A 247,811-nucleotide genomic window follows, 5' to 3' on the forward strand; every position below is an offset into this window, starting at 1 on the left:
GTCCCTACGTCGCCACATTCACGGCGTCCCTTGGCTGCACACACAGCCCTGCATGCCGTTCTCTCTCCTCATTGGATAAAAACTGTAGGATAAATGTTTTCTCTTCGGCTCAGAGCAGAGCAGAGTGACTGACAGACCCGTGTTTCGGTCCAAACACTCTATGTAAGTGATTGCTGTCGGAAGATATAACTATTTAAGACTTATATTAACACAAATATATCACTTACTTCTGCTTTAACTATTCTTTTAGTTTATGATTGAGTTGGACAGGAGAGACACTCTGTCCCACTTGTCTTTATTGGTGCAGAGGGAGAAACCTTACAGTACAGTACATCCCTCCACTGCTTTTTCCTCCCTTACCCAGTTTTTTTTCCCTCCTCTTTCTGCCATTTTCTCCTCTGCTCATCCGCCCATACCCTCCCCACTCACCTCTCCTCCTTGTCTCTCACTCTCTCTACCTTGTTATCCTCTAATGTATTTCCTGTGTGTTTGACCGGAGGGTACAGGCAGAAGGGTAATCTGTCTCAAGGACAGACGGACAGCACCAACAGATTGCTACAAACTGTGGCACCAACCTTGGCTGCAGTCTTGAGGAGAGGCATTTTATCACATTATGTTCTCTCGTCTGACTTATTTCCAACACATGAGAGTTCAGTTTAAGCCTCTCTTATGTCCACATGCACGAGAACGACCTGCTAGACGGAGCATTTTTAAAGGGGAGTTTTTAGTTTTTAAATGCTGACATGCTCAGACTTTGTTCATTTACAACCGCCCCCCAAAAATATTTTTTATGATGTTCTATCAAGATATTTTATATCTTCAGTCTTAAAATTTGATTGTTTTCAGGCAGACAAATTCTACAACTAGTAAAACATTGACTGCCTGCTATCAAAGTTTTATTGAAAGACTAGTATCTGACTTGTGTTCAGGCAAATCAGTCTGAACTCATCAGAAACCATCATAAATAATGTCCTTTTACTAGGCTGATTGCTGTGTGTGTCTGTGCATGTGTGTGCAATTATTCAGCCACTGACTACTTGCTACCTCAGTAAGTATTGCGTGGCTTGCGGACAGCAGCAGAGGCCTGACTCTGCAAACGCAGCACTGTATCTTCAGCCCCTGACAGAGGAAATGCTAATAAACAAGACAGCACCACACATGTTGCCGTACCCTAACGCCCTGAGAGCAGCGGACCCTGCCACCGCCGCCTTGTGACTGATTATTCCCCTGTTAGTTATTCATTGGATTTTCACTGCAGGGTCGAAGATGGGAGGAATCGGTGCTGGGGCAGCAATACACTAACTTGCTCAAGGCTCCCACCAAGCCTTGCTTGAAATGCAGTTTCATGAAAGGGACTCAGAGGCCAGAATTTAATTAGCAGCTATTCAATAGATCGAAGGAAGAGTCAGGTTGGGTGTTAAGTGGCCGCTCCTGTTGCTCCTTTTCTCCTCCGTAGCTGCATTTTAGGTCACGTGTAAAAACAGAGACGGAGCGTTTTGTCCTTGAAAACAGCTATTTTCTTGTATTCAGCTGCAGCTGTATGGACACAGCATGATATCAAATGAGGAGTTAATCACTATGGTGGTTGACAGTTATAGCCAGAGCTGCAGGCAGTACACCGGTGTTGCTCTCTTTTTTTTTTTTTGGTTTGATGTAATTGTCTCAGGTGGCACGTCTCTTGTGTTTACACATCCGGATCGTAGCCAGGGGTGGCAATTACACACAAGCCACTGAGAGAGCCGCCACTGTCTTTATGTTTTGTTTTGTTTTTTTTCTTTGAAAGTGGGACAACTTATAAAAGCTGTCACTTTTTTCAAAGGGGAAGGAAAATGATGTGTTTGACCTTGGTGGTTAAAGTATTCTCTCAGTAGTAACCTTCAGTTTGAGGGTTGGGAAGTCAGATGGTCCCAGTTCTTTTATTGTGTTTTTCAAAAGTCATGATGTCCTGTTAACATGGGAACACTGTTTTTATTATGTGGGACTGACCATTTGGCTCATAGTAGCTCTATGCAGCCACATAGATCCAGTTCTAAGTAAAGAGTATGTGACCCCTGTTCTTCCCCCTACTAAGAATACATGTAGCAGATCTCCAGGCAACAGATGTCGGCAAACTTTTATTTGCCGACATCTGAATCCAATAAGCCTCCTGCACAATCTAACAAGTGGCTGCTAATGAGCCCACAGGTTCCATTCATATCAATACTGTATATTAGTTTCCCTGTATATAGTTCAGGTTCATGCCACACAGACATGTGTCTGTTTCATAATAATTACCCAATGTGACCAAGGCAAAGACCAGTTCCTGGTGAAGGGAAACTGTGTCCAACAAGTTACTTGATTTCATTCAAACCCATGAGGCGAGTCCCACAGTATTCATTAGAACAAATTACATCTTACGTGTTTGTTGTTCAAACTAAGTCAGACTAAACTCACATAGCCTGTCCTAACCCACATTGTGGAGCTGACATTTTATTTTTCTATGCATCTGCTGTTCCACTTGAGTGGCCAATAAACAGGCTGACTGATGTAAATACTTCAGAGGGGAAGTGCAAGAGAAGTGTAAATAAAAATGCAATAAAAATGGACAGCCCTTGTATTGCTACAACCTTTATGCCATTAACACATCTAATTTCCTGCTAGACATTGGTGGCTGCTGCTACATCAACTCCAGGTTGTCATTATACATTTCTTTGAACGGTGTCATCTATAATGATTTGTGGTTGGAAGTGCTGGTTTTATGTAGAATTAAAAAGAAACATTTGTCTGTAGAAGTTAAAGGCTTGTATAAAAGAAAAAAAACTTAGTAGGAACATGGTTTTAGTAGAAATGTTATCCTTTTGGACAAAGCTTAACATTTAAACCAGGCTAAAAAGGAAATATCCCATTCACTCACTTCCTGCCATGCTGTAATTACACAGTGGGATGTCACTGTTAAGTAAAAAAGGAAGCCACTCCTCTGTTTTGAAATCCACCTTAAGTATCAAACCTTTACATGCTCTCCCCATGTGAATGAGTGAGAAAGAGAGAGGAATAGAGTGAGAGAGAAAATGAGAGGCGAGAGAGAGAGAGGGAGAGTAAGAGCTATCCGTCACGCTCTGACAGCAGCACCCACAGCCATGCCATGGTGCCTTTGCCAGCAGAGCTGCTTGTGTGCTCTGAGATAAGCCCCAGCCTTCTTGCCTCGGCGGCATAGGCTGGTCACGTAGCACCAGAAGGCAGCTTAGCCCCACCGCAAATCCAATGGAGGGTTTTTCTCTCACCCGCTCTTACTTTCACTTCCTCCCACACAGCCTCTCTTGTCTCCCCCTCATTCTCTCTGTCTTCCTGTATTTCTGGAGGTCTCTGGCTTTTTCCACTTCCTCCGTGTCTCCATCATGGTTTGACACAACGTTGCATTCATGCCGCCTCAGTGTTTACACTCCCCAGCAATCACCAGCATGCAGAAGAAGATGGGAACTGGTTGGTGTTTGTTATACAATGTGATTTTTTTGTGTAGCTATATGAAGAGGTGAGGGTAGTGGGGGAAAGAGATAATCATTCGTGGAATCGTGGAAAATTCAGTAATCCCTAATCCGAGCCACTTCACACTGTAAAAGCATAAAGCTAGTGGTCTAGATAAAATATATGACTGGGTAAATACACTGATTCAGAAACGAAGATGTGCATGTGAATTGACTTTATATAACGTAGGGGCAAAATAAATCTGAATCTTTTCAGATGTTTTGTAAAAATATTATTAGGTTCAGCTTTTGCACGTGTATAAATAACAAAAATGTCAGAAACATGGCTCTAAACATGAGATTAAATTTGTAATATATGGAAGGCTGAAGAGAAGTTACTGATACATGGAAGAGCCAAAGAGTTGTCAATGGGTTCTTACTGTATGAGTTTTGACCAAACCAACAAGAAAGACAGATTCATTATATTGATTATAGATTATAGGAGATGACGGTGACGGTTCTATGGAAAGTAGTTAAGGTTTGTCCAAAATGCAATTTGACTTGTTAGAAAGTCACCAAAGAAATTTGAAAATATAAAGAGTTGTATAGCTGCTTTGAAAAATCCCCATATAAGCGTTTTGAAAACGTAACCAATAGTAAAGGTCCAAAACTCAGCTGACCAATAGAGTAAACTCACTCACTCACTCACTCAAATTTGATCCTAATTAACCTCTTAATCATATCTCTTAGACAATGATGCTCCCATTTACACATATGAAAACTCCATACAATGAGTTAATATTATAGTCCAAACTCCTGACCATTCGTAACCTGCAGGATTGTCTCGTCTGAAGTTACATTAGCAGTATAGTAGCATTGTTCACAGGTGTGTCTTTACAGAAGGCTTTCTTAGGAACGCTCTTTAATATTAAAATGAGGTGACACTGAGCCCAAACATCCAAGTGTTGACTCATGTGCAATCACCAAACAACTGAAAAACATGTTTCCAGGGCTCTTTAACAGGCCTTTTAATGTTAACACAAAGTAACCAACAGTGTTTAGAAACTCTCTTCAACTGACATTAGGTTTCTATTTCACAGGATGCAGACTGAATTAATTTTAGAGCTCACATTTGAAGTAATGATGCAGACCATGGTAGCAGCATGTGTTTGTTATTGTGATTGCTTGGAACAATCTTAAAAAGTGAGTCGTGTTCATAATAACACATGGTTTACGGGTACTCATAATAATACATGCACATAGGCCCGGCCTCACACTGACTCGGTATTCTCTGCACACATGATTTTGTACAAGAATCTCCACAGTTAATCCTGTGAAAGTGGTGCAGCCCACAGGGTACCATCGTCTACACTGTGTGTTGATAAGAAAAGCCTGACAACAAACGTGCCTCGAGGGCTGTATTCACACTAAACAGCACCAGAGGCGGCCAAATCACACTGTTCTTGCAAACCTTAATTGGGATATCTGATACGTCGGGATTTTCTCTCCGTGAACAAAAAAAAAAGCAGTAATTTGCTTTGTTCAGGTGTTGAAGAACATGCATGCAATGTTTACGGCACTGCATGATGGGCTGGAAATTGCATCTCGCTGTGCCTCAGATGGACAGGAGCGTCATGTGTAGATGTTTCCTCATACTCTACTGGTCAGTTTAATATCCACAGCGCGATATGAGGGAGTTGCATAGCCATGCAATTACACACATACTTCACAGTAACCCGGGAGCACTCAGAAACCATTTCTACAAAGGTTAATAGTATGCCTCAGTCATCTCCAGATGGCAATGGAGCAGCTCTGACACTAACTCGGTTACAGACAGAGCGCTGCCTCTGTTTTTCCAGGTTTTGACTTTCTACTCTTTGTTTATTATTCTCCGAACCCCCTCCACGTTCTTATCCAGACTAGACTAGCTGCTCTGCACAATTAATCACCGCTCTGTTGTGCTGTCTAGGACTTCCTTTTTTTTTTTTTTAAGTGCAACCATAAATAATAAGAGATAAAAGGTGATTCAGATCAAAACAGCAGTGTTTTTCTCACTGAGATGGTTTGTTGTGTTACAGAGACTGATTCATGTTGTCCTTGTCTGTGTTTGTAGCCCCTGAAAGACTGAACATGGTACTGTCTGGTTCCATCAGTCCCACGCTGACCAGGTTACATCCAGAGATGAAATTAGGATGAAAACATCCGTTAACTCCAGTATAAAAAGAAGAAGAAAAAAAAAAGGTTTTATATTGTAATACTCAACAACAAAAGGAGTTGCAGCTCCTGCCACAGATATTTACAATCTCATGGGAAATATTGCAAGATGGCCAGCGAGAAATACAGTAGAGGTCAAGGCTTTTGTTTGCTGTACATGAAGAAGACACACACAGACACACACACACACACACACACCTGGGATAAGAGAATGAGTTCTCCTTAGGCCCTCTCAATGTCATGAAAATCACTATGATGTTAGCTCTGCCGTAAATGTCCTTTAGCTTTATTTTGTCTGACATATGTCATTTCTAAACATCCCCAGAGATGGTGCACGTGGCCCTTAAATCGATTCCGTGCTTTTAAGCAGCTCCTGTGTCTTTTTTTCTTTTTTTTTGCAGAGGTGAATAATATTAGATGGGTTTTAACTGTGCTTTTCATTCACCTCCTTCAAGGGTACTAAATGCAGATTTTCATCCACAGCACACTACGCTGTTGTATGCATGAGTCAACAGTGTGTAGATCTAAATCTCTCCACTGAATCACGGGGTTGGCCACAGGCGAAGGCCATGGAGATTTGTAGCTAGCAAGGCCACTGTTTGTTTTTTGTGTTGTTGTTTTTTTATACTGTAGACAGCAACACAAACATTAATGTTTTCTTCTGTGGTGCAAAAAAAAGCAATGTAAGGAAAGCGGCTCACTGCTGAATTTACTACAGTGCTACTGTAAAAGATCTGTTGGTCGGATTTATTGGCCTGCTGGTGTAATTATGTTGACCGGGAGTCTCTTGGTGGCCCTCTTCTCGTTGGGTGCAATTTATAAATGCCACAGAGCCAGTAATCCCACTGTTTCCCCACTTAGTTTGGAAAGGGCTCGGGCCATTCTCTGGCTAGGATTGATTACATATAGCTCAAATGAAGAGTAAGCAGTTTTCTACTGTCGAACGCCAGAACCAGCCCCAGCTATTGATTCATTTCACAGCAGAGGGAAAATAAGACCTGCCACTTCACATAACTGTTGATATTTGTTTCCCTTTTACTCATGAATTTATGGGCTGCTATTATTTAAAAAACAGCTCTATTTTTTGCCTCTGTATCTGATGTACATGTGCTGGTGCCGGTTCTGAGGTGAGCTGAGCTAAAAAAAAAAAATTAGAGCCAACCCTGTTTATGTGGAGTCAGCCAGTGCAAATCAGCATTTCTGAATAAATAAGTCAAGGACTCTGAGGAGCAGATAAACCATTACACAGTTATGGATGATATTTACATAACAGTTAATTGAATTTGCAGAAGCATGGAGTGTCAGTGGAAAGTGATGAGTTGCAGTTGTGTAGATTTGAAATGCAGGCCTCCACCCAAGTGTCATGAGGATCGTTAATAACATTTCTAATTAAAACCAGAACCAAACCCTCCCGTCTCTCGTTCTATAGTCACTGTGTCATTGTTAGAAGAGATTTTCTGCTTGAAAGTTCAGTGTCGGTAATGATGACACCCAACAACACAACTTGGTGTTAGTTCTGAAACTTGCCTCAGTCTTTGCAGCGTCTTGAGAGATACAGTACCTACATTCAAAGTGAGCAAGACTGAGGAGGCAGTAGTTCGAAAACAAATAAACATTGTTGTCCACTTTCCGTACATTTACATGTATTAATTTGGCACACGTGTTTATTGAAAGACATCTACAATAGAGAGACAGAACTAAAGTAACTTCACAATAGTATAACTGTGAGTACTGTAGTTGAAGTGCACTGAAAGTATAGAAAGTGCTAGTCATGCATGTACAGACATACATTTTTCTCCTGCTTTCAATCACAGTTCACAGTCTGTTCATTCTGAGCAAAGAGGAAAAGGTCGAGTCCATTTACTGCACTAGCTCAGTGAAGACGGCACTCAGTCCTGTTTAAAGCTCTGTAAAAAGATAGTAAGTTCTCAAATGAGTAATTTAAATTAAGTTAAATAATAAGTTACATTTCAAGTGTTTGATTAGCTGCTAAAATATTTATGGTCTGATTTTTCTGCACTGGCAACTTGCATTTTCGATTTTTAATAATCCTTATTTTGTGCACAGTGTACAAACAGTGCACTGCACACAGATTAACACACTCTTTTTTTCTCAGATGGCTCCAGGGGGGTCCATAGGATGGAAAGAGACGTGCTTTGAATGCTTTTAGGTTTCATTTTTTTGTAGCATCCTTTGTCCTTGGAGGTTTTGCTTAATCAGTGGGTGTAGTGACAGAAGATGGAAATGCTGGATCCAGGCAAAAAGAAATGTTGAGCTTCAAACAGGCCATGATTACTGCTCTCTCCCCCCCACCCCCTCCATCCACCTTGAGCCCCTGCCTCCCCTCCTCTAGCTCTTCTTATTAGACTGTGGACGACTTTGTATTGTACATGCTTGAGGGCCCCGTTTGCTATGCACCGGTTTATCCAAGAGGAAGAATAGCTGGAGGACAGGATTTAGCCGGCCAGTGCAGTATGCTGTCTTCTCCACACAGGTCATTGCTCTGGACATTCACTGGATGCCAGGGCTCTGGAAGACTATCACAAAGAGGCGTAGCAGCAGAAGTCACATACATCAGGTCTAAATGCCTCCCCCCTTTTTCTCCACTCTGACTGCAAAACAGTATAACTGGAAGTACAGCTGAGGAAGAACACACAAACTTATTAAGAAAACAGCGGCCGGCTTTGTTTGTGCTGTGGCCACATTGAAAATTTGATTCTGGCTTCGATCCTGAGGCACTTTGTGGTTCACATTTTTGTAGAGCATTGCAACGCATTGTTGAATAAAATGACACGCACATAAATCACAATACATATATACTGTATCTAGCATGCAGGGTCATGGCTGCCCTCAGTGCTCAGACGGTTTCTATGTGCAGCCGCAGGTGTGGTATCAGTTTCCTGTTCAGACATGACAAAGTAGAGGCTATGGGCATTAATCTGCCACACTGGCTTGACTGCAGCATGTCGTCATGCCATGTGTCCAAGCATGTAGACATTCTTATACTGCCCAGAGTGCAGAGACATCAAGACGGACTAATGCACCTACCCTAGCAGGCTTAACACACTGCACAGTACATCCACGCGTAAGTGCATTACTAATCCAGTTTCAGCTAAAGTCTGTCAGTTGAGATCTGATTACATTTGCAGAATGTTTGTAACATAACACTGAATGATTTTTATGAATATGTTTCTCCAGAATCACTGTGTCTACATGGCTAGATATTGTTGTGTGAGCAGCAGCAGAGTATAGCAGCGCAGCGGTGCTACCTCCGGTCATCCATGTGTGTGTCTACTCTGCACAGCAGGCATCCAGTCACAGTACAGAGTTAAAGGTCACATGCATCTTGAAAGCGCTAAGAGCACAGTGAACTACAGACCACCTTGCAATGGGATCACACCAGCCGCGATAACTTGTTGACGTACTGACCCATGAGTACTCGGTGTTCTCGGGCCTGACCACACCCATCGTCATTTTGAACAGCACCCTGTGCAGTTGTGACGCCGTTGCATTCATAAATCTGCCTGCAGACAGACATATAACAGATATAAACACCTGTCTCTGTGGTAGTTCTCACTACAATAGGTGTCTCCAGGATGTGCCATCATGATGACACACACACTCTGGAAAGAAATATCAGCAATACTGTCATGGCTGGTAAACACAGACTTGAAATAGAGTTAAAGCATAAAAAAATATGCTTTGGTTCGTGTTTTGGAGGTGCACACCGTGAGTGAAATGCAAGCCCTTATGATTGCTAACTTTATCCGTCTGCTGTTCGGAGCTGAGCAGGTAGTGTTCAGTGGGATTTGGATTTTTTTTATTGCTGCCTGCAATAAAACCAAAACAGCTTGAACCAAAACAGAAAACTTGTGGCCCAGACAAAAAAATAAAGCCACCAAAAAACAGAGGAGAACTGAAGCATAGGCTAATAAATTGACATGTTTTGCCTGGTTTATCTGAAGCAGTGCACCGGCAGAAATGTAACAATGAAGGAGCAGTTTACTGGTAGTTGTATTTTTGAACTTTGGCGAGAGCTAGGCTAGCTACTTCTAGAGTTATCTTTATGCTAATCTCAGCACACCCCTATAGCTCTGTCTGTATTGTACTTACTGTGCAAATGAAAGATGTCAGTGTCTTCCCCTAAATTCTTAACTATACTTATAACCACCCAAACTGCCCTGTCTGCATTCTTATACTTTCTTTTTCTGTCCTCCTTGCACCAAAAGGATTTTATTGGCTCACGATATATGTGAGAGAGGGGGGGGTTGGGGAAAAGGTAAAAACTGCCATTTTGAAAAAGATCACATTTATTGGAAAGGTAAAACTGTATCAAAGTCAGTAAAGAAAAGAACACAGTCAGCTCTTGCTCAGCACCATCTCAGCTCTCCCTTGTGTAATAAAAGACTAATAATGCTTATTCTGTACGCTGCTCTTTCTTTCTCAGCAAGACACCAACGTATTGACTTATAGGATCTTTGTTTTGTTTTTTTAAAAAGCAATGAAACAAGAAGAACTGAAGACGTTGGGTGTGATTGAAGCCAAACATTTTAGGCCTAAGAGATGGCAACTTCATCACCTGTGTATTGACACCTCGGCAACATATTGGCTTGAATCCTGAAGTATGTATCATTAGCAAAGTCAGCGTGTGGCTCTTATTAACAAGTCCGCCTGGGCACAGTTAATTATGCCTTCATTGGGTCCTAATTCACTCATGTTACTCCTATGGACTTCAAAAGGTTGCATCCGTTTAACCACACTAATGTCTCGCACGTTGAATGATGCAGTATGTCCCCGACTCGTAATTTAACCAACAAATTATCCATCTACTGCATCTCCCGGGGAGACAGATTCATTATCCAATTTAGCACACTTGTGGAACGGACGATATCAGGTGATAGATGAAGGGTGCCCGGAGTGGAGACAGTTTTACAGCAGATAGAGACAGTGCAGAGCATCTTACCGCCTTTGTCATATTTAAGATGTCCATTTGGCTCTAATATCCTCCCATAGTGCATTGCTGTAACTAGTCGCGGCCTGGACTCTAATGCCCATTGAGGCGAAGAGGCGTATGTAGAGCAATCTTTGCTTCTGTTGTAGCTGAGTGATTCATGAGAGGCTTTGTGGGGGTAATGATGAAATATATGACTGTGTCTCAGTTTAAAAGAAAGCAATTAACTCCTTCCAAAGAGTTCAGTGCAGATAATAAAGTGGACAGTGACATAACAAAGCATTTGTTTGGTTTATTTGCCTGACAACAGCTCAGTCCCGGAGCCTCTCTTTCTGTCTCCCTGTCAGGTTTATAGTGGGCTCAACCTTCAGCACAAGGCTGGGCTTTATTATTTTAATAAATTGCCCCGTATGGAGTGAGCAGTGGTGCGTGTCTGATGCATGTCCCTTCCTCTTCCCTTCTTCCGTCACCCTCTTTGCTTTACGCCCACTGCTGTTCTGTGTTTTCCTCTTTCTCCCCCTCTTTTCCTGTACCTGAAATTAAGTGTCTCATCATAAGCAGGGTACGCTTGCTCGCTGCATGGGGAATAAAAAAAAAAAGCACAAAGAGAGAAGAGGAAGAGAAGAAGTGAAAAGATTGAAGGAGGGAGCACACAGCTCAGCAGATGGATGGTGTTCTTCCTGTTCAGCCCGCGGCCATCAGTCGTCGGTGGGGCCACCCAGCCTCTCGGGGCGGCCTCAGACAGCGCAGACACCCACAGAGGATAGATGACCATGAGCGGGGGCAGTGGAAGTGGCGGTGAAAGATAGCCCGTTCAGACAGCGCTGCTCATCGATCACCACTAGGCACCCTCCTGTAGAAACTGTCCTGAGAGAAAGAGAGAGAAAGAGAGAGAAAGAGAGGGCCAGGCAACAACAGTGGGTTGAAATGTTGCAGCAGCAGGTCAGTGTCAGACTGGATGGTGAAACAACACCTCAGCCATCACCTGCTTGTTTCCTGTCTCTTCCAGAGGCATTAAACTGGAGTAAAGAGGCTCATTTCCCGCACTGTGACATCATGCATTGACTCAATGCAGCAGAAAATATACTGTATATTCTCTTCAGTTTTACATAACACATTCAAAGCAACAAAAGATCCACTTTTTTAGGATGATATATTTGGCTCCTTTGGTCACACTTGGTCTTAAAGTGTGAAAAAAGAAAACCACTCTTGGCCAGGATTTCCTGAATTAGTTAAAAGGAAAAACCCAGATACATAAAAGAGCACAATCGACTGTGGCAGGCAGCTTATCTTCTAAAATTAGGACAGTGTCTCTTATGTGATTATGCTGTTTTGCGTGGGTCCTATTTTTTTTTTTCTCCTGGCAGGATACTTGATGTTGTGGTGGTAGACATGTCAGTTCCGTTAGAAGTTGTCCAAAACCATAGACCTCGACCTTTAGATTCAATAACCGTTAGCCTGTAGCTGCTCTTTCTGTAGCAGTTTGCGGATGGGATGGCAGGAGGTTGCCTTGGAAACTACTAGTACCCTTATTCCCTCTCTGATACTCTACAGGCCCATTCATGTTCAGGGTAACTTTAAGGCCAGTGTTTCACAGTCCTGGGAAAGAAAAAAAAAACATTCAGAGTGAGCCCTGCAGCAGAGCTTCCTGACTTTGACAAAAAAATAGATATATTTGAAGTGTCCACAAATCTCAACTAAATCTCTTGACCTTTTGGTTGGTTTGGTAAAATAGCAACCATCTACTGTAAGTCTGTCTTTGTGATGATTGTCCTTTACTGTACATACTGTTTTCTATTAAATAATGGTCCCTATGAGGAATCTAAGTACTTACTGTATATGCTACTAAACCCCTGTACCCCCTAACCCCACCAGGAATCCTCTGTTGTCCCCTCACTGTCCAAAGTAACACATATCAACTTAAAGGGATAGTTCCATATTTTGGCAAATTGGCTCAATGCCATAATCCGTATAGTTTTAGCTGTACGTTCGTTACCTTTATTTGTTGGTGTCATAGCGTGGTGAATGTGCAGGTCACAACTTGTCCACGAGAGCGTTTTGGAATAGTTGGATTGGGTATTAACGTAACGTAGCTCTGAGCAACTCGCGGCTCTGCTCCACGTTCTAAAATAGCTTGCACCGACAATTAAAGGTAACGACACCTACTCCTAAAACTATAGGGATTATGCCAATGGGCCAATTTGCCAAAATGTTGAACTATCCCTTTAACTGAAAACTCTGCTTTACCTGTCCATATGCACCTGTCTCATGTGTGTGCATTGCACTTATCTAGTGACCTAACAAGATAGCTAAATTTCATCACCTTCCAACTGTTGCATGCTGGGATAGATGCCAACTTCCCCATAGACCTGATTCCATAAAAGGAACAAATGCGGGTAGAGATAATGGACAAGTGGGCGGAGGTCACAGAAGACCAGACTGGAAGTATTTCACAAGTTTATATTCATGTTACTCTGGAAATTAGGTGTCATGGTAGACAGGAAAAATAACTTATTTTAGCTCCAAAAAACAAGCTTTCACTGTGTGTTAATAACTAGTGTTGCACTGTGAATTGTGTTCGATCTACATAAGAAGTTTACAAAATCTACAATTGAATTGAACGTGTTGATGTTTACACATTGAATTACAGAGAATTTGAACATAATATGTACCTCAATATCTCTCTTAGGCAAAGTAATTCATATTATAGACAATATTTTACCAGCACCATTTACCCAATAGGAGCACTTATGTAAACATGTTCTGTAGGACATGTCACTTTTAACTTAACTCCCCCGACTCCACCCTCTACTGTATGCTAAGATAGAGCTTGAATGGATTTTCATATCGGTGCTAACGTCACTTATTGGATAATGACTCATGCCCCCATCCACACAGCCAAACTCACACAGTTAAACTGGTGGGAGATTTTGATGGTTCAGAAATGAACAATGTGCCTGTAAAATAAAGGAACGATAAACAAACCCTGAGTGACAGCAGCCAGACTTACGTAACCGGAGCGTTGAGTAATTAAACAGCCGTATTCCTCCAGATGATCTGGTGAATCAGCTTGGCATTGTCACGGTCTTAACAGGCACTGCACAATACTTGATTCACATTTCCCTCTTATGAATATTTGGGTCCTCCTGCTGCCAGAGTGCGAAACATGTTCATCTGTTGTGCGGCTGACAGCTTTTCAGAGGCGAAGCTCCACTTTTCCCAGTGAAAGGCCTCAGAGAGGGTGGGATTTACTGACAAGGGCTGTTAAACACCTGTGATTGCCGCCATTGTCTGGATGCCTCAGCCTGATTTCCTCCAGCAGCAAAACTGTCTTTAATGGTCGTCATCATGTTTATACCTCATGTACAGTACAGGCTGCAGGATAATAGAGCAGAACGCTCGTGAAACGCAGTATAGTGTGCTGCTGCTGCTGGATGTATGTTTGGTGTTGTTTACACTACAGGAAATACCATGTGAGATCTATCACTTCTGAGAAAACTATCTTAGGCCATCTCCTTTGCCTCTTATACCTCAATGCCCCCCACCCCCCTAACCCCCACCCCTCCAATTACCACACGCTGAAAGGCTTGTTTGTGTTTGCCAGCAGGTGCATTTGTGTCACATGAGTGAACTCTCTGGTGCATTCATGTCGTCGTTTCCACTGTGTAGGGGGAAAATGTCTGGGAGAAAGGAGCAGATTGTAATTGTGTGAAAATGTGCGAACAGTCTGTGTGTATTAGTGTGTGAGTGTGTGTGTGTGTAAATACTTATGCAGCCATTCCAGTGCACAAGCACAGCACACACACACACACATGCAAGCATTCACACCAGCATGTTTGTGTACTGCTGCAGCTCTGCTTACGTAACCTTGCTTGTGTATTCCGTCTGTCCGTTGACAGCAGAAAAGCGGCAGCTCCCCAGTGGCCTTCATGTTTGTTGTTCTGTAATGAAAGCGTTCCTCGTCTCAGGATTAGGCTGCAGCCTACCTGGCTCTCAATTGGAAACTGTTGAGATTAGCACTCAGTCCCCAGTGCCCCGCTCCGAGACGATGACAAAGCCTCACTCACAAGAGTCTCTCAGGGCTCCGGCTGGCAGCTGCTGACACCGGGAGGACAAGACTTCTCCATTTTAAAGTCATTAAACAGAATGATTCCCTTAATAGAGGCACACTCTCAAATACTGATCTGATCACATTGGAAAATCCATAAGAAAGGTGATTTATAAATGGATATACATATACATACATTAAAGCGAGTCCCCTTGAGGATATAGTAAAAAGAAAACTTGTTATGACCTATCAGCCACAAACAAACAGCATAATTTGCAAGAATCGAGAAATACATAACCCCATAATGGATGTCAGTTAGCTAATTGGCTTCAGTGTCTTTAATCACCTATGAAAAACAGAACAGGCATTACATCAAACATGCTAGCTTAAGTAGAACAAAGTAAAATGTGTAATTTCCATGCTATGAGGCTCATATTGTTGGACGAGCACTGAGGGAATTCTTCTATTCTCCGTCTTTGGTCACACTGGAGCTTAATTAGGAGGTGGCAGGGTGTTCAGAAAAAGAGGCCTTTTTATAAGACCAGATTCTGCTTTACTCTTTAGGCGAGTGAGTATATCTCTAAACCGATGAGGTTGAAATGCAGGAGGAGCCCAGTCAGGCTCCCTCCGAGGGCGTTATGGATGATTTGATGTCTGCTTTAGGGAGCCGCGCAGCAACAGTACTGTATATCACGCAGCTACAAGGCTCTGTGGAGTGGCAGCGGGCCAGTCTGAGACCCGTCTAAATACACCGTCTGAGTGCCAAGTGTACCAGCAGGGCCCTGTGCAAGGTCAGAGAGGAACAGAGGGCCAAATGAAATCCCTGACTGAAAGTCCAACAAAAGCTTAATACATCAATGTCGCAGTTGGTCAAACGGGGGAGTGATATCATTATTATTATTAAAGACTAGTTTGAATGACTGACCCTGCTGCAGGTTCACTCATTTATTAAACTCCTGAAGGACAAATGTGCTCTAATTTGAAAGGGTGAAGGATTTATTAACTGATGATTAACTGGTGATTAAATGATCAGTCAACAGCAACAGCACATTTCCTGGTTTTCTCAGACTTAAATATCAAGTAAGTAAGTTGCATTCAGGGTGCGTCAGGTAAAGGCAGATTTCACACGCAGCTAGGGGAGGATGAAGAGAAAAGTAACACATTATTATTAAATGAAGGATTTCTATCTTTTAATTTTTGTCATTGTTGGTGCTCTTTGGCTAAATAGTGTCTTTTCACTGACACTAAAGCCTGCAGTATCTTGTGCGACCAGCAGATGGAGCACACTCAGTATTGAACATGGTCCTGAATCAGTCCTGAGATCTCACTGGTTCAATTATAACAGCTGTATCCACCTCTGCCCACCTACAGTGCAGATATATAGATACAGGTGCTGTTTCTATCACATCTAACTCGCCATCCCATCTTTACCTTGTCTGATTTGACTGAATGGAACAAATGAAGCCAGTTGCTCCATCACTACTTCTCTAATCCACCTGAAACATCACAGGATTTCTTTACAGCTCCTGCCTCTGGTCTCACCACAGCTCTGCCCCTAAAATGAATAATGCATCACAGCCCTTCCAGTTCACTGCTCACCTGAGTCTGCTGCCCAATTATTACACCCTGTCCTGGTCTGCTGGTTTTCCTTTTTCTTTTTTCTTTCTTTCTTTTTTTTTAACGTTAATTTGCGCACTGCAAATGCCATCTGCTGATATCCCTCACTAGATAAGAAGACACTTATATGTCACAGGTCTAGCAGTTCTTCCTGAGCCCCTTGGAGTCGCGCATGGACGCCGAAGTGTGCTCAGGCTCTGAATGTGTCTCACTTTATTAGAATGTTATTATGGTGGGAGTCAGATGGATGTCATTCTCCTGGGTGCCATAAAGACCCGCACTTGATGGCTATAAAATATCCTAGCAACAGTCTGGAAATTGGTGTGGGTCACATCTTTTTCTCCATACACTTTAAGTTATCTATCTAATATCTATGATTGGACTTAGAGTAACCTTCATGACTTTGACCCTAATCAATCAGGAGTTTGCGGCTGTACTAATTTCTAAGAAATGTAAAGTCAAGTAAACATCTATTAGAGATTGTAATTTTTTTTTTTTTACACGAAGTGACGTATACAGCCTTTAGTCAATTAAGAAAACATACACCATTACCCATAACGTTGGAATAACATGATAATAATATATATATTTTTTTTTTTTTTTTACCTCTACCTGATTGTGACAATGTGATATATTCTCGATATATGAAGTGTATATCTTCTCAAATATTTATTGATTACTCATTTTCCAAACATATCACTGTGAAAATTAAACCACAATTAACCATTATAATAGGAATAAAGAGGGGAATGTGTCTGAAAATAAAATTAATCCAACTTTATGGGCAACAGTGTTCATTTGATATAGTTTATCAAGTTTTCTTAACGAAATAAACAATATCAATAATACCAATCCGCTAGCCTATATCCAATATCACTAATGTCATTAAATGTCTGTCTCTGTCCAAACCCCCCACCACACCCCACCACCAAAATAAATAAAATAAATAAGAGAAAATAAATCAATTTACCATTTGAGAGCAAGTGTTTATTTCAAATGTCTTGAATGATTAGTATAAGTGATTATGAAAACACTTGCTATAGTTAAGATCTTATTTATGTCTTAAAAAACACAAAGAAACCATTCACAGACATCTTTCAACACAAACAGGCAGTGTTCAGTCCTGTTGCCATGATAATAACTTAATTAAACCAGTATTTGCTTAACCAAAAATATTCCTACTTGCTTTTTATCAAAAAGTTGTTTTGTGTTTCTCTCTGCCTTGGACTTTGTACAGTGAGTAGGCTAATGGGGCAGTAGGTTGCAGAACACACACACACACACACACACACACACACACACACACACACACACACACACACACACACACACACACACACACACACACACACACACACACCACCCTGTTGCCTGTAACTGCGTTGCACAGCTTGACTCCACTAGGGGCAAAAAAAAAAAAAAAAAAAGAGTTGGCAGTTGTTGACGTATTTCAAATAGTTCCTGTTTAGGAATGTGTAGAGTGTCGGAGGCTTTTCACACCACGAGTTTGAGTCTTGACACTTGGAGGCAACTCTGCGCTATGAGCAGCGCTTTAAACGCGTCGTGAGTCGTACTGTAGCTACAGTAATCTAGGCTGAGCTTGTGTGCAGCAGTGTACTATGGACTACTTGTTTTCTATCACGGGCAGCGGCGCCAGAGTTGTCAGAGACGCAATCTCTCAGAGACTGTGGCCCGGGTCCGGACAGGAGAGTGTTGAAGCTCAGCCGTACCACGCTGGGACGACGACAACAACAACAACAGTAACAACAACATCACACCACCACCACTACAGTATCCCCGTCCTCTCCAAAACAGGTCAGTGGGACACTCAGTCGGTCCATTCAGACAACTTCAACTATAGAGAAACCAAACCTGCAACTTGTGCTTCCCTGCAGCGCGTGGTGCCAAAGTCCCTCTGAAAAAGTCTCATTTTAGTGTTTATTAGTCCCTTTATAAAACTTTTATACATGATAGAACAAAGGTTAATACGTAGGCAGACATTTAAAGCGTCACTCTTAATATCGGCTCGGGTTTATTCATCAAGCATTTCTTCTTTCGGTATCATTCAAACTGTTAGTTTGGGTTTGCTCGTTTTCCTCTCGCAGCCCTCTGACACTGAAATGCGCCACGTACATCGTTTTTGAGCTGCCCGACAAGATAAAAGTAAATGTTAATGCAAGGTAAATGCAGCATTATTGTAAAATTGCTTTAAATCCGCGAATTTTAAAAGAAAAGAAAAGAAAACAACAAATGACATTTTAACGCGCGAATTATAAACAAAGTTTGCAGCTCTCCAACACATGCTGCTGCTGCTTCTGCTGCTGCTGCTGCTGCTGCTGTCAGCAAAAAGCATTGACAGCTCAAATAGTGACATTTCTTACGTTTCCTTTTGGGTGTTTTGAAAACATAAAACATGAGGGTGTGTCATGTGACCCAGCTTCACAACAACTAGGTAAACAACAGATCAAAGATAACAGATAATAAGCTACATTTCCTACTAAGATAAAGGCGAGAAGAGTTACATGAAGCAAACTGCATCACAAGCCCCCTGTTTTGTTTTTGTTTTGTTTTTACACAGGGCTTACATAAATCACATAGAATATGTGTCAGATCAATACATTAGGGTTGAACAGGGAAGGAACAAATACATTATGCAACACTTAACGGTTGCACACACATGTTGAAGAAGACTTCCTCGTCAGTGCAGTCACAGGACTGAGGATCCTAACGCATGCTACCGTGCCTGATGTCCTATTTTTTGCGCTGCTTCTAAGTCGTAACAAATCAGTTATACTCGTGTCCTCAGTCCCTGCTCCCTGCCCGTCCAGCTTGTTGTGAGGGGGACGCACTGCCTGTAACAACTGAGCCATCCCAAATATTTCAGATCAGAAGGCAGTGCATGCTTAAAACCATCCAGCCAGTGAGTGAGCAAGTATGTCCTCAAGGCTTTTCACATCGGGGAGTATCTCCATGTTAATGAAAATTGGATTTTATTTTTTTCCCCCCTCTCTGCTTTGCCTCTCACACATAATTTATTATGAGACCCATCAGTGGCTTCTCTGACTTTGAATTAAATGCAGAGAAATGTACTGTAGTGCCGTTGGAATGAAAAAGCACATACGGATCTGAGCTCTTGGCCACATGCTCCACCGATATATCACACAGGATGCCGTGCACTATTAGTTTGCTTTAATAGGTTGTTCTGAAAACACGGTGAAAGTTGCAGTGTGAGGACACACTCTCTCACCCATGCCCTGGTTTAATGTACAGGGGGGTGGGCTGGGGTTTGCAGCTCATGCAGAGTCATCAGGCTCCAGAGCTCGGCAAGGCTGCAGGTTAATTGTTCGATCTAATTAGGACAAAGATTAATCAGATGCATGCTCTGCCGCTCTTGAAACGCCACACGGATGGCAGTGGGGTTCATTAGCAGTCCCTGTGTCTCTCTCCTCCAGCGGCAGCAGCAGAGTGGACCGCGGGGGCGGCTCGTGTCTGCAGGCTACTGCCCCACTCAGGGGGCCGAAAGAATGAGACTAACTAGACGTGGAGTCAGGTAGTGGAAGTGAGGAGAGAGGAGGGTTACTGTAGAGACGAGGGTGGTCACAGAAGTGGCGAACGAACCATGAGTGGGCAGTGCGCTTACTTAAGAGGGGGATGACAGATAAAGCGCCCGGTTGCACTGTTCACCCTGCACCCCGGGCAATCAACTTTGTTGTCCCCTCTCTTGGCTGCAGCCTCTGTTTGAGGAATGGAGCAGCTCTTCTGTGAACTCACAGTAACTGCAGACGGAGGCGTTTTTGCGCCCAGAAAACTGTGAACCTCATATTTCATAAGTAGTTAAATAAAGCTTAGGGTTTATTGCTCAGTCCCTGAATAAAAAGTCTATATTAGTGATGGTTTAGCCTGGAAAATTAAAGAGGCCTTCCCCACCAGGGAGGGCCATCACTGAGCTGTGGCCGGGACTGCAGATGACTCTGTTTGACGACCAGTTAACACATGAGACAAGTTCCTCATGTAAGTCATGTGATGCCACCTGAGTCAGCAGATCTTAGATTGGGGCTGCAGTTAATGAGTGTTCCCATTATCAATTAATCCGCCACTTATCTGCTCAGTTAATTGTTGAATTGTTTGGTCTGTAACATATCAAGATGTCTGAAGGTTGCCAGCACTGTCATTGTCTTTTTTTCTTTCTTTTTTTTTGATGGTCACATCCTGTTATTATTGCACCAGAATAGTATTAACTAGCCCTGAGGCAAACCACTGCAAAGTTTGCATTAAAGTCTTAAAGAGTTTGTTAAGGAGCCTTCGGGCTCTGTCTGATTACACGGTGAGACAGCCCTGAGGGTCCACAGACTCATCAGGAATGCATGTCGAGGTTGTGAGTTCATACGGGTGGTCAGTGGAACAAAGAGGTCGTCGCTCTGCAAAATTTGCTTCAGATGCATCATGATTAATAACGGCAACATGCAGAATTGTTACGTGAGGCCTGTTTTGGTGCTTGCTTCATCTTAATGTCACACAGAGATTAAGAAGTAGCATTACAGACCAAGTGGTAGGATTTATGATGTTTGCAGTGTCAACACAGAATTGCCACACTTACAGCCATTGAAAAGAAATGCTAAAGCACAGCATGTCCCTGCAGATCATCCCTCAATCATCCTGTCTCAGATGTAATCAGCAGCATGTGACTTTTCTTTCAGAACACCAGTTTAACAGATACAGTTGTGTGTGTGTGTGTGTGTTCCTGTGAAGTACTTTTCTTTCTTCAGAGTTGATTACCGAGCCGTGTGAAGACAGTATATTCTACTTTCACATGAGATGGACACATGGGTAATTTGCTTTTTTATTTGAAATCCCTGGAACTGCTTTTTCATCTATTATATATTCTTACTGTGTCTATACTGCTCCAGATTTCTAAAGCAGATTCGACACAAGGTTCTGAAGTTTTAAGATGTATCGATGAAATCTCCAATGGGGAGGGGAAACTTGCTGGCAAATAGACAAAGTCCAAGTGAGTTGTTGGTTTAAACTCAAGAAATGCATTACCAACTATTTTCTAAAGGGAGAAGTTTAATATCAATCAAATTTCACTTAAGCATCCTCTCTCCATAATGATTAAATTTAGGTCGATAAAAAGCCGGTTCATTTCAAATGGCATAGGCAAAAGTAGTAAAAATCCAGTTGTTATTTGACCTCTACTTCTGAGTATTGAGCAATGGATCATTGATCAAATTTGCAGATGTATTAAGATTATGATCCCTAAACTGTAATATTTCATGTAGATGTATCCAACAAGAAAAAAGCAAAGATTTAGAGAGGGTCAGCTGGGGGGAAAAAATGGATTAGTTATAGAAAATGCTTTTGCTGTCCAGCCTCGTCTTTGTTAATTGACTTGTGACCCTTCAGATTTGTCTTGTGACCCCTTTCTGGAGCTCCTTCGGGTTTCCACTGGCCCTGGCCTCATTACCTGGGAATCTGTCCTTTCCTTGCCCTTGTTAGGCTCTGCAATACATACACAGATTGTGTGGCCATGCTCTTTATTAGTAGCAGATGATTCACCAATGCCACGGCGCAAAGAGCGGCTTTGTCCTCCTGACATTGAACCCCTCTCTGCATCTCTAAGTTCCCTCTGTCCCCAGGGTGCTCACGTATTTGTCAGCGTTCACGTTCACCCCAAAGGCTGACACCAACTCCGCCGCAATTATCAGCATGATTCAGTAAGTGCAATCTGCTGCTGCTCTCGGAGCTGTAATGGTTTGATTTTAATCACCTTAATTTCCAAAAAGACCTTGAGCAGTTTGTATCAGCATGTCACTTGGCCTGCATGCCATTAGGAGGATCTGTTATGGCTCTGTCAAAGGGAACATAAGTGGCAGGAGTCCCAGCGGGATCGCCGGACCACAACTCCGTACACCTGCTTTGCTCATACAAGAACTGTGCTCAGGGTCTGAACTTATGACTGTTCCCTGACTTTTCAAGGCTGTTTTGCCCACACAACCTGATCAATTGCCTGTACTGAAACCATATCTTTCTCCAAGGACTTTGTCAACACAACGATGACAGTCTGTCCTGCTGAGAGGATGATGTATCTCCTGTAAGGAAAACCAGAAAGGAGGTCACTTAAGAGATAAAAACAAATCAAAGTGAAAATAGAGACCTAAAGGCTAAACTTGGCAGCAACAATTTGACGTCTGTATCACGACAAAAGGACAGCTCAGACATTATGGCATTCACGCAGGCATTCATATGGCCAATAAGCTTAAATGTGTTGTATAATGTATGCCCCGAGTTCTCAGATACTTCAACAGCAGATGTTTGAAAGAGCCCAGATGACGGGCACAAACGCTGAGCACTGTTGAAGTTAACAGGAAGGTAATTAAAGACCTGTTCTGAGTGACTCAACGGCAGCTTTAGCATCTTCATCACTTCAGCTGAAAAGAGCACTCAGCCTCCGGAAACCTGCAGATTCCACACACCTTCGGTAGAAAACTCCCTCCTTATGAAAACACCAGAGATAAAACCATAGACTGCACGGACGTGACGTCAGATAGACTTTTCTAAAGAGATGCTTTCAAGCGTTCGCTCTGGATGAACCGTCCACTTCACATTCATAGTTTTTCTTTTCTGCCTTTTTGAAGCTGTTATTTTTAGTACGGTTGTGTTCATAATGACAGAAAAGGCAGTTCTCTCATTTATTGACTCGGGGTCAGAGAAGTTTTTATGATGAGGAATGAATCTATGGGCAACATGAGTGCGAGTGAGGCACCCATTTAGACATCATTTAGTCTAATGAGCCAAGGATCAAAGTTTATTTCATGAAACGATTGTGCTAGAAGAGTAAACTCCTTTTCACTGCTTTAAAAAACACTATGACCTGCCAGTATCAGGCTTTTGTTGGCAATGGAAAAGGCCAATGTCAACATTGACACCCAGGTCAAGTGATTGCGCAGTCATGGGGCTACTTTGGTTTAAAAAAACAAACCAACCAGATATTATTGCGAAGAAGATGAGTGGCCATTTTCTTTCCTGTCAGCTGAGTCTCTTGTTTATCCTCTTGGCACAAGACTAGAAGGCCTCAGTTGAACTCGGTATGTATGACTTTTGTGTGTGAATTCAGACACTGGTGGTCAGTGCAAGGCTGAAGTCACAACACCACATAGTTTGTCTGAGAATAATGTCTTGAACGAGGTCAGTCCTCATTTGTTCATCTGTGAAGGTTTGTTTGTTTTGGCCTGTGGTTTTTAATTCTGTTGTTCAGTCTTTTGACCACATCAAACTACAGTCTGTGGGAAATGGAAATTAGGAGGGGAAATGTCCCAGTTTTACCCCGATGAGTTATTATTCTATTCTTTCCTAGACTAATATAATACATTTTAAACATTTGGCTCCAAAAACTGTTTGCAAGATGAGTTTTGTTTCATTGCTGAGGAGGGACACAGTTCATCAAGTTGTCAAATCTGATCCTCCTGTGTGTGTGTGTCTGTGTAATAGTTAGTCAAGCAGATGGATTTGAGGAGATGCTGTCATCAGTTTTTCCTCTGGACCTCGGCAGAACCGTCTGGATTCATGGAAAATCAGCTGTCTCTGCTGGTGATTCAGACTCTATTACTGTACTGGTTGGCCATTACAGACTGTGGTTAGACAGGAGGTGCGGTTTGTGGAGCATTTTTTCATTACTCACAGATTTCCCAGCTTCCCCTTCATACATTAGTGGGACTTCTCAAGCATTATAGAGGTGCGCAATTACAATTGAAGGGTCAGCATTCAAAATGTTACCATTGTTATCAGTCCAGTGTACCATTGTATCAAAGAAAAATGTAGTCAAAAAGGCAAAATAGGACAATTCAGTGTGTAATATTATTATATACTATTGGTGTGTGACACCATAAAGGAACAGTATTTTGTCTTAGTTAAAGTTGGCTAATATTATTCAATGTAAGATCCTAATTAACCTGCGGTAGCTAATGTTAACAAATGTTAACAAGCGTTGCTATAGGTTGATTTCCCAGGCTCTTGTTCGCACAGTGACAGTCTTGCCTGAATATAGCTCTTAAGTAAATGTACTTTACTTTAGTTCCCCTAACTGTTTGTCCAACTCTCTTATCCTTGTACCTGCATTTGTCCTGTACCGCACTAAAGCCTGTTCAGATCTTGATTCCTGAACAGGAGTCTTTGCTTTTGGGTCAATAAGAAGATCTGATAATGCAGAGTTTGTGTTTCTCATAGCTGAGCTCATCACTTCTCCTGCTATTGATTAGATGTGTAACCTGAGAGGTTAGTGTTGCCGCTGAGATGAGATGCAGAGTGCCAGGGCTCCGGGAGGCGACGTAAACCAATAAAGATGCGCTTTTGTGCCATAAAGGCTGGATAACACGAGGTCTGCTTGCTTATGCCAACCCTGCACCATTTTCTACCATCTGCTCTCAACCATGAGCTTTCCCCTCGAGGCAGTCCAAACATTATTTCATTAATTAGGGGTGATTACATAATAATAATGAATGGACACTGGTCATTAATGCCCCTTTGCAGATCATCACACACAAGTTCAGCCACTGTGTTGCATTACTGTCATGGCCAGGATGGATCACAGCGTTGTTATGGAAGCTACAGCAAGCATACATTATGTATATGTATCATCGCTATCGATCTAGCCAGTGCAGCCGTACCATTCATCATGCCCTCTTTCCCCCCCCAACAACACAGACACACACACACACACACACACGCACACACACACACACACACACCCTCCCACTCCAAACTTTGACTTGGAAAGAAATATTGCTCAAAGTGCAATAACCCTAACGCCAGAGTTTGGATGAATCACAGTGTGATTAGTGAGCCTGGAATCTGAATGCATGTGACAGTGGGGAGGAGGAGGACAGGATGTCTGGTGCTTAGGTAAGACCTCCACTTTTCATCTGCATGAGCTGTGGATCAAAGTAATTTCACTGCTACTGAGGAATAGATACAGTTATATTGAGGCAGATGGATACAGGACATTGTTTTATCAGGATCTACGTGTGGATATAGCCTATATCCAAATCATCCAGTGATGCATATTGAGTTTAATATTTGAATATTAACACCAGTGTGATGCCTGAGTTTCAGTACTGATGACAGAACAATGCTTTTCTTTTTTCTACAACTGGAGAAAATTAATCCTAGTGATATTTCTTTTGGTGCCACCATGAGGATAGCAATTTATTTTTACTGAAATGTCTGTGTATCTACCGTGGGATGGATTGCTACAAAAATGGTACAAACATTGCTTTCACTCCAAGTGAAAGCAATATGTTTTCTGTTTACTTCCTCTAATCTCATTTGCCTTTGGAATTACAGAACTGAGACTTATAGTGCCTGTGCACCACAGATTCACTTTTTTAAAACAGCTGCAGCCCCTTGTACTTTCAAAGAGGTACTAGTAAGTTTTGCTAATGCTACAGAGCCAACACAACCAACATCAGTCTGCTGGTTGTGTACTGATCGCGACGAGAGCAGCAGGTTAACAGTTAACCAGTTAGTTTGCCGTACAGTATGTTAACTTAGCTTAGCAAATGCAGAGACAGCTTGCCGGAAAACTGCCCTCGATGGGAACGCACATCAGCGGTTTTGCATGAATTTACCTCGAAAATAACTCTGTCTCATAACATTCCATTATTATCTCATAGCGTGGTGAATGTGCAGGTCACAACTTGTCCACGAGAGCGTTTTGGAGTTGTTGGATTGTGTATTTGATGAGTTTGATGAGGGGAAACCAAGAAATCCCACTAGCCTCCGTAGCGTAGCTCTGAGCAGCTCGCGGCTCTGCTCTGCCGTTCTAAAAATAGCTTGCACCGACAATTAAAGGTAACGAACCTACTGCTAAAATTATAGGGATTATGGCAATGGGCCAATTTGCCAACATGTTGAACTATCCCTTTAAGTAGCTGTAAAAACATGATAGAAATTGCAGCAAAACAAGAGTGTTGCTTTCCAGTCCTGCAGTCAGCACTTTGTAAGTAAAAAAATGGAGGCTGCAGTTGAGCTTGCACAATTTCCTATAGATTGGTAAGTAAACAGCTGTTAATGCTAATAATGGCCATGTAGCAATAGTGTGAAAACATTTAGTCACTCCTTTAAGATAGGCCCTTCATATCAATAACACAAATGTAAGAGAACTGACTAGTAATTAATGCATTGGTTTGCAAACCCCGGTATAGGTGGTTATGGTTAATATAACATTATAATTACTCTGTTTCATTCAGAATATGATTTCTCCACAAGATGAAACTGCCATTGTATTGACTCTTTCTTTTTTTTTCTTTTTTTTTAATAACACCCTTTTCCCTTCAAGTCTGCACCAGGTTCATCACTATGGAAACAGCCATGTACACTGTCGGCATATTAATTGAAATGAGTGTGTATGTGTGTTAACAACAGTGACGTTCCTCATAGTTCAGACTGGACTCCATTACCTAATGTGGAAAGAGAGTCGTGTCACAGTGTAAAGACTTTTTAAGCCACATTACCAGCAACACTACTACTGGAGTGTAATCAGCCGACATGGGGAGAGTGTTAATGAGAGGACAGGGCAGATCCAGAGCCTCCTGTTCAGGCTCGGACACGGACACACACACACACACACACTCGCTCGCACACACACACAAATCTGCAGTTCAGCAAAGTTTTCCTATAAAAGCTGAGTGGTGTATAGGCCGGTCCGAGGAGGCTGGCAGTGTAATACAGAGCTGAGTGGTGCTGAGAGTGTTGGCAAAGGGATGTTGCCTGTCACACTGTGTTCTCTGTGTTTAAGTTGACAGCTCCACTAGACCAATGCACTGTATATTCATTACAACAGAAAGACTGCAGCTTGTGCTATCACCATAGTAAAGTTATAAGAGCCCGTTTCTTCATACATACAGACAGTGTTGTGCCGGTTGCTCGTGTCGTCTGCTCAGTGGTATTCAAACAGGAATTATTGGGGCTATTGATTAAGAAATTTGACATTTGCTGTTGTTGGTATGATATATTGCTTTTTATCCTTCCAGCAATTTGAAATATGAGATATAATTAGAAGATCCATACGTGTAATTACTCCCCCAAAGGTTGGAGACATTTAAACTATTAAAAAAAGCGTGTGGCTGTAATGAATGAACTCATTATTTAAAACTAGTACAGCGTGCGTCTTCCCCTCCTTTCTCTAGCTGTCTCTCTTCGATATAAAAGCATGCTCTTTCTGATTTGTGACAACAGAGTATGATATTATCACGATAATTGTGTCTCGATACGATATTATTGCGATATTAAAAATATTGCCATATGCTGATATATTCCAGTTTATTAGCTTTTTTCAACTCCAAATGAAAACTTTGTTATTTGTTTTGTACTATTATATAATAAACTTATCAGTCTGTTCAGATCAATACTTGCCGTCCGTATATCGATACAATATTGCCATGTAAAATATCACGATACAACACTATATCAATTTTCCCCCCCATCATCACTGGACTCGTAGCTCTCTATCAAACTACTTAATTGTTTTCCCTTAAATGTTAATGTACCATACAGTAACTTATGATACATAATGGATAACTTCCTTGTGCACATGAGAAAGAGGCTCATGAAACTTGCAGCTCTACTTCAGCTGCAATAAAATTGTCATGTCCACCCTAATGACTCGGTGTCGAGACAACAGCACCGGCCGCTCGGCTTTAAAGCCCAGAGTTAGTTGCTATATGTGACAGTCAGCACTTTTTACTCCAGTTTTGTTTGTCTAAGCATTTCACTGCATACACTAGTGTCTTTTCACAGACTCTTGATTCAAAGTCAGAGGTAACAACTCTCCATCAATCCCTCTTCTCAGCCCAGCACTGTGTCCTCCGTGTCAAGACAAGTGCGTCGGCAGTATTATTTCCAGCTTTGCTTTTGGTAAAGCATCTTTTACTATATCCAGGTATCACTGTTGAACAATGTAGCTGGCATACACCTCCTGTCGGGATGTAGTAAATCTGGAGAGAGTGACAAATTGTTTATGGGGGAAAAAAACAGTATAGAGTGTCAAGGATGTTTTTGTCGTTGATATGCAGAGATACTGTTTCAGTTTAGATTTTCAGAGATTCATGTTCAGGCTTTTCTAGCACACGCATAATGCACATCATTCATTGAGACAGCATGACATAACATACTCAAAATGGCAGAATCCAGAGCTGTAGGGGGTGCAGAGGCTGCGCTGGAAAATGTTTAAAGAAATGGGCCTGTGGCCAGTGCCCATCTAGATAAAGTAAACGCACTCATCTCTGCCGAGCAGCACAGTGGAGAGACATTTCTAACGGAGGTGAGGCGAGGTCGCTAGTTATCTAATTTGTTGTTCAACCAACTAAAACAGCAGTTACCGCAGCCTATGCAATTTTACTGTTGTCATTTCCCATAAAGAACATTTTACTTGGCTCATTAATGGGCTGAATTACAACAACACTAGGTCAGCTGTGTGGGAGAAGCTGAAAGGCGCTGCTGTGTGTCAGGCAACAAAACAAAGGGCCGCCTCTCTCACCAGCCTGCGATGTAAACACAGTCACAAGAAGTCATGCTTATCTGAACAACTTAACAAAAACCCTGTGTTACAATGCACTGTCTCATGGCTGCACGGCACTGCAGAAAGGAGCACAGCAGGTGTCAGTGTGCGTCTGTGTGTTTGTGGTGAGAAGGCGAGGTTTGGGAGGAGGTCAGTCGACCTTAAAGTCAATACAAATGAGAGGAGACGCAAGTGATTTAGCTCAGGCTGCAGTAGGTTTAACTCACCTCTCTGCAGGTCCACGGTCTAATGTGCCTATGTGGGGGTCTGAGACATGGAAACTGTGATCACCCCCCCACTGAGTGACAAACTTGTGAAGCTTTTTGAGGACAAAAGAAGGTTGTTCAGGTTCATTGCGTTGTGTTCAAAATTCCCAAAGATATACACATTGCTGATGTGAGTTTAAATGGGGACATTACTTTTTCTTTTTCCGATTCCTGTGGGTTTTATCGCTGAGTATGCACATTTATGGCAGCCGTGAAGGATCCGTTATGATAGTTACTCCATTCACAAAGATTTCATAATCTTCAGTGTACAAGTGCCTATTTGTGGATTCATTCCTTTGGCTTGGTCGGAGTGAGAAAACCGATGAAGAAGGCTGCGTTTTTTTTTTCTTTTTTAATCCGGTTCCGGTTTTAAACACAGAGAATGGTCTTGATTCATGACAAGAGCTGAATGCAAATGTTACTGTATTTGAGTCTGAAAACATTCTGTGTTCTGTACCAGCGCAATCTGTTGAGTATGAATCACAGCTTCTAAATATATATATATATATGTAGTTCTCCTTCACTTTGTGCACAGCCATGACAAACCGAAGCAGGCAGGGAATAGGAGAGTCAACAACTATCTGACTAACACTCCCTCATGGGTTTGATAGAATACACAAGCAGCCAATTTCCCTCTGCTCCCATGTTTTCCGTGCCTTCTGGCAACATGCAGCCCTCCCCAGATGTTATTTTTAGAAATCTCCCCCCCCCCCGAAACAGTAAGGGGAGGCAATAGCTCTGCGTCGTATAGCCACACTGAACAGGTGCTGCGCGGGACGAGTTGGAGAGCTGGAGACTTTCCTCAAAAGCTTGTGAGGGGGAGGACTGACATGATGGACACAATGACAGGAATCCCAGTGAAATATAATGCACATACCACCACCACCACTGTGTTTTATGAAGCGCCAGGAAGAAATAACAGTTACTGGATGCACATGGATGACATGAAACAATCGGGCTGTGGTTTCCCGTCAGTAGAGACAGGGCTTATTTAGAGCCAACAGATGCTCCTAGTGTCCTGCGGAGTGGGATGAAACCAGAGCCTTTGTTATGGAAGATGACCCGGTGCTGCGCTCCACTGTGTGTCTGGAGTGTGAATAAAATGCCCCACGTCTTGTGCCACCTTCCGCGGTGAGGTTTTATTTTAGACAAGTCACCGGCTCAGCATGCGCGAACAACCTTGCAGCTGCTAATGCAAATCTGCTATTCTATTCTACTTCACTTTCTTTCTTTCAGTCCGCCTGTTCTCTTCATATCTCACTGCGACTCCCTCCCTCTCTCCTTGTCATCCTCACCTCTGTATTATTTGAAAGTCTCAGGTCTTAGATCGCTCAGGTCTTATTATAGGTGGGGGGGGGGGGAATATGCTAAACAGGAAGTGACACAGAAAATATTTTGACGGAGAGACCGATAGTTGATGTAACATGGAGAACATTAATGCTAATTTCATAAACTGTGACAAAAAAAATTCTTCAGTGTCTTATTTATCATGACACAAATAAAATAAAACATAACCATACATGAGAACTCTGAGGCGAATGTCAAAGGCAGCTGCGATAACACTAGTTTAACAACCAGATTATGTTGAATATGCTTGTTACTCTTTTTTTTCATTTGGTGCTTTAAATATATCAAATTTACAAAAATTAAATTAAAGCTTTGACTTGACTCGGTTATCTGTGTTAATGGGAATTAGATTAAAACAAAAAAAAATCTAATCACTAAAATTTGCCTAAAACTAATACACAAACAGTCACTTCTGAAAATTATGATTAAAAATATTAATCAAAATTAACATAAGCATATGTCAAGCTGCTCACTTCAAGCTTAGCCAAAAGAAAACACTACACACATCTTTACTGTCTTAGCAATCCTGCATGTCACAGACTGGTCTGACACCTCTGCAGTTAAATTACAGACTCAGGTTACATGCAGTCTGCTACACTGGCATGACCTGCAATTAAACAGAGACACAGAGGATTATATTTCATAACAGGGAAGCATGGCATCACAGCGATGACATGTTGCCCCTAAATAGAAACTAACTAAGATGCCATCATCCACAATGCAGAGCTTCAATTTGTATTCTGTATCTGGGGATAATAATCGTTCCAACATTTTCATTTGGGTGCTGAATAATTGATTTTACACGCAATACAAGGCCTTGTCCAAGTTGACAAAATCTAATCATATAAGAAATGGGGGTGTTGATATTTAATGAAGTAGCCTACAGATATTCTGGAGATGACTATTAGGTCCTGTCCAAACTTGGTACACACAAAGTGATGTGGATAGATTAGGGTCGAGGGTCAAAAGATGTTTCTAAGGGTGTGTTCAGGCCTGGGTCATTTGAGGCAGTTGTTCTCTGAAACTTAAAATTTTCAGTTGAGACCTCTGTTGCATGGTTTTTGTTTTTCCCAGGTAAGCTCCTCCTCCTTCTGGGTAAAAGATTTCTGACCAATTAATGAACAGTTGGTTCACGCATGGGATTTGTTTACATCTTTGGACCGCTCGGGACTGTTACCTTGTGAACACAAACAACCCGAAAGAAAAATGCAACAATTGTATCGTTTTAGCCCGGTGAATCGGAAAAACAAAGCAAACGAGCCACATAATGGTCTGAATACACCCTGTAGGTGGAAGCATGCTCAAAAACCATTGTTTCCCTGAGCCATTAAATGAGGGGTCAGAACATAATCAGACAATAAATACAACAAGAGCTTGAAATAAATCAATTTTATTTTGTAAGCACAATTGCTAAAGCGGAAGTCATTCTGTGGGTGATCATTAGAAAGCAAAAGGGTTTCTAAACTAGCTGTTCCAAAACTAGGCTGCACCAGAGAGCCACGATAGAGACGTGATATGTGTGGAAAGGTTAACACTTCCAGGCAGTCTTTCCTGGAAGACGATTATCGTGCTGCACTAGGAAATGTTGCGTAGAGAATGAAGTACATGACTAAAGTCTACCGCCATGCTAGCAGCTTTTTTAGGTCATGCCAATGGGCAGTGGTGCAGAGAGCTAAATGTGAACATCAGCCTGTCATTCACATCCATGATGCTAACATGCTGCTAGTGATGTTACTAACCTGCTGGTGCATGTGTAATGCTTATCACGATCACCAACTCAGCGTAGCATGAGATCATGCTAATATCGACTAATAAACAAGAGAGCAGAGCTGTGTTGTCTAGTGTGGGCCGATAGGCCGCTGTCATCCAGAGAGAATTGGTTTCACAAAGTCACAAGCTTTATATATTTAGCAACTTTTCTGGCCTTGGTTCTTTATGCTTTATTCTTGTTAAAAAACAACATTTCACCTCCTCAGGCATCTAAAATCATTCATCAAATGAACAATGTAGAGGAATCAGTCTTTGGTTAAATCCTCATTGCTTCGAGACATAAAGGCAACCTGCGACAAGAGGTCGGATGAAGCTCTTTCTTTGTCGAGGGTCAAGAGCACACACAAAAAAGAGAGAGAACCAGTGAAGCAAAGAAATTAAAGCCACAGAAATGCAGACTTCAAACCAGAGGAGGAAAAGCAATGCAAAAAAGCGGCTTTATGCTAATATGGCAAAGGAATATTAAAGACAGATAGTGTAAGTGGGATGTTTCGGCATCAGTATTATGTCCAGACAGTGTCTACATTTCATGATCTTAACCCACAGTTTCATCTTTACCAGGCTGACATTTACACCTGAAGCAGCTCCCTCCCCTCTCACTTTCTGCCAGGCAGTCCTAGGCCCCAGAAATAGCAACACTGGTGTATGACTCATGGTTTGAGCCATCTGAGATGCCTGATGAGAGAGCAAATAAAGAGACTCATTAAGAATATAGGAGCAGCTACAGAAATAAGACTTGTAACTGGAGTTGTGTGAGAGCAGTGGGTCAATGTCCAACTCCAGGTCCGTCACCCAAACTTCGAATGACCTTCTGCAGTCAGCTGACGTCTTGGCTCACTCTTAAACCCCCGCCCCCATTCTTCGTTTTCTCAGCCCGAAGTCAAAGATTAAAGTCGGCCCCTTTTTTCCAGATCCTCTCAATCCCATGAGTCTCCTTCTGCTTTCTTTCATCTCCTGTCCTATCTTTTGCTTCTGTCTTTCATCCCGCTTGCTTCGATATTCCATCCACCCTCTTTCCTTCATCTTCATGCCTTCTCCCACTTTTACCCAGCCCCCCTCTTCCCTATCTCCCCCATGGGCCATGTCACCATACACCCTTCATTCCTTTGTCCTCTGCATCTATCTTTACCACTTCATAGCCTTTTGTTCTTGGATTTAAATTTCCAATTGGCAGCTTTGACCCTCTATTTTAATTCTCCCAACCATCCATCCTGGATCGTCACCTTTGACTTATCCACTCCTTTATCTTCCAGTATCTTTCAGCTCCTTTCTGAAAAAAGTAGTAATCTGTAAGGATGTGTAATCTGTTATAAAAAGTATCCCAAAACAACTGGAGCCACTATCTTTACTCTCACTTTACTCCTCCACTCTCTTCTTCAGCTGTCTCTTCCCCCCCATGCAACATCCCCTCATTACCCAACAACCAACTCCTAGCGCTGAACCCCCACCCCACCTCACCCCGCCTCCCCATCCCCATCCCCATCCCCTTCATCCACCACCCTCCAGTTCAGCCCCCACTTTCCCTCTGCTCCAGCACGCCCCCCTCTTCTCTTCTCAGCTGAATCCATCTTCCTCCTCTTCTCCTCCTCCTCCTCCTCTCGGGCTCGCATCCAGAGCGGCAGCAGCAGCAGCTAGTGCCCTGATGGAGGTCAGCCTGGTCTCTGTCTGCTGCCGTGAGAGGCAACAAGGGGAGGAAGGCAAGGTGAACTGCTGCTTTCAACAACGGCTGTCATTGCGCTGCACGGTGGGCTAGGAAGAAGGAAGCAGGGAGAGGAGAGAAGAGGAGAGGAGAGGCGAGCGAGTGAGAGAGGGGAGGACAGTGTGTTAGAGAGAGAGAGAGAGAGAAAGAGAGAGAGAGCGATAGCGGGAGAGTAGAAGCAGAGCAAGAAGGAGAGAGAGAGAGAGAGAGACAGAGAGAGAGAGAAAGTGGTCCGCCGCTCACAGCTCACATCGCTGGCTGGCTGGCTCGCTCACTGTTGACGAATGAGCTGTCTACCCACGGGGCTGGGAAACGGCAGCTTGTGACAAGCTGGGGAGAGAGGAACATGAATGTAATGCGTACCTTGCCTCGCTTGCTTTCAGATACCGGCCAGAAGAAGACTCCAGAGAAGAAGGATGGGAGGCGCATGTCGTTCCAGAGACCCAAAGGGACCATCGAATATTCTGTGAGTAACGCACTAAAAGCGAAACTGCTGTTTTCTGTGTTAATGTCATTACATGTTTGTTTGTTTTTTTGACGCTTCTCTGCTCCGGTGCTGCTGCTCTTGCTCCTGCTGCTGCTGCTGCTGCTGCTGGTGTTGGTGCTGCTTCTGTGTGTGTGTGTCTGTGCTGCTGCTGCTGCTGGTGGTGGTGGTTTGTGTAGCTCTCTCTATAGCTCCAGTAATATTTGAGCTGTAGCAGTTGTGTTTGTGTGTAGACAAGGCACGGTGTCGGACCACGCTTGGTATCTCATTAGCGAGGAGGGGAGAGAAGCATTTGGTGAATTTAGCCAGTGTGTAACACGTGTACCTCATTCTCAGAGTGTTTACATAAAGAAGGTAGTGTGTGTTTGCCTGTGAGCATGGTATAAGCTTGTAGAAAGCTTATATAGAAACAATGCATCCTCTGTTACTAAAGACTCCTCATGCATCAGCACAGCACTCAGCTCTGTATTGCATGTTGATGCATAAGGAAGAGGCAGAAACTGTACAGTATAGCGGCTGCATACGTCTCCTCCAGCTGGACCGGGGGGACGTCAGACAGGCAGGAGCTGCTGGCGGGGTGTCTATTTGTTTTTCCACTCGTTCTCCCTCTCTCTGTGCCGCGTATCGGCGAGCATTCCACCACAGAGCTCGCTGTGCTTGCGAATGACCTTCCAACTGCGTTGTCATTTCTATTGATTTAGCTGTTGTATGGGAGGAGGGGAGGGGAGGGGAGGGGGGGGGGGGGTTCAGAGAGAGAGAGAGAGGGCTCTGGTTCCCTGGCGTGAACTGAAAATGGAGCCCGTCTCTGCTGCTTTGCCATGGTTGTGTTCTTCAAATGACCCTCAAATCCAGCTGCAATCAGACTGCCTTTCTTGCCTCTCTCTCCGTGGCAACAGTGAGGAGTGGGATTTCTGTGGCTCTGCTCCGACCGTCTGCCTGACTGCCGGAGAGAGAGAGAGAGGAGATGAGGGGAGGAAGGAGGGAGAGAGGAAAGGAAGGAAGGAAGGCGAGGAGAGGAGAGGAGGAAGGGTCTGTGCTGTCACTGACGCCGTCTCTTCCCCAAACTCCTCTCCTTATCACCCCCCTCCTCCTCCTCTGTTTTTGACAGCTACTCTGCCACTGGATCTCTGTGGACACTTGCTTCCTCTACTGTTGATCTCACTGTGATTGCCCTCCTACCCCCTCCCCACCTCAAACACCTCAGCAACACTGACACCACCTCCCAACGTCCACCGCCTCCTCCCCGACCTGTCAGTTATCCCACCAGACCCGCTGATTGACAAGGCCCTTGTTTACTTCGTCAGGGCTCGAACTAGACCGTTACAACAGGATATTTGTCAGAGGCAAAGCACTGTGTCATGATATGAGCCCCGAAGAGTCAGCAGCAGGATGGATAGAATAGAAATGCTCATGGTTTAAAATAATTAAAATAAATAAATAAAAATCTAGGGATACATTTAGTATTTAGTTTCAGGGGAGAAAAAGATTAATATCTCAATTACACAGCATACCAATCCGGTTCTTGTCAGCCATCACTCTCTCTCCCTGTCTTCCCCCCTTATTACCCCCCCCCCCACACTAGATTGCTGATAGTGTGATGGATGGATCGAGCACTGCCAATGATTGTGTCCTGTAGCCTGACATGCTGCAACAGCACGTATAGCGATGGAGGCAAAGGCCGGCGAGAATATTTAAGGCGCTATAACCTCACCGCTCTCAGAGAGAGAGACACATGGCCGGCAGTGTCTGGGTGATTGAGAAGCAGCTCTATCTTAAACTCATCTCCTGCGCTGGGGGGACGGCCGGCGATGTTTCCTTATTTCGCTCTCCAGCAGATAAGTTTATAATCTATCGCCTAGCGCCCACAGGAAAGAGGGAGGGCTTCCTCTTATGCCACTTTATCAATACAATCTCCCTCCTTCTCCCTCCCTCCTCTCACTCCTCTACCTCACACACAGGCTTCTTTTTCTGTCCCTTTCTCTTTTTTTTCTTGCATTGAGAAATAACCTGAGCAGCTGCAAACCATCTGCCTGGACACTGATAACGCCGGTCCATTCAGCCAAGTCCAGCTATTGGCTGACCTGCATCCAATTAAAAAAGTGTTTGAAGTCTCTGGGAACAACAGAGATAGATGATGAGACAGAAAGACGTAGACGGAGAGGCAAAGAGCAGCACAGAGGTGAGCCATGATGGGAGTGGAGGGAGGGGAGAGGGAGAGGGAGGGACTGGCTCTTGTCTTTCCACAGTCGGAAAGAGAGAGAGAAGGGCAGCCAGTCAAAGTCAAACAAAATGAAGAAGTGAGAGAAGTGAGGGCCTCACAGATTTATCTCCAGACACATCAGCGTTGCCACACGGTGGACAGAGATGCTCTAGTTGAGCTGCTATTTTGGTTTTTTGCCTCAGCTCCAAGGACCAGCACAGTGTCCTGACTCTGACTAACAAATGGCTGCATTCGTAACTTGTGTGTTACTTTTGAAGCTTTGCTCTTATACTTTCTCTTGGTTATGATATGATAACATTGCTCTCCAACTAAGTAAGTTGTATTTTACCTTTGAACATTTTGGCTAATATGAAATCCGACTTGGTAAGAAAGAGGAACATGTAAGCAAGTTAAAGTCTAGGCAGATGGTCCTGGTGCGAAACTACAGATGTCCCCAATGATGATCTAATTCTGATCTGATGAATATATTTTAATGTCAGACAGGAGGACCGCATTGCAGAGAACACACAAACCCTGTTTCCAACACTTTCATAATATTAACTAACTTTGATTGGCAGTAGCTGATGACGTACTACCGGAGGTCTGGTTCGTCGTTTTAAAAATAAGAAGCTCTTAGCTGATTGTTTTGGACGCCACCCTTTTTATAAGATGAGAGAAGAGATATCTTTATTTTAGATATTGATTCATTAAAACCTGCTCATATCTGCTCTGACTGTCATCTGATCGGCACATGATATCCTGAGGTGAAAATTAAATTGCACTCCGAATTTAGTTCATAATCCCTTAGTCCATGTTTCCCATTAATTACCTCGACTGTTGCATCCTGCCACTGTCTAATTTGTCCCACCGCATACTGTGCTGATCATTAAGGGATTGCGGTTAAGCCAGATTGACATAGGATGAGGGCAGGGTAAAGTGTGGACAGGTGTGGGAGTCCTTCACTGGGAAGACAAATAAAAAAAAAACAAGCATGAAACTCTGGAGCTGTGTGTCAAGCATTTATTTTGTTTAAAACAATTCAAATATTTGTAGAGGAACACCTTTATTGTTTGATAATGATTAATTAAAGAAAGAGGCCACACCCGTCTGCTGAGAGTGAGTGTCACACAGGATCAACAGTCAGTTAACCTGACAACAACCTGTAAATGAATGAGGAACAGGAAGATTTGGTTGCAAAACAAAAAGAAGCAGCAGTTGTATGGAGTTATTTTAGGTATGTTAACAAACAAACAGGTATGTAATCATTCTCATATCTGCAAAGAATATGATAAATATGATTTTTTTTTTAATAACTTCCACAAAATCTCATCAGTTAACCTTAGGCGTTCAGGGTCCTCATAATGAGTAGAAAGCATGGTCAAAAACACTGCGATAACAGGTGTTGTGATAAACGGGAAGTATTCTTTATTGTTGAGTCATGTATAGTCAATGTTTGAACTCCCTTACCCATACTCTCGTTCAGTCTATTGCGGTGCTCTCAGCAGAAACGCCACAACAAAGCTCTCATTACATTTTGTATAGTGACACTAGAGAGAGCAGTTTTGAAGGGAAGCGCCGTCTAAATTCAAGTTTGTAGGCAGCAGAAGAAAGAAATTGAATTAAATTAGTATTCACAATGTTGCCATGATATGTATGTATATATGTGTGTGTGTGTGTGTGTGTGTGTGTGTGTGTGTGTGTGGCAGCTGGTCAAAGACTGTCAGATGGATTACAATGACATTTTATTCAGACATTCATGGATCCCTGAGGATGACTTCGGTGATGATACAGCCGTTCATCTATCACCACTCTAAGTTTATTATGAGTAGTTTAACATGAAATGTTTTTTCAGTGCTAATTGGCAAACATTGGTGGCACACATACTAACCACACACTAAACAGAGGCTTAGTGTGTTATTGTTAGCAGATTCAAAACTTGCAGAGCTTCTCGCTTGATTGCGCTTGTAGTTTTGACTCAATATCTTGAGAAGACAAACCATACAGGAAGTCCCTTGATGGAAAGTGTGATATAGGTCATTATGAGAATAATACCATTACAAATATCATCGACTAGTCAATGCACTGTTTTGTATTCACCAAATTTCTGTTACTTAATGCTACAGAAAAGAAATAACGCACTAAAATAGCCAACATATCTGCACAGTCAGTCTGTTCTGATCAGACCAGACAGTGTCAGTAGGAACCAGATGTGTCATGATTCCACCAGATGTGAACGAGGGAAGGCTCATGATGACAGAGTCATGATCAGTCAGTATCACCAGCCTGCTGGTTGAGTGGATCTCTGCTGGGCTAAAAGGAAGCACTATGGGCATTTGAGGACTCGCGGACGGTAGATGAGTCATACACCAAGCACCAGGTGTGTGTGTGTGTCTGTGTGTGTGTGTGTGTGTGTATGCTTGTGCACGCACACACAGAGAAACACACATCGACAGTCATCTTAACTCTGCACCCTCCTGACAATCAGTCACTCTGATTGCATTATTCACCACTGGGTAGGAGAGGGGATCCCACTGTTTCAGCTCTTTCACAGCTCTGGATGATGGAGAAATGATGGGATTGGAGGGGTGTGTGGATGGGGATGTTAAAAGTGATGGAGGAGAGAATAGAGGGGAATGCATGTGGAGAAGATGGGGGCTGATGGACGGGTGGCGTGATGGATAGAAGAGCTGAGTAATACATGGCTTTGATGTCAGCAGTTCACTCTGATACCTTTTTGGTCTGAGCTTTATTTAATGCAACGTGCTTCACTTCACTTACATGTTGGAGGGAGATTAAACTTTTTTAATTTTAGATTTTGCCGCACAAACATTCATTTGTTAGTCATCCAAACTACAAAATGACTTGGCTGTTACCTGGTAAACAGGCATCTCAAGCCAAAGTCTTTTGCCAAACATGTTTCTGAGGGAGGGAAATGCCAATCTGCATCACTCATTTAAAGAGTTAGCATGGATTGTGTGCTTTTTAGCGCTCAGAGTGAGAAGTCCGTCACTCAGTAAACAATCTTGTGTTGGCTGCCTGTATTTGGCAGCCAGATCGCCGCTGATTATTAATGGACACCTGATACAAGAGAATATTTTTTTTAAAAGTCAGAATCCTTCTTTTACACTACATCTCATGAAGGTTTTAATCACTTTAATAATAATCTTTAAACACCCAGAGCTGAGCATCTGCTCATCCTGTTGGTCTGTGGAACTGTTATTTAAGCTAACACTAGCTCAGCAGCCAAAAGACAGGACTAAGAGCTGTCGACTGGCTCCATTTAGATGATAACTTTAGGTGTAAGGCCCGAAAACAGTTTGTCATTGTCACCCTATAAGTGGAAAAATCTATTTATTAGTCCCATCTGATCCTTCTCAGACAGTCCTGGCTCATACACTGTCTGTGCCTTGACATCTCTGAGTCATAACGTACGTCTTTTTCTGCCTTGCTGGTTCTTGAATGTCGTTAGGTTTCTGTTTCGGCTGTCGAAGCTTGAAGCAAGAGGGTCACTCACAACCTGACCCAAGGAGCAATCCACAGGAGCTTGAAAGTGAGACGGGGCGGCGGTTCTCGCCCTGTGTCCCATGAAAAGGACAGAATAGCTTGGTTTTCTCCCCCCCCCCCCGTCAGTTATAGCGTGTTTAAATTTAGGTCTGTACACAATCAGCGAGGATATAGTTTGAACACAATACACATGCCATTGGGATAGTAACGACAAGCTCACCATGGCAACTCTCATGCTAAAGCTGGTCTTCATCCTTCATTATAAAAATGAGGAGCGATAGCTGCACTGATATGGCATTACGGGTGATTAAACCAAAGCCTGGAGTTTTTACTTCCAGTTTGGTGACGATGCAGTCGAATCATTGTGTTGATTTTGCAGTCGTTTAATTGGCTCTGCTTCCTGTTTTCCCATTTCCAACTGAGAATCGGAGGTAGCCTACAACCTATGAAACCTTTAAACACATATCTGCTTAATAGTCGAACCAAGAAGCCATGGCTCTGAGATTGCATCTATCTTACTTCCTTGGTTGACCTTTCGCAGTAGCACTCACAGATTTGCTCTCCTGTTCCACGTTTAATGTTCTTACCAAGATGTCAGCGGACTATTTAATGGAGCTATTAGTCTTTAGCCGTGCGTATGACTGCCCTTGTTGAAGCTGTAACGTCCACTCCTGTTCAACAAGGTGACCATTAGCTGGATGTCAGTCATTCTCAAGATGGCTGCCATCATCACGGCCTTCCCTCTGCCCTTCTCCTTGAAAGGAGGTTGATGTCACCCTAACAGGAAGAAGCTTAATTATTCATCCTCAGTTCTGGATGAATAATGGGTATTATTGATCCACGGGATAAGAAGATAGGGTCTACCTGTCATTAGTGGCTATGATCCTGATTGCGATTACTGTTTCTCCCCCCTCTCTCATTCTCCTGTCAATGTGTCAATAACAGGTCTTTATCAGTGGGTCTCATTTGCATGTCCCCTGTCCTCTGCCACTTAATCGAGTTAGAGATAGCTCCTGTTACAGTACGATCAATGGCTGCTTCTGAGATTTGGTGGGAGTCAAATGTACAGTACAGTGCGTGTCATTTTAGTGTCTCCTTGATTCTTCTGTGAGACTCCTTGTCTCGCTAATGCTCATTTAGATAATTAAGCTTAAAATGAATCATACTGTTATTACACTTGTTGGATGCCAAGACCATAGCGCACACTTCTGGCTTTGCCAATGTTTACTTCATTGAACACCAGATATTTTTATCCATATTGATTGGCTGAGCTCCTGATACAAGAACTACTGTACCAGTCAGAGCAGCAATTTGATACAGGAGCCAATAGCTGTCATAGGGTAAGGCAAAGCTTTCAACTATCTTATTTTTTGTAGAGCAAAAAAAAAAAAAAAAAGCAGAGGTTTTTCTACAATAGAAACCAACATGCAGTTGCAAATGTCCTGTAGACCTGAATGCCCCATAGGTTGGCTTTGTGCTGAGCAACAGAGGAGCTATAAAGCTAAAAATAAATAGGTCATGGATGAGATGGTAGCAAATAGCACCTAGGGAGAATCGATGCTCTGTGCTGAAGCCGCCTGGATGAAAGGCTCCGACACCGAAGGAACCATGCTGATCATTAACTCTTTATCTTCTCAACTAAAGTAAACAAGGGGGAAAAAACACATTGCATGCTTTAAAATAAGACTTAAATCTTGAAATGCTAGCCATGTACCAAGGACATTACACAAATGCTGAAAACTGGCGGTTGTAAATCCTTAGATGGACGGGATGATTGATGTTCAGTTATGACAGGCCACAGTAATAATTTCAAACATCGAGGGTATAGTATAGTATGGTGTTATTATTCTGCTTTTTATGGCCATGTAGTAAATACATAATGGCTGTGTGTGTGTCATTGTTGTGTCACAGAGACATTGTCACCACCGTGGATCTGATCTCCGTGATGCCTCCTGTTCTCTTTGGGACAGGGTATTTATCATGTTGACATGCCGCTGCTGTCTGAGTGAACAGTGCGACTCCCTTCACAGAGCCGGTGAAGATGACAAATCATGTAGTTCCTCGATACTGTCATAAGATGTCCAAGAGCAGTTGTTAATGACAGTTATGAGGAAATATTTTTAAGGTGGGAGACAAACCTGTCACCACCACATGCTCTTTATGTCTTCTTTGCTTCTTGGCTCTGCTAATTCAGTCTCTTTTAGTGACTGTGGTGGAAAAACACCTGGTATATTCTCCACTTGATCAAATCCAAACAAGTAAGACATCACAGAGTGTACTGTGTTGTCATGCAAACCAGTTTCCCAGTGTCGATTTTCCTTTTTTGCTCTGATCTTGTTTGGGATGTGAAGTTTTCCGGCAGCTTAGAGAAACCTGGTGGTTGTTCAGCTCCAGGTTGTTGTTGTTGATGGGTTTTTTTTTTTATCATTTACAAAAGCACAGGCATATTCAATAATCCCCATTACTCTCTGTCTTCTCTGTATCAGCTGAGCTACCGTGGCCTTTTAGAGGGAATCGAGTTGTTTTGTAGGATTTGCCTTCTTATCTAATTATCTAAAAGACAAGGGGAAGTCTTTGTTGTTGTTTTTTTTTTTTTATCAGTGATTAGAAAACCACAAGGTGTTTACATGCAGCATGCCAGTCTCTATCTGAGCTTTGTGTTTATAGTTTCAAGGTGCAGGTATACGAACTCACCCATGGTCTGTACACACGCAGCACATAACAGGGACACATCTGTTGGAGCATGATCATAACTGCTCTCACATGAATGTAGTAAATGTAGTTATATGAACTAGGACGTGGGAGTATAATGTTATTAATGCGAACCTTGGTGTGTTACCAGTTTTAGTCGGCTGGTATCATGTGGCTAATGCAATTCAGGAAATAGGTAGCGCATTTTGCAAACTAACATGTAATATAAACATGTTTTACAGCAGCTTTTCTTATACAATAGCTTAAAATGCTTTCTTATTGGAAAATACAACCTGATAATAATCTAATAGAGATGGCCCTCCGCAGCTGATCACTTTGTTTACTACAGTGAAACAATCTATGTCAAGGTCTCTCTTGTGTATGAGAAATGATGTCACATGTTTAAATCTTACATACGAGTTCATGAGGTTTGTCCGTCCATCCATTCATCCATCCACGGCCTCGGTTGCCGTGCAACCCCCTGTTTAACTAAATCTCAACTTTGATCAAATCATTGAATTAAATCTGGCCTGATGAAGAAGCAGTGAAAATCTAAAGGTATCAGATAACATTTTGAAATATGAAGGATGCCTTTTTAATTTGATTTCCTCCTAGAAAATGATCAGATTAACATTTAATCAAGACGGAGAATTGAATCAGTGTAACAAACTGCTGTTATTGTGTACCTCCACTTTGACCCTTCAAGGAGACGTGTCTGTGGAGCTGGTAAAAATAGATATCTGGATATACACAAACTTGCAACTTGCAGAGATTTTTTTTTTTATATGCATAGTGTATTATATGTATTCTTTAATCTTTGGTTTGCTGTGCTTCACCTTATTCCAGTGGCATCCATCTACAACCACTAAGAGCTGAGAATATCCCACAAGAGCCAATAGCTCCTCCCATCCTGCCCTTTACTGCAGTGTAGATCGTCTCCCCATGAAGCCTCTGCAGGTCAAACCACTGCATCATATCCACCTCAGTTCAGCCCCAGCAGCACAGCCTCCCCACCCAATCCATACCGCACAATGCATTCCTGCTCTGCCTTGTTCATTGTTGGCCAAACAAAGTTGCACACATTGCTGAGTCAGGGAGACTGTATACCGGCAACGTGACTGACCTCAGCTCTGATTAGTTTTTTTTCTCCCACAGCGTACGTATACGGGATCCAAACCCAGTGTAGCCCACAGTCTGGGCCAGGGTCAGCAGCACTTAGTGGCATCCCCAACTCAGCTCTGTCAAAGCTGAGTCTTAATTGACCAACTGTGTTGATCCGAAACAATGACTCAGCAATTATTTTGTCAGCTGCTGAGTTGCTGCTGATTTCTATACAGTGCTTTTTTTCCCTCCTACTTTTATATTGGACATACTCTTTCCCCCACTTTGAATTTGCTCCACAGTGAGTGGAGGAGGATGGCGCCGCGAGCAAGTGACCAGCATCACGAGATGTTTCAGCTTACAAAGCTAATGAGCCAAAACATAGTGACATAGCAGCGTTACTGTCACTGTACTGCAACGGTGATTAGTCTTTTATTAAGCGTCTCTGCTGGATTTCTGCCAGAGTTGTTTCATGTGACTTCATATTAGTCGGACTCGGTACACTCACTGAGAACTTTTCTTAGAAACACTGCATCAATGTTGGTGTCCTCTTGCTGTCTGGAGTGCTTTTGCTTTTGCCTTGTTATGGATACGTTTGCGTTAACCAGTCCAAATAACTCTTAATTATCTAAAATGAGACTATATTCAAGTTAAAGGGACAACGAGAAGTTTGTATTTGGTTATAAAAAAGTCTTATATTAATGTGGATGAATCTACGTTACCCACACTTGTTAATGAGTCCATTTTCGATAAATATATCATTTTTTCTTTGTCGTTATTTTGTTATTATTATATTATATATTGTCTTCGAACCTCCGACTTTCATTCTTGATTAATGAAAACATTCTTGGCAAATGTTTTAGCTTTTGTCCATCTTGCGCCGGTCCAAGAATTTCACCAGCGTGACGTCCATCAACATGTTGATATTCCAACCACCCATCAATACTTATACTGCCTCAGTCAGTCGTCTTTGAACTCCACTTTCATTTTGATCTCAGCCAACTTCCACTGAATCTTGCACAGTCATGATGTGATTGTGGTGACATATACACACCTGCTATACAGTAGTAGTACTCCACAATGGACGAAACTTATAGCCACATTCTTCATCTGCTCAGGCCTTGGTTCCTGTCTCAGAGCCCTGCTCTATTTCAAGCTCAAGCTAACAGGCTGAATGACACACTTTGTGTATGCTAATTGATGAGTGCTGGATTTGCTCGCCTCTCTGAGCCACAGATTTCTGAGGATGATCCCACATGGCTCTGTTGTACTTGCTGAATCAAGTACACTTTACGTATTTCAAATATTTGAAATATGACTTCCTCCCAGCCCATCCACACTCCCATCTTTCTTCTTTTTTTTGCTAAGGGATTTTTCATCCATTGAAATGCTGCCTGACACCACGACTCTCAGCAGCTCCCAGGAGACAAAACCCCAAGCTCCATGTGTGTGTGTCCGGTCTGTTTTTGGAGCGTGAGTTAGTTAGTGCACATCAGTCAGTGATATTTACAGTGGAGACGTTCACGGGCTCCTAACAGCTTCTGAGTTTCTGTATTTTGTGCAGCCTCATCATGCATGATCCTCGTCGTGTCATGTGTGGCTGCCTCACACGCAGTGATTCAGAGTTAGTAATGCTTCCAGCTTGTTGTCTGTCGTGGTTCCTCTTATTCAACTACCTGTCTGCAACTACTGTGCCTTGTGTGTCTCTGTCTGTCTGTCTGTTCCTGCTAGAACATGGAAACATATCTGTCATGTTTGGAATTTAAAGAATCTGTCATTTGTTGGTGTTTTGGGACTGTACGCACACACACGCACGCACACGCACGCACACACACACTCACAGGCAGTCCCATGACTGCTGCACTAATACACACTGTGCCATTATCCTGTCCTAATTATACACAGCTTAGAGTCAGCCCTGCCTATCAGGTTCTCTGGGGTTCTCTCCCCTGAGCTCTTTTTTTTTTTTTTTCTTCACATTTACAACATTTCACACACGCAGGCACTTTTTTTGACATGGTTGTCATCCTTATTTGGAAGGTAGAAACTCCCACTGGGCACGTTAGATGCTTAACTTGTTCAGACACGTGGAGCACATTTCTGTTGTATAGATTGTAACTGGTGGAGACAAGCAGCAGCACCTGTGTCACACAGCACGGTGCTGCAGCTGAGCACAGGGTGTAGCCGCAACAGCAGGAAACTGCTGGAAAACTCAACTAACATGATATTTATTCTCTGCTTCCTTGTACATTTAGATTTGGCTCAGGATGATCATGTATTGTGTGTCACAGCCGGTTAAATCATCTGGTAAATGCTGAATAGATTAGTCACTTAATCAATTAGTTGACCAGCAGAAAATATTCAACTACAGTTTTCATATTCATTTTCTTAAGGTATTGATTATGGGGGGGGGCAATACCAAGCATTGATTGGAACCCATGTCTTCAGATATGAGTATTATTGCTTCACCCTTTCTCATATTGTTGTAATCTGAATCTCTATAGAGGCTGGTTGAACAAGATAGTTTGATAAACTCCACCCACCTTAGTGGAGCTGAGTGGAGCTACACTCATCAAGCTTTCATTTGTGCACATTTCTAGTTTACAGTGATAAAGGTGCCAAATTTATCGTTTATCTTTCTTAAACTGCAGCCAGCTAGCTCATTTAGTCCTATTCCAGTTAGCCCTGTGAGTTAGGTGTAGACACTTGCACATATACCTATTAAAATAAGAACCCTGCAACCGGGCCATACATAAGCATTTAATATCTGCATATATGATGTAGTGTCAAAAGACTGAGGCTAAATGTAGCTGAGCCTTGTTCTTGTTCTGCAATGCACTGTGCTAGTATTACACCTGACCATTATTCCTGCTTGCACTGTAAAAATGGAAAAGGGCCCTAAGGATGAAGAACAGTAAAGAGCAGGAGCGAGCTGCTAAGCTTAGCCCACCACTCTGAGACAACAGCATCAGGACCAGCTTCTGCACAGTTGCTACTTTCTGCAGAATAGACAATGAAACGGTTTAAAATATCAATAAAACCATTCAACTTTCCCCCCCTATTGAAAAACATTACCCTCCATACTTGAAATGCCACTTTTAATACATCCCAATGTTAATCACTTCAGTGTAGCATGTAAGTCCAAAGCCTGGGAGACTTGCTGTTCTTTGTTGTCATTGCTAAGCTAATGTTGGACAAATGTTGCTTGGGGCAAAGAGGGAGGGATTTATCCCAAGTGATGTTTTCAATTGGTCATTTTGAGAATTCGTTTTCTGGTGCTTCATAGACTCAAAGATGTATTGTATAATTGAAAAAGTAATTGACAGATTACTAGATGAATAATTAATATTGCAATGGTTTTCGACCTCGGGTTCCTTATTTTAAATTGAAAAAAGGTACACGTTGCTACATGAGTGGCTCTGAAGATAACACAACTGCTGCTGACATTCATGTCAGTTCATATTTCTTCCAGCAACATTGCATCCCATGGGAATCTATTCCTGGTCAACAGCTGACAGCTTTAATTTACATAACATCCAAAAATCTAACGTCCCAAAAAAAAAACAAGACACATTAAAATCTTTAAAGTGATAATTGCCCAGATTTTCTCTCTCCGCCTCTCATCCTCTGTGACACATCCTCACGTCTTCCCTTCACAGCTTTAAGGGGAAGTTCCCAAAACAGGAGCAGGAGTGTGATTCTGTGTCCTCTTTTTCTTGTTTTGTGGTCCAGGTGGAATCGCGGGACACGTTGAACAGCATTGCGCTCAAGTTCGACACCACACCCAACGAGCTGGTTCAGCTGAACAAGCTGTTCTCCAGAGCTGTGGTGCCTGGCCAGGTGTGACCCGCCGTGCACGCCCTCACTGATAGATTCAGCTTCATCGTCCTCTTCACTGTCCTTCAGCAGCCTCATACTGTATCTACACCCACCCACTAACTGCACTAACTCCTCGATCTCGTACATGCAAGCATTCCCAATAATCCCATAATTACTAAACATTTCCCATACGTGTGAAATTAATACAGAAAAAAATGGAAATAGATGGTTTTAGGGAACATCACAAGCTGCATATGCGTATCTTTTCTCTGAGACTTGCTGACTCACTAACCACATCCCTACTATCTGTATCTCCACTTAATTGCCTGCTAATTACAGTGTCACTTGTCCCATTAGGATGCAATTCATTGCGAGAGACCTATTTTGTTTCTAAAAAGGTATAATAATAATATGTACGATCCTTAAATTCTCCCTTAAAGACGCTTTAGTTCCGACAAGACGACACAACCCACCAATCTTTAGCCTGCTGAACGCACACTGCCAGCTTCCCTGGCTCATGTTCTGCTCAGTGTTTCTCGTTTCTTTTTTCAGAAATAGACCCAGATTCTAAATCTGTTTTTTTGCAATAGGGGAAAGTGACAAACATCCAAAGTGATATTTTGTCGCTGTATTTCCTGGCATCAACATGAAATCCAGATGAATGGAGAGGAGCTCACGTACGCCAAACCCGCTGGCATCCCCCAACTCAGCTCTCAGCAAACAATGCTGAGTTGAGCTGCGTCCAAACACAAGAGCCCTTGTTGAACCATCGTCTCTCCTCACATTTCACCACCAAGACAAAAGTTACACAACCACAACAAAAAACTGATACTTTTTTAACCCTAAACCTGCGTCTACTTCATGAACAGTTTGAATATTTACTGCCTAAAACAGAATTATAAAACAAAATCTTGAGCTTCAGCACCTCCAGGCGATGTACAGCTCCAAATTAGATGATTCTTCTTGTCATCACAGATGCAGTCAATTCTTATTCTTATTAGCATGAGTCAGGGACCGACATCCTCACATGTCATATATTTTAAGTGTTTAAAGGTTAATTTGACAGTGAAGTACTCATGACAATGTAAAACTGCTCTATTCAAGTAAAGGGCCTAAAACCAAAAGTGTTAACTGTATAGATATTCGTATCATAGAAGGAAATTGTCAACCTTTTTTTCATTTGAGAAGCTGAAACCAAACATAATTTCCCAATTTAAACAATTTAAATCAATCCTCTGTCATTTTCTATATTGATAGAATATTGTATATATGCATCCATTTGTTGCAATAATCACTTGCTGACCTGCAAAAGTTCAATTAAGTTAAAGTACTTAATAATGATCCTATTCTAGACTTCAATCTTATTGGTGCTTTGGTGACCTCAGTCCCAGCATGCATTGCTTCTCCAGCAACTTCAACCTAACAAGATGTAGTACCAACAACTTGTGCAGGGCCTTTTAATCTGTAGTTACCAATGATATTGTAGATGCATAAATACATTGTTTTTGACACTAAAATCAATAGAACTACTACAATATACTTAATGTAAATAAACTTTCCACGATTAGAATTACTTAGTTCTCATCTGAGTTAGATGAGAGGATTGATACCAATGAAGACTAAAACTACAGCCAGGATATCGATAAGCACTGAGAGTGCAAACAGGAAGGAGATGAAAATGCAGACACTTCTAAATATAGAAACAAAAAAAAACAGCAAAAGATAAAGAACATAATAAAATTGAGCAAAAAATGATGAAATCTAAACAAAAGTAAAGCAGTACGTGTTTGTTATCCAATGTTATCCATGTTCTGTTATCCAAAAAACAAAACAGCTCTGTAAAGGAGTTGTTGAAAACATTGCAGTTTGACTTGACAGATTAGATATAATGAGCTGTTGAGCCAGTTTTTCTACTTGTTTCCTTTATTCTAAGCCAAGTTTAAGTTAAAAATAATACATAAGCGTGTAAGTGTGTCAACAATCTTCTCATCAAACACTCGGCAAGAAAGCAAATTACATTTTCCCTCCAAATTGGCAAAATGTTCCTTTTCCTAATGTAACATTATATCACTTGTCATGGAGGATAGCAACATGGTCAGCAAGTGATTATTGCAACAAATGGATGCACATATTTTATCAATATAGAAAATGACAGAGGATTGATTAATTGTTTAAATTGTGAAATGATGTTTGGTTTCAGCTTCTCAAATGAAAAAAAGGTTGACATTTTCCTCTATGGTTCGAGTACATATCAATACCTTAGCTCAATAAATTGGAATCGGCACTTTTCCGATATTTTCTGACATTTCAGAGATCAAAGGATGAATTGATTAACAGGGCGAATAATCAACAGGTTAATCTATAGTGAACAAAAATCATTATTTCAGCCCCCTGATGGAAAGTACTTGCATGAAAATCATCAGCCACCTCGTTCCCATCACTGTTAATTCTCACGTTCGTCATTGACTGTGACTTTCCCTTTCTCTGTTTATCCTTGTCAGTAGCATGAGAGGTTCGTTACACGGTGTCGTGTGATTTGTCCTGTCAAACTGCCGGTGTGTGTGTACGTGTATGTGTGTGTGTATGTGTGTGAGAGAGAGAGAGAGATTCTCCTTTATCTCTCCCTGTGTGTGTGCGTATGTGTGCATGTGTGGTGGTGTGCAGTGCGTGTTTGCACAAAGGCAGTGCCTGTGTAAATACAGCCATGGATTGTGTTTGCAGGTTCTGTACGTTCCTGATCCCGAGTACGTCTCCAGTGTCGGAAGCTCCCCTTCCCTCAGTCCCATCAGCCCCCTGTCTCCCACCTCCTCAGAAGCTGATTTAGAGAAAGTGACGGTACGTTGACACACGCAATGAAGAAATGTCGCAAGTGTATTATTAACCTCTCTTTTGTTTCATGGATAATTAAATTTTTGTTTCCTCTGCACTTACCTCAGACCCACTACAGTGTGTTATTATTTACCTAAAGGGAACTGAACATTTTTAATTGTTTGTACAGGGCCGGTGAGTTCAATATCTTGAAATATTTATTTAAATACTATAATTTGTAGAAGCTGAAGAAGGTGACGATCCACCAGTTTACCCTGCATCTGCCGCTTTTTCTGGTCGTTGTTTTTTAGCCAGATAAAAGATGATACTCAACTACAATGGTTGGACCCTGATCATCACACACGATGGCTCTCACCCACACAGAAGCAAACCCAAGAGAAACACACTCTCCTGCCTCCCTGTCACCACCACACACACACACACACACACACACACACACACACACACATTGGACACACCATTAGTGACTTATCCTTCAACCAGCGCTGTCACGTTTTGTAGCTCTGTTCATTGTCAGCTTTAAAATGAACATTCACGATGATGTGTCATGCTGTCAAGGACAGAAAAGACAGAAAGTGCTGCTTGTAAAACCATGCCTTGTATTTCCCAAGGACGGGACAGGAAGTGATAGGCTATGTGTGCACATGTAGTCAGGTACAAGGACGTATGTGTTGCTTTTTTAATAATGACCATCTCCTTCTGTTGATTGAGGTGGTCGTTTTGAGACTGTGAATGTTAACTTCTTAGAGGGACAATTTATCACACACACACACAGCGACAAAGATGTCAATGACACAATAAAGTCAAAGGCCTGTTGTTGTTGTTGTCGTGCTTGATGGAAAGACATGAGACAAGGTGTCATTATATTGTCAACAAACTAACACAAAGCACATCTATGTTTTTGTCAACAGCGATGAAATGATTGGCAATGATTATATACAACTTACATCTGGAATAATAAGCAACCAACCATCCAACTTATGATTATGGCGCATATTTATGTTTCTTTGTGCATGGCTATATTCCCAACTCTTCCACCCAGGTTTGAAAGCTACACAGCAAACCTGACTAACTTGTTCTGAGAGATTAATGGTTTGTCTTTTAATGTTTTTCTCAGATTGAGCAACTCTGCTGTTCGCTTCCAGCCCACGGTCTTAAAAAAAACACTCTCAACATATAACAGGGGTTCTGACCATGTAGAATAACACTGGTTGAGTCCTAGATGGACCATAACCTTGTGTCAGCTCAGGATCCATTAATAAGACCAATTTATATTCACATTTTGACCTATAGAGAGAGAAAGAGAGAGAGAAGCAGATTGCCGGAGCGACTTTTATGGGAAAAACAGCTTGTGGTCCCTTTCACACATGAGGCTGTAAAATTGTGAGAGCATTTACAAAGGAAAGTGCATGTGTTAAAGAGGCCATTAGATAAACTGGTGACTTAATTAGCATCCATGCTGCTGATGGCGCTGCTGATGGTTTGATCCATTTTTGAAGATTAAAAAACAAATAAAAAAAAAACATGTGGCATTTACACATTGTTGTTAATGTGGCCCCTAATGGATTTCTGAACCTCCTCCAGTTTGATAGACAACATATTCAGTGAAATGTGGCACATTTAAACCTGTATGTGATGAGCCAGGGGTAATTTCATAAGCACAGATCTGTTTAATAACCCTTTAAATTCAAGTGCCATCTTGCACTGCGCTGATATTTGGCCTCATCATGCATGTGTTATTATGACATCACACTTTTTCCCACCAGTGGAGCATGAGAAACACGAGTTTTTTAAAGGGGCTTGCCGCTGCGTGTCCGGTCAGGTCCACATCCACCTCTAAAAAAGACCTGCAAGTACGTATGTCTCCTGCATCTGAATGAGCCGATCATTAAGCACCGCAGCGGTCCCTTAAGAAATATGACTGTTTGCTCATCTCCATGGAAACAGTCATCCTGTTTTTGCCGTCTTTGTAAGAAAATGGATACTGCTGTCTCCACTGCCATCACTCTCACTCTCTCTCTCTCTATGCTGCTGCTCCACTTGAGTTTAGACTCCCTCCCACCACCACCACCACCACCACCACAAGCGTTTTCCCCTCTCGTCTGCTCTAATCTCCGTCCGTTAATTTCTCCACGGTTGCCAAAAAGAAAGGGCCCTGTTCATTTTACTACTTATCTATTTGGGTCATGCCTGTGAGAACAGGAGCATATTCCGCGGCTCTCGACGGGGGAGGATCAGAGAGAGGGGCTGTGACTGCAGAGAAATTAAGCCTTTAAAAGTGATGCCGTGTCTGATATTTAGAGCAACTAATGAACAGAGCTGCGTGCTCTCCCAGACAAGCAGCCAGGCAGCAATTATACCAGGCAGAGGAAGTGTGCTTGGAGGGCAGAAGGGAGGGAGCATTACCTCACCCGATGTGTAAACTGTATATGTGTTTGCGGAGGTGTTGGTGTGTGTGTGTGTGTGTGCGCCTGAACACCCCGTGCTCTCATCACTCTTTTGAGGGTGTTAAATTTATAGAAGGAGGCAGCATCCAGGTGCTGTTTGATTATTTTTAACCACAGGAAGGACCTTAATAACACACTCTGCACCCTTTTTATTTTTTATTTTTTATCCAGAATCCCCAGCATCTTTTTAATTACAAGCCTATTTCGGTGCTCGGCACGCTTGTCTCTATGAGGATATTATCCAAATAAATGGCTCTGGGAGGTGTTTTAGTAATTGCAGTGCAAGCAGCAAAGAGCTCGTATAACCCTGATCAAGACGAGTGCTTGTGAGAAAACTACTTTCAGATGCCTCTCTTTTAAGTTTTGGGTATAAAAAAGAGTCAAATCTGAAGTAGCAGATGTTTAAAAAGCCAATTAAAGCTCAAACAGCCTGAAAAATAATCAAGGCCATTGACGACATTCACTATAGAGTGTATTTCTATTTTTTATTTTCACAAAAACTGAACTCATATGTATTTTCCTTATGTACTTTTTATTGAAGCTCTGTTAACACTAGCACAATTTTTAAATAAAATGAAGCCAGTACATGATAAACCCGCAAAAATACATAATTAACACAGTGAGTGTTTCCCCTAATATCCTCCTGTTTGTTCTTCACAGTAAACCAGATTCTTTCAAGTTGGAGGCCGCCCAACAGTTCATGTCGCCAATGCAAAATTAAAGGCAAATCCGGTGTTTTTTTTCCCCCCACTGTTGTAGTGAAATTGTCTTTTCCGTTTCAAGGCCATTTGCGCTGAACAGTCTTTGTTCTAATCAGAGAATCATTTTTTTATACGGTTAGTGTCTCTGACGTCCCACCCACCTCTCCTCCCATCAGTTAAACTTATAATGGGAATATGGGGAATGGGACACAAACACAATAATGGTTAATAGAACAATTAGTTCTTCTATTAACAAGTGACAAGTTAAGCAGCAAAAATACAACTGGTAATTTCTTTTGATGATTATTGATTAATTATGCAGACATCTTTTTATTGTTGTATTGAAAATAATGACAGGAACGCCCAGAGGTATAATTGTATTATCAATAACAACAGTGTAATAATGATGATGTTGATATAGATGGGAACTGACTAAAAAACTAACTGACAGATTAATGGAAAATGAAAAAATTATAAATGCTAAACAGTAATTGAACACCTCTGGAGTAAATGAACAAACTCATAAGCCATGGGGCTGTAGCAGAAACAGACCCTGACTTAATTAAACTATAGCTCCGATTCATTTATAATGAGTATGTGTCATTTCTTCTTCTTGCATAGTGTTGCTTTAAAGTCCCTGTGGTTGAATTACTTTTATCACATTGCGCAGACACCTCCAGGATGTGGCTGTGAAGTTTACTTTTGGAAACAGTTTAACTCATGTAACATGTTTAAATTGGATTAAGTCTGGAATTTCTGGCCTGCTAAATACAGTAAATACCCTTAAATTTCCATTTCATTTTCACGCAAGTGGGGCGCCAGGGGGGTTAGGGTCTCCTGCAAAACATGAATCCAACATGCACTTGTTATACAACCCTCGTTATTCTACAGTAGTAGGCAAGGTAAAAGTTCCCCCCCCCCCCCCCAATCCGTTTACATTGTTTAGTGATGGAGCTAAAGGCCTTAAAGGCAGCTCTGAAGTGTCTCCATGCGCTCGGTCTGCCTGCCTGCTAGCCTGCTGGTATTGGCAGAAAAAAGTAACACATCTTGCAGGCATCGGTTGTTGGCTGGCTTTCTGACTGTGCGTGCGTGTGTGCGTGTGTGTGTGTGTGTGTGTGAGTGCGTGTGTGCATGCATGGTGGTGTATGGGTAGCTGGCTGACTTTCCGGCTGGCGGTCTTGCTGTCGTTTGGATTATTTGGCAGCCACCACCTCGCTGGCGTGCGTGCTCTCTGGTCATCTGTGTGGGCAGACGCGTCCTCTTTGTCCTATCCAGACCTTTCTCGTGCTGAAACCAACACACACACACACATACATACACATGCACACATAACACACACACAGACTTACTCACCGTGGTGGCACAGCTACTACTGTGACCTTCTATGTCTCTTCCTCGTTTGGCACCTCTTTTGCCTCTTCCTTCCTTCCTCCCTCCCTCCCTCCCTCCATCTCTCCATCCCTCTCCTCCACTGGGGTGTGAGCTATAATAAGTAGTGGAGGAAGTAGACCAGTTTAGATTACATATATATCTGGCGCCACAATGGTGATGATCTCACTCAGGTGAACAGGTTTCATTTGCTGCCCGATATTAAACTCTGGGGATATTTTGGTGCCGAATGTCGTTGTTGGTGGTGTCAGCATGACTCTAGGATGTAATCTTGGGTGAGAGGAGGAGGAAGAGGAGCAGCAGTACAGATCGTACTTGAGAACTTGTGGCCTCAGACGTTTGATGAATCATAATCATTGTGTGCTCCCTCTTGCAGAATGCAATCATGCCCACAAGGTGGAGCTGTGGATTGACTTTTGATTGCACCGTGTGTCACTGTCAAGGTCAAACCGAGGTGACAACCTGCAGACTTCCTCTTTGAAACCTTTATTTTTTTTTTTACATAGAAGCAAATCCACTGAATACATATGGTATTTTAATAAGGTTAGCAGAGCATTTCAGAGGGTCATATCTTTAATTTATATAGACTCATATAAAATGTCCCTTATTGATTTATTACCTTTCATATTAACAATATATCTCTGTGTCCCACGGTGCTGGACACGGCCATATTTTACAGGAGCCACAGCTGCTCTCTAGATTTTTTTTTTTCTTCCCTTCTCGACGATGAACAGTGGGTGAGGAGAGAAATATTGGTTGGAAACTAAAAGGATATTGATTTCTGAAGCCCCACCACAGCTGACATCTAACACTGTTACACCCGTCTCCTGTCCCCAGCATCAGTGTCAGCTTTCTGCACAGTGGATTAAAGCTGTACCCCCCCACCTCACCCCACCCCCTCTTTCCAACTCCTCAGGGGACAATCCTCGGGGTGGCCACACTAGGTCTTATTTTGCCCAGCACCTCTCCCCCTCCACTTTTCTCACCTCAGCACTTCTTGGCCTGTACAATCTATTTCAATACTCTTCTATCCTACCTTCCTCCTCACTCACACACACACACACACACGCACACACACATGCACACACACCCCTCCCTCTCCTGAGCAGTTACTCACAGTCTGAGGCCGACACAGCAGCTCTTTCATCTTTGGATTTCAGTGCAGCAGTCATTCCACTATGCTGCACTATGCTCTTTCTCTCGCTTTGATGTTACGCACACTGGGAAAACAATGAAAAAAAAATCCTGTTTTCAAGACTCAGACTGGAATCGTGGTGCCTCTCTTTGGGACGTCACCAGCGAGCGGTGGATCACCCCCAGATGAGGTCAAATAAAGTCTGTTTGACTTCATCACAGGACTTTTCAGTCTCAATTCGTTCCCTTTTTCATATCCACAGCAGCCGTCTTATTATCTCTTCCCCCTAACCTGACCTCAACCTACCTGTGCGGTGTTTTTTTTGCCATCTAAATGAAAAAGTCTGAGTGAGGCTGAAGGTTAATATCGGGCGCGTAATAAATACACAGGCATGCGTAGTATCATCCCTCACAGTACCACACTCCAGCACCAGCTGAGAAAATATTGGATCCTTCGGAGGCCGGGGCAGAACAAACACCGGTCATATATTAGAGGATTTTAATAGTGCAAAGAAAGCAGAAGCCCAGAAAAGCAATATTCACATGAAAGATGTGGAGTGGCTTGGGTGGCCTAGTGCCATCTCAACTTCCGTAGCCTTAAACTGTATTGATCTGTTGAGAGCCCACCGCTTAAATCTTGAAAGTTAGAGACAACATAGATGCTACAAGTATAATGTGATGTATATATATATATATATATATATAATATATATATATATATATAATAGTTCAACATTTTGGCAAACTGGCCCATTGCCATAATCCCTATAGTCATAGCAGTAGGTTCGTTACCTTTATTTGTCGTTGCAAGCTATTTTTAGAACGGCGGAGCAGAGCCGCAAACTGCTCAGAGCTACACTACGGAGGCTCATGGGATTTCTTAGTTTCCCTCATCAAACTCATCAAATACACAATCCAACAACTCCAAAACGCTCTGGTGGACAAGTTGTGACCTGCACATTCACCACGCTAAGAGATAATAACAGAACGTTATGAGACAGAGTTGTAAATGCATGCAAAACCGCTGATGCGCATTGCCTTCGGGGGCAGTTCGGGGGCAGTTTTTCGTCAAGCAGTCTCTGCATTTGCCTTGAAAACAACTCGGTCTTGTAACGTTCTGTTATTATCTCATAGCGTGGTGAATGTGCATGTCACAACTTGTCCATGAGAGCGTTTGGAGTTGTTGGACTGTGTATTTGATGAGGGAAACCAAGAAATCCCATTAGCCTCCATAGCGTAGCTCTGCTCTGCCGTTCTAAAAATAGCTTGCACTGACAATTAAAGGTAACAAACCTACTGCTATGACTATATAGGGATTATGGCAATGGGCCAATTTGCCAACATGTTGAACTATCCCTTTAAACACAACACATTGGTCCCAAATCACTTATTAACAAGGTTACCCCTAATAAATTACATTTCTAATTAATCTAACCTCTAATTGATCTTAACGTCTCACCTCGTTGCGCCTTGAGGACGACAGCTCTCAGCTGATGGACACCAAATGTGTCTCCGCACAGTCCTCACAGTGATCTCTCATGTGGATCGCGTGGGACGTGCGATGAGTGTTATTTAGTTACCCAACACATAACACCCATTTCTCAAATGTGCCAGATTTAATGACAGGGAATGTAAGATTGTGTTTGTTATGCATTTCTATGAGGGCGGACATGTTTTGACATCTGTAGCTGTTTATTTCATAAACCAGGTGTGTGAGCCGTATGTGCGCTGTTTTCAGGTGTGTCCTTTTTTTTCTTTCTTTTTTTTGGGTTGTTTTTATTGGGGTGGAATAAGCTGTTCTACTTCCACTCATATTTCACCTTGAAGCCAGAAAAGCCAGTTTGAATGAGTCACTGGGAAGTGGTTTTCTGGGACGTGGAGCGATGAAGTGCAGTTGTGTAGGTGAGATGTGTTCATTTTAAGTGGATGAGGAGCTGGTTTAAATTCCTACACACAGTCAACCCGAGCCCGAGCCCCCCTTCAGCAGCGGGGCCTCTGATCCCAACTTCATCAAGAGCCGATGCTCTTTCGGATCTGAAAACAGCCTTTTTAGTGGCTCTCGAAGCTTCATTTTCAGCCCCCCCTACCCCTCCATCCTACCCCAACTTATCTAAGTTGTAGCCTATCTTTCTCTCCTCTCCTTTCTCAGAGAGGCTTGTTTTGGCTGTAACAGATTGGCCGGCCCCCTCAGCCTTCCCTGGCTGCCAGTGTCTGGGCTGCTTGTGTCGGTGTGGGTCAGTAGCCGCAGGCTGTTTGTCGACGGTGCTGGGAGACGGAGAGGGGGAGGTGTAGGGGTGGGTGTCAGGAGGACAGCAGACAGTTGTTCTGGGCACGAGCTCTTCCTCTCTTCTCTTCTCGTCTCTTCTCTTCTCGGAGCTCGTCACTGCTACAGCAGCTCTTCGCTTAGCACACCCCAGTCAAAATCCCCCCTCAGTTAAAACTCCCACGCTCTCCTCTCTGTCCTCCTTTTCCCTTTTGTTCTTTGTCCTCACACCAGTCACTCTCTTTCATTGCCTTTAGCTTTCTTTATCTCCGTGTCTTCTTTTTAGTTGCTTTTGCTACCTCCTTTGTTTCCATCAGTCTTTCTCCTATCCTTCACTCCCTCTCATCTCTCCATCCGATGTGTCCTCCAGCAGTCATTCAGTGTCACACACACAGTCCGTCCTGCAGAGCATTGTTCTGTAAGTCAGACCAGCGGTCTTACAACATGCCCCCCGGTCAGGAAGCTGTCCATGTGGACGGTTATTCAGAGTCCGTCTCCCTCCGTGGCTCAGCCATCGCATGGCAACAGGCCACTGAAGGAAACACCAACACCAACACCACCACACCTCGTGTTTCCAGCCGAGCACACACACCATCTGTGGCGGATTGCTGTTACCATGTTAGTTACCACGGCGTCGTTGAGGAAGCAGGACAAAGCTGCTTTATGATGTCACAATAAAACAACCTGCTTCAGACCCAAGTCAGACTCTTTCTTAGCTCAGACTGTAGAATAACAAAATATATGAATGTCTCTCTCATAGCATTGTTCAGCAGTTCTTTAGGTTGTCATTAGTTATAGATTCATTTTTATTAAACAAACAATGTTTTGCAGCAGAATTAGTACGGTTGATGACTTTTCCTTACAAGCCAATGCATATAATATTGGTTTTCTATGCACATATCATAAATTTGAATTAGTGCACAAACTTCCTCCTGGTGAAATGTATAAGGCACATGGGTAAAGTAAAGTTTTGTGCACAATGACACTTAAGCAGATGGTCACCATGGAATCTGGTCAGAGGGTTTGTTGCTATCATGGATGGATTATGCTGCATTCAGGCCCAGGGGCCCTGAATGCAGCATAAAACAACCAGGAGGTAACGCAGAACGGGTACAAAGAAGGCACAAAACGACCACAAAGAGACACAAAATGATAACAAAAGATGCAAAATGACTTCAAAGAGATGAAAAGTGACTACAAAGGGAAACAAAACAACAGAACACTAAAGAAAACATTTCTACGTCTGTGTCCAGGGGCCCACTGTAGATTTTAAGTTTTTTTTTTTTTTGGCATTCATGTATTACGCTCTATAAATAATGAAACTATTAATAATCTACAGCTCTCCATTGCCAAGAAGTATGACTTTAAATTGTGCCCTAACACTTTTTTTTCCAATGTGTTTATTTGTGGTTGTGTTTCTTTGAACCTGTGCCCCAGTCTGACCGTCCTATTCAAATGTTTTTTTCTAAATCCATCTTAACTCAAGGGTATGTTGGTCTCTAATGAAATAATACTAACTACGCATTGGGGTTGTGCAAGAAAGCAAAATAATTAAAGCTTAGGTCTCATATGAATGTTTTTCACCTAATTACCACTGTGAAGCTCAGGCACACAGGAGGCGAATTCATTTGGCTCATCATTGGGTTTGGTTTTAACCTGATTGCCCCGCTGTGCAAAAAATATCTGTTTATATATAGATAATACATTTAGAGACTCAAACACATTAGTTTGATGAAATGAGACACAAATTAGTTACACCATGTATCACCAAGTGAACCCAGCTCTGCCTGTTTGACAGCGCTTATTATTTAGTCTGTTTGGTTGAATGCTATTCAGAGATACGGGGCGTCACGCAGCCGTGTAGACATTTGTTTACAGGCACCGGAATGAATTGGAAAACAGCGCTTTATATTTTTAGGATTCATCTCTTTCATGTCACTGAACTCCCGACTGTAAGAAGTTTTGTTTAATGTGTCCAAAGACAAACAAGAGTCGTTCAGTGTTAACAGCGTGTTAACAGAAGTTGTCTCTGTCCTACCCTTCCCCCCTAAACACACCGATGATCCTCCACACCAACCACAGGACTCTGATGGCCCTCCGAAACCAGAAGCCGTTCACCCTCCAGTGTTCTCGGCTCTGCGCCAGGCCAGAGTGGTGTCATCCACCTCCGAGGAGGAAGAAGCCCTCACAGAGAAGTTCCTCAAGATCAACTGCAAGTACATCACGGATGGAAAGGTAAATACACACCACCACCACCACCACCACCACCTACACTTGTTCAAGGTCACACAGGTGTGCCCTCGGCCGGTCATCGCGTTACAGGCCAAACAGATTGTAGCGCTCCTCTAGTCAGAATTATAAAGTGCCGACAGCAAAGCTACAAGCTTAAGCCAGCCCCAGTCCGTGCCCCTCTTGTATAACCACTGCAGTTAATCATGTGCAGCCTGGTATGTAATGTACTACCAGACTCCTTAAAGGACCCTCCCATTTGGATTTAACCAAAAGAAAAAATCTTTCCACCGCAGAATAGAAACTTGTTTTGTGTCCAAACAAAAAACATGGTCGTAAATTCTCATTTTTGGACAACATGAGCCAAAATAAAAATAAAAAATTACCATCAGGTACACTGGTATGTATGTTGATCCTAAAGCTGTTTTTGTTCAGCATTGTCAGCCACATTACTATCATTTGCTTCTTATTTTATATGCAGCATGCAAAACTGATAGTACAGTGTGGAGTATTATAAACTCCTCCAATTTATGGGATGAACCCTGACACTTTCAGTTTTCACTATTACAAAATGTTTACATTTTCTTTTTTGGTTGCTCATTCTGTTAAAACAGAGAGGGAGGAGTGCGTGTCACAAGTATGAGCTCGAGTTATATTTGCATATGACACATAAAGGCATTGTAAACTGAGTTTTCCAAAGGCAGCATCTTAAAACGAATGGTTAAATGCAGTGTTTAATCCTTCTGCATAATATTATAGTACTTTTCTTATAAATGTTTGATCTTATAATAAACTGAAAAGTGTTAGTGTTTGGCCTTGGTTCTCAGAATTACATTTTAATTTGTAGTTTTTACCAGACCAACATCAAAAGTGAGTAGAAACACATTAATAGGTATCAAATTATATAATAAATTGACTTAATTGTTACATTTAGTGTAACTGGCACATGAAAACACACTCAGTGCCGTGGTCAGGTCTGTGTAGCCAACTCTAGCTAGGTTCTGGTTTTTGTTCAGGATGGACAGACTGATAGTTGACCCAGCTGGTCCAAATGTCCTGCACATATATCAGAAACATACAGTACGCACACATGCATGCATACACACACAAAACACACAGATCCATGGTATCGAACCACAGCTGATTCACTCCCAGGTACCAAATGAAAGCGCTGAAGTGGTCAGCGCTGCCAGTCAATAACTTCTACTTGATTTAGGACATTTGTGGTTGCAAATGGATTTGGCCTCCAGTTGTTTGACAGAGGTGCTTTTGATTATCCTCTGTGGTAGATAACGGTCCTAAGCTGTTTTATTTAATTCTACTTTATTTCATTTGTCCATGAAACATACTGTAGCAATTGATCTGATTGTCCCTAATGTATTTCTCCCATTTCCTGTGTTGCTGTTGTTGTTCTTGTTGTTGTCGTCGTCGTTAGGGTGCGGTGAGCGGGGTGTTGCTGGTGACACCCAACAACATCATGTTCGACCCTCATCGGATGGACCCCTTGGTTCAGGCCCATGGGTGTGAGGAGTATGGCATCATGTGTCCTCTGGAGGAAGTGCAGTCTGCCGCCATCTACAAGGAGATCACTGACCCCAAGATCAGAGAGGCTGTTCCAGAGTAAGAGAGAGCTGTGATACATACACTGCAAAAACTCAAAATCTTTCCAAGCATATATGTCTTCTTTCTTGTCAAAATGTCTCATTTCTAGTCAACACTAACCTATTTCCACTTAAAATAAGACTCATCACCTAAAAATTAACTTGTTTTTAGGTCATTTTCACTTGTTTCAAACAAATTTTCACTTGAAATAAGTAGAAAAATCTGTCAGTGAAAGCAGGTTTTTTGTGCTCGTAATAAGGAAGAAAAACGTGCTCCACTATCAGATTTTTCTACTTATTTTAAGTGAAAATGTGTTTTGAAACAAGTGAAAATGATCTAAAAACAAGTTATTTTTTATGTGATGAGTCTTATTTTAAGTATAATGAGATTTGTTTTGACTAGAAATAAAATTTTGACGAGAAATAAGACAAATATTCTCGGTAAGATATTTGAGTTTTTGCAATGCATACATACAGGTTTTAGGTTCTGTAGTATTAAAAGAAGAGTTTCATTAGGCTACACGTGTTATAAAAGCCAATACTGACCTCTAACTCTAATTTACTCCCACATATATTTGTTTAGTTCAACATTAGACACAAGTTTCCCACTCTCGCCCTGCACTTGCCTTGTTGTTGTAGTCGGTTTAATCCTCTGCTGCCTGCACACATGATCCAGTTGCATCAGCGACCAACTGATAGTTCGCTCACCCCCCCCCCCCCCCCCCCCCCTCTTACATTACCAAAATAAAAAGCTAATGGCAATTACATCAGGGTTAATGAAGTATGCCTTCACCCTCCTACGATTTGATTGCTCACCTCTTTATTCAGTAGGAAGCAGCCACTTCAGAGGATTCGCTTGTGTTTCCTCCCACAGATATGTCTGAGTTTTTTTTTTTTTTTTTTGGTTGTTGTTTTTTTTAAAACTGCGATTGTTTTCGTGCAACAGAGGCCAAATTTATTCAAGGACAAATATGGTGTATCATTAGGAACCCTGTGGAGTTTGTTGTTGTTTTTTTTCTTTCTGTGTCTTCGGTTGGTAGCAGCCGGGTCTGGGCAGAGCTGTATTTAGCTGGTTGAGTGTTGCCCATGGAGCAGTTATTGTGCTGGCAAATGACTGTTTTCTGTGCCCGGACCAGATGTTTTCTCAGCTGTGATCCATTGTCTTTGTCTGCTCTGTCTCCTCTCTCCTGTTATCTCTCCACTGACCTCTCTCTCTCTCTCTCTCTCTGTCTGTCTGAACACACAGCTGAGCAACAAGTGCCTGCAGGATTTCATTCTGTGCAGTGTGGTGGTTATACACCAGCGCTTTGTCTGCCTGTTGTGACCTCATTAGACTCTTTCAGGGGGAAGATTATCTTTATTTGTTAAAAATTTGATAGAAGGAGAATGAACCGTTGACCAAATGATGATGCAACTGCATTTATGTATTCTGGGCTCGTCATGTCTGACCTTGCACTTATGCTGAATTTTTTTAATTTGGTCGGGATAACTGTGTAGCACGGCAGGTTAGAAGGTGTTTTCCTCCTCCTATGAGAAACGGATTGCATCAACAACAAGCAAAAGGACAGTAAACATACGACATGTACAATTCAAACTACCTGCTTATACAAAATCAAAACCAGACTAGTAGACCACAGCCCCTTTTTGTTGACACATAAGTAGGTTAGAGTTTATTTTAAATGCCCCAGATGGGTAGTCTCATTGAATTAGTGTATTTCCACCACAATAACCTGTCAGTTGTGCAAAATGAACATATTTAATCACTTGAATTGTATTCGACTTCATTAAATAATGTCGTATTTAGTGTTTGCATTATTTGGTTAATTTAATGCTACTGAAATAACTGACTTGTGTTTATTTAGTTATCTCATTCAGGCACACAATCGCCGTGGTTTGTGCATCACAAATAGCCCTAGTTATAAATGGGTCAAGCTCCAAAAGCGGCGTGTCCTGTGTTTCCAATAATGCAACTAGTGTCTTTCATTAAACTCCACTTGCATGATAGACTCTTGTGTCTTTTTAAACTCTGTGAACCCGGTGTGTAACACAAGCTTTCTGTAAAAGCTTTGAAGCCTCAAGGCCGAGCTTGTCAGAGTTGTTCTCTCAGACTTTAACAGCTCCTAAAGAGCCAGAGAGAGAGGACAGCCAACCATTGCTTTTACAGGACAGCAGTAAACAGCAGCAACAACTGAACTGGTCCACACATACACAGCCGGTGCACCAGCTGCATGGTATTCTTGTAGAGAAGTTGCATGTGCACTTACTGCCACTCTCTTAATATTTCCAGTGACTTGGAGCCTCTGCCAGCTGAGAGACACCCCTCCCAGAAAGACCCAGAGCAACGCCTGAGGGAGCCAGGGGCCAATGACAGCGGCAGCACGGCCCCGCGCAGCGCCGAGGGCTCCATCTCCGAAGACGTCTTCACTGAGTCTGAGCTGTCCCCCATCCGGGAGGAGGAGCAGGCGTCTAATGAGGACCTCCGCCTGGACAAGTCCTCTGGCGCCTCCACAGAGTCTGTGCAAACCGTAACCCAGGTGGAAGCCACCGGCGCCGGTTCGCAGGCCGCAGGCGGCGCCCGTGGCTCAGTCAGCCAGCCGGAGGAGACCCCCGCGGCAAAAGCAGAGGACAATCCGCCAGACACTGCCACAGAAAATAATAGCCAGTCCCCCATGGGATCCAAGCAGCACAGCGTAGAGAAGCCACCAAGCACACCCACCACTACCACCACCACCAGCAGCAGCACTAGCCAGGCCCAGGGTCCCAGCAGCAGCTCCTCTCGCCCAGGGTCCCAAAGTTCAGCAGCCACCCCCGGTGCCACAGACGCCGCCACTGTCTCAGCCAGTCCACAAGGGGAAGCCAGCGAGGGAACGGATGTCTCCAAAACGGACACTATGCAACAAGGCAAGGAGGAGAATGTAGAGGACACACAGAAAGGTGGCGCAGAGAACTCTGCAGAGGGTAAAAACACACTTAACTCCATAAACGTTAGAGAAAATATATGTTACAAATACACATACAAGACATTTCAGGTGATGAATCTGGCCTCGTGTTCTCTTTTAGCTGCAGCTCTACATCCATCTTCCTCCGAGAAGTGTCGAAAAGCTGCCTGATGATCACTTCTCTGGTGGTGTTGTGTGATAACCTTTCCTTTTACCACTCCGCCATGCTTCTAGTCATTGGAGTTTAGAGACGAAGGGAAATGGCAGCCTCTTTCGGCGTTATCAGTTTGCCCGAGCTAGCAAGGCTTTATGGGGCTTTATGCAGCTTTTTGATCTCCGGCTCCGGTGGTCTGGGCCAGTCCTCCAGGCGATAAGCTAAAGCCTATCAAACACCACAATGACACAAACACACCTAGAGCCCAAAGGGGAAACACAGTGACGATTAAACACCAACATCAAAACATCTTTCTGAACCAGCATTCAGAGAGGTGTTATTTATGCTTTATATCCTTCTCTGATGTAGGTTTCATGTGGATTTAGACAAACACCAAACTGCACAAAGCCTGGAAAAAGCATACTAATGTCTTCAATTCTATATCTAAGATTAAAGGACTCATAGATGTACCAGCCTGTCCATTACCAAACATGCCAATAAAAAATAACACAACAACTCTTATGGTAAGCAGTAAAAATGTATAAACTACATCAGTGACTGGCAATTTATCCTGTACATATTTTAAACTTTTAATTATAAGAAATACTTGCATTCAAAAACGTAGTTTTATTACTGTGTTCACATATTTTAACTAAGATTTATTCTAATAATATCTGCCGCCTTTTCACCAGCTTGGTCGATATTATGATAAATGTAACAGCCCTCATACCCTGGAAGAATAATTATGCACACAGAATTAAAAAAAAGTTTCATTATGTTTGAAACATATACAGAGGTAGAGGTAATTATATTTGCTCTGTTCGGTTTATATGATCTGGCATTTAATTGGTAAATCGTCTTGATTTCTACCTGCACTGCAGAAGCCTGTTCAATACAGACTGTCTGTTTTTATTTGCTTTACTTTAATTTAATGTGAATGTAGTGTTTCTAAGTAAATGGCTTTAAGTTAGAGCCACATTAAACACACCAGCCAGACATTTTAATACAGTCTCTTTTCTTTACCGACTTCCCACACAGTGGTGTTGTAACTGTATAAAGTCAGCAATGTGTTCACAGTGATGGATTACTTACTGTGAATAAGATTATGTTTAGTTTACTGAAAGAAATGGAAAGCAGATGCTGCGTGATTGTTAGATACAGTAAAAAAAAAAAATAATAAGGAAATGCATGTGCGCAGTTGGTTACAGGAATAGACTAAAACATACTAAACTAACCCTATATCTGGTCAGCCACGTTATCTGGCAGCCTGTCTCCATCACTAACTCAGTTGTGTCAATACAACCCACTCTATTTGGTTGCGTAGTTCTGATTCCAAAAATGGTTTCCCGTCTCCTGGAGAAGAAAACAGCTCGAGACGGTGGGGGGAGAGTTTTACCATTTTCTTCCCTGGCAATTATCGTCACGCAGAGAGCTAGACTGCAAAAGCAGTTTTAATTCACAGGCGGCTCAGCAGGGCTGCCCTTTATTCTGCACACATTAGCACAGCCCACACAAGTAACAGCAGCAACTTCAGAAACAAGCCACATTAATACCAAATTAATGCATGTTGAAAATTAAGTTTGTCTCACTGAGCAGTGTTGTCTAAGTAGATAAATATCATTTAGCCCGTCATCATTAACAGTTACACCCCCCCCCCCCCCCCCCCCCAACCAGGAGCCAACAGCATTATGTGCCAGTGTAATGCAAATGGAAACGGTGATGTCATTTAGCTTCCTGGGGCTGTGACCTCGTAAAAGTCTATCGATTATGTCGCAATGGGCAGAGGACTCGGCGCCACTATCAGATCGAATTTATTTCTGTTATCTGGTGTTGCTGCGATGAAATATGACTAATGGCTGATGGCTGATGTCGCCAGGAACACTCGGTAGAAAACTAGGTCACATAAATAAAGGAAGTATTATGAAGAGGATACAGCGTTCATCAAGAGGATGTGTTTTGTTTGTATGCTGCTTTTGCATATTTGCACAGACTGATTGTGTGTCACCAAGGTGAATAAGTGTATCTGCCAAACAGTAAAACAATTATTTCAAACCCATCTCATCATTAGAGTCTACTGTATAAGATGTATTATTGCTGTTCTTTTTATTCCACCATGTGATCATGTGATTATCTCCTGTTGGCAGGTACAGGGTCTGCAGAGAGGCGGAAGCACCGCTCTCATAAGTTCCTGTGTCTCCGAGTGGGGAAGCCCATGAAAAAGACGTTTGTTTCCAACGCCAGCGCCTCCATGCAGCAGTATGCCCAGCAGGGCAAAAAGCATGAGTACTGGTTTGCTGTACCACAGGAGAGGTCAGTGCCTGCGCTCCACTTCTTCACTAAACAACAGCACAAGGCATTTAAATACAAGCAAATCACTGGCGTAATGTCCAAAATAACACATTGTGAAATCTGTTTCTGTACCTGATGATATGGATGTGTATTTGCAATGGAAGACATATAATGCAAGGTGGAATCCATACGATACTGTTACAATCTTAAGAAACTACAATAGTGAGTTTAGTTTCTGGGGCGATTCCCCTCCAGTCCTTTTAATATTTGAAACCAATCAAATATGCATTGGTTGTCAGGTCTGACTCCCACTGCGGCTTCTGCCCATCTCCTTGCGCTGCCTTTGCCAGACAGCAAAAAGTATTTATTATTCATTCATTCTGCAGGGAAACACTCACACACTTTATTCCTGTACTGGGGCAAACATACGACCCCCATGCAACACTGACGTGCTGCTACAGACAGCTTTCTGTGCAGCCTCCTCCAAAAACTCATGTTGAATCCTGAGAATGCATTTTCCCCCCACAAAAACGCTTGTGAACTTTTTTTGACCTGCACTGATATTCGTAATATTTCATACCTCGGCTAAAAATAGCTGAAAGCAGCTTTGCTTTGTTGTTCGTGCGTTTCTCTGGATGCATCCCACAGTGTGGATGTGCTGTTGCCAAGTCAGCAGTCATCATAATTACATTTAAGCTCTTTACACTGCAAGGATATATTGTTCTTACACACAAGTAGCACTATGTGTTTATATAGGAAATGAATTTTTAATTAATGTAGTACTAATGGCTTAATTTGAAGAGCTACTTATCTAAAGCCGTTCCTTTGGGCCAGATCTGAAATTGATTGGACACAGCAGAGTGATTGGTCTCCGACTCCACTTACTTTTACTTTCTTTCTCAAAACAAAGACTAAAAAGGGAGACACTTTCTTGAGGTAAATCTGTTCAGTTATTTACATAATATATTCCTTTATTAGTCCCACCATAGGGAAATGTTTAGCTTTTTGTATCTATTTCTTTTCTTTTATAAATGTTCAGATTTCTATGTAGTCATGGTGCCAGAAAATGCATCATGGTTATGCAAATTGTTAGTTCCCGAGTTCAGTAATGACACTGAAACCTCCCTCGCTTCATTATTCACTATGAACTTCAGAGGTCTTACTCGTTAAAGCACTGTTGTTTTCATCCACAGGTTGCTTAGCGACAGCATTTCCCACCTGAAAAGCAAGTTTGCAGAGATGCACGCTGCTCTTTGGGGATGACAGCTCAGGGACATGGCAGATCTTAAAGCCAGTATTATTAGACAGAGCTCACACATACTTACTGCTCATTTTTAAACTTCTCTCTCTCCTGGCTTTTGTTAAGAAAAGGAAAAAAAACCTAAGTTGTGTGGGAGGAGCGATCAGAAACTGTTGGGACCGACAACACAGCAGTTAAAAGTTCTTTTTTTTCTTTTTTCAGACCTCTATATAGCGTGACCTAAATGTTAGGCGACCCGTATGATGTGTCTTCAAGTGTCCGGGCAGTAGTGTGGGAAGAAAGGGAAGCTATTGAATGAGCCATATACAACGATGATACTGAATGCAGCTCGACGCACAGAGTCTGACACGTCTCCTCCATGTCCACCAGCCACAGCTGCGTGTGATACAGGCTGTCGTCTCTCTGTTTTGTTTCTTCTTCAGGAGTGATGCTTCACTATAATGATATCCTGAGCTGTTTACATGGTCGACATGAAAGGGTTTTGCTACAGGACTGGTCAGCAGGAGAGGGGGGAGGGGGAAAGTAATGGTCATAACTGTTGAAGAGCTACAGGAGATAACAGATGCATTTCTTATAATTACCACTACACCTGCCTGTTTTAAGGAAACTTAACTATATGCAGTGTCATTGTGGTATGGGGTGTTTGAAGTGACAAAGCTATGTCTTTCAGCTCATCATTTTCATCAACCTACCCAAGACCAACCAGCATATAAACAAAGTTAGCAGCTAACTGGTGAACAAAGGTGAAGCATTTAGCAGCTACAGACAGTACAGATTTATCAGACATTGGTAAGACAGAGATAAAAGGAGAGTCGGTAATAGGTTTAGATGTTGTCGGTGTCCAGAAACACAGCTTGAAAAATAAATTCTAATAAAAAAAACAAGTTACCTACGCTCACACTTACCTACACAAAGTGATGGCTTGTGCTGTCCTTGTTCAGTCTGTAGGTGTTGAAATGCCTCCTGAGTGCTGTTAAGAATTAATCTACATAAATAATCAAATGTCCTCTCTCATGTTTTTTTTTTCTTTCTGTGTCTCTATACCCCCAGGTCAGACCACCTGTATGTTTTCTTCATGCAGTGGAGCCCTGACATGTACGGTGAGGGGGTCAGGGGGATGGGTCAAGAGCCTGGGTTCATGGTTGTCAAGAAGAACGAGGTGACAGAAATGGATAAAGATGAGCCCATCACTGACCTCAATGTCAAGGAGTGGGAGGTAAGGTCTATAAAGCTGTACTGCTCACTAACCTTGCTTAAAGTGCACCTGTGGTGTTGTCTCGAGCCTTGCAGATATGGATTAAGTATAGTTCTCCACTATGGATTAATCCATAACCTTTGAAACCAGAATCTTATGTGGTGTTATTGTTATATGTTAAATTTATACGTTAAATAATTGTGTTGATTTGCTTTCATTATGCAGTTCATAGTGTAAATGTATTGTGCTGATCTTGGTTTTAAATCCATCAGAACAGTGTAGTCATCAAGTGTTGTATTCTGTTTCTGTATTTTTTGCACTGTTGTGTATCGCTGCATATTTCTTGATTTTATGGTTAAATGTTGAGTTATAGTATGTAAGTTATGTGTGAACACTTGCTTTGCTTGGAAATGTGCTTCTCTGATCTTCCAACCAAAGTGTTTTGCATGTTTGTGTAATTGTTTACTCTCCTTTAGTCAGTGTATCGTAGCTTCATCACATGTGTGATTGTCACCGGTGTTGGTCAGCATTTGGCAACAGTTTTTTTGCTGAATGGCAAAAGGCTATCACCATTATGAGTTGCTCAATATTATGCAGAGAATGTAAGCACTGAGCAGCTAAACTTTTTTGTTTGTGTGTGGTCACTAAATCCACTACTCTAGTGGGTTCAACCATTCTTCCTTTTTTGCGTCATTGCGGAAGTAACATTAGGAAATATGGAAGGAGGTTGGTTCACTAACTAGAGCACATTGCTGCACCACAAACAGCATGGATGGGGGGGTCATGGTCAAATGAGATTGTTCACAAGCCTGTGGATAATGAAAAGGATGCATTCATTGTATAAAGAAATTGATACGATGGCAGCAGTGGCTTGTATTTAAATTTTAATGTAAATGAATGATGTAGGAAACAAATTGGGCTGATTTGTTTGTCCCCAGACTTCTGGCAAACAGAGGCTACATGATCCATTTCATTTGAATAAGTAAATAGGAACCTGCTGCTTTTGTTTTGTTTTGTTTTGTTTTGTTTTGTTTCAGTTTTTTGCCACTGACACTAGCCTACATGATTTTTAACCAACACAGCTTTGGAGCTTCACAAACAAACATTAGTTTTGTGGAAGAGTTTTGTTGAGAGAATATTGAGCAAATCGATTTTAATTACGTTTATTTATTTATTTTAATTATAATTATTTATATTTTTCCTTAGTGTATTTATATTAATTTATTTGTTTATTCGTTTGCTCCTAACAGGCCAAGTTTTTGTCATCGATTAATCACCAGTTAAAATCTAGATACAAAACACACCTCATGGGACAGGGAGCGTTACTGTCTCTTTAAATCCCCTCTGTTATGGGGCGGGATCATCAATGTTTTAACCAATAGGAAGCCGGGTTCCCTCCTGTCCCGTGTTGTCATTGGCTGTTCGCGATGCCACACAAATCATGCGTTGTAGAGACCCCACCGGAAAAAAAAAATGTTGCTATTTTAGTCAAGCAGCCTGGGTTGGCAGCAGGCTTCATCATCATACCAACTCCGGCTGCTGGCTGCTGCTGCTGCTGCTGCTGCTGCTTATCTCGGGGGCTGCACTTACACTTGGGGGAGGAGGAGGAGGAGAACTTAAAGGATCTGTGATGTGACTTTTCAGCTTTTAAAACCTCGCCCAGAAAGCAAGTCATGTTTTCTAGGAGGGTGAAGGACCAAGAGACACGGCTGACCCCCAAGTACTCATGTGTATGTTGCTTGTTTTTTATTTTTGTTTTGTTTTTCAATCAGCTGCGGTGTTATGTGTTCTTGTTTGTTCATTTGTTGCTGTTGTTGCTGCTCTTTTTGTTTGTTGTTAATGTTGGTGTTGTTAGTAAGCCGTGCTAGCCCGCTAGCGAAGCTAACTTAGCCTGCTAGCCTCTCTAGCCGGGTGTCCAGTGTGACTGTAGCTGGGAAAACAAAGTGGCCACTATCTGGGGGTGTTTGTCAGTCAGGGGGACACTGCTGCTCTGCTCTCATCTGTTGTCTAATCCTTTGGCTCAGTGTTTGTCTATGTGTGTGTGTAGATTTATAAACTGTCTAAAAGTTTACAGAGCTAGGTTGTTAGTTTAGAAAAACAGACGCCACTCCCACCGCCAGCAGCACAACACAAGTTGCTTTAATTTAAACCTTGACAAATATTAGCAGATAATTTCCCCCCCCTATAATTAACCAGATTTCTTCATGTAATAGCTTTGTTAAATCACACTTACCTTGTCTTAGGTGTGTGTGTGTGTGACTCAGTATTAAACTCACTGGCTGCATTTTGAAACGCTGACCTCTTCATGACATTGATATCCTCTGATAAAAAAAAAAGGTGTTTGATTCACATTGATAAACTGTATTTTTCTGCAGCCAGCAGGGCTTAGCATGCTGCTAGTTTAGCTTAGCTTACCCGTTTCTCCAGAGGACAAAATGCCCCTAAAGTGCTTTCAGGCTGAAGGTGAAGTGAAGCAGAGATGCATTTTTTTGTGAGGGCTGTAATTTATCATCTTATTGCTGCAATACTGAGAGCTGTTTGTCAGCCTAAAAAGGCTTGTCTTAGATATTCAATAAAGGAAAAAAGTGAATTAAAGTAGCTCAAGACATGAGTGCATTTACAGTGTTTATTTTAAGAAGACCCCTGTTTGAAGAGCTAGTGTTGTTGAACGGTGGATCTGTGTATATGACTGTGCTGTGCATGTGAGTTTGTGAGTTTGTTTATCTCGTGCACAAGGCTTTTAAAATATCTGTCTTTTACTGAGACTCAGTGGACTATTATACGCCAACGTTTGTTCAGGGGCAGCGGCAGCAGCTCTCGGTGGAGTATGCAGCAACAGCGTGGGGTGTAACTTTGTTGGACTGTAGCCATGCTTAGTAGGTCATTGTGTTGGTCTGTCTGGGTTGTTGTTTTGTGGATTGTTGTGCCTGACAAACAAGAGGATGGTACAATGTTGGTGGATTTGGCAAAGTGTCGTTGCATCAGAGGGACCTCAGCTATTTTTGTTGTTGTCGTTTTGTGTTTCGGCTTTGAAATCTAGTGGTTTTCACAACCCTCTCCAGAGTTTTTGCGGTTTTGTTTTGTTTTGTTTTGTTCTACTTTTTTGTTCTGTTTTCTTTTTTATTTTACATTTGAAGTTGACTAAAAGGCAGGTTAGTAGTGTAGTGGTTTTTTAAAAGTTTTTTGGCTGCAGTGTTGTTTTTTTATCTTTTGGTGGATTCTCACTAAACAGGCTTGAAACAAAATCCAGTGTTTTATGGAAACAGCAGGTTTGACAAACGCTTCTTAGTATAAAAGACGGTAATATTGAACATATTACACAAACATGCAAAACGACTGAGTGCTCTGAAATACCCCATCCCTTCTCTTTTACCCAAAGTAAACTCTTAATAGGGCCTTAAGCCATTATCTTTGCAGTATGTTTATTTAAACTTTTTAACATCTGCCTTTATTGTAAGGAGGAATGTTAAGTTTTACTGCAAAATAACACACAACTTAGTCCACATTAATTAATTCCCTCCAAAAACTCATTCTTTCCTCCCCATGGCCAGCAGTAGAACTGGCGGTTTTATGTTCCACCTGTTCCTGTCTTTGTACTACCAGGTAGTGTCTCTGACGGAGTACCACCGTCGGATTGATGCTCTAAACAGTGAAGATCTGCGCTCGCTCTGCAAACGACTCCAGGTGCCCTGACCAGCCCTGTCTGTCCCTTCTCCCTGCTGCTGTCTGCACCGACATGGTCATCTTTAGGCTCCGTATATAAAGGCTTTTGGGAGCGGCAGCTACTGCTCCTGCTCCTCCTCCTGCTGCTGCTGCTGCTGTGGCATACTAACATCAAAATCACTCGCCATTGCTAAAAAAAAAAAAATACAAATTGAGAGTGTTTGAGATCACAAACCTCTTTGGAAAATAAATGAAGAATCAATAATTTGTGATCAACTATAAATTGAGTTGTTTTCTTTTTCCTTTTCTCTCTTTTTTGTTTTTTTTGGAGTGATGAGGTCTCCACATGACAGCAGCCTTATCTCCATGTGTCAGGCTTCCCTTCGTAGACGCACTGTCACTGTCACAGTCTTTTTAGCGCTTCAACCCAATGGAGTAGTCTGGTTATTAGCTAGTTTACAGTCACAGTTGTGCTGCCTATAGATAAACACTAGTGTGTGTGTGAGTACTAGTCTTCTTCATGTCCTGTAGGTCACACCAAAATGGGTTAATCGGTAGGAAATTCCCCCTTTTTTCTTAAAAAAGAAAATTGCCTTTGATCAGATTAGGTGAATGTGGCCTGTATGAGCACTAAGAAAGAGAGAGACGGCCAGGACAAAGAGATGGTGTGTCGGCGAGAGAGGGTGGAAGTAAGACTCCCCTGACAGGGTGAATGATGTTTTCTGCGGACAATGCAGACAGGCCCTATTTGAATGAGAAGTGAAACATGAGAGCATCCCAGCCACCAGTGGCAAAGCGCTCCACAATCAGCCTCTGTTATCGAGAAAGATAAATAACCCAAACAGTCCGTTGGTCAGAGAAAATGTCAAACAGTGGAGTGCAAATAATTCATTGGCTTGATTTCCTATTCACTTTGCATTCTCCTCTCCCAGACAATGTCTCTGCCCGCTCTCCCAGTTCTGCCAAACCAGTCCTAGTCATCTGGCATTGAAGAGTGAGCAGGAAGATATTCAGCTGTCATCATCAAATTGTTGGATTACCAGTGTGTTGCTAGAAAACACTTTGTTTATAATTTTATCAGGAAAACTGACAGATTCAAAGCACAGAAATGCTGAATTTTTAGCTTTTGTAGCTAAAGTTAGGTTTCCTCATGCAGTTAAACCCATTCTGCTTTGCAGAAGTTGTTATTTACAACTGCATTTTACCACTTCCAGTCTCACTCTGTGTAGAAATGATAATGATCTCAACCTATCACAAGGTTGTGCCTCCTTAATTGGGTACCGCCGTAGCTAACCTGACTAGTTTTACCTGCTGTATCAGTACCCTGGTATCATGCAAATCCAAAGTCGTAGATAGAAGACAGTAGCTGACATTTAAACCCACTATCCACTGTCGGTGCTCTGTGCCTGGGAACTCAAGTTACACCACGTGTTGTTACTGTACAATGCATATCTGACTTTTATTTGTACTTATAGATCACCACCAAGGAGGAGGTGAATTCCAAGCATGGCACGTCCATCAAGACCGACCTTGAGCCGGAGACGTTCAAACCCAACCTCAGAGAACCCAGTGACCTCCTGGAGGCCGACCAGATAGAGAAGGTACTGTACAGGCTGCTGTGTGAACTTGTTATGAAGCCTGACAAATAATGCGTGATTTGTAACTGTCATTCTTTAAAGAGGAACTATGCAAGATTTTTATCTTAGCTATGCTACATTTTTACCTTAATCAAACAGCTTTGGAGTAATTGTGATGGTGTAATAAATGACATGTAACTTGTTACGAGGGAGAATGGAGGCTCTCTGCCTTTCACGTAGCGTCTTTTGCCTGAAAAACAACTTAACAAGATCAGAGCCTCCAACCCGGTGTCCAAACAAACACTCCCTGTAACCCGTAATCCCTTGTTTATCACAAATTTACATGTTGTAACATTGTATATGGTATATAATGTATTGCTTGATTGATCTCTCGTTGTAAACAAATGCACATGGCCAGGAGGAGGGTTAGCAACACAGCGGAAAAGCGACCGGACTTGCATAGTTCCCCTTTAAGTTGTATTTCCAAAGACAGATATGCTCATTTGTCTCAGCTCCATTGTTGTTAAAAGAATCTTAAAACTTAACTTAGACATGTTGAGATCGACTCAGTCCCATACACGTGCTGCCAGAAATAGGCATTGCACAGTGCACACACGCAGCGCAGCGCAGCTCCAAATGAGTCCCAGTTGGCACATCGACCAATAGATTGCCAATATGCGGCTTCCTTTAATCACTCTGAGGAAGGAGCTCAGAGCTGAGACCCGGCTCACAGCAGAGCAGAGGTGAGCTCAGTGGGGGCTCATCTCCTCGCGGCTTTTGTTTCCAGCCTACCGATTAGACGACGGCTTCCAGCATCCAACCACAGGAGGATGTGCTGAGCCGACAAGAAAAAAAAAAAATAACAAAAGGGGGGACTGATGATGAATTATTGGGAAAGTGGAGCATCTTAGTTTCATACAGCATAAAACAGTGATATATACAGTACAGGCCAAAAGTTTGGACACACTCAATGCATTTCCTTTATTTTCATGACTATTTACATTGTAGATTCTCACTGAAATTCCACTAATGAACCCTGACAAGAATGAACCTGTGAAGTGAAAACCATGTTCAGGTCAGGTTCACCTCTTGAAGCTCATCAAGAAAATGCCAAGAGCAAAAAGCAGTAATCAGAGCAAAGGGTGGCTACTTTGAAGAAACTAGAATTGGTGGGGTCAGAGATAGAGGAGGAGGAGGAAGAAGGAGAGGAAGAAGAAAAGAGGAAAGAGAAGACTAAGAAGAAAAGACATGTTTTCAGTTATTTCACACTTTTTTTGTTAATTCCACATGTGTTCATTCATAGTTTTGGTGCCTTCAGTGAGAGTAAAGGAAACACATTGAATGAGAAGGTGTGTCCAAACTTTTGGCCTGTACTGTACCTCAAAAAAGTTGTCATTTTAATTCCATGTTTTAGTCCGTGTCTGCTTTATCTGTACATTAAAATGACGCATACACTGTGCTGCTGTGTCTCCAAGCGCCTATGTCGGCTTTATCTCCCCCGTGCACCGCAGCCACTGTTAATCCTCCAGTCTGTCAGCAGCAGCAGGGCAGCAGCTCTCTCAGGGAGTGTGCTGCTGGACCTCTCTTTCTCTTGAGGCTCCTCTTGTGTGTACCGAGCCCTGTTACTCTTCTTTAAACGCCAGACGGTGTTAAAAGGTCACCGCAGATGTAATTGAGCATTGCCGGCTCTGACCTTTCTGTTTTTCAATTCCTTTTCTCTTTTCTCTTTTCTCTCTCCCCCCTTCACCCCTCGTTTTTGATTATTATCCCCCCCCTCCCACACACATACACAGCTTGCTAGGAATCTCCCACCACGGACCATTGGGTACCCATGGACGCTGGCCTTTGGCACATCAAAGCATGGCATGAGCATTAAGACGCTGTACAGAGCCATGCAGGGCCAGGACACACCAGTGCTCATGGTGATTAAAGACAGCGACGGCCAGGTAAGCTGCACATTTAACAGAAATAGTTTGCCGGAAGTTTTTAGCACTAAACATTTTCTATTAAATAAAGAGCCTACAATAATCAGCTGTTTTTATTCCTCCAGGTCTTTGGTGCGTTGGCGTCAGAGCCCTTTAAAGTCAGCGATGGTTTTTATGGCACAGGAGAGACCTTCCTCTTCACCTTCAATCCAGAGTTTGAGGTCAGTGCCATCAGTTTTTGTCCCATTAGATTGAACTGTTTGATTGTGTTATTCTACATTTTTTATGCTTAGAGAACATCCAGCAGAACTTAAAGGGAACTAGGAAACTAGGAAACGCTCGGCGAGCCAACCACTAAATAATAATAACAAAATAACTATAAAGACAAAACGAAATGGACCCCTTAACAAGTGTGGGTAACGTAGATTCATCCACATTAATATGAGACTTTTTTATAACCAAAAAAAAACTCCTCTGTGTCCGTTTAAGTGTAAGTGGTTTGTGTTGCTGTAAAGCTGCACTAATCAGGGTTTTATATCAGCAGTGGATTCAGTACTTATTTGTAACAAGGAAGGCGTTGCTTTTTTTAGTGACAACCCCGTTTGGACCGACCACCCTCTCTGTGTCTCTGCAGCAGCTCTGAGCTCGACACAGCTACAGGCTCCTTGTTTTGGTTTTGTAGCTACAACTTTACAGTTTTCTCACTGCTCTCGTCAGACTTGTTTACAGGTGAACTTAGTAGTGTAGCATTCGGCAGTTACAGAGTCTCGTCTCTAAAAGCAAGACTCAACATGAGCCTTAAATCCATCAGACAGCCAGAGACACGGCTTCAAATGAATACTGATGTTTCTCACTTTCTGCTGGATGCGTTAATAGGCAGCTATAACAACATCAACTTTTATAAGATGATAATATGTCCGTGTTGTGTTTACAGCTTGTTCTGCTGCACCCGAGTGACCTAAAAAATCAATCAATACTGCTTTGAAATATATTGTTTCTATTAAAACGTGGGCCAAGGCAACTGCTTAACACACACATGCACACACACACACACATACTCAATTCCAGCAGAATCCTATTGTGTTAAGCTGAAAACATAATTGGAAAACACTGTCTGGCTGAATACTTTCATGCATGTTCTTTTGGCATGTGACCTGCAAACTTGCTCTGCTCTTCTTCACACACGTCACGCTAACTGCTTATCTGTACATCTTTATACATGACGATGACAGCTCAGCTCAGTGGTGTTGTTTAGTGTTTTGTAACTTGCATTCTTGGTTTCGCTCTGCTCTGTTTTTAACAATGAGCTTTGCACTTAATGGATTCAGCCCAGGGACACCGAATGAATGAGCCGAAAGCAACAGAGAGACTCGCTGGCTGAGATTATTGTCTCACTCATTGTACCACTGACAAAAAACACTTGCACCACAAGACCAGTTTGAGAGACGCTGCAGTCACGAAACTATTCCACATTAAGGGTCTTTAATAGCCTCGTTAATGTCTGAAGAAGATCATAATCTGCTGTGAATGATATGTGACTGTATCAGAGGATTGTGACAGGAACCAGGAAGCAGCACTGATGATTAGATTTCATGTTGATCAGGATAAAGATGGGGGAATAATAAATGTATGTCAACAATGCATAATGTCTTCTATATCTTCTAACGTTGTGCGCTCTATTGTGTCTGCAACAGGTGTACAAATGGACAGGTGACAACATGTTCTTCATCAAGGGAGACATGGACTCCTTAGCATTTGGTGGAGGAAGGTGAGGACACTCAGAATCTGATCATATTAAAATGTGGTTAATTGGTTTATGTGAATTTAAGCATTAAAAACCCAGATAGATAAATTTTCATTTATTTTACTGTTTCTGATTCGGGGTGGGTCCCCACGTTACTTAGAAACTACGTTCTTTGAATGTAATTATTTGTATCAGGCCAAGGTCTGGATATTATTTTTGAAATTTTCAGCACTGTTTATATTATTCTGTATGAATTTTTCGATACTTTTGAACTTTGAAGCCAAATTTTAATTTATTTATTTGCCAACTCCAAGAAATATGAACAAGCCTTTTCATTTCAAGGGAAGCAAAAATACATTTTTTAAATTTCAGCAATTCTTGAAGAACTTGATAAATAAAAACTTGATGAGAATTTTATAAGAAATGTACAAATTTGTTCTAAATGAGTAAATATCTCAACAATTAAATATGAACCCTATTAAATCTTATTGATTCAATCTGACCAGATATTTCAGTGGCAACCTCCGATGAAGTATTTAGATTCAACACACCGCTGTAGTCATGAATGCACTTTCATAGCAGGTTATATAAGATACTGAGGATTGTAAGGAGATATTCCAGTGTGGAGAATCTGCTTTTGCAGCCAGAAACTCCTCGGTACCTCGAGATAACCTGATTAACACGGCATGTGTCGTCTTCTCTTCTAGCGGCGAGTTTGGCCTGTGGCTGGACGGAGACCTTTACCACGGCAGAAGTCACTCGTGTAAAACGTTTGGGAACCCCATGCTCTCCAAAAAGGAGGATTTCTATGTGCAGGACATAGAGATCTGGGCTTTTGAATAACAAAACATTGCATCACAGGGAAAAAAAACAAGTCCTACAAAAGGGCAAAGCGAGGAGTCGTCCTTGCTTTAGAACAATGGCAATGTCCCAAACCCAACTGCACATCACCAAGGCTCCCCAGGCCGGAAGCCAGCTATCGGATGCTTGTTGTGCGTTACTACTGCAGTTATTACGGAGCTTTTTTTTCTTTGTGAAAAATTACCTTTGTGTGTATCTTGTTACAGCCTTGTGCAGCGTCTTTGCAGAGCAGGGGGAGTGTGTAAAGCAGTGATAAATAGATGGTGAAGAGACTGTGAGATGAGGTTGTACCAGAGGGGATGAGTGAGTGAGTGAGCGAGTGAGTGAGTGAGGAAGGAAGGAAGGAAGGAAGAAGGATGCAGGACCATCAGGCCTTGAAAGAGAGAGGACGGCACCATCGGAGCTCCCTCTTCGCTGAGAGGCGGTGAAGATGATGGCGGCTGCGGTTGCTGCTGCTGCACGAATGAGAGATGAGAGAGAGAGAGAGAACTGCCCTTACTGCTACAGATTGTGTATCTGAACTTCACAGAACCTCAAGGAGTCCCAGCAACCCCTCTCAATCTCAAATCCCCCTAGGACTTTGTTAAATCGGTAGGATGTTACTCACTGTGCTGTCAGCCTTGACGGAGAGAGACCCAGTTATAGAGGGAGGAGGAAAGAGGAGGAGACGAAAGCTGATCACATTCCATTATTCTTGGTGATGGTGGACTGTCAAAGTAAAAAAAAGTTGTGATTTGTGGTAAAACACCAATATTACAAAACACATCAGCAGCAGGATACGATGACACTTAAAACTCAGAGAAGCGGGTGGTGGCGGTGGTGCGGCGTGGTGGTGGTGGTGGGGGGGGGGCGGGGGACGAGTCTTTACAGCTTTTGGGTTGTCTTCTGAGGCTAAACTTATAGAGTATTGTGTATTGTAGTCCTCCTGTTGTTCACTGTCATAGCACACCATCTGAAAGCACATAGCTATAATCAGATCACCCATCGTCGTAATGTTCTGTTCAGTGGGTGTACGTGTGAGTCCAGCTAACACCGGCTCCTCTCGCGGGACGCTGGCTGTACTGTTTGTAGACAGTAACGTGTTGCAATAGATTTGTGGAATATGCAAATAACTGTCCTGTGACCTCAAATACCTGCAGGTCGCGGCACTTTTGCCGCCGCCTGTTCGCTCTTTCAAGAGAGAAACTTGTAAAGCTTTTACGTCTTGATACACAATTGCTTTTCTGGGTATCATTTGAAAAGCCTGAGACGTGGTTAACTGTTTTACATGCATATATGACAATTATATATCGGTATATATGATTATATATATGGGTTTATATAATCATATATATTTTGCTGTTAAGTGTGACAGTGATCTATTTGTGCTGATATTTCAGCTGTTACAATATAATGTATATTACCCTGTAAATTAATGTCAAAATAGATTTGTTTCAATATATATATATATATATAGATATATAGATATAAATATACACAATGCTATATAAATATATATATATATATATATGTATAATATAAAGTGTGGATTGGTGGGTTGCTTCTAGCACTTTAATCTGGTGTAAAAGCGTTAAAACCAGGTTCTTAGATTCTCTTAGCAGTAGCTGTACAGTACTCTTTTGTTTAGATCATTAAGATGTTAACTGTTAGTAGAAAGCTTGCTGCTACCAATATCAATAAGGGTATGCCCTAATGCTCTGTGTCTAAAAAGGAGGATTACACTGCGATAGGAAGGGGGGGTTGAATGTGGTAAAAAAAAAAAAACGCAGCAGAAGGGCTCGGTTTCTCTCCTCATGTGGCTGCCAGGTGAGTCTCAGTAGGTACAGTGCAGGTAGGTATGTGCAGGTAGACTGACTGACCTCTGACAGGCAGATGATGGCGGGTGAAGGGTGAAGTGTGTACAGTACGCAACGCAACCCTCCCCCCACCCCCCAAAGGAGCTTTCTTCCCCCCTTTTCTGGTCTTCCACACCAGTATTTGTGTCCTTGTGGAGAGTCACAAAGAATAATATGGATAATTCTTCCAATTATTTCACCAGAATACAATGTATCAGTGATGTATAAATAACAATAAAGCTAAATTAATTGTTGTAACCTGGGATACGGCTGAGTTTGTGATGCTTCTTTTTCCCGTTTATCTTCTACTTGTTCTCTCAGGTCAGGATTAATGAAGACAGTGAGTTCAAAGTCTGGAGTGTGCCACAGGAAGTGCTGTTTACATATTTCTTATAACATAAAAAATGCATTATAAAATGAGTAAAAAATTATAATTTGTCTAATTAATAACTGAATTGTTTAGATATCAGGGATCTGACATAAAACTGCAGGTTTATTTCATTCTTGTTACACCCCAAAAAAGCCTGTGTTTGACCTCTGTAGCCTGCTTCACATCTCTGTGTGAGGTTTGTGGCTTCAGGCCATGTTGGCAGCTTTTAGCGTAACACCCTAAATCCCCAATAACATGGGTAGCTACCGGGGTTTGACTGGTAGAAGGGTCTATGTCATGTCCATTTACAGTGGATATCACACATTATGTCCTTTTTTTTGACGCCTTAATGCCTAAAATAATATATCCAAACATCTATTGCTCATTCACTGTATTGTATCTTTTAAAAAAAAACATGAATGTTCCCACCAATCTCTCATCAAAACCAACCCAGATGTACAAAGCTGCAGCAAAAGAGCATTACCAAACAACAATTCATCAAATCCCAGTATACATTTTCCTGAATTTAAAAGCTAAAGCAGAGCAGAGGAACTTAATCCAGTCTATAGAGAGCTGCATTGTTGCAGACAGGGAGATAAACAGATGAACCAGGGCTTCAGCTGTGAGTGAGCGCCATCTAGTGGTCGCAGTTGTCAGTGTTGGTCCACTAGTGCTAAAACCCAAACACTTAATTTTCATTGCCCTAGGGATTTGTTGATGTTTGATCTTATGATCTTAATATATTAATAATACTATTTATTAGGTATTTAATTAATAACAGAGGTGTGTGTACTCATGCAAATCATCTGGAAGAGTCTGCTGTCAAAAAACAAAATAAAAAAACAACTAAAACATGAGCATGTTTGTCACAAGTTATTTATTTAATGGCTGATCAAGCCCAACACAGGTAAACACGACACTGCAGCTGTGGTGAATTACACGACAGGAGCTCGGTGTCTCTGTCAGCCCAGGAGCAACAACACCTGAGCATCATGCGCTGACTCGGTCCTGCTGTGAGCCACCGTGCGCTCCCCCCTCTGTGTGTCAGTCAGGCCCCAGTCAAACCCAAACTTCCCCCAGGCACCATGATGCATCAGGTGTTTACTGTCAACCAGCAGCAGTAACACAGTGCAGGGATCCCTCTTTGGGTTCTGGGATCATAAGTTTGTCAGATTTAACTGTACCGTCACGTCGGCATATTTCAGAGTTTAAATGTGTTACAAAAAGACTCGGAGAGCAACAGTCTTAGAAAGGCAGGAAACAAATACAGGAAATCATGCGAACAGAAAGTACTGCTGACCTCTTGCTCCACACAGTGAGGCTGATAACATCCTGATTTTTGCTCGAAATCCAGTGTAAACAACTTTGTTTTATGACCCAGTGCTTTAGATTTAAAATGATGTATTCTTTTTTTTTTTTATTAAAAAAATATATCACCATTGGACATTATTCCCTATATTAAATACAGGCTAAATCAGCTCAACAAGAAAATATACAGCAGAAAAAGTGGATCTATTGCAGAATTATACAGAATTATAACTCAGATGCCATGTTCCACATGGTTACTCTGTTTGGCAGGAATAATTCAACAGCGTCGGAGATTCAGTGTTCATCATCATGAATTTGTGCGAGTTAATTTGCAGTATATTGCAAAACTTTAGCAATAAAGGCCAGACTGGAGGTGAGCATGAGCCCTGCTAATTGCACAGTGTGGTGTCGTTGCATGTCCAAACTGGGACAAGGCATGAAGTTGGATATTAAGATAATAACATCTTCAGTGGCAGGGGCATATAATTGTAGAAAATCCTCAGTAGCAAAATCACTGTTTAAGACGGCAGCAGCAGGAAGGCAAACATAGAAAGTACTGTCAGATACCAGCTTTTTGCTCCAGACGAAGCAACAAAGTTGTGGTTGGGATCGGCCTGTTTGGGTCCAGGTACAGTATACTGTAGCGCTCTTTAGTACACGAGGTACTTGAATTCAGAATAGATGAGTGGAAACATGACAGTACAGGCTCGATACAGGATGGCTACGCTCTTAAATACGGCTCGAGGTTTGGTGATCCAGGACTCGGACTTGAAGTTGAAGTAGATTGCGAAGAGAGCCACAGCAAAGAAGTGTCCAATAAGGGTCATGGGTTTAGGAGTCAACCTGGCAAGAAAAAAAATAAATAAATAAGCATGGTACTCATCTTGTTCATCTTGTATCTGAAGTAAAAGTCTGACATTTTGGTAGCACACTTTTTTTTTTAAATGGCTCTTCTGACTAGCTTAGTTTAGCACAAATACAGGTGCAGTGGGGAAAATAAGTATTTGATCCCCTGCTAATTTTGTACGTTTGGTCCCTCACAAAGAAATGGACGGTCTATAGTTTTTATGGTTAGTTTATTCTAACAGAGAGAGACAGAATATCAACAAAACATCCAGAAATAATATCATCATATAAAAAAGTGAAATAAGGGAACAAATCTGCAGCAGATTAAATACTTATTTTCCCTGCTGTAAATGGGAAATAATCCAGCCAATAACTACCATAAAACCACCACTTGTGTATTAGTTCAGACTAAATGAACAAGATATAATTAAAACTTCTGCTAGTTTCAGCTCTTTCTTTATTCCACAATTAACTAGTTCAGCTCAAATTGAAAAGATATATGATCTTTGATAACTTTTAAGATATTTCCCAAAATGTCCCAAAACAATTATTGTAGTCACTGTAGAGGATGTCATTAAATGCTTACACTGAGAGAAGTCCAATAGGTCCAGCAATGCACTCTCCTCCCAGCTTGAAATACTGGAAACAGGCTTTTCTCAGTTCATGGAGAGAATCTAGACAACAACAAAACAACCACATGGGCATGATGAAAGTCAAAAACCACTATTATCTGATGTTGAAATGACTTATACAACGCTTAATAATAATACTAATAATAATAATAATCATGATGCAGAGGCAGCAGAGACTCACTGTCTGTGGCTGCGAAAAGCTCGTACAGGGCCTGGGCCAACACATTCACCACAAAGGAATGTGATGACTTGCGTTCCCAGTGGAATTTTTTCTTTGCCTATTGAGGAGAAGGAGAGGGGAAAAAAAGAGGCAGAGTTTAATATTGCGCGCTGGTCTGCAGTCTCTCACCTACAGCTGAGGTAATAACAGGACGAGGCAAAGGTGATGCAGCACAGCTTCCAAATATAGCCTCTACTTTGCTGTCGTACACAAGTAGCAGGAAGATTAAAGGCCCCTCCTTCCTCTGCAGGCTCTGCACACAGGCCTTACAGTATGTTTTTATGTAGATGTTATACATGATAAAGTGTAACTTGAATGACGTCAAAGGTTTTTCTCGTCATGACATGAAAAGGCTTGGATGAATAATTTAGGAGTTGACGTGTTTTCTGCGTTTACCTGCAGCATGGCTCTGTCATCGTACAGATCTGGGATGTTCTTGAGCAGGCTCCTCCAGATGCCAACGTCATTGAGAGCAACGCTCATCCCTCCACCCGTCAGCGGATGCCTCATGTTGTATGCATCACCCAGAAGAAGCACGCCTGTGAAAGACATAGTGCTGTTTGAGAAAAAAAAATGCACCACAAGTTGTTGTGTATTAAATAGGCAAAAGGCAGAGCTGTTCCCTCTCTTTATGTGTTTATGCTTAGCTAACCAGCTGCTGGCTATGGCTTCTTATTAAACATTACAAGATATGAGAATTGACTTTATCGTTGGTCAAAGAGGATGTGGTTTTGAATTCATCCTTCAAGCGAAACATGATGATTTAACTTTATTTTTGCAGTAATGTCCGAAGTGATGCACTCCTCTGAAGACGTGCATTATACCGTACACATGCTGAAATCAGTTCGATATAGATCCCCTCTGGCTATCTTAAACAGCAAGCACAGTCGATAACACTTCAGTACCTGGCTTATTGACAGGGGAGGGAGGGAGGAAGCTGGCAGGCATGGACCTCAGTCGATCGTTCTGCAGCGCCACCATGAAAGGCTCCTGTAAATGCTCTGGAGGAAGGAGAGAAAGCGAGAGCACAGGTGGTCGATCACTTAGCTGGCTCTGTGGATGAAAACCTGAAGGTGCATGCTGCGGCGAGGGTGGGGAGGGAGGGGAGGGAGGGGGAAGTCTGTTTTCTTTTGGTGTCTGAATGTACAGTTATCAATGTATCAGTGTGACCGGCTGCACCGACGCCATTTCAGCCGGACCTCTGAGAAGGTTACAGGAGCCGGCTGGTGCTTTGATAATGCGGCTTTGATATTTCAGCTGAATAACAGAAGCACGTCTCCGATGTCAGAGCTTTCAACTGCGGCTTCCTCAGCAGCAGACTGGATATATTCAACACCACTGATTCCCATGTCGGGCATCAGTGCTTTATGAAAAGTTGTGCAAAGATACACTGCAAAAACTCATAATCTTACCAAGAATATTTGTCTTATCTCTAGTCAAAATGTCATTTCTAGTCAAAATAAATCTAATTATACTTTAAATAAGACTCATCACATTTAAAAAGTAGCTTGTTTTTAGACACTTTTTACTTTTTTCAAGCAAATTTTCCACTTTAAATAAGTAGAAAAATATGATAGTGGAGCAAGTTTTTCTTTCTTATTACAAGCACAAAAAACTTGCTTTCAGTGGCAGATTTTTCTACCTATTTTAATTGAAAATTGGTTTGAAACTGTCTAAAAACAAGTTAATTTTTAGGTGATGAGTTTTATTTTTAGTGGAAAGAGATTAGTTTTGACTAAAATTTAGACATTTTGACAAGAAATAAGACAAATATTCTTGGAAAGATTTTGAGTTTTTGCAGTGTAAATGACTCCAGGAGAATAGTTTTAAATAATCAAATTTCCATTAGAAATAGTTATATCAAAATTAAAAGCTCATGTTAAAGACATGTTAAAGTTAAGGTTGTACCTGGGAGCTGTGGGTGGATCTTCTCAGCCATGTACTCTGTCAGGTTGCGCGGCATGTCCCCTCTGATGTCCACCAGCACTCTGGTTTGTGACGAGGAGACCTGGTAGATGAGCACGGGGCTGGGGTTAGCCAGCACCAGCTCAGCGTGGTTGGCTTTAAACTGGGGACAGTCCTGGGAAGAAGCAAAGATGAGAAGTTAATTGGTGAATCCTGGTGCAGCGGATTGTAGTTTTGTACTCCACTCTTGGTCGGTATATTTGAAATTGGTGAAATTTGTAAGTGATTTGACCATAACTCATATTTTTGAAACACGTTTGGCTCATGTCTGTTGATTCAGTGCAGTTACCTGCATGAGGCATCCTACAAAGTGAGAGGAGACGTGAGCTTTCCCAGAGACGAGGGTCTTTCTGAATTTGGAGAAACAGCCGTCGGCCACCACGGTCAGGGCTGCGTGGATTTCCTGCAGGACACAGGATCACATATATTAAACATTCAAGCATGAATGGGAGTTACAACTTGTACAAACAGTTTGAGTTGTGTCTTTTTTTACCTTGATGTCTCCAGTTTCTTTATCCTTGTACTGGATTCCTGTCACGCAGCCGTTCTCCTCCTGCAAACTGTTCACGGTGCCTTCTACGAATGTGACACTGGGGGGCGCAATAAGACACAGACTTCAGCATGCATAGGCAACATTATAAAGAGTAAAGGTCTGTTGGTTAGTAATTAAGCCTTTTCAGTCAACTTGTCTCAAAATACATTCATTCTTGAAGTGCATTTAATAAACTAACTAACTAATAACTGTATTAATGAGATACCTTCAAGTACATTCTGGTAAATATTCTATCATCACCATATATTATTATAGATATAGCTCAGAGCTCAAGAAGAAGCCATGTTTATTTATTTATTTTATTTAAACCAAACTGCTCATGTCACTTTGCTTTATAGGGCAGAACAAATGAGGAAGATCTGAAGACGAGGCAGGAAGCTGCAGCCACCAGATTTTAAATGTATACTTCTGGCCGTTCTTTAACTCTCAGTGCTCAGTGTCAAAAACAGTATCATCATCATCTCATTAACCAGTTGGCACATGATGGTTTTCACCACTCTGCTCACTTTGGCTCGGCGAGGGCGGCTCTCCTCAGGCCCATGATGAACCGACCGTGATGGAAAGCGCGTCCACACTGGACGCTGGTCTCCTCCTGAGGGTAGGGGATCTCCACCTCCGTGCAGCTCTCCATGTCATGGATCACGTAGCCGTTGACCAGATGGGCGTCCAGACCCTCCACTGAACCTGAGGCCAAACAAACACACACACACACACACACATGCAACAGGTTACAGTTTCACCGCCCACATTCATTATTCATGCAGTCTGTTGCTGCTGCTAACATGCAGACAGATGAGATGGACCAGAAGACAGCGACTGACACGACCCTCTTAGTACTTGAATAGTTTTTAAATGGGAAATCAACCTCCACTTTAATGTTAACACTGAAATATACAGCCCTTGTGCTCATGTTTTCATAGCACCATTATATCAATGGAAATATCTTGATGCATTTTTCTCCTTTACATCCTTTTACACCCTCAGGATTTATATAACTCACTCATCCTATAATAGCATCTTTGTATTAGGGTCTTGAATCCTGTTCCTTTTCAGCATTCATTTACTTAGAGTTTATGAATGTGGAGATTTTCTTTTCACTAATCACAATAGAGTAACTGTAAACTCACTGATACACACACTGTACCTGTGAACATCTTATAAATGTATTCAAGTCATTAATCTTTGTGTGTTACAGGGACACTGTAAAAGATCCTCTTCTCTCTGAATCGATGCTTTACATCAAACTGGATTCATTTGTTATTTGAAAGATTTCATAGAAATTCTAGAGGAGATTGGTTATATGTATATATGTATGAGGTCTGATTAAAAAACTCAGGAACCCACAGACTGATGAAACTCTGGGTTCAGAATTACGTATTACTATTTAAACCTGAATAAACATAAGTTAAAGTTAAGGGGGAGAAGTATTTGAATCGTTTTAGTCCTTTCATTGGAGAACTTTTCCTGGTTTTACTTTCCAACTAAGTGTTTTTTTCTCTTAATATTAGTTTCTGTTGGTTTTTCAACACTTGCCTACTTTTAAAACTATTGATTTCTTCTTCTTTTTTTTTCTCCATTCGTAAAGTACATTGTGAAAAATGCTCTAAAAAACAATGATTGTTACTATTATTTTAAGAATTTATTGCACAAAACCTTGTGTGAGCTTCTTTTGTCAGGACGGTGTGAGTCAGACAAACAGTAAAACAGCTGTCAGCAGATTCTGATTCAGATTTTGCTTATCCCAATTGGTGCAAAGAGACACGTAACATCACCTTCTCCGGCTGAGCCCTGCCCACTTCACAACAGTCAACAACAACAGTGAGACACAAGAAGAAACAATAACCAAACACACTAATATTAAAGTAGTCTCTGTCACTCACCCTCCAGCCCGAGCTCCTTCAGAGCCCTGTATCCTCCAGGCTGCAGCAGCTCTCCAACTATCCTGTCTGGCTCCTTCAGGTCTCTCTCCACCACCACCACCTTCTTCCCATCCCGGGCCAGGACAGCCGCCATCGCCGAGCCCAGGACCCCGGCCCCAACTATCACCACATCTGGCTCGGGGGCCACAGAGGAGCTGCTGGCCGACTCGGAGACCTCTGCTGCCACTCTTCTCCTCGTTCTCCGGCTCTGGAAAAACAAGAGGCAGTGGAAAGAGAGCCTCATCAGTCACACACACAAGTGTAAAGTTCAAACTGAACTGTACAGTAAAGGAAAAGGAACATGTTGTACATTTTTACTGGAATATATAAAAACCCATGAGCATTTTGTGAACTTGTCTTTAGCTCAGGGCTGACTGAATAAAACTTTATAACATATTCTTGAGAAAGATTTTTATCACAAAAATTCAAAAAAGTGAATGAAAATAATAATTATTTTAAAAAAAAAACCTAGTCCCACTTTTATTCTGCCATCTCCCTTTGTCTTCCTTTGTTCAATAAAGCAACATGAATCCATAATGAATTATCTTACCTCTGTGCAGCTGTTCTCTGCTTTCTCGCTCCTCTGTGCTGAAGTTTGAGGGATTAAGTGGTTGATAACAGGAACAAAAGACAGAAGGCTCAGAGGCAAATGAAACACCTGAGACAATCCGAGCCTGTGCCCATCAAAGTACCTGATATAAGACAGCAGCAGCCCCAACGTGAGGAACACGGCTGCGGCCAGAAGCAGCTCTTTGTGAGCGAAACTCAGAAGCATGTCGGATTTTTTGTAAAGATATGTGAAGCTCGCTATTCCCAGAAAAGTCCACATGTTTAAGGAATTAAAAAAAAAAAATTAAATAAGTAACATGAAAGAGCAAAGTGCTGAGAGACGGGTTTTGTTCAGGCTGATTAAAAAAAATCACCTCGCAGTAAGAAACAGTTATAAATGTTTCTTCATTATTTCTCAGGTGCTCCAAAAAAAAAAATCAGCCAGTCAACCCAAAACAAATTGTTACATCTGTAAGTCATGGGCATTTGTCGGAGAGATGCTGTTGAATAATTTATGCTAATGAGAAACGCGCACGACTTGGGATTCGGTGGCGTCACCTCCCGCCTCCTCCGCAGCTCAGCCGGCCAATCAGCGGTGACGTGCCGGTGAGCAGAGCTCGCGCTATCCCCTGATTGGCCGGACGCCCCGGCGATGGGCCTCCTCTCGGCTGCTGATTGGACAGAGGGACAGCAGGCTGGTAGTATGATGTGATGTCAGTGGAAAGGTGAGTGTCACATCCACATCTATATCATAGTGGAGCCAGAGATTGTTTATGTCGCACAGGAAAACCACTCTGAGTGTAAAAAAAAAAAAAAAAAAAACCCCAGAGGCAGTCTAGAAGCAGAGACCGTGAGCTGCTGTAACCTCCATAGCAACAGAAAGTTGTGCACACTGAAACAAAAGTCATTAATTAGCCTACACAGTGCAAGGAGAGTGATTGCATTATATTGGAAAAATGTAGAACCACCATCACTGGCAATATGGAAGACGGAGTTGATGACTTGATTAAAGGTAAACAGGAGGAGTTTGCTTGGATTTGGGAGTCATTTATGTCATTCCTGACCAATGAAACGGATAACACTGACTGAATAACAGGTTAAGAAATGATCCTGCCTTTTATTTTATTTTGTTCCATCTTATTCTTATTTATTCATTTTACTCCATTAGTTTGATGTCTGTTGTAACACTGTCCATTTCATTTAGGCTATGCCTTTTCTTTGTCTGTGTGAATGAGTGGCTGGATATAAATGAAAATGTTTGTACATTCGACATAAAGTTTGATAGGCTATGCACTTGAAACTGAAAATAAAAAATATTGTTAAAAAAAAGAAATGAGCCTACACAAAACACATCACAATAATATTAATTCAAAATTAAATATTTGTGATGCCTTATAAATATTCTGCATAAAAGAACAAAATGTCCCATCTCTTTCAGTTACAGCTCAGTCACTCAGTGGAGCCTCTCCTTTGGTTCACAGAAAAAGATGCAGAGTGGGACCTCTCTCCAGAGCCCCTCGGTAAAGTCAAGCTTTTTGTTAGGAAGAGTCCACAGCATTACATGAGCCCATGTGCCTTTGGATGTGAACAGCTAACACTGGACAACATACTGCAAATAGTTGTCATTACAAACATCTTATCAAGGTTGTCTGTGGTGAAAACAATGTCACCTTGCCACATTTTCTTTTCTTTTCCAGAAAAATATTTAGAAGAAGCATTTCACAACACCTTCATTTAAAACTTTGTCAAGATGTTAAGCGCCGGCTTCTGGAGATGGTCAGAATAAAGAAAATGGTTTAATTAGGAGTCACACAAGTGCATTAAACTTGACAGACAGAAACAGGGATGTCATAATAAGATAAGCCATGAAAGGCAGGAATTGTAACCACATATTTTTTGTTTGTGAATAAAATTTAAAAGAGTAAACATTGTATTTTAGATAACTTAGTTAATTAACTTCTGCAAGTTTATGTAAAAAGTTGATTTAATATAGTCTGACTATTTTTAAATCCCAGACATGAACGTAAATATCACACATTTGCAGTAAATCATGACAGAAAAGACAAAAAACACTTTCTGAGTTGATGCATTTCATTTGTCTATATTTAAACTGAGATACAACATGACATTACAACTTCATTATGATTATTTATTACATAGGCCTACCGCTGTCACATTAGTCATCAGCTATTATGAATATGACCTTGTTAAATCAAACCAGGTGATATTTTTCACAGCAGCAATGACAAGTGTATCTAAAAACATGTGATATTAAATTAGTCCAGTCCAGTCTTAGTCTTTATGATCCTTTCACATTTTAGCTCATAGCTGTTCACAATGTTCACCAATCTGGGTTTGTACTTAATTAGTAAGTGAAAAATGCAGTAATGCACTTCTACATACAGTAAGTGCTCTACATTTATAACATTGTGTTCGATCTGCTCACTAAGTGCTTCATAGGATGGAGACGGTTTTATCATATGTAGTGATTAAAGATGGATTCATATTTTTCTTGCTTTCCTGATGTGGCTTTGGGTTCTCCATTCTCCATGATGAAGGCCTGAAATATGAAATAATAAACGACAGAACCATCAACAACTATCCTCTGACTTATTTCATTATGGCTAAGCTGTTTTCTCCCCTATATATTTATCAGTCTACTCTAATTAAAAAGGTAGAGACATGGAGACAAGTGGACAAGTGTTTGACTGCAGGACTCTTACCTCCATGTCCTCTAGAGAGGCAGTACCGTTGTCCACTTTCTGTCCCAGACCGTGACTGAAGCTTGAGTACCTCTCCTGTTAAAATCAAGACACAAGCAGCTGTTACCTATTGTTTCCTATTATTATCCTCACAAAGATCACTATCGACTGTATTAAAGCGGCTGCACACAACGTACCTTCACCATACCGGCCATAATCCCGTCCTCTATGATGCAGACAGCGTTCCTCAGTCCTCTGGCGAAGGCGTCCATGGCTCCGATGTGAGCTATGAACAGGTCCTCCAGCTCCGTGGACTCCCTGCGGACCTTAGCATCAAAGTTCAGGCCCCCCGGCTGCAGACCACCTTGTTCAACGATGGTCTGGAAAAAGAAAATTGAGGGACACTTGAAGGACTAACTAACTAATCTCTGTTCAATCACTGTGTTTCTCTAAATTTTAAACGTGTCTTGTACAACTGATGCAGCATCAATAGTGTGAGCCAAAAGCACTTAAAGAAACCACCCAGTACATTAAAACAGTGTGTGTTTATTGTTCTGCCTGGCTGGTTTATATCTGTGGCCTGTTTTAATGGTTCACTCTAAACCATTAGTGATTACCATTGTAGTTTAAAGTGTTTTTCTTTGCGTCACTGGTTTAATGCTGTTGCTGATTTGTATATTTCAAAAGTCTTACATGTGTTTACAAAAAGAGGGTTATCTGTGTTATCATTTATAATCCAGAGAGTAGTGCATTAAACAATTATACAAACATTCAAGCTGCACTAGTCAATATTTTCTATTTAGAAAAGATGATAAATGATTAAGTGCAATGTGAAATGAGTCACCCATTGTGGCAAACACGGAGGATTATTATTATTAGCATCAAGTCAGTTGAGATTTTAGCCTCTTAAGCTTTTTTTGTTGTTTGTGTTTTGCTGGCTTTCTCTCATTAATCATGTTTACTGCCACAGAAGATAAATCTGCTTTCACTCTGCCCCAACAGACAAACTGATGGTCGGAAAGCGGAAATATCTTCTTAAAGAGGCGGTGGAAGCCTGAGAAGAAGTAGTGAGTGTTGGCCCCAAATTTACTGTGAGATAACATAATGTAAGAAGGCGTTTTATTGATCCTGCTCATGGAAAATTCACTTGTTTCAGTAGCAGAAAAGTACAGTAAAAGACAAGCAAAGGTAAAGGATATAATATAGAAAAAAGACACCGTATACCAGTGGTTCCCAACCTCTTTTGGCTTGTGACCCCATTTTGACATCACAAATTTCTGGCGACCTCCCATCAGTCAAGATGCGCCAGCTCAGATATTTTTATGCTGCATTTTATTTGAACTAGATTTATATTCGAGAAAATTAAAGTATAGAATACAGTTGTTTAAGATTGTGTGTGGTGTCAGTTAAAAACATATTTTTATCAGTATTTCTTTTTTGCAATTACTAGAAATTTCAGGCGACCCCGTTGAAAAACACTGCCGTATACGTGCAAAAAAAAAGAATGACTTAATATTATCATATGTCTGCTGGATGTGAGAATAAAGTTTAAATAATGCATAAGCAACACAGCTGTAATAGGAACAATGTGACTCGAAGGGGCCAAAAGACCAACTTAACCAAATGTTTCATATAATGGATTATCTAAACTAAATGTAATCTTTATCCATCAGTCACCTTAAAAAAAAACCATCCATCATTGATAATAAACTCATGTTCCATATTAAAGCTCACCTTCATGACCATGGTGGTGTTCCTGATGTCCATGGGGAACTGATCCGTGTCCCAGCCGAGGTCCGGGGAGCCGGTGTTCGAGTCGACCGAGCCCAGCATGCCGAACCTGTTCCTCAGCAGCAGCAGAGACCAGGATGATACAGACGTTACATTCAGGTCATTTCAAATTAAAGCTGTGATGGTTAAAGATGCTGTTTGACATGTAGGTAAAAACATCAGCCAGCGGTTCAGGTGTCTCACGCTGAGGCCATGACGACATCGTGCTCGTAGGAGTGTCCTGCCAGGGTGGTGTGGTTGGGCTCAATGTTCAACTTGAAGTGATTCTCCAGACCATAATGCTTAAGGAATCCAATAACACTCATAGCATCTGTTGAGAGAAAACAATGAAATATAAAACTGAACTGTAGTGACAAATATTTATTTCAGATTTTAAGTGCCGCTTGTAGGAAAGCCATAACAAATAAGAGGCTAAAACTAGAAAAACCTACTGTGGATGAGTGGATTTACATAATTTATGACATTTTTAAGATGGAAAGAAATACTTTTGCCATAAAACTACAACTAGATGTGTTTTTGAAAAGATGGATTAGGTCCATGTCTTATGTCCATTTCCTCCTTTTTTCCTTTTTAACCCTTTTGTATCAGTGTTTTTTTAGTATCACAAATGTGCACCCCAGCATTCCTGTCCTAGGGAGTAAATTTCATCTTTTGTATTGTTGAGGGAGGCCCAACCATTCATATCTGTATTATTTATGGAATCGCAAATATATTGCTGTGTGATTCAGTTGTAATTTACAGATTAATGGATGAGAATAGTGAAGTGTTTTGTGAATGAACATGTGAATCATGGAAAATCATAATAAAAAGAGAATTAAAACTGAACTGTAGTAGAGTAGAGGACCAGATTGTGAGATCTGTTTACATTTGTGACGGCCTCACCATAATCATACTGGTGTTTGCACGGCTCCTTTGGCTTTGGCTCAATTAGAAACTGACACTTCAGTCCAATCTTCTCTTTATAATCTGGGGACAAAATATATATACACATGAAACTGAGACTATGACAAATAACGCAAGAATGACCGAAACTCAGATTCATAATTAAATCCACACTCAATTACTCATTGCAACACTTACCAACGGCCATTTTGAAGAAGTTGGCCATGTGCTTCAGCTCAGCAGCAACATCGGTGTTATGGATGGAATAAAAACCTTCTCTTCCTCCCCAGAACACTGAGAAGACAAATCATTGATTACAGTGGTGTATTATCAAAGACATATATTGAGACTTTACTAAACTATAAATATAAAGTCTCTCATACCAAAATTTTCTGCACCCAGCTTCTTGGCGACGTCCAGCCCCTTCTTGACCTGAGCACCAGCGTAGGCCAGAACGTGGCAGTCAGGGTTGGTGGCTGCACCGTTCATATACCTGACACATATACAGTAAATATGAACTCCCTTTATTATGATGCTCAACCACAGCTATGAAAAAGACAGTTTTAAATGGCAGGATTTTGTACAGATCTGTGGAAAAACACTTAACCTCGGGTGGGCGAAGAGGTTGCAGGTGACCCAGAGCACCTTGACTCCGGTCCGGCTCTGCAGCTCGAGAGCCAGGTCTGTTATTTCATCCAGATTCTTGTTGGACTCCTGCAGCGTGGAGCCCTCGGGGGCCATGTCTCTGTAGCACACAGCAGGGGACAGCTTTGGACTTGTGGACAATGTCTGATCGTACCTACTGTATCACTTTTAAATTAATGTTGCACTGTATTTTAACTTATATCTAGGTTGCTCCTTTGTCGTGTATATTCGTTGTCTAGACATTGCAGGATATATTTTATATGCTCCTTTTTTCCTTAACTAATTTATTTTCCTCTGGAGCGGCCTGGCCGAATAATTTCCTTCGGGATGAATAAAGTTATATCTATCTATCTATCTATCTATCTATCTATCTATCTATCTATCTATCTATCTATCTATCTATCTATCTATCTACCTGATAATAACAATGTCTTCAGCAGATTACATTGCTTTTAAACAGAATTACGTGGAGGTCCACCAACACATTGCACACAGCGGTGGGTGAAGCAGGGTTTGATAATTAAGGTTTAATGTACAAAAGCAGATTTAGATAGATTGCTTATTTATTTAGTTCATTTAAAACATAGTGTCTATACTTTTTTATGCAAGTTACTTATTTTCTACATTTCTCTCCAGAGACTTTGTCCAGTAAGTAATAAATGGCCTGTGACTAAAGACGAAGAAAAAAAAGAAACTCATGGTCAATTACCTGTCATGAAATGTGTAATATTTAACCTGTGAAAACAAGAAGAGGTAAAGAAAAGGGTTTTCTGATTTGCCATGTGCAAAGGTTACTTAAATGATTAAAATCAGGACTCCCTCACGCCAAGCTTGGTGAAAAACTCAAACGCAGCACGAAGACGCTTCTTGGCCGATTCCATAGGAGTCCCTTCATTCCAGGGCCGGAGCAGAGTCTGAAACCCAAAAGGATCAGCGCCTACAAAAACAACAACACAACATGACTAAGCCTTGTTTAACCGCATATTATACAGCATAATATTTAATGACTGATGATTAAAGTGAATGTGGGGCCACTTGTTACCGTACCAGTCCCACAGAAGGAGTGCCAGTAGCAGACTGAGAACCTCAACCAGTCCTCCATCTTCCTCCCCATCAGCACCTGCACACAGGGAGCAGTGAATTCACACACAAGAACAACAACAACAAAAACTCTGCTACTGTACAATCACACTCCTAACTATATCACTGAGATTATATGTGTGTGCCATATCTACCTCCTCTGCATTGTAGTGCTTGAAACACAGGACGTCTGCAGGCCCAGCAGTGGGTACATATGGGATCTTGGGAATGCCTGCAGAACATGTTATGCAATATTTGGTTTTTACTTCATGAGACAGAGGCCTAGTCTGTTTGCTCAGCTTACCAACTCTCTGACATATGGATATACAGTGAAAGTGCTTTGCAGAAACATAAACATATGTCACTAAAGCTCAGAGGAGAGTTGACAGTATCACTGCAAACCCTGTTGTTCTTGTTGTTTGACTTTCTAAAGCAGCACTGACTGACTGACTACTGATCACTACAGACACATCCCACAGTGAATGCATGTGGCACAAGAGGACACAAGTAGCTCCAGTCTCCGCTGCTTTGAACAGGCGCATGTGGGTAAACAGATTTTTACATAATATGGACAGTGGTAGTTTTGAATATCGCGAACTGCATTGTTCACCCCCCTCTCTCACGCGGGACTCACACACACACACACACACACACACACATGCACCGTCCACAACAACACACACTCACACCGACAGACAGCAGGAAGTGAACGCAGCAGTTTGGAGCATTAAAAACAAATGTGTTTTACCCGTGAAGAACTCCTCCTGAGCTGCCATTTCTGCAGAGCTGCCTTCCTGTAGACAGGCTGCAACTTTGTCCACGTCCTTCCTCCTAGTGCAACTCCCCGTTCAGCCACAAGGTGTCGCTATATCCCTTTAAAACAAGACTGTACTGGCAGCACTGGCAGCAGCAGCAGCAATGCAGCGATTGTTGAGCTTGGCGCAAATACAGTAGCACTGTACCAGCAAAAGTAAAGGTCAGTCAATCACATGACAACAGGGCAATCACAGGTATTGCCTAAAAAGGCATTTTGATGTACTGTGTGTATCTCACAACCACCCAGTATAATCACATTATAGATTCACACAAAATACAACAAAAACATAAAATGCCAATAAAGTTTTAGAAAATATACAAATAAATATAGCCTATCTTCTAAATTATTCAGTAAAACCAATTGGGTATGAATCATCATTTTGTGCATTTGAACCCACTGCCATATTATTCCTGCTGGGAGGAAACAGCTCAATATAGCCTACTGGATGTTAGTTTAAAGGTGTATCCTAAATTATGGAGTTTTCCTGTTTGTTTATAAACTTGGTTTCATGGTTTCAGGTAAATAAAGAAAGTGGTGTGCAGACAGGTGATGACTTTTCAGTATTTTACATTTGATTTAAATACTACTGATTCTCTCTCTCTACTTTTTTGTGATAGAAAATATTTCAGGGGAATATGCCATATTCCCCAGGGCAAAATGAGATATCTACCATATAATATAATGATAATGTTTATATGACTGTGAGATTTTCAGGAATTGTGTGTTGTGTTACACTTGTCTTGAATGTGCTGTCCATTGTTACGTGTTGAAAGTGAAACAATTACATATTAACCAGCTCAAGGTTAAATTACACTTCCTTAAACCATTCTCCAGGTATTTGTGATTCTCCTTTTTTGGCATTTACTAAGATTTGCATCATTTCTGTCTTTTCTTTCTCCATAATTGGTGGTGAATTTTAAATTTCTCTCTGAAAAAAAAGAAGAAGAAAATATTTCCCAGGAAATGGCTCGAGGTACAGTATGTATCGCTTAATGTAATAATAATATAGCCTAATGTTTATATGACTATATGTCATATCAGGAGTCATTGTTTGTTGTTTTTCACTTGTCTTGAATGTGCTGTTGATTGTTATGGGTTAGTCCACGTTAAAAGAAAAAAGAAAGTGAAACTATAACATATTAACCAGCTCAGGGTTAAATTACACTTCCTTAAACCATTCTCCAGGTATTCATTTGATTCTCCTTTTTTGGCATTTACTCAGATTTGCATCATTTCTGTCTTTTCTTTCTCCATAATTGGTAGTGAATTTTAAATTTCTCTCTGGGAAAAAAAAGAAGAAAATATTTCCCAGGGCTAAATGGCTCAAGGTACAGTATGTATCACTAATGTAATAATAATATAATGTTTTTATGACTGTATATGTCATATCAGGAATTGTTATTTGTTGTTTTTCACTTGTCTTGAATGTGCTGTTGATTGTTATGGGTTAGTAAAGTGAAACTATAACATATTAACCAGCTCAAGGTTAAATTACACTTCCTTAAACCATTCTCCAGGTATTCTCCTTTTTTGGCATTTACTAAGATTTGCATCATTTCTGCTTTTCTTTCTCCATAGCTGGTAATGAATTTTAAATTTCTCTCTGAAAAAAATAGAAAATATTTCCCAGGGCTAACTGGCTCAAGGTACAGTGTGTATCGCTTAATGTAATAATAATATAGCCTAATGTTTATATGACTGTATGTCATATCAGCATTGTTTGTTGTTTTTGACTTGTCTTGAATGTGCTGTTGATTGTTATGGGTTAGTCCATGTAAAAAAAAAAAAAGAAAGAAAGAAAGTGAAACTATAACATATTAACCAGCTCAAGGTTAAATTACACTTCCTTAAACCATTCTACAGGTATTCATTTGATTCTCCTTTTTTGGCATTTACTACGATTTGCATCATTTCTGTCTTTTCTTTCTCCATAGTTGGTAGTGAATTTTAAATTTCTCTCTGGAAAACAACACATTTTCACTTCTGTACTGTCAACCTTTAATGCCCTTGTGACCTTTTTTTGTTTTTGTTTTTTTACAAGGACAAAAGTGAGGAAATGAGCCATGAAACTGTAAATAAGACACCAATGGGTTCCATACAGTGTGTTTATTTTCATTACAATGGCGCTTTCTTTTTTTTTCTTCTTTTTTTTTTATAAAATATCTGATGCAGAAACATCAACAGAAATGTAGAAATGATACCATACACACATAAATCATAAATACATACCATAAGTAACACACTGTAGAAAAGTACACATTATCCTTTCGAGCCTTTGGTCTGGAACATACGCCAGGTGGAGACACCAAACATTCGCAGAAGAAAAGTTCTCTGTGCACCACAGAAGCCCTATCATAATTCATATCGGTATAGAATATACAGTGCACACATGATGCCATTTGCCTTCTACCAGTATGAAAGAATGTCTTGCTGTTTTTTTATTTTATTTTTTATTTTTTAGGGACTTTACAACCCTGTGAGATCCTGACTGACGGTTGTCCATTTTCATAATGCTCACATTTTTTTGCATAAGATAATTAAGGATAGAATGGAAGGCAAAGCAAATACAACCAAGCACCAGGCACTGAAGAGTGAGGCACTTGAGCACCTAACGCCTGTCGTTTGGCATCATGACATTTGGCACATGAGGGTGGCATTGCACTTTTAACTGCATGTGTGTGTGGGAAAGAGAAAGAGAGAAGAAAAGAGAGAAAGAAAGATAGAGAAAGATCGAGAGCCCTTGCTACAGAAAACTCTCACCGCCTTCCCCCTTACAACTTGTGAGAAAGAGAAAGAGAGAAGAAAAGAGAGAAAGAAAGAAAGATAGAGAAAGATCGAGAGCCCTCGCTACAGAAAACTCTCACCGTCTTCCCCCCTTACAACTTGTTGTGCATCTGTCCACATCTACATGAGTGAGTTACATTCATTCTCTTCGTATTTACACTTCCACCGTCAACGCCATCCCCCCCCCTTCTTCCTGCTGCTGAGGCGTCCAGAGTTACAGGGGGGGAAAAAAAGTGCTCCATTGTTCAAAAAAGTTTATTCGTTTTTCCACGATTTGCACATGCGCTTGTTGGTTTTCCCCCGGACCGGGCCAATGAGGAGGAGGAGGAGGAGGAGCCGTTAGGATGTGGAGGAGTCCGGCTGGCCGAGGTCGCTCTTCCTCTTCTTCTTCTTCTTGCCTCTGCAGGGTTTGCAGACGCAGCAGAGGATGCAGGGAGAGGCCAGCAGCAGCAGAGGAGACGTCACCAGCACGATGATGCTGACGCCCACCAGGATTCCCACAACCTGATGGAAGAACAGCGACAACAAAGCCACAAAAAGATGTCATTTAACAATAGTCCGCTCACTCAGAGGGCAAAGCCACGGAAGAACGATCTCTGGTTTTCAACAGATGTTTTAGTTTTATAGTCTGCAACTTTATTACTTTGCTTCACTCCCCTTTTAATTTCTGCACCAACAAATCACTGTTATATATCCGTGCTGTTAGACAAATTCCCTCGGCCTGCGTCTCTGCACTGAATTCTCCATTAGGTTAGTAAGATTATAAAATGTACAGTGTGTAATACTGCAGCACTTTACATAATGAGGGGAGGCCGCTTTATGGCACAAGCGGACACCCCTTGTTCACATACTTTTTTTTTTTTTTTTACTGGTCTGGGCCGAGCTCCTCAGTTCTAATAAAAGAAAAAACTTGGAGCTAAATTATACAACAACATTTTTAAGTGCGCTTCCAACTTTGTGGTAACAATTCTTCGGAGGGCTCTTTCCTGCTGTTGAACATGGTTTTTTTTTCCAAATTTGGTGCGAATAGAAAGAACTTGACTTGTAGCAACTGAGCCGATCCAACACCTGTGTGGGATGAACGAATGGGAACACGAGCCAAGACTTAAGTGCCCCAAATACAGCTGATCTCGCTACCTCACGACTATTATTCACAGTGTCCATATACTTTTGGCCATGTTGTGTGAACCGGTAGTAAGTGTAGTCGTATAGCACGTAATTCACATCTAAATTTAGTCAATGTACAATGTACAAGTGGAGCAGAACGCTCCGTTCATGTGCCGCAGTGTTTGGAAGCAGCTCAGAGGGAGTTACCGTGGCCGGAGGAATTCGTGACAAGCAGATTGTAAAACCTAAAGGACCTGTTAAGCAAGGGTGTGACCGAGTCTGCCATGAGCTGTGCTCCAAGGAAACAACCGCGCCGTTGTGCCTCGACAAACCTTCACAAAACACTTTAACAAACGCAGGCACGCCGGGACACAATGACCTTACAAACTTGATACTAATCATGTGAGAATGGCACCGAAGCAGCCGGGGGAAAGTGGACGGAAAAGTAGGTCTGGCAGCCAATTGTGATTGTTTTGCCGAGTGGGTGACGTCACGACGGGGGGGCGAAACTTGAGATTAATGCCGGGATTAGTTCAGCTTTTTTGTCTGACGAAGGATTATTTGGGCACGCCGGTTGGAGAACAACAAACCACTGACAACAACGAGCTAAAAACAAGACTTCACGGGGAAAATGCATTAAAAAAAGGCTTCAAGTAGCAGCTGATAAACAAAACGGAGCTAATGATTGTTTCACTGAGGCTTCGCTCGCTACGCAGTGTCAGTTCTTCTATTGTCCTCAGCAGCAAGTGTTTCAACAGAGACTGAAGTGAACTGACAGTCAAACAGTTCATCTGGGCCTGAGTCCAATTCCTGGTGGTGTGATGGAACAGTTTTACTAAAATCAAACCCATGCATGGAACAACAACAACCGCTCATGGCCGGGGCGGCGCTGCGGGCTAATCCACACAGACAATGACTGCGTCACCACAACCCCCCCACCCCACCTCATCCCATCCCCACCCCCTGAAATTAATACTGTGTGTCTGTCTGCTGTGTGGTGTCTGCTGCGTGGCCTCACCTGCGCTCTGTTCCACATCACAGAGGCCCTGGAGTGTCCCAGCTTGTTTCTGCACGGTCCCTTATCATAATGCCTCAAGAAGATATCGCCCTGTATTTACAAAACACACACATGCTGAGACTGGAAATCTACAAAACACAGAGCATCTTCAAACAAGACAGTGAGACTGAGATGTTTTTTTTAACTTAAAGGGATAGTTCAACATTTTGGCAAATTGGCCCATTGCCATAATCCCTATAGTCATAGCAGTAGGTTCATTACCTTTATTTGTCGGTGCAAGCTATTTTTTAGAACGGCAGAGCAGAGCCGTGAGCTGCTCAGAGCTACGCTAAGGAGGCTCATGGGATTTCTTGGTTTCTCTCATCAAACTCATCAAATACACAATCCAACAACTCCAAAACGCTCTGGTGGACAAGTTGTGACCTGCACATTCACCACTCTATGAGATAATAACAGAACGTTACGAGACAGAGTTGTTTTAGAGGTAAATTAATGCAAAACTGCTGATGTGTGTTCCTGTCGGGGGCAGTTTTTCATCAAGCAGTCTCTGCATTTACCTCAAAAACAACTCTGTCTGGTAACGTTCTGTTATTATCTCATAGCGTGGTGAATGTGCAGGTCACAACTTGTCCACCAGAGCGTTTTGGAGTTGTTGGATTGTGTATGTGTGATGAGTTTGATGAGGGAAACCAAGAAATCCCATTAGCCTCCGTAGCGTAGCTCTGAGCAGCTCACGGCTCTGTTCTGCCGTTCTAAAAATAGCTTGCACCGACAATTAAAGGTAACAAAGCTACTGCTATGACTATAGCGATTATGGCGATGGGCCAATTTGCCAGAAGGTTGAACTATCCCTTTAATTAAAAAAAGTCTGATTATAGTGTGTGTGAGGTGTGGGGTTGCAGTGGGACTCACATCCAGATTCTGCAGACAGTACCAGCAGAAGGTGTGTTTGCAGCTTTTACACAGCATCTGTGCACAGCCCTGGTTCCTCTCGATGTAGACGCCGCACATGGGACACTGTTTGATGGGCATGTCGGATTGGCTGTGGATGGAGAGAGAGAGACACGGGAGAAAGCAGGTATGCAGTTAGTCGTGTTGAGAGTATGAAGCCATGAAGGCCTCAGGAGTCTCCAGACAGAGTGTGAAATCTTTATTTAGCAGCAGAGCGAGGGGGTCAGTGCTCACTTTGAGCTGGGCTAATTATTTTGGGAGGCAAAGGTATGAAGGAGGGATTCTCTGAGTACAATTCAGAGCCAGAGCGACTATACTGGCAACCGGAGGTGTTCCTGTGGCTGTGCTATACAAAGCATCACACACATAACAAAGAAATGTCCCACAAAATGCCTTTAAACCTACTTCAACTGATTTGTTTGGCTAAACCAAACCTGTGAACACTAACACTAACACAAGCTGACGTCTTTATATCATCTGTGAAAGTAAAAGCGGTCCTCCTCACTGTCTGTTTAACTCCTAAGGGGAACTGAGGTGTCTGTTGTTTGGTGCCGGACAGATAATGTGAAAATGTTTGTAAGAGCTCGACTCACTTCACTTAACTTTCACATGAGAACAGCTTTGGCGCTTTGGGGGGTCTCTGCGTCCCCGCGCACGTCACCAATTTTATTAGAGATTAAAACAGATCTGGTGCAGCGGCGGATGCTCTCTCCCTGGATGGATGGAGCGAGCCAGCGAGCAAACAGGCCAATCAAGGTAATTAAAGCATAAAAGGCGACAAGATGTCTATGTGAAACTATTTAAACTGCTTCCTTAAACTGCTGCTGTGGCTACTTCATCAACTGAAAAAATATGGTGATAGGGTAATGTGACTTGCCACAAACCAACAAGGAAACAACAGCTTCTCTCAGACTGAAAGTGAAAGTGGTTAACAAGAACATTGAACTGACGTGACACAGAAGAAGCAGCTCTGCATCGGCCTAGGGAAAGCAGAGCTTCAAAATGAGCTGAATTAATACATAAAATATATGAAAATCTAATGAAATTATACACTTTTTTTATAGCTAGTCAAAAAAAACAAGGGGTATCTGTAAAATCCTGGCTACAGGTCCGGTACAATAACACCATGTTTTGATGACTAAACCTGGAAGCTGGTAAATTCATATCATGTTCTTGAGATCAAACCCAAAACCACTCTCTGGCCACGTCTGCACTCTCCTCCACATCCAGCACCGTTCACAGCAACCACAGCCTCACAGTCTGTACAGTGGACTAATTAGTTCGGTGCTCATCCTTCATCTCCCTTTGGCACAGAGACAATTGAATACCAATATAACTCAGCGACTCTCCGATGGCATCGGTCCGACTGGCAGCGCCGCGGCTCAGTAATGTAAGTGAACATCGGGGGACTACACAGAGGGCACTGCTGAGGAATACTTGGCTATTAATCCTGAAATAATGTTTGTGCTCAGCCTGCAGGCCGCACAGGGAGAGGAGCAACTACACATCACTTATATAATACGATCCATCCAATATGCACATCGCTGCCACAGGAGATTACATAGAAGGGGTGGGTTTCCCCCTCATAAAATAAAATAATGGATTCGAAAAGGTAATAAAAGAACAAACATGTATCAGCTTTTTAGAATTTAAATGATCAATAAAAGCAATTGATGTCATCATCATGAGTTACATCTCTGTTTACAGTGGTAACAAGTGACTCTTTGTGGACACACACTCAGTATGAACTCACACACTCATCCTGCTTTCAGCACAGTGTCGTCTTCACAGTGCAGCTCAGACTGTGTGGCCTCGGGCAGCGGGTGGTGGGCGGTGGGCGGGCCGGTGGGTGGGTGACTAAACTAAACCCAGTGGTGGACAGTAACGGAGTAAATTTACTTGAGTACTGTACTTGATATCCAGAGGATTTGTACTTTACTTGAGTATTAGATTTCTTTGGTACTTATTACTCTTACTTGAATACATTTCCAAGACAAATATTTTTACTTACTTACTTTACTTACTACAAGTTAATTTCTAGGAAGGCTGAAAAATACTTGTTACTTTCAGGTCTTTTTCTAAAATCCTATTGGACACAAGCTGTGTTTGTCAAAGAAGGAAACCCTAACCCCTAAAAGCAGCACATCAGTGCAGCTGCTTTCAAAGAGTTCATTCTCAGAAACAAGAGTTAAAAGCTCCTTTAATTCATTTAGAAAAAAAATATAGTAATTCATTGATGTGAAAAATAAGAAATTTACTCTTACTCTTATTTTTACTTAAAGTAAATTTAAAAGCATGTACTTTTGGATACTTAAGTACCTTTAAAAGCATGTACTTTTTTACTCTTACTCAAGTAACATGTCAACTGAGCTACTTTTACTTGTAACGGAGTAAATTTTGACCAGCAGTATTTGTACTCTTACTCAAGTACTGGGGTGGAGTACTCCATCCATCTCTGTCCATCTCTGACTAAACCAAACAGGCAGCACACCCCCTTGACTGACCTGCTTTCATGTGAGGGAGTGGGCAGTGACATCATGGGCTGGCGCTCGGGGCAGGTGTGGCCGTCCTGCCACGGCCCTCGGCAGCCGGAGCAGAAGACGGTGTGGCAGGTGAGGCAGGGCACGGCGGTGGGCTGGCCCTCGGTGCTCGGCTGCACCGTGCACACCGCCTGGCACTCCATCACCGGGCACCAGGCTTTACTGGGGTCCAACTTCACTCCTGCAGAAAGAAAAGATGAAAAAAACAAAAACAAATGAGTCGTGTTTCATTGCTGGTTCACAAATGGGATGATTGGATGTTTTTTTCTCTCTTCTATATCACTGTAAATCATGAATATCTTTGGGAGACAAGAAAATCAAGTGATCAGATTAATATAATAATGAAAACAATCCTTAAAAGCAGCCTTGAAGACAAGACTGTAATAACACTAGTTTTTTGTTGTTGTTTTTTTGACTGCTCCTCACTCTACTTCCCCCGCTTGAGGACAAGGGTCAAGGTCAAGGTTACTTTATTTATAGCCTTTGGTTAATTTGCAGTTAATCAGCCTCATCAAACATTAAACAACATTCACAAACAGCACAGGAGATATAACAGGAGACATAAAGTGACGACAGTGCTCAGGGCTAATATACAGCAGTAAAAACCAGATGGGGTTGAAATAAAGGAGAGATAATAACAGAGGAGTGAGAACAAGATAAAAGAAATGACAAATAATCACTAAAAAACACATCCAAGTTAAATAAGGTATGTGAGCCATCAGAGTTACTTGCACTCTACCGACCTTATAGCAATGTGTTATGCAGTAACAGTTCTCCACATACACAAAAATTAAGTGGGTACAAATACAAAATAAGTATGCTTTACCACTATCCCAGTCTGTGGGGCTGTACCCAGGTCAGTGGGCAGCCTACAATAAACATTAGAGGAGCTACGACAGTGTGCAGACTTCACCCTTTTTTTTCCAAAAGTCTACTTGTTTGTTAGTCTGCACCTGCAATACTTTGGATGTGCGTGCCGTGCTCTATCCCACTAAGGCGTACTCAGGTCAGCCCTGTGGTCATCTGCTATCTTGTTCACAATGATGCCCACGCTTGCTGATAGTCAGCTGGTATGTTAAACATGCACATTCTTGGCTTAGCCTGACTTCATGTTAACATCTGCTAGTTGGCACCCAAATACCGTGTTTGACATCTAAACCTGCAGGCTGATAAAATACTCTCATGTATCTGTGTATGTAGATCAAACCTAAAACCACTTCAACCACCACTGCCTCACTACAATGCGCAGGCTGTAGGTCTTTTTTTTTCATTTACCTTTATTTATACAGGTAAAATCTCATTGAGGGTCTCATTTACAAGAGAAGGTAGGTAGACAGCAGCAAACACAAAGTTACAGACTAACTGAACGTACAAGAGACAAAACACCAACGTTAAGACAATTAATGCAAATTACAAAAGTGCAAAAAAGAATAAAGCTAGTAAAGTACATGTGCAGACCCCCCACAGACCGTCTCACCAGCCTTCCTACAAGTAATTTGAAGTATTTTGAAAGTCCCCTAGAGGAATAAAGCTGGACAGCTTCAGCCTCTGCTGGAGCATGTTCCAGTTTGCAGGTGCAGCGGAGGAGAACGCCTTTTTGCCAAGTTCGGTACGGACTGAGGGGATGGTAAACGTGATGTAGTCCAGGGACCGGAGGCTACGATCAGACTGTTTCCGTGTCATATATGTGGACAAATAGGAGGGGAGCAGTCCAATGATGGATTCATAGATAAATAGATACCAGTGAGTGGTCATATTGTGCTCAAAGGCGTGCTAAATTTTCATAAACTGACAAGGCAGGCCAGGGCTAGCTGCTAAGATTAAAAAAAACACGTGATAGTGACAGGTGTTTCACAATAAGACATTTCAGACTGGACCAAAATGGTGAACAGACCAACCAACCAAATGACACTGCAATCCCTGGCTTGCATGACTAGAGAACATAACAACAACTAAACCGAACTAAAACACGTGTTTCTCATTTCCTGAACTGTAAGAAAGGATAGTCCGAGTGTAAAATGCTCAGAAAGAAATCGGCAAAAAAAACAAACCCAAAACCTCTGATGTGCTTCAAAACAAAAACAAAAACCAGCACTTTTACAGGCTGACTCATAGCTCATATATTCGAAACAGGCATTAGACTTTGCACTTATTCATGCTTCGAATGATACCAGTCTCATGATTTATGGTATGAGTAAACAATAACTGCGATTGGTGCTGCAAAGCATATTGGTAGGCCTTCTGCGCAACTAGAAAAGACCAATATAGCTGCAGGACAAACTGAGCTCAGTTTGCAATTTGTAAATGTCAACAGAAAGAAACCTATTTCAACAGATACCCCAGGCCTCCAGCACTGGACCAAGAGGGGAATTTCCCTTCAAAACATATCTGCAATACAAGTGTGATCAGTTACACCACAGGCCATAGGCGGGCTGCATTTTCATTTTACTGTACAATCGAGAGTTCATTGCTTCAGATTTCTCAGAAGAGTTAAAGTGTTAAAGCCGTTCAGTCTCAATAACCTGCTGAATAATACAGGAGGTCCCACGGTAGGTAGGTATGTGGAGCTCTGTCAGGCATTACACTAATGCCCCCGGCTGAAGCGTGACCTGAAATAACCCCCATGCCTGTCAGCAGCCATCAGCATGCTAAATGCAACGACACCTACCTCTCTCAAACTTCAGACGCTGATACAGCTCCACCTGATCGGCTGCAGCCAGGCTGGCTATCTGCAATCACAGAGCAAAGGAAAAGCACCTTAGTCATAGTTTGCTCAGTTTCAGCTCTGACTAATACATTTTGCGTGAAACCTTTGGTTTAAAAATAAACGACAGCACAGCACAACCCAGAATTTGAAAACTGAAATAACACGAGAACATAAGTATTCAGATCCTTTGCTGTACAGTAGGTCATTCAGGTGCTGTTAAATTCTTTTATTCATCTTTGAGATTGTTCATCACCTTCATTTGAGTCCAGCTGTGTTGAATGAAATGATTTGGACAGGATTTGGAAAGACACAAAGGCCTCACAGTGCATATCAGAGCAAAATGAGATCCATAAGGTCGAAGGAACTGCCCCAAGAGGCAGAGTTGTAGCAAGACACAGATCTGGGCAAGGTTTACACAAAACATTCTGTGTGGTGCAGATTGATGAGGAATTTTTCTTTTATTGATTTCAACATAAAAGTTGCAACATAACAGTGAAAAATTGAAGGGGGTCTGAATACTTTACGCACCCACTGTAAAAATCAAAACAATTATAACTCGGACTAAAGGTCAATGAGTAATGTTCAAGAGGCTTCACTTAAAGAAGATTTATAAACGAGGAAGCGAGTGGCAGAATTTCCACTGGTTTGTGAAACAGCAGGTTATGCTTCATCTTTGACACACTAATTATGTCGAAGCTTGTTGTCCTACAGCTCATGGAGTTTCACTTTCTGTCTGACTGCTCCACATTATTACCACACTCTTCACACGCAAAAAGCAAGGAGAATTTCCTCTGAAATGTTGTTAAGGCAGGATTTTCACAACACACACACACACACACACACTTGGATCATTCAGCCCACACAATTTTAAAAACAGAAGGCCCAAATTTGTAATTTGGCTCGCAGCGCTATGGACTGGAAACAAAGTGGTTGAGCCAGCAACTGAGAAACACGAGGAATATTCCTGAAGGTTTCCCAAGAAGGAAGCCCAAAAAACGTTCGCCTCAAACAGCCTTTTAGTTTGTGCGTCAACATTATTTTTGTATTTTATGGCGTCTGCAGACTCGCTTGCTTTTTTTGGTTTCACTCATGACCTACATATCATCGGTTCTTAACGGGACATACCTCAGGGTCCAGTAGCACTCCGGTCTTTTGGCAGGCCATATCTGGGCAGGTGATGGGTGCCCCCCCACCCTCCATGATGGCCAGTCGAACATACTGCTGCAAACACTGGAGAGAGGGAGACACAGATATTGAACCGTAGTACTATATAGTGCACCACAAAGGTCTCGCCCTTGCATGTAATAATCATATATTTTAAACACAAAAACACACAACAGATCAAAATGTGAGAATCTGCTATTGACAAAATTAATGTAGTAATTAAATGCAAAGACCACTGAGAGGTCAAGCTAAATGTCACATAAACGCGAGTTCCTTCTCAGCAATCACACGTCAAAAGTCATATGTTACCTCAGCCACGAAATATGGACGGCCGGGAGGAACAGTGTAAACATTGCACAAGGCCAGACAGTTTAGAGGAACAGAAAATAAAAAAACATGTAGATGTCACTTTTCTGTGGAAGCTGAGGAATAAATGTGTTTACATGAGTCTGCTAAAAGCAAACTCGTGCTCATCGTGTGCTTTCTAATAACATGAGGAACTGCTCATCCATAAACTGGACTGGAATTCTTTAAAAAAAAAAAAAAGAACAACCATAAACAATAGGCTGTTTGCATGAACTTGACCCAAGAAGATACAGTATTTCAGGTTTACACAATGCAGTCCAACTGATAAGCAGGCTTTTAAAGTATCCAGGTCCCTCCTTCCTCCCCTGTGACACTTGTGTACTGTATGTGCGTGTGCCTGTGTGTTATCTGTGTGACCTTGTGTGTGCAACGCTGACAACTTCGCTAGCATGGACTCAGATTAACAACACCTGCCACTATCTGACAACCTTTCTGTGTCAGGGCACAACAGCAACATCTCAGTCTCTATATACATGTATCAGACCTGAACAGTGTACTCTGTGATAGTAATAAACTAAAACTAGTTTTTAAAAGTTTTGTCACATTTGAAACCACTTCCAGGAGATGTTTGCGAGCTCCAAGAGGCTTGTTATAAAAAACTGAACAAAACAAAACAAAAAAACAGCTTGGACAAATCATCAAAAGTTCAAAAAAAAAAAGAAAAAAGTCTGGGGACAATTTAAAGAGAACCAATGTGAGAGAAAGCCAGTCCTGTGTTGAAATCGCTTCATTTCACTTCACTCACTTCAACATGCGAGATTCACCCAAAAGAAAAAGGATCTAAAAAGGATCTATTTTAAGATCCTAAAGCAGGAAGTGGTGCCGCAATAAAGAGGAGCATCCCATTCCAAGTAATTTTAATACGCTGGAGATTTGCCTGAATTGCCCCAAAATAAAAAGTCTGGTGTTGGATCTTTTGTGAAATCCTCTCCGCCCACAGAGAGTGACTAAAAACATGAGCAATATAAGCAGAGGATAAAGGCTTTTATTTCTAAATTTAGCCCGGATGATTCCCATTCGGCTTCAGTAACAAAAGTTCACAGGTTTTATTCCCATAGCAGCCATTGTGTACATTTAAAAAAAAAAAAAAGCATTATTTAAAAGTAAGTAAATACCATTTACCAGTGAGTAAATATCTTAAATGCACTCAAGAGGTCTCGACTTACTGCTGTGCAAAATCTGCAGTTGCAGCTTCGCAGCTCCCTGGTGGCTGCGGATGGGTGCTCACTGAGGCACAGCTTGCAGAAGACCTCGGGCGACAGCTGGGAGTCAGCGGCGCCGGCCTCGGGGGTCCCGGGTGCCGAGTCCCTGGCATCCTGGGTCAGGGTGGGACTCCTGCTGGCCATGTAGGGTGGCGAGGCAGGCGAGGAGGAGGAGGAGGAGGAGGAGGAGGAGGAGGAGGAGGAGGAGGGAAGTCCGGAGGGATCAGGCTGCTCCTAGCACTTCTGCTAGGGACGGAGAGGAGCTACAGCCTCCATATTCCTAGAAGCAGAAACAGCAGAAGTCTATTTGTGCTGCTCCTTTTGTAGCACTTCACATAACTACAACACCGCACCTTATTTCTGGAACCTCATTCCTTCCAGTAACTTATTATGTACCAACTGTGACGACTTCATTTGACCCTGTGGCAGAACACAGCCATTGTCCCGCTGCCTCGGATATGAATTAGTCATTATTCAAAGATGGTGTGGTGCCAACAAAATATAATTATGCGTAGTTATTATTGCACCAATCGATTACTCATCATATGTGTTGTTTTTGGTTGTTGTTGCTGTAATTAATTAAGTACCATAGATTCCATATTCAAGGCCAAATTCCAGAGGCTGTGTTTACCGAACCCTTACAGTCAAAACGACAGGCCCCTCGCTCATTCTGACAGGAAGAATCGATCAATTGAACATGTTATAAAGGGGACATATTATGGAAATATCCCTTTTTGAAGGCTCTTTAACATATATCTGGGTGTTTGTCTTGCCTTCCAGCCCCCACAATGTGAGAATTTACAAAAGAAATCTGTAATGTTCAGACTCCCTAAGTTGAAATCCACATGTTTTTTACGAGCTGTTCCCTCAGTTGTCTTCCAGTGATGTAACAAGGATTCAAATTTGCATAACCCCACCCCTACCTGGGACCGGTAAAATGGGGGCGGGGCAAGCAGTGGTTCATTTGCATTTAAAGGGACAGGCACTGAAACCAGCTGTTCTTTTGAGAGTATAAACAGAAAGCTGTGATGTTTGATCCTTGGGGTATTTTGACCAAAAGCATGCCACAGATATGTCTTTAAGACACCTGGGAACTATTTAAATTTGTGGAAAGCGGGCAGAATATGTCTCCTTTAAATCGAGGTTCATGGAGCTACAGAATATTTGTTAAGTATGTAACGTCAACATCCAGCAAGAAGGATGGAAAAAGAGGGGAACTTCACTCTAATCTTGTAAAAACTCTTGTACATATAGGCTACAGTAGATGACAAAGGTTGGGTGAAATAAATGAAAAAATGTGTATTAGACTAAGAATCACCCTGTCACCATCCAGCACACAGCAGTGGTTTGACCTGAACATGACGTTAGTGAAAAGTTTAGTGATTGTAGTAGTAGACTCAACTGTAGTTTTGCAGTTGTTTGGTCATAAACCAAAGCAATGCAAGGTTTCTCCTTTCTAAATTTAGATCAGTAGTGGTAGCTGCTGGCATGATTGTGATCTTAATGCAACGTGTTAGTATTTTTAACTTTGGCAAAGAGCTGGATGGAAAGTCAAAGGATCACCAAGGATTTCAAATTTTATCCTGTGAGGAACATATAAATATCACAGAGTAATTCGTTCAGCTCATTCATAAAACATTCAACCTCATGATTGCACACAAGGGGGTCCCTTAAGTCTTTAGCATTTCATCCACTTGTGGCCCAGAAAGTCTGGAGAAAAATCCTGTGATAGGATCTGAGGTCCTACTGTACGTCATTCTGGAGCAGTCATGTGGTGCACTGACTAATGAAGAGATTGACATTCATGTTTCTTGAAAAAGGTCAGAAAAACAAAAACAGTTTAATTACGGGGCCAGACATGAATGCAATCTGTGATTTCCGTCTTTAGTTACCAGACAGACTTTGTGCTCTAGTTACATATTTTGGGACAGCAGAGGCCGGAGGTGGGTGGATAATAAAGGCCTAATCTGGCATTAACTAAAGTCACCAAAAATGTTTTTTAAATCATCCCTTTTGGTTTGATTTGGCTTCCCAATCCCAAAAAGCATGAGAAATAATAACGCCATAATCTCGGATTTGTGATTAATCCCGTAGATAACAGTGGTTAGACACAGAACAGGGTCACACAGGAAACAGTGGCGTTAAAAACACAAACACACACACTGTGGCCTAAGCGTCTGTTGAAATCACACATTATCCCACACACACTGTGTGTTCTCTCTTTCAGCCGGCCCCGGCCAAAACTTTGGGAGCAGTTTGGTTCGATACAGCCACTGCCACTGACCCCCACCACCACCAGTGCCCTAAATATTTCAGTGAGTGCTTTTTTATTGTCTACTATTGATCCCTGATGGCATACGTGCAGACCACTGATGGTGTGGTGGTGGTATTTCTGCACCGTCATGGGGTATCCTGTCCTGTACTGCTCTCAGACAGGCGTGCCGAGCCAGCGAGCAGCAGCAGCAGCAGCAGCAGCAGCAGCACGTCATCATCCCACAATGCTGTCAGCCCAGCCTCCCCTCTGTGCTACACAACCGGCTCCACGGCCTCCACGAGGGAAAATAACAGGTTTCTTGTTGCCGTGCGGAAAGTCCTGTGTGTTTTAATAGCAGGGTGAAGCCTGTCATTACACAGCAACTTTACATTTCAGACAAACCTGATTACCTGGCTGGGAGTCCATCTTTGAATGAATCAACTGACAAGACAGTCGTCCCCCTTTCTATGTGACAGATATTATGCAGTTTAGTTGATAATGAAACGCTGAATTAATCAGCACCTTATGATCATTTGATCCTGGTGACATGATGCAATGATTGGATTTAAGAGGACTGAGCGTGGTGTGTGAACGCACCCCACCCCTGAATGTTTGCACATGGGCCTACATTTAAATATTTGAAATGTCAAGTCAGTAGAAACGCTGACAAACACACGCCTGAATGGAAAGTCCCCTTGTATCAATGCTGATCTTGGAAAAGCTCATCCTGACTGCAGACTTCCCTGCCCTTTAAGAAAAAAAAAAAAAAAAAAAAAAGCCAATCAAACTGAGAATAAGAGCCGGCATTCAATCTCGAAACCGTCACTGTTGGTTGGGAGCAGCTATTCATGATTAATCAAAACGCCCTTGTGTGTGCAAACAGTCCCTTTTTAGGTGTGGAGCTGACCATTCAGTGATTAGCAGTCCTCACGGATCAAGGCTTTAGGATGGCATTCCTGCCATGGGTTTGTTGGGGGGGATCAAAGCATCATTGTTGCCCAGAGAGGCAGAGATGGAAAACCAGATCTGCCCGGTGAAAAGCTGCTGCTGCCGCTGCCGCTTTCACACAACACAGACTGCTACTGTGCTGGAGAGGAGGCAGCTGGGCAAGTGTGCACAGGGAGAGTGTGTGTGTCTGTGTGTGTAGGCTACTAGCAGCATTTATACGGCATCATTCACACACAGCTGCAGTCACTCTCCTTGTCCTGTTTCTGGCCCAATAACCTGTACGTGTGCTTTTTTTTGGGGGGGGGGGGGGTTGAGTCTGAAACAAGAGCAGATAAAGCTGAAAGAGAGCAGCAGGGAGGAAATGAAGCACACCTTCATTAAAGTGCAGCTGCACTACTTTTTTAAAACAGTGCAGGGGGCTGATCTGATTTAAAGGTATGGTCGGTGGTTTCTTCTTTTTTTTTTTTTTTTAAAGTGCAGTAGCCATATTGATATTCACCATTGAACAACAGTGTAATATCCAGTGTATGACAACTAAACAGTGCAATCAAACAGAGCTTTACATGAAACCTGACACATCATCTGCATCATCCCCTCTCAAGGTTGCATACTCGCATAGGTCAAAACCGAAACACTGACGCATTCATTACACTTACACACTCACAAACGGCCTCGGTCCAGCAGCAGCAGCAGCAGCAGCAGACAAAAGCCAGCTGAGCAGAGGAGACACACACACATACACAGAGAGACATAGACACACACAGACATAGACATACACACACAACAGAGGTGGTGGGGGGACCTACCTTTCTCGTGGACCACTGGGTGTAGGAGCTGCTGCCCAAGTCCAGATCCACCACAGCCGCAGTGCTCCTATTACTGTGGCACACACACATGTGTTGGTTGAGAGACAGTCTTCTGCTGCTGCTGCTGCTGTTATTGTTGTTGTTGTTGTAAAAGCCCTTCTTTCTTTGCTGTCAACGCTTCTCACACACGCAGCAGGCAGCACCAGGCTCAGAAGAGAAAAGCTGAAACCATGTTGTTGAAGCGTCCTGCTCGCTGCTCTCTGCTGCTCCGTACGTGCGTGTGTGTTTGTGGGTGTCTCTTCTGTTTTGTTTCCATCCAGGAAGCTGTGTTACTGCCACTGCCGCCGCTGCTGCCTCTGCTGCTGCTGCTCTAGTCTCCACAGATTTCCCCTCTTCACTGCTCCTGCTGGTTATTTCACTGAACTCGTGCTGCGTTCAGGGACAGTCGGAAAAACGGCTCACAAGCGGTGTAGTAGCTTGGCGCCCTCTACGATCAGTTCTGGTACTGCCTCCTTATAATAACTTCTGAAACTCTTATTCATTTTAGTTCAGGGGCAAAAAAAACAGCACAATTTGATCTCAAGTGGGCCGGACCATTAAAATAATAGCATGAAAACCTATAAATAAAAAGAACAGAGGTAAATTTTCCTATAAAGATGTTTACAGTTAATGGACCATCTTTTTACGAAACATATTATGAACAACCTGAAATTGCTGGATAAAATTTTGTGCAATTTCAAGAATATTATGCCTCTTCTGTCCTCTATGTAATTTTCACACTTGGCCAATTCATCATGAGGGCCGGATTGGCCCCCGGGCTGCACATTTGATACCCCACCCCTGCTATTGATAGCTTTCACTGACGTCACGTCCCAGGGGCCTGGCGGTCAAAAAGCAACATTCCAAAGTGGCCCCGCAATGGACTTTCTATGGACAAACAACCGAGTAATGACTTAAATCATCTGTCAGCGGCCGAGAAAGAAAGATATAAAAACAACTTTGAAGTTTTGGGCACTTGTGACCCATATTCAACACCAGCTGCTGTATACCAGCTGTTTAAAATGACCAGTTCCCTGCCGAAGCTCCAGTTGGGCGATGTATTACCTGGTGGAGAGTCATCATCCTCCACCGCTTGCAACCAATACCTCCGGTGTTATGGCTCAACTGGTTTCTGATTAAAAGCCCCATTTTGTAGTTTTTTTTTTTTATCTTAAAATAATGTTTCTGAACTCATTGAAGTGGTAGAAATGTACCTGTAACTTTCCTGTACGGGAACACCGTCCTGGTACCGCAGCTCCGCTGAGCTCCACAGCTGAGCTCCAGCCCACTGAGCCCAGGCTCCCTGCTCCTCTCACCCACAAACCAGAGCCCTTAGCTGGGCTGCACGGTGACCAGCTGCCCCCCTCCCCCCGGAGCTTTGCTACGCACCGCTACCGACGGCAACGATGACGGCGGTCCGATAGCAGCAGGACCGGCGGCGGCGGCGGCGATGGTAACCCGGCGGGACCGCCCGCCACCGGACACGGCAACAGCACCGCCCGCGGCGGCAGCGACACGGTAACGAGGGTCGGGACCGACCGCGGCGCGGCGAGGACGATGACCGGTGTTGTTTAGCGTATTTTCAGAGTGTTTTCCATTAGTTCGTAACTTTAACATGACAGGCTTTGTCATAGTGTGCAGTGTTGTGCAGACTAGTGAGAGTAGTGTGGCGCTGATGTCTAGGTTGGCGGAACAGGTTCACTCACAGACGCATATTGGCTGCACTAACATGTGAACTGCGGCTTTATTTGTGAATTTGTGACAAATCTGCGGACGGAAGTGCAGCACAGCTGTTGTTCGGTTCGGTAACCAGTTAAATCAGACACCAGTTGGGCCATAACACCGGTATTTTTGAAGCAGCAGGGAGCAGTGTGTGTTTTTCTGCCTTGTCCTAATCCGCGGACAGCGGGGAAGTGGATTGTTTTGACCGCCAGGGGGGCGTTCCATACGGGCCGTGACGTCACATGAAAGCTATCAATAGGCTACTCAACATGATACTGGGATAGGATGATTACTCTTTGGCTGTTGCATAGGAAGAAAGGTGATGACAATTTAAAGGGTCCTCAGTCCAATAGGGCCCACAAACCCCCCCAGTAGCCTAATCTTTTAAGACTAAATTATTCTATAAGCCTGGCTAATACTCATACTAATGCTGCATCGGCATCAAAACAAAGCCATGCAATATTCATGAAATATGTCTTATTTCCCAAGCAATAACCCCCTGCTTTCTGTTTTTTTTTTCTTTTTAATGGTAAGGTCCATGCTGGAGCAACAGTAGCACCCTGCAAACTCTTAAGACAGTTATTAACAATATTCAGACAGGTTACTAGTGCTAGCTGAAAGAACAGAGAATACCAAAACATAGATCTGGTTACCAGAAATTGGTTGAGAAAGAGGCCAGGAGCAGAGCCAGCAGACAAGGAGTGCAGAATATAAGAGTGTTTTGTAACTGAGGCTGTGTGGCCTTGGGCTCGGCCGTGCCTCAGGGCCTCCCTCGGAGGGCACTAGGTTATGTTATGTGACCTTGAGCTCGGCCACGCACATTAAACAGATGTAATTACACAGGAATTGTCTAAAACATGATTTAACGATGAATGATGAATAAACTGATAATAACACGGGATCATTGTGTATGCACTGTCCTTTACTGAATCAATGCATTAATTAACTTAAAACATCTGAAGCTTATAGGAATGTAATCAGTCTTACAGGTTTTTATGGTTTTTGGTAGCCTAATCATGAATCTTCATATGTGAATTTCTTAAATCCCCATTGTCAAAGGTAAGTTTAAAAGTAGGCCACTATTTCACTTGAATTTCTTTTATCTATCAATTCAAAACAGTGAACAGCTGATGAGTAAAATCACCTCTTTGGTTGGCCGTCAAAATTGTACAGTTTGGACTCTGAATGAAACACATATTTTCCATTTACTTACATAAACAATGGCTTGGCAGTTGCGTTTCATATGTCACTTGATAACCATAAAGCTGTTATTTTTAGAAGTTATGTTACTCATGACGTTGGTGGCTTCCTGTTATGCTACAGAGGTTTCAGAAACAATCACAGCAATGCCATCCTCAATACTGACTCCTGTTGAGATGACCATGTTAAATTGAACATTAAGTTAGATTCTATGTCCAACTAACAAGTGCACTTTGGCAATCAAGGTTTTTATACTAAGTCTTGATGCGCTAAGCAGGGGTGGAAAGTAACTCAGTACATTTATAGGTACTGTACAACTTTTAAGGTACTTTTTATGCTACTTTACTCTTCAGCCTAACATAAAGACTGAACATTTTCCTCCACTATAATGAGCTAAAGTTAGTTATGAAATTAAGATTTAATTTAATAAGACCTATAATTTTGAAATATTTTGTAGGGCATGAAAAAAACATGAATGTTGAGAATAAAAAACAAAAATATTAAAAAAAACTTTTTGTACTTCTGTTTATATATCAGTCAGTACCAGAAGAATTCAGGTTTTTAATTTTTCTATGCAAAATCCATGTGTTTTCATTCATGCACCTTTACAATATAGCCTACTGGTTCTCTACCTCTTTGTTTTTGATAGTATGTCACGCTTTAGAGTGATATTTTAGGAGACACCTCTTTTATACCTACTGAAGTATCTCCTCTGAGGTGCACTTCCCCCACTCAGTAAGGTCCATAAATGGTGTCATCAATTTCCGTTACGGTGCACACCACCTACCACTCTATAGTTCACTGGAATTGCATCATACAACAGAGTGGAACATACTAGACCACTGTTTACAATATGAATGATCTTCCTTCTTTTCTTCTTGCACTACTTCTTCTTTTACGATTTAATCATATTATCATTTGTAATAAATTAATTAAGGCCATTGCATGACAAATGTCAGTTTCCATTTTTGTCATCATGACATTTATTTTTCTAACTAAACCTCCTTGATTGCCAGTTTTTTTTAATCATTATTGTTTACTTCAGATACTTCCATCCGTCCATTTTTTGCACCATTATTCTAGTTTTTTATCATGTGCATGCAGTTCATAAATCCCACCTGTACTTAAATCATTATGAACTTGGCATTAGGAATTTGCCAAGTGCAGTGAAGGTGTTGATGGAGCTGGGAGAAAAACTGTTGCATTTCTGCAAACTGAAATGAATGCAAAAGCATTTTTAACATTCTATATGTGACATAATTGCTAGTCTTGGCAAATCCTTTTTGTGATGCAAGCTTTATTTTTCTTACAAGCACTAGCACATCACATGTAAACCTTTACTGCATGTTCAACTCAAGAGAAAACAGACCCATGGAAATCCCGAGTCAAACTGCGCATGCGCCACTCCCCCTCGGACAGGGGTTTTTGGAAACAACTTTATATCAGTGGGTGCTGATCGCTTCAAGCTCAGTAACATCTCTTTTAGTGGACTCATGGACAGCTCCGAGCCTCCCCTGCCTCCTTTTAATAACAACAGTTTCACAGCAATGAAAGAAAAGACCCCGCTGAACCAGGTGAGATATTATTTCATCGTTTGTTAGTCTTTTTTTAATATATATAATGAGACCTCAAAGAAAAACAATGTCAATTTACGCTCACTAACGTAGCTATACCCAGTCTATATAATACGCGCATACAATAATTTTTTTTAAATGGTGAATTAGGCTTTTAATATTGCAAGGTTGGTATTGCAACAAAGCCCCGTCCCCCCTACCGTTCACTCGCGTGCATTTCCGTGTTGTTAGTCGTCGAGTAGTAGAAAAGAAAAGTTCCCCTATGAAAATTCCTGTGACCTACAAAAACAGCCCTGAGCATGAAGTAGTCTTGCCAGGGGGCTGCTGTGGTCTGAGAAAAAGAAAGAGAAAAAAAAATCCCACTCATTCATACCATATTATAGTCTTTAAGATGGTATAGTGAAAAAGTGTTGCTTCTGTCTTCCAGAAGTCTTTGAAAGCCTCCAACATGCTGAGGGTGATCCAGGTGGTGCAGAGGATGGCACAGAAGAGCTACAGACGAGCTTTCCAGTTCTTCTGCTGCCCCATAGACACTCTGTGGTGCGAAAAGATCCCATGCTGCCCAGGTAACATGTTTTTTCTGCTGTTAAAATTTGATAACTCTTCTTCCTTTTCTTGCTCTGCTGTTGTGTGTTGTTGTGTCCTCAGAGGGCACCTGTAGTTCTTCTGAGTGTGATGCAATGTCTTAGTCTGGCTTTTTCTTGTACACCAGCAACATGCACGCCAAAAATGTGTCATTGATAAAAACTGATGCATCATTTATCACAATGTGTGTTCTTTAAAGATGGAAACCATCAGCGCACAGAGGCTAAGACCACACAAGGTAATTTTATGTTAAATGTCTGTTTAAGCCAATAACCTCACTTTTTCTTTGCCTTACATCTAAATGAAAATGTCCTCCTCTTCTTGGTGATTCTTGTTTTCCACACTAGTCTTTGGGCACAGACCTGAGAGCATGCCAAATTGCATTTCACTGCACATATTGCTCAGATAAACTCTTAAATCTTTGAGTTCCTGGATCACACAAGTGTTATCAATGCATCTAGTTGATTCAAACTAGATGTTTAGACATTTAAATTTAAAAATACATTTAAAAATATCTTAATCCAGTGGGCAGATAATCTCTTTTTCTTTTTTTAGACATTTAAAGTTAACATAAACTATATCTACATATGTCTGCATCACATACTGTACAGGCCTTGAATAATCACTTTCCTTGCTGAGGTTTTTCTTTTAGTGAAAAACTTTTTCCGATGGCTCAGTAACTTGTCAGTTGTGACGCATCTCAGCTGTTACATCACTCTGGAAGGACAACTTCCCCATTTTTACACTCTCTTCCCTTTTCCCTTCTCTGTCCCTCTCACCCTTTGAAAACCAGTGGCTCCCTGGAATTCACCGTCGACCATTTTGATAGTGAACATCAGCAACTCCACGCTGATCGACTGCGTCATTGGAAACGACACCTATCCATCCGCAGTTGCAGAAAGCCAGCCGCTAATGCAGGAATCTCAGCGCCACATGCACGGTAGGTGACAAACAAACCAATTTAAATGATTTTTTTTGCAGTGTTTGTACTTTAGAGACTGTTTTCATATGATTAAAAATGTCTTTTTTTGTTTCTGTGCCACAGATTTGTTGCAGCAGGGGGCAGCACAGACATCTTCACCTCCACCGCCACCTTCTCGTCATTCCTTTCCTCTTTCTTCAGCGGAGGATGCTCCCAGCATCAACATCCACAGCTCACACCTCAGCTGTGTCATCATCGGAGACAACAACTACATGCATGCTGAGCCGATCCAGCCCACTGAGACTGAAACACAACTGGTGTGAGACTTTGGGCCACACAGTGCTGACATGCACACACACACACACACACACACACACACACACACACACACACACACACACACACATAGAAACACCACTGTCCAAACTATGACAAAACTTTAAGTCAGTATTTGGATAAATGTTTCGGTTTGTCTTTTTTTTTTAAAGGAAATTCTAGCTTTTTATCTATGAAATGCCAGAAAACAGTAAAACAAAGCTCTGTCACAGTCCCTCAGCGCTTGGGGTGACAAATTCAAAATGCTTTTTTTTTTTTTTTTTTGTCTTATCAGCTTTTGGAAACTCACAGATGATCCGTTTAATATCACAATAGCTGCAAACAGAAGCTGAAAACTGAGAATGTTGGTGGTTTTTGCTTTGTATTAGTGGAGTGACATTTTAACTGTTACCGACGTAAACATCGCCTTCGCCGTTCTTTCTTTGTTTCTGCTCGGGTTCTGAAAGTGGAACCTGGACATTTGATCAGTGCTGATGTAAAAACATGACCATAGTTCAATTCAGTCGTAAAAATGTTGTAAGCTGTGAGTTCCACTATGCGCAAACAAGCGTCAGCTCCACACACATACGTATTTATTATAAAATAATTTTTTGAGGTCAAAGAGTTTCCTGTTATGCAATGCCAGGTCTTCTGCTCCTCTGTCAGACATGAAGTTGGGAGAGGTGGAATTTTTTTTTACGCATTAATATCAAACGTAAATGTGACTCATCCATCGATGACCAGTTGATATTTTTGTCATGTATGTCCTCTGGTCTGATATGCTGACTGATGAATGTTGCTAGAAATCTTTCTTTTAGGGTTCATGGATTGTATGTTGTGCAATTGTGTAGACAAAAAAAAACTGAAAAGTTGTGACTAAAATCTTTATCAAGTTAAGATAAAGTTGTTAACATATGTTAAAATGTATGGCCTATGGCCACTGACAGTAGACTACTTAGTAGTGGCAAGTTGTTTTGATTTCTTTATATTTTATATTGTTTAACTTAATAAAATGAAAGCTTGACCTTTGTGTTCAGGTTGTACTGTTCACAAAAGTCAAACAGAGTAAAGTGGAATTAATATGCAACCATTGTGCCTGCTGATATTGTCATGTGACATGTTCTCATTGTAACTTTTACACAGTGTGTTACTTCTCTTTTTGTGTATGAGAGGTTTTGATTTGTTGTTGTTGTATTCTGTTGCATGTTTGAAACTACCAAAAAAATCACAACCATCTGTTTTAACTAAAGACCAAAAAAAATGCAGCAATGTTGGTCAGTGATTGCATTACTGTTGTTTACTGTAATTAAATTATAATGTATATTAAAAATGTCAAAAAAACAAACCCAAAACGGTGTTGTTGAAAGCTCATTTTTTCTTCTTCTTTCCCTCCTTCTTCTTCTTTCCTTTCTTGTTGTCCTCTGCTTTTTTAAAACTGCCGAGGCCTTTGCGAACCATACAGCCTCTCCACCAAGCCTGCAGCTGTGGGGTCAAAGGTCAGAATAAGGAGCAGGGCAGAAAATGACCAAAGCTGTGTCCGAAATCACTCACTACTCACTACTGACCACGCCATGATTATTAATGGTCACTATATAGTGCACTCATTGTATCCCACAATTCACTGCGAAATGTAGTGGACATCCGATGGTCACTAACAAGAACAAGATATCCCATCATGCATTGCATTGTGGCATTGATCTGGAACATTTTAATTAGGCGTAATTAACTGTGCGGCTCTGTAGAGTAGTATCCAAAAGTGTTTTTTCATTTGACCAGTGAGTTCACTATATAATCCACTATATTGAATTCCCTATATAGTTAGAAGGAAATGCAAATGCAAATGACCAAAGGTATATAAGAATTTCACTGTAATTACTTGTAATTATACAGTATGTGACAATAAAGTGAACTTGAACTTGAGGAGTGAATGAGTGAGCGATTTCGGACACAGCCCAAGACTGTGGATCTGACAGATCATAATGGTCAATGGATCTGAGTTCTGATTGGATGCTGTTACCTTGATGGCAGCTTTGATCTCAGCCTGCTGTTGGCGCAGTTTCTCCTGCTCCTTTCTGTCCTCCATCACCACCTTCTCCAACTCCCTGTACTTGAACACAAATCAGCAACTTATTATTGATTACATGATAGTGACTGCATGTCCTGTTCAGCATCACCAGTTGTTCAACGTGTCATGTTCGGCACTGGGGGTCGCTCACCTTCCTCTTCATCTCTGTCAGTTTGTCCATGTTCACTGTTCTCTTGCAGCACACGTCGTTGACCTTCTTCTCCGTCTCCTGCAGCATCTGCTGCGTTCGCTGCCGCCACTGCACCTGCAGCTCCTGCAACTCCTGATCAACAAAATTAAAATTCTCCTACTGTGCTTAATGAATATCAACGACGATAGATAGAATTTAAAGAAGTGAAACAGTCAGCGCAGGGCTCCAGACTGCCCCTAAATGGGAACATTTGCCCCTAAATTTTGAGACTTTTTCATCTACTTGCACATGTGCAACCAATAAATTTGCCTCTTCTTTTTTTTTTTTTACACGGCAGAAACATGGAAGGGGCAGCTTAAAGTAGTTTGCAAGTGTGCTCCCTTAAATTTTCTGATTGTGCTCCTAAAATTTTAAGTTAGAGGCCACAGTGCTCCTAGTAAAAAAAAAAAAAGAGTGCAATGACAGCTGCTACTGCAAAATCACCAACCTCATCAATGCCAGTAAACAATAGTGGCCTGGAGACCACAAGGGGTTTCTTAGAATTTAAACAGAGTTGTAGCCTACAGATTCAGCTTAACTGAAACTTTCTTTCAGTTTCAGTTGTTTAACACAAAGCTGTATGTTGAATCTGAATGCTCTGGAAAAATGAATACATGTGCCTTTTTACTGGCTTTAACAATTGATGTAAACAACTTTTCTTTTTTGATGGGGTTATTGACAGACAGCACATGTGTATGTGATCAAATACACACCTATAATAGTTGAAGAAATGCCCAAGGCACTCTCTGTCAACAGTTAAAATGCCTTTATTGCTATGGTAAGTCATGTTTTAAAGGATTGAGAACAAAGATCCATTGACTCTTTTGCCTTATGAAATTTGTAATTTGTAAATGTTTGTGGTGTTGTCTTGCACACTGCTTTCTTAGCCATGCCACTCTTGTAAAAGAGGTTTTTAAATCTCAATGAGTTTTACCTGGTTAAACAAAGGATAAATAAATGAAAAATAATTAACCTACGCATTTTCGGCTACATGCCTTCGCCAGGGACTCCCTGAAATGTTGTGACTAAAATCTTAATCAAGTCAAGATCGGGATTCCCTGACGAAGGCGTGTAGCCAAAAACATGTAGGAGTTTTTTAAAGGTTAACATAACTCACCATGGGAATAAAGGCTTTTTTAACTGTTGACAGAGAGTGCCTTGGATATTTCTTCAACTATCACAATTGTCCCATCCAAAGACCACCTCCGAAAAAAGTCCAGGAAGCGCTCCTGCACAGACGTTTTACACATCTGTAATATACAGAATCGTCATTTTGTAGGACATTGTAGTTGGCTGGATAATCAGTATTCTTCTGTATCAGCATCAGTGATGAACTTTTCATTAAAAATTTTGGATAGAAATCAATGACCTAACATAACTGCATACAAACTTTTCAAGTGGTGGGTTTGGTTCATGCATGATGTCATAAAGAAAAGAAACATTATTACATGGGACAGTGACCTCTGCTGGCACTGAGGTGAATGTTGTGAAAGTTGTGAATGCAGGACTCCCAACAGGATTCAGATCTGCCCGCAGGTTTAAACCACAGTTTTTTGAACAGGGCATCTAATGACATCTTAACGACACAGACGGTACCTCCCATAATCTGATGTTATTCATAACGATACCTCGAGTCGATTGTGCAGAATTTTCTTCGTCTTCTCGTGATTTTTGACCTCTTCTACCAGATTTATCCTGAGCAGCTGGAAAAGAAAGCGACAACCAAAGAGAGGACTTGGAGATCATTTAATCAATCATCTGTTTCTAACATCTTAAGAGGGGGGGTAGCTAACTTGTCCTATGAACAGAAAGAGGAGAATGCAACATGGAGGTTTCTGTGAGGTTGGTGATTAGGTGGCCTTAAATTTAGAATTGAAGATCCTATTCTGGAGCATTTTTCACAAAATTATTTGAAATCCTCTTCACAATCCGATTGCAACCAATTAATTAAATGCTTTTTCACAAAAATGGACGGACAATCCTGTAAAAACAGCATCCAATCCCTGGGACAGCAACGTTAAGTCAATTGGATCGTGATGTGTCAATCAAGCTGTAATCAAGAATTGCCTGTTACTGCACTTTAGAGACTTGGGACTTGGACTTTTGACATAGTATTTTCAAAATGTGGCCTGCTAGAACCATTTTTCCAGGATCTCCAACCCAAATCTGACTCCAACAGACGGACCACAGGACGACTCACCTCTTGCTTTTCCTCCAGCAGCTTTTCAGCCTCCTCTCTCTCTGATTTACTGAGTAGGAGCTGCAGCTCAATATTTCTCTCCAGAAACTCCTTCTTCTTTTCTATTATCGATGACTGCTCACCCTTATCATAAATCAGACTTTGGAAGACTTCCTCTAAGTCCTGCGAGGGAAAGTACAGAGAGGGAAAGTACTCTGGCTTTTTAAGATTCTTGCTCAACACCTATAACAACAACTCATGCAGACAGCTTTGGTTTTTTTAATCTGCTCTTGAGTTTTCACCTTTAGTTCTTTAGCTTTCTGTTGCAGCTCATCTTGTTGTTTCTCTAGCCTTCGTTGTCTCTGCTTCATCTCTCTCATTGCCTCTCTTGGTGAAGAGACATTTGAATTACTGATACAACACTGACTTCCATCCATTTTTTCCCCCTTCAATCCTCTATTCTTACTTTTCCAGCTATCTAGTAAAGTTAATCAGTATAATCTCATCTGTACTATTTCCAAATGATGCAGTGATAAACCTTCGAATGTTCTCTTCCCTCTTCTTCTCCTCCTCTTCCTCCACCACCTTGCGGATAGAGCTGAAACTCTGTTTCTCCTCCAGCTCCAAATGGAAGTTGGAAACCTGCTGAGTGATGTTTTGACTGCAAAGACACAGAGAGAGAAAGACATTCAAGAGTCCTTCTGCTAACATTCAAGGCCATCCACGACCTCGCCCCTCCAAATCTTTTGGATCTTCTACATGTTGCCACTCCCTCTCGCACCCTCAGATCATCCTCCTCCATCCACTTGACCGTCCCCTCCTCCCGTCTCACCACCTTGGGAACTCACTACCACCCGAAATAAGGAATATCATATCTTTTTTTTTTTACCCCTTTGACTGATTCAATTGCACTGCCTAATTTTAACCTGTTTTTAATCTTGTGTACTTCTTGCGGTTTTCATTGTTTATTTTGCACTTTCTTTTATTCACTGTAAGGTGTCCTTGATTGTGATAAAAGTGCCTATGAAATAAAATATATCATTATTGTTATTATTTTTTAAAAAGGCATAAAAAAAAGGCTGAGGCACCATAATGTTTGTACATGCTACTCACCAGTTTTCTATTAGCTTGGTCAGTCTGGCTCTCTCCTACACACACACAGAGGAACAATCATACATTATTTAGGTCACTACATTGGACCAGTTACCTCAGGAAATGTGGATAATTTAGCATAAAGCATTCATATTAAAGCAGCAGAAGCAACAGACAGATGTGGCTCTCTGGACAGTGCAGCTCACTTGTTCTGCTCCTGGTGCAGAGCCTCGCTCTCTTTCGGTCTTCACAGACACAGTATGTCCCAGTATGTCCAACTGGTCTGCACATTCCCCCAGCACAGCTGCCAGTCTGAGGCTCTGAATGTGAGATAACGACATCCTGTGGAGAACAGGCAAGTCGGTCAATAGAAAGCAAATATGCATATCATACACAAACAGGTTGGTTGTTGCTAGTTTCAAAGATGACGGATACATAAATCATATTAACATCACAGTAAAGTCCCTGGCCTAGTGAAGCTAACAATGCAGTGTTACTAACAAACTCCGTAAAACAAAAAATAAAAATAAGAGAGAGAGAGAATATACATTTAACAGATTAAAAGACTTTCTCACTTACTTCAGATCCAAAAGCTGTAACTCTCGTCGGGCAAATAAAAGTTTATTCTTTAACAAGAAACAATTTCATGGCCAAAACACGAAACATGCTAACCGGCAACCGTCTGCAAGTTGACTTGTCACCATGGTAACAGTGACGGCCACGATTCTTTTCTCTTTTTTTTCTTTTGGCAACTTTATTGACACAGCTGCATTTACAATTCCATGCTGAAATTGGCTACATCCATGGCTGAAACCCAGATTTTTATGAATGATGTAGATTAGAATTCAACATCTCTGACAGAACATATGATTTCGAGGATTGGAGGGGGAAAATTTTCCACAGGTTAGATTTTACACATAAATAAGACGAAATTTAGACATTATTTAGGCACAAAAGTCGCAAAAAGATAGGCTAAATAATAAGTAATGCTCTTTATTAGACAGTAAACAAAGCCCATTTTAGAGGCTAGAAGTTATAGTTAATTAGAAATAAAATACCATGGCATATCTGATCGAAATACAGTATATACACAAGCTTTTTCAGGTAGTACATAAACCCGCAAGGGATGTTTTCTTTATTCTCTAACACCTGCTGGTGTTTCATGTAGGAAGATAAAGTATGAGCCTTTTTAAATTTCTGTACATAAGTGCCATTCGTGGGTTGAACTTTTACTTTATTTTCTGTTATTTTTGGAAAAATGTGACACATAATGCTCACTGATGATTCACAGCAGACACTTCCCACAAAATATGTGGGGAATATTTTATAAAGACTAACTCCTGAGTCAGATTCACTCTGTATCGAGCAACATCCAAATGCTTCTGTGGGATAAATCATTTTTGCATTTTTTTAATAAAAGACAACCGCAATAGAAAGAAACTGGACAGGTATCTCGATACTGTTTATTGTTGTAGTCATTATTTGTTGCAAACTCTGCAGGGAGTTACAGCTTGTAGGTAATACAGACTGAAGGTACAAGCTAAACTGTAGTACATGCATGATGCCGTCAGTCACACTGTGAGGTTTTTTTCTGTGGACTCCTCCCTGAAACACACAGTCCTGGGATAGTTTCCCTCTCCGAGATAGTATCATCGAAGCAACACACACCTGACCTACAAACAAACCATTGGAAACAAAGTATGTACAGTAACAGTAGATGACTGTTCAACATGATTGTGACCATAAAAGGCAATTTTTAAGGCAGAAATATCTTAGGAGGGAGATGAGGAATGTGATGAAGAACTTAAAAAAAAAGAGACTCAGGCACATGAGCCACTGAATGATGACGGGAAACCATGAAGCATGAAATTAAGACGTGCTGTGTGTGTTACATTTATGCTTTCACTGCTTGCACTGAGACAAGATTTCTTCATTTTAATGGAAACAAAATGAAATGGGTTTAACTTTAACATGTCAGGAATCTAAGAGGAATCACATACCACATAACTATCAACATAAACAACAAAAAAAGTAGACATTTCATTTAAGTTATAAAAAGGCAAGTCTGAAATATCCAACACATGGAACTGCAGGTACAGTACTAACGTGTTTCTGTGCACATCTGACATGGATGAAAAATGGAAATGGTTAGCCAATGTGCTTTAAACTTTTCTCAATCATCTTGGGATAGTACAACATCTTTTTTTAAAAAAAGAAACAAATCTTTTGTGCTTCTTTTGTCACTGGTTGGCAACAGGTGATGTCATGTAACTGTGCCAATATCGATTTAGCAACATAAAGTTGATGACAGTTTCAAGGTTGTTTGCTTATAGGGGCCCTCGACCTTTACACATACAGTAAAGCAATGGGGGAACACTACTCATATGTGTGACCTGAAATAAACCTGATAATGTCACCAGTGTCTCTGGATAGAGACTAAATATCTCAATCAATTAGTTTTGGACATTTCTACAATTCACATCAAATATTCACATCATCACCTCTTTATGTCACCAGGCCACATCTGATCAAACCACACCACATACTGACAGGATTAGAGTGAGTAGGTTAGATACACCTTTAATGAAAGACACTAATGTTTTCTCTTGAGCATTGCTTATATAGGCTTATATTATTATTTTATAGAAAAATGCATTTTATTTGAAATGATCTTTTCAGGGGCTTTGATAAGATGGGCTCCAGTGGGATGGCTTAGAGATGAGAAGGAAGTAATTATTTGGCACTAAATCTGCAATAAACACAGATTATGTTTTTTAACTGTGTTGCAAGAAAACAAAAACAGATATGAGGAAACAAAGACTTCTGCTCTGATTCCTGAAGAACACCAGTACGATTAGTTAGCAAAATAAAAATAACTTTTTATCGAACAATCATTTACTGTACACACACATATGTAAAAAAAAAAAAAAAAAAAAAAAAAAAACCTTTAGTTTAATATTCCAGTTTCTGTTGTAAACCGAGCGTCACCATTCAGTTTACCGCGTCATCTCTCTGCAGCTCGCGTGTCTCCTGCGGCGCAGTGCCTGAGGAAGTCAAACACACATCAGTCCTTCGTCTTCTCTTGTGCTTATTATTGATTTTGAATGTGAGTTGAGGTGGACCATGCTTTTTTTGCCTGCAGAGAGAGAGAGGGGGGGGGTTGTAGGGCCAGTCCACTTTGAGGGACTTTGTTCTTGTCTCTTTAAAGTCAAAAGTCTGTGGCCAGAGATTAAAGGACCATCTATGATACCATAAAAAAGAAAAGGAGGAGCTGTACACGATGATCAGGACACAGCAACAAAACCACACAGTCCACAACCGCCACGTCGGCCGCTCTGACAGCTTTATCCGACTGAAGTATACATGTACAGTAAAGATCATATCCAGTGAGTTTTTCTTTTTGTGCAATTGGAGCTGAAAGCAGCCAGAGGGAGAGAGAGAGATAGAGAGAAAAGAGAGAGAGACAGATAGAAAGAGGGACTTGTGTACTTTCAGATCTCGTTGATTGTTCGTTCAGAGGGCCGGTAGTCCTCCCTTCCCTTGGGGGAGGACAGGTAGAAGGACTGGGTCTTGCGTTTTAAGCGAGCCCTCTTGGTGGCCAGTGACAGACTGTGCTTGCTGGAGGCAATAATGTCAGAGATGAACTTCTTGCAGTCCACACACACCTCCATGCTCGCCCAGTCCTCTGTCAGCTCTGGGGGAAGCTCCAGTTCCTCGTGAGACTTCAAAGAGCCGTGTTTGGAAAACCTAAACAGAACAGAGACAGGAGTGGAAATGGATGCATGCACAGTCAGAAAAAACTATTGGTTATTATTATTTTGTATTTTGTACACATTGCATTTTGTCTTTGTTTTTTATTTCAAACCATCCATTTGAGTGGTCACGGGCCACACATATTGTTACCGAATGCCTTCCCTAACCCTTTGTTGCATGTCGTTCTTTGTTACTACCTGACTTTCTGGCTCTCACCATCCTATTAGAACAAAAATGTATGTATTTTTCATTGTGGAAAAATTTTTGTGCTTAGCATGAATATTATCCATAAATAATTGCCTATTTCTGACATTTTTAGTTTTCCTATTTGAAATGCCTGGGAGTAACCTGGGTCTGATTCTTTTCTGGCTGGTGAGTATGGACAGGATATTAATAAGCACCTGTTCTGGTAATAGTATTTCTTATCCACTAGAGGTCAGTGACAGAGTATTGATAATCCCCTGGATGAGGAGGACAAATAGCCACCCAAATAGCTGCAGTGCTGGCTGAGGGCCTTCACCTTGTACGTGTGTCTAGTCTAGTGGTTTTTGCGCAGTTATATGTGAAGTATAGGGAATTGCAGCGCTTTGAGAATATGCTCTGTGTAATCTATAGGTTTTATGTCTTGAGGGTCACTATACAAATAATCTGGACAAGCGATAATAATGACAACAGCAACTTGTTTCTGTCCAGATCAGACACATACTGTACAGTGTTGTAAAGTAACTGAGTAAGTGTATTTATAGCTCTTACTTAGACATGGTCTTCTGGATGCCGTGGCGCTGTGGGCTACTGGAGGATTTGTCAGATTTAGTAGAAGTAGCTGCTGCTGCTGTTGTTGTTGCTGCTGCTGCTGCTGCTGTTGCTGCTGCTGCTGCTCCGGCAGCTTTTCCAGCTCTTTTAGATGCTCCTGTTGGTGCTACTTTCAAAGGAAGGGGTGCCACGGCCCCTCCCTCTGCTGACAGGCCGGGCCCTGCAGCCACAGAGAGTCCTTGTCCTACGGCAGCCATGGCCGTTATCCTCTCCCTGGGGAGGGTGTTTGTTGAGCCAATGGAGTAGATGGGTAAACTGGAGTAAGGTTTGGACGGCAGCCGCATCTGTTAGAGGGGAAGGGTATGAATATAAATAAGAAGACGCAGAATAATTAAAGAGAAACAATAATGAGACAAACTACCCTTGATTATGAACCCCCGTATTTTCAATTCATTTCTAAAAGAGGCTTTCAGACCATTTTGATCGTAATGTAAGATATTAAATATGAGTCCTGGAAAAATATCTTCAGTTTTTTTTTATAGTGCCTCTATTTTTGGTCTGGATTCTTATGATTGAGGGGACAGAGCCAGGAGCAAGTGTGAGTGTTGCATCTTTATCTTAGAGTGAAACAAGAGCTCTCAGAGAAAACATAAAGCTTTTGGATGTCGTACGCACCTTTTTGCAACACTGTGCACACACAGGCCTGCAAGGGAAAACAGAGAGGATGAACAGGGATGCTTCAATGACAGTGTGTGTGTACTTTTCTTGATAATATAAATAATAAAAATAAAAATGAATCAAAATGTTTTTACTTTTTGCAAAACTGGCAGATGTAGGACCAGGTGAAGAAGGAAAACCTTTTGCTTCGACAGCAAAAGCAAAGCTACGAGAAAAACGGAGATGAAGAAAATATTAGAATCAATTTTTTTTTATTTTGTCACATTAGGAAAATATGTTTTCTGTTTTATTATTGGTGAAGGCCAGGTTGGTACAACCGCACATATTAATATAATAATATTCACTGAGAGTGATGCCACTATAAGTGATCGCAGGTCACTGTATCCACTTGTTGTGTCACACAGGTTACCTTTCCTTTCTTCATGGCGGTGTAGATGTCTTTGTACTGCTGAAACTTCTCCAGCTCTGCCTTCACCAGCACCTGTCTAATGTGCATCACCTCCTCCACTGTCAGAGACAAGCACTCCACAGGGAAACAAAACTCCTCCTGCAAACACACACATACACACACACACACACACAAATAGTGAGCCGCTCTGGCAACGCTGAATTCAACACAGTGTTATCATTCAGGCCACAAGCAGCTGTCCCTCTGCACCTTTCAGAGCAGCCTGTGTGGATCCAGGATGTGTTGGAGGCGCCATAGAAAATGTCTAATTGTTCACTGAAGACAAAGCTGGACTAAGATTCAGAGACGGGCTGTGATGTGCAAACAGCTGGACTGATGGGAAGACACGTTTTCAAAAGCCTCGCAGGGAAAACACAAACTGGAAACTGACTCTCTTGTAGAACGCCTTATTGGTATTTTTTATGAATTCAGATTCAGCCTCAGATTCATTCATCATTTTTCCAAATGCTGAATATACAAATGATTAACTGTCATGGCGTGGATGTTGAAGAGGTCCAGCTTGATTTCTCCTCTTAAAGCGTTGACAAAAAGTATTTAAATCTACTGTATATGACTGGATTCATCAGAGAAAAAACTGTTGGGCTGTGCTGTGGTGTTTTTTTTTTATCTGGTGTGTGTCTACTGCTGATGTTCCTGCTCAGCTCTCACAGGTAAACTGTTACTATAAACACAGATGTGGGCGACCTCATCAGACAGTACAGCTGTACACTCCACCAGCGCTGAACAGTCTTTGAACACGACCACAGCACCTGTGCACAGTCCTCCGTGTAATGGTTGGTTTAGAAAAACACTGCTGGTTTCATGTCTGATCACACAGACCAAGATGTTTGTTTGGTTTCTTATTTCCTTCTCTATATTTTCACTACTATTCAAAAATAATCATTGTTGCATCTTTGCTATTTCAAACTTGCTGTGCTGCAATGTGAGGAGTTGTTTTCATGTGCTCATTCTTTTTTTGTTCAGTTCACTGAGCACATTATATTTACATTGTAAGAAAAGTATGAATGCTACTATATACTATTTGTCTGCTGCTCATGGTTTCCTGTAAAAAGCCTTTTTTAATAGTCTTTTCAAAGGAGGTTAAATCGATAGCAACTGGACTTAGTTATTTGTCTAGGAAGACGTTTCACCTCTCATTTCACAAGGGTCATCACCCTTGTGAAACGCCCACACAAGAGGTTAAATAGTGAGTCTCCACACCAGATAGTTGGACCAGTCCCAGCCTGGTCAGCTGCGTACATAAACTGATGAAGCCTCTTGGATGAGAGGTGAAACGTCTTCCTAGACAAATAACTAAGTCCAGTTGCTATCGATTTAACCTCCTTTGAAATACTATGACCTGGACAAATGAGAATATGCACCGGCTTTTTTAATAGTCACACATCATGAGCCACCGACTGACAGCTATTGTCCAAGGTGATGCAATGTAGTCCGTGCTCATCTCATGACTCCTGACAGCTACAGTACGCTGCTTTGTTAGTGAACCAGAGGCAAGATGTGGAAGAGGCATCAGACGTTTTCATAAATGTGGTCAACAAAGATCCTAAATAGTGTTTTTATATATGTAAAAGCATAGGTCTTAGGCTCTGTACTGGTCTGAGGAATGAGGATGTAAGTTGCAAATCAAGAACTGCAATGATACCTTTGTTCCTCATTTCTATTTCCCTTCATTTCCTGTCATCCCATTTGGGCACTGGATGAAAACTGATCTTAAAGGTCCCATATATATTTCCATCTGTTCTTATACAGTAGAACACCTCTAAACTCTATTTCAATACTGTATTGTAAGTATCAAACCACTCAGCCCACAGGAAAATGCACATAACCTGTATTCAGAAACAGGGCTTTAAAACCAGTCGTCAGGACTTCCTGTAACTTTGTGATGTCACAACAAAACAGTCTCCACCCTCAGCCTGACCAAGCTCCACCCACCTGAACCCACTGTCCAACCTCACAGGATCCTTTGGAGTCTTTATCTGAAATCTGATATTTATTTTATCAGAAAACAGTCAGCCAATTAGAAGTAAGCCTCAGAGCCTCCTCCCTTCTGATTGGCTGACACCAACCTGCTTTTTTTTTTTTTGTTTGTTAATAGAGCTCCAAAGAGAGACCTGATAAAGAAGATGTTAAACTACACTGAGATGGTAATATATCTTCTTATGGATCAACACCAATCAAACACAGAAAAACAGTCAAATATGGGACCTTTAAAAAAAAAATCCAGTTTGGTGATTCAAATCAAGAAAAATCAGATGATAAAATCTGACATTAATCTAATTTACTAACAAATTATTTGTTTTATACTAGAACAGATTTGATATAATTTAGCTGCGGCTACTGCGCTTGTGTTAAGATGTTATCCAAAGCATTGAGGTGAATGATATTTGATCACAGCTCAGTCTGTACTCAGTCTACCATGGCAGCAGCCTGCTCTACTGTAGGCGAATGGTCTCTAGTGAAGCAGGAAGCATTAGGAGAGGATGGGCAGCTACGGTTATGATTGCCGGGACGGGCTGACTGAGGGCCGACTGGCAAACCTTGGCTGACTGTCTTCCACTGACGTAAACGCTCCAGCACAGAGCAAAAACTGCCTTCACCAACCCCAACGCAAACGCCTCGATAGGGTGGGAGCTCCGCAAAGGGTGGAGAGCGGAGGGAGGAGGGCGGAGGAAGAGGAGGAGGAAGGGGATCCAGGGACGAAATGAGGCTACAGTCCCAACCTGAGTGAGAGAGGGTTAAGGTGTGTGGAGAGAGGGGACCCTGAAGTTTGAGTTGGACACAGACAAAGTGAACACATACACAGAGGATTTGGCGATAGAGAGAGGACAGGGATATAAACCATGTCACACAAACAAAAGGCTCAGAGAGACGACAGTGTGTGTGTTTAGTTTCAATCCGTCCCTCCTGGTCCTGAGCCTGATGTTCCTCTTATCTTCCCATCCTCCATCTCTCCTTCTGTTTCTCTTTCTTATTGAATTACTGGACACAATCACTGTGACCAGGCTTCGGTCACAAAGGACAATTCCAGGCAAATTCAACCTGGGGCTCTAGTTTCCTAATATTTTAGGTAAAAAAGAATGAATCTGAAGATTTTCGACATCAGACGACTATTCAAACATGCAACGAGTGGTTTGTTTAGAAGAAAGCCGACGTCTTTGTAAACAGATCTGTAATATAAAGTATTGTGAAGTCTCGCACAATCTCGGAAAGTGTCGCGCAAGAGTCAAGTTGACGGCTAACTATGTTTACAGGTCGTCTGAAGCTCACGTTTAATTTATCAACTCGGATGCACAACGGTTTTTGTAGCAGTAAGCGTAAGCCTGGCTATTATTTATATATATTTATTTAATCTAGCTGTAAACATACTGAGCAGATCAACTTGTTGGTGCATGTTTGAATAGCCATCTGACGTTGTCTGTGAAAGAAATTTGCGTTTTTGTGGGATGTAAAAAGCCTACACAGCCTGAGATCTGTCCGCTCTCATTATACGCTACTGTGGCAATGCGGGGACCGACAGAATTACTGCATAACAAGAGGCATTAAAAAGAAAATCTTCAGATTCATTCTTTTAGACCTAAAATATTAGGAAACTATAGCCCCGGGTTGAATTTGCCTGGAATTGTCCTTTCAAGGCAGTCGGTGCTTCAATAAACTGGTTTATGGGGACACATAACGAAAAGGAAAAGACGTGGTGTGACTCACCAGAGATTTGGAGTTCTGTTTGGACGGCGGCAGAAACTGACGGACGTTGGTCGGGGTCTCCTTCTCGATGGAGTGTCTCCTCTGGGGGGTCTTACGCCTCTCTGGCTGAGGTGTAGAGGAGATGGGCAGGAAGTTTGGAGGGGCTGGTGTTCACAGACAAGAAGGAAAAGACATGTATGAGAGGCAAAAAGAGGAAAAAGGATTTTAAACAGTGCCGAGAGACAACATGCTGCAGAGGTTGTGAGATTAAAACTAATCGATTACTGTCACATTGGGGGTTTTGTTGAGGGGGCGACCGAGCTGTGACAGGTATGGGGAAATAAATCCTCACTCACTTTTCTTCCCCAGTGCCGACTCTGGGGATGTGTCATCCATCAAAGACGTCGCCACACTGGAGCTGCTGGCTGACTTGTACCCAACAAACTCATCCTGAATACGTGGAACACACACAAAGCACCATCATCATTTGCTCTGCACATGCAAGACGCTATTTTCTAAAATATCACACACACACACACAAACTCATACTGACATCGGAGTCGGAGCTGTCCAGCTCGGCGAGGCTGGGGGCCTTCAGGAGCCTTTTCCTCTGGGGTGCAGAATGACATCCGGGGGGCTCCAGTTTGGGAGATAAGTTGCCGTTGGTTAGAGACAGAGAGCTGGACGTCCTCCTGCCCATGTACGGACTAAACTCATCTGTACAGAGCCACAGAAGGAAACCGTTATTGAGACATAGGAAGCAAACACACCTGAGGTGAATCTCAATTCCTCTTATGATCCCTTGCATCCTTAGTTTGTCTTCAAATTTTACTTGATTGTCCTGTTTTCACCCCAAAAATGGGAAAACAGGTTCTGTTTTGAGAAAGTAATGTATGAGGCGAGATGAAAAGATGCAATGAATCCTGGTACAGAAGACCGAGGTTTGAGACCCATCCCAAGAGAAAATAGGGCAGGAAGGGCAAGTTAAGTTGGTCTTGTGGGAGGGGGGTTGGGGCAAAGGAGCAGGCCGGTGTTACACACAGAGCATGGATGCTTCTTTGATGAAATATTTAGTCTCTGAGCTCCTAAAATAAGATTCTCTCTCCTGGTGGTGTATTATTTGGGGATTTTCAAAATCCTTGAAACCAAATTCTCCCATTCACAAACAAGGACACAGACAGAGGAGTCGTGATAACCAACCAGCTACCGAGCTGTCTCACTCTAATTGTGATTTCTAAGGGCAAAAATTTAAGAAGGAATTAAATAAACTTTAAAAAAAGAAGGTTTAAGGGGAGGGAGGGAGGGAGGGAGGGAGGGAGGTAAGGGGGAGAGAAAGAGAGTGAGGGAAGAGGAGACAAGCAAGTGCTGCAAAGGGCAGATAAAGAGCCAGGGCTGATGCGATCTCTTGGGTCCTTTCAGGGCCTTTCATCAACCACATGAGCTCATCATCTGCTCCTGAACTACACCCATCTCTCTCATCTACCACGTCAGATCCCTAAAGACAAACAAACCAGCCATTACCAGCTGGGCCTGTCTGCTCTGTCTGCATCTCAGCTATAGTATACTGTAGGCCTGAGCAGTTCAAATATTCACATAGAGGAGATATTAGTTAACAGCCAGCGAGGCAGACAGACAGGGGCCACTGGGTTAAAGGTGAACAAGGCCCTCTGAACCACAGCGTTGCTCATACTTTACCTAGTCCTGTACGGAACAAATCCTGAGGCATACTGCGAGTTTTGCCAAAACCTAAAAGGGGACAGCTCCTTCATTAGGATAACTATAAAAGCATTTGTCCTCGGCGTTAGATCCCAATGATCTGTGATGATCATATTATTTTATTTTGTAATTCAGTCTTCATGTTTTGGTAGAAAAGTTTAAAAGAACAGTTTGATATTTGAGGAAATATGATCTCTATTGTCCTGGCTGAGTTGTTTTTCTGCATCCAGAATGAAGCTGGAGCCAGGAGGCGATCAACCAGAGGAGATAAACTCCTGACTCTATCTTGATACTTAACCACAAGAGTGGTGGGTTTCTGTCTATCATCTTATCTCAAACCCCAAATATCAAACTATTTCCTATAAAGATTGATGACATGTTTCACTTTGGGAGATGAAAAATTCAAACAACCATCAAGCAACAAAATGAAACCCTGGAAAAATCATCATACAACATCTCCAGGAGTTGTACAGCAACAGCACTTTAGTCTTGTGCAGTGAGATTCTCCTTGAAGTCGTATTTTTTCTTCTTACAAGACAGGAAGCTTTAATCATGGTCATTAAAAGTGTGTGTGGGTATGTACACACTCCCCATAAAACACACAGGAGCGCAGGAGAGTCAAACTGCGCCCTGTGATGTTTTATAGAGGGGAGACTGCACACACACACACACACACACATACACATACACAGAAACACATTATTGGCCAGCATGAATGAGTGAGCATGAGGTGATAAAGCTTGTAGTGGTGCGATGGGAGACACTGGCTGCAGCAAGGAGGGAGCGCAGAGCGAAGTATAATCCTGACTTCCTCTATAGAGAATAATACAGTAAATGTGTCCACAGCTGTGAAACACACGACGCTGCACATTCATCCTTCTGCACACTGATTAAAATCTGCAAAAGGCGCACGAAGGACCATTTTTGTCTAAAGCTGATGACACTTGAAGACACAGACAGAGTTGGCCGCTGAATTCTGCTTGAGATTCACATCGCTGCGGTCGAGTGTTTGAGGGATGGTGCACTTAGTCAAGGTGACATCATGTTTTGCAGAGCGTTTAGAGATCGGCAGCCTGCAACTACCAGGAACAGTCTCTCAGGAGTCGTATAACACTGAGTATTAGTTTGACAGCAGCTGGGGATAAGAGTGACTATATGAGCTGTTGAGTCGACACTTCTACACTTCAATCGCTCAGTATGTTGTCATTGTCAACACCAAAATGACGTCTAGAGAGAGAGAAAGAAAGAGATACTGTATCTTCTTTCAAAGATATACACATAAGCATAAACTGTACTCAGCAGGAATTGAACTACAGAAAAAGAATCAGAAATTAAATATATAAAACACAGATGGATAATATTATATAATTTAAACCACCACTGCCCATTAATTCAGTGTCTAAACACTGGCTTGGATCCATATCCCCCAGAGCAGTGAAGCCCTTTAAAAATCCCAATCCGCCTGTGAGGCAGTGTGATGTGTTTCAATCAGCCAGAGATGAGTTTAATCTCCTCCTTTAGGACGGACAGATGCTAATGGGAAGTTAGAATCGCCTCCTCTGACAAAATCTCTGGACAGAGGTTAGAATAAATGCAATAAATCTGGCTCATTTTACTAAACAATGGCTGTCAGCTCTTTGTCTTGTTATTTTGCAGAATTAAAAGAATGGAGAGTGACTCTTAGAGGACATCGATAGTGATGCAGTTCTGTTACATTTAAGTAAAAAATTGCAATTGCAATTTTAAAGGGGAACTATGCAAGTCTGGTCGCTTTTCCACTGTTTTGCTAACCCTCCTCTCGGCCGTGTGCATTTCTTTACAACGAAGCCGGCGAGAAATCAATCAATAGAGCGGTGGATAACATTATATATCATATACGATGTTACGACGTGTATATTTGTGTAGTTTAATCTGTCATAAACAAGAGATGATGTGCGTTTGTGTCGAGGTGCGCAGAGACGAGAGCTGGGTGTTGATCTTGCAAAGTTGGTTTTCAGCCAAGAGACGCTACGTGGAAGGCAGAGAGCCTCCTGTAACAAGTTACATGTCATTTATTAAACCATCACAATTACTCCAAAGCTGTTTAAATAAGGTAAAAATGTAGCATAGTTAAGCTAAAAATCCTGCATAGTTCCTCTTGTAAGTTATGTAAATATGGGAATCCTCCACATGTACAATGTCTGCCTTTATCAGATACTTCATGATTCATTTAATATATCTTCTATACTTCTATTCCCCAACTTCAGGGTTGTAATGCTCTTATTTGTCAATTACGTAATAACCTTGAGCAAGATAAAAACAACTACGTAAGTTAGTGAAATTCCCTGTTAAAAAATAATGAGGATATCACATCAGCAGCCTCAGTGTGTGTCCAGTGTGCCAATCAACACTTCATCGATGTCCTCCAGCTGACCCGTGTCTCCCATCACCACATCATGTTTCACCTCCACAGATCACGGCCGACCATCACCAACCACTGAAGCATGACATGAAATGTGTGTGTGCTGATATGTCTGGACTGTGTGTGTGTGTGTATGTGTGTGAGCTGTGAGAGCAGATGAGCAGCCACAACAAGGAGGAGAAAGCGAATAATTCATTTAAAAAAAAGCCAGGTAAGCAGCGAGGGAAACTTTACCTGACGCGTCAAAACTGAAAGACATGCTAAGTGGCCGAATTACTGCAACGAGAAACAGTCATGGCATCGGACAGTTATTACTGTGATTAGCAGGTAAATTAAGGCAGGACTTGAAAAAACATATAAAGGAGGTTATTTTCTTGCAGCGGTGTAACATGCTGATGTTTCAGATCACTGACATCTGGGAGATACTGTAATAGGATTTCAAATCAACCACAGCCAGTGGTTTAAGTATCATTAGTATTGGTGTTAGTAGAATTGCAGACACTTAGCATTATTACTCATGTACAGCTTCCACTATATTGCAAACAATATAGTAAAAAACAAAACAATAAAAAGGGATTAGTAGCAACTAGAGGTCGACCGATTAATCGTTTTGGCCGATTAATCGGCGCCGATAGGACGTTTTACAAACTATCGGAATCAGCAGAACTTGGCTCCGATAGTGGCCGATGGCTGCAGTTTTTTCCACAGCGCCATAAACTGCTTCTTCCCTGCCGCTCTCTGTCCCTCTGATCACTGAGGGGCGGGGCTGCTCTTCACACACACACAGAGCATGGGAGAGAGAGAGAGAGAGAGACAGGGCGTGTGCAGCGGCAGCAGCGGAGAAGTGACCCAGGTGAGGGTACTGTTACAGTACCCTCACCTGGGTCACTTCTCCGCACCGCACCGACCGCAGTAGGTGCGGTGCGGTGCGACCGCACTAAGAGAGAGGCGGCAGGTGGAGGGGCTGACTGGAACGAAACTCTCTTGTTATTTAATGAGAAACACTGTAGTATTTTCTCTTAATCATATAAGGGTTCCTGCAAAAAATAATGTGGTGGCGGCTGCCACGCTAAATATCTCACCGCCACCAGCTCACGAGTCAGTGTTTTTTTTTTATTTTTTTTCCCCCTCCGGCTTTTTGTGCTTTTATTTTGAAAGGACAGCTAGAGAGAGACGGGAAGGAGAAAGAGAGAGCGCCGCTTCAGCTTCAGAGTTGGGGCAGACGCACAATAATGGCTCTTTACACTACAAAGTTGGGCTCTATGGGCTCTACTCGACTTGGTTTAGGTCCTGTTCCATAACAGCCGAGTTCCTCCTCAGCGGGGACGGTGTCGTCATATCACGGCCGCTACGTGCGTCTCGCTCTCTTTTTTCTCTCCTCCCGTCAGCAAACACACTCGTCCAACTCGATCACGATCATTACAGCGTGGTTTTTCTTTTTACAGTCTATGGGTTTTCCACACACAGTAGGCTAATTGTAGTGAAACAGTCACCTGTTAATGTACGGCGTAACCACACCACGAGCTAACGTGTCCTGTTTAGTTTAGTTAGTCTCCTCTCCTGCTGCGTCACGTCCTCACTACAGCTGTTCTGATGTAAACAAACTCATGTGTGGAGTTCGGCTGTTCGTCACTCACAGGGTCCAGGGATGATTCAATGTCCCACATCCTTTAGTTTTACACTAGCTAATAACTATATATTATTATTTAAAAAAAAAAATAATTAAAAAAATTAAATTAATATATATATATATTTTTTTTTTTATGGGGGGGGGGGGGGGATTGTTTTATCCAAACTATCGTTATTATATCGGAATTTAAAAATCCACTATCGGTCGACCTCTAGTAGCAACACAAATGTGAAAAGTTAGCGGCTTCAGCTACAACAGCAAAGAGCAGAGGCACAAATAAGAGTGTAGTAAATCATAAAATAATAAATAAATAATGAAGCTACAACATGTTTCTAATCTGATTTTGGGTGATCTGCACATGATGCTCAGCTGTTTGGAGGATCAGCTGCTTCATACTTCAGCTTTAAAAAAAAAGTACATCTCAGAGTGAAGTATGGTTTCATGTGCAAGAGGGTGTGAAATTGTGCGTATGTGTGTGTGCAGCAAATGTGTAAGAATAACAAGAGCATTGATAAAGAAGAAGGAACATCGGAGAGAGAGAGAAGTTTTGCGTACCCAGTCTCCCTCTGCGGACCTGGTCAGGAGACACCGGCCGAAGTTTCCTCTCCGCTTTGATTTCCTCCAGGATCCGCTCATGCAGAGTCGGAGGAAGCTGAGTCTGCGGCTTCAGCTTACGAGCCGACACCTATAGCAGAGACGACGATGATGATGATGATGATGGGTGAAAAGACTCGTAATGACAGAGAGTAATTAACATGGAAAAACAACAACTGGCACAGACGAACAGAGAGCCAGCAGGCCTCTTCCTCCTCACCTCCGACAGTGACCTGCTGAGGCAGCACCGGCACAATCTGATGTTACAGTCATATCAACAGAGAAGTGATGAACGCAGCGTTTCATTGAGCTACAACAGTTCTGTTTTACCAGCAGGCTACCATATGCCCTTTTATGAAAAACAATGAAAAAGACATTTAAAGGGACAACGAGGAGTTTTGGAAAAGCGAAGCGTTTTCACACTACATTTATGAGCCTCCGCGCGCACCGTAAAATTCTTTTGACCGGCGCAAGACGGACTCATGTTTTCATTCATCAAGAATTAAAGTCAGAGGTTCAAAGACGATCACATACCGTTGTAGTTCCGACCATAAACGGCGATTCTACTGCGTTATTCTCATGACTCGTTGCGAAACCGAAAGTAAAAAATGCTGGTCGGCTCGACCAGCATCTCCGCCACCACTAATAATAACACAATAACGATAGAGACAGAACGATATATTTATCGAAAATGGGCCCATTAACAAGTGTGGGTAGCGGAGATTCATCCACATTAACGTGAGACTTTTTTATAACCGAATAGAAACTCCTCGTTGTCCCTTTAACCTAACTTAAAAAAGTGTCTGTATGACATAATTATTCTACCAGAGGGAAAAAACACAAATAAAATGTCCCATATTTGGTCAAAATTCTCAAAAATAGCCAAAATATTGGGGTTTAATCGTTTTCTTTTTTGGTCTAAAACAGGGGTTTTCAAAGTGTGAGAGAGTGAGCCCCCCTTAATGAAAAATAAACAGCTGTGCGCCCCCCCCAAAAAAAATAAAATAAAATAGAGAGAAGAGAATTAGTTACTATGACCAAAACAATATTTGATTCATTAAAAATAAATTGGTCTTTCCTGTAGGATTTACAAACTTGTTTCTCAGCATATATTAATTATCATGACAACATAAAGCACTGACGAAACCTAAACATTGATACAGAACTCTGTAACACACTCATCACACAAGCAGCTTCATGCTCTCCCTGTGTGATCATCTGGGAAGCAGACAGTCTGAGGTTGAAGTTTATATCAATGCACAGGTGACACTGTGACAGGTCTCCACTGTACGTCTTGACCACATGTCAGCTGTTCAGCTCCGCCGCGACGTGCATCTTTTTTTTTTTTTGGAGCGGTATATTGCGGCTTTATGCGGGAGGACACGCGGTGCTACAGCTGATCCAATGTATTTATCTGAGCTTGGTCACTGAGAGGCACCGGGTCGCTTTGAGCTGGGTTCATATGAAGTTATACCTGACGCTGCGCAGCACCTGACGGCGCTCTTCTTTTTCTAACCAGAATAATTCCACAGCCGACGTACTAGTGCTACATTCAGCCGAGGCCAGCTGAGCTCCGCTCTCCCTGCTACACAGTCTCTCTGATCACTCGCTCTGAGCGTCACATATCGCCGCGGAGGGGATTGCATTGGGGCACCTTGGGCGTCAGTGCACAACGCGAAAGGGCCCTGACCAAGCGTCAGTTTATGACGCGTCGGGGGTGAGACTGCTCCCTGACAGTCGAGCATAATCGCAGTCTGTGTGTACAAGATCGTGTTTTATCATATCGCAGTATAATAGGCTAATATATTGCAAACTATAGGCTAGTGCAAAAACATTAATCATTTAGCCCTATGTGCAAGTGATATGATGTAACTCATCTTTTGTTTGAATGTTTTCAGTTTTTCTTTTTTTCTTTTTCTCATGTCGCGCCTCCCCTAAAACTCTCTGGCGCCCCCCAAGGGAGGCGCGCCTCACACTTTGAAAACCCCTGGTCTAAAATGTCAAAAGTATATTGGAATTTTTTGCATGGAATATATTGTGATCCATTTTAACCAACCAAGGTTTTCAATGTACGTAGATTATGTCTGATGTAATGTTTAAATCAACAGCCTTTGGCTTTTAGTTGCACTCACAGGGTTGAGAGGAGGTCTGGACCTGATGAACTCCAGGATGACCTCATGAGCGCTCTTCTTTAACCTGGGTGGGATGTCTCCATTCACCTGGAACAACAGGGCAGAGAATAAAACAGGACAGCATGAGCCATAAAAGGGATAAATGACTTGATTCCTCAATAACCTTGTAGCACTAATGTACAGTAGCAACCGTCCACACAGATACTCAACAATGATATACAACAGTTTAAGGCAGCATTTAATTATCTTACTAATTTGTTTTGGCTCTGGACATTATCATTCATATCACCAAATGATTAAAAACAAAGCATCAGTCTTGAAAATACAAAGCAACAGTGTTGTTTTCAGACTGGAACTAAAGTGCAGCGTGTGACTTTCACTTCAGACTCTCACCATGACTTTACGCAGTTTGTATCGTTTGGACCTGATGTCGTCCATGAGCATCTCGTAAGGGGTGAGCTGGAACTCGATCGGCAGAGGGTTGTACTGACGCTCCTGCACCTTCTTCAGCTTGACTCCTTCGCGCAGGTCCCTCATCACCTGGACCCAGAATCGAGCCTGACGGAGGAGGCAGAGGGCACCATGGGAAAGGAGACATGGGAAAATATCACAACCCTTTGAATATGAACGCATTTGGACAAGAGCGATCGTCTGTGTTCTGACCTCTCTGTACACAGCTCTTTGTGCAAACATGCAGTTATGAAGAATTTTTTATCTGACGTCATAAAGGGAGGCTTTGATTTGTATCCTCCTGAACTTTTAGGTTGGTTAAACAGAAATGATGAGTTATAGCTGGAGGTCAGAGGTCAGGAGTCCTGTTGCTTACCCAGTCAGCGTTCTGCAGCTCGTTCAGGTCTCGGCTGGGGTCATCTGATGACGACGCCTCCATTTTACGCAGGTTCTGGTGGAAACAGAGACAAATAGTTTGGATATAGAAGAAAAAGAAATCAAAACAGAGATGTCAAAATAAGATGTCAGGAAAGAAAAGAGGCCAAATAGAAAAGAATAAAGTGTAAGTCAAATGGGTTTCTGTAGTTCAGATTGTCACGTTATCACCCTCACACTCTTGTAAGATGCTTTTTCTAGATCTACTGTGATTACGTCCAATTAGCAGCTGTAAACATGCCAACACTCTGTCACCAAACATCTGCATCTACTGCACCACAGAGGTTCAGTGGTGTTTTATTAATAAGCACCACAGCCTCAAAAAGGTGCAGCATGTTCCTGACCAAGTTCTCCTGTGACTACATGTCAGCCGCAGTCAACGGTAAACCCAGCTGCTCCACTGTGACACCTGTGTGCACCTGCACAACCTGAGGCCATTATAGTGTTGTGCAGCAGTGTCGGCCCGAGTGACAGCCCATCTGTGGAGAAACAAGGAGCCAAGCAGCGTTTCTCTGCTGCTTCTGCTGCTCATAGAGTCACAGAGGAGACGGAGAAGTGAACAATGTGTGAGGGAGGGTTTAAAATCAGCAGACAAGAAAATAAATGTTCCCTCTGTCTTAATATCTGTGATGCTGTTTTCACGTCACTGCTGTTCGATAAGACAGTCATGGGAGTCTGACCAGCTGACCTCAAAGTTACGACCTCTGCTCACCGGGGGAAATCACAATCCAACATCATCCCGTCAGAGAGCAGCTGCTGTCACTGGACAATACATCGGTTACATAATGTCACTCTCACAACATTATGCATTTTGCTGCATCATAGCCTTGTGTGCCTACAGTGTAATACAGTACAGTAAGTCCATTTACACAAGGAAAACGCTGAAGTGCTTAATGGTTTATACAGTTACTGGCCGTTATAATTAAAACACTGCTAATGCAGCCAGTGAAGAGTGTAAAGAGAGATGAGTTCATCCTCTGCTTTTAAACACACATTGGTATGAGCGGCGTGACTCCACATCTCATCAAAGCCACGTATTTCCATTTCAAAAGGCTGATGGAGAAGTGCTCTCTGTGCATTTTGATTAAAACGGCTCCTGTGTGGACAAAACCAACAGTCACACTGCTACAGGTCCTCCTGAATAATTAGGGCAATTACCAGCGGCCTCGGTAACTCTGCTCTCATTGTTATTTGTTTTTTTCAGCTCAGCAGAGCTTATCCAAGAGTGAGCCTGAGTGGTTTCTGTGAATCAACAATAATTCAGCGTCTCCTCTTCTCTCCAGCAGCCGGAGGGACAGAGTTAACTCTGTGGCTGCAAGTGGTGGACGCACAAAGGTGGACTCTGTGTCATATAGACTAGGAGGAGGGTGGGAGGTGGGAGGGCTGGTTATTGCCTTTTCTTAATCCTGAGTGTCTCCCACACTTTATATACAGGTAGGCTATATAGAGTAATGTATACAAATGGATGGAGAGGCAAAATAACACAACACACACCCACACATCCTGCTCTCACTCATGAGTGCATCCATGCATTCATGAATATGTAATCAAAGAAACAGTGACACACACACACACTGAACTGAAATGACCTTGCCTCACACTCACCAGTTCCCATGAGGCTTGACAACAGCTTACTCTTTCATATGTGCTAATTTATGACACTGAGGCGAGGTCATATGTGCTTTATGCATTTAGCATTTATATACATTTGTGTTATTGCATTTTAACTTATCTAATATCACAGAGTCTACATCCTCATCAGCAGGTCTGTAAGACAAAAGTTGTGAGGGAGATGCTAACAGCCAGAAGCTAATATACTACTCACAAGGAAAGTGTCAAGCTAAGCAGGTTAAATATTTAGCATGTTAATTATCTTAGAAAAACAGAACTGCTCCTCAAGTCAAGTGACTACAAATCATCTTGTAGAGGCCGCAAATGTCTGCACAAAATGTCATGCCAATCCAACAGCTGACTTGACAGGAATAAGATGCAATAGGTGGCTAATAATAATAATCATTACATGGTTTTTGCTTCATGAGGATCTTAAATTATCTTTTATGTTTAGTCATCTGCTGGTAGATTGTTCACAAGTTACCTCATTTTATTTTAAATTCTTGTAGTAAAATAACAAAAGAAATGTGTACGTCTGCTTGCTATATAAATAACAAACTGTGATGTTGACGACTTCTTTTTTCTCTGTGGGTAAACTAAGAGGCTGCAGTTCCCTTATTTCCTCCTTTTAAAGCTTCTTCTTCCTCAGCCCTCTCCTCCCTGCAGTCAGAGCCCTCTCTCTCTCTCTCCTCACTGTTTTCTAGCAGGGAGTTATGTAACCAGCCCAATCCCCTTTATTCATTCAGATGCATTACGCACACTAAAAGGGCAGCAGCAGTAGTGCATAGCAGGAAGGAACCCTGAGGTGAGAGACACACAGAGACAGACAGACAGACACACACACACATGCACACACACTCCTCATGGGAAATGTTCCAACCCACAGCTGAGCTCCAAAATGTTTCTGGGGGAAAACAAATCGGAGAATGAAAGATGATGAAAAACTAGACAGTCTGTCTGACAACAACAGGACGCGTCTTTGTGTGTTCAGACAAACAGACTCGATGTGAAAAGTCTACAATGCATCTGTGACGAAAGAATCCACCATCAGGTTATACTCATTTTCTCCGGTTGCTTTTCAAATCTTTCCATCAAATAGAAAAACAATAATTATGACTGAGTTCAAACTGTTTAAACAGTCACAGTCTTTATTCTCCGCTGCCGGCAAATGAAGCCTGAAAGTGGTTTTGTGCAGCGTCTCCACAGATCACTGAGGAAAATCACCTGCTTCGCCCCTTTGTTGAATATTATGCACACATGATCCATAACAGACAGCATGCCATCAAAGCAGCGAGGGGGCATTAATCCTCGGTGGTATGCGGGCCGGGGGCAAGTTGGAAACAGACTCATGACTATATTTTTTCACCGTGCTCGTCTGAATCACCTCAGAGAGCCTGAACTCAGTGGATCTGGCAGAGTGAGAGTCAGCACGTCTCCAGATATTGTCACATCTGTCTGTCATACACAACAAACACGTCACTCCCTCTCCACAGAGGCCCAGAGTTCAACCTGTCAGCCAGTCAGGGTGTTACAGCTCAGCTGCTTTGAAACTCTACAACACTTGGCAGGTTTGTATCAAAACTGCTGATGATGGTATTTTGACCTGATGCTCACAACTGACCATATTCACAGCGTCGCCATCTTTCCTTATGTCATCACTCGGGGTGGGTAAACAAACCGTATAACTGGCTGCATCCCTGGCTGCAAGCCGTACAAACGTCGGGAGTCTGATGAACTGCTTTCCTTTCATCGCTTCCCGGTTGATACAGATTTAAGGAAGGCATGGGATGTTAACGTCCGAAGGGACATCGGGCCATATTCCAAAGTAAAACGACTTTTGGGTTAAACTACTTTGAATTAAGTTAGCCGGCATTAGCTGCAACTGCTAACGTTAACGGTAACGTTATGAGACGCCGTTGAATATTCCCACCCCAAATGACGACGTAAGCAAAGATGGCGACGCTGTGAATATGGCTAATTGTCAAGTTTTACCACCTCCATGTCCAAAAACGAGGAAGATAAAGGACATGCACCTGTAATTAACCTTCCACTTCCATTCACAAATCTCTTGTTTCTTCTCTCTCTCACCCCAGTCCTCTTAATACGCTGACTTCAGGTGTTTGGCGACCAATCAGATATCGCCACTTTAAAACTTGTTCTCCCCTCTCCTGTGGTCAGCTGCCACTTCTGTACATTTGCTCTGACCTCTAGTCTTCGTATCCACTCAAGCCGAGCACATCATCACACTCATCACACCCAGATCTCCATCTTTTCTTCCTCCTATCTTCAGATCACCACCAGTGTCTTGACCCTGAGGGGTTTCCGTTTCACATTTGCCACACATGTTTCAAAAATCATAGACCTAAGACTTGTTTCAAACTGTGTAAGATGCTTAAAGCCAATTATATTAGTGAAAGCTGTGAGTCATTTATTGTCATGGTGTCTATTGAAAGCCTGAACTGATATGTCTATTAATTCCTTTATTGACAGTCAGCAAACATGTCTGTCTGACTGCTGTCCATTTTTATTACACGCTCACACCCTGTCCCGCCTCTGGAAGTGACGGTTTATTACCGAGGCAGCAGGAAAGATGGCTCACCCAGACTGTTACGCTCTGCTGATTTCCTCACTTGAACCTTTAATACACCGAAGCAGAGAGAAAACTGCAGTCACTTAGACTGGTTTATAGTTATTATATAAGAGTTGTTTTCTTTGTTAAAGGCTTAGAGCTGAGTACTATTGTCTCTACTACTTTCAAATGTTGGAGGAAACACATTGTCTGCCGGTTTAAACTGCAAAGTAAAAGCCCACAGCGTTGATGACGATGTTGATCATGATGAAGACCCACCTCTTTGGCACTCTTGATCTTTTCCAGGAAAGTGCCCAGCTCCTTGGTTTCTGTGTACAGGGCTCGGCACACCGCCTGGTAGTGACTGGGGGCGTCTGATAGACTGGGTAGATGAACTGTGCACAGCTACAGGGAAGAAAGCACAAAGCAGAGAGAAAGAGACATTTTCAGTACACAGTTCACAAAGCTGCAGTTATTATTACGAACCTGACACAGAGGTGACGGAGGGAAATCCACATTGTGAAATGCAAAGCAATCAATATCTATGCTTTTTTTTAAAGGCATTACAGTCGCATATCCAATAAAGAGATTTTAAAGCAGATATCAGCTTCACGGCCGTTTCGGCTAATGCTGCGTTCAAGGCAGGCTTTTGAAACCGTAAGTTACAGCTTCAAGTCACAACTACGACTTGGTAGCGTTCCAGGTAACCCGTAGCTCGTGTTTTTACCATCCTGTTGTCTGTGAAAGTTCCCTATAACGGCCACTCGTAACTTCCGACCCGTGAACTCGTACCAGATCGAACTGGTATGACTTCACAGGAAGGAAAAACACAAAGTACGAGTTTCTTTGAACGCACCATGAGTTAGCAGCCCCCGCCCTTGTCAGGCATCAATTGGTCCTCGTGCTACGTCACCACATTCACGCGCATCCCTTGGCTGCACACACAGCCCTTCATGCCGTTCTCTCTCCTCATTGGATAACACTTGTATCCCACAAGGAAAATTTTCTCCTCGGGTTACAGCAGAGCAGAGTGACGGAGAGACTCGTGTTTAGGCTGAAATACTTCATGTAAGTGATTGCTGACGGAAAATAGGACTATTTAGGACTTATATTAACAAAAACATTCCACTGATATCTGCTTTAAAGTTATGTAAAGCACTGACTGGCAGCTATGTTTGATGACCACAAGGTTTTTGCCCCTGATATCTGTGAACAGCTTTCTAAATCTATGAGGTAGCATTTTTACATCTTAAAACACTGTGGTTTTATCTGAAGGATCTGCACACAAGAAAAAAAAGCAATCTCATAAAAGCTAACATAATATACAGTAGCTAACTGTACTGTAGCTAAAAGACAATTGTAAGTCAAATTAGGTTGCTCTGTTCCTGCAGTGACTCAGTTTTCTTATGACTGAACAGAAGAGAGTTCAGGGCAGTTTCTGATCACAACAACCTAAATTTAGTCACAAATCGGACTGATGGGACTTTTCTGAGTTTTCAGTCTAGACAAACACCACAAAAGTCCTTCTCAGGTAACTTATCTCATCTCATCTGGGCTAAATTTGCACATGGCTTAGTCTCCTCTTCACCTCCATGAGACAAGAGTGAGACATCAAACTGTGAACAAATCTCAGTGACACAGCAAAAAAAACAAAATGTCCACAAACATTTGTAAACAAAGTGCTTTTGACTGCTGAGTACAATTCACAAGGCAGACATGCCTGAGGTCAGCCATGCTGGTGCCACACGGACGACACAACACCAACAGCAATGACAGAATAATGTCCTTGTCTGTCTCAGAGGGACGGAAGTTACACTGGATTAGTGCTCAGCATGATCTCAGCATCCATTTGTCTAGACAGCATTCCTGTTAGAGAGGGTTTCACTGAGCACAGGAACTACCAGGCAACCCGCTCTCCGTTATGTTATGTTATGTTATGTTATATGTTATGTTATATGTTATGTTATGTTATATGTTATGTTATGTCTGCTATTCTACTTTATGTAATATTATGCTTACTAACATAACGTAAAATAATTTCAAATAACAAAACATAGCATAGAATAATGTTTATGTTATGTTATGCTATGTTAAGTTATGTTGTAGTAGGATAGAGCACGCACATCCATAATAATACAGGTGCAGGGCAAACTTTTAGAAAAAGGGTGAAGTCCGCACACTGTTGTAGCTCCTCAAATGTTTATTCTAGGCTACAAGATCAGACGTTGATCTTATAGCCTAGGAGCCTTATGCCTTATGTTACCTTACCTTATCCTACATTACCTTACCTTGCGTTATCTTACCTTATGTTATGCTATGCTACTTTATGTAATATTATGCTTACTAACGTAACGTAAAATAATTTCAAATAACAAAACTTAACATAGCATAGAATAACGTTAATTATGCTATGCTGTGATGTCATGTTATGTTACGTTATGTTATGCACTACGCTATCCTACACTATGTTACATTATGTTATGTTATGCTATGTTATCCTACACTATGTTACGTTATGAATACCCTATGCTCTGCTTTGCTATGCTATGCAGAGAAATGCATTAACTGAATGAATGTTAAACACTGTTTATTGTGCCGAGCTGGGAGAGTACAGTAGGACAAAAGGTAAAATAAGGGAGCACAGAGAACGACTGGACTGAGGGGAAAAAAATACAGTGACAACAATTTAACTGGACAGCTCTGTGGCCACTGGGACCAGCCAGACTGCCATGCTGCTCTGAAGCATCTCCTTGGAGAGCAGGGTTGGTGTGTGACTGGGTATGTGGTCATTATGTAAACAGTATGAGGCCATGTGAGGACTGACACAGTGACTCTCTACTCCACTGGACAACAGAGACATGACATGACTCTCTCTACCAGGGCCGAGGCTGCATGGTTCAGAGTTCAGTGTTTAACATTTTCATTTTCTCACACACAACCGTAAACAACTCTGACATAATCTGTTCCTGGAATCACTGAGGGGGTTCTGGCAGAAAAATATGACCAAGCACTACAGTATACCACTCATATTAAAGATTGCATGCATGATCCATTGCTCAAATAGAAAACGCTGGCGAGTGCAGCTTTAAACTCAGAGTCTTGGCTCTGCACCAACCTCGAGGATATCTCTGTAGCCGTGAACGCTGGACAGGTCGTCAGGATCGTCCTCCGCCTCGTCCTCTTCTTCTGTGGCCTCGTAACCTTCGTCTGGGCACGCGTCCTTCGTGGCCTCGGACATGTTGGTCATGAGGTCGATGAGCTGCTCCAGAGGAGGGCTCAGCTCCCTCTCCTCGTTCTCCTTCAGCCCGTAGTCCAGAGCCTTGTAGATCATGATGCCCAAAGACTCGATCACCTGAAAGAGATTCAACCAAAAAAACCTCTTAGTATGATAAGTAGTATTCACTCTATGCTGCTTTTAAGTGAAGATATAACCATAGTAATGACTTATGAAACACATTGTTTATACAAAATTATATGTAAAATCAATTTAAATGGTGTCTGGTGATAAAAATGGATGTATTACACAAACAATATGTTAATTTGTGAAGAACCCATCCATTGTAATGCTGTCCATAGGTCTGCTGTTCACAAAAACAAGCATGGATTTGTGTCTTTGTTATGCAACATGACCCTGTTTTGTGTGCAAAGCCCGAGCAGAACAGCTGTAATATGGTGACCTCATGACTCAACCTTTGACGAGCGCTTTCCCTCCACGATTCATACACACACAAACACATTCACTGGCCTTTGACGGGATGACCCAGGAAGCGGATTACTGATGGAAGAGCTTGTGATTAACTGAAGCAGGAAGTAAAACACTGTCACCACATCATACAGTCAGTCTTTTAAAGCACAGAAGAATTCAAAATATGTAGAAGGTACAAAAGAGATCATCTCTTTATATAGTGACTAAGACTCCTGACCAGTGTTTTGATGACACATCCATCAACCACTGCCTTCTCCATATGGACTCCCATCTTCCTCCTTTGATCTGTCATAATTACTGTGGCCATTAGATGCCATTTGTCACATGTTGAGTAGCTTTTGCTGTAAAGACTGATGGCGTCTCCACAGCTTGTTGTCACCTTACAATAAAATGTAACAATGGCTTGTTGTAAGCTCATTGCATAAATGGCCTGAAGGGGTTGTTTGCTTCAATTAAAAGTCTGACAGCAACACCTCTCACATTTAAAAATAATGGCTGCAACAGCATTAAAAGTGGTTGAGTTGGTGTGAGCTCTGCTTAAATTATTTGCATCAATCATCATTAACACAATAATACAAACAATAAAAGAATAAACCAAGCTTTTAAAATGCAACAACAATAAGCCATTCAGCAGAATGGATGACACTATTTACTTTCTAACAAAGATCAATTTATAAATATTGAATTAAACATGTATTCATGATGGGAGATTCCAGCAATGCGGAAGAAATTTGTTCTTATTGTTTGTGTTGCACTGTTTTTACACAATGTACGGTGTCCTTGAGTGTTCAGAAAGGCGCCTGCCTATAAATAAAATGTATTGTTTTTATTATTAATGTTAATGTAACATGTCTGTTTGTGTTGGTCCAATATAAAAGAAACCTTTATAAAACCATAGAGTTGTTTTTACATCCAGCATATAAGTGTCAGCTAAGCCACAGCAGCTCCTTTATGATCCTGGTTGTAAGAAATCTAGGAAATAGAGTTTGATGGTCTCTTTAGCTTTTCACCAGCACCAGTCAGTATGTACAATGTATGAGATTGGTAGAAAGGTTTTTTTTAAATAAACAGATTTTAATTGTTAGGTGCATGTACGACGTGAGGAGATGCTGCACTCTGTCCTGGAACTGGAGAGTCATGGTGGATAAAGGCAGCAATGCCAAAGCCAAGACAAAAGACAAGAGTGGGAAATCACACAGGGGATTATTCTGCAGGCCTGAGCACAGAGAAAAGGCTACAAGAAGGAGGGAGGCAGTATATAAACCACAGAGAGAGGAGGAACTGTGAAAGAGAGAGAGAGAGAGAGAGAAAGAGAGAAAGAGAGAGGGGGAATGAGGGGAGAAATATAAGGATCAGTGACTGAGCAGTTATCAGGAGAAGGAGACAAAGAGGCAGGGAATGAATGAATGAAATGCTGGGAGTCAGTGAGGGGATCATAGAGGTCAAGGTGTGTGTGTGCATAATATGTGTGTGTGTGTGTAGAGATCAAGGGCAGATCAATGGGCACTCGTGGAGGGGGGAGGAGTCATATGAGAAATCAGTCCTCTGGGTCTCCTAAGGCGGGAACGTCTGACTGCGACCTCTTTGTCCGAGCTCCACCACACCCACCTCCCCACCCCCAACAACAACAACAAAGATAACAGAGTCAACACACTCCACCTGCTCTAACCTCAGGCTGTCACAGAAAGACAGATGATGGATTATGACGCACTACCCAGAAAATTTCAAGTTCCTGTTCCTAAATCTGCAGCTTCACTTGTTCATCTAAACCGAATTCAGTCGAGAGCTGCAAACACTTAATCAGACAAGAAGAGATTGAATGGGAGAATAAAAACAGCAGCAGTAGCAGAGCAAATTTTCCACTTTTGATTTCTTTTTACTGTGATGAAAGAGTGCAGCAGCAGCAGGGTACAGTCTCATCTCTTTATTAAACCCATTAATTAAACTGCCAAAAGGAGAAATCTTCACAAATTCATATTAGAATATAAACCATTAAGTCTTCCTTGGGTTGCAATACTTTTAAAATATCCCTGAATCTGGTTTATCAAAAGATAATTATAAATTCTTTGATAAATTTCACGGGGTCGACTCAAAGTATTAATTTTGGTCCCATGTGCAGTTTCTATTTCGCTTACGCCTGCAGACCTAATGTATGTATTGTAGCATGTAAAACTGCAATAATTAACTGATAAATCATATTAATATGCAATTTTTTCATGTGACCAATTAATTAGTTCACGCAAAATAATGGCTGCAGTTACTCAAATGTGATGATTTGCTGCTTTTTTGCGTGCATTTCAACACAGACTAAACAATCGATTTATGAAATAATCAAAGTAATGACGATGAACAATTAAAACAATCACAAGTTGCACATTTGACATGCATTCTGTTTACATGCATTCCTCAATTTCCTCTGATCATGTCAATGTTCATGTTGTAATGGAAACTATGCACCATGCTTTAATGTTCACTGTTGTATTCATCCGTGACAAAAAGCCATGACAGTGTCTCTGTCTGCTGCTGCCGTCAGTCCGAGTCGCATCTCTCTCATATTCTTCACCATCAATGAACCAATAGTTTCAGCCGCGACTGTGAGACGTCTGAACAAGATGGAGAAAACAAACGTGTCTACATTTTTCTTCAAAATCTCCCTGACTGGTTCCCAGGCCTCCGGGCGACCAAGCAGAATGATGGGATGGAGAAGAGGGGAGAAGGGGCGGGAGAGAAGGAGTGGATGGAAAAAAAAAAAGTGGATGAAGATGTCAGAGAGAGAGGAGGCGATCACAGGAAACCACCACATCAAACAGCTTGGCTCGAGTTTCAGCATTCCTGTCACAGAGAGGAGGCTCGCTGGTCAAAGGACTCAATCAAAACCATTGTGACAAACTGGTTTTTTTACATTTTACCCCAGAGCCTTTTAATCAGCGTCGTCCCACGAACGCCTCGTATAACCTCACCTGAACTCTTCATTAGGCTCAATGACTGGAGCTTCGTTATAAAGTCCAAGATTAAGTTTGGAGCCTAATCTTGTTGAGGACAAAAAAGTACAAAATTGATTTAATTTCATTTTATTTCTCACACTATTCCTATTCAGGCGATGCTGGGAGTGGATACGTACTGTATGTCTGTAATGTAGCTCAGCTGCTCACTGGCAGACACACAATTCATCCTCTGTTACACCTCCAGCGTTTTTTTTTACATAAGAGAGTGCAGTCATTCATAAACGGACGCACGCATGTTGTGTTCAGGTGTCGGTTTCTGATCCGGTCGATCTTGGATTTCACTGCAGTTACAGTTACAGTACAACATGACCTCAGGGCGGCACAGCAGCAGCAGGACGTGATATGACAACACAGCTTCAAGTTGACAAGAATACATGTAACATCTACAGCCTCTGTCCTGGTTAACAACATTACATGTGACGTAATAGAGTCCTCTGGGTTAATACGTCCAGGTGTCTACAAGCACACATTCACCGTTTCTACATTATTGAGTCTAAAATAAGACTGCATCAAAGTGAAATGTTTAAAGGAATGGTTCGGCGTTTCGGGATTTATGTTAATCTGTTTATCTATTTATATATTCTTGCTGAACATCAGATGAAAGGCTGGATAACACTCTGTCTGTATAGGTACGGTATATGGAGCTGAAGCAGGGTAAACATTAGCTCAAAAGCCTGGAAGTAGGATTAAACAGCTGGACTGACTCTGTCCAAGGAAAACAAAATACATCTACCTGCACCTCTGTAGCTCACTAATTAAAAACAATGTCCTTCCTTAATGAATTAATAAATGAAGATATGCTTCAAAAATGTGGATTTACACTGGCAAGGAGCAAACATTTGACCCAACCCATTTCAATCACAGTATCACTGAAATATCTTATTTTGAATAACCATCCCTTTAAATTCTTTTTTTTTTTTTTTTGAGCATTGAAAATCTAAATATAATCAAATCGAAAATGACATTAACCAGAAAATAATATCAAATCCTCACATTTGAGAAGCTTTAACCCGTTTGAAAATCTTTCCTGATAAAAAGATTTAAAAGATTAGTCACTTTGCTAATCAGCTCATGGTCGGAACATTTACTTACAAATGCCCATGATAAAATCCAGATTTAGGACATATTGCACATTTTAAAAAGAGAGGGATGAGAGAAGAAACAAGTTGTAGATGTTGTCTGCAGGACCAAGCATGGCAGACTGGTACTAAAGATGCCTAGAGAGTTGGAGATTAGATATCATGGTCTGAAAATGCAAACTTAGTGGATTCACACGATGACACCAGCTGCTACACACTCTGTGAATCAAATTAGTTTTTACTAATGTAGCTTTATGTGATTTCCACAGAACAAACACCAAAGCCTGTTGTGCTAACAGCTAACTAAACACTAATAGAAACCTAGCTCTGGCTTGTACACCTACCTACGCTGTCAGCCAACAGCAGAGAATTAACACAATCAGAACAACCTGGTCAGAATTAAGGGATTGAACAAACAATGTGAGGATTTAAGACATTTATACTTCCTCGCTAGTGAGTCCATCAGAATTAGGTCATTCAACAGGAACTGGGCTAACTGGACAAAAATGGGACAGCAACAAATAAATCACCTCCCTGCTGTGGAAAACTGTCAACTGCCACTTAAGCTTTTATTTTAAGAATTATGTTATCGGCCGCAAAACATTGTTGCTGCTTTAATTTCATCTAATGTCTTCATAGCACATCCTGGATTTATAAATGTCTCTCAATGTGACACTAAGGGGCGATTCAGTCTTTCTCATGAAGACAAGTTCTGCACAAAGCCTCAATAACTGAACCTCATAAAAGAAGAAACTGTGTATTTATCTGGGTGTCCGCTTTAAGTTGTGTCTGTTTCATTGAGGGAAAGTTCACCAGTCCTGCTTAGTCTTCAGCCCACCAGGAGGAAAATACTGCCTGGTTAAAAAAAAAAGGGATCTACAAACCAGCTTTACTGTTTACATTTGCAATTACTCCTTGGTCGACACTTTTAATCACATTGAAGAGCATTACTACAGCTTCAGTGCAGTAGAGGACCTTAGTGGGAGTACAAAATGCTGCATCTGTTCAATAAGTGCTAGGAGATCAGGTAAAAGTTACGTGCTAGTTAGGCTCTAAGGAGAGATGAGTATTCAAGAGATTGTTGAAGATACAGAAAGACGCCCCTGTTGCTCTCTGATAGACTTTTAAGTAGCAAATCTCAAGATACAAACAAGATGTGATGTGAATTGTGGTGCTAATTAACTCAGCATGAAAGCAAAAAAGCATTATATTATATCTGTGTGAGCCACACCTCCAGCTCTCAGAACCAGTTTCCCTCTAATAAAATGAACGAATACAGGGGAATTTTGGGAATAACGTTCATATAAAAGCACTATATAATGGCAAACCACGGTCTGTTCTTTCCAGTACAAAACATTAAATTTCTCGTATCTTCATCATTCTGTTTCTTAAATCTCATGTACTGTATAAAATCAGGAATCAACTTTTTAAAGCCTTCATCATCCTGTGTGCGTTAAGACATGATTAAACTGAAGGAACCAGACAAGATAATTGACAAACCTGCATCTTACACATTCGCTAATGATGCCGTCTCAAGAGACCGATTGACGTAGGAATGAGGTTGTAGTAAAAATCAATCGGCCTTGTTCATAATTGTTAAAAATTGATCACATTAGTGTCTGTCATGAGTTTAAAAATAATGAAGATGGATAGATAATTGTTTACGTCAAAAAAAATCCACTAATGACACAGCAGCATCGTACTGTAGCAGAGAAGAAAGTTGGTAACTTCCTGTCAGGAGACTGTGACCTCTGACTGTCATATGACTGAGCTGGTGGACGTAGACCCCACATAACTTCACATACAGAACAGAGGGAACCACACATGAACCAATGCATTTTTCCACCACTGTAGTTTGCTTTTTTCTCCTTTTTCAGACACATACACATATTACAAACCCTGCAGGAATCATGAATGTCAATGTGCATGAAAACAGCTGAGAAAAGCCTCCTATTTTTACCAAACATCCACAACTCCTCCTGGGTGATTATTTTTTTCTGTTTACATTAAACACTAAATGATGTTAAACTAATCCCCTTTCCAAAACTTCAAAGCCATTAATAAGGAGAGCGCTGAGCGGTTAAACTTTGACAGGGGGGGGGGACGGGATGAAGCATAATCCACACATTTCTGAAGTTACACCACACCACATCACAGGACCAGGTGGTGGAGGAGGTCACGGAGGTCATCGACACATTTCTCACTCCAGTAACATGCAGGTGATGGATAATAAAATTGTCCTCTTTTGGCGATTACACACAAACCGCTACCAAAAATCTCTATAATATCCATTATAATGCCGTGCCGTGCCAGGAAGCTTGGTTCACTGGCTCCGGTGAAAACAGCATCATCTGACATTCACAGTCAGTCACATCATTTGCGAGAGAGAGAGAGCTCACGCTGTTTGAATTCATGTGCGGATAATGTGTGTCAGCTATGACTACTACATGTGCTCCTGTTCATTCAGCTTGGAGCTAATTCCACACACTGTATTACTGCACTGTACTGCGCAACGCCTCGGCTGTGGGATCTGACGCCGTCAAGCATTTAAGAGAAAAAAAAAACCTTGCCAGTGGTTTGGTTTTGTCAGCCAGTCACTAACACACTGTATTGTGAGAACTCATTTCTTGTGCAAAGCTGCTTAGAGGGGATTTGTCAATACAGGTTCACATTCTCTGCCTCTACAGACTATTTTCTGACCGTCCATCTGTTATTGCAGCTCCGTTACACAGCAATCCAACTCCGCAACTCCCTGAAAACTACTGCACGTTATCTCTGACGAACTGAGACCAGATTCTCCTCAGTCAGTGTGCAACATCACACACACACTTACACATTTGTCTGAGTGATACCATTAAAGGAGAATTCCGGTCATTTTCAAAGTAACGACCATTGGAAAAAATACGAGAAAAATATGTGCAGACCGGACTTGGGCAGTTATATTCAGATTGATAATTTTTTTTTCCATCCAAAATCTTTTTTTTCCTCCTAAATCCATGTTTTCCTCGCATTTTTGTCTTTGTTGATATGGAAACAGGCCCAAGCTCAACAGTCGACTAGTAAGGTCTACCCTGGAAGCTAGAGTAAACAGAGGTACGTGATAAAAACATACACATTAACACTGCTGTCTCATATTAATGGAGTTATGCACACTCAGTGTTGTGTAGTAAGGAACTGGTGGATGTTGCAAAGCATGTGTAGTGATATTTTGAGCAATAGAGGCCAAGTCGCGGTTAGAAGGACTGCCCCATTACTTCGCTGTTTAATTGCTGTGTAGCGCAGCTAGCAGGAGAAGAGCTAGGTCCGGTCTGCACATATTTTTCTCGAATTTTTCCCTATGGTCGCACTCGGGGACCTGTAGAGCTGTAGAGCGTTACTTAGAAAATGACCAGAATTCTCCTTTAATCCTCCTTTAAATCTCCTTTAAAGCCTAAAATGGTTCCATCAACACATTTCCTAAAAAAGCAAAAAGACGTAAAGCTGATCCCTCCTTCCTGTGAACCCTCCATTTACACCAGATATTATCATAACAATTAACGGCAGTTGATTATAGTAGAGCGAGTGTGTGGAGGAGGAGGGACAAGTGCACTTTAATTAGGTCTAAGCCCTCTCCCCATCCAACAGAGGGGGGGGGGCTTTACTGTGTGACATTTCCAACCAGTCAATCAGAGGGAGCCAGCTGGGAGCAGTGGAGGAAACGACTGGGAGAGGCACAGGCTGAACTGTGGGGGAGGCTGGGATGCAAATGCAAGGAAAGTGTCCTCGATACCGACAGCGTTTATCTCCGAGTGTATAATATAAACTATTTACAGACACCCTGAGCAAACTGCAGTGTGATTATCTCGTTCATACAGTCCAGTAACAGTACAGAGCAGGCGCCACAGCTGCTCCATATGCTCTGTGCTGCTATACTCCACCGGTTCTACACATCAGCCTGACTCATCGTGTCTCGGGAGGGAGGGTATTAATATATTCTGCGGCTCTGAGTGGGGTTTTGTCAAATCATATAAAAAAGCACTTATGATGTCACTAGGGTTATCTCGTTCCTGGGCTGAGGCTTGATTCAATAAGTTTCGAAACAGAAAGTGTTAGGATTAGGGAGTTTGAGAGGCTCAGGTGTGTAAGATGAGTTGGATCACGGGGGAACGTCCTTTGTTGGACCCATAGACGTTAAGAAATCTCTGCTTCATTCCTGTTTCTAGCTATTCCTCCCAGGAGTGGAGCTGCATGGGGCTGTGAAGTGACTTTGTGCACAGCGGATCTGTTTGACTGTTTCTAGTCCTCCTTAATACATCAGTGCTGTCATGTCTGCATGGTAGAGTCGTGTGCAATTAAGTAAGAGAGAAACTGCTAGCCTGGCTCTTCAAAACTCAATCTACCAGCACCCTAAAGCTCACAGATGTACACACACTGTTAATCAAAATGTGAAGACAACAGTTACATGTTGTATCTGATGGCGAACAGCTGGGCAAGTCTTATTATCACAGTGACCGACCGAACCAGTGCTACATCACGAGCACTCTGCAACACAAGTGCTGTTGTAAAGAAATCAATAAAGTATCTAACTCCCTATAAAAACCTTTTTTTAATTCATAATTGAGACAGAAGAGTTGTTTACCCCTGTTTTGAGTCCTTACGCTAGGCAAGGCTAATTGATTAGTTTCATTACCTCTCATCTGACTCTCTGAAAGAAAGCAAAAGTGTGTTTCCAACTCTTCCTTCAAGGTGTAAAAGATGAAGTGTTACACAGATATAATACAACAAATGTCCATCCATGAGAGCAAACATGATGCTGCTGCTGCACACAACAAACTCTACATCAACACAACGCAGTAGGAACTGGAATTTACTGTACGCTGCTGCACCTGAATAGTTCATTTGTTTCATGTATTAGTTTAAGCGGTGCTGGAGCAGCAGCAGCTGCTTTATAGGATTATCACATCATAAACCAATGGCTTATGACAGTTTCAACCACAGCACTGTCTGACATTGGTTGCACTTGGAATAATCCTGCAGAATGCCAACTCTAATCTTCATGCTATCTCTGTTGTTGTGACTGGATACCTCTCGCACTGTGACGATAGCTAATGTAACCACCAGTGGAAGGTAAATATTTAAAGAGGAAATTGTGCCATTTTGTTGGTTTACAACCGTATTTCCCAACATAAGTATCTTTTAATTGACTGATCGGGTCGTTTCCAGGAGCAATGGAGTTCCCCAGCCTGCATTCACCAAGCTTTCTGAGATTATCAATAAAAACACTGCAAACAATATTGCAAAACTAGCATGCAATTCCTTCATGTAACTAAGAAAACTATGTATCACCTCTTTTCCACCCAATAACTGAGTCGCACACCAATAACATGAAATGAACAATGTCAGAGAAGAGTAAAGTTAGTAAAAGCTCTGGTTATCCCATAATAATACAGAAGCAAGTGATGATGAAACACAAAAACCAAAGTAGAATTACAGTGGAGTCACTCACCTCTGTTGTTGTGCAAGGGCTGTATTTACCTGCAGGGAAACAAGAGAACAGTGTTATGTTAAGCAGCCGATGTAAGCCTTCACATGAAGCAGCTTTAATCTGTAATGCTACATACTTTACACTGCTCATTTACAGCGTGTATATACTGTGTAGTGTGTACACTGTATTAGTAGTGTCAAAGATCGTTCATTGTCATTTCGAGTTCAAATTCTTCCTTTTTACATGTTTATGTTGCAGAAATATGGCTAAAGTGCAGTGAGCAAATGGGGATGAATTGTAGCAGAGTACATAAAATAAAGCCGAGCCCATTTATAACCGTCCTCATGGATTGTTTTAACTGGATATTGAGTCTACTAATAACCTGAAGAGGTAAAACAAGCCAGTATCCCACTGAAAAGTCTGGAAAATATAGTTATTTCTCCATCTTGTTAATCACATCGGCGCCTCAGATTTTATCTTACAACTCCACTGGGAGTTCTGGCCTCGAAGATTTAGAGCTCTCACATAGTAGGCGATAAAGATTGTTTTTATCGTTAATTACTTTTTAATGCTGCCTTGAAATGTGCCACAATTACAAAAAACCCCAGAATAATTCACTGAACTGAGTTTGACAACCAACTGCAAAAATATTTTCACATTTTCTTAACATGACGGTAAAAAAAAGAAAATCTGATTATGTAAAATACTGAAATACTCTCACTAAATCTGAATTTTAAAAGTATAAGACAGCTACATTTTACTTCGTGAAGCCTGTGGTTACATATTGATATCTTATCTTGCTCTGTTCTTACAAAAACCCCATCATGCTCTACCATTAGGCCAGATCGCTTTTAATAAGAGCTTTGTCTCATTTCAAATAACTTTCATAGTTTATGTAGCATGTGACAGATGATGACAGAACTCCTCCCAGGACGCCATGACGCATGAATGTACTCCTTCAAAACGAAGACCCACTTAAAACGTTTCTCCAGGCTACATCAGACCGGCTCTCCCTTCATCAAGCAAACAGATGACCCTCTCTCAACAAATGGTTGTTTTGTACTGTAACACGCAGCGATGCAGCATCACAGCAGCTCTGACATCATCTCATGACCCCAAACTCGCATCAGCAGATATGAATGCCATGAAGCTGTATGGTGCAGATGTGTGTGTGTGTGTCTGTGTGTGTGTGTGGTTCACACAGTGTCAGATCATAATGATACTTAATGACTTGGGGAAGAAATCAGGGGCATGAAGTTAAATCCATTATCAATCTACTCGCAAGACGCAAAAACAATTACCAGTGTGACCTTCTCTCCATCAGATAATAAACTGTTGAACAAAGTCACACAAAGTGGACGTGTTGTTCTTCTCTCTTGACAACAGGGTCTGAAACTAACTTCAGTTTAACACTCCAGAGCCTCAGACGTCCTGAATCCTTTAAACTTTAACCACAGATTTCCTCCATTATTTACATCAGTGACTTTGCATGTTTGAGATTATGCATCAAGACGAGAGGTCAACCATTAAATTACCCTGTAAACAGAAACCATTTGTATGGTTACACTGATTAAAATACTTGCAAAACATTACATTCACGCCTTTACTTAGAACTGCCTAAAGACAAAGGCAAGCTGTCCCAAGCTGTCAGGAGGTAGGTGGAGAGACTGTGAGGCGGCTCATACAGTAAATCCAAACATCAAACCAGCTGTACACTGAAAATGTACAAGAATGAGCAAGTAAGTAAGCTGTAAGTCAATGATAAATGATTAAAACAAAGAGGCTAACTAAAGGAGGAGTTGGAATAAATAAAAGTGAAATAAATAAATGTAATAGATAAATGGTTAAAAAAATATCCAGCTGCCTCTCCAACTGGCTGTAAAACAGGGAGTAATTGACAGCTGCCTGAATAAAACTTCACTTTTATATCATGTAATGTTGTTAAATAACATCCTGGTTAAAATTTGTTTAAATAAACACCCTGAACATGACAGGTTAGTGTAAATTTAGAGGCACTTTTACAGGCTTTGAAGATATAGAGGTAGCCTAATAGGAACTGACTGATACTGTAAAACTGCACATTTCACCTGCCTCAGTATTATCCTCTACATCTTCCTATGTTGTGACATGAAAGTGAGAAATCTGTACAGGATAATGGATTTCAGCTCATATCAAACACTGAGCATCTTTAATAACGATCACATTCAGTGTCTTATATCAGAATAAATGATGCTGTAACATGATAACTGAAGATATATTAAGGAGAGAAGAACACCATTCAATCCATTCCATATTTTGTGTGACGTGTCATCACATGAGCAACGCAACGGGGGAATAAAAGCTTCAGACTCCCCTCTGTAATGGTTGCTTCCTTCATGCTCCTAAAAATAGCCCATTCATTCTAACCATATAGACCTACAGGCCACAACCAGCGTTCGCCATCACAGCTGTGCCTCTCAGATCGGCTAATAAAAGTAGATTAGACAGAAGCATGCCGTGCACTTATTGGCTAAAAAGCTATAACATTGACTCAGCAGTGTTCGCAGCCTGCCTGCCTGTCGGTGTGCTACATCTCAGCCGTGTCAAGAGCCCATCCCTAGGGCCCTCAGGTAGTCCATTACGCTCCACAGATAGAAAGATAGATAGGCATTTAGTCTGCCTGCTCTGCACCGTCAGCTAATGTGATTACAGCAGACCATGAACATGTCCGGCCTCGGTCTGACAAGACGGCACAACGTGTTTGCTTCAAGTGCATGTTATAGTTCACAGACACACCCACCGATTGTATCAACACACACACCCATCATATGGCATTTGCTTTGTTTTGGCTTTGAATCCTGGTTGTTTCTTTGTTAAAGAAAATAATCTGTAACTTGGAGACAGGACAAATAGAGCAGGTACAAACAACTTAACACAATAAAGTCAAAAATAAAATCGCTATAGTCCCCCAGACTCACTGTAAATACCTTAAGGGATATTTCCAGAATATTGCAGTGATTTTTTTTTGTTTGGCGCCGCACTTTGCTGTCACACAGTCCTCCAAATTGGATATTTTCAGCTCTGTAATGTCAGTAGGGCTCTAAGTCCTCCTAACTTCTCATTTTATAACACTCCATTAATTAGAGTTGTAATCATCAGGGACTTCTATGTCACACGTGGTTAAAGAACATCTTAATCGGGGCATAAAGACACAGGAGATGTGCAGGGAGGAAGGGAGGGTGGGAGGCACTTGCTCCATGTGAATTTATCTTAAGGTACCATGCACCTGCCGATCTGATTCTTCCTGTCCATGCAGGCATCAGTCAGTCAGTCAGTCAGTGCCCGCATTTCAGCTTGTAATCACACACTTTAATCTCAATGAACACCATGATCTGATGTGAAGTGGCTAGCGGGCTGGGGAGGGGAGGAAGAAGGGAGGGAGAGGGGAGCAGCTTTTAATAAAAGATGAAAGCACATGATGCACACATGCCTTCAGTGACGAGGAAATAGTGGAGATTCTGTGAAAACACACACACATGCAAGTGTGAGGAGAACCTGAAAGTGAAAGCAGCTACTGTAGGGGTCTCTTATCTGGGGGGAGATCAGATCTGTTCCTTTGTTTATCAGTGATTGGGTCATGTGTAATGGAGCCTAAACCGCCAGGCTGCAGATTATACACTCTGAGCTAATCCTGATTGCGAATTAAGCACATGATCAGGTAAAAACATGTAAGAAGCCTCCAAATGTGACAGCCTATGGGTTTTATTTATAGTGACCTTATTGCACTGTGATGGCTATAGTATTCCTGCTGGGGGATTATACACAAAAGGCTGCTGTCATCTAGGGCCCAGCCCCCCTTACTGGAATTAATGCAGCTCCATAAGTAATAAGTGTTTTACATAAGGACAATCACAACACCTGAGCCCCATTATTTGAGATGCAAGTAATGGCCTGGCCTAGATCCGAGTAGCTTTGGGCACACACACACGTACACACAGCGTTATATAACGTTTTTACCTTCACAGCCCTGATGGTGCACCCTCACAGAGCCGTCTCTCTGTATCCGAACATCCCCCGGTCCGGATATCTTCATCGGGGCCGCGGATGATGATGATGATGATGCTCCGGCACCAGCGGCGGTGGCGGAGGTGGAGGAAGAAGAAGCAGATGAAGAGCTCCTCCGGCTCCGATGTCCCTTTGCCAGCGTCCTGCAGCACTGGTAACACACCGCCCATGCCTGCTCCTCGTTGATGGGCTGGTTATAAAGCCTCAGGATCTCCTCCAAAGACAGGTCCCGGGCTGCGGGTTCCTCCGGTGAATTCATGCTGTGGTGGTGGTGGTGGTGGTGATGCTGCTCATCCCGTGCTGCTCGGCCATCCTTTCATTATTATTATCTCAGCGCAAGAGGCCCGATGACAAGAACAAGAACAGGTCCAGGCCAGAATGAGAGAGGAGGAGGAGGAGGAGACCTGGAGGCATTGATGCTTCCCACTCCCACACTGCTCCCCGGGCAGCAGCAGCAGCAGCGGCAGCAGGGACACCGATGAGCCACGGCACAACACCGACCGGTGCTTGTTTTTACCCACCCGGCCGCCCCGACGCCTCGTTCACGTTTCGGTAACCAGCAGCGGGGTGTGCGTGTGTGTCCGTGTGGCTGTAGCCTGGCTGCACAGTGTGAGTGTGTGTGTGTCTGTCTCACATCCCAACACACCAAGCCAGGCTCACTCCTTCATCACATGACTCTCTCTCTCCCTCTCTCACTCTAACTCACACACAAACACACAGACACACACACATTTTCTGGCTTTTCAGTGATGGATTTTGCTTGAGCACTGACGCAATTCTTTGTTTTTGTTTTTTAAATGACAGGGAATCCCTTTGTAAAAATCCTGACTCTAATAATATTACATGTTACTTGAACAATACAACCTTATTGAGCCATGAGTTTGGCAATGTTTGTTTTCCAATCACTTCCCTTATATGAAAAGTGATTACAAGACATACAAAACTAAAATGCAAAAGTAGCTAAGTATAAAAACATTTACCATGCAGCTCTGATGCAGCTGCATGGCGCCTGATTGGGGCTTGAGTGTTTCACAAGGTACACACATGTATGTTTGTTTGTTTAAATAATTTTTCGTGTGTTTTCATGTAGTATTTTCACTGCTTGTACACAGTCAGACAGGTGATCATTAAGTTAAAGCTGCAGGGCGTGACCTCTGTCGACCCCTAGAGGAATATGTAACGTTAATTACAAAAAATAAGTGACACCTGCGTTTTTCATTGCCTGGCAGTGTAAACTATGGCCACACATCAGCGAATAACAACGGCATTTCATATCTTTAAATGTGGTTAAGTTAGCAGAAAGTGTGTGTGTGTACCGTAAGTTACACAGCCAGACCTCCCATTAGCTTACCGGGGCTAGCTAGCGAAGCTACTTTGTCAGCCCGACGATGTAGCATCAGCGGGATGGACATAAACCATAGACTGTATAAAGACAAACACAACAGTTCGACACGCTAAATTGAGAAGCTGTCCATAGTCCGGTGTAATCCCATTTTAGAGGAGAGGGAACCAACATTTGCCATCATGTGTCTTTCACAGCCATGAACCTACCTGCGACATGGACCTGCGGTAACGCCTCAACGGTGGTGCTCCTGTTGCTAGGAGACTATGCTGCGTTCGCTACACTCAGAATCTCCCAGTTGAAAACTCTCTGCGTTTCGACTTCAAAGCGGGCACAACGGGCACAAAAAAACGATTTTTGGCGTTTAAATGCATTTTAATTGATATTTTACAGTTGGCGGCGTGTTTCTGCATGGGTGCGGATGAAGTCGGGGTAGATTTTTTTCTACGACTTCGCCAAGTGGAACCTCCGATTTGTATCGAACGCAGCATAACTGCTCCTCCCCCTTCTAATAAAGTGCGTCATTTCCTGTTCGCAGCGCGGGAATGTCGCCGGATGGTCACCAAGAAATTCCAAACAACAAATTCTGGAAAGAAAAAAAAATACAGAGGGAGATTTTTGGAGCGGATTAGGTTTAAAGGTCTAGTGTGTAAAATGAAGGGAAAATAGTGACATCTAGCATTACGATTTATTATTTATCCATTAAATAATTCTATGAAGGTGAAACTGAAACGTGGATTTTCCATTACGTACAAACATGGCAGCGCAAGATGGCGACACTCTCTAAGCAAGACCCTTAAAAAGAAGAATTATAAGGCTATGAAAACCAAACAGATTTTATTTTATAGCGATTATACACTCATACAAATATATTCATTGGTAGTATATTCAGATTTTGCCAATAAACCTTGACAAATATTACACACTGTCCCTTTAAGCCTGCAGAAATTATCTGATGTAATCTTGTCAACATAAAGCAGAATCTCAAAGGGAAAAGTTTTGCACATTTTGTGGAGCTTATGCCACAGGATGTAGAAAGAAAAATTGGAAATATCCAGGTTGGTGGTCCTAATTTAGTGCTCAGTTGGTCTCTATGTCACACTTTGTATAACAGGTTTCCAGGTGTATGTTTGCAAGGTGTAGGTCCCTTCCCATGTTTACATTGGTGAATCCTCCTTTTGTGCAGGAGCACAATAACAAAACCTTATTCTTCTATCATGAATGGAGCACCAACAGCACCCTCTACTGTTCGTAAACACAGCCAGTCTCTCCTATGTTGAAATATATTTTTCTTGCTTCTGTGTAGATAGATCCCAAATGGTTTCTGCTTAAAGAGGAAGTTTCCTCGAAATTGCCCTTGGCTCTGCAACTGATTCAATCTGAAACTTCACAGAGAAACTCTTTTTACTAGAGACACAGACGCTGCTATGTGTCCCACATTAATGTTTCTCACATGAACAACTCAGTTAATTTCTTTCAGAACCAACTGGATGAAAGTGGTGCAGTTTTCTTGATAGTCATTCACAAATTGACACACAGTTGAGATGTGATTTTTCATCCATCATCAATCATATTTATTCAATCAGTGGCTTACACAGTACTCAGATATAGATCTCTTTTTGACAGCAAATATACACAACATGAAACGACACACTCATATCACATCTTTGTTTCACAATGTCTGCATGGGGTAACCCACAAGCTCAGAGACAAACAGATCTGGTTGCCATGGGTGCATGATAAAACTGCCCATACGTAAACACAAGTCTGTGAACACCGATACAGAAGATGTAGCAATCAATACACACACCACCACGTGTGGAATGACACAGTAAATACAACCAAAGCTCTTAAGTTTGATTTCTTAATTCATTTTCACATCAAAAAATCAACTATTCGTGTGGCATGTGAAGAAAAATAAACTGTAAACAAAAACAATATTTAAAAGTCTTTTTTTTTTTGTTTATTTGTCCCTTGGTTGTAAAAGTGGTCGAAGCTTGCCGATGAGCCTTTTCACCACAAGGAATGAACATGCAGCGTTGTCGTCGAAGCAGCTGATGTGGAGAGGCGACAGTGAGGAGAGAGACAGCAGAGACGGTGGAAGGAGAAGGAAGAGAAGAGGGAAGCTTGTACCAGGAAAAAACATAACTTAATCAACACTCAACATAAAGACAAAATAGGGAAAGTGTTAAACTTTGAAGTCCAACAGGTTGCAGTCGATCTTGTAGTAGACGTAGGGATAATACTCCTGCTGGCTCAGGTTCAAGCCCGGGATGTCTATCACCGACTGGACATGAAGAGACAACACAGGGTGACAGGGTTAATGTTACTGTGTGTATGCAGTAGTATTTTGAATATCCCAAAAAATAACCAGTTATTTAAAAGGGAACTATGCAAGTCCGGTCACTTTTTTGCTGTTTTGGTCGCTTTTTTATTCTCTACAAAGCTCCCCCTACAGTTTCAGAGTGAGTACAAATCTGCTAACCCTCCTCCCTCCCCCCCGGCCATGTGCATTTGTTTTCAACGAAGCCGCGCAGAAGGCAAACCACGGAGCGATGTCTACCAACAAGGTGGGAAACGCTAACAAAAGATTACGGATTATTGGGCACGTTTATGTCGTAGTGCTGTAAAGCAGTCCATGTTTCACACAAGACAAGATCTGGGACGCGCTGAAAGTTTGTTTTCGGCCAGGAGACACTAGGTGGAAGGCAGAGAGCCTCCATTCTCCCCGTAATAAGTAATTGAACTATCACAATTATTCAGAAGCTGTTAAATTAAGGTGAAAATCTTGCACAGTTCCCCTTTAAATCTAAATCTCCTTCATTAGAACTGCAAGGGCCACTGTGGTACAGTAATAGTAGGAACAACCTCTTCATGCAGAGGCCATTTTTGGCAATTTCCGCCTGTTTTTGTATCACTGCAATTAAAGCTTTTTATTTACAGAAGTACTAATCCCACAACTATGGTTAATGGCTTAAATGAAAGAAAACCTTTGTCCCTTTACATCTATATCTATAAAATATTGAATTGAGTCATTCCATAAAAAAATGGGCTTCTGAAATTACAATTTTTTTTTGAAAAAAAGAAACGAGTTTGAAATTTTTGGTGAAAAGGTGATATATCAAAATCCTAATTATAAAACAGGTTGAATTTTACATATATGGTTCACACACTCCCTGTCCACATATGTACCAAATTTTAGGTTGATATGTAAAACTACTGAGGCACTATAGAGTTTTTCCAAACAGTGTCCCATGGCGATGTACAGCGTGCAAAAACTGTCCAAAATTGTCCAATTTGGCTAAAATGCACACTGCAAGATTTTAGTGAGATTTTTTTTTTCCAACAGATAACTTACTGGGGCCAATCACATACTTGATGGCTTTTAGGAACACCAGTTACATAAGTAAAATGCCATTTGAAAATTTAATTTATGGGGATGAATATTTAGTGTCCAAAACCCATCCAAACAGGAATTTACCTATTTTCGCCTGTATTATATTGTTATTTTCCTTTAAAACTCCAGAAGTAAACATCCCACAACCATCAGTGATGGCTTAAATTAACAAGGACATTTGAAATAGTTCATTTTGTCTTTTATTATTATTTTAATTAAACTTGGGGCAGTAAAAACACACTTTTTGTGGAGACTTGTATTGCTTACTTGTTGACACTAGGGGGAGAGGGAACCACAGGAACCAGCTGGGTGCAGGTTTAAGCTTTGCCCAATCAGGGATCATTATACATCAGGTCACACCTTAGAGTCTCTGCTATTGGACCAAAAAGTTTTCACCCCCGTGACTTTGATTGACAGGCGACGAGAGATGCGCAAAGCGGGTGCGCAGTCTGACGGATAATAGCTCATAGCATTACCACTGCGGGTAAACGTAACCATTAATGGATTATCTGGTCACGATGGATTAAATCGCCCATGCCTGTTTTGTCGAGCACATCTTCAGCTTGAAAAAGAGGGTAAGCTTGTAATTTTATTCAGTGTTTTAGTGGGTCTGTGACTGACAAATGTCCGTCTTTTTCGGCACTCGAAAATGACTTCCGGGTTTGTTTGTGTTGAGTGAGCAGGCTTGTTTAAAACTTTGATGGGGTAAAAACTGCATTTTTGTGCTTTGCTTTTGTTTATATGACAGTTTATGATTTTTTGGTGGTGAAAGAAGAGGTGTACAGATGGTACATATATGTTAAAATCACCTTCGTTGTTGACGTGACGTCACTTGCGGGCTGCCGTAGTCTGATATTGTTTGAGACATTTTTAGTGACTGTGAAAAAACCGTAGCAGCTAGAAACTTCATTTTTTTTCCTACATGTTGCCGAAGGTGTCCTTAAAAGGTCTGTGGTGGAGTTTTCATTACAGCATGCATACTTTTCGTTGTATTAAGGACGCCGTTCATGTATTATTGATTTGGGACGCCGGCATCCCAACCACTAGGGGGCCTGCGTGAACAGGACAAAATGGCTGCAGATAGAAAAGAGTAGCACCTACAGAGTAAAGTAAGCATTGAGGAACACACACCAGCCTCTAATGCTTTACTTAGAAAGATGTTTTATAAAGATATATCAAACATTGTCAAAAGGCTGGTGTTTTATTCTACACATTCACTATCGAACATTATTTAAAGAGGAGCTATGTAAGTCGCTTTTCCGCTGTTTTACTAACCCTCGTCTCGGCCATGTGCATTTGTTTACAACGAAGCCAGCGAGAAATCAATCAATAGAGCCGTAGATAACGTTATATCATAAACGATGTTACGACATGTATATTTGTGTAGTTTAATCTGTCATAAACAAGAGGTTACGTGTTACGGGGTGCGTTTTTGTCACGGTTCCCGCAGAGACGAGAGCTGGGACACTGGGCCAAGAGATGCGCTGACATGCACGTTGAAGGCAGAGAGCCTTCATTCTCCCTCGTAAATTAAGCCATTTATTAAACCATCGCAATTACTGTTGTTTAATTAAGGTAAAACTGTAGCACATTTAAGATACAAATCCTGCATAGTTCCTCTTTAACACAAGACTAGAAATTCTCAATAAAGACAAAGATTATTATATATTATTATAGACTGTGGTCTTTGTAGTAACCATCTGTGTCCACTAGAGGGGGCACCTGTTGTTCTTTGGCAACGACAGTAGAGATTGCATCAGTAGAGACTCTTCACTGACACGTCCCACACTGACAATGACTAATATGTACAAAATATAAACATGAGCAGCACACTTGATAATGTGAATAAGAGGAAAAGAAAATAGATTTTTGTGATGTACGGTAGTTCTTTTAAGCAACAGAGGCCGTATAATTTTTTTGTTATGAATTAAATACTAAATACTAGGAGCACAGCGCCAGTGTTTCTCCCAAGAGGTGCCATGTTTTTCTTGGTGCTGTGATCTTGCAGTGAGGACAGGAGAGAGATCTTTACACAGTTTTATCAAGAGTACTCACATCGATGATAGCCGCTGCACTGCTGTCCAGATGTTTGTACAGATCATTGAGCACCTCCCTCAGCTTCTTCATGGTCTTCTTGGTCGGCTGCAGCAGCATGGCCTGAAAGTTCACCGGCAGCCCGTATCTACAGAAACACCATGACACTAACATGAAGGGGGCAACTTTTTATCTACTGTGCTATGAGGACTGCACTGTATGACTGCTGTAATACCTTAAAACAGACTCCACAAACACCCGCAGAGCTTTAATGTGGATCCATGCGATGAAGGCTTCGCTGAAGTTCACTTTTAGCCATCGAACAAGAGGCCCCTGCAGAGAGGAAATGTAAAACATGGGCTTAGAAATGCTGTTATTTTAATAGTAACTCTAACTCTGATTTGGATCATCATTATTTTCTAAACTAGAATTCTTTTTTTTACTAATACTTTTATCTCCCTTTCTCTTCGAAACATGCCCACTTTCTGTAACACCACTGCTAAGTAGGGGACATTTGTGTGTGGTCAGCGTTTTCTGACTGCTGCTGGCTCCAACTGGTTCTTTTCTGATAAAACACAAACACTCCAGTTTTCTCACACACACACACACAGAGCCGAGTGGGAAAAACTCATCCAGACAGAAGTCGAGTTCAAACGTGTGTAACAGTATTTGAAATTCACTTCTAGGAAATATAAATGCAATATAATAAGAGATATTAGTGTTTGTGAATATGCTGACGCACATTGCAGAAGAAAAACTACTTTGAAAAAGTAACAACCAACTTTAAAATAAACTCGATGGAATCAGTTTCACTTACAAACTGCTTCTTCTTATCAGTGGAGAGTCGTGTCATCTCCTCTTTGTCTGCCTTCATTTCCTCTTCATTGTACTGGAAGTCTCTGACTGTGAATCTAGAAATAAGATGGAGAGAAGAGGAAAGATATAAAAGTCAAGGTTAGAGTATAAAGATAATGTCTCACATTCTTTACATATCAAAACGTATGAAGAGTATCAGCTGTGTGAAACTAACAGTTTTACCTATAGTTAAAACAAATCGGACATCAAACTGGTTTTCTTTTTCGACTGTTTTCACACACCCTGTTTAAGGGATTCACACTGTTGTGTGATGGTAAACAATGTATATTGGCTCTTACTTGTTCTCTCTGGCTTTGTGTTTGAAGTCATCAATGGCTTTCCTAAATAAAGTGACACTAAACAGGCCACTGTCGTTGTCTTCAAATAGCAGACTGAAAAAAAGAAGAAAGGCACCTGTTTAACTGCTGCAGTGATAGTGGTCAACAACAACAACTCTATAATACTGTGTTTAAAAATGTAGGACAAGAAATGAAGAAAAATACAGATAAAATCAAAATCATGTCTGAGAAAGTGCACAAAAATATAAAATATGAAACTCTCATGTTGTATTTTGTTTGATATGATTGATGACATCACTCACTTTGTGGATCGAGGCACCACCATCTCAGCGAGTGTTTCGTACGCTTTCTGCCAGTCAGTGTACCCAGTCCTGAAACAACAAACCAGAGGAATTAATAAATCTGTCTCTAATACTATTCAGTGATGTGCTTTTTTTCTTCTTCATTGTCCAGTGCAGTTACACTCACTTTGGTACCACGACCAGCAGAGTGATGAGGTACTCTGAGTCCAGCACAAAGTCTTCCTTCTTGACAATGTCCGCCAGGCTCCTCGTCAGCAGGCTCCCCCTAGTGGCACCAAGCAGTGTTACAACAACATGGATATACCAAAGTGAAAGAGCCTGATGTTGACCAAGCATTGTAGACTGGCAGTAACCTATGAGTCCATGGTCATAAAACATGTGCAGCTCTTCCTCTGACACACTGAGTGAACTGAAATCCAGATAAAGGAATAAATCGATACAGCCAGGAGTCAAATCAAATCGGATCAAAGTGGTTTTTGACTGAATATCATAGTAAGACAGTTCAGTTGCAGAAGAAGTCTAATATTTTAAAGCTGCCTGACTGCATGACCTCTTTTCCTCACTACTCTGGTCTTTGTTGTGACTACATCACACTTTTTAATGCATTTCAGAGTCGCTGGATCACTTACGCATTCTTCCTCTCTAAGTTCTGCAGGTTTCCCTTCAGGTTGTTGTAGGCCGACGCTCTTGTCTTCAGGTCATTGTCGATCTGGGTTACTTGCTGTAAAAGATTAGGAGCCACGGCTGAAATGATTTACAGCTGAACTACTAAGATTAGCATGTTATTATTGATAATTTAAAAAAAACCTACATATTTTATAATCAAATAGACAGACCCACCTTTGAGATGATTTCAGAGATGTTTTTAAGTGACTGTTTGATGGGATATTTTGCCATGTCCCACTGAAATCTTGTGATGTAGGTGACAAGATCAACTGAAAAAGAGAGAAAAAAGGACTTGTCTTGTTATTATCTGTCTTTTGTGACATTATAGAAAGCTAAAACATAGGTAAAGCTGTTTTACAATGTTCATTTTCCTCCACAGAAACACATAATCATACATATGCGGTTCTTTAGTTTAGAAAGGTTTTGATATATTTGTCACATAAATTTCCATTGCTGCAATGCAATAAAGGTCAGTGAAATGTGGCCTGTATGGTTGAGAACACTTAATAAAATTGACATTTTTCTTGATTCTTTGTATTTTTCCACTGATTAACAGTCCTCACAAGGACTTAAATGTGCCAAATAATAGACTCTTACGATTTGTTGATTCCTGAGGCAGAAACCTCAGAGATGGGCAAACAAAACCATAACACTTGCATGATTAAAAGCCTTTAAATTACTTGACTCTTCCTTCAAACAAGATTGTAAGTGTTTGCCCACTGTTGTATAGAAAATTCCATGTGAAATATATTTTATCTAAATATTATGACTTCCCACTTGGAAATCTATGTTTTTTGGCAGTAAAATAATCACTAGTAGACACTGTGCTGTGAGCGTCACTGTACCTCCATTGGCCAGCAGGTTCTCCTGTACTTTGTCTCGACTGTCCTCCAGCACGTCGGCCATGTACTGGGCTACCTTCTTCACCACACTGTGAAGAGCCAGGAGACATCAAAACACACTGTGCCAACACAAACTGCGTGCACAAAGCCAGAGTAAACCACACATTCACCCCGCACATGCTGACATGACCACCATGAACTCATCCTCCACATTTAGCACAAACATACACACACACATCAAAAAGGTCCACATGTTCCTGCTAGGGCAATTTTCCCGACAGGGTAATTTATAAAATGAAAACCACACAGTTTAGCTGGACATCAAAGAAGAGCTGAGTCTACAGGTGAGAGAGGTAAAAGTAACATGAAACCACCAAAACATTTACAGTCTAATTCTATTAAAAAATATATATAATTGAATAAAATCCAATATAATATGATTAAATAGATGATTATGTAATTGTTCATATAATGAAAAATGAAGCTCAAATAAAAAACAAATAAAACATATTAATAGACTTTGAAGGATTCACCAGTTCAGTGTTTTTTTCCACATATGCTGAGATGGAAACTTCAAAAAGGAACTAGATTAACGCCAGACTCTGGTCAAACAAGTGAAGCCGTGTTGCAAAGTTGGTCTTTCTCACACAGTCTTGGAAATATCCACAGAGGAAGCGAAGCAGGCCTCAGGCAGTAGTGACTGCGTGTGAGTTTTGGATGTCATATTTTTTTTCAAAAGACTATAAATTACAGTCAAACATACTCGCGGCACATAAGTCATCAGGTATAAACATGACTAAAGAAAGAGCTGCTGGTGTGTCACCCAACTGTAAATTGCTAAGTTTAGACAGCAAAGGCCTGCTAGTCTCAGGGCCCTGTGAAATTCCTCATTGTTACAAAGTAAAGGAGGGGATTAGGCAGCGGTAAAGCCACTACATCAAAGAGTCTGCAGTGCTGCACAGGTTAAGGGAGGTTGTTTTAATGCCATTTATTGGAATTCGTTAACAGCCCAAATGTTTTTCAGTTTAATAGGGTATATAAAAAGGTGGGGAATTTATATTAAAAACCTGTTGTGATGGAAGGTATGGTTGTGGATTTTATTTGTTATTTTTCTTTGTATATTGTTGGCTGTAAACTGGCATTTCATCTGATCTAAGTTTTCTTTTGTTTTAAGAAAGGAGCAGGTACTATAAGTTTTCTTCATCCTGCTCCTTTCCAATTCTAGGATTGGAGTGAATACTAAATGAAATGAAAGGAAATGTAAAAGAAACAGATACAGATACAGACAACTTCAGGTAGCATACCCTTCGACAAAGGAGTCTAACTTGGCCAGTTCATCCGATAGTCCAACCAAGACATCTAGTGTTCCCACCTGGTTTTTGGACACACAGAGATAAAAAAGAAAAATCAGCACATTATGACTTTTGACTCATCATCAGTCCTGACATCTGGGTCAGCGGGGTTGTGTTTAAACAGTGACAGAATCTGGGGTTCAATCAGCCTACAGTCACGTCCAGTGGGGCCCTATGTGCTTAGAGCGGCGCCTCTTTGTCCGGACCCGCTCATGCGTGGCTAACGGTTCCAGGAGAACGCTGCAGCCCCATGTGGCAGCGAGGTCAGAGAGGTTACTTCACCTTCAGCACAGAGAGGGTCCAGACGAGCTGAACCGTGGATCTCTGTGGATGAAAACTTCACCTAACCAGCGCTTCACCATGCAGGCAACGGATGTGTATAAAGGAGTCTTCCCATACACAGACTCTGCTTATTCTTGACAGTGGATATATAAGGTGAGTCATTTTGATATCAGCCTACATTCGCAAAAACCATTATCCAACTTATTTCTACAAAGAAACTGAATAAATCATGAGATTAGCAAGAAAGAAAATCATGACAACGATGTAAAGTCTTTAGATTCTATATTATTGCAAAGTTGTGGTTGTCCATGTGTGGGGAAACGCATGAAACACAACAACAAACAAGGAAATAAAATGCAACTCTCACCTTGAGGTCTGGTATGCTGAACTTGTGGTTGGCGGAGAGGTTGTTGGTCCGTGTGGTGGCTGCCATCATCTTGTCCCATGTTTGCTGGCAGGTCTTCTCTCCAGGCGCAGAGATCAGCCAAAACTCTGTCATGGTTACAGCAACCGGTGCAGCTAGAGAAAACTGAGAGGAGAAATATATAAATATAGAAATATCAGGCCAATGTGACTTGTCTGTGTCATTATTATTAGTATTCAGCTAATAAAAAAAGCAGGTTTTGTTCCACCATCTCCAATGAGTCTGTCTATTCATCAATATATCTGCTTTTGGCTACAATACAGGTAAAGTATAGTGTGTTTACATCCCGCTGTTATTATATACATTGATACTGTTTACCACTGAGCAAGCTAATAATGCTACAACAGCAACAGGAGCTCATTTAAAGGTTTCAAATCCATTGTAAACTGACAATAATATTTCCCAGCCCTCGTATTTATATTCTCACAGCTACATAAAGCCATAAATAATAAATAACCGACACGGTATTATCTAAAGGAAGCAGCCAAAAAAAAGAAGAAGATGGTTAAGGTCAAAACATATCCAAAGCAGGGATTAGCTACCGTTAGCCACTTAGCTTTTGCTCTCAACATCATCATCAACACGGGTGGTTGTTGTGATTGTTTTTAACAGTTTCACTCACCTGTGTATTAAAAATGCGGTCGTTGCCAGTTAAAATAAATCTGTCTGTGGTGTTTTCTATGGCTTGGTAATGTTCATAGTTGTACCATACAATCATACAATACAGTGAATCGTGAGGTCTCCTGACAGCAGCATCAGAGTCAGCTGATCTGACTACCAGAGAGGAACCGGAAGGCCTCTCACTCACTCACTGCGGGGGCGGAACTCAGCAGCGACACCCGCTGGTGGAGAGGTGGTACTGCAGCGCACTGCGGCGGCAACAGGCAGCAGCAAGCAGCAGGCAGCCACATGTCACGTTTATGTAGCTACTGTATCACCACCACCACCACCAGTCACAACAACACACACCACCATCTCTCTTTTTAAAATAGAGTAAAGGTCAGGACGAGCGACAAAGGGAGGGATCTCTCCTCTCTAGGACACACAGAGATTGACTGAGTGGATGTCATATGCACAAAATACCAGGATGACAAAATGACTCATACTGTAATAATGGCAAAAAAAAAGAAAAGAAAAAAAAGAAAGAATATAATACAAACTTTATTTGTCAGAAACCAAAGGGTAACAACCACATTTACACACACAAAAGACCTAAAAATAAATAAATAAAAAAACAGGAAAGAAAAGTAAACAAATAGTTGTGATATGTTTTTTTTCTCCATAACATCAGCTTTACAAAGAACATTTAATAAACTGAATCAATCAAAAATTTGAAAATTAGAAATTACATATCATGGATAGATATATATTTAGAAAAATGTATGATGACATGTATGGTCCATGTATGACATTTCCCAGATGCTTTAATACCAACGTATAGGACACATGCCTTTACATAAAGGGGGGGGGGGGTCTCAACAACACTCCAGCAACTATATCTGGATTGTACTGCTGTTATACAATTGTGATTTCATTAAATGGATTGAAAAAAATGAACAAAAATTACATTATGACAGAGAGATATAGAAGATCTTTGTACCTACAGCCATCAGGCTTTTTAATTGGTCTGCAAATGGTAGATGAGGTGACAGACAAATAAATTTCCCTTTGAGGATTAATAAAGTAATTCGTATTTGTTATGATCCTTGTACGACATTTCCCAGTTGCTTTAATGCCAACGTATAGGACACATGCCTTTACATAAAAGGGAGGGGGGGGGGGTCTCAACAACACTTCAGCAACTATATCTGGATTGTGCTGCTGTTATGCAACCGTGCAGAGCCCAGCACAGCAACACCCATGAATAATGACTTTATTTCGTGGAAGGGGGGCAGATATTTCAATGTCAGAGTCAATTTAACAAAAGTTAATTTAGGGGAGGGAATTGTTTTTGTTTTTTTCATTTTTGATATGGAATTCAACAAATATCCTGAATCGCAGACCTCCACCCCCGACTTCAGCCTCAGTCGACATTCCAAGGACATTATTACCTTATTAGAGAAGGACACAGACAATCTTGGATGCCAAGTCAGCAGCATTTTGCGACTTTAGAGTTACTAAATTTGGAAAAGCTGGGTCAGGTTTCCTGACTTTGGGTGTCTCCTGTACAGAATCTTAGGAAAACGCCCCCAAAGGGACATGTTTATAGTTCAGTGGGTCTGGGGTTCATTGTTTTAGGACACAATGCTTGGTCTGCCTGGAGCCAACCCTCGACATCAAACGGCAGGGTGAGTTTGCCCATGGCTGGAGAGAGGCCAGTCTGCCGGGGATGTTATCAGGACCCACACACACACACACGGCTGCAATCAGTCAGTCTGCAGCACGCAGGCTACTGCTGAGTCTGGCATGTAATCTCTTCACGAGAAAAGTGTTATTTTAGCAAAAAATAGGACTGAAAAATAACTATTTCTAGGCCTAATGCTATCCTGTATTACGCACATGGTCCTACACTGGGCTCCTCAAGCCATTCAAGCTTCTCACGCACACGTTCTGGGATTTGTCTCAAAGTTGTGTTCAGGTGTTAAAGAGCTGGCCAAAAACTAGGGCATTAAAATAGCAAAAACAACAAACAGTGAAACTGTTACAATGGACACACTTCATCCACCTCTTCTCTTCCTCCACTTGTTCAGAAACTGCTGCCTGTTTTTCTTTTAGTACAAACACAACGAAGCACCTCAGTTTGTTTGGATTGAAGGTCTTTAAATGCTTCGTGTATACATTGTCCTCCTGCTGATCACCTGCTCGATCTTTACACAACCTGCACTTAGATGACTTGGACTTCCATATAATGTAGGCTACACATGTATGTTCACACAGACACATATTAGATACAAATCATTAAATAAAGCATTATTTAGTTTAATTTACAGGAAAGACCTGATGGGTTATAATCTAAAAAACATTTTTACTTTCACAATTGACTATATTACAAGACGTAATGATCTAAATGTCTCTCTCATAATTAATTATTCTGCAACCTATCTTGGCAGACAGGAAATTAGGGTGAAGTGAGCATCATTTTTCAGACTGTGTCATTGTTCGTCCATCATGGTATATCACTGTATCGCTCCACCAGTGTGACTCTATTGTTAAAAATGACATGTAGTGGGAAAGCGAAGAGATAAAGAAAGTTCCTTTCAGGTGACATAGGAGTAAAACATAGTCTAGTTTGGTTTGGTTTGGTTTGGTTTGGTTTTGTTTAGTTTGGTTTGGTTTAGTTTAGTTTAGTTTAGTTTAGTTCAGTTTAGTTTAGTTTATCTTAGTAGGATTGACATCACAAATGCAAAAGAAAATAAATAAAAAATGAGTCAAAGATATCTTAATACGTACATACAACAATGTTATAAACTCGTATCTTCATCTATCCACATTGGATGAAACCACATCGGTATTGATGGGGACATATTTCTGTATGGGCTCCTGCAGACAGTCGCTTTATATCGTCCTGCTTAACATTCAGGTCAGTGTGAGGAAAAGTTTGTTGGGAGTTTCTTTCACTTAGCAACATTCTTTGGCAAAAAAGAGGTGAAACCACTGCTGAGTGACTTAACAACACTTACAACACTGGAGTCTGTTACGTAAGACCAATTCACAGCGGCTTTAATCAGTCACTCATTTAAATATAGAGAGTTGGTGCATATTTACGGGTGTCTCGTCTTGATTAAGTTTTGTTTCAAGCTTAAATATACAGAGGGTAATCAATTTGTTGAAGGTGTTTTGTAACTGATTAATTATTGTGTGGATAATATTATTTTTTCCTCTTTTTACTGCAGATTTTTGGTCAGTGAGGGTTAATCTGAGTTTGGTTCTGTCTAAATCTGTGTGTTGATGTAATCTGCCTGCTATGTTTGCAAATAAGAATTCCTGCTGCACAATGCAGCCACTGGAGTATTTGCCCTTACAGTGGGTGGTACACATGTCTCGCTGTCGCATACCCAGTGGCTGCGATGGCTATTATGATCCAAACAATGGAAATCAAACATTGTGCGTTACTGGAAGCCACTTTAGATGCTATGTGCGATTAGACTTATATATACATAGGCTCATTTAGTGTTGGAGAAAACAGGCACAAAACACGGAACAGCTTTTGTGTTGCAGTCTGAGGAAAAGACGCAGCCTCAACAGCCTTTACAATGGACTCTAAGCAGTAGTTTTATTGGCGAAACAAATGCTGCTATTGTTTATTTTTCCCTGAGGAGCACTCAAAGCTCATCTAACAGTCTGAAGAATTTCGCAGTTATGTGAATTCACAGAAGTCCCTGGTTAGCAACACAATAACAACACATCAGGCACTGTTGCATGATGTGGGTCACTCTGTGGCAAAGATTTAGGAGATATTGCTCCTTTTTCAGTAGCTAACCTATGCGATAAGAGGAGTTTTGTATGGAATTGGTGATCATCTTGTAGTGTATTATACACCTTAACTATCAATATACCACAATTTCACACTATACAAAAAGTTTATCTTGTGTGTGTTACAAAATCATGCATTATTTTTGATTTATAAGATCTGTAGTAACATGTAAAATTGGGGACTAAGGGAACACTGAGTGGACAAAGACGTGACTGAAAATGACTTTGACAGAGATAGGATATTGTTAGAATAAACAGAAATCTCAAAGGAAAGAACAATATTTTCATAAATATATATATTTCTAGTAATTCTTTTTGAAAAATCTTTAGATAAATTGTATTATTATCAGTGAAAATGTGCCATACAGGCTTTAAACTCCTAAAATGCACAATTAGACACTTTTTTTTCTTAAAAATATCTGATATGTTGACCAGTCAATACCATTGTGATGCCAAGATTGATAAGGAATCATAAATAACCCACAGGAAAACATTCCCTTTCTGTTTAGTTGACAGTAGCGCTCCTTGGCACCCTCCTCCTCCTCCTCCTCCTCCTCCTCCACTGTTGAGGAGGGAGACATGCAAATGCATCTCCTTGAAAAAAAAAAAACACTGCCCCAGACCCTGTATTTTCAGAGGCAGGCACAACTTCTCAAAGTCACAACAACAAAGGCAAAGGGACGAGAGAATCCAGCTTGAGCTTGAACTTGAAGACGAGAATAGATGCATCCATTTACTCAGCAGACATGGAAGTTATGTTTTGCAACTTTTGATTGTGGCAACAGGTAAAAGGGAACATTTACAGACTTTACTGGACAGCATTTCGTCCTTTTTACTGAATCATGGGAAATACAATGAAGACATAACACAGGTAATGTTGAAAATCTTTACACTTCTATGTTTTAAAAGTTATTATAGGCTTAGTTATCAGGTTGATTGAAGTCATCAAGTTGTGATTTAGTCGGTGAAGATGCACTTTTCTCGTTGTTTTTCTGGTATACAACTGAGCAAAAGAAACTGAAAGCATCACACACATCTTCATTGCACAAAATTAAACTGAAAGCATCACACACATCTTCATTACACAAAATTAAACTGAAAGCATCACACACATCTTCATTACACAAAATTATTATGTTTAAACAAGCAAATTATTATTGCTACTATTATTGTAATTGCGATATCTTCTTGTATGATGAATAAAGTATTGTCTACTCTACTCTACTCTACTTGTAGATAATTGCTGAAAGATTTATGGCTTCGTTAATATAAACTTCACATGTCATCTATTACCGCAGCTGAGGTCATCGTGTTTGATTTTGACAGCTCTTATTGACTCCTCCTCCCATCTCAGATTAATCAAACTCGAAATATTTAAGTCGAATCAAACCAGGAAATAGTTTTCATCGTTTTATAAATCTTTTGTAATATTTACTATGAAAAGACAAGTTAATTATTTTATTTTTTATTTTTAACGAATTCAATTTTTTCCTGACTATTTCCACGCCGATGCCTCCAAAAAACGTCACCAAATGTTTATTAATACGCATTTTATTTTGATACGTCAACCGGAAGTGCTGCTGTTAATTTTGACGTACTTGACGCTTTTCTGTTTGTCCGCCGCCGCCGTTGTCGTCGTCGTCGTAGCCGTCGTCGCTGTAAATGATCCGTCCATTGTAGCTCGAACCCAAACAAACAAGACGATCCTAAACCTCGCCACCACGTCCATGGCAGCCACCTTTTTCTCTTTTTGTAACCCCACCACTCTTTAAAAATTCCGCCGAAAAAGAAAAAGCGTTCTGTCCCCTCTTTTGGGTTTTCCGCAGACGTAAGTATCATCATCACGCGTTATTAGCTTGTTGCTAATTAACGTTAGCATGTTGTCGAAATTAACCAGATAACAAAGTGTATATCGTAAACCAAACGAGCTGGCTATAAGTGGATTGAAGACAACGTAATGGTCGGTATTGTGATTGTTTAAAAAAATAACTAACAGGTTCATGTATAAACGCATTTACATTATATGATGCTAGGTAGCTAACTGCTAACTGAAGCTAATGTCACCATTGAAAACAAACGACCTGTTAGAGCAGCAGGTCAAATATTGTGAGTTAGTTAGTGGCTAAAAAAAAAAATGTGTTATTTAGCAAATAAGGCTATGAAAATACTTTTAAATGTTAGAGCAATACAAATCTTAATCAGAAACCGCTAAATCATTATTATCACCTTTATTTAGACAAAGAAATACATTCAAAATACACAATCAACACAAGTAACAGAATATAACATTAAAAAAATGAATTGACAATCAGCAAGATGAGTCAATAAAAACAGGAGCAGTTGGTGGTAAAAAAACAAATAAGATAAGAGATTTAAATTGCACTAATGATAAATAGGAGGTAAGTTTAAGATTTGTTCTGCATAGTGTTACAAGTTGCAGGTGCACAGAATAAAAACTGGTAGGAGATCACATTAAAACACACCAATGAATTATTATAAGCGGGTAAATACATACAATCACATTACTATTTAACACTCAATAAAACAAACAGTGACATTTTAACTGCACCACATACAAAGTGACACATTGAAAATGTGTTGAGTCTTTACTAATTAATAACTTCCAGTCTAATACCCAACCCTATCATCAATTTTGCCTGCTCAAATGCATACCATTGTTTCCCCTTTACCACATTACACATTTGATTGTGCATTATAATAATGTGAAGGTGGACTGAAGCATTGTGCCAGCGGAGGAAGGAACAGTTGCTCCTCTTGTCAGCTTGAGTTGTTACCCTGGCTGTCAGTGACTGATTCCTGTGTGTCCTGTGTCCTCATGTGCTCCCCCCATTTTTTTTTTTTTTTTTTTTTTTGCAGGTGTACAACAACTATCCAGAGGATTTAGGGGCAGCTCTATACCGAGAGTCATTTGACTTCAACGCCGAGCCACCTTGGGATCCTAGCTGATAGTGGACAAGTTCCCACCCCAGGACTTATCCATGTGAGTAAATTAGATGTGATTCTGAAGAATTAATGTGTCCTCTTTTTGATTGCATTGTGGGGTATTTTCATTGCAGAAACAGGGAGGGAGTGTAATATCATAAATGCGTTATGACAAATTACCTTCACTGAATCTCTAAAAGGGTGTATTAATAAATAGCATGTCCCAGATAAATCACAAACAGGCTATAGTTAGTTTTAGATCTAACATTTCAGATCTATTTCCAGCACTTCTATCAGAGTAACAGCAGAGTGTGTATGGGACTTACTTTTATCTGTAGTCGTTTCTGTCTTGCTATGATTTATTTCTTGGGGCTGCAAGTTGCAAAAGTCATGGTTGATTTGTAGAGAGACTGTTGAGCCATCTTTGATGTGTTTCTGCAGAGAAGACTTTGTAATTTAAGTCTTCACATTTCCTCTGTAATTGCTGTAATTTAATACTTTTTCACAGTGAAATCAAGGATTCACCCTTGTCCTTCTGCCTGCTCATTTGTTTCTATCAGCCGTGTCATAGTAGTCTGCCACACAGCAGTCTTTCTAGGCACATTGTTTAGTCTCCCCATTTAACCCCCCCCCCCCCCCCCCCTCAAAACCATAGTCATTCCAGATCTGGTCCAGTCACTGCTGTGTATCTCTGACGTTGTGTGCAACATTTATTGAAAGTAAAAGTTGTGACACGGACGCAGACAGTATTGTACCTTGCTTAACGCCATCAAAAAGAACTTTTACGGGTCACCAGCTCAGGGATTATTGGTGTTTGTTGGGAGTAATTGATGGTAAAGTAAATGAACCCTGTGCCCCAGACTCTGTGTTTTCACAGTGGCTTTTCAGAAGAATAGGCCTCTTCCACAAAGCTGTCCCATATCATGAAAAACTGGTCCGTGCTCTGATTGGACGGACGCTCATCGAAAATGACGCGTTTTTGATTGGGGAGGTTTAGCGTTCAAGCTAATGAATAAACAAGAGTCAGACAGCACAAATAAATATGTGTAGCAGTCCAACTATGGCTCAATTGTTGTGCTTTTTGAACTTTTTGTCATTTGTTGTCTTGTCACTTTTTTTTTTGTACAGTTTGTTGCAAAAGCTTAGGACCCCAAGGGCTCGAGAGCGAGTGAGCAAGACCACTTCAGATTAGCCACATTCTTTATGCCTGTTGGATTAGAGGAAAACGGTTGAGAGGATGAAAGGTATTGCTGATGAACCACAGTATTCTGTTGGCCTGCTGGACGGAGGCACGGCGCTCTGTGATGTGATTGACAACCACATCTATGAACAAACTCTGGTAAGGAGTCTCATACTTTTTCTAAAACACCTGTTGTGCTGTTTGTTATGTTTGTTTTTTTGTTTTTAGCCTTTATTTAACCAGGTAGGTCCCGTTGAGATACAATGACCTCTTTTCCCAAGGGAAGCCCAGCCAAGACAGCAGCATAGGAAAGTTGCAACAATTAAAGACACACAGAAACTCACACAACAACACAGATAAAATACATGCAAGATAAAAGCAACAGGACTAAGAAGAAACAAGAACAAGTGCGATTATATGTAGCTGCTCCAATGTCTCTCACACGGGTTATCAAAATTGCAAGGTTGATGAGCTCCTTGAACGTTTTCTGCAGTGCGTTTCAAGCAGCAGGTGCAGCATACATAAAGCAGTGCTTACCAAATTCAGAATGAACTTAATGGGCACGTTTAAGTAAATGTTGATCTTACGTGTTGTAAAAGCGTGGAGAGTGTGTGTTTTTGTGACTCATACAGTATATACATGTATGTTTTCTTCCTTCCTCAGTGTGAGAAGAATGCATTCTTTGTAGCAGACCTGGGAGTCATAATGAGGCAGCACGTTCGCTGGCGAACTCACATGCCCCAAATTCGACCCTACTACACTGTCCGCTGCAACAGCAGTCCAGCTGTTATTGAGGTCCTTGCTGCTCTTGGCACTGGATTCATATGCACCAACAAGGTAGTGTCCTACAAACACTAACTGCTACTATCTCTGCTGTCAGAGTCACGTTTCAAACCACGATCAGAAAATTGCAGTGTTCATTGTTAAAGCTGCACAGTGTTAGATTTTTAGCAAAAAAATAAATAAAGCTTAAAAGAAGCTTGAAAGATTTTATAACAGTATACCTTATCATACCATCCTTCTTGACAAATGTAACATTGCTGAATGATGTTGCTCTCTTGGTCCATAAGCTGTAGAAGAGTTATAAAGGCACCACCAAGTGGCCAAATTACCTCAGTGCTCAGCTTTATTGTTTATGCTAAACTTTTCCGAATAGGTTTGATATTGAAATGTCAGTTCACATGCTGCATATTAATGAAGCACTTCTCTGTTTTCTTTCTCTTTGTACGTCAGTCTGAGCTTGAGCTGGTGCAGAGCCATGGCATTCCCTCTGAAGACATCATCTACAGTGGTGTTTGCAAACAGGTCTCCCAGATTAAATATGCTGCTAAGAATGGCATTGACCTTCTGGTGTGCGATAACGAAGCAGAGCTACGCAAGATTTCTCGCTCCCACCCCAATGCCAAGTAAGTACTTAGTTGTTTCAGTGTTGGTCCTGGCGCCAGTGGTCATGTGACTTCAGTATTGGCTTTGTTATCAGTTATTACTCATGTGTTTCACAGGAGAAAATCCAAACAAGTTGTAAAGATACACAGTGAGCGTTTGTAGGTATTTTCCTCTCAACAAAACATTGACCACATGCTCTTTGTTTCCTGTGTTAATCCAGGCTGCTGCTGCAGGTGTCAACAGAAGCATCCAACCCAGACGATGAGATCGGCATGACGTTCGGCTGTTCCCTGAAAGACTGCAGGCATCTGCTGGAGAAGGCGAAGGAACTGGGCGTCCAGGTGGTGGGGGTCAGGTGAGGCCTGCAGAAATGCACCGTGGCTGGTTAAAGGTGGTGTTGGATCCTTGAATGGACCTTGGAAAGAATTTGAATTTGATGCATCGAGGAAAAATTAAGTATGAACTTTATAACAACCGTAAAAGCAACTCTTTTTTAAGTAACCAGCCAGCCGTCCTACTCCAGGAATAAATGCAGCTTCTTGTCAAGGAGTCAAACTGACCGTTAAACCCTCCCACAGGTCTCACATCTCCAGCTCCTGTGAGGATGAGCAGGTCTATGTCCATGCCGTCTCTGATGCCCGCTGTGTCTTTGATATGGGGGTAAGTAATCTTATATAAATATTGTTTAGTTTTAATAGTTTATTTGTATCAGGGACAATGTACAAAATAACATTAGTCTCAAAATGAGAGAAGATGCTTTGTATCGGATTTAGCTTACTAGCTACTTTCCGTCCGTAGTCCCTGGGCAGGTGAGTAAGAACAATAAAAGGATAAAAAATGTCAACTTACATAACAAAACAAAAATCCATACACATGTGCATATAAACACCCACTCACACGTCACAAACATTCAGGTACAAAACATATTTCATAACAGAAGGAAATAGGAACATACAGTTATTAAAATACTTCATACTTTGACAAAGTTAAAAATAATTTAGGTTTAAGATTAATGCTGACATGACTGGTTTCTTAGGATCCATTTTTTGACGTTTTGGTGACACATTTACAATCCTTTTGTCCGTCACAGGAGGAAATCGGCTTCAACATGAAAATCCTGGACATTGGAGGCGGCTTCACTGGCTCTGAGACTCAGCTGGAGTTGGTCAGTATATTTCTATCCGCTCCCCACATGACATTAAAGAAGTACATCCTATCCTATCACATAAAGTTCCTACTTTTTCACCGCAGTCATCCTTTTTTTTTTTTTTCTTTTGCAGGTCAATAGTGCAGTCATGTCTATGGTGGACCTGTACTTCCCTCCTTCTACTGGGGTTTCCATCATCGCCGAGCCTGGCAGCTTCTTTGTGTCCTCCGCTTTCACCCTGGCTGTCAACATCATCTCTAAGGAGGTGGTGGCACGAGATCGCCAGGACCAGGCACACGGTCAGTGGCCGGATATTTGCTTTCAAGGGCTAATTTACTGACAAACAATGAGATGTTTTATATAAAGTCAACTCAACTGTTGTTTCAAAGAGCTAAAAAAAGAGATTCAGAGAGAATGTGACAAGATTTTTCCATGATAAAACACACATACACACACATACAGGGACTCGCAAGTTGAAAATAATACCACACTGTTGCAGGTGGTAAATATAAACAAGTCTAAAAATAAATCTGTTACACTCTAACAGATGTTGTGTACTATTTCTCCTGAACAGATGATCCGTCTCCCAACGATGAGCCAGAGTTCCAGTACTACATGAACGAAGGAGTGTACGGATCGTTCGCCAGCAAACTCTCTGAAACACTGATTGCTGCTCCATCTGTTCACAAGGTGAGTGAGTGTGAAACACAGTCTGATATAATAATAAAAACACAGCTCACTCATAGACCAAACCTTGAATCATCAAGATGACTGACATAAACATTCTTGTCTAAGTGAATTTAAAACAGTAATAATCACCTGTTCTTTACATTCATGTCCATTAGTATGAACCAGGCTTTCATTTTTTTTAACTTTATTTTATTTTATTTTGTCATAACAGTAACATGACATATACATTTCCTTTCATTTACATTTTTTCCCTTTCATTTTCAAATACAAGTTATAATACATACAAACTCTGTTCTGATTTGTTTTGGTCTTGTTTTGTTGGTAGTTTGTTAGTTTGCTTGTTTGTCTTTTGTTTTTTTGTTTGTTTTTATTTTAATGCCTTTTGTTTTCACTATGTAAATGGAAATCTTATGTACAAACTAAGGGTAGGCACAATAAGCTATTGCTTCAGCCTACAGAAGAAGATAAAGTAATAATAAATAGAAAATAGTAATAAGTATATTACACAAATTTAGAAGGAGAGTAAAAAAATATATAATAAAAATAAAAATGATTTGCTCCATCTGGTAAATATCCCATATTTTCTGAATCTCTACATTATAAGTAGGGCGAAAAAACCAGACAATTTCATGGAGTTTCCCCAAATCATACCAATTTGTGTGCCATTTTTCTGTTCTTACTGTAATTCAATGAAAAACAGTTGTAAAACAGGTGATCTCTGTTTGTTTTCAGAGCTCGTCCCTGGATGGCGCGGTGTTCAGCAGCACCCTGTGGGGTCCCTCCGGGGACGACCTGGACCAGGTAGTGGAGCACTGTTTGTTACCTGAGCTCCACATCGGAGACTGGCTCATGTTCGGTCACGCTGGAGCCTACAGTCTGGGTCAGCCGCTCTGCACCGCATCCGACTCCCCCCCACCACCTGTATACTATGTCATATCCTCCAGAGACTGGTAAGGACAGCCCATATATATGGTATATATTTACATTTGGAGGGAACACTGCAAAGTTCACGTTTCGGACAGTAACCGTGTTTTTTCCCCGTTTTCCTTCCACCAGGTTTGAGATGCAGGACACCAGTGTCACCCACGAGGCCACGCTGAAGAACTTCTCATTGATCCCTTATTTCCTCAATTCCTGCCAAACGGAGGCTGCGCTCTCAGTCCCAGCTTAGCAATCGCCAGACCAGGAAGGCTTTAACTCCCCACTCCCCGCCACCCCTCTCTAGTTTTCTGCTGCTAGCTCCCCCTGGTCGACATTCCACTGGGATGAACTGAACCAACAGTGCAGATAGAGCTTGAAATTGCTGGGACCAGATTGAATTCATCTCACAACCCCCCCCCAATGTACAGTGTATTGTGTGATTAGACCTTTAAAAAAAAAAAAAAAAACCACATAGCTGTTAATTAGTATGCAACAAAATGGACGACTCCAGAAAGACAGATGCATCTTTCCCCTTTGCTTTGGGCATCCCACGGCACTACAGTTTACACCCGTACAGTAGACATATAATGACTTAACATAATTATATCTGACAAATGTATTATCTATATCTCCATTGCTGCTGCCCGTCTTGTAAAGTAAGATATGTATATCCCAGAGTGAAGCCGTGTATTAAATAAATAAATAAATAAATAGGAACGCAGTTCTGAGACCTGGGCAGGATGCTTTGCCTCAAAGATGTGGTTTTATCATTTATAATTGGTTGTATATTTTATTTTGTGTGGTAAAAGCTTGATTGTTCCCATTGTTACATTTTAAACTGTGTTGTCTTACTCAGTGTTTTTAAACTGGAGGCTTGCAGCGCTACGTCGCTGCACCATATGCATGTGCATTTACTCATCTGCGTGATGCAGTAAATCAAGCCAATGTGGTCATCGTTCAGCGTCTCCATGGAAAATGATAAGTGCCGTCTGACCTGGTGTGGTCTGAAATGTCATGGCTCAGTGTTCACCAGTAATCTGGTGTTTGAGTGTTTTTCTGTGATGCTGAGTAGCTCACTCCCAGACTAGCGAAGGACAGCAGGTAACTGCAGGTTGATGAGACAGCATGTGCTTCTGATGGAACAAGGGAAGTGTTGATGGAAAAATAAATCGACTGATGTGGATTTTTTTTTTTCTTTTTAAGAAAGCAAAATTTAAAATGCTTAGAACCCTTTTTTACTACTTCAGTCATATTTAATAATATTTTTTTTTCAACATTTATGTTGAAGGAGCATTACAAAAATCTTTTGACTCTGCAAGCTTTCTTGCAGTGTGTATCATATCTGTGAAGTTGTCTTCCAATCTGTGTGTCTAAGGCATGATGAGTTATCAGGCAGTTGCCTTTTATTAACTTGTAGCTGTGCTTGTCAACATGGAACAGTAATAAAAAAAAAAACCTCATTGACTGGACTGTGAATAACTGGCTCTGTGTTTTATTATTATCATAACACATCATAAATGTGCTAAATTCTGCTATTGTTTTACAGACACTGATACTCCTCTGTCCAAGTAAAGCAACTCTTATCCTGGATGATAGAGTCAAGACTATTTTTGGAACGACTAAACAACAGGAGTTACTCTTCAGTCTATGAAGTGTCAGTGCATGTGAGGAACATTATCTTTCTGGATGTGTTATCTGAGAGAGTGTGATACGATCATGGCACTGCATCAACAGGAATTCTTCCTTGTACAGACACAGATCACATTCTTCATGCCAGGTTTAAATGAACTATAAGGAAATCCAGACACATTCAAACATCTGAAAATAAATCTTCAAGTTTAATAATAAGGAACTCTACTTCCCATTCAAGAAAACATTGTGCAAATTGTTGTAAAAAATAAAACATTTTCATATTATATGGTGCAAAAAAAGAAGAAGACAACATTCTTTGGTCAAATGTCACTGCCAGGTAAATGTGCTTTGTAAGTGTTAAGAAAATGATATAATACTATTTCAGTTTAATTTCCTCAGTTTAAGGTAATACAGTAGTTGGAAGTGAAGTCTTTACAGTGCCATCACCGATTTTATGTTCAACTGTAACGTAACAACAGCAGCAAAACAGCGAGGACTAAATATGCAATATTATTTCCTTTTAGGTTTTTTAGCAGTGTTGTGCAACTGTGCAGCTCAGTCTATCTCGTTTGGATCCCTAAGAGTTCAATGAAGGCAGACTGAGAGCTGTGGAAACGCTGAGGTCGACGGGCCCTAACGTCCAGCAGGCCGTCCTCCTCGCTGCCAGGTGTCTCCGGGCGTGCTTGGCCAGGTGGTCGCTGCGCATGAAGCGGCTGTGGCACATGGGGCAGACAAACTTTTTCTCTCCCGTGTGGGTTCGTCGATGGCGAGACAGCTCGTCGGAGCGAGCGAACCGCCTCTCGCAGTCCTCCCACTTGCATTTGTAGGGCTTCTCGCCTGATGGGAAAACACAGAAGACAAATGGAAATTAAGGATTTTGAGGCGTCTCATGTCTTTTAATGGTTAGTAGGACAGGTAGGTCAGTTACTGTGTGAGGCTTTAATCTGTTTTTCTTTCTATTTTCTCTCTTTTCTTTTCTTGTTGTGTATGTTCTTCATTAAAGGGATAGTTCAACATTTTGGCAAATTGGCCCATTGCCATACTCCCTATAGTCTTAGCAGTAGGTTTGTTACCTTTAATTGTCGGTGCAAGCTATTTTTAGAACGGTGGAGCAGAGCCGCGAGCTGCCCAGAGCTAATGGAGTGTTTCGAGGCAAATTCATGCAAAACCGCTCATGTGCCTTCCCGTCTGCGCAGTTTTCCAGCAAGCAGTCTCTGCATTTGCCTCGAAAACAACTCTCTCTTAATGTTCCGTTATTGTCTCATAGCGTGGTGAATGTGCAGGTCACAACCTGTCCACCAGAGTGTTTTGGAGTTGTTGGATTGTGTATTTGATGAGTTTGATGAGGGAAACCAAGAAATCCCATTAGCCTCCGTAGCATAGCTCTGAGCAGCTCTGCTCCACCGTTCTAAAAATAGCTTGCACTGACAATTAAAGGTAACGAACCTACTCCTAAAACTATAAGGATTATGGCAATGGGCCAATTTGCCAAAATGTTTAACTATCCCTTTAAGTCAGTATTCTGTCCCCTCCTAGCATAATTCCTTGTATTGGTCTTCTATGGTTCTTCTATGTATTTCTCATGTGTCTTTTTTACTATTACAACAACCTGCCTGGGGACTACAGACGGGAATTAGCCATGGCTATAATCTGGCATATTTACATTTGTACAATGTCCATTAATATGCGCTGTCCTCAATCTAAATAAAAAACAAATATTAAAATATTCATATTGTCCCTCTCCGTACCTGTGTGCGTCCTCATGTGGGCCTTGAGGTGGGAGCTCTTGAAGTAGGTCTTGCTGCAGTCCTCACGGGGACAGACGTGACTGCGGACACGGGACACCTCGGGCTGCACCGGGCTCTGTCTGTGCACCGGCGAGGTATGACCGGGTGCGGGGGCGATGGCCGGGAACTTGGTGCCGCCTGGAGACACGAGAGCTGGCTGCTGCACGTACAGGGTGGGAACCGCCGGCTGAGAGACCAGGAGCATTAACGGGGCTTGTGCGACCTGCCCCCCGAGGAGGAAGAGCGGGGCGGATGAAGCTGCTTGGGTTTGAGGTTGCAATAGTGCATGTTGTTGTGGTGGTTGTGTGTAGGTAGGTAGTGGGTGCTGCAGCGGACTCTCAGAGGCTGTGGCGGACTTTTGTAAAACAGTGGTGGAAAGAGAAGATACTGGAAGAATCTGGCAGTAGACCGGCACAGGAGAGACGACTCCGTTACCGCTGGGGGGACACTGAGGTGCGTCAGGGGCTGGACGTCTCATCTGGGTCTGAGTGTCCTGTGCAACATGTAGCAAAGTCTGTGGTGTGGCAGCCCCAGAGTCTCTCGTGCTCAAGTTCAAATCTACTTTAGATCGTTTCGCGTGAACTTGTGCGAGTCCGTCGTCTTTCTCCGAGACAGGATGGACGTCACGGTGGCAGCGGCGTCGGTCATCTGCAGTGTGGCGGATCACGCTGGTGCACTGAAACCTCTGCTGGGATTGAGAAGCAGCAGTGTGTGTGTGTGAGGGCGGATGAGGCTCCTCCTTTGGCTGCTGCCAGGCTGGACTCCCTGCTGCTGCTGCTGCTGCTGAGGGTGGGTGGGGGGCCTCGCAGTGGGGTGGGCTGTACGGTGGTGTCATACACTGAGAGGAGAAGAAGGGGGTGTTCAGTTTTGTTATTGATGAACTCAAACTTGAAAAAATAAAAGGCTTTGTAGCAACTCGCATAGATAACACAACAAAATGACACAGATATTCAAAAGCAGGATTGAAAACTCTTACCAAAGCAGAGTCCTGCAGCAGTGCAGACCCCGGGGGGGACGAGTCGTCCTCTGAGCAGTCGGAGGACGGGGTCAGAGGTCGGAAGTGTCTGAGCCTGAAGCTCCTGGTTTTCCAGTGCTTAGTCATGGACATCAGAGCCTCCACGGCCTCCATGTCACCTGCACCCATGGGACCAGCCGGGAATTCACTCCGGATGTCTGAGTGGAGCTCATCAGCGTCCATCTTGTAACTCTAGTACAGGAGCACAAGTAAATGGAGTCGTCCTTCAGTTAAATAATAATACACGTCCAATACTAACTTTTTTTTTTGCAAGGCATTAAAAAAGAAAAATGATATCACATGTAAATGACACTGACAAAAATATTCACACTGTGTGCTGTAACACTTGAAATGTAGCTCAGGTGACTACCAATTCTTTTGATCATCTTTGAGATGTTTCTTTACACCTTGATTGGAGTCACCTGAGTGATTGGGCATTATTTGGAAAGGCATACACCTGTTAATATTTAGATATATATATATAGATCTCAGGGCTGACGCTGCATATCAGAGCAAAAACCAAGCCATGAGGTGGAACTGCCTGCAGAGCTCAGAGACAGAAAAAACCTGCAGTATGTACAGTATGTGTAAGCTTCCTTGTTGCACAGTTGCCTCAATATATGTAGCCTAACTCTGGAACAACCAGAGCTTTTACAGGACCCCTCTGCTTGGCCAAACTGAGCCATGAGGGGCGATGAGAGTTTTCTGACAGGCCTCTCTGCCCCCAAAAAAAAAAAAAGTGTTGCAGTGATGGTTGTCCTACTGCAGCCCTCCAGAGATCCAGAGAGGGGCCTTTATGTGAGGTTTATCCTGTCTCTTTTTTTTGCTGTCTCATATTGCAGCTGTTAGATCTAATACAGACAGGTGTGTGGCTTTCCAAATCAACTGGCCTTCCCACAGGTGCACTGCAACCAAGGTGCACCACCTTCACAAGGATGATCGACAAAAATGGGTCTGTGATTTAACTTTTTTTCCCCACTTTTCAATACATTTGGCTTTTTCGTCATGGGCTGTGTGGGTGTAGACTGATGAAGTAAATGTTATGAATGTGTGAATGATATCCACACAGTATGAAAAGCATATCAGCTACACTTTTAATCAATCTTTAAAAAAAAAAAGAAGAAAAAAAAGCCTATTGCTAGAGCCATTCATCAATACTGGGGATAATATAAAGGAGCATGTGAGGTGAGCATGATCAGCAGCTGCTCCACAGCACCGTGGCCCTTTCACCTACTTCCACAGGGGGACAAAAGCAACCAGCAACTGTGCTGGTTACACAAACAGCCACACACACACACAACACCTAACCCCTCCCTGACCTGCCTGCCCAACACTTATCATCATCATCATCCGTCCCCTACAACCATCACACTGAAGCCGGAGGTCAACTCACGCGATATGACCTGACCTCCATAAATTAGATAAGAATAATAAAATAAAATACAACTTCAAAAAGGCACTTCATCAATAGGATGTTGATTTCTTTCTTTCTTTCTTTTATTTTATTTTATCAACTTTATGTTCACATATGAATGTAAAACCGTTAAAGAAAGAAAATCTGAATGATGTAATAAAAGTGTGACGCTGGATAAATCAAAAGCAATCTACTTACAGCTTGTGTTAGTCTGTGTGAGGCGTTCAGGGCCCCGCTGCTGATTACTTGTCTTCACGTCTTGTGTGGTGGTGTGAACACTTCAAATTATGTGTTTCCCACTCTACTTCTTCCTCTCCTTCTCAGCCTAAAAGTTTTACCCCCATTCATCGTTTTTCAAATGCGGTGGGAAACGGGGGGCGTGGCTTAACGCGTCGACCAATACCACGCAAAGGTGTGTTAGACGGCGACCAATCAGAGAGGCGCTCGCTGCGTGATCGGCGACTGACGGCACCGTGGAGCCGGCGTGGTACACAACAGCACGGGCGTGTGAAAAACATTCTTGTCTCCACACTCCACTAATATCCCCCCCCTCTTCACCCACACACACACACGCACACACCCACACCCAATACACACCCACACCACTACCTTGGCTGAGTCACTGCATCCCCCCCTCCCACCCTCCATCAGTCATCTGCAGTCAGAGTAGACTCCCACTTTTTTTTTTTTATTATGATTAATTATATTTTGAAAGGATGATATTTAAAGAGCAGATGCACTGTGGTTCTTACATAACTGGATATCACATTTTGTAGCGATAAAATAGAAATGCCTGTATTTGCAGATCTGGCAGTTAAGTTTTTTGTGTAGGCTATGATGAAATAATGTTTATTGTAAATCTTACAATCATGACAGTCACCTGGTTTACGGGTCTCTGCAGATATGCTGCTTTAGGACATAAGACTTTTTATTAATCCCATGGGAAATTTGCTTGCAACAGTAGCAGAGAAGTAGCTACAGGACAAGTAAGGAATAAGATATAAAGACATTCGTACAAATATAGCCTATGTAAACAAAAAATATGTAGCCTACTGTTATGTGGGCTACAAAGTTAGTCAAATAGCCTAGAGAAAAAACTATATAGCCTATATAAGTTGCTTGATCATAAATATTGCACAGTGTGGGTGGGAATGAATACAAGTAAATGTACAGCTTGTATGAACTGAGCAAGGTGAAATATACAAGAATAAAATCATAGTGGAAGAAAAACTGTTGTACAACCGGGTGAGGTAATGGAGTACGATCATCAGTAATGCAATAATGTCAAGAATAATCCAAAATGGATGCTTTCCTATCAGGTTGTGAACCCATTTCTTCAGAGAGATGCAGCTACTCGGACAATAAAAATCACAAAATAAAACAAAATGAGTCCAAACTAGTAGTGAATAAGGAAAAGATGAAGTCTAGTTTAGTTAAGTTTAACTTTATTGTCCACCTAAGTGGAAATTTGTTTTTGGCTTCCCACACAGACAACCCATACAAGTGTTAAGACAGTTAAGACATCGTGTGGCTTAGACATGTCGCTTTAATCACTTTTCAACACTTAAAATCTGTTTAAAAACTCAACGTTCACACTGAAAGACGCATCAACAAGTGACTGGACTTCACTTTCCTTTGCCTACATCTGTTTTTTTTTGCTGCTTAATTTGAATGGTAGCCTATAGCAGCCCCCCCCCCCCCCCCCTCTTGTCCTTTGTGTGGGGGAGAAAGAGGTCAGCCAACAGGAGATGGCCTCGGGCAGCCCTGTGGATTAGGTAAGTGTCAGCTGTCTAGACCTTCCCGCACAGCACAGAGAACCAGAACAAAAGAGCGGCTGTAGACACACAATGGAGAAATACACACACAGAGAGACACACACAACACACTTTGACTGTGTCTGGCACTGTGGGATGTTCCTCAAAAGCATATGCCCAGGAATGAGCTGGTAGCACAGTCTGGCTGCCAGACATAAAGAAATAACTCTGCATTTATTTATTTATTTTAAATAAATTAGTTATATCTAATATCTTGATTAAACTGAACCAAGTTTATCAATGGAAATACCTCTTATCACACAATTCAATATGTATGTATACTTTGAATATACCTAATCAAAATGTTATATCTTTAAACTAAAAATGCTTGTTTGAACTATTCGTACATTTACTGGACTGACAGTGTAATTCTTAATTTTCAGACACTTTCCATTCCATCTTTAACTTCTCTAAACCCACATTTCTATATGACATTATTTATTTTATAATATATTCATAAACACTGTTCTTAAAAAAAAAGATGTTTTATTGTTAGTGCACTAGATATAGCTATCCCTTTTTTTGTTTCCTTGCAGCTGTAAACTGCTGCCTGTCACCTGTCACCTGTCACACTTCACTGTATTGATCTTTTGAGTGAATTGACCTATATACATACATCACATTCTCCTCACTGTATCATGTTACAGCTGCAGATTCTTAACAGGCTGCTGCATCAATACCACCAGTTTTCCACATAAAGGTCAAGTTGAGTCATAATGGAGAGCACCAGTGTGTGGAAACAGCTGTATATAGTGTCCTCTGTGACTCTGGTGGTGGGAGCTTTTTCAAAAAAATCTGTGGGAAAAGAAGTTATAAGTGTTGAAATTCAGTTGCTGGAGTGCTCCTACAGTGTAAATGACGTGTCTTAATATTGCAAATGTGAAATTAATTTGTTAATTTCCTGAAGGGTTATTTAAAAACCGCCATGTGAAGGATGTGAGAAAGAATATCTTACGTTGATGCCATCTGGTGTTGCACTCAAGAAAAGGCTTTGGCTCTCCTGCAAAAAAAACTCTGACTTAAAGTTGCATGCACTATCTTTAAAAAAAAAAAAAAAAAAAGCATTTGCAAACACTTCAGACAGGCAGTGAGCAGCATTCGCATGTATTTAGTCATGTTTCTTGGGACCCAGCCAAGCTAAACCAAAACAACTATCTAAAACAGACTAAAAGGCTTTGTTACTTCGCAACCTCAGCTTTAGTTATTTGTCCATTGTTATAATAAAAATATGAATGTGTACTCTAAACCTAAACATATAATAGATCACATTGCAGAAATGTTATAAAACAACATTATGAATTGACTTTTTGTGATTATTGTTGTAGTCTACCATTTTTTATATAGTCTTTTTGTTGAACTCAAATGGATAATGGTTGCAAAGTCAGAGAAAGAACAAAATATTTTCATAGGGTCTGTGCCATGTTACTGGGATCTGGACAATCAGGTTGCCCTAGTTTTATAAGACTGATGCAATGGAGACCTAGTTTCTTGGTCAGTGCTAACTAGTTATAATAGCCATGCCCTTTTGAGCAGAACTTTACAACATCCTTGCGGTGTTGGGCAACGACCAAATGGATTTTTCTTTTTTCAGAATTCAGTGGAAGTGTTGCCCCCTGAAGTTATAGCTTTTCTATATGTCAGCAAGTCACTGGGCAAACACAGACTCACAGTTACAGAAATGGACACTGTCTCTTTTACAAAAAGAAGGGGAGAAAAAAGAAAAGCAAAAGTAAAAGCCTCTTAAAGGACAGCAGCCAGGAACAGCTCATTATTGCTCTTTATTCCTCATATGCTTGCAGCCAGGCCGCCAACAGAGTGCCCTTTAAGCTGCGCAGCATCTGTGACTGGGTGTTCGGGAGCAGAGGGTTTGAGGCTGAGCCCTGGACTGACCTGTGGGAACAGGCCCGGAGAATTAGCTCGTCATGGCTGCCGCCGGTCCTGCCCTGGATCTGGATCTGTACAGATATGTCACAGCCAGCACTCAGAGGAGGTTATTTTAAAGTCTTGCTCTCCAGCTTTAGTGATCGTATTACCTCACTGGGAATATCTTATACTTATAGTTTAGACCTGACTGACAAGAACTGGTGCCTGTGAATGAATGTGCAAATTTGCTTAACAACCAGTCACATGGTGCATGAAGTTAAACCAAATTTAAAGTAAAACTACTCAAATATTTTATCTTATTGAATATCCACTACTCCACAGTGTGTTTCATTTAGTGTAAATAGACTACAGTGTTTTAGCCTGAAATGTGTTCATTTCATAAAGCTCCAAACCTCGTAACCTCACTCTCATGATAGTGCAGTTCCCTGGCCCTGAATCTTTGTACCCATATTTAACAACACCAGAGGTTATTTGATAACCTAGTGCCCAGCCACCTAAAAATAGCTCTCGAGATTTCTGGGGTTTTGTTTGACTTCAGTTTTTTTTTTTTCTCTCTCTCTCTTTCCCCCGCAGGGCAACATAACTGGTTTCATTAACCTCTGTGTTGAGCTCAGTAAACAGAGAAGAACTCTTCAACTTTTGCCACTGCTGGTTATGTGACATGTGACATTTGGATCAAGAACCAACAACAGTGCACTCTATATAAATATACACTTTAACTCCAAATAATGACATCTGTAATACTGCCAATTATTCTCACTTACGGTATTACTTATTTAACTTGATAGAATATTGTAACTCATATAAATGACAGTTCTGCTATAAATATATATGAATAGTTTGATTTAAAAAATAAATAAATACAAAACATGTGTTCAGTTTTAGTCCTGACAATGTGAGATACAGGTCGGACGAGATAAAGGAATAGCATGACAACAGGATCAGTCATTTGTTTTACGTAAATACTCCTTTGGTTTAAGCCTTGTGGGAACTTTGGGAACTTGTGCAGCAGTTGACAGAAAAATGAGGAACCCAACGTGACTGGAGCAGTGGCAGAGTTTTTTCTTTCTTTCTTTCTGTGTCATATTTCATTTCAGATCTAAGAGACGTGTCCTTTGACAGGAAACCTCCCAGTTTCAGTTCCAGTCATTGAGGATGTGTGGTTTTTTTTGTTTTGTTTTTTTAATCGTCTTCTGTTGAACCAGTGTTACAATAGATTTTCTTGGCGAGCTACTGAGCTGTATAGAGAGATCGTGTGCATGTAACCATATGCATGGATCAATTTCGTCTTGTGGCAAATGATCTGACTACCAGTGCAGAAAAAAACAGACAATACTTTCTGGTTATGTGTAGTGTTCTGTGGGAGAAGGCTGATCTCATTATGAGAAAAAAAAGGTAAATCCTGCCATCTGCTGGTGTGAAAACACAAAAGCCTTTTTATTGGATTAGACTGTAAGATTAGAAAGATAACCAAAAGATTAGCTCCACATCCTTTTGATTTTGATTCACACTGACGTTTTACATTTACATTCAGATATCGTCCTTTAATCCATGATGTATAAAGTATAAGTGCACCCTCCTCTTTGCCTAATGGCTGCCATAATAACTAGGCCAGCTCCCCCTCTCACATTCAGCAGGCCAAGAATCCAGCGCTCCTCAAAGGCTTTTCTTTCATCAGTTTCTTTCGTCAAGTTTGACCTTGAGCCCACATTTCTGTGTCTCCTTCACAGAGGTTTAAATAATGCGGGCATATTACACATTGACTGTTATTCGTGTCGGGAGCCCAACTTGAACAGACTCCCACTTCTCTCCCATTTGACAGAGCTCAGACTGTACTAAGTTAGTTCAGTTTTAAAAATGTAACGCTAAGTATTGCAGCATCGTGTGTGGGTCCCACATGAATCTTGCCATTTCCTGAGTTAGTGCTGATAATATGTCGAGTATGACTGTGTTGTATAGCCTACTCCGGTCCCAAGATATGAAACCTTAGTCACAGAACGGTGTTTTTTGTGCAGCATTTTACATATTTCCATCTCAAACTCATTTGTGAATGCTGCATTTACATGACTTATGTATCAAACTTTTGAACAAATCTATTGTGTTGGTGATTTCACCAACAAAGAACAACTTCCCTAAAGAAAATGCACAGAATAAAAGTAGCATAATGCTTAAATAAGTGCATTATTTCAAGTTTTGTTCAAATATAGTAACAAAAGTAAACAGGTAAAATGTGTATGCATATGTAATTATTCACTGTACTGGTTTTAAGTGCATCAAAAGCACTCTTTTTTGTAGATTACTTCAATCTTGAGGTCCCTGAATGATCAATCAAGCATGTGCGTAGATATCCCTTTGTCTCTTGCTTTTTGTTTTCTATTATCACTGCTTGTGAAGAAGAGATCGAGCCTAGCAATCTTTAACCCTTTCTCTGCTCTTTACAGTGAGTGGACCTATACTGGCTATACAAATTCTACTGCAGCCGCTTAAAAAGAAAATGCAAATAATAAACAGAAATGCATCGGGTGAAAAAACAAAAGGCTTGTCAGGAGTGTCACGGTGTGGTGGTGTAGCCCTTAGTATATTAGATTACACTAGTGTTTTGCCTTTCTTCTTCTTGAGGCCAATCCCGTCCAATTTAACACATTTCCTGTTTGTGCTCAAGGTCCAACCAGCGGAGCGGTTGCATGTGTGCACTAATCAACACACAGAGAAGAAGAAGCTCGGGTAGAGTTAAGATGGCGGCATGTGGGTGAGGAGGCTGGGATCGGAACTCGAGCTTTTTTTTCGCCATTAAAACGACTCCTATGAATCCACATACAGATACAGTAATCGAAAGAAAATAGCGCAAATTTCCACATCTTCCCACACATTCGGGTGTGATTTTGGGATTGACCCCATGACATCTATACACTTCGTGGTTCACCCGTTGCCCGGGACCGAGGATCAGCTCAATGACAGGTATTTATTTTTTTGTGTGTTTGTTGTGTTGTTGCGGCGGCGGCGGCGGCTTTCCCCCCGTGTTGGTGGAAAAAAGGAAAGACTTTGTGTATGCATGGTGTGGTATTTAGGTTGTATTTGTGGACGGTGTTGACATTGTCATACGTATGGATTCGGGTTTTAATTATTTAAATGACACCCCCCAACCCCCCCAAGGGTTGAAATAAGGCCCGGCATCTTGAACAATCCTCGTTAGCTTAGCTCGATGCTAAGTTACCTAAACATTCGGTCCAGTAGCTTGTTAGCTGCTAGTTAGCCGCTAGCCGCTAACCCGTTAACTGTCTATAGTTCCAACATGCTATCATTAGTCAGGCTAGCCGTTAGCTGCTAACCCGTTAACTGTCCATCGTTCAAACATGCTAACATTAGCCAGGCTAGCTGTTTCCTTGGTTCTCTGGAAAGGATTGGCTCCCAGTCAAAGTTGAGATAGACAATGCGGGTTGGGGGGGATGGGGGTGGAAAAGAGAGGGAAATAAAGGTCGTAAAACACACACAAAAATACAACAACCACTAGTTTTCGCGTGTATAAATTATGCATATGCCACTCTTTTTTTGACATGTGTCAGTCAGTGTTTGTTTTGTGGGCGTCTCGTCTCGTTGTGATTATCACGATCAATGAAGTAAAAGCTAACGTCAGCTAACTGCTAGTTAGCTTGCTAATGCTAACATGCTAATTCGCTACCACGCTCCTGACAAAGCCAAATATTTTTGTGTATCCCGGGTTCTTATGTGACAGGGTGTTTCCTTTAAAGTTTCGTGGTTTATAAATGTGGTTGCTAGCGCGATTTAAAAAGCGATTACCTTATTTGTCTGGTTTTATTTGTATTTTTTTTTTTTTAAAGATTACCCACGGAGATGGGTGTCTTAAAATATGAAGTGATGTACAGTTAGCAGCTAACATTGCATTGCCATTAATCCTGTTATCGACTTCAATAAGGGAGACGAGTCAAGCCTCTAAAAGTGTGTAAGATGGATGCTGGCTTCTTCATGGTTCACGTGATCACATATTTTAATTTCTTTCATTGTTACCCGGTCACTAAGAAGCGAAACCACTCGCACACACACACGCATATTAAATTTAATGGCTCTCAGTGTTGTTTGCTGTGACATGCTTCTGCCCTGCATCATGGGGTTTCTTCTCCTGGCAGTATCCAAAAACTGAAGAAGTGTCTTTTCCTCAGTGGTAGAAAAGAAAACTCCAGGAAATGGTGTGGTGCGACCTGTATTTTTGGCAGAACATGTGATTTATCATAAACCTATTTATATCATCCATTGAGATTGAACTGATTAATGAGCTGTTCTACTTAAAGACAAAGAGGTTGAGAAGTCAGGAGTGTTTTTAGAATGACCTTGAGATTAAGATCTGGATATGGACTCTGAATATTTGAACCCTCTCAGTGGGTCGGTGGTGTGTTGTTTAACTCTTGGGGCGGGGGGCAGCTTCGGTCTACATGTGAGGGAAGCTCAGTTTACTCTGCTGGTTACGAATCTTATTGGAAAATGCCACTCAGACATCTCGGTGGTATATTGGTATGGACCACTGGTTCCTTGGAAGAGGTCATGGCTGTTTCATCCCCAGGCATGCATGCCATTGCATGCTATAGTCACCATGTGCTGCTGGGAGGCCCCCCTCCTCTTTTCTCCATGAAAGAACTTGCAGTTGTCAGTGCAGATAAGTGCTTCTAACTGAAATAAGGAGGGCTGGTCCAGCTTTGCTCATTAGAAGCGCTTCATGAACATCTGATCAGATTTCCTCAACCAGATGCCAGCGGTTTGTTTGACCTCGCCGGGGTCTCCGTAGACACATTAGTTTAGCACAGTGGAATTTGCAAATGCCATTACCTTACACCACAGTGAATCAGAGGAGAGGGACAGGAAAAGTAGCTGTAACTGAAGAACTTGTCTTATGTTTTAGTGTGGTATTGTATGTTTGTATATTTAGACATCCATTTATGTATGAATGAATTGAGGCAGGTGTTGCCTGATCTGTTTCTGTCATAAATTAACACTTGCCAATGAAGTTTTCTACTGTTTCTACTGTAATGGCCTTCAAACCCTGTTTGTCATTTGTCATTTATTTGCATTCTTTATCTTGAGTTTTTAATCAGGGCAGTCATCAGAGCAGGTCCCTCGGTGCCTGTAATGACGATGCATGGAAGAAACTTAATGCAGAACTGTGAATCTAATGTAGCATGCAGCATGCAACAAAAATGTATTTGCCAGATTGCAGTGGTTGTTTTTATGTTACGTTTTCAGTGACAAAACATTATAGGATTTCCTTAGGAACAGATATGTTCACTAACATTTGGCCAATATGATTTGTACACACCTCTGTTGCACCACATTGTTGTTGTGTTTTTCTTGTTTGCAGCTTCTGTCAATTGGATATTGCAGTTGCCAATAGAGTGATTTCAGTTATTGATAAATTGTGCATCTTTCACGTTATAACATAGGTTATAGACGGTTGGTAAACGAACAGTTTGTCATAAAGGAGATTGTCTGTCTGTACTGGATGTGAGTTTTTATTGTTTGTGCTGCTGACTTTCAATGACTGTAATAGCTTTGGAAAATGATAGAACAGACTATGGTAAAAGTTTTCAGCAAGGTTTGAACATGTTGTTTTCAGAACATTATTTATTATACTTATTTCTAAACCAGAGCAGACATTGTTAATGTTGGAGTGTCAGGCCTAATACTTTCTTTCCATTTAAGTTTTGAGGCCGGAGGAGATATTTCGGGCGGCTGTGTGTTGGGATGTTGGGCTCCAGACATAATAGTCGTATTTCTTTTTGTGCATGGATATAGTGTTGGGTTTCTGACTGATGGATATTGGGATAGATTGGCACGAAACACTCTCCAATCATATGGAGAGAAAGAAAAAGGTTCATTGTTGATAAGGCAAAGAGCCCTGCAGTGAGAAACAGCCAATGATCGAGCATGAAACTATGCTAGATCTTTTTATATATCTGGAAATCTAGTGTTTATTATTCTGTTTTGAATTCTGCATTATTTTAGGATCACTGTAGCAACTTGTGGGAAAGTTGACAGTCTTTAAAATATTCTTTTACTGTGACTTAGGCCTCTGCTTGGCATCTTCAGACATGCATGGGTACTGCAATTTGTGGAGTTGTTGGGCATAACAAACACACATGGGAATACCAAAACATTCTTTGGAAAATTGAATTGAAACAAGAAGAAGGCAATACTCCTTGTTACTCCTTTTTAAGTTGCTCAGACATTTCTCAGTATGACCACTTGCCCAGGTCTGATCCTGTGTGTAGTCAACAGTGGTCCACATCTTATGGCAATACAACCAAATGTCACCGTCCACCAGTGACTTTGCAGGTGAAACATTAATATAGGATGGAACTGAAAAGGTTGAAACACAAGTTGAAACCACCCTGATATTTCTGCCAGGTCAATATGTTGACAGCAGTATCTGTGAAATCGATTCTATAACTATGTAGTTCACCATGTCATGTTTTTAAATAGCATAAAATTAACCTACATTTATTCTGTGGTGTTGTTCCTTGCATTAATGTGGGTTACGTCTTCTCGCCAGGCTCCGTGAAGTCTCTGAGAAACTCAACAAATACAGCTACAACAGGTGAGTCTGTGTCCACTTTTGTCATCGTGAATCTACTTTGCACAATGTAATCAACTGTTGTTAAATTGGATATTGTTTTTTTCCCCCAATGCAGTCATCCACATCTTAGTTTGCTGGAGCAGGCCACCCTAAAACAATGTGTCGTCGGTCCAAACCATGCCGGATTTCTCCTTGAGGTAATGCTACATCACTATCATAAGTGATAAGACACCAAGGGACCTGGAGGATATTGAATCCTATATACATTTATATATAATATGTTTATTATCTGCTGCCTACCAAAAATAAGCCATAGGAAGATTTCCATTCTCACTGGGTCGTGATTATCAGAGGGCCTCTGGGTTTTATCACAAAAACAATGCGTAATTTGATTCCTTTTTATTTTGTGGTTGTGCAAATTGTGGACATATGCTTGATCTAGTAGATAGAACACATTGTTTATATACACACACAGGGCAACACCCCAATTAGGCTAATCCACTTTGAACAGGGCTGTAGACACCCTGATGAGGCATGTGCTAAGTGACCTCCGTTTGCTGATTTGAGCTGTGACAGAAATGTCAGCACACTGTTGCATGGATGTGGCAGCGTGTTGATGAATTTGAATTAGATGTTCTTCACGCTGCAATTGTGCTCTTAAGAAACGTCACGCACACATAACAATGTCATAATCTTCAAGAGACCTGGTTATAACATGGATTAGATCCTCCAAGGTTACCGCACCTGTAGACAAATTACTTACGAAGGACTATCATATAGTCTCAGGTGTCGTACCGGTGTTTATACATTGTACATTCACCTTGATACTTGCTAATCTGTTACATTAGACTCAACATGACAATACGAGTTAGTCTTTACTCCGTTTTGTCAAAGGATTTCCAACTAACAGTCGTGGTTTCTCGTCTTTTTTAGGATGGACGTGTGTGTAGGATCAGCTTTGCTGTCCAGCCTGATCGCCTGGAGCTCAGCAAACCGGATGGCAGCGATGGGTGAGAGACTTCTCTATGATGGGATCTGTCCTCGAAAACTGTTTTAGCTTTGGCATTGAGTTGGAAAAACAGATGGCTTGTGGGGACTGAGAGGTCTAGTTTAAGATGCACTGAGGAGACTCCGGCATACTGATGGTGGTTTCTGTGATTTTGAATTCCATTTGGCCCATGTGCCCCCTCCTTTTTCTTTTTTTTTTTTTTGAAGCATTTGGACATGGTTTCGCTTTGTAGAGAAACACTCTGACTCTTTGCTGCTAAGATTTTTATCCATCACAAATGAAAAGTTGATCTGATTCATCACAGTCACAGTCTATTCCCCTAAAAAGTCTTCTGGTAGGCCGGCTGCTGCTGCTGCTGCTGCTGCTCGGATTGATGAATGCTTTCGTGTTATGCTTGATGAGATGTTTATCATTTTTAGTGATTTCCATAATAGAGCTGCTTTCTTCCCCCCCAAAGTTACTTTGCACCGCAGGATACAAGAATACTTTATTCTAATTTTGACACCGATTAACCAGCACCAAGACAGTCAGTCCCCAAAACTGTTTGTGTGACACTTTGAAAGCCAGTTTAGCTTTTACGGCTGTGCAAATGTGAGCTTCTTGTTGTGTTTTTTCTGTTAAAAAGATTCTTTTCTTCTTTTTTACTAGCTGCTTTGTTTTTCTTTTGGCTATGAGCGTGTATTTTTTGGTGAATGGCTCATTGATAGTTGTCAATATCCTGCCAGCAGAACAACATCCAACAGTGATTTCAGAGTTGTCAAGGCCCCTCTAGCTGCTAAATATGCATGTGAATCAGGCCGTAAAAGGCAGAGGGGGCTCCCTGCTCCAAACCTTCCCTCAGAGCACATGTTTTGTTTCCTGCTGCAATAGACGATGAAATGTTTAAAACTGTAACAGCCCTTTCAGTCCGCACCATTGTGGGTTGCTGGGAAGCCTACAAAAAAAAAAGAAAAAGAGTACGACAGGTTGTCTTTGGCAAGTTTGTCGGCTTACTGATTAAGGCCTAATAAGGCCCGAGTTACACGGACTGTCTCAGCTTGTGAATTTGCTTCCTCTGTTTCTGCTGAAGTAAAAAAAAAAATGAATGCATGTCTCTGTATTGAATTGTGCTGTGTAACAGTATGGTACCACATGTGATTGTATCATTGGAAATTATCTCAATTTGGTGTCATTGTAGTTTCTTGTTATATGAACTGCCAGCAAAAATGCCTTAATTTATCTCCCCCCCCCCCCCCCCCCCCCCCCCCACTCTGCCACAGAGAAACACAAATTCTACCAACTGCCTGATTATAACACATCAGTTACATAAATTATAGTAAATTACTTTTTTTGGTTAAACTCAGAAGGCATCCCATCCCATTACAAGATATCTTGAAATAGGAGCAAGCAGTCGCAGCCCCAAAACCCCAAGAACTTTTAAAAATGGAAAGTTTTGAAGGAGGAACGAGTTGCAGCCAATTCTGATTCCCAAGGGTGTTGCCATGCTAGTCTCCGAAATACCCCATCCTGTTTCACAGTATGATACTAAAAGAAAATGAATCCTGAACCAAGGGGTATAATTTGGTATAATTTAACAAATACCTGCGGTAAATTTAGTGTTAACCCAGGTAATAATAATAATAATAATATGGATTTAAAAAAAGTTTTTTTGGTCCTTCATCGGACTTCTGTAGGTTTGTAACTGATCTCCCATCTTTTGTTTCCAGTTCAAAGTTGAGCAGTGGTTCAGGGACAGGAAGGAGCTCCAGGCCAGGCAGGACTAGTGATCCGCCCTGGTTCCTGTCTGGTTCTGACACACTGGGCAGACTGGCAGGCAACACCCTTGGGTAAGTTCTGGCAGGGTTGACAGAGACAAATGGTCCTGTGAAAGCTCAAGTGTTTAGAGCACAGCACTGACGCTGCAGCCGGTTGTTTTTTTCTTTCCTTTTCCGGGGGGTTGTATTCCCCACAGGGTTCAAGTGCCACACATGCAGAAGAGAAAACCTCAGGGTGCTGTGAAATGTAATAGATAAATGTGTCCATCAAATGGCATACATTGTCGACACTGCTAAATTTTCAGTATGCAGTTGTATTTTTCTTTTTCTTCTTCTTTAGAGCTCCTGTTATTTGCCAACTGGAGAATCAATTCCCTCTTACAGTAATTCTGTTGTGGGTTTTGATATTTATGTTGTGCAGAGCTGCAGAATAACCCTCTAAACCTGCACCGATATTAAATCGAAATGATGGTTCACATATCGAAAATATGTAGTTAATATTGTAAATGATTACACTATAATCTATATACTTAAAGACAATGCATATCAAACATGACCTGATTAAGTTAGAAAAGGGCCACGTATCCATTTCTACTCTCCTGTAAATGGTGCTGATGCAAAAACTGGTTTTGGACTGCCCTGTCTGTGCTGTCGAGTCCCCTCGTACCCAGATGTGTGCGTGTGTCTTGAGTATTGCTCTGTAAGTCGGATGGTGTGTTTTTTTTTTTTTTTTTGGTCGCTGTGTCTCACCATGGCCTTGCGTTATGTGTGTATGTATGTGTGCTGTAAACAGGAGTCGCTGGAGCTCCGGTGTGAATGGAGGCAGTGGCGGAGGTGGAAGTGGAGGTGGAGCAGGGGGAGGTGGAGCAGGAGGTGGCAGCAGTGGAGGAGGAGGAGGAGGCGGAGGCGGAGGAGCCGGCGGAGGCGGAGGCACGTCGGGCAGATCGTCCACGGCGGCTCGCGACTCCCGCAGGCAGACCAGGGTAATCCGCACAGGAAGGGACCGCGGCTCAGGCCTTCTGGGTAGCCAGCCGCAGCCAGTCATACCAGCTTCTGTCATCCCTGAAGAACTTATTACTCAGGTACAACCCCCTCAGAATATATAGTAGCATTCGCACATTATTATAACATCAACATCAGCAATTTCCTGAAACCTTTTTCTCTCACTGTAACAAACTTAATCGTGTTGCCTCAGGCCCAAGTCGTCCTTCAGGGGAAGTCCAGGAGCGTGATCATCCGTGAGCTCCAGAGGACCAACCTGGATGTCAACCTCGCCGTCAACAACCTGCTGAGCCGGGATGATGAGGATGGAGATGATGGAGACGACACGGCCAGCGAGTCCTACCTCCCTGGAGGTTCGTCATAAAAAAACAAAACAAAACAAAACAAAGAATGGAAATGATGTCATTGGATCTGTTTATTATTTATTAATTTGTTCGCACAGAGATAACAATAACTAGATCGCTATTGAACAGTGAAGCTCAGACTTGGCAGCAGTTCAGCAGATCATTATTACACATGATGTGCTGTGTCAAGTAGTGATGCATTATTAAGCATATTCATTCATTGTTGTTGAAATAGTCAAACCAGGGGTGTCAAACATGTGGCCCGCAGGCCAAAACTGGCCCACCAGAGGGTCCAATCCGGCCCGCATGTTGAATTTGCCAATTATAAAAATTACAAATAAGACAAAAGAAGCATAAAATTGTTGAAATTGCAGGTATTTTTCTCACGAAATTTCAGATTGTTAAACTTTGCACTAAAACAAAGGGAAAAATCTAGAGTTCTATTTATTTATAGGTGGTTATTCTTTTATTTTAATGGTCCGGCCCACTTGAGATCAAATTGGGCTGCATGTGGCCCGCTGAACTAAAATGAGTTTGTCAGTATTAGGCATAATAATCATAAAAAAAGAATATAAAAAACATTTTTTTTTCTAAAACATTTTGTGCCTTTGTTTTTTTGTGCCTTTGTTTCCGTGCAGAGGACCTGATGTCCCTGCTGGACGCAGACATTCACTCTGCTCACCCCAGCGTGATCATCGATGCCGATGCCATGTTTTCTGAGGACATCAGCTACTTTGGCTACCCCTCCTTTAGACGCTCCTCGCTGTCTCGCCTGGGATCCTCCAGAGGTAAGTAACTCAACAGCTCACCTCTGTGTCCAGTGAAGGGGAAACGCAGGGGGAGGCTTCGGTGGCAGCGCTGGTCAGGTCTTGTGCGTGTGTGTGTGTGTGTAAATGTAGCTTCAACAGCTTCAGAAAACGACACAACAGACAAGCTGGAAATTCAAGGCAGTGTTTTCAGCATTTTTCTGACAGATTGTTAAAAGATATTGATGTGAATCTCTCAATAAGACAGAGGTTTTTCTTAAAAACAAGGATTTTTTTAGGGGTGAAAAAAAATATTATTCTCCTTGCTAAATCGACACTTCACTGTGGTGTAAGTTTGTTGATGTATGATGAAACTTTCAGAGCTTGTTTTCTTGGGGGAAACTTTCCTCTTCAGTCTGGTTAGCTGATAATGTCACAGGAATGTTTTGGTGTTTTTTTTTAAGGCTATAAATGTTTGGTGTTGTATGGTGCATGGCTGAAGTACACACTGTGAGCTCTCTGAGAAAGGCCCGCTAGGCCCACCTGTCTTAACAGGGACCCTTGAAGTCAGACTATTTTTCTAAAAAAAAAAAACAAACCTACCCAGCCCACTTTTTTTTTTTAGCCTATATGCATGCTTTCTTTCTGTCTATCCACTTCCTCTTCTCCCTGGCATTTTAACCTATGAGCGTGCAAACTGACTCACTCGCCGGTATAATTTTGACTCCCGCTCCAATATTGCAATTTTTACAGCAAATCTAAAGACGCTTATCTCTCTCTCTATTCTTAAAACTATGTTGACGGGTCTTTCCCAGAGAGTGGCTTACTTCTATCCCACTGGTGTGACCTTATTGCATACCAGTTCTCCTTCTTCCCTTAGAGCGTGACTCAGAGCTGTTGCGCGAGCGTGAGTCCGTATTGAGGTTACGCGAGCGCCGGTGGCTGGACGGGGCCTCGTTCGACACGGAACGAGGCTCCACCAGCCGCGAGGGTGAGCCCAGCCTGGACAAGAAGAGCATCCCGGTCCAGAGCCCCGTCTCCCTGGGAGAGGAGCTCCAGTGGTGGCCCGACAAGGTAGGAGGTCGCACAGACAGCTGCCGACGGATGTCACGGTTACTTTAAAACACGCAAGCAAATGTAGTTCATTGAAACTTTTTCTTCAATTTGGAAAGGCAAATTTCCATCACATACATTAATTACAGCCTTAGTCATTCAAGGACACAGGAAAGGATGGATGCAGAAAGTTTGAGTGACTTTGTCCATACTGCCTTTCTGGTATTTTCTTTTACGGACTAACTAATTGTTCCAGTTGGGAACAATAACAGAACAGAACAGAACCGGGGAAGCGCACCACTTCATACAATCAAAACATCACATGAAAAAGAGGGCAGGTTCACACAAGGCACAAGTACTGTAAAAATCTGATTGGTTTAACATACTCAGTCCATTTCGTCCAGATCTTATATCTCATATTTCGACTTGACTCGAGGGAAAAAGATATCTTCTCCATAACATAAATCTCATAAAATCCTTTTATCAATGGTGGGTGGTTCTCCTTTTAACCATTTCCTCATGATGGGTTTTCTCACTGGCTGCCAATAGTATAGCCAGCAGCTGTTTTTTTTTGTCTTTGATGTTTCAATGGGAACTTTTATTGAGATTTCACACTTCTTTCCTTTTTTCCAGGACGGTGTGAAGTTTGTGAGCATCGGGGCCATGTTCTCAGAGCTGGTGGCCGTCAGCTCCAAAGGAGAGCTCTATCAGTGGAAGTGGAGCGAACCTGAACCGTACAGGAGCGCACAGAACCCCTCCATCCATCACCCACGTGTCTCCTTCCTGGGCCTGGCCAACGAGAAAATCACCTTGTTGTCGGCCAATAGCATCAGAGCCACCGTTGCTACAGAAACCAACAAGGTAGATGATGATGATGAGGATCTCTCCTTTTGACATAAGAATGTGCTTTATTCATAGCATCAAGCCTAGGGTGTGATTGAGTAAATACTGTGAACGTCACTGACATGTTTTCAATGAGTTGTTCATTAACTCACGTGTTTGTTTGTGTGTGTGTGTGTGTGTGTGTGTGCTGTATAGGTGGCGACCTGGGTGGATGACACACTGAGCACAGTGGCCTCTAAGCTGGAGCACAGTGCTCAGGCTTTCCCCGAGCTGCAGGGGGAACGCATGGTGTCACTGCACTGCTGTGCACTCTACACATGTGCACAGCTGGAGAATAGCCTCTATTGGTGGTGAGGAGAAAGTTTTTTTCTATAAAACTGTGTGAAATTATAAATAAATCCACATTTTTAACAATAACATTGGCATTGTCATCTTGCAAAGTGTGATAACAGTGTAATATTCAATCACAGGATTGTTTAGGAAAGGGTATGTCTTGACAACAAACAGGGCTTTTCAGTCTGTATTGTGTCAGTTTTGCATTTTGATAGTTAATCTTTCCACTGTTATAGATTGATTGACCTGATTTAAGACCTCCTAATTGTAAGAATCAGCTTGTGCGCATTTTCCAGTGAGCAAAGAAGATTCAGCTTTACTGTCTCTCTCTTTGTCTACTGTGCTCCTGCCTGAATACACAATGGGAGCCTGAAGCAAACAATGTGAAAGTATCCTTGACATTAAACATTTAACAAGCAATGCAGAAGTGATGTCTTTGTCAACACAAAGTGACAGCAGTTTTTCATGTCAGGGCAAAGTATGAATGTCAGTGTTGTGTTGTGTTGCTGACACCTCACTGCTTGTGTTTGTCTGCTGCAGGGGCGTTGTGCCTTTTAGTCAACGGAAGAAGATGCTTGAAAAGGCCAGAGCCAAGAACAAAAAGCCAAAGTCCAGCGCTGGCATCTCCTCGATACCCAACATCACCGTGGGAACACAGGTCAGAGATGCTATTTTGTCACTTTTTATATGACAAGACCTCCGTATTGAAGTCTTTGCAGTTGGTGTAAAACACATTTCGGTAGCCCTTTAATTGACAGGATGTTAATTACGTGATAATGTCAAGAAATAGCCAAAAAATAACAATTAATTGCATCGTAATGTCAAGAAACAACCTAGAAATAATGATTCATACTAATGTCATGTTTTTCATAAAGGCAAAAGATTACACTCTTTCAATTTTGTGGGAAAGGACTGAATTTTTCTCCACCAAGTCTTTGCAGTCGACTGTTATTTCTGGCTATTTCTATGCCATCAATCGTTATTTCTTGGCTATATTTCTCGACATTACTATGAAATTGACCGTTATTTCCAGGCTATTTCTAGACAGTATAACGCAATTAATTGTTATTTCTTGGATATTACTTGACATCACATAATTAATGGCCTGAAAATGAAAGGGTTACCCACATTTCTTGCTGCTAACTAAAGAATGTACCGGTTCTTTCCGTAGGTGTGCCTGAGGAATAACCCCCTCTACCATGCCGGTGCAGTGGCCTTTTCTGTCAGTGCTGGGATCCCCAAAGTGGGCGTCCTTTTGGAGTCTGTCTGGAACATGAACGACAGCTGCAGGTTCCAGCTGCGCTCACCAGAGAGCCTCAAGAACATGGAGAAGACGACTAAGACCCAGGAAATCAAGTCAGTATTACCTCATTTTGCCAAAAAAAAAAATCTGTAAATATTTGGAACTGATAGTTTAGACTGATCTCACTGTCTTTGTCTTACACCATAGGACTGAAAGTAAACCAGAGCTGGTGAAGACCGAGATGGGTCCTCCTCCTTCCCCAGCTTCTACCTGCAGCGATACCTCCTCCATTGCTAGCAGCGCCTCACTGCCCTACAGTAAGTCGTCTTCTCCACTCTCTCTCGCCTCTTAACCTCTCGCTCTCTCCTCCGCGCTGAAGTCTTGACTTTCCTCTCTATCTCCCAGGCACAGAACCAATTTCATACTCACTCTGTGCTCTCATTAGCCCTTTGACTTTGAAACAGATGGTGCACAGGCTTTTATCAGCACCCTCCAACTCTCACCCCTCCTCCCCGCCGCCTGTTTCCCTGTAAAGGAAGTGTGGCCAGCAGCTCAGAGTGTATACTGTGGTACATTTAGTTGACTTATCATATGAACCATGCAGCTCGCTGTCTGTGTTGATAATTCATTCCCCCTATACCGCACAAAAATTGCAATCACCTGCTCTGCAGTATTTTATATACAACCCTGAATCAGTCGTGTGTGTATATACATTTATATATTTCTGAATCTTTCCCAACTCTGCACTTGTAAATAATTCAGATGTGTCTTATTTGATTATGCCACGATCAGAGGACTTAATAAATGTGCTGTATTACTTTCAGAGCGAAGGCGTTCAACCCCGGCTCCCAAAGAGGAAGAGAAGGTGAATGAGGAGCAGTGGCCCCTCAGGGAGGTGGTGTTTGTGGAGGATGTTAAAAACGTACCCGTGGGAAAGGTGGGTGCATCTGAAAATATGATAATATATTAAAATGTGATGATATGTAATGTAAATAAGGTCATTTATTCACACTGTGTATGTCTTTGTTGTTTCTAAGTCATTACATCTCAGTTTCACAACTTGATGATGCCTTTTTTATATATTCTCTCCTAGGTGCTGAAAGTGGATGGCGCATATGTTGCTGTGAAATTTCCAGGGACATCAAGCAGCATGAGTAACCAGAGCGCCGCAGCTCCCACTGACTCGGACCCGTCGTCGCTGTTGCAGGACTGTAGGCTCCTTAGAATAGACGAGCTGCAGGTACAGACACCGGAGCCGATGTTTCGTGCCCTCATTTCAGCGTCGATAACCGCATAATGTGATTTTGTGCAGGTGTGAGCATGACGTTGACATTCACTGACTTTTTTTTTTTTTGTCTCGTTCAATCTGTTCCGGACAGGTGGTCAAAACCGGTGGGACTCCTAAAGTTCCCGATTGTTTTCAGCGCACACCGAAAAAGCTTTGCATCCCAGAAAAGGCTGAGATTCTGGCTGTGAATGTTGACTCCAAAGGTTCGTCTTTTGTTTTATTTCATTTCCATCTGTCTGTACTTTTATATAATGAATCAATTTATTTATTGATTTGTATTTATGTATATCTATATATCTAACTCTTAAACATCTCTCTACCGTCCAGGAGTCCACGCAGTGCTGAAAACTGGTAACTGGGTAAGGTACTGTATCTTTGACCTGGCCACAGGCAAAGCTGAGCAGGAGAATAACTTCCCTACCAGTAACTTGGCCTTCTTGGGGCAGAGTGAGCGCAACGTGGCCATCTTCACTGCAGGACAGGTAGGATGCCGAACTGCCGACATTGTTGTTGCAGATAAAGACGACAGCATCTGGTAGATTCTTCATTTGTGTGCCTTTTTTTTATAAAAATATAATTATTTTTTTCCCCTCCAGGAGTCTCCCATCATCCTCCGAGATGGAAATGGCACAATCTACCCAATGGCCAAAGACTGCATGGGTGGAATTCGAGATCCTGATTGGTTGGACCTACCACCAATAAACAGCCTTGGGATGGGAGTTCACTCTCTGGCCAATCTCCCCTCCAACTCCACCATTAAAAAGAAAGCTGCTATTATTATTATGGCTGTAGAGGTAAAGAGAAATTACCTCATGAATATTATGTATAGAAGACTGAACAAAAAGTCTCTTTTAGTATTTACTTAATCACCTATGTCTATGTTGTAATTATGTTTCTAACCAAAAATATGACTGAAACTGAAATGCAAGTCTGTTCATGTCAAAGTGAAACTTTATAGACATGCAAATGAGTAAACATTACTGACACTCACTCTTCCCGTTTCTTCTTCTTCTTCAGAAACAGACACTAATGCAGCATGTGCTGCGTTGTGACTACGAGGCGTGTCGACAGTACCTGGTGAACCTTGAGCAGGCCTTCCTGTTGGATCAGGGCAACCAGGCCCTCGGAGCACTTCTGGGCCACCGCTGCGACGGAAACCGCAACATCCTCCACGCCGCCGTCTCCGTCTGCTTCCCCGTCAGTAATAAGGAGACCAAAGAGGAGGAGGGTAAGCTGCTGTTATCAGTCAGTCGATATTATATTCTCTCCGGGAGCTGCGCCTGCACAGAAAGTCATATTACCTTTTTTATTTTTTTCCTGGATACATTTACATTTTTCTTCCCAATGTGTCTCAGTTTTAGACTTTGCCTTTTTTTTTTTTTTTTTTTTCATTATTATGAAACAGAACTGTGAAAGAAAATTACTTTTTCTCACCGCGCTGTTCCAGCCCGAAGTGTGCTCACCTGTAACAGTTTAATAACCTGCTTCTCCTGACTCCCATTCTCCAAGCTAAGTGACAATGCTGTTATTTCAGAAGCAGAAAGGTCGGAGAGAAACACATTTGCAGAGCGCCTGTCTGCTGTGGAGGCGATTGCCAATGCTATCTCTGTGGTTTCAAGCAACAGCTCTGGAAATAGGACCGGCTCCTCCAGCAGCAGAGGGTAAATAACCATTTGTGTGCTTTTTTTTTTGGGCAGAATAGTCTATACAGAAAAATACAAATGTCAAAAATAAAAACCCATACAAGAATCTCTTTGCTACTGATAGTGTTTTCCTTTAATATCAAAACACCAGTGTGGCGATTTGATTTTAATGTTCGTGCCTTGCTCTACATCCAGGCTTCGTCTGAGGGAAATGATGCGGAGGTCTCTGAGAGCAGCGGGTCTTGGTCGGCACGAGTCCGGCCCGTCGTCCAGTGACCATCAGGACCCCGTGTCTCCACCCATTGCCCCACCGAGCTGGGTCCCCGACCCCCCGCCCATGGATCCTGGTCAGTGCATCCGAACAAGACTGATTATGGATAATTTGATTGATCATTGTCCTTGAGAATTTAAACAGGAATTAAAATTGTGCAAGTGAATAAATAAACAACTCAGTGAATGTATATGTTAAAGGGATAGTTCAACATTTTGGCAAATTGGGCCATTGCCATAATCCCTATAGTTTTAGGAGTAGGTTCATTACCTTTAATTGTCGGTGCAAGCTATTTTTAGAACGGCGGAGCAGAGCTGCGAGCTGCTCAGAGCTACGCTACGGAGGCTAATGGGATTTCTTGGTTTCCCTCATCGAAACGAAATCTAAATACACAATCCAACAACTCAAAAACGCTCTCATGGACAAGTTGTGACCTGCACATTCACCATGCTATGAGATAATAACAGAACGTTATGAGACAGAGTTTGTTGTTTTTGAGGCAAATGCAGAGACGGCTTACCGAAAAACTGCCTTTGAAGGGAACGCGCATGAGCAGTTTTGCATGAATTTACCTCGAAAACAACTCTGTCTTGTAACGTTGGTGAACACTTATTTCTTTAGTTTTGCTTCTTTAACTTTGCAGTGATGTGTCAAAGTCAGTGCCATCTATGGACTATCTAAGTTGTTTCCCCCCCCCCCCCCCCCCCCCCCCCCCCCACTATTATTCTATCAACAGATGGTGACATTGACTTCATTCTAGCACCAGCTGTGGGTTCACTCACCACTGCCTCCACTGGGACCAGCCAGGGACCCAGCACCTCCACCATCGCAGGTAACAAAGTCTTCACTGTTGGAGGAGGAGGAGGAGGAGCAAGTGATGACATGAAGTTCAGTTGTGGGTTGTACAAATATTTGACATGTTCTCTGTGTGAGCAGGGCCGTCCACTGAGCCATCTGTGGTTGAATCTAAAGACAGGAAGGCCAACGCTCACCTCATCCTAAAGCTGATGTGTGACAGTGTCGTTCTGAGGCCACACCTCCGGGAGCTGCTGTCTGCAAAGTATGATTCTTTATCGCTGTAAAAGCACATTTATTGATATACTGCACATTACCGGTTTATCTGCCTATCTGTCTCTCTTAAGTGCTCTTACACATTGTTGTTGCTGTTGTTAATCGCCAGGGATGCCCGTGGAATGACTCCATTCATGCTGGCGGTCAGTGGGAGAGCCTACCCAGCGGCTATTACTGTATTGGAGGCTGCACAGAAAATGGCCAAGGGTAAGTTAATAGGTCAGCTGTCTGCATACTGCTGCAGGGTGGGCTGGTATTTGAAGGGAGACTGCACTTAAAGGGATAGTTCAACATTTTGGCAAATCGACCCATTGCCATAATCCCTAGAGTTTTAGGAGTAGGGTCATACTCAGAGCTACGCTACGGAGGCTAGTGGGATTTCTTGATTTCCCTCATCAAATACACAATCCAACAACTCCAAAACGCTCTGGTGGACAAGTTGTGACCTGCACATTCACCACGCTATGAGATAATAACGAAACATTATGATTGTTTTTGAGGTAAATGCAGAGACTGCTTGCTGAAAAACTGCCCACGATGGGAACGTGCATCAACGTTTTTGCATGAATTTACCTCTAGTTTGATGAGGGAAACCAAGAAATCCCATGAGCCTCCGTAGCGTATAGCTCTGAGCAGCTCACGGCTCTGCTCCGCCGTTTTAAAAATAGCTTGCACTGACAAATAAAGGTAACAAACTTACTCCTAAAACCATAGGGATTATGGCAATGGGCCAATTTGCCAAAATGTTTAACTATCCCTTTAAATGTCTAATATTGTTAACATAAACCCATTATATGTGTTTATAATGTGCACACGGGGAAAGAAATGAAGTTTCTGTGAACAACCAGTTGCCTCCTCAGAGAATAAATTCTGAGAAAGCAGTGTGTTTTATTGTAAATCTGATGTAATTTTATCTGGTTAGGTAACAGCTGGAACATTTGGATCTTATCCACGAGTTATGTGAATCCTGACCTATTTTTTTTCCTTCCCTGCCTGCAACAGCTAACTATCATGTTGTAACTCACATTTCCCGTGTTCCCCCCTCCAACCCCCCTTTTGTTCCTTTAATTGTCTCGAACACAGTGGGCGACCCGGGCATTACCGAGAAGGAGGATGCAGATTCGGTGTTCATGGAAATGATTTGCCCCTCAGGGACCAACCCAGATGATTCGCCCCTGTATGTTCTCTGCTGCAATGACACCTGCAGTTTCACTTGGACTGGAGCTGAGCACATTAACCAGGTCAGCCCCAGAGGATATCATTACAGTGAAGAGTTTCTAGAGAAAAAGCACCCGGCAGTTGAAAAGGTCAAGTGTTTTGTTGCCTGAGCCGTGTACAAGGTTGTCAGTTAGTTAGTGTATGTCATTCAATGTGTTCGTGTTTCAAGAGCCAGTTATGTAACTGACCACGAACTACGCCTGGAAAATAGAAGATAGGATTTTTTTTTACTTAATTATTGTTGCTTGCTAAATTTGAGCCGCAGAATAAACTAGTACATGAGTATAATATACACATCAGAGCAGGGTTCAACTTTTTACCAGCCAACCAATTAAAAATAGTTTTTAAGTGTTGTAAATTGCTATCAGTATTATTTAACATGTCATTTGGGACTTATATGCGATTCTCAATCAACCATCTTAATAATATGCACTAATACTAGCAATTAGGAGTGTGCAGAGCATCCGGTATTTGTATTCAAGTAAAATTCAAAATAGGTGTGAAAATCCTTTTTTTTTTTTTAGTTACACTTCTAATTTATGATATGTAAGTGTAAAAATAAGTATTCTTTAATTAGCCATTATAATAATTATGGATGTACAGTATATGTAATATTGGTTGATGTTTTTCATTATCAGCAATAAATGTGTAACGAGGATCATTGAAAAGAAAAGAAAATAACATACTAACAGCCAAAAAATAACGTGCCAGAGTGGGGAGTGGTCTTAAAAATTTACCAGCTAGAGACAAAGTCCACCCGTAAGTGGCGAGTGTTAGTTTTGGACCCTCCATCAGACCAACCTCCGTAGCTCCATAGGTAGAGGAACCTCACTCATTTTAAGGACAGTTTTGTGTGTAGAAACTCTTCAGCTTCACTTTGGAGTTGAAACACTGACCCGACTTTGTCTGCAGGATATCTTTGAGTGTCGAACCTGTGGCCTGCTGGAGTCCCTCTGCTGCTGCACCGAGTGTGCCCGGGTGTGTCACAAAGGACACGACTGCAAGTAAGTCCTAGTTTGGAGTGTGGCCTTGTTTCATCCTTGTAAAAAAAAAAAAAAAAGGAGGTTTCACATTGTTGCTTCGCCTCACCTGTTTTTTTTTTTTAAAACTAGGACACATTTCTAATCATACGTTATGTTACTCTGTTTATCTCCCAGGCTGAAGAGGACCTCTCCCACAGCGTACTGCGACTGTTGGGAGAAATGCAAGTGTAAAACACTGATCGCCGGCCAGAAGGCTGCTCGTCTGGACCTGCTGTACCGGTTACTCACAGCCACCAACCTGGTCACAACACCAAACAGCAGGTGAGACTCCTAAACTGTCTGTACGGGTCTATATCACCTCAACTTCACGTTAGCTAGTGTGTAAAGCCTTTTATTAAAGGGATAGTTCGCCCCAGAATTGAAATTTCACTCATTATCTACTCACCCTCATGTCGACTAAGGGCTGGGAGAAGTTTCAGAGTTATCTGTGGCTTCTCTGAGTTACAGGGGGTCTCGGCGTAGCACTGCATGTCCATATAACGGTTGCAAATGGATACCAACTGTCTTCGTAACAAAAAGACACACCAAAAAACATCCAAATACCTCCATGCTGCTCGTATTTAATGTCCGTCTTGTATTGAAGCCCCGAAAAGCGAAATTATCCCGAAAAAAATTAAATAAGTCTATATTTCAAGCTTGTTTTGTAGCGGAAGCTTCTCGAAGCTCCTCTTCCCGGTTCGTCCAAATTTGACGAACTGGGAAGAGGAGCTTCCGCTACAAACAAGCTTGAAATATAGACTTATTTAATTTTTTTTAGGGGCTTCAATACAAGACGGACATTACATACGAGCAGCATGGAGGTATTTGGATGTTCTTTGGTGTGTCTTTTTGTTACGAAGACAGTTGGTATCCATTTGCAACCCTTATATGGACATGCACTGCTACGCCGAGACCCCCTGTAACTCAGAGAAGCCACGGATAACTCTGAAACTTCTCCCAGCCCTTAGTCGACATGAGGATGAGTAGATAATGAGTGAAATTTCAATTTTGGGTGAACTATCCCTTTAAAGAGGATACTTCACATTTTTGTGAGTAGAAATGTCTGACCGATGCGTCTCCACCCGCAGGGGGGAGCATATATTACTGTTCCTGGTCCAGACTGTTGCCAGGCAGAGCGTCGAGCACTGTCAGTACAGACCACCACGCATCAGAGAAGACAGGAACCGCAAGGCTGCTAATGCAGAGGGTGAGGTCCATCATCATCATCGCACTCTCATTTCATCCACTTTTAAACCACCAGGACAGACAAAGCAGTTTATGCACAGTAATTGGAGATTGTGCCTGTGGATTTTTTTAAAAAACATTATTTGTCTTTCCTTCCCTTTCAGACTCTGATATGCCAGACCATGATCTAGAACCTCCCCGCTTCGCTCAGTTGGCTCTGGAGCGGGTTCTGCAGGACTGGAACGCCCTCAAGTCGATGATCATGTTTGGTTCTCAGGAAAATAAAGACCCGTAAGTATCACAACCAGCAAAAACAACCCCAGCGTTAACAGTATTTTTCCAGAAACATTATTCTAGTTGGTTTATCCACATAAGTCATTTCTAACTAGTCATAAACAAGCTTACTTTAAATAAACTTACCTGATGTTGACACAGAACTCATTGAATGACTTGATATCATCCAAAAGTGACCTATAATTGTATTTTCCATTGATTTCCAAACAGTGTTACAGTTAAATCAGACTCTGTTTTGACGTCTTTATTAATTTTTCCTCTTTCCTAGACTCAGTGCCAGCAGCAGAATTGCCCACCTCTTGCCTGAAGAGCAGGTCTACTTGAACCAGCAGAGTGGCACCATTCGCCTTGACTGTTTCACCCACTGCCTCATTGTCAAGTGTGCTCCTGATATCACTGTAAGTCCAGTCAGTGACTCTGGTTTCTCTGGTTTTAACGTATTCAAACCAGTAACACTGAATGATAACACCTAAATATTTTGTGTCTTCTGCAGTTTGGTAATTTGGTCATTCATGGGTGTTTTTATTTTTTATTTATTTTTATTATAGTTCATAGACACATTACTGGGCACACTGGTGAAGGAGCTGCAGAACAAGTATACTCCTGGCCGGAGAGAGGAGGCGGTCAACGTCACCAGGAGGTTCCTTCGCTCTGTAGCTCGGGTGTTTGTCATCCTTAGCGTGGAGATGGCTTCTTCCAAGAAGAAAAAGTAAGAACATAAAACATTAAAGGGATACTTCACCCAAAATCAATAATTCAACATCATCTACTCAACGTCATACCAAGGAAGGGCTTGGAGAGTCATCAAAATCGTTTTGGAGTTCAGGGGGGGTCCAGCTGGCAACGGATTTTCATATAATGGCGGCAGATAGAGTTCACTTTGGAATTGCCCAAAACGCACACTATGAAACATCCAAATACCTCCATACTGCTCGTCCGTACTGACCCAAGTGTCCTGAAGCCGCCACATGAAAAAGTTGTTTGGGAAAAATTAATTTGATCTCTGTTTTTAGCCTTGTTGTAGCAGTAGCTATCGATTTTGGGTGAAGTATCCCTTTAACGGTTTATGTACAATTTCGGGCATAGGCTCAACAAGGGAACTGATTGTAATTGAAGTCATCATGGATCTATCTTTTATTCTAACAATTCAAACAATTATTCTCCACCTTTCCTCCTTGTAGTAACTTCATCCCCCAGCCCATTGGGAAGTGTCGACGGGTCTTTCAGGCTCTCTTACCCTACGCTGTGGAAGAGCTGTGCAACGTAGCCGAGTCACTGATTGTTCCAGTTCGAATGGGCATCGCGAGGCCGACGGCTCCCTTCACTTTGGCCAGCACCAGCATCGATGCTGTTCAGGGCAGCGAGGAGCTCTTCTCTGTCGAACCTCTGCCCCCAAGACCCTCACCTGACCAGTCCAGCAGGTTGGTTACATGTTGGTTACAATCCTTCATTTTGCTGTCAGCTCGAGTCTTGTGGTAGTTTTTCTTTCTTTTTTTGGCTTGTATTGAATGAAGTGAAGTGAAATGCGATGACGAAAAGACTTGAGGGTTTTCAAATCATTGATTCATTCACTAGAGTTTGCTGTAAATAGAAGGAATTAGAAGTAAAGGGGGTGCTTGATTTTTCTTATTCACTGGAAATAAAGACTTGTGGTGCTTTTTTTTCCCTCTCCAGCTCCAGTCAGACAGCTGCCTCTTATATCATCAGGAACCCCCAGCCTCGACGCAGCAGCCAGTCCCAGCCTGTCAGAGGAAGAGACGAGGAGCAGGATGACATCGTATCAGCAGATGTGGAAGAGGTGGGGAGCCTCATTATAAACTCATAATGAACTTTGTACGCAAGGAATTCAGACTCAAACTGTTTGTTATTTGATTTGCAGGATTTACATCTTGATGAATGTCTTTTAGTTTCCTCCTGTTAACATTTTAGTTTTAGAGCTCATTTGAAGTCTTTCATGCCTCATAAGTCTTATTAAGATCTGATTGCTTTGTCTTTCAGGTTGAGGTTGTAGAGGGAGTAGCAGGGGAGGAAGACCATCATGACGACCAAGAGGAACAAGGAGAGGAGAACGCTGAGGCAGAAGGACAGCACGATGAACACGACGAGGATGGTGAGACACGGCCCCTTTTTTTATGGAAATTAGTTGACGAGTAATATATTTGATCTAGGGATGTCACGATTATAGATTTTCTTGGTACGATTATTGTCAGAGAAATAATCACAATTCTTACGATTATTTTACTAATTAAATAATTTTACAACACTATCAATGTGTAAAATCAAATATAGTGAAAATATAACTGCATTACTAATTATATAAACTAAATACTTAAAGTATCTTTTTAATATAGGACCAATTGTTAATCCTATCCAAGTATTCAAATGTTTGAAGTTTTTCTTTGTCGTTTTTTTACAAACTGTACTTACAAATGACGCGCTAACATTTAAATGTCTACCAATTCAGTGTTACGTCAGGTAAATTGACAGTAACGTTATTTAACCCAGTTATTGTGTATTTACCTTTTACTTTGGCGTACAAAGCCAGGTGGTTTTCCCGCAGGCGATGATTCATATCAGACATATTTCCTCCTTTCGCCGCTATTTCATTACAGCATTAATGGACATCGACTTAATACGTTTGTTTGGAGGGAATAAGTCTTCCTCTGCCAAACTTTACGTTGTGTAACTTTGTTTACATTCTCTGCATGTTGCACTGATCTGCCGACATGGTTCAGACATAATCTTTTTTGGAAAGTGACGGTATTTAGGAACCTTTATGATTAAATAATTGTTTTAATACCGCGATTAATCGTGAAAACAAGTAATCGTGACATCCCGAATTTGATCCTGAAAACACATCGTGGCCGTGAGTTGAAACACAACGGTTTGTCTTTGTTTCTGCCTCTCAGGAAGCGACATGGAGCTCGATCTGCTGGCAGCGGCCGAGACGGAGAGCGACAGCGAAAGTAACCACAGCAATCAGGATAACGCCAGTGGCCGCAGGAGTGTTGTCACGGCAGCAACCGCTGGCTCCGAAGCAGGTTGGTCGACTCGGCAGCTGTTTTCAATCTCTTCAAGTTCAGGTTTTTAATTTTTTTCTTCCAAAAGAAACCGCGTCATGAAGCATTCTCCTGAGTTTCAAAGTCCTGTATTGAGTTTTTTTTGTGGAAATTGTGGAAATTGTGGAAATGCGGTCGCCTATCTCATTGACTTCCTTTTCACTGAAACCTTTCCAAATGTTTGTAAGGCTCCCAACTGCTTACTGAGTAGAATTTGGATTTCTCTTTTGCTGAACTGTGGTTTATTTTTCTTTTCCCCTGAGTTACCGACTAATTCAGTTCTTACAGAGTCACTAGTGCTTAAGAGGCATTTTGGATTGTGGGGGATTTATGTTTGGAGAGCTAATGATACAGCAGACAAAATGGTCCCTGGCTGAATACCCAATGTATTTCATTTGCAGGCAGTAGGGTGTCCTTGGCATTTCCTATTTTTGGTATGAGCTCCTCTTTACTTCAATGCATATACAGATGTCAGGGCAAAGAGTGAATTTGCAAAATGCATACACACGTTTCCTGCTGAGAGTTCCTTCAGTTCGTCCCCCTTCTCACATTTCACTGTCGTTGTTGTTGTGTCATTTTTAACCATTTACTGTTCTCATCATGAGTTTAGTCTTGTTCTTTCATCCCAATAACAAACTAATCAACTTTTGTAGCCTTTCTCAAAATGGTGTGGGTGTTTTTTTTTTCTCTCTTTGGTCATTTATAATGTGTATTTCCTACTAGGGTTGTCACAAGAACCAATACTTCGGTACCAAGTCGATGCCAACACGCAAAATATACGTCGGTAGCTGCTTTTTTCTCTTTTTTTTGGTACCGTGAGCACTGGACATACAACTTTGCCCTCGGCGTGTCATGTCCGTTCCTGTCAGCACCGATATGAGCAGTAGATGGTCTTCGTTACAGTCACAACTCATGGTCCGTTTGTTGTGTGATCACAGCCGGACCTCGTTCCTCGTTTTTAACTAAAGTAGGCCTAGTGAATTTAGAAAAACATGGGTTCTGCTTTATTTATTTTTTAATCGTGGTATCAAATAAGTATCGAATCTTGGAAATTCACTGTTATTGTTATCGACTACTGAAGTTCTGGTTATCGTGACAATCCTAGTTCCTACTAATGATGTTTTTTATTCAGTACTATTGAAATGTTGCTGTTCTGTCTCTCTAATGAAATTGTTAAAAAAAAAAAAAAATAAGCAGATGATTATTAATTCATCTATTATTTAGCACAAACTGATCCGGAGAGAGCAGCTGTTTGACCTGAAGCCTCAGTCTTTTCACCATCATGTTAGTGTTGTTTGGCCTTGTAGTGGTGTGATTCACTAACCCGCACTCCTGCCTGGGAAAAAAATGTGATGTGAAAGACAAAAGAGAGAGGGGGTGAGATGAAAACTCAATCCCTTTAACTTTCCTCCTTTTGTCTTCTTTCCTTACCCCTCCTCCCCTCTTCCTCTCTGAAGGTGCCAGCAGTGTCCCTGCCTTCTTTTCAGAGGATGACTCCCAGTCCAACGACTCCAGCGACTCCGACAGCAGCAGCAGTCAGAGCGACGACGTCGACCAGGAAACGTTCCTGTTGGACGAACCGCTGGAGAGAACGACCAGCGCTTCGCACGCCAACAGCGCGGCCCAGGCTCCTCGTTCCCTGCAGTGGGCTGTAAGAAACGCCCCCAGCCAGAGGGCCACCGGTAGCGCCCCCTCCAGCTCCTCCACACCAGCTGGTCAGTTGCTGTTTTTGCTGTTTTTTGCCTTTTCTATTTCTAATTGTGTTTGTTTTTGTGGTAACACTTTACTTGAATAGGTATTCATAAGAGTGACATAAAACTGTCATAACCATGACATAACAGCTGTCATAAACATCAATGAATACTTATGACAGCTGTCGTTAAGTGTCATTCGGTAAGTTATGTCACTTTTGATGCAAAGTTGACATTGTTTGAGATGTTTTTGTTATGAAAACTTGACATCATTTTTAAAGCTGGGCAATTAGGTCTTAGGGCTGTTCGATTTTGCCCAAAAGTAAAATCTCGATTTTCTTCTCTCAAAAATCGATTTACGATTACGATTTTTTTGTTAAATGACAAACAATTTTGTGTCTTTTTAAATGGACCTAGAGTCTAATTAAAAAATCTATCTATCTATCTATCTAGTTTCACAATACAAAACAGTTTTTCAAAATAATATGCAATATATAAAGCACATCTGTCTATCTATCTGGCTAAAAACGTGAAACTTTATACTGCGCGCCGAACCCCCCCCCCAAAACAGGACAGACACCACCATAACTAACACATTTTCTGGGGGAAACACTGAACAGTCTGTGTGGAAAACCACGCGGTCCGTAATCGAGACGACACGGCTGTAGCCGCTGTTATATGACGACCCCGCCCCCGCTGAAGAACTCAGCTGTAACTTAGAAAATCCTTGTCATATCACAGTACCGCTGTGATATGACGGCCGAGCCGAACCGAGCAGACCTGTAACTGTGTAGTGGAAAAGGGCTGTTGGTCTTTTCGGCAATGAAATCCTCGCTGGTCATAGCAGAATGCCGACATGCTTGTTTACAGTGTGTGGGGAGAGCAGTGGGAGAGCGTGATGGGAGGAAGGAGGCGGCAGTCATTACGGTAATTCAGCGCAGCGCAGATTCATGAACGGGGGCTTACCGTAATTACCCTAGTTAGAGTAAAAAATCGATTTTTAGAATTTCACGTTTTTAACATCGTCCTAGGCAAATAATCGCGATTACGATTTTAAATCGATTAATCGAACAGCCCTATTAGGTCTGCTATGACAGTTTAAATTGTCTTTATGTCAAGTTATCAGAACAAAAACATCTCAAACAATGTCAACTTTGTATTAAAAAAATTTACTGAATGACACTTAACGACAGCTGTCATAAGTATTCATTGATGTTTATGACAGCTGTTATGTCATGATTATGACAGTGTTATGTCAATCTTATGAATACCTATTCAAGTAAAGTGTTACCGTTTTTGTTTTTTAAACCTCAGGACTGGTGTCGCTGAAATTAAAAATGCTTCTCTCTTTCACAGCGAGCTCCACAGGCCTGATTTACATCGACCCCACCAACCTGCGTCGCTCCAGCGCGATCAGCTCCAGCGCAGCAGCAGCCGCCGCCGCTCTGGAGGCCAGCAACTCCAGCAGCTACCTGACGTCTGCCAGCAGCCTGGCCCGCGCCTACAGCATCGTCATCAGGCAGATCTCAGACCTCATGAGTCTAATTCCCAAGTACAACCACCTGGTCTACTCGCAGTACCCCGCTGCGGTGAAGCTCACCTACCAGGATGCAGTCAGCCTGCAGGTAAGACACAGTAACATTGCGTATAATAATACTGATAAAATATAGAAGAGCTTCCATAGATAATTTTTCTGTTTTAAAATTTAAAGGGATAGTTTAACATGTTGGCAAATTGGCCCATTGCCATAATCCCTATAGTCTTAGTAGTAGGTTCGTTACCTTTAATTGTCGGTGCAAGCTATTTTTAGAACGGCGGAGCAGAGCCGCGAGCTGCTCAGAGCTACGCTACAGAGGCTAATGGGATTTCTTGGTTTCCCTCATCAAACTCATCAAATACACAATCCAACAACTCCAAAACGCTCTGGTGGACAAGTTGTGACCTGCACATTCACCACGCTATGAGATAATAACACAACGTTACGAGACAGAGTTGTTTTAGAGGTAAAGTCATGCAAAACCGCTGATGCGCGTTCCTGTCGGGGGCAGTTTTTGGTCAAGTCTTTGCATTTGTCTCGTTAGTTCCGTTATTATCTCATAGCGTGGTGAATGTGCAGGTCACAACTTGTCCACCAGAGCGTTTTGGAGTTGTTGGATTGTGTATTTGATGAGTTTGATGAGGGAAAAAATTGCTTGCACCGACAATTAAAGATAACAAACCTACTCCTAAGACTGTAGTGATAATGGGCCAATTTGCCAAAATGTTGAACTATCCCTTTAAGTGTTTAGACCTGAAGAAAAGTTAATCGTGTTATTGTTCAGCATCAAATTATCTGAAAGAATCCACCTAGTAGTAAACTAAAGAGTAAATGTTTGTTGACACAGAACTATGTGGAGGAAAAGCTGATTCCCACCTGGAACTGGATGGTGTCCATCATGGACTCGACCGAAGCCCAGCTGCGATACGGCTCGGCCCTGTCGTCTGCAGGAGACCCCGGCCACCCCAGTCACCCGCTCCACGCCTCCCAGCACTCGGCCCGCAGGGAACGCATGACCGCCAGAGAGGAGGCCAGCCTGCGCACTCTGGAAGGACGCAGGTAAAATAATTACTTTTTTCTTTTTCCCAATTACTTGGTTTTACTGGTTGATTGATTCATTCAAAGGAGCCACATAGCAAGTTTAGTTTATTTTAGTTTAACTTTATTATCCATCTAAGTGGAAATTTGTCTTTGGCTTCCCCACATAAAAAGACAGTACACGCAGAGTGGACAAGAAATAACAACAAACAAACAGAAGCAGCAATAGGTTAAAAAAGGGGAAAAACTACTTAAAATAGTGATAGCATTATCAACTTTTTTGTATAACAGCCTAGAAGACACACAAAATTGAACTTTTTTCCCTTTTTATTGCTTCTCTTTATCACATTTTTTCCCTTCTCCTGAAGTTAGCATGCTGAATGTCTGCCCTGAAGACGTAGTCCTGCTCACCCACTCCTGACAAGAAACTATGTTCAAAAGCAGAGATACTGCAAATAATCCTTTAAATTATATAGAAGGTTCTGCTAAAATGAGTCTTTTTGGAAGACCTGAGTTGCCTTTACACAAATTTAACTATACTTCATCCTTAGCCAATTTTTTACAATCCTTATCTAATCATTCACATTGTGTTGGGTTGTCGGCTCAGCTTCATATCAGTGTGTTCATGCATTTATAATCTAACGTTTCTCACTTGTTCTGTTATTTGTTTCAGGAGAGCAGCCACTCTGCTGACGGCTCGCCAAGGCATGATGTCGGCACGGGGCGATTTCCTGAACTACGCCTTATCACTGATGCGCTCGCACAACGACGAGCATTCTGACGTGCTTCCTGTGCTGGACGTGTGCTCGCTGAAGCACGTGGCCTACGTCTTCCAGGCGCTCATCTACTGGATCAAGGCCATGAACCAGCAGACCACACTGGACACCCCACAGATAGACAGAAAGAGGTACGTTAAGGAAACTGATCAATTGATTTTGTCTGGTATCTTGACACATTTGCAAGGTAGAGGGTAACTGGTTAACAAACACTCTGCACGAGGCTTAAACGGTGCTTGTTCTCCATATTTGTAGGAATCGAGAGATCTTGGAACTGGGTTTGGACAACGAAGACTCTGAACATGAGAACGATGAGGACACCAATCAAAGTAAGCCAGAAAATCACACAATAGTGGTTTATTGTTTTTATATACAGGTGCATCTCGCAAATTAGAATATCATGGAAAAGTCCATTTCCAGTAGTTCAAGTCAAAAAGCTCCAACCTTCAGAAGGCCAACATTTCTATATTTAAAAAATGCTGTTTTTAATTGGTCTTTTTTTATATTCAATTTTTTTGAGATACTGATTTTAAGTTTTCATTAAATGTAAGCCCATAATCATTACAATTAAAAATACCGTAAATAAGGACATGAAATGTTTGATTCTGTGTGTAATGGATCTATATAATGTGTTAGAAGTTTATTTATGTCAGTTTCACCTTTTGAATTGAATTACTATGATATTCTGATTTATTGAGATGCACCTGTATAAATATCTCTTATCTTCTATAATATGATTGTCAAGTTCTGTGTGTTTTCTGTGACCACAACGCTGCCCAAACTTGAAAAACTGCTTGATCAATTGTTGAAGGATGCAAAGGACAACTCGGTTCTTCTTATTCTTTGAAACCATCAAACTCAAAAACGATGTTTAAGAAAATTTACCTTGGAGATAAACAGAAAAGACATGCATTTAGTTTTCAATAAACTCAAATAAACACCAATATAAACAGTGTTTTTGTAACTGAGAGCTGTTTTCTTTTCTTTCTGCTTTACCTTTTTAGGTTCAACTCTGCAGGACAAGGACGAAGACCCCGTGCCCGCTGAAACGGGTCAGAACCATCCTTTCTTCCGCCGCTCTGACTCTATGACCTTCCTGGGCTGCATCCCACCCAACCCCTTTGATGTTCCCCTGGCTGAGGCGATCCCACTGGCAGACCAGCCCCACCTGCTGCAGGTCAGACCACTGGACCATCCTCCTCCTCCCTAAGACAGTCAATATTGAAAGAGTTACAGTCGTACGATGGGATGAAAGATATTTGTCATTCTCTCCAATGACTCACATTTTGCCCCAAAATTATATTCTTGGTGATAGCTGGTGCTCTCATTTGCTGGTGTGAATGTTTAGCCACATGCTGGTGGTCCAGACATGTACAAAACACATGGTGTCGTTAAGTTCTTCGCCATGTGTTGTTTCTAGTTTCCTTCTGTCGCTGCAGGGAAACAGAGCGGGGTTTGTTGTGGAGATGTGTTTAGTGTTTAGTAGGAAAGACTTGTGCAGTTGTGACACAAATAGCTTTAAATGACTGAGCATACATTAGTTATTCAAGAGACATGACATGGCATGACTGAAAAGAAGATATTATAATATATCACAGAGTTTTCTGGCTTCAACCTCACTTTTTTTTTTCCTTTTCAATGTTACTTCTTGTCTCGCAGCCTAATGCCAGGAAGGAGGATCTGTTTGGTCGTCCCTCTCAGGGCTTGTACTCCTCCTCCTACATGGCAACCAAAGGCCTGGCTGAGTCAAGCATGGACAGGAACTGCCTGGAGGTAAACATGGGCTCCTCTCTACCCTCCCCCTCTCAGGTATACCACCCCTCTTCACTGAACAAACACTCTGGCAGCTGTGTACTAATATCCACACATAAGAATTATTACTATTGAATGCACTTTGAAATACAAATCTATCCAATTTTTAAAAAATATATAATTTCCTATTTATTATTTCCGCTGCCTTTTTTTGGAAGGCGTTGGAAACGATGGATAGCAAATCATACAGGAAGTGTTGGATAGTCTTTGTCTCTTTTTTTTTGCTTTGTCATTTAAGTATGGATATTGGCACATAGCCTGTGTTCTGTTTTCATTTCTATATTTCCATTCTTTCATCATCACACTGTCATCATCTGGAGACACACATCTGTTCATATTACTGAAGAACTACTCTGAAACCCCTATAAAAACAGATCCTGCCCACTAAGATGTCGTACTCGGCCAACCTTAAGAACGTGATGAGCATGGAAACCGGCCAGAGGAGCGCAGAGAACCAGTCGCTGGCAGAGCAGGAGCTCGAGGCTTCGAAGCCGGGCCCGTCACCCCACGACCTCGCTGCCCAGTTGAAGAGCAGCCTGCTCGCTGAGATCGGCCTCACGGAGAGCGATGGACCGCCGCTCCCATCGTTCAGGTAAGCAATCCAATCTGTGGCTAAGGCTATGTTCACTTTGATACGTTTTGAGTAGCATCGCAGAACACCTGAAAAGTTTGTTTATGTCAGTAATAGGGCTGCAACTAACGATTATTTTCATTATCGATTAAACTGTTGATTATTTAAACGATTAATCGATTAGTTGTTTGGTCAATAAAATGTTGAAAAATGTCAATCAGTGTTTCCCAAACCACAAGATGATGTCCTCAAATGTCTTGTTTTGTCCACAAAACAAAGAGATACTCAGTTTATTGTCATAAAGGAACAAAAATAACAGAAATATTCACATTAAGAAGCTTATTGACTTTTTTTCTTTAAAAAACTACTCAAACCGATTATTTGATTATCAATGAATTGTTGCAGCTCTAGTCAGTAATTGAATTCAAGAAGTGAAAATAATACATTATATAGATCCATTACGAATATGAATTTATTAATCCCCAAAGGGAAATTCATTACACACAGAATGAAACATTTCATGTGTTAGTTTATTTAATTTCTTTTAATTGTAATGATTAGGCTTACATTTAATGAAGACCTAAAATTCTGTATCTCCAAAAATGTGAATATTACAAAAGACAAATTGAAAAAAATCGTTTTTAATATGGAAATGTTGGCCTTTGAAAAGTATGTCTGTTTATATGCACTTAATACTTGGTTGGGGCTATTTGATGACAGGCGTAACTGTAGTGAACCGAAGCATTAATGTGGATGCAGCCGTACAAGTAGCTGAGGCTGCAGCAGAAATTGTCCTCAGTGATTGGTAATTGTAAATGAAAATGTTCTTTGAGGGTTTGCTTTCAGTAAATTAGTAAAATTATACTCGAGAGCAATAGTCATTGACTGAATTACGATATAATAATTATATAGTAGAGAGACAGCTGCTAATACAGTCACAATTAGGTTATATAAAGTTTGGCTATTATAGGCTGGCCCTAAACGAAGTCTAAAACTCTGTCCTCAATATGATATAACACATTAAATGTGTTTTTCTCTCTCTCCAGACCTCACTGTAGTTTCATGGGGATGATGATCTCACATGACATGCTGCTAGGCCGCTGGCGTCTGTCCCTGGAGCTCTTTGGTCGGGTCTTCATGGAGGATGTGGGAGCTGAGCCTGGATCAGTACGTATCTATGGAAATATGGATTGTTTTTCTGCTTTTTATATCCTCACAAACTGAATGTAATGTTTATTAATACTAAATTAAGGCTTATTAAGATTTTTGACTGCTGAATGTTCCACTTCAACTGTGTCAAAGTCTTATTTCTTATGTGTTGAACACTTTTCTAACATTTTTCTAACACTTTTCTCTCTTGCTGTCTTTGGAAGCGTGTTATTGTATTTTAGTGAATGACAATGAAGCATAGAATAATTAGTTTCTTTCTTTCTTTTTCAAACCCAGATCCTCACAGAGCTCGGCGGCTTCGAGGTGAAGGAATCCAAGTTCCGTCGGGAGATGGAGAAACTGAGGAACCTGCAGTCCCGGGACCTGGCCCTGGAGGTGGACCGGGACAGAGACCAGCTGATACAGCAGACGATGCGTCAGCTGAACACGCATTTTGGCCGGCGCTGTACGACCACGCCCATGGCTGTACACAGGGTGAAGGTCACCTTCAAAGACGAGCCGGGCGAGGGCAGCGGCGTGGCCCGCAGCTTCTACACAGCCATCGCCTTGGCTCTCCTCTCCAACGATAAGCTTCCCAACCTGGACTGTGTTCAGAGCGTCAGCAAGGGCATGCAGGCCAGCAGTACGTGTCATCACGATTACAATTCAAGTATGACAATACATAGAAACTATACTGCATTATGGAACCTAATGTCATTGTCACATTACAGATATTATAGGAGCAAAAAACAAAAAGATTTTTTTTTTTACATCATGAAAAATGCCACTTTTAAGTTAACCCGCTCTGTTTGGTGTGAATCTGTTTAGATCTAATGCAGCGTTTGAGGAACAGAGACCGAGAGAGAGAAAGGAGAAGTGGAGGGCTTCGAGCGGGATCTCGGAGAGACCGAGACAGGTAAGCTTTGGTTCATTATAGAAGTGAAATGCTTTAAAACTAAAGCTGTGTGTGCGCTATGTGAAGTCAACCTGTTTGTTTGTCTCGTAGGGACTCAAGGAGGCAGCTGTCCATAGACACGAGACCTTTCAGGCCTTCATCAGAGGGCAACCCCAGCGATGAGCCTGACCCTCTGCCTGCACACAGACAAGCCCTGGGGGAGCGACTCTACCCACGTGTTCACGCAATGCAACCGGTAATGAAATATCTGCAGCCGTTACAAAGCTCTGTGTTACCAAAACAGATTTCCTCAACTACTAACGGGCAAATTTGCATAATACTTGATTTGCACATCGGTCGGTCGGTCTGCTCAGACGTTTGCATTCAGTGGTACGTTTTTAATACTGGTTTTGCTTGGTTATGAAAGAGATTTTCACATATCTAATGCTGCAAATTGTACAAAGATGGAACTCTCTAACCTGGTGCATTATTAAAGATAATGTTTACTAGAGCTGCAACAATTAATCGATTAATCGAACAATAATCGATTGTTAAATTAATCGTCAACTATTTTGATAATCAAATCGGTTCATCGTTTCGAATACATCGGTTTGAGTAGTTTTTTATAAGAAAAAAAGTCCAAATTCTCTGATTTCAGCTTTTTAGATGTGAATATTTCTGGTTTCTTTGTTCCTTCATGACAATAAACTGAGTATCTCTTTGGTTTGTGGAGAAAACAAGACATCTTATTGACCAAACAACTACTGGTAATCGATTAATCGTTTAAATAATCGACAGATTAATTGATAATGAAAATAATCGTTAGTTGCAGCCCTAATGTTTACGTTCAAAATGGACCCAAAAGCAGTTACATTAATGCACATTTATTTAACATGACCCACTCTAGAAGTTTTAACGGTGCAACTGCTTTAACAGTCGATCGCACGGGACTAACAGAGGAAATGGGAAATGGCATATGATAATAGATCGATCTAAGAATTTTATGAATTGATATCAGATCTTTCAAATGAAGATTGATATTAATCGGAAAATCTTTTTTTTGTTTTTTTTTTTAAACCCAGTCCTATTCAGTGGTATAACTCATGAACACTTGGATTTGTTACGTTTCCTTGACTGGAGCTTGACCAGCTGTGTTTGTCTCCACAGGCGTTTGCCAGTAAAATCACAGGCATGTTGCTGGAGCTGTCTCCTGCACAGCTGCTGCTGCTGCTGGCCAGTGAGGACTCTCTCAGAGCCAGAGTTGAAGAGGCTATGGAGCTTCTCATTGCACATGGAAGGTGAAATAGCCCAATCAGTCACACAAAGCCATGGACGCCAGAATACAGCTGCTATTATTGGTTCTTTTCTCCACAGTGAAACACATAAATGGATGTACTGGCATGCATAACGAAGAGTATTATTATTTTAATAGTTAACAGGAGGAATTGACGTTCCCACACTGCAGTTTGACAAACTAAAATCTCCTGTATTTTGTCTTTCTAGGGAAAATGGTGCTGACAGTATTTTGGACCTGGGTCTCCTGGAGGCTCCAGAAAAAACACAAGTAAACTCAATTTTCATGACTATTGTGATCTGTCCCAGCATGAGTTATTCTTCTAGTTTTACGTCCCTTTGCCACTTGTCCAAAAACCTGCTACGACCTGCTAACGTTCAGGAATGGAAAGGCGTCCAGCCAGGTCAAAAGACAGCAGGAGACACAGGTTGATCTGCTCTGAACCCCGTTTTTTCCTTTTTCCTGCTGTTAACATCTTTTGGAGCTCAGTCGCTGGGCCCGACCCAGAGATGAGATGAGATGGATCAGTCTTATTAGTTTTTATGGCAGCTAGCAGCTCACTCTGCTGCGTCTGTGCTGTGTAAGTGTACTTGATTAGGTCACTCCTCAGCCAAAACATAAAGACAAACTAGACTGACAGTGGAAAAGGGATCAATAGACTTTTTTTATAAGCAGGTTTACTTGTATTTAGAACCCATGTATTACATTTCTTTAAATTAGAAAACAGTATTAGTTGTATCCTGAAACATCTGGGTCCTGTTCTTCAAATTTGGAAACAGAATCAGTCACTCAGGTCTCTTGAAAGCAGCTTTTAGTGTACAACCTTTTGATTTCTATTTTTTATCATGCAAAAAAAGGTATCTGATGATAACTGCATCAACAGATCATAATGAATTCTCAATAATGTTCTCAAATAAAACGCTGAATTACCTTCCTCTGGTCATATCTACGTATAATGTAATGTCTAAAACAAGTAGTTTCGTATCTAAAAATGTCTTCATCCATGGGATTAACTCTAAAGCTCCCGGTGAGTTTGGACTGAAGTACTTGCTTCCCACAACTTGAGATAAATTTTAAAGCAGCTTTGAAGAACCAAAATCTCTGGACTCATTTATCCACATCGGAAGAACGGGACTTTTGATATTTGATATAAAATCATAGTCAGTACTTGGCACACTGCTTAAACAGATTCCTTTTTGTGTGCGTGTGGTGGTTTTTAGCAGCAGGAGAACCGTAAGCGTCATGGCTCAACCCGCAGCGTGGTGGACATGGAGCTGGACGACCCAGACGACGGGGACGACAACGCTCCTCTCTTCTACCAACCTGGAAAACGAGGCTTCTACTCCCCACGGCCCGGCAAGAACACAGAGGCCCGACTCAACTGCTTCCGTAACATTGGCAGGTAATGAACTGTGGTGGTGGTGGCGGTTGTTGAATCACATTCTGGTCGTTTTGGCACAATTAAAACCAAGATTTTTCATCAGAGCTGGATGACGTTAGAGTAAGAGTAAGTAGAGCTGTGAATTTAATATATTTTCTTCTCTGTCCAGAATACTGGGGTTGTGTCTGCTGCAGAATGAACTCTGTCCCATCACGTTGAACAGACATGTAATCAAAGTGCTGCTTGGGAGGAAGGTAAGAGAGAAAACATATTTCACATACAGTATCTTTACACCCTGCTCCATGATGTCGGTTCTCCTCAAGACCGAAGTAGCTAATAAACCTTCTTCTGTTTGTCGCTGCAGGTGAACTGGCATGACTTTGCGTTCTTCGACCCAGTCATGTATGAAAGTCTGCGGCAGCTGATCCGCCATTCGCAAGCTGGTGAAGCAGATGCAGTGTTTGCCGCCATGGACTTGGCCTTTGCCATTGACCTCTGTAAAGAGGAAGGGGCTGGACAGGTAATGGGACAACACTGTCATTGTTTGTAGTTGTAGATTTTAGCAGGACATGTCAAGAATTTCATGCGTGGATGAAAAATAAGGTAGATTTGAAAAGTTAAACTAGATTTATATCATCATACTATCTTTAGTGCAGACTCATGGTCCATTAGAAGAAAAGTACAATACAAAACATAAAGACACAGATTTCTAAAATAATACTATAAAATGAACAAATCATTTTTAAAACAAATTAATATACACGCTTTTATGCCAGTGCTCCCTGAGGCTTGATGTGTAGTGAATACAGCTCTTCCTGGGATTGATAAGAGCCATAATGACACTGTTCTCTGACTCATCTAGTCTACACATGAATTTGTAAACTTATATAAATAATATTCTAATTATTTTATTTCAGTATAATTTCTGTAAAATTGTCACTACAAATATATCCTATAATGCAGTGACTATTAAGGGAAATCAGCCTCTTTGATTGGCTTGGTTTTCTATTTCAGGCATTTATATTATTTGCATAAATGAGCCTCTTGAGGTTTAAAAGAAGCCTAATAGTCTCAGCACTGCACTGAGATAATTAATGATGAATGAATATGTAGTCTGAATACATGGTTGTGATAAACAAAGTGATTGATTGACGCCTTCTTCCTCCGGTTCAGGTGGAGCTTCTGTCTGGTGGCGTCAACATGCCAGTGACTCCCCTCAACGTGTATGAGTACGTGAGGAAGTACGCAGAGCACAGGATGCTGGTGGTGGCCGAGCAGCCGCTCCACGTGAGTACAACAACCAAACTTCACTTAGCTTTAACACAAATGTTTAGTCGGTGAGAACAGCTCGTCCTTACTGTGACTCTGGGTCGTCTCTGTCAGGCCATGAGGAAGGGTCTGCTGGATGTTCTTCCTAAAAACGCCCTGGAGGACCTGACGGCCGAGGACTTCAGGCTGCTGGTCAACGGCTGCGGAGAAGTCAACGTCCAGATGCTCATCAGCTTCACCTCCTTCAATGATGAATCTGGTATGTCCGCTCTGTCAGGATCCATGTCGGCTCTTAATCTCGAATCCATCCCATTTCCTGTGTTTACAAAGTAATGAAAGATTTATGTTTTTGATGCGATTGAACTGAGACGAGACTCGTTCTTCATCCAACAGGGGAAAATGCAGACAAGCTCCTGCAGTTTAAACGCTGGTTTTGGTCCATAGTGGAGAAAATGAGCATGACTGAAAGGCAAGATCTGGTACGTATGGTTTTTGTTTTTATTATATAACAGAATTTCTTCAGCTTTGTCATTGTAAATTTTGAAGATTGCTTTAGGTCTTTACATTCAGCACATCATAAAGTGTGTCCAAGCAAATTTCCGTCAGTACGATAAATGGAAATGTTGTGACAGTTTGTATAAATTAAATTCAACCTTTATTCGACACAATACATACGTTTCTGTATATGTAATTGTTTTCAATGAAATATTATGCATTGTTAAATGCTAAATATGTCATAAAATTCTACCAACTGAAATTTGCTTGGACACACTTACTTTGCTTGGACACACTTACTTATTCCAAGCGATTTCTATCTCTGCAAAAGTAGAGCTCAGAAGATGCTAGATGTCATCACAGGTCATGGTTGTTTTGTCGAACCATTCAGACTACTTTTGTTTCCTTTGGTGGCTTTGAGGGACCACTAATGGTTCGCAACCATCAAACACCAACACCACCATTGCAGTGTGCAGTGGCTGCAGCTGTTGCAGCTTTACTTTCAAGGTGTTAAAACTGAGAGCTATAAAGGAGCTGTTAGCCCTTTGTAAATGAAGTTTCAGCTCTCTGTTTCATTCCTCATTCTCATCTCTTTCTCTCGTTCTTTCACATACCAGTAGCATCTTTTGCTCTCAGTATCACAACAGGGATAGACATTAATTAGTGTTTCTTATATGGAGTCCCAGCCTCATCCAAAAGTTTTTTTTGATCAAATATGATGGTAACTAATGTGAGTATTGATTCTCCTCCTCCACAGGTGTACTTCTGGACGTCCAGCCCGTCTCTTCCAGCCAGCGAGGAAGGCTTCCAGCCGATGCCCTCCATCACCATCCGGCCTCCAGACGACCAGCACCTCCCCACGGCCAATACTTGCATTTCACGTCTCTACGTGCCACTCTATTCTTCAAAACAGATACTCAAACAAAAACTCCTGCTAGCCATTAAGACCAAGAATTTTGGTTTTGTGTAGAGGTTCAACAGAAGAGTTTAAAAAAGGAAAAAAAACATGTTTACTGTTGTGTAATATTTACCTAGCTCCATTTTTGTAGAGTTATTTTTTGTCTATACAATTTAATGAAATTCGACATACTGTCGCTATCTCCCCAGGCGGTAATATTTGTTTGTGTTGTGAACACAAACAGCTTGTTATTTTTATTTCAATTTTTATTGCTTTCTTTCGTTTGTGTTAATGAAGAGGTATACAGTCCAGAACATTCCTGCATTGGCACTGTAAAATATAAAGCCCACAGCTCTGCTCTATTGGCTTCAACCTTCGCTTCCCAGGAATTTGGTTTGACAGAAAGCTGTCTGCCGAAACCCAGCCAAAGACGACAGCAGTAGAAGTATTTAAAAGAAGAAAAGAAGACACACTGTGATTATAAGTTTTTTCCTTCCCTAGAAAAGTACTATCACTGACAGTTCACTGCTGCCTTTGTGGAAAGTCCTTTTTTTCTTGTACAGGGGGAGTAGGGAATTTCAAAATAAACTTGGATGCAAATATATTGTCCAGTCTTTTTTCTTTTCTTTTTTTTTTGTAAGTGCCACTGTATTACAGTCAGCCAGAACACATCCAACATCTCATCTCCACTTTCTGGAATACAGCATTTAGCTCCGTCTTTCCAACTTTACCCATTCTGGCAACTTACATTATGCTTAATCTAACATGACACAACACATAGAAAGCTGTGCTGTCAAGTGGTCATTGAGTGAAGTAGACACTAGTGCAGTAATGACAAAGTGTCATGGTTTCACCCGCAGCGTGGTGGGCATGGAGCTGGACGACCCAAACGATGTAATCAAAGTGCTGCTTGGGAGGAAGAGAAAACATATCTCATCATTATACCTTCTTCTGATTGTGGCTGCAGGTGAACTGGCATGACTTTACTTTCTTTTGACAATTTCACTCCACTTTTGTTGCCTTTTCATTCAGTCGTCAGAGTGTGGACATACCAGGTGTGTTAAAAAGTGTAGAAATGTCTGATATTTACTCTTTTAACAATAAAATGTTACCTTAAATATAGAACATCAATGCCTCATATCAATATGTGTTTATGAAAAGACGATGTGACAGTACTTTTGTAAACTGAAGCAGATACTTTACGTGCACGTACAGGCAGTATTATGTAGAAATCTAGATGACTGACATGAGCTACACACTATTTTACACTAAGAAAATGCAGTACAGTGACAGAACAAAGTCTGGCATCTCACATTAAGAAAATAAATACATATAACGTATAAAGTAAAAGAAGTAAGTGCATTTGTCAGTACAGGTATAAAGTTATATAATAAAAAAAAGGAAAGAGAAAAACAGGCAAGGCATATTATATTCTTCTAAATAATTCTTGAATTATGTTTACAGTATGCAGACATTTCTTATTGTCAATCATTTTTATCTTAAATTCAGTTTCAAACACAGGAATGAAAGGTCGACCTTTAGAGATTAGAATAATCAGATTAATGAAGTGTTGAATTTTTCACTCCTTATTGTTGTAGTATAATAGACAGTACATAGGCTACCTGGCTTCCAAATTAATTGGAAGGTTGGATTGTAGGGTGATATAATTTTTCATTTTTCCCCCCAAAAAATTTGGTAAAATTGACATTAAAAAAAGGTGCTTAATTGTTTCCTCTTCAGCGTTACAAAATACACATTTGACATCAATATTGATAAATCTTGACAGATATATGTTAGCGGGGTAAATGTTGTGTATAATTTCATATTGAACTTATTTGATTATTTGAGATAGCAAATTTATGTGGAAGGAGCCATGTTGTTTTCCAATTAATATCAGAGAAAGAGGAGGTCCATACAAGTTGTCCTCTAGGTGTGATTTTCCTTTTCCTGAAAAAATGATTCCTTATATGTTTATTGTTACAATGCTGAGTCAGTCCTAGATTTGGCACGGGCAAGCTTGACTTGAGGCAAACACGATAACGGGCCAGTTGTTGAGTGTAGTACTTTACTTTGGCCCATCTTGTCTCCTACTCTTGAAATGCAGTTTCGGATGTTCTTGAGATTTTTCTTTACACAATCAGCTGTCTAGTTTTACATCACAGATCTAATAGGAAGAAATGAAAGTATACTTATATACAAAATTATTATTAATATTAGTAATCATATTTTATTTATTTATTTATTCCATGTATTTATTCCATTATCACACACACACGCATATATTTATTTTATTGTGCAATTTTATTGTTTTTTTTTGTTGTTGGTGGTGGGTTTTTTGTAGCCTATTCCTTCCTTGCCCAGAGAAAACCAACGCCAAAAAGTTTACCCTAAGAAGATGATCGATCGCCAGATGATCAGGATGATGGTAATATGCAACTACGCATTTTTTTTTTTGTATTCTATTTAAGTGTAGGAGGAAACCAGAGCGCCCGGAGAAAACCCCCTCACCACAGGGAGGTTCAGTGTGGGCTCTGGCCGTGTTGTTGAGGAGGCCAGAGCCCACACTGAACACCTGTGTGTGGGTGTTTACCCCAAGAAGACGATGCTCAGGATCATAAAGATGAGCAAGACGGTGCTGAATACAAAGCGGGGTAAGAATCTGCGCATGAACCCTCTCCATCTAGGTTCCTCCACCTCGCTCTCTGCAGAAGACCCAGCAGAGTGCTCTGTGATGATGGCCTGCAAATGTTGGACGATGCCCGCTTCCACCTCAGGCTGTTGTGACAGGAGGGCAGACCTGAGCTTGCGTTTGCCACCGTATGTCTTTTCCAGGTCCTTGATGAAAGCCTCGCAGATGATCCTGAGGTCCTTGATGTCTGGGTTGTAGTCTTGTCTCACATCGAGTCCCTCTAGCGTTTTCTTAACCAGCCGTTCGGCGTTGATGACCACGTGCCTACTGGGCCAGAAGTCAGCAACACCGTTCTCTTTGAACAGTGCCACAATGACAGTCGTTACCAGTAGGTCTCTTGGGTCCTCTGTGTTTTCTCTGTCCTTGATGTCTTCACAGTTGATGGCAACATAATCAACATCTTGATTGTCCTCCAGGACCAGGTCTTGTGGCATTTGCCTGACATTAGTGTGTGCTGCACCACCGGGGAAACAAGTGAATCCATTGCAACTAGAAAATGCACTTGTTGACTCCGTGTTTGTAGAAGTAACTACATCTTGACACTTGTTTGTGTCTCTGGTGTCATCAGTGTGTTCTTTGTCGTTAACTTCTTCATATTCGGTGGCAAAAAAATCAACATCTTCAATGTCCTCCAGGACCAAATCTTGTTGCACTTCTCTGGCACGAGTGCGTGCTGCACCACGGGAGAAAGAAGTTAATCCACTGCATCTACAAAATGTGCTCCTAGACTCCATGTCTAGCATGAAGTCCCCCATCCAAGCGTTGACAACAGGGAATGGGGGTCCTGCTGGTGAAAAGTGAACATGCTGGTCCATGGTGGCAGCTGCAGGTGTTGACTGAAAAAATCTGGGTGCATCACCTTGGCTCTGGCCTCTGGAAAACATTGCTGCGATTTTACAACTTTTACAAAAACTTTATTTTGATCCTTCACGTTGTTGGCTTTTCAATCGTCCAGAATTTGATGGGCGTCAACTTTCTGGTCTGGTGTTCAGTAAACTGTTCAGCGATCTGGGAAATATAAGGGCTTGTCTCGAAGGCTACTTAAGGCAGAATGAGTCCAACTGGTGTAAATAGCCTACTGTACATAATACATTGTGATAGGCTAGATCAAAGGAAAAATTTGTATGATGTCACAGGAGCAACCCTGTGACGTCAGAAGACTGTGTTCTAGGTGACATCAGCAGAGGTTGCCCTGACGACGCCCTGCACTCTAGAGCTCACTCTCTCTTGTCAGAATGCTGCTGTTGCTAGGTTACAAAGAGTCCTCTGACACTTCCATGTTTCTGTCCTGTCAATGTGAACATGAATGTAAACACTACTATACAACGAGTGCATTCACGGCAGCTTTCGACATGGCTACCTTCAAAATGAGTATGGGTGGTTTAAGCGTCGTAAATCTTGGACCAACCCAACCACTGCCTCCCAAAGAGTTACACTATTTTTAAAAAACGTATCTTCCCACTGATAGATAGGTAGATAAAGAATACTTTATTCATTCCTAGCAGGGAAATTCAAGTTAGTCCAGTAGCTCACACAACAATGACACAAAAAAGATGAACACAAAAAACATTTTAACAAGTGTTAGCCTATATAAAACGATTGCAGCAGGAACAAATGATCTCTTAAATCTTTCAGTTCTGCAGGTCAGGGAGATGAGCCTTTTACTGCGGCTGCTCCTCTGACCTGTGAGGGTTTTGTGTAGAGGGTGTTGGGGGTCACCCAGGATGGTCTTCAACTTACAACCCATCCTCCACTTAACCACAGCCTCTACCAGCTCCACTCCCTCCCCCATCACAGAGCTACATTTTTTGATGAGCCTGTCTAGTCTGTTCCTGTCCCTGACCTTGATGTTGTTACCCCAGCAGACAATAACAAAGAATGTAACACTTGCAATGACAGACTGTCATTGATGTCAATGATGGCCTCATTTGCTAGACATCGGCAAAAATCGAGAGACTTTTGCATACCCAGTTAAAAGTTCTGTGTAGTTGCTTTAACTGAGAAAGTTCATGTGGAAATTCTTGCTACCCATCAGTCATCAGTTTTCCTTTGGTAAATAAAAATGCTTATTTACTGGTGACAGAAAGGAAATACAGTCCGAGTGAGGCGCTGGAGTGTTGGGTCCACACCTGGCCGTCACTGACAACAGGATGCCTTGAAGGCTTCGACGAGTAGGAGGGCCACAGGGCCCTAGGCCGAGCACAGTCACCACGACACATGAGCAGAAGCCCCAGGTGATGATTAAGCAGGATTTCTTATTTAGTTTTTTAGTCTATATTTTGTTTTTTAAGAAAATCCCACAGACTCCACCTTTCAGGCAATACAATTTCACTTCCAAAATAAAAAGAAAACAGATAAATTCTTCTTCTTTTTTGCATAAATCTCTTAAGCAACTTCTGCCTTGCCAAAAACATT

The 247,811-nt window shown here is 41.7% G+C and overlaps 11 protein-coding genes across 19 annotated transcripts; 4 read left to right on the forward strand and 7 right to left on the reverse strand.

Annotated features, from left to right (window-relative positions):
- Nucleotides 1–17,663: 17,663 nt before the first annotated feature.
- On the forward strand, nucleotides 17,664–81,998 carry oxr1a (oxidation resistance 1a). Of its 4 annotated transcripts, none has more exons than XM_083990170.1 (15): nucleotides 17,664–18,085; nucleotides 34,289–34,371; nucleotides 47,618–47,725; nucleotides 50,426–50,539; nucleotides 60,550–60,702; nucleotides 62,132–62,316; nucleotides 64,585–65,198; nucleotides 67,535–67,700; nucleotides 69,991–70,156; nucleotides 73,739–73,819; nucleotides 75,274–75,399; nucleotides 77,169–77,321; nucleotides 77,426–77,521; nucleotides 78,995–79,068; nucleotides 79,752–81,998. In XM_083990170.1, the coding sequence occupies exons 1-15, from the start codon at nucleotides 17,890–17,892 to the stop codon at nucleotides 79,885–79,887; spliced, it is 2,451 nt and encodes an 816-aa protein (XP_083846296.1). In that variant the 5' UTR covers nucleotides 17,664–17,889; the 3' UTR covers nucleotides 79,888–81,998. The 4 variants fall into 4 exon arrangements, with proteins under 4 accessions (XP_083846296.1, XP_083846297.1, XP_083846295.1 ...); XM_083990169.1 differs by having other exon boundaries at nucleotides 17,665–18,085; nucleotides 64,585–65,255; XM_083990172.1 differs by lacking the exon at nucleotides 17,664–18,085 and adding an exon at nucleotides 25,098–25,168 and having other exon boundaries at nucleotides 64,585–65,255.
- Nucleotides 81,999–82,987: 989 nt separating this feature from the next.
- Nucleotides 82,988–90,662, reverse strand: sqlea (squalene epoxidase a). Its single transcript, XM_083988967.1, has 11 exons — nucleotides 90,104–90,662; nucleotides 89,515–89,761; nucleotides 88,141–88,318; nucleotides 87,575–87,671; nucleotides 87,371–87,484; nucleotides 87,025–87,196; nucleotides 86,022–86,117; nucleotides 85,513–85,655; nucleotides 85,078–85,174; nucleotides 84,851–84,938; nucleotides 82,988–84,261 (listed from the first exon to the last, which is right to left on the reverse strand). The coding sequence occupies exons 1-11, from the start codon at nucleotides 90,380–90,382 to the stop codon at nucleotides 84,069–84,071; spliced, it is 1,704 nt and encodes a 567-aa protein (XP_083845093.1). The 5' UTR covers nucleotides 90,383–90,662; the 3' UTR covers nucleotides 82,988–84,068.
- A 1,290-nt stretch (nucleotides 90,663–91,952) lies between these two features.
- Nucleotides 91,953–98,034, reverse strand: LOC310998778 (uncharacterized protein). The gene is made up of 14 exons (XM_083988970.1): nucleotides 97,951–98,034; nucleotides 97,358–97,434; nucleotides 97,170–97,242; nucleotides 96,947–97,059; nucleotides 96,832–96,857; nucleotides 96,085–96,222; nucleotides 95,861–95,970; nucleotides 95,676–95,771; nucleotides 95,478–95,561; nucleotides 94,779–94,905; nucleotides 94,539–94,644; nucleotides 93,002–93,184; nucleotides 92,826–92,900; nucleotides 91,953–92,662 (listed from the first exon to the last, which is right to left on the reverse strand). Exons 1-14 carry the CDS (start codon nucleotides 97,976–97,978, stop codon nucleotides 92,579–92,581), a joined length of 1,320 nt encoding a protein of 439 aa, XP_083845096.1. The 5' UTR covers nucleotides 97,979–98,034; the 3' UTR covers nucleotides 91,953–92,578.
- A 2,094-nt stretch (nucleotides 98,035–100,128) lies between these two features.
- rnf144b (ring finger protein 144B) lies at nucleotides 100,129–116,237 on the reverse strand. Its single transcript, XM_083989579.1, has 8 exons — nucleotides 115,867–116,237; nucleotides 111,823–112,138; nucleotides 110,252–110,356; nucleotides 109,088–109,148; nucleotides 106,384–106,600; nucleotides 103,841–103,970; nucleotides 102,929–103,018; nucleotides 100,129–101,307 (listed from the first exon to the last, which is right to left on the reverse strand). Exons 2-8 carry the CDS (start codon nucleotides 112,000–112,002, stop codon nucleotides 101,143–101,145), a joined length of 948 nt encoding a protein of 315 aa, XP_083845705.1. The 5' UTR covers nucleotides 112,003–112,138; nucleotides 115,867–116,237; the 3' UTR covers nucleotides 100,129–101,142.
- A 4,914-nt stretch (nucleotides 116,238–121,151) lies between these two features.
- On the forward strand, nucleotides 121,152–122,277 carry LOC310999767 (uncharacterized protein; the record flags this gene model as incomplete). Its single annotated transcript, XM_083990321.1, has 3 exons — nucleotides 121,152–121,224; nucleotides 121,780–121,926; nucleotides 122,032–122,277. The coding sequence occupies 3 exons, from the start codon at nucleotides 121,152–121,154 to the stop codon at nucleotides 122,229–122,231; spliced, it is 420 nt and encodes a 139-aa protein (XP_083846447.1). The 3' UTR covers nucleotides 122,232–122,277.
- Nucleotides 122,278–123,591: 1,314 nt separating this feature from the next.
- Nucleotides 123,592–128,090, reverse strand: LOC310999768 (dynein regulatory complex protein 9-like; the record flags this gene model as incomplete). Its single annotated transcript, XM_083990322.1, has 8 exons — nucleotides 123,592–123,705; nucleotides 124,241–124,330; nucleotides 124,440–124,571; nucleotides 126,679–126,840; nucleotides 126,960–127,044; nucleotides 127,196–127,318; nucleotides 127,771–127,805; nucleotides 127,956–128,090. The coding sequence occupies 8 exons, from the start codon at nucleotides 128,088–128,090 to the stop codon at nucleotides 123,592–123,594; spliced, it is 876 nt and encodes a 291-aa protein (XP_083846448.1).
- Nucleotides 128,091–130,921: 2,831 nt separating this feature from the next.
- On the reverse strand, nucleotides 130,922–153,865 carry LOC310998893 (protein spire homolog 1-like). The gene is made up of 14 exons (XM_083989145.1): nucleotides 153,737–153,865; nucleotides 150,901–151,026; nucleotides 146,383–146,457; nucleotides 145,950–146,114; nucleotides 145,557–145,643; nucleotides 143,386–143,515; nucleotides 137,637–137,800; nucleotides 137,440–137,533; nucleotides 137,105–137,247; nucleotides 133,343–133,480; nucleotides 133,068–133,138; nucleotides 132,931–132,958; nucleotides 132,256–132,599; nucleotides 130,922–131,496 (listed from the first exon to the last, which is right to left on the reverse strand). Exons 1-14 carry the CDS (start codon nucleotides 153,857–153,859, stop codon nucleotides 131,241–131,243), a joined length of 1,944 nt encoding a protein of 647 aa, XP_083845271.1. The 5' UTR covers nucleotides 153,860–153,865; the 3' UTR covers nucleotides 130,922–131,240.
- Nucleotides 153,866–170,814: 16,949 nt separating this feature from the next.
- Nucleotides 170,815–180,494, reverse strand: LOC310999899 (V-type proton ATPase subunit C 1-A-like). Its single transcript, XM_083990507.1, has 13 exons — nucleotides 180,337–180,494; nucleotides 179,658–179,819; nucleotides 178,961–179,028; nucleotides 177,660–177,745; nucleotides 176,989–177,083; nucleotides 176,778–176,869; nucleotides 176,315–176,413; nucleotides 176,149–176,217; nucleotides 175,847–175,939; nucleotides 175,510–175,603; nucleotides 174,928–175,025; nucleotides 174,714–174,840; nucleotides 170,815–171,548 (listed from the first exon to the last, which is right to left on the reverse strand). Exons 1-13 carry the CDS (start codon nucleotides 180,430–180,432, stop codon nucleotides 171,450–171,452), a joined length of 1,278 nt encoding a protein of 425 aa, XP_083846633.1. The 5' UTR covers nucleotides 180,433–180,494; the 3' UTR covers nucleotides 170,815–171,449.
- Nucleotides 180,495–185,729: 5,235 nt separating this feature from the next.
- Nucleotides 185,730–193,873, forward strand: LOC310999586 (antizyme inhibitor 1-like). The gene is made up of 12 exons (XM_083990065.1): nucleotides 185,730–185,955; nucleotides 187,005–187,128; nucleotides 188,199–188,409; nucleotides 188,914–189,087; nucleotides 189,484–189,656; nucleotides 189,857–189,991; nucleotides 190,215–190,296; nucleotides 190,727–190,801; nucleotides 190,917–191,082; nucleotides 191,358–191,473; nucleotides 192,206–192,423; nucleotides 192,530–193,873. The coding sequence occupies exons 3-12, from the start codon at nucleotides 188,308–188,310 to the stop codon at nucleotides 192,642–192,644; spliced, it is 1,356 nt and encodes a 451-aa protein (XP_083846191.1). The 5' UTR covers nucleotides 185,730–185,955; nucleotides 187,005–187,128; nucleotides 188,199–188,307; the 3' UTR covers nucleotides 192,645–193,873.
- A 356-nt stretch (nucleotides 193,874–194,229) lies between these two features.
- LOC310999262 (Krueppel-like factor 10) lies at nucleotides 194,230–198,569 on the reverse strand. The gene is made up of 4 exons (XM_083989595.1): nucleotides 198,441–198,569; nucleotides 196,790–197,020; nucleotides 195,775–196,651; nucleotides 194,230–194,863 (listed from the first exon to the last, which is right to left on the reverse strand). Exons 2-4 carry the CDS (start codon nucleotides 197,009–197,011, stop codon nucleotides 194,604–194,606), a joined length of 1,359 nt encoding a protein of 452 aa, XP_083845721.1. The 5' UTR covers nucleotides 197,012–197,020; nucleotides 198,441–198,569; the 3' UTR covers nucleotides 194,230–194,603.
- Nucleotides 198,570–204,641: 6,072 nt separating this feature from the next.
- ubr5 (ubiquitin protein ligase E3 component n-recognin 5) lies at nucleotides 204,642–243,147 on the forward strand. Of its 6 annotated transcripts, none has more exons than XM_083988886.1 (57): nucleotides 204,642–204,898; nucleotides 208,500–208,544; nucleotides 208,639–208,720; nucleotides 209,457–209,533; nucleotides 211,239–211,358; nucleotides 212,080–212,368; nucleotides 212,482–212,641; nucleotides 213,271–213,420; nucleotides 214,241–214,452; nucleotides 215,065–215,292; nucleotides 215,470–215,624; nucleotides 216,148–216,265; nucleotides 216,779–216,963; nucleotides 217,058–217,167; nucleotides 217,675–217,787; nucleotides 217,944–218,090; nucleotides 218,230–218,341; nucleotides 218,466–218,620; nucleotides 218,735–218,932; nucleotides 219,156–219,366; nucleotides 219,673–219,799; nucleotides 219,977–220,128; nucleotides 220,789–220,884; nucleotides 220,989–221,112; nucleotides 221,233–221,330; nucleotides 222,207–222,364; nucleotides 223,254–223,345; nucleotides 223,499–223,645; nucleotides 224,452–224,570; nucleotides 224,713–224,839; nucleotides 225,111–225,240; nucleotides 225,391–225,551; nucleotides 226,024–226,263; nucleotides 226,517–226,640; nucleotides 226,841–226,952; nucleotides 227,752–227,883; nucleotides 229,359–229,616; nucleotides 230,949–231,217; nucleotides 231,977–232,188; nucleotides 232,841–233,074; nucleotides 233,199–233,272; nucleotides 233,948–234,120; nucleotides 234,603–234,752; nucleotides 235,130–235,347; nucleotides 236,373–236,493; nucleotides 236,773–237,145; nucleotides 237,304–237,391; nucleotides 237,482–237,626; nucleotides 238,538–238,668; nucleotides 238,874–238,934; nucleotides 239,885–240,066; nucleotides 240,215–240,299; nucleotides 240,410–240,565; nucleotides 241,219–241,332; nucleotides 241,429–241,573; nucleotides 241,708–241,793; nucleotides 242,567–243,147. In XM_083988886.1, the coding sequence occupies exons 1-57, from the start codon at nucleotides 204,837–204,839 to the stop codon at nucleotides 242,777–242,779; spliced, it is 8,556 nt and encodes a 2,851-aa protein (XP_083845012.1). In that variant the 5' UTR covers nucleotides 204,642–204,836; the 3' UTR covers nucleotides 242,780–243,147. The 6 variants fall into 6 exon arrangements, with proteins under 6 accessions (XP_083845012.1, XP_083845013.1, XP_083845015.1 ...); XM_083988887.1 differs by having other exon boundaries at nucleotides 239,888–240,066; XM_083988889.1 differs by having other exon boundaries at nucleotides 236,773–237,118.
- Nucleotides 243,148–247,811: the final 4,664 nt, after the last annotated feature.

The sequence above is a fragment of the Trachurus trachurus genome (genome assembly GCF_905171665.1).
Source record: "Trachurus trachurus genome assembly, chromosome: 16".
NCBI classification, from domain to species: Eukaryota; Metazoa; Chordata; class Actinopteri; order Carangiformes; family Carangidae; genus Trachurus; species Trachurus trachurus.

What these genes read in the sequence shown, in the direction of transcription:
- rnf144b (XM_083989579.1), bottom strand. Translation starts at nt 112,002, where the DNA reads ATGGCCAGCAGGAGTCCCACCCTGACCCAGGATGCCAGGGACTCGGCA. An exon ending in GCGTCTGAAGTTTGAGAGAG is followed by an intron (nt 106,601 to 109,087) that starts GTAGGTGTCGTT and finishes TTCTTTCTGCAG; the next exon opens with GAGTGAAGTTGGACCCCAGT. An exon ending in ACTCCCTCACATGAAAGCAG is followed by an intron (nt 103,971 to 106,383) that starts GTCAGTCAAGGG and finishes CTCCATCCACAG; the next exon opens with CCAATCCGACATGCCCATCA.
- sqlea (XM_083988967.1), bottom strand. Translation starts at nt 90,382, where the DNA reads ATGTGGACTTTTCTGGGAATAGCGAGCTTCACATATCTTTACAAAAAA. An exon ending in GCCGCCCTCGCCGAGCCAAA is followed by an intron (nt 87,672 to 88,140) that starts GTGAGCAGAGTG and finishes TGCGCCCCCCAG; the next exon opens with TGTCACATTCGTAGAAGGCA. An exon ending in TTGTAGGATGCCTCATGCAG is followed by an intron (nt 87,197 to 87,370) that starts GTAACTGCACTG and finishes GCTTCTTCCCAG; the next exon opens with GACTGTCCCCAGTTTAAAGC.
- LOC310999899 (XM_083990507.1), bottom strand. Translation starts at nt 180,432, where the DNA reads ATGATTGTATGGTACAACTATGAACATTACCAAGCCATAGAAAACACC. An exon ending in TCTCTGAAATCATCTCAAAG is followed by an intron (nt 176,870 to 176,988) that starts GTGGGTCTGTCT and finishes AATCTTTTACAG; the next exon opens with CAAGTAACCCAGATCGACAA. An exon ending in TTTGTGGAGTCTGTTTTAAG is followed by an intron (nt 174,841 to 174,927) that starts GTATTACAGCAG and finishes GTGTTTCTGTAG; the next exon opens with ATACGGGCTGCCGGTGAACT.
- LOC310998778 (XM_083988970.1), bottom strand. Translation starts at nt 97,978, where the DNA reads ATGGCAGCTCAGGAGGAGTTCTTCACGG. An exon ending in GCACTCCTTCTGTGGGACTG is followed by an intron (nt 97,060 to 97,169) that starts GTACGGTAACAA and finishes TTGTTTTTGTAG; the next exon opens with GCGCTGATCCTTTTGGGTTT. An exon ending in CAAACACCAGTATGATTATG is followed by an intron (nt 94,906 to 95,477) that starts GTGAGGCCGTCA and finishes TTCTCTCAACAG; the next exon opens with ATGCTATGAGTGTTATTGGA.
- ubr5 (XM_083988886.1), top strand. Translation starts at nt 204,837, where the DNA reads ATGACATCTATACACTTCGTGGTTCACCCGTTGCCCGGGACCGAGGAT. An exon ending in TTGCTACAGAAACCAACAAG is followed by an intron (nt 215,293 to 215,469) that starts GTAGATGATGAT and finishes TGTGCTGTATAG; the next exon opens with GTGGCGACCTGGGTGGATGA. An exon ending in TGGGAGCTGAGCCTGGATCA is followed by an intron (nt 236,494 to 236,772) that starts GTACGTATCTAT and finishes TTTCAAACCCAG; the next exon opens with ATCCTCACAGAGCTCGGCGG.
- LOC310998893 (XM_083989145.1), bottom strand. Translation starts at nt 153,859, where the DNA reads ATGTCCGAGGCCACGAAGGACGCGTGCCCAGACGAAGGTTACGAGGCC. An exon ending in TGGACAGCTCCGACTCCGAT is followed by an intron (nt 137,534 to 137,636) that starts GTCAGTATGAGT and finishes CCACGTATTCAG; the next exon opens with GATGAGTTTGTTGGGTACAA. An exon ending in GTGCACAGTGTTGCAAAAAG is followed by an intron (nt 132,600 to 132,930) that starts GTGCGTACGACA and finishes CCCCTCTAACAG; the next exon opens with ATGCGGCTGCCGTCCAAACC.
- LOC310999586 (XM_083990065.1), top strand. Translation starts at nt 188,308, where the DNA reads ATGAAAGGTATTGCTGATGAACCACAGTATTCTGTTGGCCTGCTGGAC. An exon ending in GATTCATATGCACCAACAAG is followed by an intron (nt 189,088 to 189,483) that starts GTAGTGTCCTAC and finishes TTTGTACGTCAG; the next exon opens with TCTGAGCTTGAGCTGGTGCA. An exon ending in GTCATATCCTCCAGAGACTG is followed by an intron (nt 192,424 to 192,529) that starts GTAAGGACAGCC and finishes TCCTTCCACCAG; the next exon opens with GTTTGAGATGCAGGACACCA.
- oxr1a (XM_083990169.1), top strand. Translation starts at nt 17,890, where the DNA reads ATGGACTACTTGTTTTCTATCACGGGCAGCGGCGCCAGAGTTGTCAGA. An exon ending in TTTGCTGTACCACAGGAGAG is followed by an intron (nt 67,701 to 69,990) that starts GTCAGTGCCTGC and finishes CTATACCCCCAG; the next exon opens with GTCAGACCACCTGTATGTTT. An exon ending in TTAGCATTTGGTGGAGGAAG is followed by an intron (nt 79,069 to 79,751) that starts GTGAGGACACTC and finishes CTTCTCTTCTAG; the next exon opens with CGGCGAGTTTGGCCTGTGGC.
- LOC310999262 (XM_083989595.1), bottom strand. Translation starts at nt 197,011, where the DNA reads ATGGACGCTGATGAGCTCCACTCAGACATCCGGAGTGAATTCCCGGCT. An exon ending in TGCTGCAGGACTCTGCTTTG is followed by an intron (nt 196,652 to 196,789) that starts GTAAGAGTTTTC and finishes TTCTCCTCTCAG; the next exon opens with TGTATGACACCACCGTACAG. An exon ending in CCACATGAGGACGCACACAG is followed by an intron (nt 194,864 to 195,774) that starts GTACGGAGAGGG and finishes TTTTCCCATCAG; the next exon opens with GCGAGAAGCCCTACAAATGC.